Source organism: Camelus ferus, chromosome 5, assembly GCF_009834535.1.
Source record: "Camelus ferus isolate YT-003-E chromosome 5, BCGSAC_Cfer_1.0, whole genome shotgun sequence".
NCBI lineage: Eukaryota > Metazoa > Chordata > Mammalia > Artiodactyla > Camelidae > Camelus > Camelus ferus.
Window position 1 is genome coordinate 20,807,299 of NC_045700.1, and position 255,594 is coordinate 21,062,892.

At 36.2% G+C, this 255,594-nt stretch overlaps 1 long non-coding RNA gene across 1 annotated transcript; it reads right to left on the bottom strand.

Moving 5' to 3' along the window:
* Window positions 1–42,748: 42,748 nt before the first annotated feature.
* LOC116663601 lies at window positions 42,749–233,094 on the bottom strand. The gene is made up of 4 exons (XR_004319821.1): window positions 232,947–233,094; window positions 174,111–174,210; window positions 45,853–46,091; window positions 42,749–43,540 (listed from the first exon to the last, which is right to left on the bottom strand). It is a non-coding gene; the product is annotated as an uncharacterized LOC116663601 (long non-coding RNA).
* Window positions 233,095–255,594: the final 22,500 nt, after the last annotated feature.

The following is a 255,594-nucleotide window of genomic DNA, read 5'->3' on the forward strand; positions in this document are numbered from 1 at the left end:
TTAATAAGACAATGACTTTGTTTACTATCAAATTTATTGACAAAACATATGGCCCTGGGATTTCTGGTCAAGATGGTAGAGTAGTAGGACCACAAGCTCACCTCACCTCATGACTACAACAAAACCACAACTGACTGCTAAACAACCATTGGGGGGAAAAAAAAAAAGACTGGAACCTAGCAAAAAAGATTTTCTTCAACTGGAAACAAAGAGGGAACCACAGCAGGATGGTAGGAGGGGCATGTTCCTGATATAATTGGGCCCCTGGGTGGGTGACCCGCAAGCTGAAGAATAATTAAGTCACAGAGGCCCTCCCACAAGAGTGAGAGTTTTAAGTCCCATGTCAGGTTCCCTTGCCCAGGGTTCTGGCATTGGGAGGAGGAGTAGACCCCAGGACATCTGGTTTTGAAGGCCAGTTGGGCTTAACTTCATGAGCCCCATAGGACTGGGGGAAACAGAGACTTCGTTCTCTTGAGAAGCGTACACAGAATTTCGTGGGTGCCAGGTCCAAGGGCAGAAGTAGTGATTTCATAGGAACCTGAGCCAGACCTGCCTGCTGGTTTTAGAGGGTCTCCTGGGGAGGTAGGGGACAGGTGAGCTCACCCAGGGGACATAAAATCTGGTGGCAGACACTCCAGGAGTGTTCATCTCCATGAGCTTTCCTGGAGGCTGACATCTTGATTGGATCATATCATCAAGACCTAGCCCCACCCAACAGCCTATAGGGAAGCCTCAGGCCAAACAACATACAAGGTGGGAACATAGCCACATATATCAGCAGACTTCCTGAGCCACAGAAGCCTTTAAACATGGCCCTAACCACCAGAGGTCCAGGAATAAGCTTCACCCAGCAGTGGGCAGGCACCAGCTCCTCCTGCCAGGAAACCTGCATAAGCCTCTAGTCCAGCCTCATCCACCAGGGGCAGATATCAGAAATAAGAAAACAACAATCCCAGAGCCTGTAGAAGGAATTCACATACACAGGCCAGACTTTACACTGGGACCAGCTGGACCCTGGCCCTTGGATGACAAGAGAGGAGTGTACTGCTAGGATACATGAGACATCTCCCACAGAGGACGATTTCTCCATGGTCAAAACGTAAGTAACTTACCTAAAAATACAAATAGAAAGACAGACGATATGAAGCAGCAGAGGAATATCTCCCAGGCCAAGGCACAAGATAAGATCCCAGAAGAAGAAATAAATGATGAGGAGATAGGCAATTTATCTGAAAAAGAGTTTAAAGTAATATTGGTGAAGATGTTTAAGGAATTCAAGAGGAGTATAGGTGCACAGAGCCAAGTTTTTAGCAAAGAGTTGGAAAATATAAAGAATACCCAAACAGAGTTGAAGAATAAAATCACTTAAATGAATAACACTCTAGAAGGAACCAAGAATAGACTAAATGAAGCAGAAGAACGATCAGTGAGCTAGAAGACAGATGAGTGGTAATCACTACTGCAGAACAGAAAACAGAAAAAAGAATGAAAAGAAATGAGGACAGTTTAAGAGAACTCTGGGACAATATGAAGTACACTAATATTCACATTATCGGGGTCCCAGAAAGAGTAGACAGAGAGAAAGAACCTGAGAAAATTTTTGAAGAGATAATAACTAAAAACTTTTCCAACTTGGTAAAGGAAACAGTCACCCAAGTCCAGGAAGTACAGAGAGTTCCACACAGGATCAATCCAAAGAGGAACACATCAAGGCACATAGTAATCAAATTGACAAAAATTAAGGATAAGGAGAAAATATTAAAATTAGCAAGAGAAAAGCAACAAATAACATGCAAGGGAACTCCCATAAGGTTATCAGCTGATTTTTCAGCAGAAACTCTACAGTCCAGAAGGCACGATATATTTAAAGCGATGAAAGGGAGTAACTTACAACAAAGAACACTCTATCCAGCAAGGCTCTCATTCAGATTTGATGGAAAAATCAGAAGCTTCACATATAAACAAATAAAAAACAGAAAGATGACGGGCTTAAACCCAATTATATCTATAATTAGATGAAGTCTTCAGAAAATTCTTATGGAATACTTGGACACATTCAGCTTTTTGTATGACTGGGGTTATAACAGTGAACCAGACTCAGCTCTTAATCTGACATATTCCCGGGAACCCATTTACTACAACTACCATATATCACTCTACACCAAATTACACCCATCCTTGGAAGTCCACAGTCTTCCAACAATTCTCTTTAATAAATTTTAAGGCACTCAATGAATTAAAGTCAAAATTGAAATCTATTTAACTCATACAAGTAAAATGAAACTAATGTAATTTCAAATCAATAAAGCTTATATGCATTCTTATTGGCCTCCTTTTAAACACACGGTGTGATTTCATTTTCTCTAATACATTTTGTTAAAAACTATTCAATGAGATATATCTCCACCAAAATTAGTCTTGATCGAAAACTGCAGCCTTTTCCCAGGCCATATATCAACTAACATCAATAGTGATAAGCCATAGTCATAAACTTGCTTGTTCAGTAAAGCTATTCACACATCTTTAGAAATAATTTCAAATCATTTAGTAAATCACTAATTTTAAAAAATGATTAATAAATTAAATTTTATTCTTTAAAAATTTCTGAAAAAATTTTAACAGTTTCCCCGTTGAAGTCTTCAGTACTGTTCATTGTTTTGAGACTTTAAAAAGGAAAATAAAGATTTTGCATTTTAAATAATAATGATATATTGCAACTGTTACTGAAAACAAGATAAAAAATTCAACCATGTATATTTTAATAGAGTAAAACATAGGGATCATTATTGCTTAATGACCTTTACATTATTTAAATTAGACTCACTTCACTTCAATTGATCTTTTTCCTATAAACATTTATAAAAATTATGATTACTTTCTATAGTGCAATTGGAATGGTCTGCCCATCTCATTTACCTGATCCAGAAGCCCAGACTGCACCACTTCTCAAAAGATTCATTACTGGGATTCTAAGTACTCACAAGAATTACTTAAAATTTAATGGTAATGGTTTGGCACTATCTGATAGGGGATTTAATAAGTCAAAAACTTATAAAAATATGCCCATGCAATTTTACATGGCAGAATGAAAAATGCTTTGTTAAAAATGTCCTTATACTACAATTTGTTGGAATAAAGGACTGCTCTGTCCATAGTCAGGAATAAACAGAAATTATTGCAAATGGTGAGAGTACAGTGATTGCAATAAAATGCCCATTCATATGTATGCTTATTGGTTTCTAATAAATGAATGTGATTTGAGCAAAGAAATCTTTAAAAAAAAAATCTTGGAAGTCATTAAGAATAGAAATTTGATTGCTAATATACTTCACAAGTTAAGGATAATAAAGTTAACTTTCATATTGGTATCTAATCTGTCCTTTTCAAAGTTGCATCAATCATGTCATCATAAATGTAGTAGAACATTAATAAAATTCATGCCTAACTCAAAAATGGAAAAGAACATATATATACAGAATAAGGATTTCAGAATAAAGATCTAAAAGAAGAGATGCATTTAACTAGAGCAATGATTAAACTAACAACATACAGTTCTATAGAATGTTAATAATAGCTACCATTTATTGATCTACCATTATATCCTAGGCCTTATACTAACATTTTAAATATGTTGTTCCTTTTAAACTTTATAAGACCCCTCCAGACTAGCTAACATCCACACTCAACAAATGAAAAAAATGCCCAGAATTTTTTAACAACTGGTCTCAGTTCAAACAGATACAAAGCCAAAATTCAAAGCCATATCTGGCCACAAAGCCAGTATTTTACCCTCTGTCACATACTGCTTCTCATCTAAGCTCCAGAAACTTAGCTCTCAGTTCAGAAAAGAAGATACAAGGCAGCTATATGCAAACAAGACAGAAATTTTAGTTTATAGTGAGGTCGATATAAGTATTATACACTTGCCAAAAATATTTTAAAAATCCTAGGTTTCAATTATAAAGTAAAGTACCAAAAACAAAGAATGCAATTGTCCTTAACTGATGACCTGAATGCACCCTATCTAGAATTCTGTACTAAATTCTGCATTTTCAGAGGAACACTGACAAACAGGAGAGCTCCCAGGAAGAGAATGCAGGAGCTGTAATTATCATAGCGGCCTTTCATTTCACATGTATGTGCCTGGTGCTGTCTTTTATACAGTTTTTTCAATTAATCCTCACAGTATTCCTGGAAGCTAAGTGTGATTACCCTTATTTTACAAAAGAGAAAATAGGAGCTAAGGAAGATTATGTAATTCCCCTGAGACCACACAGCTAATATATAATTACAGCTGGTGTTTATCTAACAGCAAAGGCAGGAGTGATGAGGTCCCTGCTAGAGAGACAGATTTAGGTAAAGACGTAGGGGCTTCTTGGTCACTTCCTATTACACTACCTTGCAATGTTGAAAAAACTGAGGAAGTTTAATATTGAAAAAGACAAATATTAGAAGAACTAGGCTTATATTATTGCACAGTTCTGAAAGTAAACTAGAAATAACTGGAAATCAATAAAAGAAAGATATTTTCTTATAGTAAGAATTTTCTGTTGACAAGGCCAGTTAAAATACGCAACTTCAAGCCATGTGAAGATGATGACTTGCCACTTAATGCAACTTTTCCCCACATTGTCTCATTTCTGACTCAAGAATTGTTTTTACTCAATGTTCTCCTAGCCTGGAGTGCTCTCCCTTGCATCTTCTCTTTGAGGAGGTAGCATTTGAACTGAGCCCTAGTGATAAGGAGAATCTCCTTATTGCTCTTGGAACAGTAACACTGATCACATTATCACATTGTTCTTGCTTATTTATTGTCAGTCTGTTGATTGTCTTTCTTCTCCATGAATGAATGTTCCAAGAGAACATAGATGAGAACTGTGTGAGGCACAGAGCAGACACTCAATGGATATTTGCTGAACACTAAATAAACGTTGTCAAAGCTATTTGTTCCTTAAATGAACTATCATGAGATTAAATTCTCATTCACTCTAAGAATCTATGATTCTCCCTTTAATCTAATAAATAATAAGGGCAACACACAGGAGATAGTCTGTACCATATCCTCAAAACAAATGAAAAATTTTGTAACAGTCACACCAAAATAACATTTAAGAATTCATATATACAAATATACAATCATATTGTAGGATTTGTAAAGAAACCATAAAGAATTGCACAAGGGTTAGAATGGTCTTAACGTAAGTTAACTGTTAACTAAATTCAATAAAATTTTCAAAATCCACACACTGTGCTCCTTGTGTGACAACATGTAGGCAACATGGCAATAATATGCTAGTCTTAGTATATATCTATGCAAAATGAAAGCATGCATTAGCATCATAATAAGTAATGCTTTCTTAGTCCTTCTGATGTGTTTCGGATAGCACAGAACATTATACATGCATTGTCTCTTTCAATCCTCAAAATATGTTTATGAGAATATTTCTTAAGTAATAATTCTCCCATTTCACAAATAAGAAAAGTGAAACATAACAGACTTAAGAAAATTGTCTGGAATTACAGAGTTTATAAGTGACAAAGTTATGTTTAGACTTTAGATCATTCTGACCCCACAGTCTCACTCTTAAATGCTAATCATTACATATCATATACAATCTCATCCTTAATGTCATTAAAGCAAAAAGAAATGCATCCAGTGTCTCTCGGAATAGAAATGTAATACTGAACATTACCCTTTTTTTCCTCAAAATTTCAGATTTATACATGAAGAACTCACTCTGAGGTCAAGTTGAACTAGGAATTTCTTTTTTAGGTTCTAACAAATACGTTGGGGAATTATTGTAAGGAAAGGAGAGCCTCTTTGTGGTGAATGAGTGCTGTATCTCACTGTAACTCATTTTCCTCTTTTCAAAAGTACTCCAATGTTTTAGAGGCTGCTCTGAAGAAAAGGAAACATCTTATGCTGTGAGGTTACAGGGGAAGAACTAGGATCAATGGAAAGATGTTACATTGAAAGAGATTTTGGCTTAATATGAGGGAGAAATTTCTATCAGGTTGGAAAATCAGCTGCCTTGAGAGTTGTGACTGCCACGTTAATGAAGAAGCACTTTTAGAGACCGGGAAACTATTAATCAAAGTTATAGAAAAGGGGTCAGCAGGCTTTTCCTGTGAAGGTACAGATAGCAAGTATTTTAGTCTCTGCCAGCAGTATGGTCTCTGTTGCAGCTACTCAGTTTGGTCTTTGTAAGGCAAAAGCAGCCATGCAGATTATGGAAGTGAGTGGGTCTGGCTGTGTCCAAATACAATTTTATTTATACAAACAGGCTACAGCCTAGATTGGGCCTGAGGATGAAGTCTGGCAACCCCCATTATAGAGAGCATTAATGTGACTATGCTAACTGCCATTGCAAAACCTCCAAATTTCAGTAGCTTAATATAGGGATCAACAAACCATGACCATAGGCTTAGCTGTCCCACAGCCTGTTTTAATGTAATTCTCAAGCTAAGAAGAGTTTTTAGGTTTTTTAAGGTCTTAAAGAAAAAGGAGGAAGAGCAGAAGGGACAGAGAGTGTGGCTCACAAAATCTAGAATACTTACAAAGTGAGCCTTTTACAGAAAAATGTGCCAGCCTAAACAGATGTGCTTTGCCAGACAGCTTTCCTCCAAGTAGACTCAAGAATTCAGACCCTCTGCTTTTGTAATGGTGCAGTCTTCCACATGGGGCCAACAAGATTACAGTGGTGTGTGAGAAAGACACGTAGGTTATGTAACTTTCTTTTTGAAGAAGTGGTGCTCATTATTTTTGCTACATTTCATTAGTCAGAGTTAATAATGTGTCTTGTTAGCTAAAGTGGATTGAAAAACATATGCTTGGCTGAAGAGGTTTCTCCCAGCACCTACTTCATTCTATGGAAAAAGAGTGTGAATCTTTGGTGGTCAGAGAGTTGCTTCCACCACAGAGAAGGACTACGTGGTGCAGACTGAGGTTTGAAATAGATACACCCTGACAGGCATTTTAAGTATGACACATGATATGTTTATGTTTCCACAATCCCCAAAGTTGTAGAAATACAGTATCTATGAGCTACCCAGAGGCTAATTCTCCCTAACACACCTCATCATAACTTCTCGCTTTTCTTTGATCAGAAATGGCATCAGTTTCCCAAACACAGTATCTAATATTTTTTGCCTCATAAAGTTTTTTATGTACTTATGCCTATATGAGGAATCTCAGTATTAAGCACTTACACGAGAAAATTACAAGCCTGAGTCTCTTAAGATAATACATCAAATGAATTAGGAATGATGCAACCATGTATTTTTGGGGGGAGGGTCTGGACTTTAAAAGCATTTAGTTTTAGAGTATTTCAATTTAGCCTCTATTTTCTATTTCTTCATGTCACTCCATTGTCCATCTTCTAAGTCATGCTTTTTGTAACTGATTCTCAGTTATTAAATTTCTAAAGTTACCAGCAACAAAAGATAAAATCACAACTTTTCAAATGGTATTTTTCATTACATTATTGTTTCAGTGCTCATTCTCATAAATTTTTACAAGGAGAGAAAGAGGGAGGGAAAAGGAGAGAGAAAGATCTGAAATAAATCTTGCTTCTTGCTATAGTAAACATCATTAAAGGTGTGAAAGACTAATTGACAGGCCTTTAAAAATGAACCTCTAAGAGAAAATGCTGTAATCACTCAAATAATTAAGTGAAAAGAACAGTGGGAGTAATAAAAATGCAGACAAGTGATCAACAAAATAGCCATTAAATCAGACAAAACGAAGGGACAGCAGAAAGGAGCAAATGTTCTGTTGAGAGGAAAATGAAATAAACTTAGATTAAACTTCAGGATTTATCAAGACAATAAAAGCAATAACAAGTACACTATGTGATTCACCACCGACTGAAGTTATCTTAAAGAAGTAGGATCAATCAATACTTTAAGTCACCAACACCTGTACTATGCAGTATCTGTACTATGCCACAGCAAAGTTGTTAAATGACAATATTCCAGGGTTAGCTGAGTTCTTTGAAGTGCCAAGTAAAAAGGAGGTAGAATTGAGAAAAGAAATACCTTGTGACTAGAAATAGTCACAAGGAAGCCACTGCTGTATTTCTTAACTGCTGTAGTATGTATGAAGCATACTACATTTCAAATATCTACATTAGAAGACATTTTTCCCATTAGGTTTGAAATATATTATATTTCAGTTAGAATAATTCCCAGAAAAATCATCCTTGAGCCTGGTTTTCTTAGTTTTTTCATATATCAGAGTGTGAGAAACCCCAGAGAGAGTCACCAGTCAAATACATTCTTGAAAGGTTCGCCATTTTGCTTTGAATGTTGAATTAGTAGGTTTATTTGTTGAAACAAAATGAATAGTCAAACATCTGGGAACATCTGGAGTCAATGAATCAGAACCTTAGCAACTGGACAAAAGGAAAATTACTGCCTTTTTTCTTAGTGTAGTCTTGACACAATGAAGGTATTTCCTGGCAAGCTGACACCACTGTACTCACTGGCACTCGCTGATGGAAAGACTGCCTCTCTCTTCATGGGGAAGGCTATTCGGGCCTTCTGGGACTCTCGGGCTGCAGAAGATACTCTCTTCTCCCTACATTAGTGTGTGCTGACTACCTCTAGACCCTGGAGACCACAGGTTATGTCCTCTGGCTGGGGATGTGGCTTTCCTCTATTTCTCATCATGGAAGACAGCAACAGAGTGATCTGTGGTGCTTTCATTAGGTTATACCAGAAAAGTTAAATTAAAAGAACTTCAGGTCAGTATGAGGTCTGTAACCTTTCTGGTGATCCTTGATAACCCTGTGATAATCCTGGGCCATTCTACCCAACAGCACAGGCTCCTTCCTCCTTAGACATCTCCTGCACCTTCCCCAGCATGGATTTACCCTCTCTCTCTCTCAGGAATACTGCCAGAAATATTTACTGTTCATTATTGCTGAAACCTGACAAGATATTTGAACGGATTTCATAACTTTACTATCACACATTTGGAAAAATTCAAAGCTGATAGACAGAGACACATAGCAATTGTTGTTTTGGTTTGTTTTTTTTTTTTTTTGAGGCCTTCTGGCCTAAGCTAAAATAAAACTACGTACCCCAGAGGGAAGAAAAAACCTTCTGAAGCCCGGGTAAAAGAAGTTAGCAGTGGATCAACCTATGATGTCATTTAAATTACAACTTAATTCCTTGAGGAATTAAAAGCAATGGTCCCTATCTTACAGATCTTAGGAAAACCAGATATGTGGCTATAGAAACAATTCAAAGCCTTTCATAGAGCAACTTGCTTCTTTTTTTTCCCATGTGCCTTTGAGCAACCAATATTAATAAAAAGTTTTAGCCATCTGAGCAGGTAACTTTAACTTATTCCATCTGCCAGAAAAACAACTTAGATCCAACTTCTTTTAAAACTAGTGAATTTTGTATTCCTATACCTGATTTATGGCAGTAATTTAAAAATGGAAGCTATAAGGTGTCTGCTTGTATCTATGTATTTATGTGTGTCTATATATGTGTTACTGACATGTGATATTTTCTACCTTCAGGTGGTTTTACTAAAATTAATTTGTTGGCCTGAAGAAAATTAAACACTTACGAGAATTATGTTTTCAAAAAAGTTCAGAAATAAAATAAAAACTACCCACATGATTTTCAGGTTCATGTGATCTGAGATAATCTTTGGTAAACACAAGCTAGTTTAAGTTTGTTGATTTAATTAAAATTAATGTCTTTAGACTTATCAACTTTAAAATTAACACAGATATGCAACTTTTATTCTACCTGGGTTTACTAGTCAAATAAGTTTATGTTATTTCTGTTACAAAACATGTCAGCAAAAAAATTAACTTGGTATAATAATCTAAACATATTTGTTGAGAACAAGCGTATTAAATAGATGTAGGTTGGATAAAAGCTTTTAAGTAATTTTTTTTAAAAGTTTCCTCAAATCCTTTCAGTAACCTAAAATCTTAAAGATTTGCTAAGGTAAATTAAATGCTGGATAGTCATTAAATATCCAAATAATTTCTAAATAAGAAAAAATACTGAAATACTAGTTACTAAATACAGGTTTATCCACTTTTGGCTTCCTTTTACAGAGGAACTAAAGATATTTGGGTTGATTAGTACAGGTTTTGTGCCACTCTAACATTTACTACGAGAAAGTATATATTTCCAAAAATTATAAATAGTATTAATTTGACAAGCCACAGAATCTTAATAGCTCACAAATTTTCACTCCTTTATTTTCACTAAAAATTAAGGTTTTTAGAATTAAGTATATTAAATCAGAAAATATATAAGATTTTATAGAAATGTATAAATAATTAAATATAAACATATAGAATTAAATATATATAGAATTAAAGTTACTAGAAATAATAAAGGAAACATCTCTGTATGCAAGAAAAGTAGGATGTATGTTTTCAGTAAAAAAAAAAAAAAAAAAAAAAAAGGTATGAGGACCGGAGATACATTTTGATGAGGAAAAAAAGTAATTTTATCATAGAGTAAAACTAGTTATTTCAAAATGGAAAAGAAGAAAACCCAGAACAAAATTGCAGAGGTTTGTGGTCAGGAAATCTTGGGGAAAAATGTGTCTGATCAAGATGGGTAAGAGTAAAGTAAATTTATTTTTAAAAAGTTGATAATCACAAGTTTTAATATCAAAATAAGCTGGTACAATATTAGAATTTGGTTTTCCCTGTTGGAATGACAAGTTTTATTGGATTTTTTATTTGTTTTTAATAAGAAATCATAAAGAAAAGTATTTTTTGTTGTTGTTTTCACCTTTTAAATGATCTGTCTAGAAAACAAAAAGTTTCTGTGTTTCATCAAAATAATTTCCTATGTTTGTTTTTATCTTTGATTACTTGTGGTCTTTGATTACTTAATAAAATGGGATTTCTCTATTAAAATAGCTAAATTTCTTTCTTTCTTTCTTTCTTTCTTTCTTTCTTTCTTTCTTTCTTTCTTTTAAAACAGTTTAGCTTTCTATATTTTCCTTTGAAGGCTTTAACTGTCACTATGGTTAAGTGGATAACTAAGTACCGTTTCACAGTGACCTATAATACTATTTGACCAAGTGTTTTAAAACCTTTTAATATTTTTGACAAATTTCCCCCAAATCAAATTCTAAATGAATTTGACCCTGAACCAACTTAGAGATTTTTCAGCGGGTCCCTGAAACATCTCAAAAGACTTGTTCTCTCTCCTTATAAAAAGGAAGTTACTAAACTGTTTAGGCTTATTTCATATGTTAAATTGCATGGGAAGCGTTGTCAAATAAAAAGTAATACTAATACTTTGTGTTGTATTTGTTTAGGTATATTTTATAAGTGTTTCAGAAGTTCCTGGGAACCTGATGTGTGAAATTCCTAGAAATCTGATATATCCTGGTAAAATGCCATTAGTCATAATTTCAGTTATTACCTTAAAATGTTGTATAGCTCAGAAATAATGACATTTCCTTATTAAATGAACTCTCATCAGATCTTTAACAATTGGTATTTTTAAGTCTTTGTCATTTACAGAGTATCGTAGTCTTACTCAGATACTTTTGCAGAAGTATTCCTATAAAAGTGCTTCATCTTCAAGGAGATTCATGGAAAAGATTTTGACAAGTACAGGTTTCTGATAACTCTAAGATAATAAAATTGAACTTGATTCAAGCAGAACAAGTATTAATTGTATGGAACTGAACAAACTGAGAAAGATGATTATAATTATTTCATTTTTTTTGTTTAAAACATTGCTGGTTCCTTGACGTTTTGCTTTTCCAGATTTAAGGCAACTTTTTTTCTTCTCTCTTTCTATGGCTTACAGCAAATTGGTAAAATACAGCTTTGTAAACAAAGATGAAACACTTATTTTTTTCTTCCTACCTGACCCCTCTAGAATTCAGAAACTCTTGAGTATTCTTTTTATGGCAATATAGTTATTTGCATAAGTTCTTTCTACAATTATGTAAACAATCAGGCCAAGGTTAACAAGTAAATTAGTCTAACTGTGATTATCTGTGGAAAAAAATGGGGATAATTGTAGAAAAACATTATGTTTCCACCTTTGTAAATATTAGATTCTAATTCTGTTAATTTTCTTTGAAGTTTTTATTATAATATACCTGGACTAGATCTTTAATTCTTTTAGTTTCCTCAAATACCTGGCCATGACTCGCCAAATATTTCCGATTTTCTCCCACTCTAATGACTTGACATCATTAAGAACAAGTACTCTGCTTGAATCTCATTGAAAGGGACTATACTAGATCCCATTACCCAGATGGCAGCCAAGCTACAGGGACTTGAACCCTGGATACATACCTCACAGCTGAAAAAAATCCACCTGACACCTGGTCCTGCGCAGACGCTGGAGACCCCAAACCAAACTGACAAGGAAGAGAAGCAGCTGATACCAATGTAGACTGCTTCTTTCCAAAACGCCAGATTAAGACTTCACACTCTAAACATAAAACCTGCTTTTCTTTTTATTTTCTTTACTTTGGCATTGGCCTGGAAAGAAAACACCATCACCCACATCTCCCAGGCCATTGCTAAGGAGGGTAAGCTTTAAGACTGCTGGATTTGTCATCAAAACTTCAACCTGTTCATGATGCCTATGGTTCTAGCAGTATTACCTTAGAGCAATAGTTTGTGCTCCCAACAGGATTTATCTTTTTCTGTAGTGGTTATCATCCTCCTTGGGCCTAGGGATGCCTGGATGGCTGGCGCATAAGTGGGAAATGCCTTTTAGGTTACTTTACTGTACCCCTAACTGTTCACAAACTGAGACACCTCATTGGTGAAGTCCCCTGAATTTACATCACTCAGAAAAGACTTACCAGAAGGTATCCATGATTCAGGATTTGCTTCTTTTGGCAGAACCCTACTTCCCCGCGTAGAAATAAAAACAGGCCGAGGGGCAGGGCTGACACGGAAGCCGGCGAGAGTCCCAGAAGACGGCACATTTGGTGTGTGCCTGGTGGCTCTAGAGAAGGAGCCGAAAACCCCGCAAGGGGTGCAAGTTCCCATGGACCAGCCAGGCTCTTCCCTGGGGCACCTAGCCTGAGGGACCACTGCAGCCCGTGCGCCGTGGCGCACTGTCCCGACGACCTCTGCGCGGCGCCGCGGCGCCTAGCCCCGCCCCTTAGCGTCCTGCATAGCGCCAAGACTGGCTGCTTTTGCTTCCAGACAAGGAGATGCACCTGCTGGGTGCATTCTCTATTGGCTGCTGCTGCTGCCCTTCATACCCCTGGCCTCGCAAACTTGAGTCAGGACTTCCTACCAAATCGGGAGAAGGCAGGCCGCCTGCCTGGAGCTGTTTAATCTGATGCATCTGGAGCAGAGCTAAGGTAGTTGTCTCCTGGACTCTGCCCGCTGCCCCCACAACTATTCCCCTTCCCGTCCCATCCCCATTCCCCTGTCGGACTGGGGCAGGCTTATACTTTGAAAAAAATATTTTGGGTTCCTCTCTGCCCTTCTGGATGCCTGGCTTGCTCCACTGGATTCTAGTGCTGAGGGAGGGGCTGGACAGGCTATGCCCTGGGCTGCGTGAGGACGGTCACCCAGGAGGCTCTGGTCTTGGTATTAGAGTTGAGGGTTCCAACCCGGGCATCAGGGTTCCCTGCTTGCTGTGTCATCAGTGTCCTTTCCAGAAAGCATGTCACTCTGGTTCTCAGTGCTCCACGGCCTCTTCCCTTTGTACCTCTACACCCCTCCTTCCCTCACTGTGCCCAGGGCAGAGTGTCCAAGACTCATTCTACCCTTCACACACTGGCCCTGATCCCTCAGCTCTCTCCACTGGGGCTATCTCTACTGACTGTGAACTGGAAAGCAGTATGATTAAGTTTAAAAAAAAAAAAAAAAGTAAATGTAAGTGAGATTATGACCAGGAGCCTCTCCTTAACTTTTCAAAATATTGTAGAATCCGCTGCTAAAGCAATAGCTGCAAAACAACAATCTTTAGACTCTCCGGCCAAAATTATTTTTGAGTATAGGATACCCCCTGATTATCTTTTAGCTGAGCAAGTAAGTGTTTGTGATGTGGCCAACATTACCTGCTGCATCTGTATTAACACTTCTGGGGAAGTTGGAACTCAGTTATATAAGATCACTAAGCAAGCCATTTGGCTTAAAAATTGACTCTTTCAATGGGGTCTTTCTTTGACGTATTTGATTTTGATTGTTTTGGGTCTTGGGGACCATGGCTGTGAAGTGCACTCCAAACATTGGGACTTATTCTGCTTGTAATAATCATAGTAGTCTCCCTGATGTGTTGTATTCTCTCAAAAGCTTTAAATGCATGATTGTAGCCTCTAATCACTGAATAAATGATCTCCCTAAGACTAGAACATCAAAGAAGAAATGAAGATAATGACCAACTAAAAAATTGTGAACCCAAAGTCGTGACCTGTGAACAACATAGAATCAGCAAAAAAATGTTATGACCTGTAAATATCACACAAAGGATCAATAAAAGCTGTTAGAACTCCAGAGCTATAGCTGAGAGCAGCCCTAAGGCCTTAAATTTTGATCACACCTCTCAGTTAAGCTGAGAGCCATGACCAAAAGGGGAGAACTGTTAAAAAAAAAAAAAAAAAAAGAAACAATAGGCCCAAAATGGAGTCACTTGTGCTAAAACCCAAGTCAGCACACTGAGACTTAATTACAGTTTCAGCCCCTCTCAGGAATGTAACCTTTAACCAGTCAGTCTGGAGTTACCTAGTCAGCACTAGGGAGATAATCCACTTGATAGAACCCTTCTGTTCCCAAAAGAAAGATGAAATAATTTGCTTTTTTTTTTTGTCCCTCCATTTTTTTCCTCCTATAAAATCTTCCACTTTGTACAGCTCCTCCGAGTTCCTTTCTATTTGCTGGATAGGATGCTGCCCAATACATGAATTATTGGATAAAGCCAATTAAATCTTCAAATTTACTCTGTTGAATTTTGTTTTTTTAATGGTATGGAATTAAATTTGTTCTTCTCCTGTTAATCTGTCTATGTCAATTTAACTTTTAGACCAGCCAAAGAACCTAGAAGGGTAGAAGAAAAAATATTTTTTCCCTACAGCTGCAAACAGAGAAGTACCATGTGAAAACCTGATATATACATCACAGGGCAAAATTTCCCCAATTTGTAGGAAAGTTATAAATCTAATGTGTACAAATACTTCTACTGCCCTGACCCATGCAGTTCAGATCAAGGGCAGCGTTGCAGTTAAAATGACACAGCACATGAAAATAGAACAAATTCAAAATAATTCAGGTCCCTTTACTTAACTTATACTTCTTGAAACACCATGAAGGTGACAAATAGTCCAGACCAATGGCTTTTAAATTTCTTTTTATTCTTCTCTGTCTTTGACAGACCTCCCAGACCCCAATACTTCTCTCATTTCTCATTTCACAAAGGTCTTCTTAAAAATCTCTATCCACAACCTCCAGACTGTGTGTCTTATAATTATATATTTATTCTTTTGGTTTTGGTTTTTGGTGTTTGGAAATTGACTAAATGTCTTTTACTAGGGCTGGAAATTTTAATCTAGATAACTCTCAATGCATATTAAGATCAGATATAGCAGTTGACACTCATTTAACTCTCAGGCTGGTCAAAGACTATACATGTTACCATTCAACTGCTCACCTTCACAAAATCTGAAATTCCTTTTTGGTTCTGAAGTGGAGCAGAATATGCTGCCTTAAAATATCCATCTTTGGCATAAGAATTATCTTGAACTGATTATTTTAAGGAAAAGCAGACACAGCAAAAGCTCTGAAAATCAAATCTAAGCTTCCCCTTTATAAGAGAAATTTATATATACTCTGTATCAGGAAGAGAAGAATGACTAAATCTCTAAAAACTCTTATCAATGGAGAAAGCAAAGACTTAAATTTGTATGACAACCATATCCTTGATTACTCTGCTTTACCTGATATCCTCCCATATCTGGTAGACCTCCCTCCTAACATGTTCTTTAGTTGAAGATGGTATTTAGTGACTTGGCTCATTTTGAAGCGTTACTCTGTTTTCCTGGGTATCTCCTATGTATATAGGAGGTATAGCTTTTATTAAGCTTCTGTTTGTTTTTCTTCTATTAATCTGTCTATTATGAAAGGGGAAATCTCAGCCAAGAACCTAAAAGGTAGAGGGAAAATTATTTTTCCTCCCCTATAATTTCCTCCCTAGGATTATAAATAAGTAAGATTGCTCACCATCAATACACTTTTCAATATTTTACCAGTGGTCCTAAGCAACAATAAAGCAACAAAAATATGTACAAATTATTACATTAGAAAAGGAAGAAATATGTGCTGTTATTTACCAAAGACATGATTATATGCTTAGAAAATCTAAAAGCATCTAAAGGCAAACTATTAGAATTAGAAAATAACTTTAACAATTATTGGATACAATATATACAAGTCAACTGTATTTCTGTGTACTAGGAACCATTAGAAAAGAAATTTAAGAAATGATGTAACTAAATAGTGCATTAGGAACCCTCAAATATCTGGGAATAACTGTAATGAAATATGATCAAGACCTTAACAGATAAAACAACAAAATGTTGCTGAGAGACATTTAAAAGTTATTTCAATAAACTTGGGGCAATTCTGTTTTCTCAGTTTGAAAGAATCAATATTTTTAAAAAGGCAATTCTTCCAAACTAAACTACAGATTCAGGGCAATTTCAGACAAAAATTTTCCCTCCAAAAAAAAAAAATAAATACATTTAGAAATTAAAAATTTGAATCTAATGTTTGTATGGAAATGGGTAGGCCCAATAATAACACATCAATCTTAAAGGAAAACAAACAATACCATATAAAAGACTGATAAAGCTACAATAATTAAGATGTGGTGTTGGCAATACACATATAGAACAATGCAACAGAAAGGAGAACACAGAGCTGACCCAGACATACGCAGTCCCTTGCTTTAACACAAGGTGACACTGCAGCATGATGGGGAGATGGTGGTCTCTGTAATGAATGGTGCTGGGACAACTGGATGCCCATATAGGAAAAGAAGAGTTTAAATGTCTGGGGCCTGTGGTACTGAAGATACTAACAGACAGCAGTCAACATTTTGATTTTTTTTTCCTAATTCCCCTTAGTATGTGGCTTGTTTTCAAAGGTACATTAGGTGACAGTGTAACCAAGTATTTTACGACCCTGTAACAAGGGTAGAAGACATTTTTTCCATTCTGCAATATCTGATTCTAAATATCTACCTCATTATTTGTTCCTTTAGTCAATTCTATGTAGTAAGTTCTAGTTCCTGAGCATAACTTCTCTAATCATAAAGTTACTGACATCACAGAGCACCCTCTCCTCACCACCACACACAAATACAACTAAAAACAATAGTGGCTTAAATACATTAATAATTTTATTGTTTCATCATATATAAGCCACTGCTGTGCTGGTCAGTTGTGGAAACAATCTATTCTGGTGACATAAATTAGGAAAGGACTCATTAAGGAATAGTATATATTTCTTAGTGCATGGAATTGATAGGCAGGCAGAAATTCTAGGAACAACTCCCAGATCACTACTGTAGAAGTGGTCTGCTGAGAGAGATGTGCTAACCCTTGCTTTAGACCACAGTAATCTTGTTGTGATCAGAAAGCTGCCACATCAGGAGGCCTCTGCCACTATTTCCAGTCTTAAAAAATCCAAACCCCGCTAGCGACATGTTTTCCAGAAATTCTGGTCACCCAAGAGTCAGGCTGCTCTCTTTCTCTTTCTAAGGTTTGTAACTGAGCAAAGGACTCATGTGCCAGTGGCACAGAAAACCAAACTCTGACAGTGGGTGTTTGCAAAAAGGAAGGACTTATTGCAGAGCACCAAGCAAGGGTGTGGGAGACAAGCCTCAGATCCACTTCAACTTTGTCTCTTAGAGGTTTTGTTTTGTTTTGTTTTTTTTAAGAGGAAGAACAAAAAAGTTGGGGTTAATCATATTCTTGTGATATTTCTTAATCATGCTTTTGGGAGTCAGGATGTCTCTGGTTTACTGTTCTTTGGGCAGGTGGTTCAGGGGTCTGTTATCTCATCTTGCCCTGGAGAAACAACCTGAGTTTGTACCTTGATGCTGACATCTAAAATACCATATAATAGCAACTTTAGTACATCAACAATGTTATTGGCAACAGCAACTTTAGTTCATTAATGACGGTATTAACAACAGCAATTTTCATCATCTGACCCTGATTGATCAGTGTTTAGTTAACACAGGATTGAGGTCAGAGGGGACAAGAAAGGAAATTTTGGATAGAGAGGTTAATCATAAACTCAGCAGGGGAACTCGACTTTACGGAGACTTGGTTTCAATCCCCACTCCTGTGACAACGTTCCCCAAATCTGTGAGGGAACGAGATGATGATTGCACTGGTTATTCCCTGCTGAAAGGAGCACAGTCCTGCCTCAGTCTGAGGAATGGGAATGTTGCTCACCATGGTGGAAATATTCCTGAATTCTGGTTTTGGATCCAAGTCTTCCAAGATTAAGATCTCAGTCCCTTCCAACATTTTGGTGCAACAGCTTATAGTACATTTTATAATCAGGTACCCAATGAGGTAACAGTAGTAGGAGTGATAACGTGAACTTTAATAAGCCTTGGAAAATAGATCTCATTCCCTGAAGAATTCAGGAGAATAAGCCTAAAAACTACTCTGGACCTGGCACTTCTGGGGAGAATTATTGGAGGCAGGTAGCCAGTTGCCTACTTTTATCTAAGTAGGTCATACCTTCTAATGTGGTATTAATATATACACAACAGAAACTGTTAGTCACTAAAACATATGTCTCCTTTTTCAGCTAAAATCTAACCTAAAGCAATTTTATTTTCTAGTGCTATTCTAGCCAAAGAATATAGTGACTTCTGCTGGAAGGCTATGGCTTGAGCTGTCTCATTTGCTATTACTATTCTTAAAGTAAGAGGTAGATTTAATAGTTACAAGTGGAGATCTTGGACCATAAGGTTGCAGTTGGCAGCTGCTAGCAGATATTGTTTTGAGAATGTCTGGTGGTATCCTTGAGTCTGATACAGTTCAGAAAATTCAAGTTCTCAGTAATACTGGAATGTGTCTAAAATCATGTCCACAATGAACACCTGGCTCTATTTTGGATGCCTGAACCACAGTTACTTTACTATGATTTTTTAAATATATTATTTTCCTTAAGGGCTAAAGCAAATGTACAATGAATATTGAACAGACCACAAAGCAGGCTGTTCTGGTTCCAGTTAAATCATATTTGACCCATAGTGCCTCTCCCATATCTCAATATGTGAAAATGTCTTCTATCATTTCCCATTTTGTTTGCAAATTGTTTGGTAGAAAGCATTAATGGTCAAAATACTTGTCCCTTGATGCCAGGGTGGTTTCTTGATGTTAGGCCTCAATTTTTGCATACACACACACACAGACATATACATACACACACACATACATATACACACACATAAATAGACAGATTTATCCACATTGACGGAAAACTAAGCAGATATATTAAACAAGCTCAGAGGTATAGTAATGGAGAAATATACACAGACTATACACTTTATCAAGTATACTGATTGTCACACAAACATTGCATACGTGCTTTTAGCAGCATCATTAAAGCAAGCAGTGATACATGTCATGAATAGTTATACTCTGTGACAGCTTTCTTTCCATCCTAAATATTAGGAGCAATAGTATGGTTAGAAGTAAAATAATAACTTTCAATTTTGATAGAGACACAAACATTTGGTAAACAGTTCAACTGAATTAGTAGGACGGGTCTTACAGGCCTGGTTCAGATTCTTGGGGCAGCTGTTTACCACTGCTGTTGTCTTCTTGTTCTGGTGTGGGTGTTGTTTGAGATCAGCGTTTTTTTCCCTATAGACCAATCTAGTGCAGATGCCCTTATTAAGTGGGAAATAAAATTCAAGAATAAATTCCCTTCAGTTTCACTGCACATGAGCTAGTTAAGAGTACTCAATAGGGTCTTTTTATCTAGGTTAGAGACAGTTTTTTAAATAATGCCTTTTCCAGTATGCATAATCTCCTGATTGCAGGTCATGGGGCATCTGATCTTCATCCAAAGATAAATGACTGTGATAAGCTTCAAAACAAAAGTAGAGTGTCTAATAATTCAATTAAACTTTACAAGAAGGTAACATAGCAACAAGGAGCTAGCAGGAAGGGAGTCAGGCAGTAAATACAGATTTCAATTAACAAAAATAGAATTTAATATTCACTGATCTTTTTCTCTCTGAAATTACCCTCATTTCTATCAAACATAGCTAAATTAACACTGATTTGTTTGTAATGTAAATCTAGTTTCCATAAACTTGGTCTGAGGATTTACCTACATGTAACTGATACCTAGGTGCTTTTAAATTAGCTGTTCTAAAACTTTTCATAAGGAATCTCATATTGAACTGTAAGAAGGTCTCTCAAGGCCAGGAAAGCCACACCAAATCCATCAGATTCCATTCTATAGATTTTGATGAATTCCTTTCTTCTCAAGGTTTCCCAAATATCTTTGAGACTCCTGCACCAGTCAGGAGGTGGACTTTCTTATTCACCTTTAATAAGGCTGTTGGGAACCCAAGAGTTTCCAATTTTTGGAGGGAACAGATAGAAAGAAAAGATAAATGTTTCAATTCTGCTTATAAAAGTATAATTTATCAAATTACCATACTCATAATTAGCTTAAGAAGAAAGACTTCCTTATAGCTGGAAAACACAGATTAAAAGCCAGCAATATTTCAGACAAAAAACCCAATAAAAATTATAACCATATTCATCAGTTCACTCAGTCCTATGTAATAATCCTTTACATTAACAGTTTTATGAAGTCATTAGGTTTTCTGTTAGGATTCTTTAATTTCTTACCCAGCACAGAGGTATGATCAGAAAGTTATCAGAAATCTGTACTAGTCAAAAAATTTTTTCTATAAATCTTCTTGAACATGAAGCATTTTTGCAAAATCATCAGAGGATAACAACTGTCTTTAGATGACAAAAGACTTTGAAAGACATGGTTAAACACTTGATTACAATGCAGTTATCAAAGAAACTTGGTTACTACTATGACATGTAACATTTTAATATAATAACTAGAATTATGACTGAAACATTGTAACAGGACATAAACAAATTTTAGCAATTTCATATAGTTTCTAGAAAATCTACATAATGACATTTACCCATACAGTATAACCTAAGAAAGTTTATCTCCACTCATTTGACAATGCTTCTCATGCAACCCAACACACCAAACAATCCTAATTAGTTTAACCTCTCTCTCTGTGACATGCCTCAGGGGCCCTCTGAAGCATCCCAAAGCTAGCTAGGGGTCAAAAGGACTTCAATTAGAATTGATCCTCAGGAGTTTGTCAAAAATATCAAAAAAGATTTCAAAACACCTGGTCAAGCAGTATCATAGGTCGCTGTGAAATAATACTTAATCACTTAAACAAAGGAGAGTAAAAGATTTCAAAAGCAAATGCAGAAAGTTATAACAGTTACTTAAAAGGTAAAGAAACTTTACAATTTGTTGTTGAAAGCAGATCAGTATTCTAGAAAACTTTGTCCTTTTGAGTGTTACTGAGCTGAGCACAGGTCAGACTAACCAAACTACAGCAAAGCCAATCTACTGACACTGGGTTGTAGTGACCAAAAGTACAGTGTTTATTGCTGGGTGCCAAGAAAGGAGAATGGGTAGCTAGTGCTCAAAAGATCCAAACTCCCTGATGGCTTTCAGGCAAGGGTTTTTAAAGGTAACATTAGGGGTGAGGTTTGCAGGGTGTGTGATCAGCTCATGGACTTTCTTTTGATTGGTTGGTGTTGAGTTACCAGGTTGATGTTTTGGGAATCTTGATTAGCAACCTTCTGGTTCCAACCAGTCTGGCGTCTCTGTGCCTGCAGTCAGCATGTAGTCACCATCCTCCACTGAGGTGGGAATCTGAGTTTCTGCAGGAAAACTCAAATATATGTGTTGGACTGTTACGTACATCCCTTGATGAGGAACTTAGGAGGATAAAACTGATTCTATTTTATTGCAGAACTATTATTTAAGCTATCATTACCTTTCATGCTTGACTGCTTTTTCATTGCTTCTGCATGCCTTCACTTCTCTAATTAGTGACTTCTTGACTCTGCTCTTTGGAACACAGGGAAGGTCTAGGAGACTAAAGCCTTTTTTCTACAAATAAGAAACAGGGGACATGAAGGGGCTTTTGTACCTAGGAAAGGGTCCTACTCAAGTTTCAATCTCCCTTTTTCTTTGATAGTTCTCAATCCTGAGGGGAACAGGGGCTGGACAAGAAATAAAGTTTTGGATAGAGAAGTTAATCATAAACTCAGCAGGGAAACTGGGTTTTTGGAGGCTCAGTTTCAGTTTCACATGTGTACATATGCCTAAAAGAACATAGACAGCATAGCTACAGGAGACCTGGGGAGCATAGTCCTTTCTAGAAAACTTAGTCAACCAATTGAGAGCATCTGTCCCAGCTTCCAAAATTCTGTAATAACAAAAACTGCCATTTATTAAGCATTTACTGTGTTAAATGAGATGAGTTTATTACTTTTCACTTATTCATCTAATACTTTCAACTAATTTTTTCTATAAACAGAGCTTAACATTATTCTTTCAATGATAAATAGGCTAGTAGCCAAAAAAAAACCCAGTAAGAATAATTTTTAGATTCTTGCCCAAGTTCACCAAACTAATTATGCAAAGTCAAAGCACAAAATTAGTCCAATGTGGCTTGGCTAAGGAGATTCTTTCTACCATTCTTTGGTTTCTATAAAATTAAGATTGTATCAGTATAACTTAAGGTTTTTATTTTCAAATTTTGAGCTAATTTAAGTGTAGACTAACACTAAGTCAGGGACATATAAAAAAGTTGTGTTAGTTTTAAAGTATGGATAAAACCAATTAAAAAAAAAAACTGACTGACAGGATGCAGAGATATTTCAAAGGCAAAGCACACACACACACACATACACACACAAAAAAACCCCAAAATGTCAATGTTGATGAATTCAGTGAGCCAAAATGTGAATGTGATTTTGCAGAAAGTTCTAACTCTGCTTAATTGATATGTGCTTTTGGCAAAATAAGTGAGGATTTGGCCCAAAATAATAGCTTAGACATCTGTGTGTTAAGACCTCTGAGCAAGTGCTCTGTGTCATCCATATTCAGCATCAGAAAATTTTATGTCCAAGCTTCGCTGACAGTTATACAATTTAAAATACAACAGAAATATCTTTAAACAAATAGGACAATGATGAATAGATCTGGAAATCATGGGCAAAAATACAGTTCTGAACACCAATTTTTTTTTCTTCCTTCTGTGAATGAAAAATACTGCAAGCCGCATCAGTAAGCAAAGAATGCTGAAGCCATCAAGTCATCAGCGGCTGCTGCCACCCCTCCGGGAAGAAAAGCCTGCAGACCAGCCTCTGCAGCCACTCACAATGGTGCACTCTGAGGGGACTCAGAATAAGAAAGGACAGGATACTGGCCCTAGACAGCTAGGTGCTTGTCAAAGGAATGAATTCAATGAGCCCAAATGTTTGCTTCCTCCCATACATTGAAAAGCGCTAAATTCTTTAACTTGAGATGTCTGGTTTTCTTCAGTTAACAAGTAATCTTTTACTTTTTAAAGTAATCTTTTTATGTTCCAACTACCTGGTGTTTGTTGTAAAGCTCCTCTATATCCTCGCTCCTCCCCTACCTCTTCGGAGAGCCCCTCAGAGCGATCTGAGAGGCTGTCATCCTGGCTCGAGTCCTCAGGCCAAAAAAAACATAACTCTCAAATTTTAGGCTGTGCATTTATTTCAGTTAACACTTCATAGACTAAGTAAGGAAAACATTCTTCTAAATAGTTCTTATCTAAAAAAAAAAAAATTACAGGGAAAAGCATCTAAACTTAAAATGTAGGTACACAAGTGAAGAGCAAATGACATAGAGTGTTCCACCCAGAAAAATGCATGATTCATAAGGGCCTTGCTTTTGATAAGACTGAAGATATCTGAGAAACTAAATAATGTGAAAGTTGAGAGAGTCGGCTGGAATTTCACACAAGAACTTAAAGAACTTAATCAAAGCTGCCTTTGTTGAAAAGCAGATTTACATTCCAAATGAAAGCATTCAGAGCACCCAAATTCAGAAGACCAGAGGAAGAAGAAACAGAAGGTCACCCCATATGTTTCTTATCATCATTGCAGTGTTCTCTGCCTTCCTTCTTGCTCAGCTAAATCCCAAAGAAAGGTATTTGACTCAGAAAACTCTATTGTAGTGTAGTTTGTAAAAGTAGCACAAAGTACAACTTACCAATATTTATGAGAAAGAAAAGACAGAAAAATTAACATAAGTCAAAGTTAGTAGATCAGTGGAATTGTAACTCTACAAACATAACAGTAACTTTACTGAGCAGCTGCAAATGGTTGAAATATATGAGAGGCATTTAGCTGCTTTAGTTTTAAGCATAATATTCAATTTGTATGGATATCTGAGGTGGGCACAAATACCATTTTTAATTAATCATTATTCTTAAATAACTCATTTACATTTAAATATGCACTAGGCACTTTGCTAGGTAATTTTTATACATTATCCTCTTCTTTATCTGAACTTTTGGGTTGGATTTTCTCACAACTTGGTAAAACATCCCTTTATTTTCTCACTAACTTTTAGTTAGTCTGCCTGATAAAAATTCCAAAATTTATATCTCCATGTAAACCTGTCCTTGGAACCCCATTTTTCTCTGGCCAATCACCTAATTGACATCTGTGCTTAAATATATTGTAAACAGCTCAAATTTAGCATTTCCAAAGCTGATCTCTTGACTTTCCCAAGCAAAGCTAATCTAAGTTAGTTCTTCCCTAAATCATTATCAGCTCATCCTTGTTTTCCTCTGTCTACCTGTCCTCACGTATCTAATCTATTAGAACATCTGTCAGTGTTGCCTCTGTTCTGTATCTCAAGTTCATCCCTATCTCTCCATCTCCAACCTACTGTAATCTCCTCCTTGGACGACTGCCAGCTGATGCATGGGTCTACAGGCACTCTCTCCCACACCCCATTTACAGTAGCCAGAGTGATTTTTAAATAGGATCATTCCACTCTCTTTTAAAGTTTTTAAACTGTAAGAATAAGAAGTTAACAGCCTTTTACTCCATAGGTTTCTTTGGATATTCTGTTCTTGTTAAGCCCCAGCTAGGTTTCAAGCCAGCAGGAAGTTTGGGAAGAGGCATGACCTAGGAATAGGGATAAGGGGAGACTGTGTATTTTATTCTCCTTCCATCTCAGTGACTGGCAAAGAACGAGACAAATGATCTGATATCAATAAATACAATTGAATAAATTAATAAAAGTTATCAGAAAGCAATCTTACATAGTCATATTTGAAACTAAAGCTGGTGCTCTTTGAGACATCAATGTTGAGGATAATAATAGAGTAATATAATGTCTATTCATAGAGCACATTGTTTTTACTGTGCACAGTAACACTATGATGTCCATAACAGTTAGTCTCTCCCTATAAAAAATAAAGATGCTAAATCTAAACCATGTGGCTATTGACCAAGCTCTGTCCCATGTTTGTTTGATTCCAAATCTCATGGTCTTAATGTCTTCTCTTAGCAAAAACTGAATCAGCACTTATTAAAACATAATAATGTCAGTAAAACTGTCAAAAGTAGGATGTGCGATCTTAGTCTAAATGGGTACTTTTATACTTTTATAAATTTTGGTGACCCTTGGAATTTTAGTCAAGTAACAGGAGCTACAGTTTATTATCTATTTTATGATCTACCAATTTCATAGAGACAAAATATAGTTATATTTCCTTCACAATATATTTCAGTTTCTTTGAATATGTCCACATAGTGGTAGAATTATATTTCTGTTTTTGAAATAACAAAAAAAAAATTTTTAAGGGAAAATATAAGTTCCAAGCACTTTTCAGGAGTGAATTCTAGAAAGCTGACTTTCTATGTGATTACAAGTATGGAAATAATGAGTGGAACTGTATATGAGTACCCCTGTCACTAAATGTCTTTATGATGGGCCATGTGAATTGATGGAAAGGACCCAGAATTTAAACAAAGATGGAGCTGGATTTGAATATTTTCTGCCACTTTTTAGAAGGCAATTTTTTAGCTTCTGTTAAACTCAAATATCCTCATCTGTGACACTGTGATACTAATACCTAGCTTTCAGTGTCCCTTCAAAGATCTGCAATTGCAGATTTTTTAAAGAGTCACAATTGGCGTTTCTTATGATGAGAATTTTTAAGATTTACTGTCTTAGCAACTTTCAAATGTACAATATGATTAACACCAGTCGGCACGCTGTACCTTGTTCTAGTGACTATCACTGTTATCATGATCATCACCATCATCGTAACTAAAAGCAGAAACAAGAAACATCTTTTCGCATTTTTCTCTCAAAGTATATTCTTTGTCTTTTTAAAAAAAATTGTTTTAGTTTTTAGTTTTGTGGAGGTTTTTTGGTTATTGTTCTCTCAGGAAAACAACAAAGGTGTTAAGATTGATGACATACTTTGCTTTCCCTTCTGGCCACCATTTGTCACTGTTGTAAGGAAACAGCAAAATAAAATCTTGTCTTATTAAATAAGACTCCATACAAATCCCACACAGTCTGTACCTGTAGGAAAAAAGAAAGGTCTCTTCTTCAGGTGTCCAGATTTGATCTTCCTGTATAAATCAAGTTACCTACATAGAACATTTGCCCAATGTAGACACATATCTTTAGTTTCACAGTATAGAAAGTCTACATTGCATACCAAATATTTTATGCCATTTTCTAATTCCTTATAAAGGAAACCTTCTCATTCAATCCTGTTATTGTTCAGTTAACTCCTATATTCCTATGACATAAATCTAATTAAGAGTTTGACAAACACAATTTAGAACTAGGGCTCAAAAATAACCATTAAAGGGTTTAAATGCAAAGAAAGTGATTTTGGGTATTAAATGTAAATGACATTTTAATTCTAAGAATTCATCAGTTTGGAAGTTAATGAAATTAATGAAGCAAGAAATAAGATGCAAATCCAAAAGTTGATATTCCTCTGCTTAGTTGGCTGCCTTGGGCAAGCCCTAAAGAGGAATTAAAGCCAATTACAGCTGTAAGTAATGATTTGGGATGTGCTTCCATTAGTTATATACAATAAAACAGTCTTAAAAGGGACTTTCTAAACAAGAGGCACATTGAGTTGGATACGTGTAACTGTGTGTCTGTGTATGTAAATGAATGGATATTAGGGAAATAAATTAAAATGTTGGAAGTATAGGATGCATATCTTTTTTTATTTAAAAATAATCACCTAAATGCCTAAAATTCAAGGATAAAAATCTAGAATATAAGTAAAAATTTGGAGAAAAGAAAACCCTTGGAAATTCTTAAATCTTGAAAAATTATGTTGACATTCTGAGAAAATGATTACAGGTAGTTGGTAATATAAACAATTTTCTACTTACTCATTCAGGGAAAAACACACAGTCATGGATTAACCTCCCATCCATAAAAAAGTCCCCATTTATTTCTTTAAAAAAACACTGTACTGATGACCATCAAATTAACCTTTAACAAAAAAACCCATTCATTTATAGCAGCTTTGAAAATAAGCAAAAAGTAGATTTTTTTGAAAAAAAACTTTAAGCATGGCTCATTGGCATAATTCACATAGTAATTTACCAAATGGTCTGATATTGTGACAGGTAGCTGTAAAATGTCTCCCAAAGATCCCTGTCTTCTGTTATTCGCACTACGGTGAAATCACTTCTTCCTGAGGGTTGGCACCACCTACTGATTGCTTCAAATGATTAGAAGAGAGCAAAATGTACTTTCTGAGAAGAGGTCATAAAAGACTGTAACTTCTGTCTTACTGGAAGTCTTATTCTTCCTGTGTGCTTGCTCTGATGAATCAAGGTGGAGAGGGCCACACAGCAAGAATCTGAAGTTGGCCTCTGGCCAACCACCAGCAAGGAGCAGAATTTCTCAGACCAAAAGTCTTTGAGGAACTGGATCTTCTCCTAAATTTAAGCTTTTTAGAGACTGTAGCCCTGGCTAACACCTTGACTAAGCAGTCTTTTGAGAAACTCTTAAGCTGAGGATTTAGTAAATCTATGCTTAGATTCTTGATCTACAGAAAGGGATGAGATTTAAAAAAATGAGCCATTCAAAGCCACCAAGTTTTGCAGCAATTTGTTATGTAGCAAATAACTAATAGTATTTTAGAGCATCTGCATTAATAAGATTGATGATCCAGTTTTCAAATGTTGCAGAAATCAGTTAGTGAGAAACCTCATAGAATTAAACCTAGCCAGTCAATTGAATGGACACATACCACAATGCTATCTGTTGAACAATAATGTTACTATGAAAGAAAATAATCTTGTAATCTTAAAATATATATAAAAAAAAAAAACAGAAAGTTAACTTTCTTTTGTTTGAAACCTGAGTTGCTGCCTTTGTTCTTTGTGTGGGTTCTTGGAAGGTATATTAATCTAGCAGTCTTAATCTCTAAAAATAAAATCAGAAAGTGTGTTTAGTTCCAACTCACGTTCTTGAAAATCTTTTATAATTATTGCTCCCCTTTCCTGTCTTTATAAATACAGTACAGTGAACTAAGCTGCTTTCTTTTGAAGGCTTTCATGCAATGCCTCAGCCATTACATTGAAAATGGATTCTCAATGTACAGTAATTTGGATGTAGAAAGTGAAAGAAAGGTTGAGGAGACACTCAACCTAAAATATTCACTGAAAAGGTTTTTTGAATAAAACACTGGACTTCGATTACTTCCTTCTGATTTAAGTTTCTCAATCAACTTCAAGTATATAATAACAATAATCAAAATAATATAACAAAGCAAATACTGTCTTCAAGATCTCCATTGTATACTTTTATTGGTATTGTTTCTCTATACTAATTGTTTAAAAATTGCATTACTGCTAGTCTTTTGTTTTTGTCAAAGGAAAAAAAACACTTTCCTCTTATTTCCATATTATAATCCATAATAATTTTTTTAGTTTACCAATGTATCCTTTGGTTATTACATAATGTTACAAACATATGCAAGAGTATTAAAATGGAGGATACATATCATGACAAATTAAAAAAAGGACCTGGGTCAATTTTTCATTACTTTTAATGTGGAAATCTTTTTTCATAGATTTGAAATTTCAAAAAATATATATAAATTTATATTTACATTTCCTATTCTGCATTGAAGATTTTACCCAAATAATAACAATGCCTAACCAAATGACTATGTGAATTCTGAGTGAAAAATTGTAAAGACTATTAGCAATGTAAGAGGGGAAAAGAAACACAACTCAAGTTTAATATTCCAGGTGGGATTGCTACTCAGGAAATTAGAAAAACAAAACCTTTGACATCCATTCTACTTAGTATAGATATGGATATTATTCTAAGAATTACCATGAAACCCCAATCTATCAATTTAATTTTTATTTTTGTGATTATTACCACATCTAATATATTCTCACGTTTGTTCTCATACCAGCCAAGATTACAACAAGGAGCTTACAACAATTTGTTATTTAATTACTTCTATTCTTCCCACCTTTCTCTTTACCTCTCCCACCCCCTTTTCATTTCTATAACAAGATGGATTAAAAAATCTTCAGGCTTGCCATTTCTATTGTTGAAGGTCAATGAAACCCTATGTAAAAATAAGTATTTATGAAAAGATCTTGTTCTGATTGCTTGTTTTATTTAATACTCCTCTAAAGTAGCTTATCTTCCTTGACTAAAAAGTACTGAGTTCAGACTAACTTCAAGAATAATCTGTCAATATATCAATTTGTTCTAGATGAGAGTCTCTACTCTCAACTCAGGCTCAAATTACTCACTCTGTCAACCAGAAAGTCAAACATTAAATCTAGTCTTGCTATCATGGCTAGCAGCTGGAATTTATCTGTGAGATACCACAAGGGTACAGATAATGAATTCTAACTTGATCTCACTTTAACACTGGATGAAACTTCCTGCAGAAAGGAATGATGGTAGCTTTCAAAATGTTTATGTTGTTGGCAGTTACAATAATGTGAAAAATTTTTATTTGTTTTTATCAGCAGAATTATTTATGTATAACCTGTATAAATAAAGTCATCCTAGGCCATGTTCCAGGCTCCCGTGGAGCTGAATTCAAAGAAATGTAATACAACAGACAAAAATTAATAATAGGGACTTGAATTTCAAAGCAGTCTTTCTCATCAAGAGCACATTCTTAATGTATAATAACTGGTGAAATTATGAAACATTAACTATTAAGTGTAGTAGGGACAAATCCTTTCCCCTTAACTGGCAGGAGAATGAAGAAAAATGGAAGGTATTTATAATTATGTATCTTTTCTGTCATTAATTCCATATACATTAGAAATATTCACAAATAAATGACCAGAGTTATGGAAAAATACTTAAAATAAAATAAAAATACCATAAAATAAAATACTTAAAATAAAAATACCATAAAAATACTTCCTTAAGGCCTACCAATAAGAGAAAATTCTGTCTTTTTCAAATGTGGAGATATTATTTAAATTTACTGAAGAATAATATGATACTCTCTAGATTCAGCCATGTTGCTGTAAATTGCATTATTTTATTCTTTTTTATGGCTGAGTAATACACTGTTGTATGTATGTGTGTGTGTGTGTATACACACACATACATACATATAGGTTGCTTCCAGGTCTTTAGTGTTGTAAATAGTGCTGCTATGAACATTGGGTTGATTGCATCTTTCTGAATTAGAGTTTTCATCTCTTCTGGTTATATGTCAAGGAGTGGGATTGCTGGATCATACGGTAAATCTATTTTTAGTTTTTAAAGGAATCTCCATACTGTTATCCATAGTGGTTGTACCAATTTACATTCCCACCAACAGAGTAGGAGGGTTTTCTTTTCTCCACACCTTGTCCAGCATTTATTATTTGTAGGCATTTTGATGATGGTCATTCTGACTGGTGTGAGGGAATGATGATGAAACAAATTGAAGATGACGCAAACAGATGGAAAGATGTATCATGTTCTTGGATTGGAAAAATCAATATTGTTGAAATGACCATACTACCCAAGGCAATCTACAGATTCAACCACTGCAAATGATGTGACCGACAAGGATTAATTTCTAAAATACGCAAACAGCTCATAGAGCTCAATATCAAAGAAATAAATAACCCCATCAAAAAATGAGCAGAAGACCTAAATAGACATTTCTCCAAAAAAGACATACAGATGGCCAAGAGACACATGAAAATATGCTTAACATCACTAATTATTAGAGGAATGTGAAGATATTGTTTGATGTCAATAAAAGTCTTGCTGTGATGATCACATTTCTTATTGGACAGCAAAAATAACAAAACTTCATTAAATATATTCTTAAAATTAATTCTAAAAATATTTTAAGAATTAAAAAGCATGTTATAGTTTGATGCTGTGTGTAAAAAATAATTAAATATTTATCTTTACAAATTTTAAATACTATTTAATGGCAAAATAACAGATTTATTTGTGTAAACATTTTTTTCCTTTAAAAATAATAGAAAATAATGAAATGTAAGAACGCTGCCTTGTACAACATGATGTCAACTCATCTATAGCATAACTTCACTCAAACCAGGTGGGACTTGAATTGAGGTTTTTCCCTCAAACTGCCTGTCTATCCCTTTAAAAGTGTTAAGAGCAACGCAATCCTCTTCTATGGCAGCGCCGACTTAGTACTCCAGGAGGACTGACTTGGAGTTTTAATGTTTCACTGTGTATATTAAATGTTTCATGTTCTGGTTCCAATACTTTGGAATTTCTAATTTTTTATTTCCTTCCAAGAATAGGAATTTTTTTAGAGCATTAATCTTGAAAAAATCAGATTCAAATCTGATCATTTTGCTGATGTTCCACCATCTTGTTGTGTTGTTTACTTTGGAGGCTGCTGCATTACACTACAATGTGCATTTTTTTTCTTTATAATGGATGGCTATTCACAAATAGAGGGAAAACTAAAGTCCTTGCAGTGGGGCCAGCGATATGAATATTGGGGTTGCAGATAGACTAGGCAATCTATTGTTCTGTTTTCCTATTCTCTTTCTTGAGTAAAGGAGAGCAGGAATCAAGTCTGAAAGGGTCAGGTTTGATGGCAATGGTCAGCTCTATTAAAAGCCCATTCAAATGAGTAGAATGATTTTTCTACCTATCATTTCCCCACCCCACCCCCATTCCTTTGGCTTTCTCTTTTTCACAATAGTTTAAAGGGTAATTGCCCATAACTCACTCTATCAGGAAGGGAAACCAAACATCTTCCTCCTTCTCCTAAGTAAGTGGCAGGGATGCCAATTTCCCCAGGTTTTGGCCCTAGCAGATCAGGCTCTTCCAACGTTCATTTCTCTTTTATTGCTTTTTTCCATATGACTGGCCAGAGTTTGGTAATTTCCAAAATCTGCCTTGACTTTAGTAAGAAGCCTATTATATTGGAGACCACGTTATTTATAATCCAAACCAGGACACTTCTGTGAGTGAAATGGACACTATTAATAATTATGCTAGGACAAGAGGCATAAATCAAGACTATATCTGGCAAACTCACCTTAAGAGTCTCACAAACCAGCCCAGCTTATCAGAGTTTTGTCATTGTTTTGCAGTTATTCCCTGTGCATCTGCCTACTTCCTGAACCTCACAGCAAGTAAAGATGGTGGCCTGGGGAAATATTTTAAATAACTTAAAGGAAAGCTCAGGAGCTCTGAAATATCACTGTTCAAATATCAGTTTGGACCCTTAATAACTAAGTGACTTATTTAACTTTTCTTTTCCCAGTTTCTTCATCTATAAAATGAAAGTTAAACACAGCATGTATTTCTTATGAAGGTTAGCTGCATTACTGAGACTCATGTAAGCTGGTCTATAGTCTGACTTACTAAATGTTTCACGTGCAATTGAAAAGAAGGCACATTCTGTCCTTGTTGGGTAGAGTGTTCTGTAAATGGTCCTTAGGTCAGGTTAGATTATAGTGTTATTAAAGTCTCCTATATGCTTACTGATTTTCTGTCTGCTTGTTCTGTCAATAACTGGGAGAGGAGTATTGAAATCTCCACCTATAATTGTGGATTTGTCACTTTCCAATTTTAGTTCTGTCAGTTTTTCCTTCATGTAGCTTGAAGCTCTTTTATGGGTTATATACCATTTAGGATTGTTACATTTTCTTGATGAATTGTACCTTTTATTATTACCAAATATCTTGTTATATCTCTGGAACCATTCCTTGTCTTGCAATCTGCTTTGTTATTAACATATCCCCTTCATCATATCATTTAATTTTTTTCTGTTTAACTTTTCTTGTCCTTTTGCTTTTAACCTGTATCTTTATATTTAAAGTGGGTTTCTAGTAAGTAGCATATAATTGAGTCTTTACCCAGACTGACAAACTCTGTCATTTTACTGGAGTGTTTTTTCTGCTTAGTTTAAAATTACAGATATGTTTTGATTAATTATGTCCATGATCTTCCTATGTACTACATTTTGTTTCTCATTTCCTTTTTTTAAGACTATTTAAGTTTTTTATTATTTCACTTCGTTCACTCTGATGTCATGTTAACAATAACTCTTCTTGCTTTTTAGCATTTGCCCTCGAGCTTCCAGTATGCATCTTTAACTTATCACAGTCCAGCTTCAAATAACATTACTCCACTTTGTGTATCATTCTTTATGATATTTCTATCACACATTTTACTTCTACATGTTTCATAAACACTACAGTACATTATCTTTATTTTCCCCTTAGAGAATTATTTTTTTAAAGATGAATAAATAAGGAAAACCAGTTTTATTCACCCACATATTATGCTGCTCCAGCATTATTTAATCCATTATGTAGATCCAAGTTTCTAGCTGGTATCATTTCTTTCAGCCCAAAGACTTCCTTGCACAGTTCTTATTGTACAGGTGTGCTACAATAAACTCTCTCATTGCGTACAATGAAGGCTCTCTGTTTTGCAGTTATTTTTGCTCTGAAATTTGTTTATCTGATATTTGTAAAGTCGGTCTAAATTTCTTTCTTCTTATTAATGTTAGTATCTTATGTCTTCTTCCATCTTTTCACCTATAATCTAGTATGTTCTTTATATATAATGGCTTTTTTTTTAAGCAGTAGAGAGTTGGATCTCACTCTTTTCCAATCTGAGAATCTCTGACTGTTAATTGGAGTGTTTAAATCACTTATATTTAATGTGATTAACAACATGGTTTGGTTTAAAATCTACTATCTAGCTATTTACTTTCTATCTGTCCCATATATTCTTCTTTTCTTCCTCTAATTCTGCCTTCTTTATGATTGCACTATTTTATGATGCAATTTCGTCTCCTTTGTAAGTTTATTAGCTATAACTCCGTTGAGTTATTTTAGTGGTTACTTTAGGGTTAATAATATGCCTGTTTAGCTTGTCACAGTCTATCTTCAAGTGATATTACATTACTCTGTGTATAAAATCATACCCTTAAGACAGCACTTCATAGTTTTCTTCTCTCAGGCATTGTGCTATTACAGTCAGACATTTCACTTTTTCATCATGTTATAAACTCCACAATATGTTACTATTTTCTCCAGAAACAGTTAATAATTTTTTAAGTGAACTTAAGTAATACAAAGAAAAGTTGTATTTTGCCTATGCCTTTACCATCTCTTGGGCTTTTCATTCCTTTGTGGAGACCAGGTATCCATGTGGATTATCTGGCTGCTTCTTCAAGAACCTGCATTAACATTTTTGTAGTGCAAGTCCTCTGTGAAAAATTGTTTCAACTTCTGTGTTTCTGAAAAATTCTTTATTTTGTCTTACTTTTTGAAAGATATCATCATTGGGTAAAGAATTCTGGGTTGACAAGTTTTATTTCGTTCATTTTACAACTTTAAAGATTTTACTCCACTGTCTTCTAGATTTCATTGCTTCCAACAAGAAATGGACTGTCATCCTTTCCTTTTTTTCCTGTATGTAATGTGTTTTTTGCCTCTGATGCTTTTGTGTTGTTATGGTTTTTCTTTTTTAATCACTAGTTTTAAGCAACTTGATTATGATATGTGCTGATGTAGTTCTTTTGTGTTCCTTGTGCTTGAGTTTCCTTGTACCTCTTGAATCTTAGGTTTATAGTTTTCATTATATTTGGACAATTCGGGGCCATTATTTATATATTTTTTCTCTCCTGTCTTCTTTCCTTTGGAGATTCCAATTATATGTATATTTTGGTCACTTGAAATTTTCCCATAGTTCACCTATGCTTTATTCTTTCCCCCAGGCTTTATTCTTAGATAATTTTTGTTGCTATATCTTCACTCCATTAATCTGTTCTTATGCAGTATCTGACCGGCTACGAACATCATCCAGTTTATTTTTTATCTCAGGTAATGTAGTTTTCAACTCTAATAGTATGATTTAGGTCTTTTTAATATCTTACTTATTTTTACTCAACACACTCAATCTTTTCCCTAGACCAATGTTTCTCAGTCAGGGCAATTTTACTCTTTGAGAGGACTTTGGCAATGGCTGGATAAATTTTTGATTGTCACAATGGGTGGGGGTAGGAGGTACCAGATTTTAATGGTAGAGGCCAGGGATGTTGCCAACCATTGTACATTGTACAGACAGACCCCATGCAATAGAATAACTGCCTTAACATCTTTCTCTATTCGCTCTATTATTTGCATCACTTTGGTCTGAGCTTTGATTGATTGGTATTTCCCCCTTCATTATAAGCTATATTGTTTTGCTTCTTTCCGTGGCTAAATAATTTTTGACTAGACACCAGACGTTGTGTTACAGCATCAGCAACAACAACAAAAATCTATAATCCACAAGATCACAATATCTTTTGAGAACAGTCTTAGGCTGCCTATTGTCCAACACATGAAAATAATGTTTTCATGGAATTTGTCCAATTTTTTAGTTGTTCAGGGGTTGTGGGGGCAGTCCCATTTACTCCAAAATGGACTAGAAATGAAATTTGGAATATTGGGATAGTAAATGTGTTAACAGACATAAAGTACTTATAGTTCTTGGCTCATAGTAAATAATCAGTAACAGTTAATTTTTAGCTCCATTTAACTTTTCATCTTTTTCTATTCTCTCTTTTGCTTTCTGAGCTCCATAATGTTTGATGAGGCTCCAGGGTTAATTCAAAGGAATCTAAACTCAAATGAGATTAAGGATACTACCTTCCTTTGCTCACTATTGAATCTGAGTGTCTGTTAAAGTCCTGGACACAGGGAATACACTCAATAGAAACTTAGTTGAAGGATGAATTCATGAATTCACTCTGTGGCTCTTCTAGGAATATTTTTTTCCCTTATACTTGTGAGTATGTAAAAGAGGTAAACACTACTGTTGCATTTACCTGAAAATAAAATTCAATGAAATAAAATAAAGTACAGTTTATATGATCATTTATTATTCCTTAGTCCTGTAAGTAGGTCTTTTCTCTGCTAATGCAAAGTGTTTTCCTCAGAAAACATAATTCCATCATTCCCCCAAATGAAACAGGAAACATCACCAACAAAAAGAAAAACATCAAAACCCTCTGAAATAGTTTAAAATAAATAAACTCCCAGTTATCCAGCAAATACCAAAGGAAATAAACAAATTCCAACTAACTTAATCCCTTATCTCTTTTGAATATGTTTCATAAGGGATTTCACTCTAAAGTTAGTTCCAAATCTCCCTAAGTTAACCAAGAAGAGTTGATTTCCTCATTTGAATTGAAATCTCCCATCTCAGGGTAAAAAGTCTTTATGGGAACAAATTTTAACTCCAACTAGGAAAGCATTCAAAGAGAAAATGAAACACAAAAAGACATCTAAAGACATTTAAAATAAAGATATTGTAAGAATCCAGTCCCCAAACTTCTATGGGTGGTTGGCTTCTATTTATGATGAAACCTAGAAGGAATACCACGGCCATGTATCCTTACAATAGTCACAGCATCAGCAACAACAACAAAAATCTATAATCCACAAGATCACAACAACTTTTGAGAATAGAGTTGGAAAATTACCAGCTAACTTGAAACCTAAGCTAAGACAGATGTTTCCCAGGAGAGATTGAATACGAACACTTGTTTTTCTGGGGCAGGTGCCATATAACTAGATTAAAAAATTTTTTGGCTAAACATTTTAATGAACTGTTAATTCTCATGGACTACCAAGAGATTGTGAAACAAAAGGAATTTGATCCCACTTGCAGGCTTTTCTCCATAGACTGGAAACCTTCCACAAGAAAGACTGGTGACAGGGAAAGATACCTCCTGGTGTAGGCCTAGTGGATGTAGCAGGAGTCTCTGGGGGGAAAGGCATGCAGCCCTGCCTTGATCTTTCTCTCCTAGATCCCCAGTGGAACAAAATAACGCTTTTAAGCTGCTGAGGCAAGAGTAGTAAACCATTCACTCTTAAAGCACAGGTGAAGACCCAGTGCAGCTGGAGAAAGGGAACACGGTAGAACTTTCTACCCCTGGGGAAGAGACTGAAAAACGTCCTAGGCCCAGACCAGTAGAGACCCCCTAATGGGGAGAGGCGGGATCATTCAGAAGGACCCATCCCTGAAACCCAGGAACATGTGCCTGCCTAGGCATGAGGATGAACCAGAACAACAGAGGGTGATCCATCTGTGCCCCACTTCTCCACCCCTCCACTAGCCAGGCTGGTAAGCATCAAGTAACAAATAACAGCAGTCCACTGCTGGGGAGGGGGAAGAACCTGGAGAGAAGCTCTCTGCAAGGTGAGGTGCAGAGGCAAGACCTAACCCGGAAGCACATCAGCACCAATGATATACACAAAGTAAGCTAGAGCAATTTGAAGGATGTGATGCTTTGAGGGTAACCAAGGCAACAAGACCCAGACTCAGCTAAACTCTTGAACAGAACTCAACTCATAGAAACAGAGACTAGAATAGTGGTTACCAGGGAATGAGAGATGGGAGAAACAAATAGATGTTAATCAAAGAGTACAAACTTCCAGTTATAAGATGAATACAGAGGTTTAATATCAACATGGTGATTACAGTTAACAATACTATATTTGAAATTTGCTAAGAGAATAGATCTTAAATGTTCTCACCACAAAAAGGAAATGATAATTATGTGACATGATGGAAGTGTTAGCTGAGGCTATGATGGTAATCATTCTGCAATTACATATGTGTATCAGGTCAACATGTTGTATACCTTAAACTTACACAATGCTCTATTTCAATTATATCTCAACAAATCTGGAAAAAAACAGTCACAAAAAGAAAATATTTAAGGAAGAACTTATATGACTATGTTTTATTTATTTGTAGTTTTAATATCTAGGCTCTTTTCCATTAAACCATCAATTTTTGATACGTCTATTAGGCAATTCCTTAACATATCATACATTAAATAGTTTTAATTTCAAGTACAAACCACCAATAAATTCAAAGTATAAAATTTTAATTTATCTACTATCTGTTTTTATTTTAATAGCCTGATTTCCATGTCTGTATTTTTTTCTGCATAAACAGACTCTAACTTAGCAACTTTCTCTGATACCAGTGTGTTTTCTATGATTGCTGAATTCCCACAGGCTTTCATCATTTCTCTTTCTCCTCGAGATCAGGGTCTCCAAAGTTAATGAAGTTGACTAACCTTTTATGACTCACCAGCCTCAGAACTCAATTTTTTTTTTATTACTCTCCCTTTCTACCTTCATCTTTCTCCACTGACTGAAACATAGTCTCAGAGGACTTGTGTTTCTAGGCTGAACCCACTTATATAAAAAAGTAGGTTTCTCCAAGTCTAATTTCCCATGAAAGTTACACAAACCAAAATAACCTACAAAGGAGTGAATCACCTGTGTTTAAAATACATCAAATCATTTTATAAGTTGATTCTATTTATACTTTTAGCAATTTGACCTGGAATCTTAACTCTTTTCTATACAAAACCAGGTCTTCCCAAGCCTGTATTTTTATGACAGCATCTATTTTGCGTTTTCCAGATATGATCTCTAACAATGGGACCACCTAAAGAAAACATCGCTGGCAAATGACCAATTCTGTTCTTGAATAAGATACGTTTTTAAAGTTCTGTTTGTTATTAATGCACTTAGGAAGATAAGCCAAGGAGAGTGTGTATGGGGAATTTCCTGAAGACTTTATTATGAAAATTGAACATAAGAAATGAAGTAAATATGTTTAGATTTTGATGTTGATCATGCTTTGGATAAGAATGTACAAAGATTAGACATCATTTTTTAAGTATCATAATCTGACCACAATGTTGATTTTATTTATTGAATTCTAGAACATTATTTTTAAAAGTAGCATACTGCATCTAATCCAAGAAAAAGTCCATAATTATAAGCCAAAAATTCTACCTCTCCTCTTTCACACACATGTTTTTGTTATAGATTGTTAGGCTTGGCTTTCTTCTAATGAATAGTAAGAGGAAAAGAGATGATTGCATATGATCTTTATAAAAGAACGTTGCTATATTCTTTTTCTTTCTTTTCTTTTTTCTTCTTTTCTTTCCTCTCCTTTCCCTTCCCCCTTTTCTTTTCTTCTCCCTACACAGAAACTGAGGCTTACAAAGGTAAGAGACATGCCTAAAATCTCTCAACTAATTAAGACGAGTGCAAAGACTTTTTAAAAATGTGCAGTTTAACTCTGAAGCCCATGCTTTAAAGCACTGCTTCACTGCATGATGTTGAAGTGACAATGGAAATAGACACAGGATTGCATGTATATCTCGCTCTTTCGCGTGATTGTTTGAGATGATTCTTGTCCCTTAACCTAAATGCCTTAAAACTTATGCCTTCAAAGAAACAACCCAATATAGTAGCTACCAGTAGTCAAAGTATGTTCCAAGAAAGAATATGAACAACATATCTCTCACCTGCCATATATCTCAGAGGAAACCACCAGAAATGTGAGGGTAGTTTGCCTTAGAACCATGGGAGTACTGCTTTCTTTCTTTAAAGACTATATCTAAAAAACAGACTTTCTTTCTGGTTTGTAAATGCTTTGTTGTTAAGCATTGTATTCAGTTGGACCATAAGAGTAGATTAAATTTGATTAAAATAGTCAGTTTTTAATTTCTTTTGTTCACTTATGAGCCATCTGGAACAAATTTCAAGGAAATTAAAACCTTAAGTATAGTTTGACGTTTCAACTTAGTTGAATTTAAGACTTTTTTGCCAGTTTTTCAACAAAGTGATTGTAGTTTCACTAAGGATGAAAGAAACTAAAGATGATATGGCCCAGCACTGGTGTGGTAAGGGAGTGGTAAAGTAGCTTTCTTATAGACTGACAATAGTGCTAACTCAGGAAATTTTTATAAAAATCAACCTGGAAAAGTATGTCAAGAACATTACCATATTAACACTGTTTGATCCAATGATTCTACTTCTAGTGATCTACTATAAGCAAAACCACTGGTATAGACAAATAGTTACGTACAAGGCTATCATCACAATGGTATTAATAATCAAAACCTGGAAAAAACCTAAACATTTGATAAAGGGGAATTAAATAGACATTGCACACATCCATATAATATGGTGACATTGAAAGATTTTTTAAAAATTGCAAATCCAATCCTATAATATGTGTGTATTTGTGCATATAAATATGGATATGGGCAAGTATGAATGTATGTATAAGCATATATGCACAACAACAAATGCAGATACTTACTGAGAGAGCAAGACAGAAAGAAGACTGAGGGACTGTGGGTGATTTTTAATTATTTATCTGATTTTCTAACTTTTCTAAATGAGCACATGTTATAGATAGGGTGATCTTATATCCATCATTTCCTAGAAGAGCTGTCGTTTACCCCAGAGCAATTACTTTTAGTGCCTCAATTTACTAGGAAAAGTGTCACTGGACAATAAATTGCATGGTCTGACTAAGTATAATTCAGAAAAAAAAGGCTTAAAAGTAAGCACAAGGTGGCGTACAATTGAACTATGAGTACTTGTACAAGAAACACGAAGGATATATAAAATTTAGCCCAATATCTATTATACACAAAACGACTAGAATTTTTAATTACATAGAAAGAATAAAGGTTATAATATTGATACAACCTATGTGGACAGTAACATAATTTGTGAACAAAACCTATTCAAAAAATAATATCTGACGTTCCAGCAATTGCATATGTAACTGTAAATTTCAGAAACTTCTGAGTAAGCAAGTTTTTAAAGATTTTCTGAAGTATTTGGAGTAAGAGTCTCATAATGTCAACAACAGGGATTATTAAACTTTGCAAATGTACTAACAGTAGAATGCCACATTAAATGCTTCCTCAAAGATAGTGAACTGATTTTTCACCTGAATTTCCTCTAGCACTAATAGAAACATCTGAACCATAACAAACAAGAATTTAAAAGTACCTCAGAGGATAGTTATTCTAATAAATTCTAAGCAGGAAAGAACAAAAAAAGAACATATGATGAAATAAGTATAAATTGACGCAACTTTAAGTACATTTTCTCTACTTCCTGTCACAGTTCTCTTCAGTGAACTTCATAAATAATCCCTGAAATTATAATCTTCTGGGTACCACATCAAACTAGCCTTAGTCTAAGCATTTAGTTCCTACTATTGTTTCACTCCCTCCAATGTCAAATAGCTAACCTCTGCCTCTCTCCTGAGAAATTTAAAGAAATCAAATTTCAGGGATGCGTTTGACTGAAACAATGACTGGCACAACACTCTGGCTAGTAAGTCTGTTCTTTTTTAACAACAGTCTTGGATTAAACATGGAATGGATTGTCCTTTGGCCAGTCAGGAGACAGATGCTCACAACGTTGATGGCCTATGAGATGAAGGGAGCCAGGACACGCAGGAAGGGATGCCAGCCAACAACAAGAACCCCACTGCATGGTGATACCTTACCTATTAAACAACATGCACGTAGGTGATTCCTGTTTTCCCTCATGTACTGCTTATTTTTCTTCAAATGAAAAGCCATAGACTATTGTATGAAATGTACTACATTCATTATATCTGTAGATAGTGCTTTTTGGATCCACTGAATTAAGACAGAGATATAGAAAAGGGAAATGTTAATCAAACGCATCCTTTGTGGGGAAAAATACATAAACTTTAAGGTTTAAGGTGATTGCCAATTCACTAGAAGTCAGACATGTGATTCAACAACAGAAGCAATCACAGAAGCTCAACAGCAAAAACAGAACAAGATGAGAAATGATACCTACTGATATTTTGATCTGTGCTTATCAGAGTACGTCGTAAATACTGTGTTCTGTTCTGTTAGCCAGAGATGTAGAGAAAACAGCTGAAAACAAAACAAAAACACAAAAGAAAGCAACCAAAATAAATAACAGCCATAACAACAAAATCCAATAAACAAAGCACACAAAATAGAGAGAAGGTGGACTGATCATGTGTAGACTGACCTATGGATCCACATGTGTTAACCTTAGAGAAAAGGAGACCCAGTGCGGTTATGCAGTTCTCTTCAACAATAGAAAATGCAGGCATGTGGAAAGGAGGGAGTTTTGTCTGAGCTTTTCAGAAGGCAGGCCTAGAAATTAAAGATAAAAGGACATTACATAGTTATAAGAATATTATAGAAAATAGAGGAGTCCAAAATTAAATAAGGCTGCTTTTTGAAATAATGCATCCATCCACATCATTAAAGGTATTCACAGAGATGTTCAATAATGATGCGATAACAACAATAAAAATCAACTTAATGTTTCTGAGCACCTTTGATGTGCCAGGTGCCAACTGTTCTGCACATGATGCTTCACTTAGTCATCTCAACTACCTTTTGATATAGGTGTTAATTAGCCCCGTTTTATGCAGAAGGAAACTATCCTCTCCAAGTTTACAAATCAAGAAAAAGTAAAACCCAAGTTTATGGCTGAGTACTCTAATTTTAAAATCTGGTTTCCAATTTCTGGAAGTGGTAGAGAGATGCTACAGGAATCAGTTAAATGGCTGAATTAGACAAATCCATGTCATTTCTACCATTTCTACCAATTCTACCATTCCCTGCCTTAACATTTCTATGGAGGTTAGCAAGTTGATTCAATATATTCTGTAAAATGCTACCAAAGTTGCCCTCCCGTATGCGACCAAAAAGATCCTGCACAACATGAAGTTCCTGCCATGCTTCATGCCCAAAGCCAAGGAGCACCACGCTGAATTAAGGACTGCAAGAAATCCGAGAAGGTGGGACTTTATCCCTTGCCTCAGGCAACCTTCAGTTTAATCAAGGAAAGTCAGGGTTACAACCATGTGAGAGAAAGGCAAATCCAGTTTGGTGAGCAAGAGGAAGAAGGGAAGAGTCATGACAAGTTGCTTTCCAGAGCTCTTCTGAATTCTGAATTTTTGCAAAGAGATCCTTATTCAGGGGGGGAAGTCCAGTCCCGGTGGCCTGGGGTGTGTTTTCAGATGCTGTGTTTGGAAAGGATGTCCATGGTTCTGCAGCCAGGCCAGACTTCTGCTGTGGCTGTCCTGCCAGCTGGACGTTCCTTGGGGGGCAGAGAGGGGAACAAGATTGTCTTAAGAAATACTGGGTTAAGGAGGCCCATATCCCTCTTGAACCAGATATTTAAGAACAGAAATGAAAAAATTCTCTGGTGGAAATCAGAGATGTGGACCAGCCCCCGTACCAAATTTCATTAAATAGAGGCAGTTATCTCATCCAGTGGTGTGCAAGATCCACCTGACTTTGCACCTTTAAAGTAGTGCAAGTGGGTGAGGTACAAACCAGAAGTGGGGGGAAGGTGAAGTTCCTGGGAGCATAAAGAATGACCTAAGTGATGAGAATGTTACTGAACAAAAAGGATTCTAAAGGCAGCAGGAGGGAGAGAGGGTGACGCCGTGTATTATCAACCTCTGCACAATCCTCTGATTGGTTGATGGTGAGGTAACAGGGTGATGTTTCAGAAATCTCAATTGTCAACTGTGGTTGACCAGAAGGGTCTAGGGTTTACATGCGGGTGGTCAGAATGCAGTTTACTTCTTCCACTTGGTGGTGGTTTTAGTATCTGCAAAACAATTCAAGGGTACGGCTCAGGATACTACCTGCAGCTCCTGAGGGGGAACTAAAGGTCCTCGACTTTGTTTATTGGCTAACCTATTATTATTTTATCTTGCTTGAATGTTTTCCTTTGTTTCTGCTTTTTCTCACTTCTCTGACTAAATCTGCTCTTTGGAACTTGGGGAGCGCCTTGGAATCTAAAGTTTTTCTACAAACAAGAGGTGGGGGACACTGGGGTCCATCCCTGGGAAGGCCCTGCAGGGTCTTGCTCAGTTTTAAGCGGAGAGAACTTCAGTCAGAAACTGAATTTGCCTGCACTCACCTCTGGAGAAATTGATTGGAAAAAAAAAAAACAAATTCTGCTCGAATGCTAGATCCAGTCATCTTAGGTGAAAAGAGCTCGAAATGAGCATATACACCATTTGTTGGGACACAGTGTTTTCCTACAGAGGGAGAGTAATGGTAAAAAGCATTTTAAAACTATTATATTGGTGCTTTTTATGTTGACCCTATGAAATCATGTTCTCAGGCTGTTTTTTTCAGCAATTATAGTTGCAAAGAAAAGGAGGTGGGGGAAACTTCCTTGGGAAAGAGGATGCAATGACGTAAATGACACCTCGGCCATAGTGAAGACATAGTGAACGGCCTGGGTCTACAGTCCTGGCAGATTTGCAAGAATAGAGGGGAAGGCATACAGAAATGGTGAGATATATATTCTGGCCTTTCTTCTATGAGTCTCAGAATGGGGAGATCCATTAAAGAGGCAGAAGCCCAAAAATCAGTGTTTCCACCTCTACCTGAGATTCTAGCAGGAGGCATACATCCCTGCTTGCCACACTGTCATTCATTACGTTGGACAGCCATGGCAGAGAAATAAGGGTAAGGGCTAGTTTTTAGGCAGAGAGAAAGAACCTAGGCTTTTGTTTGTTTTTAGTTGCATAGTACCGTGTTTACCAAATTGGAATAAAATAAGGGTTTTCCAATTAACACATGCTTGAGGATGCATGAAGATAGTTTAGATGAGTTATGAAAAGCAAAAACTGTAAATATTTTATTTGTTCATCTGAATATGGAATATACATTGGCAAATCCATAAATTAATTACTAGAGAATTACTGATAAGTTGCACACTAGATGAGCCTGACAATTCTAGCTTCCTTGAGATTCTAGCATGTTTGTAGATCCCAGATTAGTTATGCTAATTAAACACCAGGTAAAATTATTGCCTTCTTCCTTCCTATGCACTTGCCCTTCCTAGGACGACAATGTAATGGCAACATTGCTTTTAAGTATGTAGGCAAGCTGCCTTCCAGGAGTTCTTCAGCTTTGGTTCTACCAATATTATTTACAACTTTATAGGTTTTCTGCAGTTTTGAAAGCAATACTCACCTAAAATACCTGCTCAAAAACACCTAGGAAGAAAAGCAGTGAAATTGTGACCACAATCTTTATTTCTAGCCAAAAATACACCTCGGGAAAATAATAGTGAATGCAAAATTTGTTGTTACAGCTCCATTCAACACATTTAAACAGTATTCTCTCATTTTAACATTTCTTCTCTGTACTTACTACCCTTGCTCCTATCTATTTAACTCCATTGCCTTTAATTTACTGCATCTCGCTGGACTGTCTGATCCAGTTCTAAAGAAAGGCAGGTAATCTGTATTAGTCTACTACAGAGTCTTCTACTGCTGCCATACAAAGTTACAACAAAATTAGCAGCTTAAATGAAACAAATTTATTTTCTTACAGTAGTCAGAGCCATGTTCCTTTTGGAGGCTCTAGAAGAGAATTTGTTACCTTATTCATTTGGAAGGTTGGCAGAATTCAGTTCCTTGATGTTGCAGGGCTGAGGTCCTCACTTGTTTGCTGTCTAATCAGCTCAGGACTATTCCCAGCTCCAAGAGGCACCTGCATTCTTGGGCTTGGCATCTCCTTCCTCCATCTTCGAAGTCAGCAACAATGGGGAGTCCCTCTCACAATCTGAATCTCTCCTTTCTCTTCTTTCATCTCAGTTCTCTAACTAGCTGGAGTAAGTTCTGTGGTTATAGAAGATCATGTGATTAATTTGGGCTCACCTGGATAATCTCAGATTTTCTATCTCAAGGTCTGTAACCTTAATGATACCTGCAAAGTCCTTTTTCCTGTATGGTAACATAGTAACAAATCCTGAGTCACACATCTTTGGAGAGCCATTATTCTGTCTACCACAGGAAGACAGTGGAATGTTGGTGCTTCTTTTTCTTTACCAGTAAATGATAAATGATGGGGCTAAGAAAACATTGCATTTCCAGTTCAAACATGCTGCTTTCATAGTATGATGCTGATGATAACCTACATTTTACTGACATTTACACTTTCCCCTGCCTTTAAAAGCATATTCTCAGCCTTTTCAATATGTCAAGTTAATCTGTTAAATCCACATATGCATCTTCATAAAATAATCTAAGAACACCACTTCCAAAGAGGCTGATTATTTGCAGTTCTTATTTAAATGATCTCAATTTCATCATTCCATATGGTAATGCTTCAAGAGACAGTGATTTTTCACAGGTGGATGGTTTCATGGTTGGCATCAAAAGAGGGCTCCCTCAAGTCCAAATGGTGTTTATAGGGCACTGTAACTTTAGGTATGTCAGAAGCATCCCAACAAGCAGAATTATTACTATTGATCTGAGATGGATGCTATAGGGCACCACCAACATCTCCTAACAGAAACAAAGGCTTTATATTCACAACTGCTAAGAGTGCTGCAGGAAGACTGCCTTCATCCTTCCCTAGAGACTATCTAGCTACTATGCTCAAGGTGGAAAGTCCTTCTAAGGTCATGCAACATCCAGTGATTGATTACCATGGGATAGAAAGGCTCAGCCCCTTGCCCAGCTCAGGACAACTCTGAAGTGCCATTCCAGCTCCAGTACTCCTGGGACAGCAACACAGGCTTTTGTTGGGGCTAAATCATAGCTCTATTTCTTCCTCTTCTTAATCCTAATTTCATCCCCTCCCATGTCTACAGGAATTGATCTCAAGCATGTTCCCTAATAAACTTCTTGCATGGTAAACTGTCTCAGATATTGCTTCTGATATAAGACAATCTGCAACATGCTCAGAGCTTTATTAGCATGAAAGATTATGTGGATCAACACTAGTCTACATGGAAATGAAAGCAAGTTAAAGTCATCTCAAGTATTAAAAAATGAGGATGAGGATGACAATGATGATTTTTTGAAAACACCAGTAATCACAGAGTTCATATTACATGATATATAATAACCTAATAAAGCAACTACATTTTTGTAAAAAGATAAACACAATTTGGTAATTTATCACAAAGGTTTGTTCTCTCATATTCTCTCCATAGCTTGATACAGATATGTCAATGTCTTCATTATCAGAACGATTCTTTAATGTTGTTGTTAGATCTGTTTTAAGAGTTATATTATAGGCAGAAGGGCATAAATGGCATAGTGGTACAAAACATTATTTAGAAATCAATCAGTCAGAGATATTTTGCTCAATTGTATTAGATAATGCACAACATGGTAGGCATTCAGTGGGGTTAACACAAAGGCTTTTAACCTGCTAAAGAGTTTATGATATCTTACTACTTTTCAACAGAGAAGTGTCATGATCCACATCATGTATCCATAGGACCAACCTGAGAACAATGTACAATGTCATCATGGGAAAAAAGACAAGAGAGGTAATGTAAAAAGCTAGGACACTGTTGCAGCTGAGAGATACAGAGGAAATGATCTAGGAAAGGGAGAAAAAGCAGATGTGGAAGGAACTGCAGCAGGAGAAATAAGAGGTCTTGTTTGATTGAATGTAGGAGGCAAGTTGAAGAGTTATTACATAACTTTGACTTTTTTGGCCATAAGCGACATGGCAAACCATGCTTCCTACAGAGGTAGAGAAGTATGGGAAAAGCTGCTTGGGATAAAAGCTGTTGTATTTGGTTTTGAATATATGCAGTTACAGATTGAAACAAATCTGGGAATGAAACAAGAGAACTATTTAAATAGCTTAAATAGCATTGTACTTAAGATACTTCATGGATTTAAAGCAGAAACAAATAAATGAACAGTACAGATAATTTAAACGGAGGCGGTTTTTCCCCTACAATTGAGTATTCAATCAAACCTCTCAGAGTAAACAGAGTAATTGATTTTAATGCTTTCTTCAGTGTAATGCAATTACAAATTCAACTAAATATAGCACTAATATCTTCTTTCAAATGTCTTTACAAATAAGAGAGAGGGATGGTATAATTAATTCACAACAGTAGATAATACAAAAAAGCAGCTATCCAAACACATATATTAGGCTTTGGATATGTTTTTGTAGTGGATAGTGATTGCTGTTCTGGAACTGAATTACATCAGACAGAAATCAGAAGTCAGTAATGAGGACTGCACTAAGGAGAAGCTGGTGTATCAGATTTATTCCATGCAAGCTCTTCTCACTGGCTCTAGACCATGGGACACAACTAACTGGACCCAAACTTGCCCAGCCTTTCTCTGTGGAGGGGACAGCATCATCAGTGGGCAGAAGGGAGGAGACGCAGGGCTCCTAAGCCCCTGCAGCTTTGGCTGTTTGTGATACAACAATCCTGATGGGGTTATCATTTTACCTTTGTATTATCTACAAAGCAAGCATGTGCAAGTCAAATCACTAGTATAAAAAACTGAAAGGAAAAGGTTGAACCATCATAATTACAAAATTTTCCTAAGTGACTTTTTAGAAAATTAACTGAATGCTGCTAATTATAAATGAGATTATTTCACTCAAACAGGCTTGGATGGCATTTAACATAAAAGTTTATTATTCAAAATACTCTATGTATTTTAAAGTAATAGTGCTATAATATAATTTTATAGTATTATACTTAGTTCTTTAGAAGAAAAACATTTTGATTAATTTCTTAAATACATTTTTAAAATTCGATTTTTCAGGAGAAATACTTATACTTACACAAAATAATACGTTAAATTCAGTTAAAAGTAAGTTGCACTTTTTAATATTCTACCTCTAGTTAGATTTTCTCACCTCCTCTGCTTTCCATTTCCCTTATTTTCCTAGAATAGGTACAAAATCACGTATGAACACACACACGTATACAGACACATACATACTCCCTGCATTCAGGTGGATGTGGACATATATGGCAGACTATAGCAGTGGCCATGACTTTCCTCCCTCGATTAACTGATTATTTAAACTGAGATTGAAAAGGAAAGGGAAACAGGCTCAACCTTGAAGTCATCTCCAATTGATCTCTCTCTTCTTCCCTCATGCAGACCCACTACATTTGCTTTAAAATAATCCTTCTAAGATTTATAATTGATGAAGGAAGTAAGAATCTAAGAATTAAGTAGGTTTTGCTTTATATTTCTTTTTAAATCATCTTCCTTTCATAAATGAGAGTAAATACTGCAGAGGTTGATAACATTTGCCAAGGGCAGGCACCTAGATGTCATGTGATTATCACTCACCCATCTTCGATTACAGATATTGAAGGAAAGAGATTCTTTTATAAATTAACTATAAAGGGAATTGGTTTTCTCTCTAACTTATTTGTTTAATGCCATTTTGGCATTAACTCATGCTATATTATGTATCAGAAAATAAATCTCTGACTTAGCGTCAATGGTAGCCTTTTTGGTGCACAGTTTCTTGAGAATCCCCCACTGGATTCCCCTTGGTTATTTATTGCCTGCCTGGAGAAACAGATTCTCTTTTCAGTTTATTGACATTATTTTAAGTACCTAAGTTGTCCCTGGATTTGAATAAGTACATATATATTAGACTTGTTCAGAGATTGCTGGTACCTCATGTATTTTTCTCATTTATATGACTGGCAGTTAGGCTACATTTTCTTGTCCCTTACATCAAAGTAGTGCCATGTCACCATTTCTCACCAACAGAATGTGAGTGGAAGTGACACACATCATTTCCTGGCTGACATGGTTATATGCATGTGTGCTTTCTCCATGCTCTTTCTCTTTCTTTTTCCCATTAATCAGCTGAAGAGAGAGAACTTCAAGCGTATAAGAGGTCAAAGCTACAGCCTGGAAGGACCCCAGGTCCCTAGTTTACTTTATAAAGCAGGGAGACCACCTTTCTGACCTGCACATGACTGAGGTCAGCAAGAAACAAATTTTACTATTAAGCATTAAGATATGGGAGATTTTTTTTCAACAGTTAAGGAATTCAAAATAAGATAAGCATGAGCCTATCTACTACATAAAATTAGAAAGATTCAGTAGCACATAATAAACTGTGCTTAAACTGAATATTTAGAAAAAGAATTTTAAATTTCTGGTTTTTGTGTTTCAAACACTCTCAATGGCTCTTACTTTAATATTTGGCTTCCTTCATCATATAGATTGGAGCTTTTAATTTGTTTTAAATTTCTTCCTATATTCCTACCTGTATACTACAACTGTCAAAGAACAAATCAAAAAACAGTACTGAAACTTCCAAAAAGAAAAAAAAGGATAGAGACATTCCATGAGATTTTCTGATCATGGATATGCCAGAAAGAATGAGTGACCCAGGTACTGAAATTAATAGTCCCCCCAAACAATTGACAAAGTTATCTTAATATACCAAATCATTATGGGTGTCTTGACATTTTTGATAGTAGAATAAAGTCAAAGTAACCTTTGTAAAGATTGTTATTACTGCACCATATAGCGGGTTCCTAAGTAAGTAAAAAATATTTTTTAGCAAAATTTTTTATGATATAAAATTAAAGATAATTTCTTAAAAATCAACATTGAACCTTTTCTGGTGATTTCAGGCCCTCACTATACAAAAATCAATCTTCTCCAGTTAATCCATCTCTCTCTAATTTTTCTAAACCAATTTTTAAAATTATATGCAATCAAGTATATTTGTATATATTTCATATGTGAGTCACATATAACACTTACTTCTTCAAACAGGCTTTCAACTACTCTAGAATATCTAGAATCCAATTCTTTGTATTCTCTAAGGCACCGAGCAAAATGATGGACACATGATAAGCATGAAATAAACATATGCTTGTTCTTCTTGCAGAATAGGTGATTTTAAGAATTGATTCCTAATGCATAGCATTGATTACTATTGTGATGGGGTACACACGGGGTGTCATTTTTCTACCACTTCTTCAGCAAAAGATAGAGTCAACATGGTGGAATGCTATTTGTTTAAAGAAAATCAAGAGAAAAATTGGCCAACATTGACCAGTTTTCAGTAGCCTAATCAGCAAAATTATTTACACATAATATTGAAAGTAGTAATGGGAGAATTTATTTTCCTAACTTCATATCTAACATTTTAAAATAACATAATGAGCCACGAAAATATGAGTTGTATTAATATAAAATAAAAATATTTTAAAATTCTTGTTTCTACCTGACCAGTAGTCTAGACAATCATACATCTATTTAGTTTCTATAAATATTTTAAAACATTCCTCTAGCAATTCATGCCTTTTATCTAACTAGAAAAATACTATTATGTCATTTTGTAGCTTCTCAACTGTCACTCTTTAATTGTCATTATTTCTTCTTGTTGAGTCTATAAAATCCTAGAATCCCAGAGAACATCAAACTATGGCAGAATCTAGGTTAAAATAAAATTAATTGACCATTGGCAAGACTTTTGTTGAGAATATATGAATATTACCACTCTATGGAGAAATTATTGTACAATTCACAATAAAATTTAACTAGCTCTCTTAATCTTACATTTTCACTAACACATATGGAAGTCCTTTTGATTTATACAATTATATAATAAAAATAAACTGTAATTAAAAACTAATCAATATTGAGAAAAAACTTTCTAATTGAAAAACCATGAGCTTATATATTCTTTAAAACATATGTGTATAATTTCATGATGTATCTTGTCAGCCCTAGGTATGAACTTTGGGGAGCACATAAATATTTGTTCAGTACTGACAGCTGTAAGGGGTTAGGAAATGAATGCTCAAGAGCATGAAGGTTAAAGGTATTCACTAAGTAAGTGACCAAGTTCGTTTCTATAACTTTTCAAAGACTCATATGTTATATGTGGTTCTGTTAAAGTATTATGTATATTCCAATCCAGTAGTCCTGCTAGAACCTGTGCCAGATGCTTCCATATATAGGATCTTTTTCAGGAATTCTCAAGTGATGGGCCATGGCACACTGGTATGCCATGAAGAGATTAGAAGAGTGCTGCCTAAAATAGCCACCCCTTATCCTCTGGACTGCCTGGAGGAGGTAACTGTAGGCAGAGTCCACAAGATCACTTGGCTCTGCTTAAGTAGCTTCATCTGGATTCCTCAAAGGACTGCCCAAGTGGAACAGGTTCACGGGCATGCCCGTCAAACCCCAGTGTCGGTGAGTACAATGAGGAACAACTGTCTGTTGCTGTTCTGTCACGAGGTCTTGAGCATGTTTAGATTATTGTAAAGTTTGGTACACACTGCACTAATACTTTTAGTTTTCCTTGTCATAATTATATTGCATAGGATTTTTGCACCATGTCAAGTCCTAAATAGATGTACACAAACCCCAGTGTGTCATACACATTTAATATTCCATGTATGATACTATGTGAAAAATATTGGGAAGTCTATAACTATTTTTATACTAACAACAAACACATATATTAATTTACTTTAACATTTAAATTTAAAGGTATGAACTATAGGCATGTAAGAAAAATTCAGATCCACCACTATGAGTTGATAATTACCTTAAAGTTTAAATCCTTAGTGATCAATTATTAGAACATCATACATACATGGCACTTCGTAGGTCTTATGCCTACAGTATCATTCTATTTTATAATTATGAAAAAGGTATTATCCTTATTTCACAGATATTGGAACCAGGTAATTTCCTAAAATTATACAGCCAATAAGTAGTAAAGCTGAAATCTAAACTATAGTTTTTGCTAACACTATATATTCTCTCCAAATCCTTAGCTAAGTTAACCTAAATTTCTATGTAAATATTATGAATAACTTATAGCATACATCCTCATCATAAATCATATAATAAAGAACACATTAATGAGCATCACCAATCCTTCTATTAAAATTTGTTTTGCAGTTACTTTTTTTTTCTATAAGATTGGTTTCTGTCAATTTAATCTTCCTACAACCATGATCTCTCTTATATCACCAACTTTTAGAGATAATAAATGGTGAGTTAAAAGAATAGAGGGGAAATCTGAAATCAACTAAGTTTGGTGCCTCAGCTAAATCAAGAAATTAAATTGAGACAATATCTGTCACTTCTAATGGACAAGTTCATGTTTTTAAAAAAGTGAAAAATGTATTTGGCTTTTCGCCAAAACACTAGAAATCTGAATTATAACTCTGATCTCTTGATGCTGTCTACAAATGTTTACAGGAAAGTGTTTTGGCATGGCAGGCGAGAATTCTACCACTGAACCACCCATGCTACAGGAAAGTGTTTTGAATCATCAGTTTGGTTATCTATTTCTAAAAGCTTTTCTTGATAAATTATGACCACAATTGACCAGGCTTTTCTCATTTCTCTGTGCTGTTAGTTTTAGTAATCATTTTTCATTCTCACTGGACCATGTATAAAGTAAATCTCAATTATTAAATTGTCGAGTAAGTATCTACAATATGTTCCTTGGGAGCCAGAAGATAAATTAAAAAGAAATGCAGATCGCCATTATCTCCAGAGGAGACCTGACTTGCCCAAAGTCACATAGTAAGTTAGTGAAGACTTGTTTAATGTCACCTCTCTTAATACTATATCATTGTTCTTGCTGTCACTAGTGAGAAAATAGCTTCCCCAGTCTGCGAACTAGACAGTATGGTTTACTGAACACTTAATGGGATTGAGCATTAAGCTAACATTCTTTCTCCTTTCATAACAAGGTTTGTGAAATAGAGCCTCCTCCACTAAACCCTTCTTGATTGAACAGAAATGAATACAAATTGCCTTGCCCTACTTCTAATTCCAGAGGGCAGCCTGTATTTCCACAGTGCAAGAAGTCTTGGGAAGCTCGACTAAGACTTTGAGTAACTGTATTACCTAATACTATGACCCCTGACTTCTCTGAGCACAACCTCTTGAAAGAATTCAAAATCTTGGGAAGCAAAACTTCTAGTATTGTGTTCTTTCTACTACCCTACACAAACATCTGATTTTTTTTTTTTTTTTTTTTTTTTGAGGCAAACCTCCACATCAAGGGAGACCAAGGAACATTGAGCTATTCTACCTGGTGAAGTAGCTTGACCCAAGTTGGCCCTGGGAGAAAAATCACACCTCTTGGTGCAATAAAAACATATATAAACATCAGCAAGAACCAGTCTACCACTCATCTTACAAATGGAAGAAACAGTTGCTCACAGAGGTTAATGGTTTGCGCACATAATTTTGTTTACAAGAACTAGGAATACACCTTCCTAACTTTCAGAAGGTGCTCTTTTATCACAGCACAAGTTTCTTACTGGACATGTTGCTGTGTTGTACACAACAAATGCAGTAAAGTGTATATTCGAATGCAATTAACTTTACATTTCTATTGACTCTGCTGATTAATTTTCAAATGTTGATTATCAATTCCACAGTACATTTGGGACATGGCCTTTGCAGTTGAAACTTCTGAGTTTAGATTTGTCTTCCTCAATATTAAGTACAAAAGCGCCCTTGCCAAAAAAACCAGCTAGAGACAAAACAGTCTGTTGGTACCTACACAAATCAGATAAATACTATTTCTATATATAGTCTGTGAAAAGATATACGACAGGTATAACATTTGAGCCTTCGTTTACAAGATCAAAAATGTATTCTTTTAATTGAGTGCCAGACACTATTTATTGTAAGATACACCATTATTTTATACAATAAGGAAAAACAGAAATACTAATACAGCTATGCATCAATGCTAAGATGCAAACAAGACACACAGTTATTTCAGAGATAATAAAATATGAAGAAATGTATTTTAGAATTTATAAAATATGCTATATCTTTCTCTATTTTAATATGGGTAGAGATAAAAAAGTGGGGGAGAGATTGCTCCATACCAGGCACTAGGTTCACTGACTTTACAGGTATAACCTATTCAATACTCATGACTGTCCTTTGAGTTAGGTGCTATTGTTATTCCATTTAACAGATGAAGCGGCTGAGACTTGTTCAGTCATTTTCCAAGATCACATTATTTCAATGAAAATAACAAGTACCTGTTATTAATCATTTGCTAGGTGATCATAATTTTGACAGGTGACTCGTGGTAAATCAAGTACTGTCCTCTGGTGCGTTACATCTTGTTGAAGTAGCCGATCATGCACACAGGAAACAAACAACAATCCCATGTCTTCACAGTCTAGTCAGGTCATCTAGTCCGGTCATCTAGTCCATGATTATATAATGAGTTTTTGCCTAATGCCCTTTTATGACCATAAAAGATATGCACATAATTTGTCTAAACCAAAACAACGACGTGAAACAAAGATTTGCTTCAAAGGACAGAAAATCAAATAGAGCCCAATTTTCATGCCTTTACAAAACTATAATGAAAAAAAAAAAGTGAGCGTGGATTCTCATATATTTTTAGTACATTATTGTTTCCATATTTTTCCTTTTTCTTCTGTCTCCCAGAAACACAATAAAGTCAGCTAAAACTTGAAGAATGGGAAAGCTTCAGCTATACACAAGAGATATTCAAATCTCTTCATTTGGATGATTAGGGAATAGGGAGGTTTCTGTTTTGTTATGTTTTTTTCTCTTAACACCATAGACAGTTTTTAGCAAGTTCAAGTTAATTGCGTTTTGTGCACTACCATTCATGTGGTATTTGTCAAAAAAAAAAAAAAAAAGGAAGAAAGAAAGAAAAAGAAAGAAAACTCGTGCGCACACACATCAAACTAGTATGCATGCCAGAATCTCACAGTGAATTCAAACAGAATTGGGAGCTTTTGCACTAGGGAACATATTTACTGAAGTGGAAAGTACCCTCTGTGTGAATAAGCTTCCCAAAAATATCTTGGCATAAATGTGTTTAAACTCATTAGAATACCACACTCTATGAATTCTCCATGCTTGTCAAGTCCCTCAATCTATACTGCAAGCTACCGCCTCAAAGTACCACTCTATTTTATGATACTTGTTTTTAACATGCAGTCAAAATTTCAAAATGTAATCGATATTTTAAAATTCAATAATTTTAAACCATTTTCAATGGTTATGTAAATTACCATTTGCTAATGTCATTATGCTTTCTAATAGTTTTAAAATCAGAACTTCTCTAAACATCAATTTACTTTATATAAATTAACTCTTTATATAAATTAACTTTATATAAATTAAATATAGCTTAAATTCATCCATTAGTCTTAGTTTAGTGGTGATATAAATTATTCTGATTTCTATTTGTCTTACCACCTAGGGATACTTTGGAAGTGAAACATCCCCTCTAAAACCAGCTTGCCTTTTTTTTTTTTTTCACTGAATAAAACCATGTATTTATGAGAAATGGATAAATAAAGATTATGTTATTCTGGTCAGCTCATGATGTTCTGTAATGGAAACTGCAAAATGTGGAGTACAATTAGGGAGATGGGCTGTAATGCTTTCTCCTCCACTTTCAAATTAAGTAAAAATTAAAAAGTAAGTGAAAACATTATGAGGATTATAATTATCTCTTTCATCACGGTGCAGGAGCATTTCAAATCTGGCTGGTAGAGGCTAATTTTGTTGGTATGGCAGTGTAGAAGTGGCGTAAGGATGGAAATGCAAAATCATAACCAAGTACTGTGGAACTGAAGTCTAGGATGATGGAAGCTGTGATTCCAGAATCATGATTTCTTGAAGCAGAAGCCAAGATGCTAGGCCACAGCCACGATCAGACTCTGCCATTGCAATAAGAAAGAGCAGAATAAAAAGGGAAAACACAAAAGGCAGAGACTTCGTGTAAAACTCTCTCAGGAATAACCAAGAAGAGTAGAAATACAGTGAATAAACAAGTTTATACTGTATAGCACAGGGAACTATATTCAATATCTTATAGTAACTTATGGTGAAAAAATATGAAAACGAATATATGTTTGTTCCTATATGACTGAAGTATTGTGCGGTACACCAGAAATCGACACAACATTGAAAAATGACTATACTTCAATAAAAATGTATGTATTAAAAAAAGAGAAATATAGTCAAAAAGTGAGAAGAGTCAAGAAAAATCAAGAAGGAAGGAGAAGAGGGACTGACGTATAGCCTGGTCTTTTCCTAGAGTTAAGATTCAGTCATCTCTTAAGCCTGATTATCTTGTTATGTTACTAACAGAAACCTTATGAAAAAATCTAATTTGTTAACTTGTTTATCAATTGCTTATTGAGTCCCTATTATTTGCTAGGCACTATAGTTCTCACTGGAATTACAATTCATGATGCAACTATCCTTTTAATAACACAGGTTGCCATATTTGGCCTTCCAAATGACGAAGAGAAAACATGAGGCCCAGAAATGTCCAAGCACTGAAATTATTAATAAAACTAGATCACGTAGCAAGAGTTTCCAGGTGCCACAATTTTATTACCATATTGTTTTAATATGAAATCTTTGCAGAGAAGGGAGAACATGATTTTATCAAATAGCTTCCAATTATTTTACAATGAAAGGGTTTTTCTTTTTGCTTGGGTGTATGAGGAGAAGTTCTGGATTAACTTTTAATATGCTAAAAATATTCAGAACATTTCTACTTAGGAATGGACTCAAAAGCTTGAAAAGTTAGAAATGTGCAGATGACGGTGCTATATTGATGATTTACTCAGTTAAGTTTTCTTATTCTTACTGTACCCCAACCATTATTTATAAATTCCATTAACAGACTTTTTTTGTTTCTTTTTACAAACTAGAGCATTAAAGGCAGGCAAGGCAAAATTTTAATTATCTTTTGTTGCAAAGCACCATATGTTGCTGCTTTAACATTAGAAAAGACAGTGAAGAACGTTCAGATATTAAACAAAACTTCTATAAATTTAGCTGGGGTGAAAAAGTTAACCTGGTTAACACATTGCAAACTGAATCAGTTTATGACATATTTATCATGCCAAAATATTTGCCACTCAACATAAGCACCCATCAATGAAAAGGAGAGGTAAGTTTATCATTTTAATATTCAATATAATTATGTATCCAGCTGTGGCCTCAAGAAAATTTAAAAACTTTTCTCATGGGAAAGAGGAAGAATGTAGGGGGAGGGAGACATGTGGGTCCTGTTACAAAGCAACCAGATGTTTAGTCTGGCACTTTGCATAAAAGTTAAACAAGCATTAAAAATATTGATTGTGTGTGTGCACTTTGGATAAAACTAGTTTTAAGGCTTGCATTATGATTTACTTGATCTCTTGCAGAGAAGAAAGATTGAGTCTTAAAGATTTTAAAAATAAATATACATCTAATGTTGTTTTGGGAGATGTAATTCCCTATATGCATTTTAGCTGGAAAGGAAAATATGAAAGGGTGTTTCCATTATCTACTACACAGTAAATGATCTCTGTTGTAAATGCTCCTTGTGTTGTAAATAGCTGTACCTCTAGTCCTCAGGAAGAAACAGCTGAGAGTCAATGAGCTATCAGGCACTAGCTATGCTCTAACAAATCGACAGAACAGCATTTGTCCAAAGGCAGACAGTTTTCCGTGACTGTCATGGAAAAATTTCTTAAAAAACAGACTGTTTTGGAAGTTGGAAATCATGTTTTTGTTAGACCCATATGAACATTATAGTCAGAATAGCGAAGAAAAGCTTGTCTTGAGACTCAGTCTAGATGAAGAATCATGAACACCATATCCCAAGGTATTTTAATACCTCTGAATGTTGCCTTCTGAGGACTTTTGACTCAAAGGCACTCTTGGATAGAAGAAAAATAGTTATTTCAGAGTTACTGGGTTTTTTTTTTTTAAAGAATTACATATAACTGAAAAAAATATTGTTTTGTTGACAAAACTTATTAAGTTTTATTAAGATATTTTTGAACTGCCTAGACTTGTAGCCAGGAAGAGCACTTTGCTTTGCTAAATAATTCATTTGATTTGAGTTTTACCCCAAATTCTGGTTTTCAGTATTTCAAAAAATATTTAGCTTCCCTTTAAGTCTTCTCTCTGTCTCATACAGTTTTCAACTTGTGGTGACTACAACTTAATGCTTATCTTTTTACAGACATATATATGTAAATTATTGTGTGAGGAATACCTCATGGCATGGTTAGCCCATATTTAATACATGGTAAATATTAAATTAGTGAATTATATCTCAGTTACTTTTTATAGTCCGTATTTTGTGCTTTGTCTACTGCCCGAAGCTCCCTCTCCTCTACTTTAAAACTCAAATATCCACATTCTAGTCTTTAGCTACAGAAAGCCCATTGAGGCCCCACTCTGGCAAAATGGTTTTCTGGCCAAGTTTTCAATGTTTCTATGCATCAGAATTGCCCTTATTCTGTCCTCATTTCTACTCCTCTCCACTAAGTGTCCCATTTTCTTGATGAAAGTGGAGCAACCTACCACAATAAATTAATCTCATTAAGTAGTTAACTCACTCACAGTAAAGGGTGGATGATTAATCATGAATCCCTCTTGTTGAATTTTTATCTGAAATGAGTTTATTTCCAAAGCCATTTTGAACTAGACTGAGTATAAAAAGTGTTTATGATGGAAAATCTTTTTTTCAAAGGTCCTTAAAATTAAACTCATAAGCTAATTTAATAATTTTAAAAAAGTATATCTCATAGATTAAGAGATTTTTAATGGTTTTTGATTCCCTGTATATTTCCAAATTACACATGATATAGATATGCTTGTGTCTCTTCTATGCTTAGTTAAGTTTGGGGGGAGGTTTTTACTTATTGTTTTCTCTAGTTTTAAATTCTATAAATATTTGAATGCTATAAACTTTTCAGTTCATTCAGTCTTGTTCATAGACCACTGGGATTCTTTTTTTATAAGAAAAATTATATAAACAATGTCCTGTTACCTTAAGAAAAGATACTACAAACCAGGCTGAACTAGGAGAATCAAGAACTTCCTGACCCCACACAAGCCTAGCAGGCTGCTGTTGAGGGGTGGGACACGTGTGTGGAAAGCAGCCACACCTGAAGCACAGATCTGCAGGGTCTCCTGAGAGCTAAACGTGGGACAGTGACATTGCAGAAAGCCCTCTGGTGCCCTAGGAACCACACTAAGCAGAAAGTAGCCAAGCCAACCACAGGAAGACTTCTGCTTCTACTTAGAAAGCAGAAAACCACAAGAAATGTTACTCCCTCTCTAACAATGAGAAAAAAATCAAACCAGACAATTTGCTTAATCTGATAAAAGTCAACAATTAGGTGGCTAAATTATTTTCAAGTTAAAAATTGAAGCAAGATAATGTTTCAAGAAAGGTAACTATGAGGAAAAGTATAATATTAAAGTCTTAGGAAATGTCAAGCTTCTGACAAAAGTCTTTAAATACTTTATTTTTAAAAAAATTTTAAATGCTTGTATGTTAATGCAACAATGCTATGTAATAAATGGATGGCATTCCTTGAATGACTGAATTCCTGCCCTCCAGTTGAACAGTAAACATTTTTAGCCTTTTGTGTCTGTTACCAGACCATGCTACTGGGTGTTGACATTTCTTCAATGTCTTAACACAAGTGGTGTCAGAACTCCTCTGTTATCAGTCAGTCAATCTGCTTACAGAGTCTTCTGTCCTCCCCTGACATTCTCTAAGTTAATTTGTAATTCATAGTCTACTAAGTGAGAGCCAGGCCACAGGGAACTGGACACCTTCCTCATGGTTTTCTCTAGCAATGCCCCATGGCAGCTATACTCAGGAGATGCCTGTCTATGTGACTATCACTGCCATGGATTAATAGCCATCCAAAGTCAAAGCATATTTCAGTGTGGGATATAAAGACATCTCTTGACTTATTGACTTATTCCTGAGCTTTGAGAAAAAGAATCAATCAGTACAGGAAGTAGGACAGAGAAAATAAGGAAAAAGAAGAAAATATCACTGAAGATTTGCACAAGTTCAGTTTTAAAAATAATGTTGAGTTCACTTAGAAAATATTTGAATCAATATTCTTCAAAAATAGCTGTAGTATTTAAAGATACTTAGTTCATAGAAATGAATGAGAAATTAACCACTGGGAAAGGGTTTAAGATGGCGGCACAGGAAGATCCTGAACTCACCTTCCCCCATGGACACTACAAACGGGCAACCACATATGGAATAATTCCCTCCAACAGGGACCTGAATGTTGGATGAACAGCATCCCCACAACAAAGGGTAAGAGGACAGCACTGAGATGAGCAGGAGAAACAAAAATACAGTCATAAAAAGGAAAAACCACACCTCATCCAAGGCTACCCACACTTGGGAAGGATCACAAAGACAGGGTTATTTTTCCTGAGGAGTAAGGGATTTGAGGTCCACATCAAAAAACCCAACATTTAAAATCTGCACAGGAGAAACGAGCCCCCAAAATATCTGTCTTCAAAAACCAATGGGGAATGTGTCTAGGAAAGCTATAGATCTACAGGGAACAGAAAACCCACTCTAAAAGGACTCATCCACAGACTCATTTGACCAAAACACCAGATTGAAAAGTGTTTGCACCTTAGGTGAAGAGGATCCACTTACTATTCTTGAAGTGTCTGCTGAAGAAGCAGGAACCATTTGGGTTCTCCCTGAGGACAGAGATCCTGGCAGGCACCATTTTGGAAATCTCTATCTAATCCATTAGCACCAGTGAGCATGCCCTGCCAATAGTCCCACTCACCACTGCACCTTGGCCATGTCTCACAGTGGGCCAAGTGATAACCTTGCCTTTGGGGCCAGACAACTACCATGGGTGGGCCCACAGCCTTCCTGGGTACCAGTCCTGTCACCAGTATGCCACAACAGCAGTCACAGCCTCACCACAACAGGAAGGTGCATGCAAGCCACATAAAGGACACTCCTTGAGCACATGTCCCTGGTGGCCAGCAGGATTGTGCTTCTCAACTCCATAGGGCATCCTCTACATAAGTCACTCATTTCAAGACAGGGAGAGGTAGCTGATATACTTCTAGTGTTAAACAGAAATAAATATAGAGAATTAGGTGAAATGTGGAAACAAAAATATTTTCCAATCCAAAGAACAAGAACTAAATGAAGCATAGATAAGCAATCTATTTAATAAAGAGTTCAAAATAATGGATATAAAAATGCTTACTGAACTTGGGAGAAGAATGGATGAATGCAGTGAGAATTTCAACAAAGAGATAGAAAATAAAAGAAAATACTAACCAAAAGTTATAACTGAACTGAAAAATACACAATGGGGTTCAACAGCAGATTCTATGAGGTAGAATAAATAAATCAGCAAGCTGAAAATCATCAGCTGCAATGAAATTCATCCAGACAGAGCAACAAAATGAAAACAATCACTTAAAAAGTAAAGATACTTTAAGGGATCTTTGAGACAATGTCAAGTGGAAAAACATTTGTATTATAGGGGACAAAGAAAGAGAAGAGAGAGAGGAAGGGACAGAAAAATCCTTTGGAAAAAATGGCTGAAAATTTCCCTAATCTGGAGAAGAAAATAAATATTCAGGTCTGGGAAGTCCAGAGCGTTTCAATAAGATGAACCCAAAGAGATTAAACACCAAGATACATTATAATTAAAATGGTAAAGAAAAACAACTTATTACATAAATGGAAATCCCATAAGGCTATCAATAGATTTTTCAACAGAAATCTTACAGGCCAGAAGGCAGCAGCATAACATTTTCAAAATGCTGAAAAGAAGAAAACTCTACCAACCAAGAAATCTCCACCCAGCAAAGTTATCACTCAGAATTGAAGGAAAGATTAAGAGTTTCCCTGATAAGCAAAAGCTAAAGAAGTTCACCACCACTAAATCAGCTCTACAAGAAATGTTAAGGGTACTTCTCTAAGCTGAAAAGAAATGGTGCTCATTAATAAGCAGAAAACATATAAAAATAAAAATCTCACTGAAAAAGTTAAATCTATAATAAAGGTAGTGGATCAAAAACTTATACAGCAAGCATGAAGGTTAAAGACAAAAGTAGAAAGTCAACTAAAATTATAATAATTAGCTAAGGGGTACAAAAAGTAAAGGATGTAATATATGTCATGAAAAGTATAAAACATTAGGAGGGGATAAAAAGATAAAGCTTGGAATGTGTTCAAATTTAAGTTGCTACCAACTTAAAACAGATTACTATCTACATGGGATGTTATATGTAAACCTCATGGTAACCACAAGGAAAAAATTTATAGTAAATACACAAAAGAAAATAAAACAGAAATCTAAGGATAACACTATAAAACCACCAAAACAAAAGGAGAGAAAAAAAAGAAGAAAGGAAAAGACAGGAACTACAAAAGCAGCCAGAAAACAATTAACAAAATGGCAATATTTCACACTTAGGAATAATTAATTTAAACGTAAACAGATTGACTTTGATTGGCAATCAGAAGACATAGAGTGACTTTCAAACACATTTTAGAAAGCCAGCATTACAAAGATACCAAAACCATACAAGGACACCACTAAAAAAGCAAATTACAGGCCAATATTTCTGGTGAATATAGAGAAAAAAATCCTCAACAAAGTACTAGCAAGCTGAATCCAGCAGTACATTGAAAGGATCATATACTATGATCAGATGGAATTTATTTCAGGGATACAAGAATGGTTCAATATCCACAAATCAATTAATATGACATGTCATATTAACAAAATGAAGGATAAAGATCATATGATCATCTCAATAGATGCAGGAAAAGCATTTGACAAAATTCAACATCCATTTATACTAAAAACTGTCAAAAAAGTGGGTACAGTGGGAACATACCTCAACATAATAAAGGATATATGTGACAAAACCACAGCTAAAGTCATGCTTAATGGTGAAAAGCCAAAAGCTTTTCCTCGAAGATCAGGAATAAGACAAGAATGCCCACTCTCACAACTTTTATTCAATATAGTAGTGGAAGTTTTAGCCACAGCAGTAAGACAATAAAAGGAACTAAAAGGCATTCAAATTTGAAAGGAAGAAGTAAAACTGCCACTATTTGCAGGTGTCAAGATACTATATACAGAAAACCCTAAAGAATCCACTAAAAACTGTTAGAAATAATAAATGAATTCTGTAAAGTAGCAGGGTACAAAATCAATAAAAGGAAATCTGTAGTATTTTCATATACAAATAGCAAACTAGCAAAAAAAGAAATTAAGAAAACAATCCCAACAACTGAATCAAAAAGAATAAAATACCTAGGAATTAAGTTAACCTAGAAGATGAAAGACCTGTACATTGAAAATTGTAAGACACTAATAAAAGAAACTGAAGGTACCAAAAAATGGAAAGATATTCCATGCTCATGGATTGGAAGAATTAATATTGTTAAAATGGCCCTGTTACCCAAAACAATTGACAGATTTAATGCACTCTGTATCAAAACGCCAATGGCATATTTCACAGAAATAAAACAAGTAATTCTAAAATGTGTATCAAAGCACAGAAGACCCCAGATAGCCAAAACAATCTTGAGAAGAACAAAAATCATGGTATCATGTTCTCTGATTTCAAATTATACTACAACCTGATAGTAATCAAAACAGAATAGTTCTGGCACAAAAACAGACACATAGATCAATGGAATATAATTTAGAGCCCAGAAATAAACCTACACAAATACAAACAATTAATCAATAACAAAAAAGCAAAGAACATACAATGATGAAGCGACAGTCTCTTCGGTAAGTAGTGTTGGGAAAACTGAACAGTCACATGCAAGAGTCAAACAAGACTACTATCTTATACCCTACACAATAATTAACTCAAAATGAATGAGCAACTTTACTGTAATACCTGAACCCATAAAATTCCTAAAAGAAAACAGGCAGTAATCTCATTAGCAATGTTTTTGTCAATCTGACTCCAAAGATAAGTGAAACAAAAGCCTAAACTAAAAGGACCTAATCAAACTTAAAAGCTTTCGCACAGAGAAGGAAACCATTAACCTACTAAATTGGAGAAGATATTTGCAAATCATATACCTGATAAGGGATTAATATCCAAAATATGTAAAGAACTCATAATTCAACAACACAAAGCCGCACAACCCAACTGAAAAATGGGCAAAGAATCTGAATAGACATTTTTCCAAAGAAGACATACGAAACATGACACATGAAAAGATGTTCAAAATCACTAATCATCAGGAAAATGTAAATCAAAACCACAATGAGATATTCCTATGGACTCTTTAGAATGGCAACTACCGAAAAGACACACAAAAAAAATAACAAATGTTGATACGATATGGAGAAAAGGAAACTCTAGTACAATGTTGGAACTTGTATTTATCTGAAGAACAAGAAAATAGTAATTTGAAAGATACATGCACTCCTGTGTTTATTGCAGCATTATTTACAATAGCCAAGATATGGAAACAACTCACGTGTTCACTGACAAATGAATAAAGATGTGGCATATACACATACACGTATACATATATAGTAGAATACTATTTAGTCTTAAAAGTAGATGAAATCTATCCATTTGCAACAACATTGATGACCCTTGAGGGTATTATGCTAAGTGAAAGAAGTCAGTGCAGAAATATCATATGATTACACTCTTATGTGGAATATCAAACTAAATAAATAAAAAAAGAAGCAATCAACCAACCAACCAACAAACAAAAAATCTCATAGACAGAACAGATAAGTGGTTACCAGGGGGAAAGAGGGTTGGAGGTTGGGAAAAATTGGTGAAGGGATCAACTGTATGGTGATGGATGGTAACTAGACTTGTGATGGCAATCACTCTGTAGTTTATACAGATTTTAAACTATAATGCTGTACACTTGAAACTTAAAAAATAGAAAACCCCTACATTTATGAAAACTTCCTTACATGTACAGTTACACATGTTGTAAGGAAAGAAACCATTTGAGAGAGAGAATTTGTAAAGACTACCCCCAAACTTAGTTATTGAATTTGTAAAGACTACTCTCAGTTATTACCTCTCTTCACTGAAAAACAACTTGTCTTGTTTCTGAGCCAAACATCCTATTTGACATGGGTTTTAGTAAAACTTTCTTAATTTGTTAGGTTTGTTGGCGGGGGGAGGTGGTTATTGGTTGTTTTCTTGTTAATTGGTTTAGTTTTATGAAGAACTTTAGTATCATGTGAGAGATAACAAATTTATTTTAATTATTACTTCTTAAAATGGAATTGTTTATACTTTTAGTTTATTAAAAATCACAGGAGAAAACAGTTGTGTAAGTCAAAAATAAGTCACCATTATGCCTTTGGTTATAGAGATGACCTTATTGCCTATTTTGTGAAGAGTCAGGCTGGGGGATGTAAGCATATTAAAAAATACTACTAGACTAAGGAGAGTGACTAGTACACCTATTTCATCAAGCAATAGTAACTTGTTTTCTTTTCTTCTAGAGAGAATGAGGCTTATTTTAATCACATTGCATAAAGCAGCACTGAGATTTGTTTCAAATTACTATCCTTACGTGTTACTTCCCTAACAAAACTTTGTAAGATGTACAGGAAATGAGGAGAGATGCCTGTCAGATCAGTGTCAGATAATTAGTCTTATACCTGGCCATGAAAACTGTTCATTGGTAGTTGATTGATTAGCTTTTCATTTCCCACTATGTACCTTATGTCTGTAAAAAGAGATGATTTTTGATAAATCAGATGACATTGTTCTATCAACTTCACCTGAATAGAGAACCTAAGAGCACTGCTCCCCATTGTCTTTCTGTGCCTAGAACTGAGTCCAGTTGAGTCCAGTAAATCGTGAATCTTTTTTTTTTTTTAATGAATCATTAAGTAAACAGTTGAAGATGAATTCTGCAGTTACTTATGACACCTCTCAGGACTGCCCTGTGCTACTGTTGATTACACACTTGAAGGATGATCCCGAATCCCCAAGTCCTCAAGCAGCCCAAAGAAACCCCAGTCACGCACATGTGTGAGAAGGGCCTACAAGAGCCTGATGAAAGAAACTCGTGAACATGAAGATAAATGCTTAATCTTCTTTGGCAGGGGATTTGCACATTGATCTGACAAGCATCTCTCCCCATCTCCTGTACATCTAACATTTTTTTGGTTATAATTTTAAAGGAAAGTGCCACACACTAGTTCTAATTTTAAAGGAGAGTGTCATATACAGGTGACAAGCATGCTGGGATTTTGATGAATTTAAAATGTTAATATACAGAGAATAATGGAAGTTATACAGTAGTTAGAAACTTGAGCCCTTATTGTCGCTCACTCTGCAAGTCTAATCAGATGACACTCCTCAGATTATTGATGTATAAAACGAGATCTTGCTACTATAGTTACTTTTCATGTGTGAAAATGTTCATCATGATTGAGGTTGAAGTGAGTGTCATATAATGTGTAATATGCAATTAAAATAAGATGATGTCATGAATTATCTAACAATTTTTAGAAGCTCTATTCATGATTTTTTTCTTTCCCTTTATTTCTCTTAAAGGAATGGCATATTGTAGATATAGCATCTTCTACTCCATTTAAAATAGGCAATGTTTTAAGTATCAACACGTGAGTGATACCAAATTAAAAATCAGACAGGTTAATTACTAGATATGAATAATGAAATTATGGAATAGAGGATTTTAAATACAACTTTGCTTTATAATGCCTCTACAAAATGTATGCTTAAAACCCAATGAAGAAAAACTATTATGGCAACATAGTAGTGGCAGAAACATAATATTTGAATCTCTGTGAATCTAATGCCTAATGAAGTGCAACAAATGTAGGAAACAAACTTACAAATTGATCAAATTAGAAATTTCTGTTCATCAAAAGATCACATTAAAATAAACAGGAAAGTAAAACACTGAAAGCGGGGATTTATAATATGTATTCTGAAAATAAAAGCTTTTCAGAATACATAAACAGCTTCAGCAAAGTCGTAAGGAAAAGAGCAACAATATAATAAGTAAAAGCAAAAGACTTGTATAGAAATTTCATAAAATGAGAATATCCAAATGGCCAATACAAGTCAAAGTAGTGGTTATCTCTGGGGGGAGTGGGGCAGAAGAGGGGTCCTCTGGAGTTTTTGGAATATTCTACAGTTACCTTTAGTGGGTTCATAGGTTCATGGATTGCACACTTTAGACTGTAGACCTTACCCATGTTATTATATGTAATAAAATAATTTAAAAATAAAAATTACATCGAAATACAAGATTTCACTTACAAGGGTGACAAAATTCTACAGCTCTAATAGAGTGTTCTCTTAAAGGATCTCTGAAACCAAAACTCTCATGTATTGTTAACAGGCATGCAAAATATCATAACCCCTATGGAGAATAGTATATCAGTAACTAATTAAATCACATATAAATTTAATTCAGCTATCCACTTTTAGAAACTTGCCCCAACACTGCACTGATAAAAATATGAAAAGACATGTGCACTAAGCTATGCATTGTACTCTTTACATAATAACAAAAGACTGGGGACAATCTAAGTGTCCATCAAAGGAGGACCGAATAAATGACGCACATCCAATCACTGGAGGACCAACATTCCATAATCCATAAAAGGAAGAAATAAATATACAACCATTAAGATTGATATACAGTATATACTGTAAGGTTTTGGTTTTACTAAAGCATGGTGAAAAAATATAAAATGTCATAGCTTAAGTAAGGGAGAATAAACATCTATAGTTGTATTTGCATACGTATGAAAACTACAGATAAATTTCCCTTATGGAAAGACAGCATGATTGTCTATGTAGAAAAATCTTAAAGAATCTACACAAAAAAGCTACTAGAACTAATTAACAAGTTGAGCATGTTTGCAGGACAAGGACAATTTATAAAAATTAATGTATTACCCTATAACAGCAATGAAGAGTTGGAAAACTGGAAATAGCCCAAGTGTCCCTCAACCTCTGAATGAGTTAAGGAAAATAAATGATGGTGCAACTCTATAATAGAATGCCACAAAACAATAAAAAAGAACGTACTACTGATGTATACAATAACAATGATAACTATCAAAAGCATTCTGGTAACTGAAGGAAACCTGCTTCAATAGCAGCATACTACGTGATTCCATTTCTATGACATTCTGAAAAAGACAAAATGATACAGATAAAACAGATTAGTGGTTGTCAGAGGCTAGGAGTACTTGTGGGTTTGAATATGAAGGAGCAAGGAGGGACTTACGTGGTATCTTGACCATTGTGATTACACAACTCTATGAGTTTGTCAAAACTTGAAAACTGTACACTAAAAAGGGAGACTTTCACTATGTATATGTTACACATTAACAAAAAAATTTTAAATGATGGAAGGGTCAACCATTAAGTAGTGAAAAATAATTATACTCACAGATAGCATAATGGTAATGGGGTGGATTGGTCAGGGATAGAACATTTTCTCTAAAGCCTGCAGACTCTTTCAAAAGATTTAACTGGTTGATTTTTATTTTTAGATATGATTTTAAACCTATGTAAATATTACACATAATTGTAAAATAAAATGACAATTTAAAAGCAATTTATAAAATTGATATAAAATTAAACAAACCTGTCATAAACTAAAATAATAACATAGGGATTTTAAAACAAAACAAAAAGGCAATCTGCAAAAATTCTGTAAACTATTTTCCTTAATCATGTCATTGACAGTGTCAATAATCTTGTTATTCAGGGTTAGCTCTATGTGTATTTTGCAACAGAACAAATGAGTAATTATTTTTATTTCACTGAGAATCAAGATATTTTACATGATTGAAAGGAGTTTTATTCTCAAAGAAGGTATATAGTGGGATGTCTCCAGTGTAGAGGTTTTGGTAGGCAGGTGCAACAGAAGGGGAGTAGTACATGGATGTTAATTATAGAGGCAAAACCATAGTAACAGGAGATAGTGAAAGATTAGTTGTGCAGATTTCCTGCGTTAGTCAGAGAATTAATAATTTCTAAGAAGCTTCATTTCCTTACTTAGAAACAGTACTTAGAGACATCAATTTGGGTGTAGAAGATGCCCATTGCTATTTTGTTTCTATTCCTGCTCAGTCAAAAGAGCTAGAAATTGTGTAATTTAAAAATATATAATGCATCATGAGTTAATATTGATACTTTTAATTCAAATTCAAGACTACAAGATTATTATTTAGTCTTTAAGATACTGTGAAATGAAATAGATGGGTAGCTTTCTAAGGTGTTGCTTGATACATATAATAAAATTTTCTATAACTAGAAACAGAAACTTGACTCTAGTTATCACAGTGGGAATCTAAGCCTCTCACCTGGTTCCCACATCTAAACCAGTTATTAGAACTACAATCTATTGACTGAGGGAGAGGCGAGGTCAATTTAAGGAATGTAGCCACAATTTCTGCTATAAAAATTTCCCCAGAAGGCTATGTATCCTTTCATCAGAGAGACTATAACCTAAGAAAAATTCAGTACCCAGTAAAAACTCATATTTTCTTAGATACTAATTATGAATTTATTGTTAATATCTAAAAAATCAAAATAGCAAGTGGTCAGAGGGATTATGTAGATCAGATAACCTATTGTATACTTGAGATGGACATACTTGGCTACTAAACGAATTCCCATATAACTGAGATATTTTGGTGGGAAAAGCCAGAAAAGCCTTAGGAACTACCCCTGGCACCTCCATTTCATTCCCTTTTGCACCAAAACAAAGAGGCAATGCCTACCTCATGCCACGGGGACATGCCGAGATGAATGCATCAACAAATCCTTAAAGGATTCAAGGGTGTTAATTCTTATCACTCCTCAATTTATCTTTCCTTGTATCATGGAAAACTGCAAAAATTCTTCATGGATTTTGATTAAAAAGCATGTATTACTGAAAACTTAATAAAATGGGGAGACCAGTAGAACTTGCCACTCCAGGTATGGTATCTTTACTAGATCAATTCACCCACCATCAATTGACTTGGCAGATTCTTTTGTTTCTTGATTATAATTAATAAAGGCTATCAGAAGCAATCCGCCTTACAAAATGGAGAAAGAAATTACTTTCAATGTCCTATCTCTGAAATACCATGTCAGCTTTTCTGGTCTCTGTAGAACAATTTTCCAGAAGAAACCTAATGTCGTGATATCTTATAAAACATCAAGATTATCCACTAGATAAATGACATTATATTAATCGGACTGAGTGAAACTAAGTAGCCAGTACACTGGGTGCCATATTAAGAGACTTACATGTCAAAGGGAGTTAAATCCTATGAAAATTCAGGGTCCTGTCATATCACTGAAATTTCTAGTAGTCCACTGGTCTTCAGAAGGCTGGAATATCCTCTCTAAAATAAGTGCTACTGTACCTTGCAGCACTCACCATTAAGACAGTGTGGGCAATTCTGGGTTTTGCCCAATTGTATTTAAGTATGCAACTCAGAAGGCCTCCAGTTTTGAATGGAGCCCAGGCTGAGAGAGAGCTCTGCAGAGAGCACAGCTGTGGTATACGATGCCTTGGGCTTGAGCCGTATGTGCCTGGCAATCAATGCAATTCTTTCTGTCCTAAAACCATTCTCCTTTTGGAAGCATCTCACTGCCCAGTCCCTGGCCCTTGTGGAGACTGAATGCCTGACCATGGAAAAGGAGGTAACCATGCAACCTGAACTACAAAGCAAGAACCATACTGATATTGTTTGAGATACCTTATCATCCAGCATTCAACATGGCATAGCTAATCACTGAGTCCACCCTGATCATCTTTGTTAGTTCTTGAAAGCACATATGACCTGAGACTGGCTCTATGTCTGTTAAGCCCTTAGTGCAAACCAGGTCCTGAAACAACCCCAACCGATTTTGTTTTGTTTTGTTTTTTGTTGTTTTTGTTTTATTTCATTTTCAGTGGGGGAAGGGTAATTAGGTTTACTTATTTATTTTACTGATAGTACTGGGGATTGAACCCAGTACCCCCTGCATACTAGGCACACACTCTACCACTGAGCTATATCCTCTCCTCTTCCAAGTGATTTTTTTACTTTCAGCCTCCCTGAGATGGAGAGCATCTGCTGCCTAGCAACGTCAGTAACCACAACTCTCGTATACCTTGTACCACAGAACCCTGGGAATCTGCATGAATCAGTTCAGTCTGTTACGTGTCAGCTGGTGAGAGGGGAAGGCGAAAAACAGCTCATCTTCTTCTACTGATTCCTAGCCTTTCATTTCTCCTACCTCTAACTATGATGTGCAAGAATGACCAATAACCTGTACTATGTGACCTATTGAGCACATGCACACCTGTGCAAGCATGCACACACACACACATGCACACACATAAACAGCAGGATATTGCCATGAAATAAGCAGAAAGTCATATCCTGACTTTTGTGTGTGCAGAGGTGGAGACTGAGAGGAGAGGTCCTACCTGCAACATTTCTTCACAGGAAGCACCATAACAGCTGTATTTCTGGCCAGTGGGGAAGAATCTATACACATTTCAGTCCTCAGCAAGGAATTTCCACAAAAGGGAGTAAGAGCCAGCTCTCTCAATGAACAGAATGTTGATTAAAATAGAGAATGCAAATAAAAAAGCAAGAAGAAAACCAAATCTGTTTGTTGGAGGGGAAGAAGGAAACAGGAAAGATGAAAAAGCTTTTCTTAGTTCATGACTACAGGAGAAAGCATTTTGCAAAATTCTTTAGAGTTATCTTCTATTCATATAAATTGCTAACTATTGATTGTACATAGACTACCAACTAAATTAGGCATATTGATGTTATCTTCCTCTTCCAAACACAGAAAGTGACAGAAAGGTAAAAAAGGAAATTTTAAGATATTAACCCAAAGGATGATGAGAATGGGGGTAGGGAACAACCATGGATGAAAATTCTCAGTCAAGTTTTAGGAAGAAGATGGAAAAGTGGTAACTGACCACACAGATGAGAAAGGTGAATCTACGTGCCTCCAGAGGTTAGTATCTTCAAGAAGTGAGCCAGAGAGCTCTGCAGAGCAGCTGAGGGTCTCAGAGCTTGGAGACACTACAGGACATGTTAGCAGGAGATGACAAGCAGCGCTTGCCTGAGTGTCTCTGCACAGTGTGTTTGGCCCTCCAGAGCCCTTCCCTAATGCATGCATGAAATGACTGCTACTCATCATCACTGCTGCATGAAACAGGATGCTTTATTCTGCAAAGCAAATGGAGCACAGAGACTTGAGGTCTCCAAGCACAGGGGAAGGAAGAGGGGAGACAGGGGCAGAAAAAAAAGGAATTTTTTGAAAGCTTTCATTGGGAACTGTGGACCCTCCACAATCTCCCCCAATATTTTCTGGGAAAATTGCCATCCCGGCAAATTACAAGCCCCACCCCAGCCCACCCAGGCAAGAGATAGGAGACTTTGCCCTAGAGAAATTAAATGACCCAGAGAAAAGATCTTCAAACTAAAACATATCATATTTCATTTATTTCAAGTGTCACCCAAAAGTAATCTTTTCTTAATATATCTGATCGATGACACCGAACACATAATCCCCAGAAGAGCACACTGACAATGCCACTGCCACGTACTTTGCATTTGCTTGCTCTGCAGCACCAACTCACTCTTGCTCTAAATAGGTCCTAATAAATATTTTCTGAATCTATTAAGAAATTCAGCCATATACTTGTCAAATCTCAGTTATCAAAAAATCACAAAGTGCTGGAAGAAACTTTTGTAAGTCAACTAATATGTTCCCTGGGCACGATAACTTAAACAGAGTTTTTCTCTCATATTTCTGTACAATGTCAAGATAGAAGTGAACAAACCCAACGGAACTTTAGAGGCCTTATATTTTTGCTTCAGTGAAGCTAAACCAAATTATTTAATAGCTTAAAGTCAATCTCCTATCTTTTCAAAATTTCAGCATCAGCATTCATGAAAGGTTTTAGTAGAGTTTCAGACTAGGGACTTAAAAAGACACTGGTAGTCAACTATGTATCCATGGAAATAGGAAATGAGTAGACTTTTTGATAAGATTTTGCTATCTTTGGGATAGGTCATAATGACACCCGGTGAAAGGAAATGCAGGACAGAAAAGGGCCTGAAGCAAGCCCGTCCTCATTAATTTGATCTCGACTCCACTGCTCTCAATTGTCATTGGTGCTGTATTTTTCAACCCTCCAGCTCTGTTAGAAAATGTCTGCTTGTTTATAAAATTCACTGAGAGTTCTGGGCTTTCACAGAATATTTTTGATAACTCACTTCCTATTCACAGGAAAGAGTTAAGGAAACCTTAGTGAATTAATTTCTTGGTTACAGTTAATGTTCTAATTTTCAGGGTAAGTCATTGTGCTTCTTCTCACTGATCTCCTTGGTAAAGCAGCCAGCCTTTTCATGTTTTTCAACTTTTATACTGCTTCATTGACTCCCATGGGGATTAAATAATACAATGTGTGTCAAGTGCATAGCACCATACCTGGCATGAGTGAGTGCATATTCACGGGTAGCCGTTTAGGTTGTTATATCATTATTGCTATTAACTTGCAATTTCAAGCACTTTCCATTTAAAACCTTAGAAAACACCCACACAAGTATTTTTTCTCTATCAGGCAAATAGTTGAGAATCATTAATAATCAAATGTTCTTCCTTCTTCTTGACATGATCTTTCTTCTTCTCTCTTCTTTTCTTTTTGAGGATAAATATAAAGTCATGAAGACTCAGGGTGAAATAATTAGTTTTGAGAATCCTCATTTTCTTCAGTCAGATTGGCTTTTAAAGTAATGTCAGGTAAAGGGTTAATTCCAGCTGGGCTTTGTTCTGCTTGAAAAATGTCTATCAACAAGTACCTCTGTTCCCTTTCATTCCTTAGAAACTGATATAGAAAAATGTATACCTTATATTATTCAATTGTATCCATTTTTGACTTAAATATCTGCTCATTAAGCAGTCTTAACTGTAACTGCTAGAATATTTATTTGTTCTCTTGCTAAATTCAATTTCTTTTATAGAACTAAACACATTAAATTTCCCCTGTCTTCTGTAATTAGAGTTCCAAACATCCATTGTGCCTTAAACACATCCCTTTATATTTATTTTCTTGGAATCCCTTCTTGTTTGTATTTGTGCTTGATTTTCACATTTTAATGAAATATAATGAACACATATTAATTTATGCCACGATGACTCTTGCAGACACCAGGCTGATTCTCAGTTCCGCCTTGTTCTCGTCTAGTTTTCTTGACATGCATGTGCAATGAACAACGTTATTAATTTAAAACTTAGTTAAATCTGGAAAATGACCAATGATAACCAGCCTCTCCTTTTCAAGACCTTCTCAGACTCACAGATAGAATGTAATAAGATATGTATCTACCACACACACTCACACATACAAGAAGCGAGAAAGACAGGGAGAGGGCTTGTTTATAACATTTACCAATGCATATTGGTGACCAATTAAATTTAAAATGTTAAACAAAACACATATATTACATTAAAATATCAGAAGAAAACTCAGTGCAGACTTTTTCATAATTTTGAAGCAAGGAAGTAATTGCTAAGCTTAACATTCATGCCAATAGTTAGAAAAGATTGACATATTGGATTGCATGAATATTTAAACTGTCTTTAGAGAAAAGAAACATGAACAAAATTAAAATAGGTTATAAACTAGCATAATATTGAATCCCATGTGAGTTTTTTTTTAAAGAGCATTGCTGTTCTTAAAGCAAACACAGCTTTTACAGGAAAGAAACACAGAAAAATTCGTAAGTGAACAAGAATGAAAATGAATAGGCATTTTCCAAAAAAAAAAAAAGCCTTCCACCAAATAAACATTAATATATGAACACTAATAAAAAAAATAACGCAGAATAAAAATATAATGTAAGAGTTGGTTTGTGTTTGTCAGATTTACAAATTTTTTTTTCAGATTTACAAATCTTAAAGACTATCATTAATACTCAGAATTGGCAAGCCTTCTGAGGAAATGAGACATACTGGTAAAACTTCAAATTATTAAAATGTTCTTGGAGAACAATATAGTATAAGTATCAAAATTTACAATGTGTCTACTCTTAGACTCAGCAATTCTACTTTAAAAATAGATCCTAAAAAATATTAGCGTATGCAGATGAATAAGAAATGCGTTCACTTAATTTTTTTAAGTAACAAAATTATAAAGCTTGTTTCTAGTATATTTTTCACGAAGGGCTCATGGGAGCAATATCCCGAGTTCTTAATGTTGAAAATAATTTTTGTGTGACCTCTATACCTTAAGGTTAGTTCTGCTGAATAAAAGATTTTTAGTTCCTTTTTTCCTTTTCTCTTGAATATTCTAAAATTTTAATCAAAGTTCTTAAATATCAATGTTACTACCAATGTGGATAATGATAATGTAATTTCTCTAGATGTTCTTTGCTTGGATAGCCAAATGATTATTTTGTCTTCTTTTACTTTCTTTTTTTGGGGGGGGTTACTGTCCCATGCTTTAAAAATAAAACAAGTTTTGGTAATGACCCATTTGTCCTATAGAATATAATTATTGTACTTATAGAATACAATACACTAATTTAGAAGAGTGAAAACAGCACAGATTTATTACATTTGGTATTTCTATTTCTACTTTGGTGATGTAAACTCAGATTCAAAGTTCTGGTCTAGCTTTCCATCTTCGAAAACCTTGCTCTGGAGATTGACTAATTGTAGAAGAAATTCCAATGTAAAGTTCTGTTCTAGGGAGGAAATGGCATCAAACATCTCTTTTTAAATTTCCTGTAGGCCAACTTGTGAACCTGTGTATATGTCTATGTGTGAAGAGGGGAAGGTCAGCGTTTTTTTTCTAATTAGAAGCAAAAAATACTTAATAATAATTAAAAATATTAATTTACGATTTAGCTCATAGAGCTTATTTTATTTTCAAAATATTTTAAATAGCTTTTTTTTTTTCCCACGTGGAAGAACTAGCAGTGAATTTTACAGATAAAAGGCTTTGACTTTTTCCAGGACTTTACTTCTTTTTTGGGATCTCTGTGTGTGAAAAACCAAAGGGTAGTGGGACCCTAATTTTGACTAAATAGTATGCTAGGTTACAAGTTTCTACAAAATACTCAGGGCTCCTGGGAAAATGAAAAATATATATAAACAGCATGTCGATCAGTTTGGTAAAAAGAGCCTGACACCAGAGTCTCTGGGAAAACAGAAAGAAACTATCGATATTGCCAGTGCCCGATGTGCACCCCTCCTTGTTGGCGTCTTATACTTGGCCTGTGCAAAACTGTGTTCCTAAGAGTCAGCTTGTCCTGATTCTTCTAGTTCTTCTCGTCCCAGTTCACGGCAACTCTACTTTTTAAATGTTCACTTCTTTATCCGCACTGCTCTATCTCTGACACTAGTTATCTCATTCATAAGTAGATTCTTACTTCAAGATATATTCAATACCTTGTAATGGCCTATAATGAAAAACAAATACAAAAAGGAATATAAAATAAATAAATGAATCACTGTGCTGCACACCAGAATTAACCACCTTGTAAATCAGCTACACTTCAAGAAAAAGAAAAGCTCTGTCCCGGGACAACTGCCGCTGCCTCCCTGCACGCATGGCGGCGGCGCGGCGGGGCGGCGCCCTCCCGGACCGCGTCCCCTCCGCAGCCCCCTCACTGTTCTCCCTGTTTCTGCCCTCCTCATCCTGCAGACCATTTCCAGTCGAGCAGCCAGAGTTACCCTGTTAAAACATAACTCAGATCTTCCCATGTCTCTCTTCAAATTCCTCAAAATGCTTCCTTCTCACTCACTCTGAGTAGGAGACCAAGCGCCAACGTTGAAGGTCAAGCCCTACCTGATTCCCTCTCCCTCCCCTTTCTGAACTCATTTCTAGTAACTTTGCTGCGGCCTCGGGTTCCTTCAGCTACCTCAGCCTCCTCACAAGTTCTGAAACACTCTGGACACACACGTACTTTTGGACCCTTTCCTTCTAGTGAGAATTCTCTTCCTCTAGATGAGGAAATGTGACTTTTTGCTCTTTTTTCATAACTTTCCTCAACTGACACCTTCCTACAGAGCTGTTTCACACCATGTCTAAAATTTCTCTGCTCAGCCCCTGCACCCTCAGGATATCCTCCTGCTTTCGATTTCTCCCTAGAACTCCTAACTCTAATGCACTATGTGTTTTAGTTACTTAATTCATGCATCGTCTGCCTCACAGTGAGAAGTTCAGATTGAAAGAGTGGGGTTTTGTTTGGCTCAGTGTTCTGTCACCAGTACCTAGAACAGTGCCTGGCATCAGAGGCCCACACTGCATAACTCCATCCCTACTGCATTCCACTTAGGAAGGACTTTCTGGAGCATAACTGAATAGCAAAAGACTGGTCCCCCCAAGAGTTACACCAAATGGTGACCTGGTCTGCCATCCACTAAGCATAAAACAAATGTTAAAGAAATAAATGACTGTATAAACCAGTAATCACAACACCATAGGTATGGAGTTTTGAGAATTTGTAGGGTTTTAGTTGTTGTTGTTACTAAAGACTCGCTGCTAGGTAAAACTATGGCAAAAGTAAAAAGGTCACTGATAGCCAGAGACGGAGGCGAGGATGGATAGGGACAAAAAAGTAGAGCACAGAAGATTCTTTAGGAGGTGAAATTATTCTGTGTGATACTACAATGATGGATATATGCCATTATACTTGTCCTTAGACTGTACACCACCAAGAGTGAACCCTCATGTAAACTATGTACCCTGGGTGATTATGATGTGTCCAATTTAGTTTCATCAATTGTCATGAATGTACCACTCTGGTGGTGGGTGTTGACAATGGGGGAGGCTATGCATGTGTGAAAGCAGACAGTATTTGAGAAATCTCTGCACCTTCCTTTCAATTTTACCATAAACCTAAAACTGCCCTAAAAATAGAGTTAAAAAAAAAAAACCTCACTGCCAAATAATCCATCTTTATTCAGTTATAATCATTCAAACCACCTTTCTAAAAAAGTCATGAATCCAGTGTAGGGCTAAACGTGGAAAATATATAATGTGGAAATACTTTCCAAAATCCAGTAATTCAGAATTCAGACAACATTTTTAGGTTGGAACTGTCTTTCTGATTTAGGTAACCACTCTATATTTTCTATATTTTTCTCTAGATTGAAAAAGGCACAGAATCTGAAGCAATTAATTCTATTTTATTCCTCCTCATCTAGGAAACATTCATTGAGCACTTCATAGGCTCCAGGTGCAGTATTAGATGTCTTAATGCTTGTTATTTAAATTAAATACTGACAAAAGCTATAGAATGCTGTGTTCTGGTACCAAAATTGTGAGTTATCAGAGAGACTGTTCACGCAAATAATTAAAAATCATTGAAAAATCATTGAAATCTTGAGAATTAAAATTATTTTTCCTTTCCTGAGGATCAGTAATGAATGCAAGGTCCAAAAATATCCTCACTGGCAATGAATATGATATCCACACTATAAAAAAAGAGTGAAAACACACTCAATAAATATATTTAATATTTTTAATGTAAGTCCACGTTTGGTTTTGAAAATACAGGTAGATATTTGAGGGAAAAAAACAAAAGGTTGCATTCGGCTGCCAATTTCAACCTCAGGGAAACTTACTTTTAAACTAATGGTTACTAAGAAAAGATATCAATATTTTTTAGTATGGAAAATTCTTCTTCTTTTGCTGAATCTATGTCATGCTGTGTATCACTTTTTCAACTCAAGACATCTCAGAGGTAAAAATCTTTCTCAACAGGGATCACTCATGGAGCAGGTAATTCTGAAGCTGTATGCATAAAGCAAGTAATTGAGGAGCTATAAGTATCTGAGTTCAATTCACAGTCAAACCACAAGTCTGCATTTGCATCTTCACAAATTTCAGGATTGGATTTGGGTACCTAATACACACCGCAGGTGTTTAGTACAATACAGTGGTACACAACTCATTTTCTGAATCTCTTTTTCCTTGAGTTCTATCAGTTCATTTTCTGAAATTCAGCCCTAGATAAAGTACCAATCCCTACACTTCTCAATGCATTGTGTTTACTGTGGTAGTTTATTTGCTTGCTTCAAAAATGTCTTAAATTGCAATCCATTTAAAAAAGCAAAGTTAAAATGAGTTATGAATATTTATGTATATTGCATATCATTTTATATTACTACTCCAAGGTCATGCCAAATGGAAAAAACAAAAGTGAGGAAAGTTGAAAGTCACTCCTTCCATCAAATAATCATTGCTTCGCTGACAGCCGAAATTTTAAGTGAAAAATGCAGTCACAAGATGCTAGAACAGCCATCTCCTGTGGAATATGGTTGACCTTGTTCATGCTTTTTAAAAGGAAAATAATTTATAGGTGTATTATTTTCATTTTTTTTCTTTCAGGTTTCTGTACGACAAAAGAGCTGATGCACCTATCTCCAAAGGAAAGAACCAAAAACAGTCAATGATAAGAGTGCAGAGCACATAGGGCACTGTGAAATTAGGCTTCCCACATCCAAGACAATGTATCATACAGTTTCCAACTGCGAGACGGATTTACTACACAGCCCCTGACTCGAGGCCACCTGCATATGGAAGAACTGTACATCTTCAGAGCAATCATTTCTTGGCCAGGAAAAGTTCTTTTCCTTAGTGTCGCTGGATGGTCATTAAGGAGATTATTAAATCCTGTGGGCTGTAAAAGACATGAGCTGCACTAGATGAGTCCTTTCTAAAGCTGCACTTCACCCACTGACCCATTTGATTCATACAATCCCACAAACAGTTCTCCTGAGAACAACACTCTTTATTCAGATGAACCAGTTTCCAGTGAAGGACATCATCAGGGAGACGGCCAATTGGCCACATGGAGCGTCACAAGAATACAGCCATGGGGACTGTCTGTGCTAAGCACTGGTCAGTCACAAACACATCAAAAAAGGTTCTAAATATAACCCAAGATTGAGGTACAAAGTTAGAGTGAGAATCTCCTCAAAGCTTTCATTTTCTTTCGTCCAAAAACAATTACGAGCACCTCTCTATCTAACGGCATTCATTATGCTGCTTGTGTTAGAAATATTGTTGAATATTCTAATAAAATATTTTAAAATGATTTTCTGAAACTGCAATGTTTTCCCACGGAACTGGTGTTCCTGAGAGTACTGTATGTCAACTTTACCTGAAACAGAACCGAAGACTACAATCTCCTTCCCTATCAGTGCATCCTCTGGGTTTTAAAGGAAACCTCAAGAGTTTGGTTTTGGTGGAAATGAAAGGGAAAATATGTCTTTTTGGTCACTAAGCAAACTTGTTCTCTGCTTTCAGGCATTTGCTTTCCCCCAAAGTTAATTAGGACCAGTCATGTCACTGCCTGATTATCTTTGGAGACCACAATTCTGTCTTGTCTGATTTCCTTCCTCTTTGGATGTTCCTGTCTCTTTACCTCAAAAGACGGTGGGCTGGGCCAAAAGACGGGGCCCTGACAATTTTACTGTCAAATGAACCCAGACATTTTGACTACCACTCTCCCTTCCATTTTAGAGAAATCTCATAAGATATCCAGATTTCCACTCACTCAAGAAAGAAGAAAAGATGCAACAAACTAAGGTGAAGACCAGCAGCTTCCCAGCTTCTTCTCAGGCTATCAGATGCCTGAGGCATGAGAGTGAATGGCTATACTATTTCCACTGGCTTTGTTCTCTCCAGAGGTGAACGATATTTACAGATGGCTCATTGTCTTGCGGTGAAATTTTCTGGACTCTCGCTGGGACTCATCACTGAGATATCATCCTTATGCAAATCTCTCGACTTGGGAAGATTTGTTTGTATTTTTAGTGGTCACTTGTGACCCCATCCTCAGCTCTTAGTAAACTGGTCTGTACGTTTATCTTCTGCCTTCTGGAGTCCTATTGTTCTTCCAGTGCCTACATCAATTCGAAGGAAGACACTCGCACATCCCTTGCCTTGACGAAGTCTTAGAGAAGAGGACAATTCTGACATAGCTTCCTGCATCCTGCACACATTGCCTGCTTTAGCTTTCTCTGGTCCCAGATGTCTGGGTCTTCTAGCAGCAGAGAACACATTTCAAACTCTCTGAGTCTTCCCAAAGAAGAGTCCAAGATAGCGGTAGGCTTGAGGAGTTCAAGGTAGAATCCACTCCCTCCCCCCACATAGTTCTAAAATACTTCTTTTGAAAAGTCTGTACTGGAAATTTGGATTACTTCGAAATCTGATATCTACTTCATTGGCATCTTAGTCTAAACTGAGGGAGAAATAGTTCTGTTCTATCTTAATATCCTGTGTTACGGCTTTCAAACTTGTAAAGATTTTGGTGGGAGTGTGTATTTTGCTGACTCTAACAGACATTTATGAGGCACTTTCCATATTCCAAGAACTATGGGAGGTAACAAGAATGATAACATGATTAAAACCAGATTCCTACCCCATTGTTATTTTTATGATTAATGCAAAACAAGTATCAAAATAATAATCTCACTCTGAAATACTGTTTTCATAATGTTTGATAACTTTCTCAATTTTAATGCTATTTAACAACTTCTATCAGGAAAAAATAACAAAGAAGCACCAGCATAATGTTTTTTCCTGCTGTATTTGATACCTGCTTCCATGCCCTGATCCTCATTTCATAGGGTTAATGACCAAAGAAAATAAGCATCCTTTACAAACCCTCTATGACACTCTCTTTTTACTATCTTTTTTTTAAAAAAACTGTTTAGTTAATTTTTACTGAGGTATACTTGGCATATAACATTATATTAGTTTCAGGTGCACAGCATAATGATTTGATATTTGCAAACATTGTGAAATAATCAACACAGTAAGTCTACCTAACATAGTTACAATTTTTTTCTGATGAGAATGTTTAACATCTACTCCTTTAGCAACTTTCAAATATGCAATACAGTATTATCAACTATAGTTACTATACTATATATTACATTCCCATGACATTTATTTTATAATTGGAAATTTGTACCTTTAGACCCCCTTTTCCCTTACACTAGAATTTCTGTGATTCTTATCTTCAAAATTCTTAGATGAGTGTTTGGACCCACCTAACTCATATTTCTGATGTCTTGTCCCTTACTTACTCCTTTGGTATGACAGTGAGTAGCTGCCTACAGGCCCTAAATCTACAGAAGTCCTGGGCAGCACAGAGCACGGCTTATATCTTAAATTCCAGATTCCCTCCATAACTTTTCCCAACTTCCTCCCACCCAAACAGGCACACTGTTTCACAAACACACATTCTATATGTGGGAATAAGATGAAGCCCAAACCTCCTTCTTTCTCAGGACCCCACGAATTTAGATATTCCTATTCTCTTGCACCAGTAAGCAAGTGAGAAGCAAATGCTTCAAGATAGCACTTTACGAGGTCTTTGTGCATCTCCTATGCAGACTGAAGTTGCCAGCTTTAGGAAGTTAGTTTAGGAAGCAGACACTGAGGAAAGTTCCAAGAAGGTGGTAATCTGGAAGAAATGCTTTAATGTGACATAAGTTTATATATAAAGAAAAAGGCAGAACAATGTGTGTGTGTGAGGAGGACGAGGTTTGGGAGGAGTAGGCTTTAATGAACTCAAACATCTGATTAAAGTCTCTAGTCAATGTTTACTTGCATTTCTATGTTTTGACAAGTATGGGCAAATTATCTCTGTGGTTTTTAGGTTAAAATTGTTTCTACTTACTATATATATACTATTATACAAAATGGAGCTATGGCTTAGCTTAAAAAAGCCACTGAGGGGCTTTTTTTTTTTTTTTTTTTTGAAAATGTATTTAATCTTTGAGTCTTAGCTTCCTTACTGTTGTAGGAATTGACTATGAAAATAATTATTAAATTATATTGTAAACTCTTGAGCTCTAGAAAAAGATAAACAATGAGGTAGAAGACTGCAAGTGAAACACAGAAGACACTTTTTTCTAATGATTCTAAATACAGAAGGTATTTTTGTTAGAAAGAGTTACGGCTGAGTAGTCGACAGAATTTTTCATTCAGACGCTTTAATTCTGTTTACTAAGCCAACATTAGACTTTCTTCAATGAAAATCCCTTTCTAAATTATTGCATTTTAACCAGTTACCAAATAAACTGAAGCCTTGTATTCACAGCCTTCGTAGTATCAGATGGTGGCACCAAAATGGGCCTGCCTTCCCTAACAGTTGAGTTCAATGAGAAAAACTAGCTAACGAAAGGAAATACATCTGAATCTTTATAAGAAAAAAAAGCAACTTACATTTGATATTTATTAAAAATGAATATGTCTTCTTCAAAGACACTTAAGGTATTTTCTGACTTAAATTAAGACAGGTATTGGGATCATCAGTTTTCTAATACTTTCTTACTATGGAAAGTAACAGCAACATAGATGTGAACAGTAAAGAATATAATAAAACTACATAGCACCAAACTTGAAAGAATAAAATAGTAGTTAAAAGTAATAAAAGCTCTAAACAAACTGCACGTATTTATTCTAGCTCCTCATTCTACTGATGTCTGTCCATAGACAAAGTATTTATAATTGGTAAGTTCTACTTCCTCATTTCCAAAATGGTGAATACATAATAGAATGTATTTTTATTGAGTTGTGAAACTTGAAAAGAGAATTCATGCAATTAGTTAGGATATTACTTAGAACATAGGAAATTCTCAATAAAATGTTTTGGCTCTTGTTATTAAGATCAGTGGGTGGTGGGTGGCAAAGAAGAAACATAATTAAAATAGAATCAGTAAATCAGTATCTCCTGTGCTTACAAAAATTTGCCTCAAGTACAAAGGGTGAGTTTTTATTATGTCAATTTTTTTAAGTAGGGCAATCATCTATAAGTCTGCTATGTGAAAATGAGATATCCATAATTTTATAGAGAAAGCAAAATAGCATAATTAAGAAAATAATTCATATTTATTTTAAAACAAATCTCATTTCCAATACTATAATAAAATCCCTTTATAAATAGCATCAGGACAAAGAATAAATTTATAAAACTAATTGGCTCTGTACAAGCTAAGCTAATGAGTGTCATGTGGGTCAAATCCTCAAATTACAAATAAATGTTATCGTTTATCAACTGAACAGTTTCCCCGATAAATCCTTGCACAGCTTTTCTTACTTCTCAGGCACATTGTTTTGAGATTTCCTTCTGATTTAGTAAGCTGTATTTACCTGTGTCTGACCTCCCACCTGGTGGAAACTTTTACCTTCGAACAGCAGCTAATTCAAACATTGGATAATGCAAAATGCAACTTGGAGGGAGATAACACTTTAATTACACGAACGCCATCATTTTTCATCTCTCTCCAACAGCTCTACCCCAGGAAAAGTGTTTGGTTCTGTGTAGAAACTCTGAGTGCACCTACACAAAGAAGCATTCATCTGTGTTCTGCTAACAAAGACCACCCTCAGTGTGGACAGCAAGTTTTCTTCTCTGTTTGATTCATGGGATGTTTATGTGGATAATTCTCTTGAAATCCTGCTTGACTTATAAATAATCTTCTCTGCTCTACTGAGCCATTAAAGCCAGAGTATTAGCACATTTGGAATACACAGAGAGATAATAATGGCATCCAAAAGAAAGTCCAGCAAAAACGAGTTTCATGAGGATATTTTCAGAGGGATGAAGTAACATTAGCTACAGAGGTCGGCAACGTAAGATTTCCCAAATGAAGATAAGAATAATGGCATCTCTATGGTCTTAAGGATGAACATTGTTCCGGAACATGCATTTTGCACTACATGAAAGAAGAAAGGATCTATGACTCACTTAGCTTCATTTTATTTTTACCCCCTGAAGTATCTTTTGTCCAGATTATCTCACACATTTGTTTTATTTTATTTAAACATCTAATTCTCATGTCTGCACTCCATTCTAAGACTTTCATGCTATCTGACACAATGTACAGAATTACTATGGTAAAAAAAAAAAACCATCATAGTGAGATGATGAATTTAGGTATTCTGATCCCTGCTATTAAGGGATGGAAAGAAATTAGTAGGATATCAAAGCTGTGAAAAAGAAAAAAAAAAAAGAAAAAAGAAAAGGGGAGAAAAAAAGAGAGAGAGAGAAGCTAGCTGTAAAGCTGCGAAGAATGGGGGTTGGGAAGAAAGCCGATTACTCATTGTAGGTGCTAGAAGGAGAATTGATGACATAAATTCATAGCTTCTCACCATAAAGGTGAATAATGACACAGACACTTAGACTGGGAAATGAGAAGAAAAAGGTGCATGCAAGGTTCCTCTATTTACACCTGATTGAGATATGAAAAGAAGATGAGGGACAGGATTACTAAAGAAAAATTTCAGACAGTTAAGCAATTTTAGGAATGATTCATTTTAAGATACGGCCATCAATTATTTATAAGGGTTAATAAATAGATTTATAAGCAAGAGGTACATGGAATCTAGAAATACATAAATGCCCCACAAATTATTTACAACCCCGACAAGTCATAACACATGAACTACTGCTGAAAACACCATTTACTTGACTTTAAAATTTGCCCCATAAACTATAAATGGGCCAGTTATGGAGCATCAGCCATTTGTAATGTGCTGTGCAATATTTAACACCAACTAAATGTGTTTTCACTAGCTGCTGACCACTTGGACTAATTTAATAAGAATTTCTACTGCCTAAAGATTTATTTGTAAGTTAAAGTAATCATAACTATTTAATGGTCTTGATATCAAAGATGTAGTTCTCAATCAGAATATCACAGAATGGATTTAGTGCACGCAGCTTAATATCAAGCATCCAAAATTTAAAAAAAATTAAAGCAATTGTCAGTAAAAAATGATACCACCTGTTTGTTTTACCTCACTTGGTCCCCAGCTTTTCACACTTATGTCTTCCCTTTTATTTTCACATCTCTTAATAGTCCTTGCTTTTATGCATCCTCTCTTATTCTTTGTACCTCTTTTGTTCTTATTCTCTAGTCATTCCCCAGCAAGCTCTTGGTTTCCAAAGGGAGGTGTATTTCTATTAGGCATGGCAGTAAACAAATGGAAATAGTCCAGAGTTATCCTGCTTTCTGAATGAATAGCTGTAATCAGCAGAGTCCCTGTCGTCATCTCAGAGACTCCATCATGATTCTCAATCTGGCCGGTGCCTTATTGTGTCTTTGCTCATCAAGAATTCCTCTCCCTCAATTGTAATGTCTAGAAATGCACAATGGTTCATGATAATGATTTGAGAGTGATACCTACAATTATTGTTTTGTATTCTACTGGAAGAGGTAATAAAGATTTGGAGCTTGCTAATAATCCGTCTTTAAAATGCCATGACATCACAGTCTCTCCGTATTTTGCTTTATTCATCAGCATAGACTAGGTCAGTTATGCTGTGCAAACAAACAAAAAGAAAAATCGAAGTGCTGAACTACATACAAGTTTATTTCTTATTCATTCTACATACCAAATGTCAGCTGTCTGAGGGCTCTGCTCATCAGATTCACTCAGGCTCCCAGGCTGGAGGAGTCGCCTACCTAAAACAGGGTTCCAAGACACTAGTAAGGAGAAGAGAACCTGGCACCAGGGAAGAGACTTTCAGCTTCACTAGTTTCTGTGTGTATTCAACTGTAAGGCTTTCCCCCAATCTTTGTCAACCTAACTTAATCTTGAATATATAAAATATTAACATAGTTGAAAAGTCAATTCTGTATAAAGCAAGATATACTCAGAGAAGCCCCACACATTGTAGTTATCCATTTTCATTAATTTCTAGTTTGTCCTTCCTGCATTTCTTCTTCTGCAAAAAAATAGAGCTGTCTCTCTTCCAGGAAATGCAACATACTTCATTCTGCTTTTTCCCTCTTAACAGGGTATCTGGGCTATTACACTGAATCAGTTTGTAGAGCTTTTCCTCATCCTGTCTCTACAGCTGCACAGTTCTCCATGGTGAGAATGCACAATGTCTTAATTGATCTCCTCTGTATGGTGATGTAAGATGTTTCTAACATTTTACTGGTGTAAAAATGCTGCAGTGTTTTCCTCTTGCCAGAGGTCCATCTTTAGGATAAACTCCTAAAAGTGGGACTGGTGCAGGAAAACAGATGTGGGGCATAAGAAAGGCCGTGTCCCAGACTTAGGTTGAGCCCCTGGACGTGCCCCACCAAGCATGGGTCCTTGGCTTCGAGCAGGAAGGAATTCAAATTGAGCCACAGTTGAGTAACGGCAAGAGAAAGGCAACGAGGTGTGGGGGTTGGGTGTTCAGATTAAAAGCAGGTACAAACTCCATAGACAAAGTACAGGCCGTCTCCCAGGGGGGGTGGGGAGGCAGGCAGCCACTGCGAGTGTTGCCAGGTTTTAATGGGCTTGGTGGCTTCATATGCTAGTAAGTGGAAGGACCAGTCTAAGTAGCCTGGGGAAGGGACTGGGATTCCCAGGAAGTTGGCCATTTCCCACTCTTTGATCTTTCGTGGCTAGCCTTGGGACTGCCATGGTGCCTGTGGGCATGTTACTCACTATGTTAATATATTACAATGGGTGTATAATGAAGCTCAAGATCTATTAGAAATTACATCTCCCACCATCATGAGCCTCAAGGCCTACTGAGGGTTGAATCTTTCACCATTTTGATGTTAATTGCTGTAGCATTTCTTGAATGGCTGTGCCCTGCCCTCTTCCTATCTCAGGATGACTGAGTCAAAGGGTAAGTGTATGTGTAATGTTGGTAGATATTGCCAAATTCTTCCTCCCAGGGGTAATGCCATTTTGCATTCCCTCAACAATGGAGGAAACTCCCCCAGCTCCCCTCAGTTTCCCTCACAGTACTGAGTTATAGGAAGTTTCCCCCAACACCAAAATTGTAAAAGGAGTCATGCTTGCTTCTTTCTAATGTTTGTCTGGTTCCATTATTTTGACATTTGCATCTTTACAGAGAAGGTGCACTTCTCCGTTTTTCTCTTCTAATCTCTCCCTCATTCCTCCCCCTAATTCCCCTCCCTAATTCCCTTCTTTAACAATTTCTTTATCTAAAGACACCATGAGAATCATTAAAGGAATTGAGTAATCTGTTTTATTAGTTTAACTTTACCTTGTAATTCTTCTTCCCTATTTTTGCTTTGGGAAGAAAGAACTGTACAATTTCAGTGGCATAAACAACAAAGATTCACTTCTCACTCACACTGAGTGATGGCACTGGGTCAGTGTAGTTCAGTGCAGTGGGGCTGCAGGTAGAGTGGGTTTCCGCTCCTCCTTTTCATTCCAAGATCCAGGCAGAAAAAGCAGTGCCTCTCTAAAATATGCCCTTGTTTCATGCAGAAAGCACAGACAAGAGAGCACTAGCTAAACCATGCAATCACATTAAGCTTCCACCCAAAAGCTAAAACACACCACTCAATGAAACATGTCATTCTTCCAATCCCAAAGTCAAGGAAACAGGTAAGTTACGTAACAATAGTCAGGAAAGAGGAATCCTGTTAAGAAGGAAGGGGAAAATAGTTGGGAAAAAATAATTCTGTGAATTGTTTCTATATAATTTAATATTAAACCAGAGATGCTATTAAATGTATTATTTTAATAATGTCTTAATTATAAATAATGACTTTAGAAAGTTTTGAGAATATTTTTAAAAAGTAAATAATAAAGGAAGTATTTTGTACAAACTCAACATCTAGGTATAAAGACTATTAATATTTTATGTATCTCCCTGAATTAAAATCACAAAACATTGGTGGGGGAGGGTATAGCTCAAGGGTAGAGCATGTACTTAGCATGCATGAGGTCCTGGATTCAATCCCCAGTACCTCCATAAAAAAAAAGAAAAAAAAAAAAATCACAAAACATTGTTCAGACTGTTGTCAGTTTTTCTGATGCCACTATTAGTACATACAATAAAATCTTTCTTTTCACAAAGGAGACTATACTTACGTATAGCATGTATAGTATATTAAAAACATAGACTTCAGGTATGCAAAAATATGCTGCAAATTATTGATCTTTATTCTACATTGAGCTTTTAATTTTAATTAATTAATTAATTTAGTTTAAGATACTCCGTTTTTTTTTTTTTAATTGAAGTACAGTCAATTACAATGTGTCTATCTCTGGTGTACAGCACAATATCCCAGTCAGGCCTATATATACACATATTACCTTGAGTTTTTTAAACTACTATTTCTGTTCCTTTAAATCTTGCTACAGAGAGGAACTTTTAAATGACAGTTCATTTCCTTCCTATACAAGTCATCCAATTAAAGGACCTTTACCAAGGTTGTTAGACTTTCAAATTTACATAATTTGACAGTTGGCTCACTTGATAGCCCTTATTTTATGAATGTCATCCTTGCAAGTTGTCTATTTTATTGTTTTAAAATCATGCTTGAAAACTACACAAAAAAATGACTCCAAAATCTTGATCTGAGTATGAGGCAGTAAGACAAATAAACGCTTAATTCACTAGACTCCAACTTTCCTGAGGACAGGCTCTTTGTATCCTCAAAATTCCTGACAGACAATAGATGTTGAATGAATTCTGAAAGGATACATTAATGAGTAGTGTCTCTCTCTCCTTTTCTCGCTCAAATTGATCAAGGAAAAATTCAGTTTCGTGCAAGTCACAGGCCTGTCCTGGGGAATAACTGACCTTTTCAACAGATATGATTTGAGAGTCTTTTATGTGACAGACACTGGGTTATGTGTCATGGTAAAATCAATGAATAAGATAGTACCCCTGCTCTTGAAAGCAAGGAATGTTCAGCTGACTCTGGCCAAGTGCCTTGAATGTATAGATATTAGCAGTATGTATTCAGATGCAAGATGTAGACAGGCTAGGCTAACCCCGAGGCTCTCATTCTTGAGTGCATATTCAAATAGCCTGTAGTTTTTGACAATACCTGCCCCCCCCAACTCCGCCACAGAAATTCTAATTTAATTATCTGGGACAGAGATTGTGCCTTGATAATTTTAAAAGTTCTCCACGTAATTCTAATACACAACCTTGGTTCAAAATCATTAGTCTAGTTACTTCAATACCTTGCTGCTATAAATGTGGCTCTTGGACTAACATCATTTTTATCACATAAGATGCTAGAAAGGCAGAATCTCAGGGCTTGTTGCAAACATACTGTATTAGAATCAACATTTTAACAAGATCTTCCAGGTAATTTATATGCATATTAAAATTTAGTAAGCGATGTTCAGTGTATAAGGTATTGTGACAAAATGATGTCTTGGGGTGGTTGAGAGAAAGGAGTGGTATATTACCAAGTGTGCCAGGCATTCTCCTGGTCAGAGCACCAAGTGTGCACAGTCTGTGCTGCAGACTGAAGTCAGTCATGATCATCAGCTAGATCTTGTCTATAGGTTTAGCACACTTTATAAGTGTGTTCATATTAACGTTGGCCAAACAGGATTATTTAAAACATTTACTAAAGTGATTTAGATGTTCCATGTAAGGACACCAGGGATATATATTTGGATGAAGACAAATTCAAAAGCTTCTTACTAAAAGCATAAAGATACAACTATTTAAGTGAACAGTTAAAAGATAACCCAAATTATGCCTGAGAAATTACAGCACAACCCTAAGGAGCAGCAAGAATAGCAAAGTTTGGCTAAAGATCTCAGATTTGATCTTATCCTGCAGGAGGAGATGTGTTTAGTAAGACCTCTGAGAGTATGGTGGAATTGGCTTAAAAGTGGCTTTAGTAAAGCAAATGTCTTAGCTATTTCTAGTGTCAGAGTCTGTTGATTACTTCTAAACCACTTACTTTCATTTATTCTTTAGTCTAGCCAAGTATCCATTAGTCTAAGTGTCATTTTTTAACTATTATATCTGTCACTATTCTGCGGTTTATGTTTTTGGAGATTTCTATAATATTTTTGAAAGAACACTTGGATTGTGTGCTTTATGGCATCATTTCAACTTTCTGTAGTCTCATTCTGCTTATTGTGTTAAAGTCAGATTTTGAACTCTGCTTATTTAATTTCTTTGCAATCTTTCATCATCTATTCTGGCTTTTTATTCATGCCTAGCTGCATCTCTACCACCTTCCATTTTATTTCAGCATCTCTTAATCTTCTTAGAGTCTGTATTTCCTTGGCTTCTATTAATAACATGATGTGATGGTTTTTAAAATTTAGTCTCATTTCTTTTTTAAAAATTCTAAAGAGTTTATTCTCTGTATCTGGAGTACATTTTCTTTAAATTGTATTAATAAGAGAGGAATTGACAAGGATGGTGACAGAGGAGGCTCCTGAACTTCCCTCCCCCCTACAGACATGTGGCATGAATAGCTACACAGGGAGCAATCCTTTCTGAATGAAATCTGGAAACGAGCAACTCCTACACATCAGGTGAGTGAGAAAATGCCCACACTGAAACAGGTAGGGCAGGCTGTCGACACACTGTCACCATAAAACCTGCCGTCAGCACAGCACCATACAATTGGGAGGGAACCCCCAACTCGCAGAGTATTCCCAAGGAGCAAAGGGTTTGGACTGTACATCTAGCACTCTCACTTTTAAGACTTTCACCCAAGGGAAAAGCCTGCAAAACACCTAGATTTGAAGGCAAGCAGAGGGTTACCTCCAGGAGACCCACTCATGTAGAGAAAACAAGCCGCTCATAACTGGCGTGTGAGCACCCACTGTGGCTATCTCCCCAGGGCTCAATGTACAGAGAATAGACACACATGCCTGTCTCCCACATTTCCATAAAGAGGATCTGTCTGCATACATCACAAGCTGCTACCTGAGAGTCTGCTTCTAAGTTTAGCAGGCATCCAGGGGCTACCTGAGATCCTCCCCAGAGACTGGGAAGCCTGGTAGACACATTTCCCACCTTATCCCTCTAGCCTACTCTCAGGATAAAACCAAGTCACCAGCATCTCCCTGGAATGAGCTTGTGCACACCTCTGGGTTTCCAGCTTTTGTGGCTGACATGCAATGGATGGCACCCAGATGGCCTGGCTCTGATAGCGAAGGTGTCTGCAACCATGAGTCCCACAGAACCATAGCAAAAAAGAAACGATCCCTAGCAGGTGTGAACATGTGAGGGGTCACTGTGGCTCTCCCCCATGGACTCAGTGCAAGGCAGCAGACAAAAATGTCCAGTTCTCACCCTTTCCATGAAAGGGTCTATCTGCATATTTTGCAGGCTAATACTTAGTGGTCTAGCTTCTAATTCAGCACGCATCTAGAGGCTGGCTGCAGCTCTTCTCAGAGATTGGGAACACTGATGGATATTTCCATCCCCATCTCCCACCAAGATCACTACAACAATAAAACCGAGTTGTCACTATCTCCCTGGAGCGAGCTACATATGTCTAGTTCCCCAGCTTTTGCAGTTGCTGCCCAAGTGATGGACCCCCCAAACCACCAATAGCAAATAGGGTTTCCATTCACAAATCCCACAAGACTATAACAAACAAACAAGCAGTTTTTAAACAGGTGCAGGAACACCCCATGATTGTTATACACCCAGGCTCAGGGCAGAGAGAGCAGGGAAAAATGCCCTTGTCCAGGTTCTCCCTGAAAAGGTCTTAACTACATACTTTCATAGATGCTGCCTGAGGGTCCAGCTTCTAATCAGCCAGCATCTAGGAGGTGACTGCAATTGCCCATCCCCATTGGAACATGGATGGGTCCTGCAACATTCTCAACAACTGGGAGGCACTAAGAACAAAGAGGTGGTTTAGAATCACAAAGGTCTGACAGACAACCAAGAGCCTGGGCTGGACTGATTGATGAGGTACATCTCTTACATGAGACTGCTCCCTCAAGACTAGGAGAAGCAGCTGTTACACCTAATGCATATAAATCAATGCAGAGTCAAGGAAAATGGAGAAACAGAGGAGTGTCTTCTAGACAATAAAACAGAATAAATCTCCAGAAACAGACCCAAATGAAATAGAGATAAGTGATTCACCTGGCAGAGAGTTAAAAACATTGGTCATAAAAATGCTCACTGAGGTCAGGAGACTACTGCATGAACACAGTGAGAATTTCAACAAAGAAATAGAATATATAAGAAAGTATCAAACAGAAATCACAGAGCTTAAGAATACGGAAAAATTCAACAGAGCAGTTCAACAGAAATGCAAATTTAAAAAAACACCTGTTAAAACGGCTAGTATTAAAAAGATAAAAGATAAGAAGTGCTGGTGAGGATGTGGAGGAAAGGGAACACTTGGATACTGTTGGTGGGAATGTAAACTAGCGCAGTCTTTATGGAAAATAGTATGGAGGTTTCTCAAAAAAATTAAAATAGAACCACCATATGATCCAGCCATCTCACTTATGAATATACATCCAAAGGAGATGAAATCAGGTTCTTGAAGAGGTATGTGTGACCAAGTTCACTGCGGCATTACTCACAACAGCTAAGTACAGAAACTAGCTCTGTGTCTGCTGTTTGTTTGTTGTCTGAATCCTTGCTCTCACATGTGATAGTGGGAAAATTATTTAGCTTCTACATGTCTTACCTTCCTTTGTTGTAAAATACAGATAATACTAGTATGTACTTCTAGAGGTTGTTGTAAGGATTAAATGAACGGATATAGATAAAACTTCAGAATTGTCACTGGAATACTGTAAGTAATTGTAATTATTAGCTACTATTGCCACTATGCACACTCCTGGAACTGCCATTTGCAGAAATGTGTTACTCACATTAGTCTTCCCTTACTCCGTCATGTTATTCCAGCTCACAAATCTGATTCTGCTAATCCCTTGCACAATATTTTTTAATGACTCTCCATAGGCTATAGAACAAACTTTTTTTTTTTTAGAACAAACTTTAAATTGAGTAGCTGGCAGGCACTGCCCTTTATGATCCACTCACTGCCCAAATATACAATTTTGTGCTCTGCCACTCCTACACTTTTTACTTTGACTTTCAACAATCTGAACTATTTGCTGGTCTTATTCATGCTTTGGTATATTCTGTCTACATACCATACCTCTATTTATCCATTAGGTGGTCTTAATTGTTTCCCTAAACCCGACATAACCCTTCTTTTTTATGTTTTCTCTTATTTTTCCTCAGTACTTTGTACAATATGTGTGCATTAGAAAATGTCCACTTACTCACAAAATGCATGTATTTTATAATGTGACAAGTGTCCACATCTATTAAGGCTCTTTCCTCACCTTCATTCCTGCTGCAGGAACTCCAGAGAAGTTCCTCTGGGAAAAGCACTCTCATCTCTGTTCTGAATCTGGGTGTTCCATCTCTCTCTCTCCCTTTGTTTTTTTTTTTTTTTTTTTTTTTAAAGACGTTTTTATTTTAACTTTTTCCCCCCTTAAGGGAGGCACTGGGGATTGAACCCAGGACCTCATGCATGCCAAGCACGTGCTCCACCACTGAGTTCTACCCTCCCCCGCCCCCCTCCCCCACCAGGAATGTTCCATCTCTCATCTCCACTCTTTGTCCTGAAGCCTTATACTGATGCTTTTTCCTCTCCTGAGACTTCTCAGACTTTCTGTTTTATTTATTCCTAGCCTGGACTTTGAATTCTGTTTTTCTTATTTCCCTCTTTGGCAAGAAACTCACCCAATAACACACAATCCAAACTCCTGAATCTCAACCTACAAAAAGACTAGAAGCTTCGCTATAAATGGCAGAGTCCTATTGGCACTTTTTTTTTTTTTTGGATATTATTTCATTTGCTTAGTCAATTCAGATTAAAGGGAGAAATGTATTATGCCTGGCATGAAAAACATACACAGATACAAACCTAATTAAATGAATGAACAACTAAATTAATTTTTTATTACTACCTTGGTCACTACAGGGTGATTTTTGACACTGATATTCAACTCAATTTTCCCTCAGGTAGGTCCAGTCTAGGAGAGTGCTTTATAAATTGCACTTTGTAGAGTACTCAGAGGGTGATATGGGTCTGCAGGGGGCAGGGGATGGAAGACATGAAGGAGAGCCAAGCAGGCAGGGCTCCAGGCTGCTCCTGCTCACATGCATTTCCAGCAGAGAAAATCCCCTAGTGTACATTTTACATATTGGACTTCTTCCAAACATTTCAGCTGAATAAATGTTTCCAAGATTTAAAAAATTAAAAAAAAACCAAACCCCAAACCACTGACGCAAAGCTAGAGAGTGGCAAAGAATAACTTCCCATAGCACTGAAACCTGTTTACCTTGTCTGAATTGCACTTTAATCCATTTCCATCATCTTAAAACTTCTCTAACTCTGACACTGAATTTGCCAAGAAGACAAACAAAGCATTACAAGCTTGGCAAAGTTGCTTCTACATCTTTAATGATGACAGACTTCCCCAAAATATCTGATGGACCTAATCTGCATAAGCAAAAGGATTTATTTACCCAGGCATCTCTTCAAATAGGAAATTTGATGATTTAATAATTCCATACCACTTTAACTTCTTGGCACCTAGAACTTCAAGTGCCTCCTGCTTGGAAGACAATTCCCAACAATGAACGTCTTGGAAAGCACTAACGCAAGAGGATTAGTAAGCTAGTTCAGACAAAATGAATTATGCTGAGCACTTACGGGTGTTCTACGGGCAGTAGTAGGATAAATGAGGTATTATTAGTGCTGTACATTTTGTGCCAGAGGCAATATCTAGCTCTGTACGCTTTATACTACTTGATATGCCAGGCTCCACAGTGTGTTCTTCCAAGCTGATGCTGACAGAGCAAGTAACACACAGAGACAAAATCCTTTACATTCCTGTGTTTTTTGAAATAAAGACTTAAAAAAAAAACCACAACACATTATGTTAATTGGAGAATCAAATAAAAATTTATGGTAGACTTTTTCATTAAAAAATTTTTTTCATATCTCCTATGGCGATTACTCCACAACAACAAAAAAGAAAAATCAAAGGGAGTGGTTAATCTGTCAAAAAGGAGTTAGATATTTCAAAGACACTTTTGAATTTCATTTTATTTTCTTCTCTTCTCAGCACTGATATACTCATAGAAAAGGGACCCCTAGAGGCTTAAGGCAGTGATTTCTCATGATGTCAATATCTGTAGCAGAGACATCCAGAAACTGAAGTTTTATGACCCTTTAAGGAAAAGCGTGAAATGTCATCCCTGCTCCTTCTCAATAGATGGCCTGTTGATAGCAATGAACAGTATTTGCCAGCATTAGAACAGAAAGAATGTCCCATTTCATTTATTCTTTCTGAATGCCCCATTTTAGATCTTAGTACTGAGAATATAAGAACAAGGAGATGCAGAATGAGGACACTGCATGGTTATGAAAGTTATGCTTTGATCCAATGAGACCTAAATTGATATGTCATACACTTTGCCTTCCTTAATGTGTCTTATTACTCAACTTCCTGCCAGAAAGTTCCAAACCATCTTCCACTTTTTAAATTAGGCACAGTAGACTAGACAAGAACATTACATTAGTTTGAGAAATACATTTGCCAGCAAATGGTTTTATGCAAGAAAATATGTACCCCAAATATGTGAAAATTAGCCTACTGTAAACACTACAAATCACTTAAAAATTACCTCTATACTCAAAGAGTGCGGAATCTGATAAAGCATCATTTTTAAAGTCTTGGCAGCAGATAACAGAATAATACAGAATCAAGCTTTCACTTTCCCTTATTATCTCTCATTGTGTGATGTAAGCCTGTATGCTGTATAAAGCAAGTCATCCCTACTGGTCAACTGCAATAATAAATGAATTCTTCCGTTCGTGCATCTACTTATCTATCCACCCATTTATCTGGCACACTGAGTGTATTCTATGGGGCAGGGAACTGTCCTAGGTGTTAAGGGTCCAAACACACAAACCACAGTTTCTGCTCCTAAGGAGCTGACAGTACTGTGGGATAGATGTATGGAAAAATAACACGAACAACAGAAGCGTAATAAGAGCTAGTACCGAAGTAAACTTTGGGTGCTATGGCAACAGATGCTAGAAGTCAATCTGCTGAATTCTTAAGTCATTTCCATGACCAAATGTTTCCATCAGAATTTGCGAAGACTCACATTCCCTTTGTGACCACTTGCTTGGATTTCTATACCACTCTGTATCTGATAACTCCTCAGCCATAAACTTCCCTGTACATGGGGCTTAACTGTGACTGTCCAACTGCCCAGAGAAGTTGCCTTCCTGGGAAAATCTTTTGTTCAGCTCCCTTTATAGCTGAGAAAATTTAACAATGTCTTTCTCTTAAGTCAAACACTCCTTTGTCAGTTTCACAGAGCTTTCTTCAGCTTCTCAATGTGCTGCCGTAATTTCAGTTTCCACTGTCAGAGTCAGTTCCCAGGACTGTCGTTCTTATTTAAACTGACACTTGCAGCTCTACGACTTGCCTGCAGTCTTCACACTTCTAATTCACTTTTGTCTGCTCATTAAAATTAAAAAGTGCACCAGTCCTCCATAAAATTAGAGCCCTGTCTTAAATCAATGTCGTGTCAGTATTGAAGTTCAATTCTGTTTCAAAAATGCAATGAGTTTCAGCTCATATTTTAAGATATTTTTAAAATAAAAACCATCCTTGAAACTTACTGTAGGATAGCTGCCCTGATACTACAACATTGTTTTCAGAAACAGAACTTGTAAGCAAAATTGTATGAGTTTATAATTATTTCACTTTGTAAGCATTCAGATGTTAAAAAAAATAAATTTCATTTCTTATAAGCTACCCTCTCCCACTGTGAATTTGACTGTTGCAATTCCAGGAAATACTAGCTCTCCCTTGGACAGCATTAGTCATTGCTCTCTCATTACCAAGCGTCCTAGAACACTGTCCCACACTGATTTTCCTCTTCTCTATCTCATTTCAGAATTTCTCTTCTTCACTATGCATTAATGCATATCAAATTCCATAATGTGTTTTCCACCTACTCCTGTGGCTATCTTTTGCATATGGCAATTTAGAATCTCACATCAGGCCCAAACTACCTTATCTCTCAGCATAATAAGTTATTCAGGGAGGCAGGAGAGCAGGCCATATGAAGTTATATTTATTCTCCACTAAAAAGAGAGTAAGAGAAAGAGAAAAAAAATATTTGCATCTATTCAAGCAAATAATAAAACTTTTCTCCCCCGCCCCCTTTCCTTTGCCCTCTGTGGATAGTTACTTTTTTCCTGGTGAAGACTGACGTTCTGTTCTCTATTAACATTTATAATATTTAAAGATGTTCTTCAGTTTAGTACCATCTAGATTGACAGTTATCATCCAATCAATCATAAGTTGCTCCTTGAGTCCATTCATTTGTATAAAAAAGAGTTATTGAGTAGCTATGCCACTTCCATCACTGCGTAAGGGACAGAAGATCTAGTGATGGACATGATAGACATGGTCCTTGGCTTCACTGACCTTGAGATATACTGGGAAAGACATTTTAAACAATGTTTTCTTACACAGTTAATTAATACCAATAGTGAGAAATTATAGAAAGTAAAATTAGAGGATTGGCTGTGTCTTTAAATGGGCTCTAAAAAATATTCAGGGCCAGTGATAGCTTCTCTGAGGAAGTTAAGATCTAAAAGATGAATCAGTCACCTGAATATAGCGGGAACAACACAGCAGGCTGTCAAACACATGTAAGAGCTAGCTGAAGGCACCTGGAGTACTAGGAGATCTAGCTTCTGTAACTAGTTTTTTAAAAGATGACATTTTAAGAGAGAAGGGAATAATAACGAGGCAGATCAAGATGAAGCAGTGTCTCTGTATGTTTCGCATGGGGTTCTAGCTATGAGGACAGAGTGAGTAAACATGGGGAGTCCCTTCAGAGCTTTCAGCAGATACGTGGCATGAATAAGACCTTACCTTACAAAGACCATGCTAGTGGCTATAGGAATGACTAAAGGTGGGTCAGGAATCAATGTGGATGACTTCACAGCCCAGCAATTCTACTCCTAAGTAGCTACCTAAGGGAAATGAAAATATATGTCCACATAATGTATGAAGCTAGTATTATTCATAATAGCCAAAAGTGGAAATGATTCAAATGTCCATCCACTGGTAAGTGGAGAAACAAACTGTGATATGTTTATAGAATGAAATACTATTCAGCAATAAGGAATAAAACACTGATGAACCCTACAACATAAATGAACCTCAAAAGCATTATGTAGGTGAAAGGAGCAAGAAACTAAGACCACATATTATATGATTAAATTTATATGAGGTATCCAGTGAAGGTGAATATACAGAGACAGAAAGTAGATTAGTGGTTTTCTGGATGACATGGAAGGGAATTAATGAGGGTTTATTGTATACGGACATAAAGGATCCTATTGGAGAGATGAAAATCTCTTTAACTGGATTGTGATGATGGTTGCACAACTCAGTAATTTACAAAAATTAATTAAATTGTGCAGTTAAAATGTATATGTAAGTTATACCTCACATAGTTGTTAAAAACAAAACTGATAATGGATGTATTTGAAAGTTATTTAGAAAATGTAACAGTCTAGAATGTTATGATTGACTGGTTATAAACATAGGGCGAGAGACTGGTTTTTGTCTATTTCTGGCAAGAACAACAATATGGATCATGGACCAGGTTGTGCAATGGGGTGGATAGTTCTGCCAGTTATAAGCACATCCTGATTATTCCACCTTTACAAATCAAGTTGTTACTCTTCTACTAAAACATTGGCAATGTTCACTCTTACAAATATGTCTAAAATACAAAATCTTAATATCAAATCTAGCACCATCTTCCAGCCCACTGCTCTTTTATAGCTTTTTGCACACAACAAACCCATGCCAAAGAAGGAGGCTATGGGAGTCGTCCTTGGATGCAGGAGATGTCATGGTGACTTTCAGGTCTATGGTGCCCGGCAACTCCTCAGAAATTAACATATATGTAATCCTGACCTGAGACTGCAGCACACCCCGACGGCTTACAAGAGACATAGATTGTATGCATAAATAAATCTCTGAGCACTCAAAAGAGGAAGGAAACGGAAACACACATACATTACAGGGATCTTATTCTAATCAAAGCATTCTGAGAAAAACTTGCCATATACTTTTCTTCTACTTTCATTCATGTATTTCGGTTTGGTCCGAAAACAACCAGTGTATTTGGATTATCAGTCTTACTGCTAAATAATACACAAGAGTGCACACTAATTAATTACAGGCTGTGGTTTGCAACTTTTTCTACTATGTGGGAAGTATTTTCACAATTCATTCAATCTTTACTTCATCATAATATACAACTATCTATTCCTTTTAGAATTAAATATAATGCAGATACAAAAGTAAAATTCCCCAGATCTGGAAAACAATTCACTGTTGGAGTAACAGGTATTTCTTACTTTCTTAGTTGCAATAAATGATTTTTGTTTTGGACACTGAAATCCAGTATTTTCTGTTATAGGTGGTCAGGAGTAAGTGTTTTATGGGATCATTCTATTTCCCTTTACAGACATACGCAAAAATTACGTTATTGCACCCATTTCTCCAACAATAATAGTAAGTTACTGAGCAATTACTATGTGCCAGGCAAACTCGTAAGTGATATTACACACACACACACACACACACACACACACACACAAAATTAAACCCTCAGTATAAGTGTATGAAGTTAAGTACTATTATTTTTCTTGGTTTACATTTAAGGAAACTGAAGCATGAAGGAGTCAATTAACTGCTCATGCCACATGCTTAGTAAGTGGCAATACAAAGACAGAACCCACAGCTCTGTGCCTCCATGGGTCACATGTTTAACTATTATGCAATACGACATGCTTCTATAACTTTATAGCCTCTTCTTATACTTTTAAAAGTTACTTCTTAACCAACCATTCTAACTAATGTAGGTGAAGGGTTTTCGAAATCTCAGCTCTCAGCTTTACAAACATTTTAAGACCTTTGAATTCTCTCTGTCTTTATTTTCTCACCTTTTCTTCACCAGATCTCCAGAATCACCAACTAAAGCAGAAAACGACACGTACTTTGGAACAAGCGATGTTGTGTGGACTAAGGAAAGGAAACAGAATCCGAAATACTTTTGTCTAGAACTCAGTAGACCCATCATAAAGCCTCATTCATTTATACAATCAATTTTGATTTTTAGAATTATATTGCTGATGAGTGGAGTTATGAAACAACATGATAAAAGCTGGAAACTACAAGATAGTCAATGATGATGAAGAGTAATACTTAAAGCAAAAAAATGCTAAGAGATAAGGCAGGAGAAAGGTCATAGACTGCTTTATGTGACTTTTTTTTTAAATGCCTGCTTTATTCTGAAGATACTTTATACACAAGTAAAGGTTTCACACATAGAAGTGATTAGTTAATATTTGCATTTTTAGAAAGATTGCTTTGATTGTACAATAAATAGCATATTCATCTGAAGCAGACAGGACACGGAGTTATGTTAGAAGCTGGTGCCAAAGTCAAGGTGAATGATGATTAAAGTCTGTATTAGAGGAGTAGCAGTAATGATGATAGAGAGATGATTCTGTAAGAAATATTTCAGAGATAAAATCTGAAATATTTGACATTTTACTGGATGTGGGAAAGAGTGAAGAATCAAGAATAATTCCCTGGTAACAAGATTAAGTGACTCACTGGCTGGAGGGGGCTCCAACAGAGAAACAATACACAGAGAGGAAAAATTCATTATTGGGAGATAATTAATTCTCTTTTGTGTCTATACATGATTCGAAAACAGAATTTCAAAGAAAGGAGTTTGAGTCAATCCTGGAAAAGGTTATAAAAGGAGGCTATTGACTTTCTATTGCTCTGTAGAGATCATAATATTTTCAACCCCCTGCCCCAAAGGCAAACCTGATGACTCTTGACATGATAAATTAATTTTAACAACATTCTTATCATTTTAGGGTTTCAAGTATCAACATCATTTCACACCATTTGCAGCAAATAACAAACCAGAAAGACAAATGGATCCCTCAACTGGATTCTATTTCCCTTGAGAAAAATTTTAAAAGGAGAATTATAGACACTAAAGTGCAAGCTACTTTTCAAATTTCAATATTACCTTCCCTTTCAAGTTTATTTAGCAAACAATAATAGCACCACTATTATGCATTCAGGCCTCTGCCTGACTCTGTAGAAATAATCAGTTGAATTGCCTCTGTCTTATCCAAGGGGAGGCACAGACTTACAAATGTACCTTCTCTTGGTCCCGTATCAAACTATTCCATCTCTTGCTTCTTACAGTTAATATGTTGCTACTTTTCTAAACTGATTAGCGATTTCAAGGTTTTGTATCTTTTCATTATATGGTTAGAATTTAATAATTTTAGCATAGATTCATATTCTGCCTCATATCCTAAACTAGAAAAATATTACAATCATGTCCAAGACTTATATATACAATATTTTGTATATTTACTTATTTAAAGCACTTTTCTTGTAAAATAATTATTTTCTTTATATAATGAAACATTACACCATGTTTGTGTAATTCATTAATGTTTGTTTTAAATGCCACAACAATCTGATAATATCTGAGCTGTTATACTCACTTCACAGATGAGAAAATCTGAAGCTCAGAGTAGTCACAGAGCTGAGGTCTCTCCACAATACTAATCCATCTGGAAGTACTACAGAACATGCTTACCCTTCTAAAATACCCTGGGATAGCATAACTATATCTTTTCCTGATTCTTTTCTTCTCTTGCATATCAGGCCTTATTATCTTTGTGGACTTCAAGGAACAGAAAATGTGAGAGTCTTAAAAATTTCAATCAGGAGCATGTCTGGTTTTGCCAAATTTCTCATGAAAACTGTGTTAAAATTAACATTTATTGTTTCAAATAAAAGGCGTGTTACATTTACTTTTTATTGATGCTGCTTTTTGTCTAGTTTGGGCTGTTGCGAAAGATTTTTTTTCCTTACAAAAGATTATGTTCGTCAAAATGTCCTTCAAAAAATATTCTTCAAATTTGTATTTTTTTGCAGAGAATTGAAAGGTATTATTGCTAGTATTCATTTCACCAAATAATTTATTGTTTTTCTTAAGAAAAAAGTAAGATCTGGGGATCTAAATTAAGCATTTTCAAACCTTTGCAAATTTTGCATCCTTTCCTTTTGACCAAAAGAAAAAAAAATAAGAAGGAAAAAAAAGTAAGATGAAGAAAGTATCCTTGATTCTGAAATGATCACACATATGCAACTCTCAAAGCTGGTGTTTCTGTCTTCACCATTGCATTGCTTAGTTTCCGAAACATCGTGTGGCTGTGAGCATCTGAAAGCAGCAGGGTTAGGTAACAAACAGCAGATGATAAAACATATATGTCCCTCTTAATTAACCTCAAAGCATAATCCCCCCCAATGGAGTGTAAAAGAAGTTCAGAAGTAGGAAGTAACTTTTGATTTATTTAATACCACTTTCTTAGTTCACAGATGATGCAGTTCAGACCCAGAGGAATGGAATTATTTACTCAGATGTTTATTTGTCACGGTCTGTGCATTACACATCAGTGAAGTCTTACCACTGTCTCTTGCATCAGACAACAGTGTACCTTCTATGCTGGAATTTGGCCAACAGAGATGGAGAATGAGATGTTTTAAATTGTTCTTCAAAATTAATACCCAATCAATCAACAGCATTTACTGAGTATGTACTTTATCTAATTCTGCCAGTAATATCAAAAAGTTGCCAACTAGAGTGGCTCATGAAATAGATGACTTGCGGTAGCATTCCTAACTCACACAGTGTTTAGAGTCAGCTTGTTTCTCTTCACTCTCTCACCCCAGCTGTGATAAAAGGTGGTACTGAAAACACCATATCCAAAGGTCACATTATGTCAAAACCATGAATTTTATTTCAATTTCCAAAGGGGGCTTTGTGCGGCTGTTTCAACATTCACTAATTGCATTTGAGCTATGTTTTAAAAATATTTTACTTTACCTGAATGTCTTTCACATGAGGTTCCCCAAGGATGCTACAAATGAGTAACTGTCACTTTCATGTTTCAAAACAGTTCTGCTAGACGGACTAATGGGAGTTTAAAGGTCCCCAAATCCAGATGATATAAAATTCACTGGATTTCTGAGCAGGCAATCACAGTAAGGTTTTGAAACAGGATGATAATAATCACTGGAGTTGGACATAATAAAGGAAGGAAAGATGGAAGTAGGTCTTAGGGGAATGAGTTACCAAAAACAGACTTGCACCTGTGCAGGGAGTTTTAGCATTTCCAAAGTGAGACGAAAATTAGCTGTCACTTACTTTAAATGACTTCCCACTACCTGTGAAGAAATTGAGAACAGGAGAGGGCAACAGACATATTCCATATCACATACAGCTAGGTAGAAGAGAAGCAGGAATCAGAGTCTATTTACTCTGAATAATAATAATAATAATAACAATAATTATGGCTATATAAACATTGAATGTGTTTTTCAGGCAGTCTTTTATAAAATATATCATTGGTTTATTTGTGATTATATCCAGTAGAATCTGCTTTCCTGAAATGTTGATAGTTAGCACAAAAGTAACCAAGCACACTACACATGAGAACTCTTTCATATATGAAGACATTCTTAATATCTATTCATTCTTCCCTAAATGTTCCCTCCATCTTGCTCCCCATCTATCTTACACATTTCAAGTTCACCTCACCAATGCAATCTGCTTTAAACAAAGCACAATGAAATCTTATCTCCCCTTCTCCTCCTCCCTTAAAACTGGGATTTTAGTTTCAAGAGGGGAAAACAAAACTTCCATTTTAATTCACACTGAGAAACAAAGAAAAACCATACAATACCATTACAATCAAAGAAAAACCATAAGTAATAGAAGCACAGAATCTTTGGATTGAAATGAGGCATTAACCATCATCTTATTTAGCTACCCTTTTATACTTGGATTTCCCTTGCAATTCCCTTTGAAGTGATGGTCCCCTGCCTACATTTGAACAGTTTCAGTGACAGGCTACATATTACCTCCAGAGAGAGCTTGCTTCATGTGTAAATAGCTCTAGCTGTTAGCTCTTCTTTATTTTGTGCTGAAATCCTGGTCCCTGTAGCATCCAAAAATTGGTCCTAGTTTGTGTTCTCAGGGCCACATAGTCTCATGGCAATACTTCAAATATTTACAAGCAGCTGTCTTGTTCTTTCTGAACCTTTTCTATTCCAAGCAAAATATCCTAATTTTCCTTGACTGTTCTTATATAATAAGGTTTAGAGACTCCCTTAACTCTCTTGATTACCTAATTTCTGTTCTCTGAAACCAACTCAATTTGTTTATATCTCATTTCAAGTACTGCATAGAGAATGAAATGTATTTCTACAGACGTATCTGGCTAGTGCCAAATATTCTATTTAATATATGGATAGCAACAGAATCCAAAATCACAGTTTATTTTTTGATGACTAATTACTTCTAGTGATTCATATGAAACTTGTTAACGGCTAAATTTCTTACACCTTTTTTTTAGATGTGCTGCCACTGAACTGCATCTCCCCCATCCTGAATTTCTGCCTTTAGAATTTCAGAACCAAGTGTAAACATCTATCAACGCACTCTAAATTTTACTTTTTAAAATTTGACCCCTGAGTTTTGCTACTTGTGGTTTTTGGGGGAAAGATTATGATTTGGTTCTCAACATATTTATTATTTCTCCCACTTAGTTTTGTCAGACAGTAGAATAAATTTTTTTTGACTAAACTGATAAAAAGATAGATTTTCTATAATTTATGGGAGCAAATTTTTACAAGATTGCTAATATCGGTATCCATGTGAGTGTTAGAAATGGGTACTGTTTTTCCTCATCACATGGGAATAATAAATTAACTATCTGGAAACAGGTTAGTGTAAATTTTGTAATATTTGTACCATGAATAATAAAGGCAATTAAAATGATAATGTAGGGGCATAATTATTGACCTGGAGGAATGTTTATAATATATGCAGAATGATAAAAACAAACAAAAAACAAAGTAGATTATGTCTTATTTCAGTTAATATAAAAACAAAGTAATGTCTACTTTGTACCTGCTTAGTAAAGTCAGTCAGTCTTCTGCCTCTCATTCCACACTATTTCTCAAAATTGTGTAGTAGTTTTCTAAGTGCAGAATTATTTTTATCACTTTGAGATGTAAATTATCAATAAAAAACAAAGAACTTGAGGAAGGTAAATGCTAAAAGATACTATTGTTGAGTTTAATACAATGTTTTGTAAAATACTCATTATTAGAAATATGCATGAGGTATTACCAATATTGTTGAAGTTTGGTAAGTAATGGCAAACCATAAACACTAAAAATTTTTAACTGGCCTGGTCTGACTATAGTGTTTTCTTATACCTGACGTCAATAACATAGGGAACCACACATCACTAGTTTTCATAATTTCACATATAAATAACTGTTACTATTCATGGACTGTTTACTATATACCAGGGACTCTATTACTAAAAGGATTAACTTATTTTCCCTACTTTCATTATAAATGTCACATAAGTTACCTCATGTCAGTTTTTCACAGCTAATTATATACATTTTATCTTCATATTTTTTAATATGAAAAGAAGATCGGTGGGATTAAGACATTTTCTCTAGGTCCATCACACAAACATATAAAGGATACAACCCAGATTGAAAATTCACTGTGTCATTCCTTAGAGTGTGGGGCTCCCAATGTGCTGTGCTGTGTCTCAGGAATCACCATGTGTAAGTAAGCCTACAAGGAAAGGGACGTGATGGTGGGGTCATTTATCACACAAATAAAATAACATGAGCTCTATAATGAAGATGTGTTTGAAGGGGAAATATTTAAACTAAGGAAATACACAAAGTGGACATTTGTTCCAACTGAGAGCCAAAAAATGTCCAGAATTTCTGTCTTAGAAAAAAAGAGATACCTGGGAATCATTATCCAATAAAAGAAAGCAAACTAATTTATCCAGTCCACACAAGCAGCAACCGGCCTTGGTGGGAAGCACTAGACTGAGAATGAACTGCGCTCTGTTTCTCTCTTTTCTCTCTCTCTCTCTCTCTTTTTTTGTTTTTTTTCCTATTTGTGACATCATCCTGGGGAAATATCTGAACTTTGTACACAATACTTAAGCTAAATATTGTGAGCACAGTGCATTAACCTCTAACTAGTATTCTTACTAAGGTTTCAATGACACTCTGATTCAAGAGGAAAATGATGGACATCTTATGCTCATAACTGGATAGTTATACCTACCATGGGTTCATTAGGGAAAAAAGACACTAGTGGTCTTTTGTAAAATTTCAATTACTGTGTTGTCAAAAACGATAGCATGTGAAGGATCTTTTTATTCCTTATGTGGACAACTGTATTAATTAGACTGCAAGACATACAAAAGCAAGGACTCTGTCTGTACTCTTTACCACTGATTACCAGGGACTAGTACAGCTCTGAGACAGCTGGATGCTCAACAAAAGGGAAAATGGCAAATAAATGAACTTAACTCTCTAAACCAAATGTAGCTAATACCTACATCATAGGATTGTTGCAAGAATGGGCTTAGTTAATGCATGCAAAGGCCTTAATACAATTCTTGGCAGATAGTTATAATTAAATAAATAGAAACTATCTACATTATAATTATGCAACTCATCATAATCATTGCATTATCCAGAACTTCCAGACTAACCTAAGAAAGGACTCTTCAAAAAAGATTATGAGAATGCTCCACCCCAACATGTATGATGTAAATGTGTGGTCTCCAAATTATTGATATATTTTTCTTCTTTCATTTCTCAATATCAGGATCAGAGCACCAAGAGAATACACACCTTGGATTCCTAAATATCACTGCTTATTTTGGAGAATTTGCCCTCATTTTTGCAGTCCAACTGGAGTCTGACTTTTATATGCCCCTATTTCACTTGGGTGATAACAGTACGAGTGCACACACCTACTGTGTCTTTGCATTCTTCTCAATTGACACTTTTCTCTGATAGCAAATTGCTTGCAGTTCTTTCTCTTCCTCAAAGAAACAAAAACATGTAGAACAAAACAAAAAATGCTATCCACAGATGCTCATCGTTATTTTCTTTCTTCCAGAGAACTAGCATGCAAAAGCTACAAAGAGAAGCTCTTATCCTTAGTCTTCGGTAGCTTAGCATTAACCTTGAGTAGTTATATATATCATTTCTCCTTTAGAATTCCAAAAGAATCCAAATACAAGTTTTATATCAACAGATACCTGATCAAAATAACATTCCCTTTCAATTTTTATGAATATCATGGTAGGTACGAGTGTAATGGTAGCACCTTCTCTATGACAATGAAATCAAATTGATTAGGAAATGTTGCTGTTACTGCTCTGTGCTCATTAGAAATGAGTCTAGCATACCAATATGGTCTAACTTACATAGAGAAAGTATGTCTGTTATATATAAATATATATATACATTTAACTTAACTTGAATCATAGACTATTAGAGGGGAAGAGGACTTCAGTCCAGCATCTTATTTTACAGGTGTCTTGAATTGGGTTCCCCAGAAGAAACTTAGATGAGGATTTTGTAGCAAGTGATGTATTAACGAAGCACTCTAAGCCAGATCGGTAAGAAAATAGAAGAATCAAGACAGAGAAGAAGCGAAGAAAGGGTGTGATTTCAGGCAACGTTCTAGCCTCAGCCTGATCATGAAGGGGAGCTCTGGATTTTTAAACAGCACCTCAGAGTCTATTCCAAGTAGGAACAGCGGGCCTTGAGCCCTCACACTCCTGCATGGAGTCTTTGGCTACGAGGTGCTGCAGGGGCAAATCATCATGTACTTTTGGCTGCTTGCATTTTCCAGCAAACTGTGTCCTGCTTTATGAAGAGCAGCAGAGATGCAAGTCATTAGAAGTTAAAGAACACAGACACTGGGGAAAGAGCATACAGAAACAGGATGCAAGAAGGACACTGAGTGTCTATCAAACAGGGTAAGGAAAACTGGGTTCCAAGATACTTATGTAAAATGGCCAACAAAGACACAGAGCTAATCAGTGATAGAACCTAAGTCTCTTGATTCATAATCCAAGTCCTCTTGTGCTGGTTTAAGGCAAGTACTGGTATATCAACCCTCGATAATTCCAATTAATTTAAATAAAGGAAGATTTGTTAGTTTATGACTTGTATTGCAACTCCCCCATATGCCAATGGTGGTTTTAAAATTGTTGTTGTGGGCTTTCTACTACTAGAGATATTACAGTTCTAATTCCCTTTGACTTTTAAGAACTCAGTTGAGTAGACATTTGTTTTAGGAGATAATTTTTGCATTAAAAAATAGCCTTCTAGAGAAAGCAATAAAAGTGTCATAAATTATCTGACAAATCAGAAGATTTGCTAAGTTTGCTAAATCTGTAAACAAAACTTACAATGATAGATCTGTCCCAATTCCATTTAACATAATACATACAACTTTCCGAACATCCACATTTGCGCTTGCTTACTTTCACTCAGTTACTCCCAAATATAAAATTGTTGCATATATTTATGTCAGTCGAAACAGTTCCGAACAAAACGTGATAAATCTTTAGCATCTGGGAAGGGAATCTATCTAAAAGTTTTCATATTTAGACTTATACTAGTTATCACTGAATGAGAACACCTGCCCTGAGTTTGTGGTTTGTGAAGGATAATAACAAAAATGGCAGTGATGCAATTATTGTTTCAACTTTCCTTAAAAATATTTTTATTAAAAATTTTATTAAAAGTAAAAAAAAAAAAGTCAAAATTAAGCAACCAGGGAGAAAACAGGGGAGATAATTACAGAGGCATATTAAAAGATGCTTAGGAAGTTATTTCCTCATTTCACAAGCAGATTTTTATTGCTTGTGTAATCAAAGAAAAAGTAAGGTAACAAACTATCTGTCCTCTCTTTGTTTATGGAAAAAAAAGTAAGAATCCCTCTGCTATGAGGATAGATAATCATACAACAGGATGGTTATCTCTTTACCAGGAGGGTGTAGGTTGGTTTGATAATTGCTAATATAAATTATTTTAATAGCATAAAAAACACAAGAAGTATTTTCAAGTTTACATCGTTATGTCTTGCCTGTGACTTATGAAAGCAATTGAAATGAAATGTGAAAGATACAGATTACGGTTAACACCTGGCACAGTATTTTTGCACAGTAGGCATTCAAACAAGTATATTGAATCTGCAAATGCTTTCCTTTTAAAAATACAAATGCAAAGTCCATTCTTGATAATCTATAACGAATACTATTTTCAGATTATTTTTCCCATGGTGTTGTCCTTTGATTTTTCTGACTCTTATTTAGCTTGGTCTTTTTTCCTCTCTCAAGCTTCCTGTCCAGTAGTGGACCTTCGAAACCCAAATACTTAATTGGCCCCCTCTCATCTTACCTAGCCCATGAAATGTATGAAGATAAAACTTCAATTTTAGGGTGGGGGGGGCATTCAGCATAATGTCTCTTCTTTCTTTTCACTTTTTAAATTTTGTTTTCACTTTTTTTTTTCTGATCAGCAAGTCTTTTATGGAAAAAAAAAAAAGAAAGAAACTTGATCAAATCTTGTCTAGTTATCCCTGCCTATCATCACAAAGGATTAATTGAAAATGAGATGATAGGCCAAGATTTTAGGACACACATGTCAAGTGCAAATTCAAATCCCTTTTCGAGGACAAATACACATAATGTTTCTATTCATAATCTTTTCAGATATGTCATATCACTCCTTTACAGAGTAGCACTGAATAGAAATTTGATAGTATTTATGTATACTGTGTAACATAGTGCCTTTCAATGAAATAAAATATTCTACATTAATTACTTGAGAGGTAAGATAGTACACAAGTAGGAAATTAATCTCTGGAATGCTTTATTTAATCTATAGTTGGGACACTAGATGACAAATAATGTCATAAGGCATGCGCCACTATTAAGTCAATTTGACAACATTTTCAACCAAACAAAATGAAAATATATTTTCTATTAGAAATCCTACAGTATTATTTTTAAGTTGAAGATTTCTACCTTTATTATATCTTAATATATATTAGAGTCTTCTAATTTTATGCAAGAAAATAGTCTCTATGTAAGTTCAGTTAAAATTTTAGCTTCTTTTTAATAAGTTGCCTGTTTGAGATAATTAAATGTTTTTGCATCAGAAATCTAAGTGGAAATAAACAAAAGAAAAACCATTTTGAGGTGATTAGGTAGATGGAATACAATCCCCAAAGCAAACAGGTAACAAAGAACCCAGTCTGAAATATATTCACACCAGCCCACTTCAGTGTATCTATTTGAAATTTTGTGTTTCTTTTATACAGGTCAGCACTAGTGGGGCTCCACACTGGATATTGTACCATTTTATTCCATCAAATGCCAACACCAAAAACAAACTCCACTCTCACTTGAAGAAAAAGAGTCAGCAAAAGATTAAGGATTTCCATTCTTTTGAAAAGCATGTGCAAGGAAAGAAGTTGAATAAGAAGGGACAGAAGAAAACCATGATAATGAAAGAAAAAAAGTGGTAACAGAGAGGTTAGGAAAGTGGTAAAGAGTTACTTTATTGAGCTCCACTCCAGTAATATAAAAACTTAAATCAAATATTTTGCTCCACTCATGATATCATCTGCAGAAACTTCCCCAAGCACACAGCAACTGCAATCCACCATTTAAAAAGAATTACAAGACCACAGTGTTTCCATCTTTCTATTAAAACTGTTATCATGCCTTTGTAGTCACAGATGATTCTAGGCAAACCTGCCTCCATTTTCATACAAGAGTTATTTTGTTTCTGTTTAATTTTATACTGCTTTAATTTCATATTTTGTGGCTTAAAGCTCTTCAGCTAATAGATTACTTCAACTGCATATGTTCATTTTATACTTAAATGTATACTGGGATTCACAAAGCTTATGGCTTTCAGAGACAATTTTCACATTACGTTAAAAATCATTCTATGTTGTGATAATGATTGTTAATTCTCACTCAACACCTAATAAAATGGAATTCTTCTCCAGTTACATACATCTTGAAACTCAAAGTCCCCTCTAACAACTTCTGAAGTCTATCACAGTGCAGGCATTAGCACTGAAGAATTTTTTGCATGTATTCCCTGAACAACTCCAACCTAACCCTTTCATTTAGTGACGCAGAGTTCACTTAGTTCTTATACTAATTAAGGAAGAATCCCAACAACTCTGTGAGGAGGGGGTGTCAGCAAAGTACCAAGATCCAGGGACTTTACTGTCACATAATGAACTCAAAAACATGAACTTCAGAAGTAAGAATATAAATACCAGGAAGAAGAACCTTAGAAAGAGTTCACATGTGACCAGCTGTGGAGTAGACTATGATTCTATGATTGAACTGCAGGAGCAGAGCCTGAGAAAGGAAGTAAATGAGAGTTTAATCAAAGAGCAGAATTAAAGAAAAAAACACCATTTTTTCATCTGCCTCCTTGAGGTAAATAACGTACAATTCATTCTTCATGGATAATTAAGGAAGGGAAAAAAACCAACATTTGTTTCAACACATGCTATATACCAAATAATATATATATACACACACATTCTTCATAGAGGGTCATTTTTACACAACTCTTTGAGATAGGTTAATATAAACATTCAAATGAAGAAACAGGTGAGTCACAGCTAGTTAGTGCCTCAACTAAGACTTATTTTAAGTTAGGGCATGTCCCATCGGGTCACGCTGCCTCTCAATGGTGGAGTAAGCCATTGTTATGATCTAGTGATTTTCAAAAGTCACAGAGTGGGGACTTAAAGTTTTCAATCTATGTAAAGAACTTGGAAGTCATTACTCCATTCCCCATAACAAGGAAGAAACTAAACAGAGGAACAATCAACTATTCTCTTAGAGCCTTTAAAGAATTATGATTACAATATCTGCAAATGATGCAACCCACAAGGGATTAATTTCGAAAATATACAGACAGCTAATACAGCTCAATATAAAAAAAAATCTAATCAAAAAATAGGGCAGAAGACCTAAATGGACATTTCTCCAAATAAGACATAGAGATGGCTTACAGGCTCATGAAAAGATGCTCAACATCACTAGTTATTAGAGACATACAAACTAAACCACAATGAGGTGTCACCTCACATCAGTCAGAATGACCCACCTCTAAAAAGTCTACAAATAAAAAATGCTGGAGAGGCTGTGGAGAAAAAGCAACCTTTCTACACTGTTGGTAAGAATGTAAATTGGTGCAGTCACTATGGGGAACAGTATGGACGTTTCTTAAAAACTAAAAATACAGTTACCATATGATCCAGCAATCCCACTTCTGGGCATAAATCCACAGAAAACTCTAATTTGAAAAGACACATGCACCCCAATGTTCACAGCAGCACTATTTACAATAGTCAACACATGGCAGCAACCTAAATATCCATTGACAGATGAATCGATAAAGAAGATGTGATATGTGTAGACACACACACAATGGAATATTACTCAGCCATTAAAAAAAATAAAAGAATGCCATTTTCAGCAACACGTATGACCTAGAAATTATCATACTAAATAAAGTAAGTCATACAGATAAAGAGAAACATCATATGATATCACTTACATGTGGAATCTAAAAAATGATACAAATGAATGTATTTACAAAACATAAACAGACTCACAGATATAGAAAATGAATATAAGGTTACCAAAGGGGAAAGGGAGTGGGAGTAGGGACAAATTAGGAGTATATGATTGACAGATACAAACCACTATAAATAAAGATAAGCAACACTGTATAGCACAGGGAACTATATTTAATATCTTAACCTATAATGGAAAAGAATCTGAAAAAGAATACATATACATTTATAACTGAATCACTTTGTTGTATACCTGAAACACTGTAAATCAACTATACTTCAATAAAAAAATTAAAATTAAAAAAATTTTAAAAGAATTATGATTACAGGGCACACTGCTGCCCCTGGAAAGACAGGTAGATTAAGAGCTCTGAGTTTCCCAGCAGTACAAGTCTAAGAGCAGATTCCTGCAGCTGGAACCAGTACCAGTAGGAATATCTGAACTATAATCACATTGACTGGAGGCTCAGTATGGACTAGCTTGAGAGTTAAAAATGTGGGGAATCAGTCTTGGGGGAGGTAAAAGAAGTTCTTCAGAGAGAAGGAAAATTTTATAGGTCAGATCTACATTAAAAAAAGAAGAGCCTTAGAGAAGGAATAAATATACAATCGAATTCTTTATTTTTTGCATTCTCAATTGATATAATAGGTAATAATTTGCTTAACATAATAATATCAACAATGGATAAGGTGATATTAGCATATGGATAAACAAAATGGAGGGGTCAGCAATGTAATAAAGGATGGGGAGACGGAACTGGGAATACTCTGTAATAAGGTACCCGCACTACCAGTGAGGCAGGATAGTATTATTTCAAAGTGTAAACAGGTTAACTGTGAAAGTATATTCCAACGTTAGGCAACTATAAAAAAATTAAAAGTTGCAGAGTAAGTGTGAAAGAATCTTCCTCTTAGTCCCTCCATCAACATTGTGTAACTCATTTTTCCGTGTCCAGACTTAGTGATCGGGGCTCCCAGGTTTGGTTCCAACTTATTAGGGGGCAAGATATACGTTCACAATTTTCAATAATTTCAAAACACTGAAAAGAAATCTGAATTCTAAAATTTCAAAAACTAAATAAGCTCTTTAGCTTGATCAGAGTGGAAAAAAAGAATTTAAAAAATATACCACAAAGTATGACATTTGAGATCATACATCACCAAGGGTGTTCAAAAAAAAAAAAAATCTTCTACTTAGAACAGACTATTCTGGAATGTGAATATGCAACCTAGGGGTTTTTGATCTCAGAAGAAGCATGTGATAATCAAAAGTCCCTGCCTGTCTGCCAACTTCAATAATAAAGCTATAAAACAATCATTGAGATTAAAGGAATGGTTACCTCAGCAGATGAAGAAATCAGCACATCATTACATAAACTTCCTTGTCTTTTTATGCTCACCCTTTTATCATTTAGGTCATACCCATGAGCTTCAAAGCACAATTATGAAAAACTACATGGAAAATGCAAACTGTAAACTGGTTAAAACAGCAAAAATAGCAAGAACAAAATCTACCCATTTCTGCTACAAAAGAGAGAAAAATAAATAGTTATGCACTGAAAGAAATATATATGATTATAATTTCTTTTCTTTGTAGCCAAAACAAGTATGAGTTGGACAGATTCACACATGTTAGGCTATTGGTGAAATGAGTATTTCAGTTATCAGTTCCTCCAATCCCTAATCAGAAATCCAATCTGTTCTTTTAGAAAAAGCTCTTGGCTTAAAATTTTTTAATCTCTGCAAAACTGTTTTATACCCACATTGTTTTCTTTAATAGCTCCATCCTCTTAACTGCTGAAGTTTTATGTGTATTTATGTAAGGCATGGAGTGCATTATGCATTATGCATCCTGCTATTAGCTTCAGGGCAACAGGGCAGTGCTCCACGAACCAAGGGCGTCTATTGAAAGTTTATGGATGATTCTACATCTTTCCTCCAAATTAGTAATGCTTTTTCAAGCTGAAAAAAAAAAATAGATCCTGATGCAAGAAGAGAAAACATTATGAAAGGGAGACAAAAGCAAAAATACTTCCCTAGGCCTTCTGTTCCAAAATGCATAACTATTTATTTTATCTTGAACTTTGGATTTTACTGTAGTCAGGTTCCAAGTGGCATTTTTCTGAGCTCACCTAGTAAACCTCAGATGGTTTACCATTCACAAACTTCCCTCCACTCTGGTGTGAACTACTATAACCTCTTCTTCTTTGTCTCTCTGCTTCTCTCTTTAACACAGCTCTCAGAGCAAGTCCTGTTAATTTGCAAGTCAGACCTCTGACAGAGCCTTCCACAACTGCACATCTGAGCATACCACAACAACCTTCTAAAAGCCTATAAGTCCTTCAGTGGTCCTCACCCTCCTCCCCACCCCTTTCTTCTCCTTCCTACTCTTCTTCACTCACAGCTCCGACACTCTAGCCTTTGCTGTTTCGAGAGCACCCTGGGCACATTTCTGTCTCAGGGCCTTTGCACTGGTTGTTCCTTTTGTCAGGGAAGCTCTTTACCCACATAGCCTATGGAGCTAATTTCCCCACCTCTTTTAGGGATTTGCTCTTGTGACATCCACCTTGAATGCTTTATTTAAGTAACCACTCTACCCCATGCTTTTGTTTTCAGTCTCCCACATACTGATCTTATTTTCTTTGCTTATTTATTTTATTTGTCTGTTTACTATTACCTGTGTTTCCCAGCTATAAAGTAAGATCCACAAGGGCCAGCAACTTTGGGTTTTGTTAGCTGACATTCCCCAGCCCCTAGAAGACTGCACAAAACATGCTGGGTACACAAAATATTTGTTGAATCAAATTGCTGAATCTCGACACCTTCCCCACCAACTTATACCCCAGCACCACTCTCTGTACATTTAATCTTTTGCCAAACACAATCTCTCAAATGACGAAGAAAAAGTCTTTTAATCCTTACTGCATGCCAAATTTCTGATAAATTGCAACTATTTGGTTGATGACCATAATAACAGATAATGCAAGCCATGTATTTAATTCTTCTTTCAAATGAGCAACAGAGCATAAAGCAATATAAAATACAATTCATATTTCTACTCACTCCATTTCCTCTGATAAGAACCAGAGATCAACAATCCTTCTTAATAGCAGAATCCATCATTAACTGAGGCCAAGAAACTGGGTCTTTGAAAAACATGAATCAAATAGAATGGTGCTGACACATTTTGATCTACCATATATTTAAGCTTTCTGTTAATACTGATAATATCTGACGTTTCTTTGATTCTGAAAGAATTGTGGCATTGAGTCATCTTGTCCTGCACAAGGCAACAGTTTTTCTTCACTGTCATCAATTATCAGAGACCTGTCAGTTTTGGAACACTGGATGACAGACTTGCATCCTTTTGCTTCTTCTGGGCATGTTAGTTTTATTCCCATATATTATGATTCCTTAATTTTCATTTGTATATGTACTGGAGACATTGAGGTTGATGTGATTTGCAGATTACCAAATTCTAACTCATTACTCATTTGGGAACCTAAAAGCGCTGATATAAATAACTGTGGGACTTCCTGGAATCTTTCTTGAATCTCTTGGTGATGTGTTGCTTGGTATACCCACCCTTCATGTCACATGTAGGTGAGAAATATATATTGCAGTTTCTCTCAGCCTATAAATTCTAGATTTCTCTTCCAAACAAAGAAGCATGCTATCTATATCCTGTTTAGAAAGCAGGAAGTCATACTTAGTCTGTTTCTGACTGGCACTAGACTTGCAGCAGACATATCGCTCTTGAAACACCCTTGAGCAAATAATACGGCATTGTTGGAAAGGGAACAAGTTTGTCATGGATCCTTTTAGCTGTCAACTTTGGCACAATCATATCTTGCATGCTTTCTACTGTTCCAAAGATTTCCCCACATATTATCTTTATGTATAAACTCTGTAAAAAGGTGGGATACATCTTATTTCCCAAATGCTACATGAAAAGAAACTAAGACCTCAAAAGGTCAAATGGTTTCCATAAGGTCAAACACTGAGGTAACTGCATGTTAGGGAAACACCCCTGATGCCCTGCTTTTCTGTCTTATTTTTAAAATATTACTTCATACGTAACCCAGTATACATGCAGAGTCATTTATATGGTAAGACATGAATTCAGTAAGAAATCAGAAATGCCCTCTGTTCTCCCATCTTCATTCGTTTAATCTCTTCTCTTACCCATCACCACTGTTATCTCCAAAAAGCTTATATTTGTGTTCAGAAACAAACCCATACCCGTGCAGGATAAGGATCTTCTGCTGGTCTGTACTGGGTGACCCCATGCCCACTGAGCAGGGCGCCACCTCCATGTGTGCTCAGCTAATGTTTCTCTAGGTGACAACTGTCCTACCAAGCCTGCAATCTCCCAAGAGTCAGAATGACATTCTACTGCTTCCCTTCGGTCCTCATAAGACACATTTTCTGCAGAAATGGGGATAATGGCCCCTTCTCCATAGGGTTCTGACATAATCCATGCCAGGCTGGAACAGAAGGCCTCACTATCTCTTTTCTTCTCTCAATCTCCCTTTTCTCTTACTCAGAACATCCGAAAAGATGCTCAACAGTACAAATCATTAGGAAGATGCAAAGCAAAACCACAATGAGATTCCACCTCACACCCATTGGGATGATTATTATTTAAAAAAAAGAAAAGGTGCTAGTCAGGATGTAATGAAATTGCACTGCTGGTGGGAATCTAAGATGGTGTAGCCACTGTGGAAAAAAGTTACTCCTCAGAAAATTATATGTAGAATTGTCATTTGATCCACCAATTTCACTTCTGCGTACGTAAAGGAAAGAACTGAAAGCATGAACTTGAAAAGAACACCAATATTCACACCAGCATTATTCACAATAGCCAAAAACTAAGAAACAACCCTAAAGTCCATCAACGAATGAATGGATAAACAAGATGTGGTACAACCATATAATGGAAAGTTTTTTAACCCTAAAAAAATCATGAAATTCTGATCCCTATTACAACATGGAAGAATCTTGAAGACATTAGGCTAAGTGAAATAAGCCAAACACAAAAGGACAAATACTGTATGATTCCGCTTGTATGAGGGGTACCTAGTGCTGTCAACTTCATAGAGACAGAAAGTAGAATAGTGGTTACCGGGGGGTGGAGGGGGTGGCCAGTGAGAAGTTAGTATTTAACGGGTACAGAATTTGAGTTCTGGAAGATGACAAAAAAGACCTGGTGGACATGGTAGATTTTATGTTATGTATACTTTACCACAATTAAAAATTAAAAAAAAAAAGAATGCTTGTCTTTATCCATTGTTTTAAATAAACACTTTAGTTTGTTTGTTCAAAATTCTTTAACAGGCCCCCCGAAGCCTGACACCATCAAGCCCATCTCACCCTGTGCCCATTTCAAAGGGATCTTGTTACAGTTACTAGAACAAACTTTGCTTGTCATGGCCTTTCTACATGCTCTACCTTCTAGATGAACTATTCTACTCCATTTAACTTTTGTACTTTCACTAGAAAAGCAATACATATAAATTTTTCGTGCTTTGAAAATTTAGTCTATATAATATTAATAAACATATTTGCAACTTTTTTTAATATACTACTTTCATGTTTTTTACTTTTATCCATGGTGAAGATACTTTATTCATCTCAACTACTATACAGAATTTGATTCCAGCAATATGCTACCGTTAACTTATCTACCTCCATATGGAGGAAAATTAATTTATACATAATTAATTAACAAAATAATTAATTTATTTATTCTTTAGTAACTCATTCCTGTTTCCAGATGAACTTCTAAAAGATTTTGTCTAGAGTACCGTAAGTGGAAGCAAAACTGGTGGATATTACAGTACGAAAGGTGAGCACCTTCAACTTTATCACTTTGCCAAATTGAGTTTTGTGGTAGTTACAATTTACAATCTCTTGAGCAACATATAAAAATGTTTAGTTCCCTGAAACTTTGCCAGTAACTAGTATTACAGATTTTTAAAACATTTTTTCCTATCTGAAAGGTGAAAAATTGTATATTATTGGTGTTTCAATTTACATTTCAATTTACGTAATTCATAGTAATGGTGAGGATCTTTTAGTATGCTTATTTGCCTTTTGGATTCTTCTTATGTAAACTGATTGTTGAAAACCTTGCTCTGGTTTACAATTGTGTCATTTGTCCTTATTAAATTTTGGGAGTTCTTTGTATATTGTAATTAAAATTTTTTTCTCGCTTGAGTAAGTATCTTGGTAAGTCTGTCATTTGTATATCTACTGTGTTTATAATACTTTTGCCGTAAATAGCTTTAAAAGTTTAATGTAGCCACATTTGCACAAATTAGTACATATTTATGGTCTGTGTTTATTGAGTCTTATTTAAGAAATCTTCTGTGCTAGACTCATAAAGATATTATGCTATATATGTGTAAGAAAGTGTAAAATTTGATTATTGCATATATAGTGAGGTAGGGATCTATTATTTTCTATATGAGTATTCAGCTGTCATGATGCTATTTTTAGATGGCTCATATATCTCCTCTAATGTGATATGCTTTGTCCTTAATTACCTGGTTCCCAGCACATGGGGGTTCCCTATTGCATTTCTTTGATCTGTTTATCTAGTACTACAACCTATCACAGTGTTTTCAATTACTTTTACTTTAATTAAATCTTGATGTACGGTAAAGAAAATCTTTGCTCATTTTTTTTCTTCATTGCCTTGAATATCCTTATCCTTACTCTTCTACGAATATTAAGATCTATTTCTTATTCTGAAGATATATATTCTCTGATATATTCCAATAGTTAAAGTAGGTTACAGAATCCCTTTGATTTTTTTATACAATTTTATTACTTATGAATAACGACAATTTGGGCTCTCCCTTTTTATCCCTGAATATATATATATATATATTCCTATTTTATTTGACTGGCTCAACTCTCCAGCAAAATGGTGACTAGGAATGAAGAAATAGAGATATTTTTTCTTGCCCCTGACTTTAAAGGAATCTATCTAATATTACACCATCAAGTACAATGTATTTTACCAGTTTAATTAGGTATCTATCATCAATTCAAAGACATTCTGTTCTAGTACTATGTTTATTACACTTTGTGTCACAGATGGATTTTGAATTTTTCAAAAGCTTACTTTCTCTCATGTATTTGTTTTTCTCCTTTAATTTGATAGTGTGATGAATTGTTTTAATAGATTTTCAAAATTAAAGCATCCTGCAGTCTGAGATAAGTACCTCTTGGATTTTTAATACATGCTGAATTAAATTTTCTGCTATTTTATTTAAGTTTATTGCATCTATATTTACACATGGAACTGGTACATAATTCTGGTTATTTGTATTGCCCTTGTCTGATTTTAAATCAGAATTATATTAGCATTGTAAAATGATCTGGGGGGCATTCTAATTTAGAGCTGGATTATCTATTTCCTGAAGAATTCATAGAAGTTCTTGAGCCTGGTGGGTATTTTTGATAGCAGAGGGGTGGGGAAATTGTGAACTGCTCATTCAATTTAGTTGATGGATTTAGACTCTTCCAGTTTAGTGTTACTTTTTAAAGTACTGTTTCTGTTCAATTTTTAATTGATAGAAGATGTATTTATAATATGCCTAGGTAGGAGGCATAACATCCTCTCTTTCCCATCTTTGAGTAGCCTTTGGTACAGCTAATCAGTCTCTCCCCAGACTTCCAGGCCACTCTCTGCTGTTTCCCTCACGCTCTCTGGCTGCCCTGTGCAATCTCTGTTCAGGGCCTCACTTCCCTCACCTTTTCACATGGAGTGCCCCCAGTGATCAGCCCTCATATCTTTCCAGTCCACACTGACTTTCAGTGATTTCTTCCAGCCTCATGATTTTATATCTCCAGCTTAGACTTTTACCTAAAGTTCAGACTCATATATCCAACCAGATGCTTTATATTTCTACCTGAATGCTCAATAAGCATCTCAAGGTTAAAATGTCCAAGCTTGTGTCCTAATTTTACCCACCTATTCTTCTTGCAGTCTTCTCCCCCAGTTAATAGCAACTCCACCTTGACTGCAGCCTTGGGAGAGATCTTGAGCTAGAGGACCCAGCAAAGCCCTACCTGGATTCCTGAATTACAAAAACTGATATGATTAATGTTTGTTTTTCTAAGCTACTATATTTTGGGATATTTTCTGCAGCAATAGATAACTAATACAAAGCATATTTAATCATTTTTTTTTCCTATTCTTTAAAAGAATTTGTATAAGATTGATGGTTTTTCTTTCTTAACTGTTTGATAGAATTTATGTGTAAAGCCATCTGTCCTAGAGCTTTCTTTGTGGGAAGGTTTGTAACCAGGGTTTCAAAATTTCTTTAATAGTCATATTAATTATTTCTCCTAGTGACATATTTAGTGAGTTTTATTTAGCTATATGTGTCACATGCTTAGAAATTGTAGCTCTAGGATGAATGTAAAAAACAAAATAGTGATTCAAAAGATGATGATGGTAAATAATTTTGGCTGTCTTAAGGAAACTGTCTCATAAATGGAGGGTCAAGACTGGTACAGATCATACCTCTCTAAACTTTCTAAAACTTCAAGTCTTTTTCTCCTCACTACAACTCAATTGTAAGTATATACAATTGTACTAGTCAGGGTTCTCCAGAACCTGAACCTGGATATATATATCCTATTTATTTATAAACATGTATATAAAACATATATTTATTAGACATATAAATATATGAAATAATCTATTCACACACAATAATCTTTTTTACATTTATACAAGCATACCTTGGAGATATTTAAGATTTGGTCCCAGACCACTGCAATAAGGCAGTCAAATAAATTGCTTTCAGTTTTTCAGTGCATATAAAAGCTATGTTTACACTATACTATAGTCTATTAAGTGTGCAATAATAGCACTATGCCTAAAAAAAATTCTACATACCTTAATTAAAAAGCGCTTTATTGCTAAAAAATGCTAACCATAATTCGAGCCTTCAGCAAGCCGTAATTTTTTTGAATAGTTAACATCAAAGATCACTGATCACAGACCATCACAACAAATATAATAATAATGGAAAAGTGAGAAGTTTTGTGAATATTGTCAAAATGTGACACAGAGACACGAAGTGATCAACTGTTATTGGAAAAACGGCCCCAATAAACTCGCTTGATGCAAGGGTTGCCTCAAACTCAATTTATAAAAAATCCAATATCTGCAAAATGCAATGAAGCAAAACACCATTAAATAAGACATGCCTGTACCTATATATTTATCATATTTATTTGTTATAATATATACTTATGATTTATATATATGATTTATCTATAAGGAAGTGGTTCACATCATTATGGAGGAAGGTAAGTCCCAAGATCTGCAGGGTGAGTCAGCAAGCTGGAGACCCAGAAAACCAAAGTTTAGTTCCAGTCTGAGTCCAAAGGCCTGAGGACCAGGAGAGCTGACAGTGCAGCTGCAGTCTGAAGGCTGCAATGCTCAAGACCCAGGGAGAAAAAATGCTTCGGTTTCGATCAGAAGGTAAGAAAAAGCCAATGTCCCAATTTGAAGGCCATCAGAGGGGAAGAACTCTCCTTCTCAGGGGAGGGTCAGCCTTTTTATTCTATTAAGGCCTTCAAGGATGGCATGAGGCCCACCCACGTTAGTGAGAGCAATCTGCTTTACTCAGTCAACCAACTTAAATACTAATCTCATCCAAAAGCAGCCTCACAGAAACACCCACAATATGTTTGAACAAGTATCCGGGAACTTGTGGCCTAGTCAAGTCAACACATAAAATTAACCATCACAGCAGTTTATTATAGTCTCCATTTCAGTTCTCTGGGTCTGATAGTGGGAAGAAATACCTCCAGATTTCTGAAATGGATTCTTTGCTTTGTCACTATTACATTTTTTCCATCTTTCAAGAGTTTTCAAAAATATTTTAATGGGGAATAAGTACCATTAATGCTACTTGATTCCAAATTCAACCAGATGCCTGAGTTGGCATTTAACAAAATTTTTTAACAAATATTTAAAAATATATTACTTTCTTATATTAAAAAAAGTAAGTGTTAGAAGTAGTAAACATATATAGGTCTGTGAGATAAAGGGTCATGTACTATCAGAAATAGAATTAAAGACCTTCTAGCTAGGAAACCTGTTTAAATCTTACTCTTGGTTATCTGCTATTATATTTCCCTAGGTCTTATGAGGACTTACTATCCAAGGTTATTTACTTGGGTAATGTCCTATCTGACTTTTTTCTTTTTCTTTACTGAAAAACAGAGAACTTACTGAGCTTAGGAGGCTAAAATAAAAATGCGCTGGACTGCTTCAAGACCTTCTCAGGTGTTGACAATATAGATCTTGTTAATAATATATCAACTGCATTTTAATTGGTTTTTAAATTTTGTCTTTTATCAAAAGGGTCAAAAAAGCGTAAAGCAACTCATTTGTTGAGTAAAAAGGCTTCTATTACAATGGACATTGAAGAGTGTACCTTTGGGTACCTTGTAGTTATAATTTTGAGCATTTCTCCAATTGTACAGAAACATTTCTTTTTGTTTGAATCAGAATCACTTCACTTGTAAGGATTTTGACAAAAGAAGTAGTAAACAGCTAGGGTACAGACTTACAAGATTACTTCCATGAAATGGCTCTTAAGAAAATGCCTTTGCTGCAATTCAGAGGATTCTTGATACTTTAAATAGATATTTGGTAAACACTTCACCACCTGAGAAGGTCTTGAAGCAGTCCAGCACATTTTTATTTTAGCCTCCTAAGCTCAGTAAGTTCTCTGTTTTTCAGTAAAGAAAAAGGAAAAAGTCAGATAGGACATTACCCAAGTAAATAACCTTGGATAGTAAGTCCTCATAAGACCTGAGGAAATATAATAGCAGATAACCAAGAGTAAGATTTAAACAGGTTTCCTAGCTAGAAGGTCTTTAATTCTATTTCTGATAGTACATGACCCTTTATCTCACGTAATCTTGCGGGAAAATCGTTTGGGTATCTAGAAGAAAAGATACTGACCAAAGTAAGGTAAAACACACTGTAAGCACATATTATAAATTACTGGAGATCCTGTGTGTTTTCTCCTTTAAAGAAAACGTCATAATATTTGTGAGCTAAATTAATTATGAGGATTTTTATAAGCAGTGACCTCATTTTCCCTCATAAACCAGATAACTTGATAAAAATCTCAAAACAGGGAAATCATATGTTTTTAGAAGAAATTACTATTATATTTATTTTCATGAATCTTTGAGGTCACCAAAGAGGAGAGAAAATTTCAATACTGATATCAAAGCATTGGTGTTAATGGGCAGGAAAGGGACATTGCCACACTACTTTCCTAAGTCAGAGTCTTAGAAGGTGCTCTAACACAGTGGACCCCAACCTCTGGTGCATGTAAAGATAACTTCAGAACTCTGTATGGGTGGTGTTGGTGTATTCACTGGACGTAGCAGTCAAAATAAAAGATAATGTGCATCTCTTTCTTCTACCACTTCTCCCCGTGGCAACCATGACTACTATGGACATTCAAATATAGACATTGAAAAACACCCAGCACACCCAGATACGCTTCTTGGTCCAAAGATTTGGACTCAAGTTTTCTTCCAAATAGGGGTCTGCAGCTTTGAGATTCCCTGATGAAGGGGAATTGTGAAGTCAATGTGCAGGGCAGTGGTTATTTATCTAGAAAATATATTACTATATAAGACTACTTCTTGCACATGGCCAATTGACTTCATACATACTGATCTCTCTGTAAAAATGTGTTATCATTACAATTATAAATGATTATGTCATTCTCCCATTTAAAAATCATCCATTTTTTTCCATTATTTTAGGCTAACCTAAGTCATTTCATGCTGAGAGCAAAGAACTTTGCCTTTGCTAAGTTGGTCTTCCCTGAGTGGTCTTTTCTGTGGCAATTTAGTCTCCTTTTACCCTTACAGCATGGTCTGCCTCTATCTACAGCTCTTCAAACTTAAAGCATCTTAAAGCACAAGTATTTCAGCACATCTTAGTCATCACAAAGGTTTACTTTATTTTACTGTTTGTGAAGATAATATAGCCGCATGGTAAAAAATTAAATAGAATTGGGGATTTTATCCAGACATGTAACATTTTCCCATCTCATCCCTTAAAGAGGCAACTTCTCGTATTTATTTTTAGTTCTTCTGGTAGGTATCCCCATAATTCATAGTCATATTCTTTCACTTTTATTTCTTGATTTTTCAGTTTTTGATCATATTTATCACCCCTATGATGTGGGACAAGATTTACCTTCACTGATGCTGCAACTTCATTACTGCATCCCACTATTCTCTTCCAAATATTTAATTTTTATACAACTATATTAAATATAGATTATCAATTGTTATATCCTTGGGTACTCTAAAAATTGTCCCTAACTTCAAATTTAAATGGCCATGCACCTTTATATATGCAATTAAATGCCTAAAATTATGCTACAAATTTGTTCGCAAGATATGCATAATAGTATTTTCAAAACATTTTAATTACTTTTTCATTCGGGGGTGGAATTGCATATTTACTGCCCATTATATCAGGTTAAGTCTCTGGGTTTGTTTGTTTGTTTGTTGGGTCCAAGAAACATCCATCTTAGAGCTGGTGGCTCCCAGATCTTTCCTTCACTGCTCTCCTTGACTAGACTGATTATTTCCTGTATCTCTTGTCTTCAGTTTTCTCCTTTTGTTAGAGAAGTCCCTCCAATAACTTGTAAAGTAAGTGGTTAATAGAAAATAAACTATCTAAATTCTTAAAAGTCTGAGTATGCTGTTCTCCTGCCCTTCTACCTGATTGATAATTTAGGGACATACAGAACTTTACACAGATAATCATTATCTTTCAAAACACTAAAAACTCCACTGTTTTTTGTTGTATGGTGTTGAGTTGATGATGAGAAGTCTGATGGCAGCCTGTTTTTCATCCCTTTGTTTCTTGATTATTTCCTGCCTCATATTGGAAGCATTTATAATCTCTTTATTGCTGCTTTGGTTAAATTCAAGATCATACATGTTCATTTGTGGTTGTTTTCATTCACTGTGTTAAATGAGCATTTGGTGAGCCTTTTCAATCTGAAGTCAGTGTCATACCCTTCTTCAGTTCTAGCAAGTAGTTTTGTAATTTCTTTTTGTAATTTCCTTCTCTCCAATTTTTTAACTGCACCTCTTCTTTTTATATTCTCAGTCTACATAACTTTTGTTCTATATGAAAAGAAAATGTATTTTTCAAAGTACATGAAATTTATCCAGGTGTATTAATGTCTCCAAAAGTCATCTTAGTTTCTTCAGGCTAGAATTCATTAGAGAAGGACATTCTAGTTGTTTTGGGGTGGTGTGTTTTGCCAGAAAGGCCATACTGATCAGGCATACTTTCAGTGTCACGGTGAGACAAGGGCTACTACAGCTGACGGCTACAGTTGTCTTTCTCACTATTTTTTCTGGAACACATTCTCACTTACCCCGTCTGCTTAACTTGCTGACTCTTAGCCTTTGGTGCTTATGGTCTGGCAAAGAAGCCACCTCCCCTCTGCCCAAAAGAATCCCACTCTAAATTGCAACTTGTCTCATCTGTCACCCAAGACCATCTAATTTCCATCTTTGCAGAAATTTGTTGGTAATTCTCATTAGTTTTTATCTGGTGCTATTAAGTTACTACTTTTTTTAGCCTCTAAACATTTTTTTCAATGAGATATTAACAGAAGAGAAAAATATGTATGCCCTATTCGCTACTATGAATTAAGTTTTTTTTGGTTTAAAAATGATTTATTTGGGGAATGATTCTTAAATACAGAATTATTACATCAAAGTCTTCTAACAGAGATTTCCGTATTGCTTTTTTTTCCTTTTTCATATTCTTTTTCATTAAAGGTTATTACAAGGTATTGAATATAGTTCCCTGTGCTATACATAAGAAATCTGTCCTTTATTTTTATACATAGTAGTCAATATTTGTAAACCTCGAACTCCCAGTTTATCCCTTCCCACCCCCTTTCCCCCTAGTAACCATAAGATTATTTACTATGTCTGCAATGACTGGATAATGAATTAGTTATTTTCTAATATCTCTAACAGTCATTTTTGTAAAGTTAGTGAAAATAAACTTTTTATTTTTATTGTAAAAGTCAGGCCGCATTTTTAAATTAACTAATTAATAATACAATCAAACATTTATCAAAGTTTCTAAAAGGTGCCACATACTGTGGATAGTAGGTCCAAATGGACTATAAATCTAAATGTGTAAGGCAAACAATACAGTTTATAGAAATAAATACAGAGGGGAGTCTTTGTAACCTTGATGCAGTGAGATGTTTCTTAATTCAAACATTAAAAGTGCCAATCATTAAAAATAAGCTAACCTATATTAGGTTTAGTTTTGAAATTTAGAAATGCTGTTAATCAGGACACTATTAAGAGAGCTGAAAGGAAACCTTCATCATGAGAGGTAAGTAATTAGAGTGCATATAGATTATTTAAAGAACTACAAATCATTAAGAGAAGAAAAAGAAAAAATTGGCAAAAGACTTGAAAAAAAGAACATATCCAAATGGTGATAATGGCAATGACAATGAAAAAGAACAAGGAGGGGAAGTGGGAGAGGGAGGGGAAAAGAAAAGAGAAGAGGTAATCAATTCATTTGTTGCTAGAGAATGCAAATTAAAACCATTATGAGATCATTACTCTCTTACTAAGATAAGCTGCACTGGAACAAACATGCAAACAAGGCTTGATGAGGACACAGAACTAAAGGAAAGAATATTTTGCTGGTGACAGAATAAGATGTGAACCACTTTAGACAGGTGTGGCAGAATCCACTCCTATACCTGTATTTATCTACCTATCTGTGTATGTATGTTTTATTAACAGGTATGTACTTAGGGTTCATAGAAGCATTATTCTTAGTGGCCCTAACCTGAAACTATTAAAACAATTCAAATACAAATCCTCAAATGTACAATGTATAGGAAAAAAATCATGGTATATGCACATGATACATAGAGCATAACATTGAAAAAAAAAAAAAGAATCCAGACACAAAGAGTACATGTGATTCCATGAACATATACTTCCTATGTACTAAAAAATATAGCAATAGCCAACATTCACTTATGCTGTTAGATGAACAGTATACTTGGGGGGAAATGACAGCTTTTCTGAGGACTGGTAATACTCTATTTCTGGATCTGGGTACTGGTTCCACAAACGTGTTCAGTTTGTGAAAATGTATTGATATTGTGTGAACACTTGTCTGAATGTTTATGATGATTCAATAAAAAGTAACAAAAATAGTAAGTCAGGGATTGGAAGAGGTGGAGAGAGTCAGTAAATTTGGTTATATATTGGTAAGTGTTGAAATGTCTGATGGGTACACAAGAGTTCATTCTATTTTCCCTACTCTTGTGTGTTTGTGAATCTCCTGAATACAAAAGTGAAAAAAGAAAAAGGTAAAAATTTTAAAAAAATAGAACTCTTTCTTACTGGCAGATGTGTCTGGAAATTAATACCAGCACAAAATAACCCCTGGAAAATTTAACAAATTTGATCATGATGTTTACTGATATACTCCAAGTGCCTAGGAAAATGCATGGCACATAGTAGTCACTCAGTAATACTTGCTGAATGAAATGATGATTGAATCTGGAAGGCCACATGGTTGAGATAATTACATTGTGGCAATAAGACATAATAAAAATCTTAAACTCTAAATTAGGAGATTTTATTTGTGTTGTGTAAGTGCAGGAAAGAAAATCTGCCTTTCATTTATTCTGGCTCTGCACTCTTCTCCATAGGTTTGGAAATCTAAATCACTTCCTTACAGAAAAATAAGCTCCTTGTTATATAAGTAACAGTGTTTGTTCTCTCTGTGAAGCAAACTCTTCTCCTTTACAATCTTACCTAAGCTGCTCATTTCTCTGTGCTTTCTTCCAGCACAAACATGAGCCTTTTCACTCCAGGTACCAGCAGTATCTTTACTGAAAAATACTATGAGTCTCTAATTTGAAGGGAAAAAAGCATATTTGAATTTTCACAGTATTTGATTTTCTTAAGATGGCAGAATCAGCTTTTGGAAAACTTACATTATTTTTATAAAAACAATTCTCGTTAAATATGTAACTTTTCAGATGTCCTGTTTCTCACAAAGCAAACACCTGATCAACTCATCTATTTAAAAATATTAATAGCAAATCCCCCAAAATAGCAAATCCCTCCAGGAAATATTTGTATAATAGTTTATTTATACTTCAGTTGATCCTGAGACTTAGAACTATGGTTAAAAGTTTCAGTTCAGGTAAATTTCGTATCAATTATAAAGATCTATAAAGTACTCTGGTACTGAGTTGTTTAGTTTCACTTTCTATATTATGTGCCTGAATTTATGTCCCTCTTAAATGTGAATAAAATACATCTAGATTATGATTATCATGCAAATCATAATAAATAGATTTAAAAGATTATATACGTATGAATGCAACTATAAACTTCTCAGAGTTTCAAGTTTATGTATTTAAAATGCTTTGGGCATTTATTTAATGCTGACATACATAATTACCTAACAAAACAGTGGATTTGGACCCAAACTGAAGAGGAGTCTCCACTCCAAATCAGATCTGACATCTCATTATCTAAAATGAAATCCTAAACTGTAAAATACCTTTACTGATTTTAACACAAGAATAAAATATACTCAGATTATTAAATATTAAAAATTGCTTTAAGTAAATATCTGCTTAAAAATAAATATCTGAAGTTTGAACATTTATTTTTTCAAAGAGCCTGTTTCCATTCACACTTATATCCAGCAAATAAGTTTATCTGATGAAGACTCTAGAAGATTGTCCATTTGGATTTGTTTTCAAGCAACATTCTATATTGACTGCAGGATATCTGGCCGACAATATTTAGTAGTGAAGCTTTACCATCTACCTTAAATGCAATCTGTTTTACAGTAGAAGTGCTTAGAGTGTAGATTTTGCAAAATGTATAAAACAGGAAATCTGAGACAATGACTTACAGAAAGAATGGGTTCCATATTCACACTATTTCTAGTCTTACCGCCCTCCAATCCATTCTCCACACTGAAGTAGAGAGCGAGCATTCTAAAACATAAATTTGATTAAATTATAATCCTACTTAAAACCCTTCCAACTCTCTACCTTTCTTAGGATAAAGTCACTAGTCATTTCAGAAGCCTTTATCCTCTGTCGTCTGAACACTCCTTCTGAGTATCATTTCTGAGGATTGCCTCTCTCACATTCTCTCATGGCTCTTCAGAGGTGCCATGCTCTCTTTTGTCTTCAATGTATTCAGTCTTCTTTGCCCGATACCTCCCCAATCAACTCTACCAAAGTGTAGATTCTCAAATCCCAATTTACTCTTCATGAAAGACTTCCCTGGAGACAAAATTAATATTCACTCCTATAGGTTTTCAGAGCACAAATGTCTGTAGTAACTAACTTCTCTCTCTGTGGTGCAATTGCCTGTTTACTTGTCTATCTCCACCGCTTCTCTAGAAACTTCCTTTGGAGAGTACACATTACCTTTCTTTTGCAATCACGTACAAAATATTTAACCTGATGTCTAGCTTATAATAAGTTCTCAATAAATATTTGTTGAGGTAATTAATGAATAAAGTAAGAGAAACAAAGTTATCCTTAATTTAAGTTCTGAAAACATAGGTCATAAATACAATAATACAGAACAAAAGTAGTCCTATATTTCTGTAGATGCTCACCATCCTGCAGGCTTACACTGCAGCCAAGCATGCTCCTTCAAGTTAAACTTGTAACAGTCAGTTCCCCAGTTCTTAAAATTGACACACCGGCCTTTTCAATTAAATTCCCCCTCCATATTGAACTTGTTATTAAATGACTTATATGGACAACTTGAGTACTTCTCAAAAGTCTCCTAAAGAGATAGAAACAAAGAATATTTGACCAGCCACAGTTAAGTTTAAAAAAGATGAATGCTTCATCAAATTCTCTGGCTTGTTTTGTTTTGCTATTCCAAGTCACATGAATTGTTTGCCACCTGAGTATTTGTCATTTTTATTTTAATGTTTGCAGATGTCAAATCCAAGCTGGATCTCTGACCAACAAATAATTTATGGCTGGGGACTCTTTTTAGATGGAAAAACTCCCTCCTGTGTATAGCTAGCAGTGCCAATTATAATAAGTAGCCAATTCTGAACAAAAACAAACAACCACCTGAAAGTTCCTGTCACAGCTGGTGCACTGAACAGAAAATAGCGTATGCATCAATGGAGGGCATTGGAGCATCAATGAATTGAATTTGTTGCAGGGGGAAAAATTGTCTGTATAACTGCTATTCAGAGTTCCTCTCCCGAAAGGATCCAATTGTGTCAAGAAACTAAGTAAATACTCTTAAATTCAAAGACTCAAAGAAAACTAAAAATGGCTATAGAAATTATCCAGCCAGACTTCCATATAGAATAGGGCTTGTCTGGGCTTACAAGAAAGTACTTCTGAGCATCTAAACAGCTCTGCCCATAATCTTTCAGCGACTATGCTGTTTCATTAATGGTCAAGACTAACACTTGTCCAGACATGAGGCAAATCTTCTCAGAAAATAAAATCCTATTTTCTTTGAGGTAAGCATACTTTAAAGACAAACAATAAAAAAAAAATTATTCAAGGCCTGTCTACATGACTTAAGGTACTTTTAATGTAGTATTCTTCAACTTCCTTGATACCTGATTCTTCTTCCTTTTTTCCTTTCTGTAATAAAGAACCTGAATCCATTTTTGCTGCCTGACTGCTGATGACTCTCAAGCCCTGCCCCTCCCTCTTCTCTCCAGCTCCACATCTGGGTAAGGTGATAAGAAAGCAAAGGTGCCCCTTCCTTGGCCACCAGTGGGAAACTCAAACCACACAAGCTTCTTCTTGGGACAGAACCTTCACCCTCGCCTTACTTGCTACCACCATGGAAACCCAACTTATTTCCCTTTCTCAGTTCTTTTAAGCTATTTCAGACCTGCTTCAGAAACCTGCCCTGTTCTCCTCCAGAAAGCCTCCTTATGTGAGTAATAAACCTATTCATCCTGGCTTGAGTATCCATGGGTCTCAAATCCATACCAAAATTGAGTGATCACGTGATCTCACACAATGTCTATAAATTGGAAGTCAAAGAATGAATGTACCAGCAGGCTGTGAGTCTAGAGAATGCATTTCAAATAGGGGTGAGAAAGAACCAGAATTAAAAAAAAAAATTAAACTCACTTTAGAAATAAAATGTGCCACACAGATCCAAGAACAAATATATCTATGTTATTTAACTATAAATAATCTGGATAACAGCGAGGACTATAATCTGCAAGGACTGTCAAGGCAAAAGTGGAAGGTAAATGAACAGAAGCGGGTAGAAACTGTCCTATCTTCCAAACTTACTTTAAACGTTGACAAGACATTAAAATAAAGGTATACCTCATCATGGGAAAGACACATTCCTGGAAAGTAATTTATAAAGTATTATATATATCATTCTACTCTAATATTCTCTTGTTGATTCTCAATATAAAAGAGAATATTTTAGAAATCTGTAGAAGAAAAAGAATTCAGCAACATATTCATTTAAAAATTGTTTTAAAAGAACTAATTTAAGACAGAGGAGCAGTTAATATCTTTCTCAAGTTTAACATTAACATTTTAAAAACTTAACTCTGTAATAAAGGTGTAGTTTACATAAAATAAAATGTACAAATTTCAAGTGAACAGTTTGATGAGTTTTAACAGATGTTTATACCTGTATAACCACCATAATGATTAAGATTTAAAATATTTACAACATCCAGAAAGTATTTGCTTGTCCCTCTGCAGTCAATTTATCTCCAACTTCTTCCCGGAAAATCACAGATCTTATTTCTATCACCCAAGAATTAGTCTTACCTGTCTCTGAAATTCACAAAAATGGAATTATACCGTATGAATGCACTGGTTTATGACTTTGTTCATCATATTTTTGGGATTTATGCACTTGCATTATTTTTATCGCTGTGTAACATTCCATTAGTAATAATATACAACAATGTGTTTATTCATTTACTTCTGGTGGACATTTGGGTTGTATCAAGTTTATTCTGGATCTTATAAAGATGCTATGAATATTCATGTGCAAGTTTTTAATTATAAGGCCATAAAGTTTTTTCCTAACTTTTCTTCTGAAAGCTTCCTAGTTTTTGCATTTACATTTAGGTTTATTATCAATTACAAATTAATTTTCTCTATGGTGAAAGGTAGAATTCAATTGCATTATTTTTCCTTTCAGAAATCCATTTTTCCAACATCATTTAATAACCTTACAGTCCTTGTAGAAAAAAATAAATACATGTGGGTCTATTCATGGACTCTCCATTTTGTTCTACTAATCTTTGTTCTTACCTTTACCCAAATATCATAGAGATTTGATAAGTGAAGCTTTTAAAAAATTCTTGAAATCAGGTAGTGTTAAGCCCTTCAAATATGTTTTTTTTCTAAAACTGAATTGGTTATTCCACTTGTTTGCATTTCCTGATACATTTTTTAAAGCAATTCCACTTTCTCCAAGAATATTTTCTAGGACTTTAATTCACATCATGTCAAATCTATCCATCAATGTGAAGAGAACAGATGTTTTAACAACATTAAATCTTCCAATTCATGAACTAGTTAACTCTTCTTTAATTTTTCTTAGTTTTACAGTTTTCAGTGAGGATATATTAAACAATTTTATTTTTAAAATTACTCCTTTTTTCTTAAAAATTATTACTTTTTTATACTTAAAAAAAATTTTCTAAGTAAGACATCTAGTCCAATACCAGTTACTCGATCGGAGCCAAAAGCTTGCTTAATGTGGTTTGTTTAAATTCTTGAGTCAATATTTTCCATCCACTCAAGTTTTCTTTAAAATGTATAAAAATGTACCTTATTTATATTCTTATCTACTCAAATCACTCTTTGACAAAGATATTTCGAAGGTGAAAATTCAATTTTTCTAATTGGAAATGAATCACAATCCTACTTCATCAATTCAAAAGTTAATACTCTATGATAAAGTTTTTTTTAAGTAATATCTGTGTATTCTGTCTTTTCTAGCTCTCTGTAAATCAAACACAAATCAAGAACTTTGAGGGATTTCATGGAGAAGTGAGATCTGTCCAACCTACCCTGTGTTGGCTATTATTTCTATTACACGAAAATAAATGTCTTTCCTGGATTCCCTTGGGGTTATACATCTAAGAAAACATTGTAGACGAGGCCAAGATGGCGGAGTAGTAGGACGCTAGTAGCTCACCCTCTCCCACAGATACATCAAGACTCACATCCACGGACCCACTCAGCCAACCAGAGCACCTGCAGAACTCCAACAGAACACTGTCCTCTTCAAAAGACAAAGACACCAAAAATCTGGTAGGAGAAAGGAAAAAAAGAAAGACGAAAAGGCAAAACAGTGCGAGACCGGTCCTGCGGGGAGGGAGCGACAAAGGAGGACTGGCGCTCGTTCGCTGGGTCTCCCCTCTCCAACCGAGAGGCCTGCAGGATGGAGGGTGAGCCTCTGAGGCTCGGATCTGTAGGGAGCAGCCCTTGACCTACAGAACTAAGTTAAGCGGGCACAGAGGGTCCCTCCGACACCAAGCCCAAGACCCCAGCCAGGAGCTGGGGGCCGGGACAGGCTGCCTGAGCTGGGCAGAGCACGGGGACAGCTGCACTGACGCAGCCCCCAGGAACTGCAGGGGGCTGTGCAACGTGGATGAGTGGGTGCACAGGGCAGAACAACCTAGGGCCTCCACAAAACAGCACGGCTGATGTGCCCTGGGGGGAAGGGTGCATACCCCCACCTCTGAAAACCCAGGGAAGGTTTTCGGCGAGGAGAGGCGGGGCTCAGGCGTGGCAGCCATAACCTCCAGCACTTGGCACCCAAGTGGGGGCGAGGGCGAAACCTGAATCTGCGCCTGGGGGATCCGCAGCCTCAAAGGCCAGACAGTGACTAGTTTGAAGTCCGAGTCAGATAGGATCCTTCCGCTCTGGTGCCTCGCAAAGTTCGCGCCAACAGGACAAACAAGGAACTGAGTTTGGACATGGAGCAGGGGCGGGGCTGCGCCACGGTCTTGGGGGGCCCACCTGCGCTCTCAGCAGCACAGAGCTGCAGAGCAACCGGCGCCAGGGGACGACTGGGTGGCCCCCCGCCTTTCCAGCAGGAACGCTGTGCTGGGAGGGGGCGCGATCTGTTTGCCAACAGGGAGCAGCACAGACGAGGGAGCCAACGGAGGGCCTCTGGAAACAGCAAGCTGAGTTCCGGAAACAGGACGAAGTCAGAAAGATTTCTCATTAAGAGCACGACGGTCTCCAAGAGAACAACCCCTCCCCCCTTTTTTTTCTTAATCTGTTTTTACCTGTTCTATTTTCTATTACCTTTTTAATTTTTACTTTTTAAACAATTATATATCCCCCCAGTTTTAATCCCTTTTAATTTTTTTTAAAATAATATTTTAAAAAATCCACATCATGTCATTTTTATCTCTCTTGGTTTTGATCTCCTGTTATTAATTATACACAGGTTTCAAATATTTTTTCCCTCTTTGCTCCTTTTTTAAACGTTTTTAAGAGATGTCTCAACCCGATTGCTATTATGCTTCAACTTGCTCTTCAATTATTCATTATACACTGTTTTCAAACCTTTTTCTCCTCCCCTTTTTCAAAATTCTCTTTATCATATCTTTTTTATTTGTTCTATTTATATTACCTTTTTAATTTCTACTTTCTAAACAATTGTATATGTTTCTAGTTTTAATTCCTTGTAAATTTTTCTTTTAAAGCAGTTATATTATTATTTTTTTAAAAATCCACCAGATTTCATTTTCACTTCTTTTGGGTTTGATCTGTTATTGATTATAAATAAGTTTCAAATATCATTTTTTGATCTTTTTCCTTTTTTGAAGGGTTTTTAAAAAGATGTCTCAACTCGTATGCTAGTCTGATTCAAATTGCTCCTCTATAATTGATTATACACTGTTTTCAAACCTTTTTTTCTCCTTTCTTTTAAAATTCTTTCTCTCTCTCTCCTTTTTTTATTTTTTAAGTTTTATTCCTACATAGGCATTAGATAGATTCTCCTTTAAGGACCACAATAGATAACTGATACTCCATAAGCCACAGTGCCAGAGAGATATGAGCAAGAAGAAGCAGCAGAAAAACCAATCCCAATTAAAAGAACAAGAGAAATCCCCTGAAAGAACGATCAATGAAATAGACATCGATAGCCTATTAGATCAAGATTTCAAAAAAGGAGTGATCAAAGTATTTAAGAAACTAAAAGAGATAGTGTTGAGAGATATAAAATATGTCAAAAATGAAATCGAAGCTATAAAGAAGAGCCAAGTAGAACTGGTAAACTCATTGGCTCAGATGAGAACGGATCTAACGGCTATGCAAAGCAGACTAGATTATGCAGAGGAACAAATTAGTGACCTAGATGGCAGGACCACAGAAAGCACCCAATCAGAACAACTGCAAGATAAACAAATAAAAACAAATGAAAGCAACATAAGGGACCTATGGGATAATTTAAAGCATGCCAATTTTTGCATAATAGGGGTCCCAGAAGGGGAAGAAAGATCAAAGGGGATTGAAAAGGTTTTTGAAGAAATTATGACTGAAAACTTCCCAAACTTAAAGAAGGAATCAGATATCCAAGTACTGGAAGTTCAAAGGGTCCCAAACAGGAAGAAACCAAACAGACCCACACCAAGACATATCATAATCAAGATGGCCAGAGTCAAGGATAAAGAAATGATACTAAAGGCAGCAAGAGAAAGACAAAGAGTGAGTTACAAGGGAACCCCCTTAAGACTCTCAGGTGATTTCTCTACACAAACACTACAGGCCAGAAGGGAGTGGCAAGATATATTCAAAGTCCTGAATGAAAAAAAGATGCAGCCTAGAATACTTTATCCAGCAAGGCTATCCTTTAGGATAGAAGGAGAGAGAAAGAATTTCACAGACAAGCAAAAACTGAGTTTAGCAACACTAAACCCATGCTAAAAGAAATACTGAAAGGTCTAGTCTAAATAGAAAAGCAGCAGGATGCTACAGAAATGAGAAACTCATAACTAGAAAGGTGATAACTCATGAATTAAAAATAAAATAAACACAAAATTGTAAAAGAAGACATCTAAATCATTAAGAGTGGGAGAGGGAAGCAAGAAAATATAGAGTATTTTTCTTTCTTTCTTTTTAAAATTTTTTGTTTTTGATAGGATGGGTTCAAGATACAGTGATGGGCTAAGAGACTTACAAAAAAGGGTAACCACAAGCCAAAAATTTACAAGGGAGTCACAAAAACTAAATAAAATCCAAGATAATACAAAGGAAAATTACCAAACCACAAAAGGAAGAAGAAAGGAACAAAGAAGAAATACCAATTCAACTGCAAAGATAAGTTCAAAATGGCAGTAAACACATATCTATCATTAATTACTGTAAATGTTAATGGACTAAATGCTCCAGTCAAAAGACAAAGAGTGGCAGACTGGATAATAAAGCAAGAACCTTCAATATGCTGCATACAAAAGACCCACTTTAGGGAGAAGGACACATACAGATTGAGAGTGAAAGGATAGAAAGGTATATTCCATGCAAATGGAAAAGCCAAAAAAGCAGGTGTTGCAGTACTGATTTCAGACAATATAGACTTTAAAACAAAGGCCATAAAGAAAGATAAAGAAGGACATTTTATAATGGTTAAAGGAGTGATACAAGATGAGGATATTACACTTGTTAATATGTATGCACCCAATACAGGAGCACCTAAGTACATAAAACAATTACTAACAGAGATAAAGGGGGGTATTGATGGGAATACAATCATAGTTGGAGATTTTAACACCACATTAACATCACTAGACAGATCTTCCAGACAGAAAATAAATAAGGCAACAGAGGAATTAAATAATACAATAGAAAAATTAGATTTGGTGGATATTTTCAGAGCATTACACCCCCCAAAAATAAGATATACATTCTTTTCAAGTGCACATGGAACATTTTCCAGGATTGATCATGTACTTGGGCACAAAAGAAACCTCAACAATTTTAAGAAGGTAGAAATTATCTCAAGCATCTTTACTGACCACAATGCATGAAACTAGAAATCAACAACAGAGAAACAAAAGAGAAAAAAAGTAAAGCATGGAGATCAAACAATATGCTATTAAAAAACCAATGGGTCAATGAGGAAATCAAAGCTGAAATTAAAAAATACCTTGAGGCAAAGGAAACTGAAAGCACAACCACACAAAATTTATGGGACACAGCAAAGGCAGTGCTAAGAGGAAAGTTTATAGCAATACAGGTCTTCCTCAGAAAAGAAGAACAATCTCAAATAAACAATTTTTAACCCACCAGCTGAGAGAACTAGAAAAAGAACAAAAAACCCCAAAAGGCAGCAGAAGGAAGGAAATTATAAAGATCAGGGAGGAAATAAATAAAATAGAGAGTAAAAAAGCCATAGAAAAAATCAACCAAACAAAAAGCTGTTTTTTTGAAAAAGTAAATAAAATTGACAAACCTCTGGCCAAACTCACAAAGAAAAAAAAAGAGAGAGCACAAATTAGCAAAATAAAAAAGGAAAATGGAGAAATTACAACAAATAAAATAGAAATACAGAATATCATATGAGAATATTATAAAAAACTACATGGAACCAAACTGGATAACCTAGAGGAGATGGACAAGTTTCTGGAAACATACAGTCGACCAAGACTGAATCAAGAAGAAACTGACCACTTGAACAAACCGATCACTAGAAATGAAATCGAAATAGCAATAAAAAACCTCCCTACAAATAAAAGTCCAGGACCGGATGGCTTCACTGGGGAATTCTACCAGACATACAAAGAAGAACTCACACCAGTCCTTCTCAAACTCTTACAGAAGACTGAAAAGGAGAGAATACTCCCAAACTCATTCTATGAAGCCACCATCACCCTGAAACCAAAACCAGGCAAAGACACTACCAAAAGAGAGAATTATAGGCCAATATCACTAATGAACATAGATGCCAATATCCTCACCAAAATATTAGCAAATAGAATCCAACAACGCATAAAAAAGATTATACATCATGACCAACTGGGGTTCATCCCAGGGACACAAGGGTGGTTCAACATACGCAAATCAATCAATGTAATACAGCACATCAACAAGAGGAAGGACAAAAACCACATGATCATCCCAATAGATGCAGAAAAAGCATTTGATAAAATTCAACACCCATTTATGATAAAAACTCTCACCAAAGTGGGTATAGAGGGAACATATCTCAATATAATAAAAGCTATATATGACAAACCTACAGCCAGCATAGTACTCAACGGTGAACAACTCAAAACCTTCCCACTAAAATCTGGGAGAAGACAAGGATGCCCACTATCACCACTCCTATTCAACATAGTCTTGGAAGTCCTAGCCACAGCAGTCAGGCAAGAGAGAGAAATAAAAGGGATCCAAATTGGAAAAGAAGAGGTAAAAGTGTCACTATAGGCTGATGACATGTTACTATATATAAAAGACCCTAAAAGGTCCACACAAAAACAACTAGAGCTGATTGAAGAATTCAGCAAGGTAGTAGGTTACAAGATTAACGTTCAAAAATCAGTTGCATTTCTTTACACTAACAATGAATCAACAGAAAAAGAAAGTAAAGAAACAATCCCCTTTATAATAGCACCCAAAGTAATAAAATACCTAGGAATAAATCTAACCAAGGAGGTGAAAGAATTATACACAGAAAACTATAAAGCACTGATGAAGGAAATTAAAGAAGACTTTAAAAAATGGAACGATATCCCATGCTCTTGGATTGGAAGAATCAATATTGCCCAAGGCAATCTACAGATTTAATGCAATCCCTATCAAATTACCCAGGACGTACTTCACAGAACTAGGACAAATCATGATAAAATTTATATGGAACCACAAAAGACCTAGAATTGCCAAAGTATTACTGAAGAAAAAGAAAGAGGCTGGAGGAGTAACTCTCCCAAACTTCAGACAATACTATAGAGCTACAGTCATCAAGAAAGCATGGTATTGGTATAAAAAACAGATATATAGACCAATGGAACAGCACAGAGAGCCCAGAAATGAACCCACAAACTTTTGGTCAACTAATCTTCGACCATGGAGGCAAGACTATACAATGGAGTGAAGACAGTCTCTTCAGCAAATGGTGTTGGGAAAACTGGACAGCAGCATGTAAAGCAATGAAGCTAGAACACTCCCTTACACCATACACAAAAACAAACTCAAAATGGATCAAAGACTTAAACATAAGACAAGATACAATAAACCTCCTTGAAGAAAATATAGGCAAAACATTATCTGACATACATCTCAAAAATGTTCTCCTAGAACACTCTACTCAAGCAATAGAAATAAAAGCAAGAATAAACAAATGGGACCTAATGAAACTTACAAGCTTCTGCACAGCAAAGGAAACCATAAGTAAAACAAAAAGACAACCTATGGAATGGGAGAAAATTTTTGCAAATGAAACCAACAAAGGCTTGATCTCCAGAATATATAAGTAGTTCATACGACTTAATAAGAAACAAACAACCCAATCCAAAAATGGGCAAAAGACCTAAAGAGGCAATTCTCCAAGGAAGACAAATGATCAATAGGCACATGAAAAAATGCTCAATATCACTAATTATCAGAGAAATGCAAATCAAAACTACAATGAGGTATCACCTCACACCAGTCAGAATGGCCATCATTCAAAAATCCACAAATGACAAATGCTGGAGAGGCTGTGGAGAAAGGGGAACCCTCCTACACTGCTGGTGGGAATGCAGTTTGGTGCAGCCACTGTGGAAAACAGTATGGAGATTCCTCAAAAGACTAGGAATAGACTTATCATATGACCCAGGAATCCCGCTCCTGGGCACATATCCAGAAGGAACCCTACTTCAGGATGACACCTGCACCCCAATGTTCATAGCAGCACTATTTACAATAGCCAAGACATGAAGACAGTCTAAATGTCCATCAACGGATGACTGGATAAAGAAGAAGTGGTATATGTATACAATGGAATACTACTCAGTCATAAAAACCGCCATTTGCAGCAACATGGATGCTCCTGGAGAATGTCATTCTAAGTGAGGTAAGCCAGAAAGAGAAAGCAAAATACCATATGAGATCGCTCATATGTGGAATCTAAAAAAAAAAACAAAAAACAAAAAACAAACAAAGCATAAATGCAAAACAGAAATAGACTCACAGACACAGAATACAAACTTGTGGTTGCCAAGGGAGCAGAGAGTGGGAAGGGATAGATGGGATTTCAAAATTATAGAGTAGATAAACAAGATTATACTGTATAGCACAGGGAAATATACACAAGATCTTATGGTAGCTCACAGAGAAAAAAATGTGATGATGAATATATATATATGTTCATGTATAACTGAAAAATTGTGCTCTACACTGGAATTTGACACAACATTGTAAAATGATTATAAATCAATAAAAACATTTTTTAAAAAAGAAAATATTTTATAAAGTTAGACATTTGTGTACATTATTTGTCATTGAGATTCTGAAATTCTTCACAGTATCACTAGGAAAAAATTATTTCTCAAATTTCCCTTCTATCCAAGGATTTAATCTCACTTATTTGATATGTTATGAAAATGTCAGCAGTGACTCAGCAAAATGTACCCAAACTACTCCAGAATACTAGTTGGGTAATTTATTCAGGAGTGGAATTTTGTTAATTTGTTGCTGTTGTTTTTTAAAAACATTCCACCCAGCTAAAAAATGTGAGAAGATTAGAAAAGGGGTCTTACATTTAATATTATGTCCCAGATGTTTAAAGGAAATACAGCTTTGGTCAAAAGATAGTTTTTATTGCTATCAGAACAAAAGGAAAAGGAAGATGTTCTGTCTGAGATGTGTCAGCAACAGTAGAGACCCAACCTTCTAACAATCTCCAAACAGGAGAGGTTATTATGCAAATGGATGTGTCCAGCTGTTGTTCCTTTCTATGATGGATAAAATAAAAGGAAACAGGCTCAAATTGCAGCATGGGGGACTCAGGTTTGGCAGCTTTACAAATGGCCCTTTACTCACTAACCCAGGGAAAGTGACAGCTGATCAAAGGAGGGTATTAAGGAATATGATTTCATTGCTGATTTCTGCTTCCTCCACCCCTAATCAGAACACAGACCAGTTAATGCTAAACTGTTAGGACACTGTGTTTAACTTTCATGTAATGTAGAAATTTTATACACATGAAAGAGCACAGAGAAAATTTTATAGATTAAAAAACTTTAGAATTATATTCTTTTAAAACAGAGAAAGTCATTGTTATCTCCCTGATTTGATTTTTTTAATGCTTTAGTTCAGTGGCTTCTGATTCATATAATAGTACAATAATAACAGTAGAACAGCTGATGTATGTATGGGAATTCAGAGTTTTCAAGAACTTGTCACCTGTCATATCTCATTTGTTCTTTAGATATGCTATTTCCATTTTATAGAACAGGGAACTGGTGTCCACGAAAGTTGGATGACTTGACCAGGTGAGTACTATGGGTCTTTATTTCAATGTCAACCTCCTCTTGCTCTGACAGTCTTTTCTCTGAAGCTCCTAGTGGCCTCTCAACAATGTGGTGATGTGCAGCTCTAAAGTTCCTCTGCATAGTACCAAGGGGCTGGACCAAAAAAGCCAATCACAGTGCCTGTCATACCCTCAGATCCTTCTAGAAACTCTTCTCAGGAACTCAAGGCTGGAAACAAACTGAGAAAATAAGACAGCAGCAAGTTCTGTTGGAAAGTCTAGGAGATAACATGACAATCTGGAGTCAAGAGGAAGTAGAAATTATAAATATCCAGAATTAGATATGCAATAGGGAAAGAATCACTGATCAGAGGGTGAAAAGGGCAGATGGCAGTTGAATTTCAAGAATTAAAAAAGATAAAGAGAGAAAGAACAGGTTGATGCACATGTACACATAACAGAGCAGGATCAACATCAAACACAACAGAATCAGAGATCTTTTGCTCCTTCGGTCCCCTGATTGTCTCTGATGTGGAATGTCCCCCCAGGGGAACTCTCCTTGGGGCAGTTTTCTTATGACTCTGCTTCTTCCTGAAGTCCAGCTCCACGGTCCTCATGTGCCTACCGTGAGCTTTCTCTAACTGCATTGTTGAGACCTCCCTGACTACTTGGGTGTGTGTATTTTCCCAGTATCAATACATCTCTCAATATTTAAGGTTTCTTGAAGATTTTTTTGTCCCTTGTCGCCAAGAGACCACAAATAGACCATATCACACAGCATTGAGTCCAGCAAGTAATAAAGATGTAAAGCTGACAGATTAGAATAGAAACGTGTGGGGAACATAATTTAAAATAATAATGACTCTAAGTTACATCAAGCCCTTTGGTTAGTGGGGAACTTAGAAGCATGCATTGTGTGAAAGAAATATATGTATCAGAGATGGGGAAATGAGCAGATGGCTTTTCCAACATGTGTTTTATTTCTTTGAAATCCTAGAGCAATTACTTATGGTCACTACTGCAAGATGCAATTTTTATTCTAATTATTTAAGGTACTTTATCTTTTGCATGCCTGGCTAGATCTAGTGAAATTCTTTTGGGGTAAAGAATTCTGTATCATTGTCTTTACCTATTTCTGCCCAGTATTGAAACTGTGTGGTGTCCTGTACTCACAACAGTACCTCTGAAGTAGTCATGGACCAAATGAAAGAGAGTTACTTTTACTGAACACCATCACGTTTCAGGCACGGTACTTGGTGCTTTATATCCCTTGGCATTTAATTTAATATTCATAAAAGGCTTAATAATGATGCATTATTACATGTGAGAATATGGTGTCTCAGAAAGACAAGTGACATACCTGTTGTCCCACAATTTGTACATCACAGAGTGAAAATTTGAAACCAGCATCTCTGATTTAGTCACCACCATCATTAACTTCCTTTGACTTCTCCATTCATTTAAGCAACAGAAATTTATGAAGAGATGACTCTGTGCTGGGCACTGGAGATAGAGTGTTGGAACTGGGGATACCGTGTGAATAACAACAACAACAAAACCCAAGACTCCCTGCATTAGGGAGCTTCTACTCAAATGAGTCTCTTGACCCCCTTCTACCTCTTTTTTTCCTCATCCATTCTCTTCTCTCTTACTCTTTCTTCCCTCTCCCCTCTTCTTCTTCTGCTTTTTTATATTCTGTTCCATCACCTCTCACTCACCTTCTTTTATAGGTTCCAGTGGCAAGAATTAAAAAGTTACCTGCCACCATTTCTTCCTACTTGATTGATTTTCCATATCTGAAATCTTCTTGGGTGTTCCCTTGCATAACTACTGTCAGAGTTGTTTAATAAAGATCCCTTTCTATTTATGAATGCTAAGGAATGCCTAGAAGGTTCAGAACCTCTCCTCTCAGTCCATATTGCAAAATGCATGAACTGATGGAAAAGTCTTGGAGCAATGTTGCTGTTCCCATTTAAAGATGCTGAAGCACATGTTTCATTGGTTCTCTGGCATCTTTATGTCTTCAAAGACATGCAATCTCCTTCCTTCAGAGAGTTATTCAGTGCACAGCAAGTGGTTAGCAAGTCTCAGAACATGTGAACATGTGGATGCTCACCAGTCCCAGGTAGACAGGGCATTTTCCCTCAGTCCTCAGTGTCACAACTAATCATGTTTTTGCCTCTCACAGAAGCACTGGGCCACTTCACGAAGCGATTTTCTACTCCAGATAATCACACTATCCTGCTGGCTATGCAAATAATCCAGTATAGAGCATCCTTCCTGAAAAACCTTTTCTCAAGGAAGTGTTATTTCAAAACCTGATTTTGTGCAATGAAAAAGAAATGCTTGTCCCTGGCTATTTCCTTCTAAACATCTCAGCTTACAAAGTTTTCTTGGTCACTTTGCCCTTTAATGTCAGCAACAATAAAGAACAAGAAAAAGGCACAAAACTGTTAGCGAGACCTCACTACCTTTTTGTAGGTCAATGTAATGTTACACGTATAATACACATTTTAAAACAGTAACAAATAATATCTCATATGCTGTTTTGTGTATTTTATTTAGCAAATAATTATAAAGTATTTTTATTGTTCCTAGAGACCTAGGTAAAAGAGTCAGAACTAAAAACAATGTAATCGATTTCCTCACGGAGTTTTTGGTCTCATGGGGGAAGCCGACTCGCATACAAATGACCACACTCCAAGTACAGACTGGGTGGTACACTGGAAACCTGCACAAGCTCTGAAGTCAAATCATCTGGGTTCAAATCCTGGCTGAGCCACTGCTAATCTCCAATTTTGAGCAAATTAGTTAAGCTGTGTAAACCTCAGTTTTCTCACTTGTAACTAAGTTGCTCAGTAATGGGGCTATTTTGAGGGCTTTACAAGTTCATGTACATAAAGCCTTAGCGTCATTCTGGCCTCATAGGAAGCTCTGAGGAATAGTAAGTTTCTGTTCTACAAGGGGAAAGAGCAGTTGGGCAGAGGGATGGAATGAATGTGGCTCATCACAATAGGAATGCTGGTGTGGAATATTAACAATCTGGAAGCTATTCAACTTTGGCTATGGTGAGTAGCCTCACAAATCTGTTTAAGTCTCCCCAGGGAAACCAACTAGTGACTGCATCCAAAAGAGGCGGGTGAAAAAACTACAGGGAAAATGGAACAAGGACTTAAAAAGAGGCAGTGACATTATCGCCACCTGCCCTCTCCCCCTCTCCTGAGGTAGCAGCAGCTGCTCCAAGGAGGACACTATTCGTGTCATACACAGCAATTGCTTGGTTGATTTTCTGCAAGGAGTTGCTATTTTTCTGTTGACAAGGCACGCTGAATTGATCATTTGGCATTACATAATATTCAATTTACTGTCTCATAACACTTTGTTTTATATAAGGAGCTGTGTGCCAGAGGGCTCTGATGATGCTGAAAATGCATCATTTCAGTCACTCACCTCCACTCCTGATGTTTTTGCTGCCAGCTTTTTAAACTTGAATTAATTTGGCAACTTAGCACTCATGTAGAAAAAAAGTAGAAAATCTACTTTGGAACACAGGTAAAGCCAGCTGGAGGCTGCGGTGTACGGAAGAGATTTTGTTTTGCTGGAAGTTGTGATGCCAGATTTTTACCATTTGTAATAGTAGCTTTTTTTAAAATAAATTTTTAATTTTAGAATAGTTGTAGATTTACAGAAAAGTTGTGAAACTATTTCCAAGAGTTCCTATACATGTAACACTCAGTCTCCCCTATTATTAACTTCTTATATGTGGTACATTTGTGGCAACCACCGAAGCAACTGTGATGCATTATTGTGAACTAAATTCCATACTTTATTCAAATTTACTTAGTTTTTACCTAGTATCCTTTTTTCTTTTTCAGTCTGTCATTCAGAACATCACATTACATTCAGTCACCATGCTTTCTTAGGCTCCTCCTGGCTTTGACAGTTTCTCACATTTTCCTTGTTTTTAATGACCTTGGCAGTTTTGAGGAGTACTGTCAGGTATTCTGTAGCATAGTCCTTATATTTTTTTATGTAATATTTTTCTTAATGATTAGACTGAGATTTGGGGTTTTGTAAAGAAGACAGCAGAGGTAAAGTTCTATTTTCATCATCATGTCTTATCAAGGGGACCTGCTGTCAGTAAGACGTATCACTGTTGATGTCAACCTTAACTGACTGGCCAAGGTGGTGTGTGTCTCCACTGTGAAGCTCCTCTTTTTTTCCCCACTTTCCAAACTGTGCTCTTTGGATGGAAGTCATGTAAGAGGTAGGATTTATGCTCCATCTCTTTGAGGGTAGAATGTCTCTTTAAATTATTTGATTTTCGTCTGCACTTGAGGTCAGTTTATTCTCTCCCATTTATTTACCTACTTAATCATTTACATCAGGATGGACTCACAGAGTTCTATCATATACTTCGGGTTATAACCCAATATTGTGTTTATCTTACTGCTCCAGTCGCTCCAGTTTTGGCCAGTGGAGCTCCTTCTACTGGATCTCATGTCCCTTTCACATATTCGCATCGTGGTGGGTTGTTTTGTTTTAGGGCGCTTTTTTGAACAGTTTCTTACTTTCTGGCAACAGGAGATACTCCAGGCTCCTCTTGAACCAGCTCTGGAATCAGTTATTTCTTTGAGCACTGGATCCTTTTATTGGAGAATGGTACTAGCAACAGAGACCTGGGTATTGGGTGTGCTAGTTGCCCCTGGAGTGCTGCTGCCTCTGATACCAGCTTTGTTACCACTTGCTCTTTCTTCTGATTCCCTAGGGCCCCTGGGGACTCAGACCTTCCAGGACACACCCCCTCACCATCCCTCCCTCCTGTAGTGGCTCATCCAGCACAGGTTTTCAGCAGCAGCTTGCCATGGGACAGCTGGGATAAACCATCTTCCTTCCCTGTCCCCCCATCAAAAGTTATCCATCTCTGCCCTGTTCCTTCACTGCTCTTGTGATCACCTTCTGAGGATACTGAGTTATTTGATTCTTTCACAGAGTCTTCCGGGTGATTTTCAATAAATATTTGTTACACTGAATTGAATCTGATCATCTAATTCTCATTAAGTTGTCAAAAATTGATAATGAATTAAAGTGTCACTACTCACACAAGCTAATTGAATTTTTAATAGAGAATCACAGAAGACATGGCTCTTCCCCAAGAAAATGACACCAAAAGGTGGCAGATGCTTGGGGAAGATGTATACAAGTAGGTAAACCTCAATTTAGTGGGTCCTGGCCAGCATTTTGATAAATCAAAAGAGAATAGAAAACATAAAGCATTGCATATAACGAGAATAAACATTGTCTTGTGAAGCTTTTGGGGGTGTGTGTGCGTGTATGTGTGCACGTGTATGTGTACAGTGAGTCGTGATGTGCACCTCAACACAGTTCACAATGTCTAAGTGGCTGGTCTTCCATCATTTTACATAAGGACACAGGGGATATTAGAAATCTTAAGGATTACTATGCCATATTCTAATTGGACAAAACAAATCACTTTGGTTCCATTTTTTCTCAAATTCCTTTAGAAATACTTCACAATCGTTGATATGGTCAGTGGCATGCTGTACCAGTAAGTTTGGCTAAGCTATGGTCTGCTTTTATGGATATGAAAAGGTATGATCCATATGTCATGAGAAATCACAATCTTCCCTTTTACTTTCTAGTTTATTGTCTCTATTAAGGGGTAGTCCCATCTCTCTTGATGTCCAAGTAAGCAACGTGACAATATAGTGTAGTGGTTAAGCATCTGGGCTCTGCTTTATTCATAACACAAGCTCTGCCATTTCTTAACTGTGTGGCTTTAGCCCTGTGACCTCAGTTGCCTCATATGTAAGATGGGATTCATGTTAGCATTTACCCTGTAGGGTTTCTGTGATAGATTTAGTATAGTATACCTTCAATAAACATGGTCACTAAGTCAGTCAGTATCTGGCAAACTGCAGATCACAACTCCTGAGCAGATCATGAAATCAATTTCATGGGCTGTCTGCAACATCGAATTATAAGATAGACCGACATAGCATGACAGAGTACCGGCAAGTCATCAGAGTAAATCTGATTTCCCAAACTTTGGTTCTGTGTATGACTGTCTGTGGGTTGGTATATGTTTTGTGTGCATGGATACTGGCCCATTAGGTAAAATGCATTTCTTACTGATTGTCATGATCATAAATACTTAAAATATCAGAAAGATCTTTCCTCACCAGAAACTAACTAATTAACCCTTCCCCATCCTTCAATTTTAAGCTCAGCTGTCTCTCTTTTAGACAACCTTTCTTTACCTCTCTGTCTCATTTAAATCTTTCATCACATCATGAAACCCTGCTGTAGTTTTACATTTGTTTCTGTGATTGTTAGATTAGTACCTGTATTTCTATTTTTAGGCTGTAAGCTCACTGACAATCATACAGGTTTTCTGTTGTGTTTTGGACACTCCCTGCATCTAACAGTGTCTGGCACACAGCATTTAATATTTAATATTTAAATATTAAAAGAATGAATGAATGAATGAATGTAGCCTCCATCTCCTCCACCATCACCCCATGTGTAATCAGCCATTAAATCTTGTGGATTCTTTCTGTTTAATATCTCTCAGGTCCTCCCACTTCACTGTATTATTTAGAGAACTTAATTCTTCCTGCCTGAGTTTCAGCAATATTCTTCTAACTGATCTCCTTATCTACACCCTGCTGCTTTTCCTCCCACTCCAATTCAATTAATTTTCTCCCTAAGTGACTTTTTTTTTTACTAAAATAAAAATATGATCTTGCCACCTCTCAGCTTAGTTTCTTTCAATGGCATCTAATTGCCCACAGAAAGAAGTTCAAACCCTGTATTATGTAGGGGGTACAGACATTTACAACCACAGATACCATTATGCAAAATCTGAACTTTTATTTTCTTATAACTCTATTTGATTTTCTGATTCTAAACTACATCTGCCTGATTCAGAATCAATTTAGTTACTTTCATCTAAACTCAGTCCAACTAAGTGATTTTTCAGTCAATTAGGATTTATATTTCAGTCTCATAAAGGATTATAAAACTCTCTTATTTTTATTTCTTTGTACTCTACTCCCAGGCGTTGAGTCTAATCTTTGGGAGACTGAGCGAGGTGGTGGGGGTGACGTACACAATTGCCACCACCGTATTTTAGGGAGGAGGCTTCTCCTTCTTGATACAGATCTCCTTCAGGTCTACACTGGCCTTGTAACCCTCAAGTGCCCCCTGGTATCATGCTCTCTCCCTCTTCCCCTCCCTCCCTCTGCCCCCTTAAATATGATGCTTCATTTAGAACACATGGGCGTGGTCATATGGCATGCTTTTCAGGACCTGGGACCTACTAATGGGCTCTCATGCTGCCCCTAAACCCTTTCACTGAGCGTTTGACTATCAGGCCCTCACACAGTTTTGAGAAGCACTGCTTTCCCCTTCTTCCTAATTCCTCAAATTTCAGGGCCTCAAGGGGGGGATTCTATTCTGTAAGAGACTCTTGTATCACTCAGCACTTGCTAAACTCATCAGAATATGATACAACTGTATTTTCTCTCCAAAGCTTATAGGCTTTTTACTGTCAGGAATGAAAGTCAAAACTGAGCTATGCCCACTTGCATCCTTTATTTCAACTTCGGAATTTACAGATCATAAATTTGTCTGTTCATTTTATGGTCCCAGTCTGAAAACTTCCCTCTGGAATTAATGTCAATCCAAACACTTCCGTAAGGACCCATATGGTTGGAGTTGAAGATGGCATTTATTTCATTTTGCCAGACACTATTCTAAGTACACTCTTTTATTATTTTATTTAGGTCTTACAAAAAACTTCTGAGGAAGGTAGAATCATTTTTCGTATTTTGCCAATGAGAAAACAAAGGTATGAAAAAGAAGAAACCTGTTTCAGCTTATACAACGTGTAGTAAGACAAAAATCTAACCCAGGAAGAACTCTCAGTCTGGGTCTTTGCTGTTAATTATGTGGCTATGCGGCAAACACGCCCATGGTTTATAACACCTCAGATCTTGGTTCCAGATGCTCTAAGTTATGGATAGAAAGTTCTTCCTATGTTTTCCTTATTACCATTTGAAATGCAATTCACATTATCTCCTCTAAAAGGTTTCTTTTTAATCATCTGTCCCCCTCTCCCCTCTAGTGTGATCCCACTTGCTCCAATGACTGGTTTAACTAATTTTGGTCTCCCACTAGACCACGAGCTTATTGAAAACAAGAACTATGTTCTTTTTTTTTAATTGAAGAATAGTTGATGTGCAGTAATATTATATGTTACATGTGTATAATATAGTGATTCACAATTTTACAGGTTATATTCCACTTATACTTATTATAAAATATTGACTATATTCCCTGTGTTGTACAATATATATGTGTAGCTTTTTTTAACCTCATAATTCATATGTCTTAATCCCCTACCTCTGTATTACCCCTCCCACCTTCCTTCTCCTCACTGGTAACCACTAGTTGAAGAATCACGTTCTCTTGATATCTGTATTCCAATGCCTATTCTACTGTCTGGCACATTAAAAAGGGTTTAGAACAATTTGTTGAATGAATTAATGATGAATACAGAAATTTGAAAGCTGGAGGTATTGTAAAATACTGATACAGAAATAACAGAAACTTTAAAAAAAATGGGAAACTTTTAAGCAGGTTTAAATAATGCTTGCTTGATAACAACAGAAAATCTTATTTTTAGGTCTCTAAGAGATTTGGGTAGAAAATCAAACTCTCCTGACTATCTTTGGATATCCATCTTGGTCTACCTGCTTTGAAGAAAATGTCTGAAATAGTATGTTTTCCCAAAGGTGTCTATCATTCATGGATTCTGAAGTCACTGGAATACCAGTAAAAGAACATTCTTTCTGCTGGTGGCAAGGATTATCTATGGCCTTTTGGGAGATTAACCCTCAGAATTACAACAGGTAAAAAGACTTCTAGGGGTTAGTATAAGGAACCCCAGGGGTCTAGTTTGAAGCAACAGCTAGGGAAAGACTTGTGGACAGCAGCCAGTGGGACCTGTAAAACTGAAGCTGCCATAACCTGTAAAGCTGAAGCTGCCATATCACTGGGCCACAATTATTTAGAACACATCCAGGAGAAGCAAAAAGAGTTTGTGGTCCAAGACATCTGCAATCTTGGTGAATTTCCCAAAAGCTCTCCTCACCAGAAATGCCAGGGTTGGGTGGGTGGAGCAGCAACGCGGGTCTTGCTGACTACACACAGCATTCATGTTCTCTGGCCAAATGGCTAATGTTCAAAGCTACACCAAGCAAATGCTCAAGCCTACACAACTGTCGGAATTTGTGATTAGTCCATTCGAAAAAGATAAATTTGTCCTGCTCCTCTTATTCCCTAGAACAGGTACCTATTAAAGGTCAGCAGCTGATTTATTAAGAAAAGATAAATCAGGAATCCAAACAAAATGTTTGCAGAATGTCGGAGATGCAAAAGGCTGAACTAATTACTTGAAAATAACTGCTTGGTATTTGACCAAGAATCAGTTCATTAGCATTCAACACCATCACTTTTGCATTAAGAAGGAAAATAAAACATGCCAAAAAGAATGGAAATTTTCTGGGAGTGAATCAAGGAACAGCATTTTCAGAGTAAAACTGCATAATATGCTGTATATTTTAGGTGCAATTATCAAATGTTGATATGATATTCAGTTTGCTAATTGCATTTCTGAATTCAGTATGTGAAATATTGAAGGCATTTAAGAACCACAATAATGGGGAATGGTTTCCAAGTGCTAACAGGTAATGGTTGAGCAATTAGAGATGATAAATGCTACCAAATACTTCATACAGACATATATACCTCTAATCAAATATAAACAATCATACATTTAAAGTTACCTTCCTCCTTTATTTTTATTATAGCTATCTCTACGTGTAGATCTCTGATTAACTTTTAAATAAAATTGTCTTTTCAAATATCATAATAATCGATTTTTGAACAATCACTTGTTTATCTATTCAGGTAATTTTACAAATTTCATTTTTTTCAAACCAAATTTTCACATAGTTATTCTTTGGCTTTTGGTTCCTTACTTGTCTGGAGGTAGGGGGAGAATGAAAGCTGCTGGAGACAAGTTCAGCTGTACAACGAAGCCTCCTCAACATGCCGCTTAACTCTTGATTGTACACAGGCACACATTTTTAACCTGTTCCTACTTTTTAAGGACAAGGACTGTGGTCCTCCTTCCTTTGTAGCTCCAGAAGCACAAAGCAAGTAAGAAATACACTGGAAGCAGCCAATTAATACTCAGTTGATTGACTCTACTAATATTCCTCCCCGAACAACACAAAATTTTGCCTGTTGCCTCATATAATGATACTTCTTTGCCTGCATTTTTTTTTTTTTTGGTTCCAGGGATTCTTAGGTTCTAACTAATCAATCTTTAAACCAGTTAAGAGTCAACACTGTATATGATTATTTTCCCAATGATATTAGCTGTTTCCAAATATTTAATAAGCCTATTTTCAAGATGCAGTACATTGCAAGGAGTAATGAGAACTGTTGCGTGTTATAATCTGGGTATTAATGACCACCTGGGAAAGCTGATAGCCCAAGGAAATATCCTATGGTGACTTTATGATTTCTATTATAGCTCATTTGTTTTATTTTAATTAGGTAAGGAAAGAAAAGAAATCTCTTCTCCCACTGTGGCTGTCTGAAGGAATAACAGTGCCCTGGGCAACAGGTATGGCCATTTTTAATGAATTGGCAACAAAAGCAGGATTTAATTTCTTAGAACTGATCAACCCTTGTGGAACCTTGAAAGCCTCATACAAATCAAATTGTCAGTGCCCAGCCTTCTAATGTGTGTATGTAAATATATATTTTAATATATATTATACACATAACATACAAATATAAATGAACCCACCTATGTCTCATTATAAAACACTTGCAAAAGTATTTTTAACAGATTTTAAGATTTTTTGAAGAATCATCTACAGAATAAAGTGAATGTTTTCAGAACAAAATAATTATCTTCTGACAGTGTTATGTCTGTGTTCTTTGATTATCATATCCAAAATACTACCTTTCTGACAATAACCAAAGGTGTTTTTTATAATGATAAGCAGATTACATGTGTCTGATAGTGAATGGATAAAAAATGTACAGGTTTCAGTGCTGTTATTTGGGTGGATAATTTTAAATGAATGTATATTGCAAATTTTTCTGTCTTCAGAAACTCTTATAATTTATTATACATTATCATCAGATATTTCACAGCATGAAACACAAAGCAAGGTCTTTTGCTCCATAACACATTAAATGTAAATAAGAAATAAATATGTTATTTACTGAAGGGAATAGAGTAGTATTTTGCTTGTTTGTCAAAGCAGAGAGAGGTCATGAGAAAAATAAAACAGGACAAAGACAAACAGGATTGAAGACAGGCACTAAACAGACTACTTGGTAAAAAGATATAAAGAAAGCTGGGGAGATAATGAAAAGAAAGCACTAAATATGAAAAAAAAGATAATAGTAGGAGATAATTCCACAAAAATATAAATGGTAAGAATCAAAAAAGATTGAATTCTTCATCTGACCACTCTCTAGTTTTATGTTTTAAGGGATCATGGAAATGTGTATTTAAGTTTGTCTTTTCTTTTCTCCAAAGCTGTTTACATGAATACTTCCTGGATGCTACCCTATTACTCTTTTCTTATTTACTGTGCAGAATATAATTACTTCTGCTTTACATTTGAAGAAACATGTTTATGGTCTATTTTGATGGAGAGCATCACTGTTGTTCAATGAACATGAACTGGGAATAAAGATGAGACAACCTGGCTCCATTTGCCAAAACATGGACAGGACTATACATTTGGTTGGTAAAAATGTAAAAAGACTCAGTATGCTCTTTTGTAATTTTTGTGTATGTAAACTGAAGTGATGGATGATAAAGCTGAGCCGTGTACCTCTTACCCTAAATATTATATTATTTCTGAATATATATAAATTTGTGAAAATACATGGAGCTTGATGTGAGTGGGAGGAATATAACATATTTTTTCTAATTAAAGAAACCACTTTTACTTTTTTTTTTTTTTAACATGGTACGCTGAAAAAGGGTAACAATGAAGATACTCCTCCACCAGTGCAAAATACATATGAACGAGGTTATTCAGTGCCACGTTGCTGGTAATTACAAAATATTAAAACAATCTAAATACCCAAACATTGGAAAGTAGTTGATTAAACAATAAATACAATGTAAATGCAGTTGTAAAATGAACAAAGATCTCTATGAACTGATATACAGTAATTTCTAAAGTATGTTGCTAAGTGAAAAAAGAAAGGAGAAGAGACTCTATAGTAGTTTCTGTGTCAGGTAAGACAGAAAATAGGTGAAACATTTGTATTTATCTGCTTTTTTGTGAAAAAAATAAAAGCACCACTGAAATGATTGACAGGAATGAATGAGCACGTTTATGTGCAGGTGATGAGTGAAAATGGCACGGAAAGGATGAGGAATGAGGACACAGCAGAAAGGATGATGAGAGAGTGAAATGTCTCTGAATATACTTTTGTGGTATGGTTTTTAAAACCAAGTTAATATTTCACATTTGCAAAAAGTAAATAAAAAATTTTAATTATTCCATCATATAAGAAAACTGAGAATGAACTAGAAATAGTTAAAAAAAAAACTTTTTGTATTACAAATGAATAAAATTACCACAACAAAGGGGACAAAGAAAAAAATAACCAATAAACTTTGGACAACAATATTTTAACTACATACTCTGAGCAAATTAAAACTGTACACAACCATCACACTCTAGTATAGTAAACTTGTTTCTCACATAGATGTAGTTTACCAATTCTGAAAGCATATGTATTCTAGAATGGAGTCAATAAGTGAATATATTGTGAATAATGAGAACCAGATTTCTTACTTTTATATTAAAAAGTTATAAATAAGAAAGGGAGGAAACCTAGAATAAACTTTGTACTGAATTAGAACTGAAGGTATCAGAAGAAAATAATTATTTTTAATATAGATATACAAATATAAAGTAAAAACAGAGATGTGTATGTTCACATGTTTCCATACAAATATTTCTTAGCTCTTTCCGGAGAGAACACCTAGAAATAATGATACACCAATAGCAGTGATTACACCTAGTGTCCAGAGTCTGATTTCTAAATATCACTCTCCAATGAAAGGAAATACTACTACCTGGAGAAAAGTCTGCTTCTATAACTGGTGCAAAGAAAGAACAAAGTAAGACTGAAACATTTTGTGGTCTCAGAAAGCAAGGAAGTCTCCAAAAGTGATGAAGATGTCAAATGAAACAGAAGTCAGTATGAGGAAAGCTTCCAAGTTCCAATTTTAGTACAATTTAAGCAAAATAATAGAAGATTATATTAATGAATTATGTGATGGCTAATTTTATGTGTCAACTTGACTGACCATGGGTGCCCAGATTAAACAATATTTTGAGTGTGCCTGTGAGGGTGTTTTTGGATGAGATTAGCATTTGAATCACTGGGCTCAGTAAAGCAGATGGCCATTCCCAACGTGGGTGGGCATCATCTAATCCTCTGAGGACCTAAATGGAACAAGACGTGGAGCAAGGTGAGGGCAGCCCCTTTTGCTTACTGTCTGCCTGTCTGAGGGGTACATCACATCTCACATTCTCTTGCCCTCAATCTGGTATTTACACCATTATGCTTTCCTTGTTCTCAGGCCTTTGGACTCAGACTGGAACTACACCACTAGCTTTCCTGGGTCTCCAGATGGCAGATGCCAGATCATGGGGCTTCTTAGGCTCCACAATCACATGAGCCAACCTTTCACAATAAACCTCCATACATCTATATCTATATCTATCTATATCTATACCCTACTAGTTCTGTTTATCTGGAGAACCCTGACAAATATAGGTTACAGTTTATACTCTGATAGGATATACCTTATAACCAAACAAATATCCATGAGTCTAAACAAACAAACAAATGTGAGACAAGAGGACACTCTCCAGAGAAAAGCATAAAGGGAAAAATAATAACTTTCCAGTGGAGAAACCTGGCAGACACACCTTAACTGGGTGATCATAGCTCACACTGTCAGTAGTTAGAAATATCCACATCACGTGCATTCTGATACGGTGCACTGAGAAAGACATGACATCACTTCTGTGCTATTCCTGCCAGAAATTCTTAAAATTGAATTTAATAATGAGAAAACATGTCAAACCCAACTGGAGGGACATTCTACCAAACAACTGGCTATTACTCATGAAAGATGAAGACCTGATGAACTGTTCCAGATTAAAGGAGACTAAACTGACGTGACAACTGCATGATCCTGGATCAGATTCTGGTCCAGAAAACAGTGTCCTTACTGAGATAACTGATAAAACTGAAGTAAGGTCTATAGTTAGTAGTGTTAGTAGTGTTGTATCAGTAAGTCCTGGGATTGATAATTGGCTATGGTTATGTAAGATGTTAACATCTGGGAATGCTGGGTGAAGTTTACAAGGAAAGTATTAGGACTGTCTTTGCAAGACTCCTAGGCCTGAAATTATTTCAAAGTTAAAAATTAAAAAGCTAGCTGTAAGACAGGACAACAGACCAACAGTTTTGACCCTCCAGACTCCAGTGCATAAGATACCAAGACAGCTCAGGAGCAGCAAAATGGCCAACCTGGGGCTCAGTGATCACAGAAGGAAAAATTCTCAGCATACCATGTTTGAAAGTGAGAAAAAGTTTCAAATAGAAACTATTTATCTCTCTGGTTGCAGAAGTTACAGGAAATATGTCTACATATAGCCTCCAAGTAGATGAAAATGCATTCCACAGTGGCAACCTGGATAGCCACATGTGAAAAATGGCTTCTTCCTAGGATCGTTTAGGTTCAGCAACCTCTAAGCCTGCAGCATTAATCTCTTGCTATGAGGGTATCTCTACTTAACAGAAATCCATGCAATACAAGAAGATATTCTTAAACCTCAACAAGATTTAGCACTCAAAGTCTGTGTCTTTCACCTTTGCTTTTGACCCACCTATTCCTTCACTGCAAATGACTTACAAGATCATACTTGCACATTTTCTTGGAATTACCTGTTGAGAGGAGAAATCATAGGCAACAGGGTGAGAGGTCTTCTGAAGATTAACAGGAAACCCTGACACAGGGCGGGGAAAATGCCCTGTCCTATTAGCTGAGCAGTTAAAACAACCCCAGGAGGGGGCCTTGTGTGTTAGCCAAGGAGGCACAGAGATTTACAAAGGGAGGACGAAAACTCAGGAAGCCGCTCCATGGGCAGGCAGAAAGTGCCGATCGTATTTAAGACCAGGGGAAGGCCACTGCCACCGTTCACCCAGTCTGGTCAACAACTTCCTGCCAAAATATTACTTTTTCAAAAAAGTAATTGGTCATATTATCTGCTGAAAATATTTACTCTTTCCTCCATCTTTATGTAGTTTTAAGAGAGTAAGAATTCTTAAATAAAACATTTTATTTATCAAAAAGGAAAGATGAAAGTAGAAAACTCAGCAAGCTAGTAGTACAAAATGGAGACCTAGAAGAGATATGATTAACACAGTTGTGGATATCACACGACTGCAAAGCCCCAGAGGATGCCACCAGTGCTCTGTCAGCCTCCACCATCCATCTTTTGAAGACCCCCAACAAGACTGTCATCCTTTAAGGTTCATGGTTTTTGTGGCTACTTTATCTTGTTCCTTAGTTTTGTGTTTTGTCTTGGAAAAAATAGTATTTTGTAGCACAAAGATGCCCAAATGGCCTTTTTTGTTGTTGTTGTTCCTGGTTGAAACCACAGTGACTAAACATCTGTCTAACCTCACCGCCACACTAGCCTCACACTATTGCCTCCTGTAGCCAATTCTGTCTTCCCCATTGTGATGGCTAATTCTGTGTGTCAACTTAACTAGGCATGAGGTGTCCAGATATCTGATCAAATGTTATTCTGGATATTTCTGTGATTATATTTTTGAATGAGTTTAACATTTAAATTGACAGACTGAATAAAGAAGATTGTTCTCCTTATGTACATGGGCTTCATCCAATCAGCTGAAGGGCTGAACTGACCAAAAAGGTTGACCCTCTCCTGAGTAGGAGGAAATTCCTCCTGCCTGACTACCTTGAACTTGGATGTCTTTTTTCTTTTTCTTTTTCTGCCTTTGGACTCAAACTGAAATATAGTTTTTCTAGCATATGGATTGGAATTATACCATTGGCACTCCTAGGTCTCCAGCTTGCTAACTGCAGGTCTTGGGACTTGTCAGCCCCCATAATCACATGAGCCAACTCCACACACACACACACACACACACACACACACTATATACATATACATACATATATATACAGACACACAGTATATGCATATAGATACAAACAAATACATTCTGTATAATAATTTGTAGAGAGGGAAATATACATATGCATTCTATTGGTTCTATTTCTCTGAAGAACCCTAAGTAATACAGCCACCATGTCTACTCAAACAAATATCTATCTCTTCTCAAGGATGTAAAGTGCACATCCTTTGATAAATAATAACCCCTTTCTTTGAAGTCAAGCATTTTAAATGCTTATATTGTCTGGGACTAGGAATGGTAGCCAGACATTGATGTTTAGTCACTTTTTAGAGAAGGAAGATTCTCTCAAAGAAAAAAGAAAGAAGAGAAAAAAGAGAATGTAAAAAAAAAAAAAGTAAGAGATTTGGAGTCCTTACAGTGGGCAGTGGGAGCTGGCAGTGGGAGCTGGCAGTGGGAGCTGGCAAGACTACATTTCTAGTCTGAGAAAATAAACCACATAGACAGAGAGAAATTAGAGAGAGAGAGACTGAGAGAGAGAGAGGAAGGAAGGAAAGAAGGAAGGAAAGATGAAGCATTAAATAAATTAATTTCATCTTACCTACTACTTTGGACAGTCTAAATATTCCTTCCAATAACATAACTAAAAAAATGTTAAAATACATAAATTGGGTGTTTTCACTAAATGTAGCATATTTAATACATTTCTGAGTATGTTCTAAATTTCCAGAAACTCTGTAAAATACTATGCATTGCACATTAACAAAATTTTACTTATTCATATCCATGCAAATCAGGATGCTCAGGAAAGCTACTATAGAATTGCAAGTTTAAAAAAAGAAGCAAAAAACAAAAACCTCAAAGTAATATTTGAAAGTCCTTTTCTGCTTGACCAGTATGCTCCATAAACAACACAACTATTTTCCTTATTACACACTCACACAGCACCCCTGGTCACCACTGCTCCCTCTTCCATCTAAGGAGCCCTCTTAGACACAGCTTTTGCCTGTAACTCGGTCTTCTTGAGCGGCCCCAGCCTTATCTGTCTGCACCACTGCTCACTTCTCAAGGAAAGTCAAGGATCCTCTATCTACATTATAGTCTAACTAGAAACTTATTTGCCACTAACAATATAATAGTGATTATAGACTCACTAGCACTCACTAGAGGGTGTCTGTGAAAAAGCATGGCAGCCTCAAAGATCATTTCTTTGAATTAATTGAAGAAAGCACTGTCTTTTCTTCAATTTCAGCTACAATATCACTGTTTTAATATTCTTTATTTCTGACTGCATTCTGAGTGATATGACAATACTAACCTTTTCCCCCAGCCAGATGATGATTAGAGAAATACTGAGCATTTACTAGTATTTCACCCTCTGATCCTTCCTACCTCTGTATGTGGTCCTTTCTCATAAATTCTCAATTATTTTTATATATATCATGGACATGTCTCTCTCTCTTACTTATTAATAGATGTTTTAAGCCAGGCAAGTGATTTCATTCTTCCTCATCATCTTCCAATTGCAAAACATACACACAGAGACATAAGATATTAGCACTGATAAAATGGGTATACATTTTATGTCCAGACTATCCGTTCTTATGCTAGCCTCACCAGTTATTCTGGTTAAAATCTCAGACAGAGAGATGCTTTAGCTTTCACAGTTACAATAGAAGTAGCCCTATTTAAAATTCAAGAACTTTCTGGCAACCAATATGAACAGATTGTTAATTTTTTCACCCCCAAGGAATATGCATCATTCATATGGTATGTTAAAAAGTATAATTTTCAAAACCCTCTATTTTCTGTTCTCATTTGCTAATGTTAATATATACAATGTTATTTGTTTATTTTGTGAGTCGCCTTCCAACAGGGAACAGATTTCTCACATTTGTACATTAAATAGGAGTAGCAGAACACATTTCATACTGTGATACTGAACTCCAGTGATCATCTGCTGCCGTGTCAACATGGACAGTCACATGTATCTGCCCCAAAAATCCACCTTACCTGGTTACAAATGATTTCTCCTTCTCCAATGCCATGTTTTAATCTTAGACCTGGTGGTCTCAATTAACTTTTTTCAAAGCCAACCTTTTTTCTTACTTCTTACAGATATAAGTAAGGCTGTGAAACTAGCCTTGCTCCAAATCCATGTACTCTTTTACTGACCAACCATATGACTTGGGGTAAGCCATTTAGTTCCTCTGAGCCAAAGTGTCCATATATGGATTGTGTAGAATAACAATATATAGCTTATGAATTTATTGTGAAGGCTAAAAAGAAAATATATGAAAGTAATTTATAAAATGTTAAGTAACATATCTGTGCAATTCAAAAAGATAAAAAACGTTACATGAATAAGCACCTAAACCAAGAGTTATCTTGGAACACAACCAGAACCATAGAAAGTATCTTTGTCTGTGGTCAGCAAATGAAAGTAAAGAATATCAGAGGAGCAAAATCAGCAACATGAATTAATCAGATGTCCCTCACTTGTATCTCTCCCTCAACAACAATGATTTGGCACCCAACCATGGACAAAATTACTTTGTGGAAGTTCTAGGACCAAGCACTTTGCACCAAGAGACCTGGAAGGAGTCTTGAGCACACTTTCATTAGGTAATAAGCACACAGACCTTGGTCCTCACTATGGACCCGGCAGCAGGTACCCATTCTCACCACTCTTACTCAACATGATACTAGAAGTCCTAAGCAGAGTAAATAGGTCAGAAGAAGAAATAAAAACTATCCAAATTGGAAAAAAAGGAGCAAAATTGTCTCTGTTTGTAAGATGATGTGACGTTATATACAGAAATTCCTAGACTTCACCAAGAAACTGTTAGAACTAATCAATAAATTCAATAACTGCAGAATACAAAATCAACATACAGAAATCAGCCATATTTCTATACACTAACAACAAGATATCTGAAAAAGAAGTAAAGAAAACAACCCTCCTGACAACAGCATCAAAAATAATAAAATACTTAGGAATAAATTTAACTAAGGAGGTGAGAGATCTGCACTCTGAAAACTATGAGAATTAAATGAAACTGAAGAAGAAACAAAGAAATGGAAAAATATTTTGTACTCATGGATTAGAAGAATTAATATTGTTAAAATATCCATACCACCCAATGTAATCCCTATAAAAATTCTAATGACATTTTCACTGAAACAGAAAAAAAAATCCTAAAATTAATATGAAATCCCAAAGAACCTCAAATAGCTAAAGCAACCCTGACTCTGGGGAACAAAGCTGGAGGCATCACACTTCCTGATTTCAAACTATCTTACAAAAGCTGTGATAACCAAGGGAGTGTGTTACTGGCATAAAATAAACATACAGACCAATGAGATAAAATCAGGAACCTAGAAATATACCCTAGCATACATGATCAACTAATATTTGACAAGGATTCCAAGAAAACTCAATGGGGAAAAAATAGTCTTTGCAAGAAACGGTGTTAGGAAAACTGGATCATCTTTTGCAGAATAATGAAACTGGACCCCTATCTTACACGACTCACAAAAATTAACTCAAAATGGATTGAAGACTTAAATGTAAGGCTTGAAACTGTAAATCTACTAAAAGTAGGAGAAATCCCCTTGATGTTGGTTTTGGAAACAACTTTTGAATGTGACACCAGAAGAACAAGCAACAAAAGCAAAGATCAATGAGTGAGACGAAATTAAAACTAAAAAACTTCTGCCCAACAAAAGAAACAATCAACAAAATGAAAAGGCTACCTATGGAATTGGGAGAAAATATTTGCAAACTCTGTATCTGATAAGGGATTAATATCTACAATATGTAAGAAATTCATGTAGCTGAATAAAAAAATGCAATCTCGTTTTTTTTTTTTAAATACAAGGGAACTAAATAGACGTATTTCCAAAGACAAATGGCCAGCCAGTATATAGAAAAGAAGCTCAACATCACCAATCAGAGAAACGCAAATTAAAACCACCATGAGTTACCATCTTACACTGTTAGAATGGCTATTGTAAAAAAAGACAATAGATAAGTACTGGCAAGGCTCTGGAGGAAAGGGAATCCTTGTACATTGTTAGCAGGAATATAAATTGGTGCAGCCATTATGGAACACTGTATGCAGATTCCTCAAAAAAGTAAAAATAGAACTTCCATATGAACCCACAATACCACTTCTGGGTATATACCCAAAAGAAATGAAATCAGGTTCTCAAAGAGAGATCTGCACTCCCGTGTTCACTGCAGCATTACTCACAATAGAAGATCTTCTTTATCCATTCATCTGTCAATGGACGCTTAGGTTGTTTCAATATTCTGGCTATTGTTAGTAACCTATATTGTGAATATGACATATCAGCTACGCATTAAGACATAATTAAGAAGGAAATCTACTTGTAACAATGTGAATTGACCTTGAGGGCATTATACTAAGGGGTATAAGTCAGACAGTGCTATATAATGTCACTTATATATGGCATCTAAAAAGACCAAATGCAGGAATAGAGAGTAGAATGGTGGTTGCTAGGGGTTAGAGGGTGGGGAAATGGGTAGATGTCACTCAAAGGGTAAAAACTTTCAGTTATAAGATGAATAATTTGGGAGGATCTAATGTACAGCATGGTGACTGGAGTATAATACTCTATTATATTCTTGAAAGTTGCTAATAGATTTTAAATGTTTTCACCACAAATAAAGAAATGGCAATGTTGCAAAATGACGGAGGAGTTAAGTCTGTGGTGGCAATCATTTCACAATATATAAGTGTACCAGATCATCATGTTTTATACTTTAAACTTACACAATGTTTTGTGTCAATTATAGCTCAATAAAGCTGGAATTTAAAAAAATATATATCATAATAGGTATATTCAATTCATCAGGAGACTTGCACAAGCCTGGGATGACTGCAAAACATGGAAAACAGATTACACAGTCAATTTGTATGAATCAAAATAGAAAGCTAAATTGACTGATGAACCAGTGGTTATTCATGTAGAGTATCAGAACAGGAACATAAGAGAAAAATAAAACAAATTTTTTTGAAGTGACAATCTTGGAAAAATTAGTTTCTGGGAGCCATACAGCTGCAAAATTGCTAGGACCAGGTCTACAATATGGACTTTCAAATTTTTAAATTCTCTGGTTTCCATTTTTAGACCTGTGGTACTTGTTACTGGACCAGAAGATCCAGTAAGGCCTTAAGATGGCATTCGTGGTCAGTCTTTTCTACAGCTTCCCAGAAGACGAGCCTACCAGTGTGAACAATCAGTCAAGTTTCTTGTGGTCCTTGAGTATCACACGCTGCTATGCATTCGTCCTTCTTCTCTATCTCACTCCTTTCCTCACTCCTGCTCTCCAGGATGGTAATCACCAATAAAGCAGCAGCAGTTTAAAAACTGTACTCATATATTTTCTCTGAGGGACCTTATCTCAGAGAGTGACTATTAGGAAAAGGGTATGGGTTCTTCCGGGACAAGGGCTTGGCTAGGTTCACCCCGGAATGTTGTTAAAGAGTAAGTTAGGGTGTGTGAGGATGAAGGCTTTGGTTCTCCTGACTCACCTCAGAATTCAAGTGTCAAGAGGGTGTTGAATGCTATAACATAGCTCTTTTTCTCACGTATTTTCCCCTCCCATTGCTTGGAATAAGGTGCTTAACCAGAATATAGTACAAATTTCTCCCTTTTACTGGCCCCAAACAGTGTCAGCATCAGTGACTCTTCTGAGAAGATGCTCTGGATTTTTATTTAGATCTACTTCTTGTAGAATGAATTTGGGGGCAAATATAGAAAGGGTATTTCCGAAAGTGTCAAGTCTATGATCTCTTCCACTTTTGTAAATTAAAGAAGTATTATTTTAAATACACGCGTGACTTGAAAATCTATTATCAGCATGAAGGAGGGTAATTAGCTCCTTGATTGGCTCAATTTAAAAGAGACAAAGGCTCAACATGGAAAATCCCAGGTTCTCTTGCCTCATGGGTGCTGAAACTGTCACCACCGTAGAACTGTGAACATAGAACATTTTTAAAAGGTCAAATTATCACAATGACTTAAGTGATGAGGAGTAGCCAGTAAACTCTTCATAAAAGATCCCAAATCTGGTTAGTGGAAAGGGGTAGTCTGCTAAGATGTTTAATTACCACAAGTTTCCCTTTTTCCTCCTATTAGGAAGGAAATTTTATAGACCGACATACAATCTAACAGAATGTTAGCTTTAAACCCTTTGAAGTTATGTACACCTAATCAACAAATTCAAACCTACCCACGCACAAAAAGAAGAGAAAGTGTGTAAATTGTAACATATCCCATTTTCCAAGGCGCTTATAAATGTTGAATGTTTCTGTCATTCGACTGCATGAGTGAGACCCGATGTCCCTGAAAAGTTCTGTCTGAAGATTTTCAGAAGGATAAAAAGCTTGACACATATCCTTATTGCTTTTTTGAGTGTCAAAGTCTCGAGAAGGATTGAAAAACCAGGCTGGGTGAAAAGGTAAGGAGAAGGAAGAAATCCTTTTCCATAACTTTTGTACAGTTGCTGTTTCCCGTTGCCTCCTTCAGCCACCCACTTAACCGCAACCACATTCTCAGGTCTGGTAAAAACAGCTGTTGAGAGGAAAAAGAGTTCCACTCTGCTCATTTCAGAATATACTGTCTCCATTTACTATTTTTATCACATTACTGAGACTTTGGCACAGACTGTCTCACAGTTCTCATTATCTGACTCTGGTCCTAATAACATATGGTAACATTTTTCTAATTATACTCCCTGCAAAATATCAAAAGCTCTCATCTTCAAATGGCCATCTGAAGCAATACAACCTACCCACACTATTTTCTAACATAAAAATCCTCTCAAAATAGGTATAAGTTTAATACGCTGTGTCTTTATTAATACACGAGTAACTTTCTCCCTAGCACAGTATTGCTGTATTATTCTATTAGGTATTTACATTCTGTAAAGTAGTTTTCTTCTCTATCTGTTTTAAAGTGTTTATTTTGTCTATGCTTTGGTTTTCAACTGTTTGGGAATCTTGTCCTGTTTATTAAAATAAGATTTAATTGCATATGGGTAAAGTTTAATCTCTACAGTTTCATGGTACATGTTGAGCTGACAGAGGAGAAGTTTCGCTACTTGTGCTAAAACAGGGAAGTATGCAAATGTAACTCACTTCCCTACTTACTTGAATGCCTCTTAAATACTTCTTTGGGGATGTTACTACATTAACCTGTAGTTATTCTCTTCTTTTTATTCACATCCAATTCTGGTTTTATGTGTATTTATTCAAGCATTTCAAGCATTCACCTGTATTTTTTAAATAAATAATGTAAGGCAGGAAGCCTAGAAGCCTTCAAGTACCAAGATTCCCTGTATAACTATAGTCTCAATGTACCTGGTAGGGTCTTTCACGTCTCAACAGGTGCCACACTGCCATCTGAACAGAGCAACACCAGCAGATGGGTGTGAAGAGATGATCCTCTTTTGTTTTTAATAACTTCTTAGTAACTAGATCTATTGGCTTGAATAATTTAAATATATAAATATAAATGAATATAATTTTACATGTGGCTTTGTTAATCACTCTCTTGGCTTTGTTCACTTCAGCCAGGCTAAGACATAACTCAGTATAGTACAAAAGAACATTTCTTTGTGACATTGCAATACAATCTCTATGCCAAAAGTATTGATAAAGCAAGAAATTAAAAAATTAAGAAATAAATGGAAATAAAGCAAATTAAACGTTAGAGATATCAGTTTTATAGAAGCAAAGAAAGTGTATAAATGGATCGCTGATAAGGACAAGAAAGGGCAGTCAGAAATTACTTACAGGCTGTGGAAAAATACTATCAACTTAAACCATGGAAAGATACCACTAGTTAAAGATGCTATAAGACACAGTTAAAACGATATATCATTAAAATCAAGGAATAAAAAATATATACTAAAGCTGTTTTTCCTATAAGGCCTGAGATATAAATTGCAATGGTTTAATAATTCATCATCAGTTATGCCAAAGAATCTGTCACTTTCTGGTTCCAGGTTTTTCACTGATGAGCTATATCCCTCCCTAGGCAAGTTATACAATCACTGTGGCCACCAGTTTCTTCCTCTACAAAATGAGGAGTTTAGGGCTAAATATATGACAGCTAAGATTGCTTCCAGCTTTATATATGTATGTGTGTGTGTGTATAATATATAGTTTTTGATTTGTAGAAAAATTGCCAAGATGGTACAAAGAATTCCTACATACCCCATGCCTTGTTTCCCCTATTAACATCTTGCATTTGTGTTATATATTTGTTACAATTAATGAGACAATACAAATACATTATTATTAACTAAAGCCCAAAGTTTACTCAGATTTCCTTACTTTTTCGTGATGTCTTTATCTATTCACAGATCTCCCTCAGGATACACCACTGCATCTTGTCATCATGCCTCTTTAGGCTCCTCTTGGTTGTGACAATTTTTCAGATTTCTATCATTTTTAATGACATGACAGTTTTGAGGAGCACTGGACAGGTATTTTGTAGAATGTTCTTTAATTGGTCCCCCTAGCTTTTAAAAAACACTTTATTCACCAGTGATAGTTGTAAAACAGTGGTTGGCACATAGTAACTAATAAATAGCATACGAGTGAATAAATAAACAGATGAAAAACTGGACGTTTCATTCATGTGTAGAAAGTGATGTATCAATATTAATCAAGAAGTAACTCTTGGGTCTGGATTTTGATACCATACTAGCACTATAATCACTCCAGGCTAACAAAAATCAAGCTGGAATCCTTGATCATTTTTTCTCTTTCTGAGTCAAACTTAGCAATATTTCAGAAAAAGACTAATTCAGAAGTTTAATGAGAAAAAATATTATTGGAAGGTATTTAATGGTAAGAGAAATGCAAGCACGGGAATGGAAAAGATATTTTAAAAATAGTGAGTTATTCTCAAATCACTACGTTCATATTACCTTATTTTCTCACACAATATGGGGAAGGAATGCAAATACCAATGAGGAAAAAGACCAAACAATGCACTGAAAGACTGAGGATTCAGTCCTCCACTGGAATCAGGAAAAAAGGGAAATTAGATTATTCTGCCTGTAGGGCAACAATGTGTTGGAAATGGAGTTATGCTAAACATAACCTTTCCCCAACCTTTATTCACGTAGTAGCTGAAATTCTCTTTTCACACATAATTTCATCATGCAATTACCTCAGAGGAAAAAAAAAGATAACAAATACAACCTTGACAGACAATGCAATCTTCTGAAGTAGCCTTTCCTCATTCTAAAAATCTGGGTTCACCAGATATAATTTCAGACTAAATACAATGCTAAATTCTCTGACAGGAAAATAGACAAACACTACGCAGATTAACAATATATTGATCAATATATTTTGTCCTAATTCAGTAGTGTAATAGCTATTTACAGAGCATTTGGTTGCATCACTATTATTTCAGTTTTGAGCTCAGCTGGGTAATAAAACAATAAGCTTTTCCTCAATGGACCATTCCTCAATTTGCGTAATTTACTTTAAATATTAAGTTTAAAGGAAAAAGAGCTTGCCATCTTATCAGTTCTTTCAGACTGCTATATTTTACTATAACACAGCAAACTAATAATTATCAGTCTTTAAATGCCTCTTTTTTTTGCAAATTAGTTTCAGAAAAGCGATTTAGAAGTTTCTTCAGTTTTCTCAGTAGACCACAAGATAATATTCTTTTAATTGCAAGGATTGGAATGCCTGATACTTTCCATTTTTAGTATAGCATATTGATTTCTGCAGTCATTATTCTATTTTGCACTTTTCTAGTGATATTTACTTCACTGCTACTCTATTTCAGATAAATGAAGAAACACTTATTCTGATCCACCCAACAGTGTTGAGTGCTCTCTCTGTGCCAGGGTCAAAAGTGTCTGCTACAGATACAAAGAGGTAAAGGTATCTTTTCCAACTCCACAACAAGGCTCTCACTCTCATTGGTTCAGGCAACAGAAGAGAAAATCTGCACCACAGAGAATGAGACCTCCTTCAATCGATATATGTGTCCCTTCTGCAAATGCATACAGCTGATGCTACTTAACATACATAACAAAAAGGACACAAGGAAAATCTATGTTAGCTATTAATATAAGTAAACTTGGTTGGCTTGACTGTAATTCACTTATTGTTCAAAATATAAATATGAAGTAACATAAAATCAATAACATACAAAGCTTAAGGGGATAAGTTAGACCTCAAAAAGTTGATTTCCTGGCAAACTAAATTTTTACCTATTAAAGGATACGAAAGAGAGATGTTATTCAATTAGAATCCAGGAAAATAGTCTTACAAGTCCAGGTTTGCAAGGAGAGTTTCCCAGAGGCAGTGATTATAAACTAAGTGACTTTATGATTGGAAATAGTTAGCATGGGAAGCAGCACGAGTAGAAGTGTCTTCTTCCCTCCTGTAAGTGCGCCACTCTGAAGTCAGGCTGGGTAATTCAGGAATGTGGCTGGAAGGTGCTTGATGTCAGTCATCCCAGAATGAAGCTCCTGATTAAAGGAAATCTGAGACTTGAACGAAGTGAATTGGATCAAGAAAGAGTAAGTGGAAATAACATACACCTCAAATGTGGACAAGGGGAAGGTCTTAAAGCCAAGAGTTTGAGGTTGATGTGGGAATAAGGATGGGGTTCTAATGGCACTCATATTATGGTTAAGAGTGAAGGATGTAAAAGAGGATTAACGGGCAAGGAAGAGCAGAGTCACCGTTAACAAAAGCAGGGCCAACAAGAGCTTTTGTTATTCAGCATATCCAGGGATGGTTACATACCCACTCACATGCAAATAATTAAAGTCCAATTATTTAAGTTCATAAATAAAGCAATTAACAGAAGCTAAAACTTAATACTGTGTAAGACAGTGGTCTTTAACCACTGAAAAGTCTACCATACAATTGATAAAATGTTTTTAGCACCCTCGGTCCTGCTAAGCACTCTTAAGCCACAGTGATTCAGTACAGCAGCAGATTTACTAAGCTCTGCACTTCTGATCTCTACCTAGAAAGCTTTGGGGTGCTCACTGTAAGGCCATAATTCTTCAGTTGTCTTTTTCATTGGAAGGGACTTCTCACTTTGGGAAAAGTGAATGGAATATGTTTATGTACCAACCAAACTCAAAGGATTGGGGTGGGGAGGAAAGCACACAGGAGAGACTGAATTACTTCTATGAGTCTCTTTTTCTTTATATGAAAACAAGATTAATATTACTTCACTTCATTTCATTATGAAGATAAAACACAACAATGTACAACAAAGTATTCTGCACTAATGTTAGGAAAGTCTATCATTTAATAAATGAATCTGCTCCTCTCTGTATATTTGTATTTGCCACATATTTGAGTTCTCTCTCTGTATTTACCAAAGCATTTTTTGCATATATTGGCCAAAATATGTTTTAACTGATTTATATTTTCCCTTCTTTCATACAACTTCTTATGATTATTTTTTCCAATGTCAGCATCTTAAAAATCAACGTAGTTTTATATAATACATTTGTGTGAATCCCTTTACTAAATGATCCCAAGCTTATATGATTTGCTTTATTTGAATTAGCTTTAAAAGTGTTTTTGTTAATTAATTTTGAACTGTAAATTAAAAGTCTGTTCCAAAAGATATACACCTATAATAGTATTTATACTTTTAATTGTACTTCTTTATTCCAAACAAATTATATTTCTCAAAAGCACAGCCCTCAAGTGAAGAACACTTAGAGCACTTTGAATATGACTATTATCCTCCAGAGTGTGGATCCCCCCAAAATTACTAATACAGAATGTCCTGAATTTGTAAAGAATCTAATTACTTCTATAATATAGTGATCTGACTTCATCTATAAAGCTTAAGTAAAAGCATTAAATTTCACTCATATACATAACCATTTATAATTAACATCATGATAAAATTAAGATTCAGATCATATCCATAGTAATTTCTAGTTAAGCCCAAAGACTCATGTTATAAAGCAGAGTGTTGGTAGCTTGGCTGACATGAATAGTTACTAAGAACCAAAAATATTCCTTTACAAGTATATATATATGTTAGGTGTTGAGTAAGGAACACAGTTAAAGAGTCATGATATAATTGCTTGGAATCATTGCTAGAAAGAACATATTCAATATTCTCCTTAAAAATAATCAGTGTAGTTCTTAAACTTTCTGGTAAAGCTTATTTAACTTTTGATAATCAGGAAAATAGCTCTTTTTAATTTGGAGTTCAAAATAAGAAGATATCATTACTGTTTAGGCAGCTGCCGAAAATGACATTTATCTGACATTTTCACCTTATGAAAGGCATCTTACGAAATAAGATTTTTCAAGCAGTGAAATTAAAATGGTAATAATATCAGCAAAATTCTTCAAGATTACTATTCTCTTTGAAAAGTGTCATTCAGGGGTTATTATATACTAGATATAAACTGTATTCTGACTTCTGGTAATGTATATACTCAAATGCCATACCCTACAACTCTCATGTTATTGAAACGCAATACAGAAAATTTTTCCCAGTCTCTTCGTTTTCATAAAAGAATTATGTTATATTCAGCAATAAATAGCACATATTTAGGTATCATTTGTCCATAAGATAAGGTATTACATCTGGGCAGCCTAATTGCTGACAGAATAAATTATATGAGGGAAATGCAAAGCCTAATGAAATCTTTCCAGTAACTTTTTTAAAAAAAATTAATGTGACCATATACTGAAACATAACTTAGATATTACAGAAAAAATGCATAGCTCATTCCCACATATCAACAAAGAAGTTTTTTTTAAAAAAGCAAACTGAGTTAGGCAATATATTTAAATAACAGAATAAACATGAGCAAAAACATTTTGAGTAAAATATACACTTAATATTAAGGTGCAAGTTAATATAATTCTGCAAGTAAAAGGGTCAAAGGAGGAAAATAATGGGATATCTTTAGAGCTGTGAAGAAGGTAAGATCACAGCCGTGGTATTGCTGGAGCCAGAATTACAAGCAGCCTGTTAACGTCTATTTCAGTGTGTTTTAAAAAATTTAACACAATTAAGAAAAGTATGGACACTTGTGAACATTCAGAGGCGCACATAAATTAACTGAACGGAATTGCTTATAATCTGAGGTTTCTAAGGCATCTAATTAAAGTCTTGGTTAGAGGCTACTTAGCTATGTGCTTTTTAGTCCAAAGAAAGCACCCAATAAGAGGCAACTCCTGCAAGATACAGAAATGAACTCTAAGGCCTGAATAACCTTTCACTATGACTGATTTTTCTTTTGCGATGTTTAAAAATGAAGGTTGCCAAACAGATGGAGCTCTAATCCATTTTTGAAACCAACATAGCATGGGGGAAAAAAACAAAACAAAAGCAAAGCAACCCTTAACTTTTGGACAAAATATTACAGGTCAGTCATTTAAAGCTGAAAACAAAAAGAGAGACAAAAGTACATTATAGACCTACCAATCATTTAGTTGTGTCTGTGTTTGTCTCTCGTTTGTTTCGTTTCTCTAATTTACAAAGTAGAAGATTAAACGTGGATAGTTGTCCAAGTCAGCTGGGATTTTTTTATTCACTAATTACCTATTAGACCTAGCAGACAGGAATTTAGACAAATTTGTCTGAAGATGAGAGTTAATATTCTTGATCTGATACTTGGTGTATCTCTAGAAATTAACATTTAGACACATGTAAATGGTTGTATGTCACTCACCCTTGAGATCTGAGAAGAGGGATCTCTTTTCGAATCATTTAGGGGTTGCTGAGAATGACTCTTACAACTTGTGATTGTTGATGGGCGTTAGCAGATAATGCTGTGAAAATAAAGTCAATTTGAGCCACACATATTTATATAACTTTACTAAATTGTTCTTATACTTGGGGTGACAAAGATAATAACAGTAAAATTCTGATACTGAATAAGATTTAAACATCTTACCACAAATACATGAAGGAGGGGAGAGTCAAATTTATGACATGAGGGCACGATAGTAGAATATTAAATTAGTTCAATGACTCAAATATTTATTTTTCAAAATATACATGTATCATTAAGGGTTTCATATAGAAAACAAGTTATTCCAATCATTTTGAGTAGTAAGAGACATAATACAATGAACTGAGGTTAATGAGATTGTCAGAAGGGCCAGGAAAGCAGAAGTCTGCAGGTAATGGCATCGTAGTACATACAGTCCAGAGGCCAACAGTGAGGAAGATACAAGAAATTACTGCTGTTGTGTTGGCTGTCCCAAAGCCTGGATGTGGCTAGATGGTGGTACACCTATGTTCAGCAACCACAAAAACTCCTATCAGTTGGAATTTGCAGATCAATCATCACTAAATCTGATTTACCACCCTTGTGACCAGGAAATCTGGGAAATAGATTTTGGGCTTCAAGACTCTGAGATTTGGAGAGAGTAAAAGTAGCTAGCAAAGGATGCTGATTGCTGCAAGGGACTCTGAGATGATGATATATATGTTACAGTACATAAAAATGATGTGATTATTCCAAACTGTCCAGTATAGGAGGACATACTTGATGGAGTCATAATGACCCTGAGCAGCAATCCTCCATGTTTGCTACACTGTACTGTCTACAATGGGACATTAGTAGGGTCATATATGAAAAGTTAGTTCTTGTAATGATCAGAGCCATAAGTTAGGAACTAAAAAAAAATACTAATTTTTATTTTAGGGAGAGAGAGGTAGTGGAACAATAGAATCAAATACGTGGGAGGTATACACTGTGCATCTACTACATGAAATTGGTTTAAAAAGTCTAATCTAATAATTAAAAATAGATGGTCTTAGATTTTTTTATTGATACTGTCCATTGATTTTGTAATATATAAACAGATGAAACAAAGGGTGGGAGATGGTTAGTAAATTTCCTGAGATCACAAAGAGTAATTTGGCGACTTTGTGTCTAATTGCAAAGCCTGGGCTTGTTCTTTTCTAACAGACTCATGAGACAGCTCAGAAGCTGTAAACATAGTTGAATGCAGGTTTTTCACATAAACTTTAAGGAGAAAGTTTTAGTTTCATTATACATTCATTATTATTTTCATTATATATATATCTCCTGTGCATGTTTTTTAATAAAATAATTATGATCAACAGCCCCAGAAAATGAATACATCATCTAATGATTATATACATTATATGACACATACATAATAGATTTTCAAAAAATACGTATTTATATATTTGAAAAATCATCTGTGAAAATAAAACCATTTCCATAATTGGTAATACAAACATCTGCTTTATTATTGGTGTATTTATCAACTATTATTTTTCTATCAAATATTTCTTTCAATCAGCTTGTAGAATATAAAATTGCAGAAATATATTCATCTTAGATATTCAATTCATAAGAATTAACATTTATTTTAAAATTTCATGAAAATAGTAAAGTCATTTATGTTAGTATCTGCATTTAGAATTAATTAGATGATCTTAATTTTTATGTCATTCATTCTGTCTACACTGTTTTACTGAGAGTAGTATTGATTATCTGTATTTAATTTCTTGAAAATATAGGTGTGACTGAAATGTAAATTTCAACGTAAAATCTAGAGAAAAATAGTGAATCTAAAATAAGAATATGAGATTAAAAGAATGTTTAGCTTGATTCCTAATTTAACATAAATGTGTCTGACTTCAAAGTCCCTTAACCGTGTAAGTGTATGGCATAAAACACTGCCTTTTGTGAAATGAAAAATTTAGTAGATAATTAATCATGCCAATTGTTTTAAGGTGGATATTCATTTTTAATGCATAATTTGAATGAAAACTACCGAATTACAGAAATAACACATGAAATCTTTGGCTTATGGGCATTTGGGGAAAGCTAAAGGACAGCAATGAACATAAAACTTCCAAAAGAGAGCAATTCAAAGGTTTTTCCTCTCATATTAGAGAGAAAGAGAAAGGCATTCAAGATGTAAGCTTAAAGAAATGGAATAATTGTATAAAACAACCACTGCTGACAAACCAAAATTGTAGCTAGGTAGATAGACTGATTAGATAACTGACAGACAGATCACACATACATACATACATACATATAACATATATACAAATGGGCACAGACAGTAAGGGACCACATTAGACTGAAAGCATACTGTCTTAGGAAAAACATCCTCACACTCATACAGCTATCATTCTGCTAGACACATACAGCACCTACTTACACTTCTAGCCAGACTGAATCTCTTAAGTAGCCTGCCTTAATTTCTCTGCCCCTGCCCATTTTACGCCCTCTCTCTATCTGGACCACATCACAGATTCTCGTCCTTCCCCATCCCCAAATCCCAGAAGCCCTACAGTTGTTTCCCAGTTTGACAGACTCTTTTGTCATAGCACTTGTCCTTGATTTCCTTCACCTGAAAATACTGAGTGCTCTAAAACTTTCTCTTTTTCTATGTAAACAAATATACAATGTCAGGTCACTTCTAGGAGAGAATTACTTACTAATTTGGCAGTTAAACTTGAGCTGGTTAAGGGCACAGGGATTACCTTTCTCAGACCGTATCTGCATGTCAGCAGATCCCTTCCATCCTTAGCCCCACACCCAGGAAGAAGGGCAGAGTCAGCAGCAGAGGAGGCTAACCTTGCCTTGGGCTCATTTCTCCTGGTAGGATTCTTTATTGTTTACAGTATTGTGTTGGCTAAGTTCTTAAAATACGTAAATAAGTAAAATTAACCTTCTGATATGCATCGAGCAAAATGTAATGCATTTAATATCCCACATTTGTGGATTATTTGGCATTTATTTATTTTAAAATTCCACTTCATCCCAGGAAATAGCAGCATGGCAACTTGGTAAGTATAGCTTAGAATTACACGGATGTCTCATCCCAGGAAACTCCTCCAAGTTTTAAAATGTAGTTGGCAAGCTCCACAGAAAGTCTTGGCCAGTTCAAAACATAAAATCTCTACTCTGATTTGTACCCCTCACCTTCACTCTCCTTTCAAATTCCTTTAGCTTAGAGGAACACCTGTTTTCCACCCAAGAGAACTTAATATTATAACTATAATTTTGGCAGTTTAGAGAAATAAAATTTTCCTTGATGTCTATATAACTGAATAAATATTCTACTTAAATCTTTCATTCTTCCCATTGGGGAACATTCACGTCAGACAATTTAGGGAAACTTAATGTATTTAAAATCTTTTCTTTCTTCTACCCACGATGTGACTACATTTGTAGGGGCTTACAGAAGGTGAAGGCATTGGTTTGGTGGGTCATTGAGGGAGGAAGTTCATGGCTTGGTTCATGGTCATCATCAGTCTAAGATGTACACACTGAGATAGCCTCACTTTCATTTGCTTTATCATTATCGTTCCACACAGGTAACTACAGCACATTATATGTTCTGACAACACATTATCACCATGTTTCACTCATTTTTAGCTACCTCCTTGCCTCTCTTGGACCACAGAAGACATACAACTACACTGGAATTCTGAGGCTATGCCAAGCCCACCTGCTAATATTGCCATCTTTTCCACTCAGTGGCTGCCGGAAACTCCAGAGAGGACGAGGAAGTTGTCCCTCCAAGGCTCAGATATTCTGAATCTATCTGGATTTTCTATTTTCCACCCCTTCCCAGCAGGATGTTAGTGAGGAAGAGACCACAGAGTTAATTCTCAGTATCATCAACGGGCATTTCATTAGCTATGTTCTGACTTTCTCTTCCCCCAGACTGTAACTTGTAGCGAGCCTAGGCTGGGGGAGAGGAAGCCCCCTGTCTGATAGAGTGCATGTAGTTCTCAATCAGTTGTGTTAACTGTAGGTCTTAAGCTTAAGGGGTGCTGAAGTCAAGGATTTAATTCTGTCCTTCTGTATCTTTATTTCTCTAAGCAAAGAATAATTGTGAAGGTTAAGTACGTCCATTTGACGAATGAAAACTAATGGGAAATATCTCTTAAAATCTTACTTCCCACATAGGAATTTCTAAAGCATCCAATAGCAAACTTCCCTACTTGTCACCCTTTATGACTTCCTGTATTTATGCTCATTCTCAAACATTTTAAGAGTAACTGGAGGCTGTGACTTGCAGCTTTCAACCTGAAAGTGTCAAGAAAAAAGGCCAACCCTAGGTCTTGCTCTGGGAAGGCCAAAACATCTTGAAAATTATGTTCTGCCCCTCCACCAAACTGCCTCCGCCAATACATACAACTCCTGCCACAGGGGATGTGGTAAAGATGAAGAGAAAATACAAAACCAATACTTGTCTGGAGAGTTTCTTAAATATACTGATTCTTAGACAACAACCCAGACTTACAGTATCATAACTGGTGGAAGAGAGGTAGGCCACTATTTGTATTTCATAAACAATCTAGATGATTATTTTCTTTAGTTTGTAATATTGTACCCTAGAAGATATGACATATCATATACGAGACATAAAAACTGGCCTTTCAAACTAAGAAAATAAAATAAAACCCCTCAGATTGGGCTTATTTCCAGCCAATTTGGGTGATGTGAAAAAAAAAATCACTCAAAGGGATAACTATAATCTCAGAAAATATTAGTGACCCCATTCCTACATGTGCACACTAGAAAAAAAAAACCGTAACAGTACAAATCATGTCCCTAAACAGGCACACTCTAACTTCCACAATGTTGTTTAAGGAATTCTAGGTAGCTGCTAAAATGAATTCACTCAACAAACACTTACTGACAATTTTCTAAGTCAGGCAATATCCTAACGCATCAAATACTGTACTCCTACATCTAGTTTCACGGAAAACTGATCATACTATGTTTTAAAGTATCAAGGTCAGTGACAAATTGTAGGCATGGTATGATTAATGTCAAAAATGCATACAGAGGTACAAGGGTAGATGGATACAGAGATCATAGCATTTACTGCTGAGTATCGGACATGTTAGGATCCTAAGTAATTTTTAATTTTCTTCTCATGTGTTATCTTTAGGTGTTAATTTTCTTTCCGGAAGGCTCACCACTCTACCTTGTCCCTCCCAGTCCTGTGCCACCTTCTTTATTTACCTTCTTACTTGATCCCCTTCGTTTTGATGGATGATAAAGTCTTGAGAAATGACATTTGACATGTTGGGGGATATGACAATCAGGTAAATTTTACCTATAGTTAGGGTTTAAAACTGACACCCAAAAGCCTGAGCCCGAGAAGATTCTGAATGACATTTCTTCTTTTCAACATTTTTTCACCTTTTCTCTTTTGACTTTTTTCTTTTGTTGTCTTCCCTTTGATATCTCCTTTTTTTATCTCTTGTTTATTTTCTTCCTTTCATACATATTTCTTCAATTCACACTTCATTCTGTCTGCCTGTCTTATTGTTTTTGTTTGTTTTTTGTCTTCATTCCCTAACCTGCAGCATTCTTTTTCCAATATCGCATCAAATGACCAAAATTAAGATCACTTTCTATCACACTGATATCAGAAGTATGCAGGGAATGTTGAATTATCATGTTTTTGTATAAGATAGGTATTGTTTAGAAATACAGAATCACACAGGTCATATGAAGCTCAGAGAGACCAAACGTCAGACATTTCAGCAGACTGTTCAGGTTCCTCTCTGGGAAAACAACAACAGCGAAAACTCTGAAACTTCTTCACTACCCTTCATTTCCATAGCAGAATTAAGTAAAACAGCTTGTGGCATAAATCCTGGTGGGAAGGAGAAAATGTTGTCTTACCATGTAAGGGCAAGATGTTGTTACATACAAAAACAGATGCAACTGTGATTTTTAGAAGAAATATGAATTCCTCACTTAGTTCAAAAAGAGGGAGTTCTCCATAAATAAACTAGTGTTCAGAGAGTAAAAATCTGTTTGATTTTAGAGACTCCAGGAGAGAACACCCCCACAGCAGGAGGTCCCAGCCATTTGTTCTGGACCTTCCCTGGACAGACACAGATCCCCAGGCCGGGGCCAGCAGGAGGGAGCGGGGGCCCATCTGCCTCCTGTGAAGAGCCGCAGACACGGCTGTGCACGGAAAACCAGCCTTACTTCTTGCTCCCAGCAGCCCAGGAGGACTTCTTCTCTAGAACTATTCCCAATACTTTGTTGTCGTAATGAACACTGAGCCTTAGTAATATGATTTGTTCCCCAAGCTCAAAATCTGTTTTAAATCACATCCATTAGCTTTGTCCTACCTATCACTGTCCTCTAGCAAACTAGTATATTCCAGGTGCCGACCTCCACTCCCCGCACCCCACACACACCCATCTGCTCCACACAGTAAATTTGCAAATCACCAGAAAGAACTGATAGAGACCAAGAGGATTATTTCAGTAGGAGGGGCAACTGACACTGAGGAGGGGCATGTGTTGGGGAATCTGGAAAGCCAAGGTTATCTGAATGGCAGCAGGAAATGAGAAATGAAAAGGAGTGAGGAAAGAAGAAAAAGCAGGTAAGTTTTGAGATACTTGAAAAAGTCTAGGGACTATTCATAATGGCCTCCAGAAACAGGAAGCCTAAGCATAGATGTCCCATCTCTCGTGTCCTGTGAGAGGGAACAAGACATCTAGATTAGAGTCGCTGCTTCATTTTTCTTCCTCAAAAACAATTTCCTGTTTTGAAACTCTTCTACTATAGTTTCTGTTTTTCTGACTGGTACATGGGCTTACTGTGGAGACAGATGTTAAAGAAATAGACACAAAAATAAATATAATCATACAGTTCTAGGACAAGCAAGAAAAAAAAAACTAAGTTTAAAACAAACAAGAAGAAAAAAAAAAACTATGTAAGTTTAACACAAACAGATCTATTCCAGGTTGTGAGTGGGCCTGGATACGTTCTGATGAAAAATCTTATTTATCCACTCCTGTCCTTAGACTTCTTATTTATTGCATACACTTCAATCCCCATGCTTCCACCAATGACTTCCCAATCTTTTTCACTCGTTCTGACGTCTCTCTTGTGCTCTAATTCTCTTTTCTCCTACTTCCTATATATCTTCTCCTGGTTTTTACCTCAAATTCATCATGTTCAAAAACCCATCACCTTCCCCTGCAAATCTTCTCTTTGTTGCTTGTTTCTTTTCCATATTGTACAACATCAGTCTCAGCATTGTCATAGAGCCCAGATCTCTAGTTCATTTCTATTAGACTAACTTGGATGAACGCTATTGCTAGTCACCACAACAAACCTCCTGGCTTCTAACTCTCCCCAACTTGGTCCACCCTAAGTACTCTGCCAAGCAAATCTTTAAACACAATTCTGGCTGTGTCACTCCCTTTGCCCAAAGTCTTCAAAAGTTTTCCTATACTGACTAAAACTCTTGACATCAAGGTAGCCTTTTTTTTTTTTAAAGTTAAATCCCAAGACTCATTTGCAGCAACACGGATGGACCTAGACATCATCATACTCTGAAGTAAGTCAGACAGACAAACATCGTATGATATCACTTCTAAGTGGAATATAAAAAAAATTGATGCAAATGAACTAACAAAACAAAAATAGACTCACAGACACAGAAAGCAAATTTATGGTTGCCATAGGGGAAAGAGTAGGGAGAGATAAATCAGGAGTCTGGCATTAACAGATACATCCTACTATATATAAAATAGATAAACAACAAGGACCTCCTGTGTAGCACAGGGAACAGTATTTGATACCTTGTAATAACCTGTAATGGAAAACAATCTGAAAAAGAATAGATATATATATGTATAACTGAATCATTTTGCTGTACACTTACTTGAGACTAACATTGGAAATCAACTATATGTCAATAAGAATTTTTTTTTTAAAAAGAATGTAAAGACAAAAAAATGTGAAAAAAAAAGTAAAATAAAAATGCCACAACTCTTCGGTGACCTAACCGTACTGGACTGCTTGTAGTTCATCAAATGTGCTCTGAAGCTTTGAACCTCCCTGATTTTTTCTCAGTCTATTCTCTCCAAGAAACGTATCATACTTTTTAAAATACTTTCTCTCTTAAGTCTACCCATTTTGTATCTTAGATTTTATGTCTTCCATAAAGTGATACCTGGTGCCTCTTGAATGATATAACTGCTCTGTTCAATGTTCACTGTTTTTTCCTTGGTACAGTTCACATGACGTTTTTCATATGTTGTTTATGTAACTTTCATAACCTCCCATTCCTGCTTGATGTTTGGAAATCTCTACTCATCTGTTTACTCCTTAGTGGAAATGGCAGGTGTTCAACATTGCATCAAAATCCCTCAAAGACATTTAATAATAAAGGCAGCACAATTACAGATGACAGCATTCAGTCAGTGAATACAATGCAGAAGAGAAATTTACCTGTAGCTTGAGAAGTCCTGCATTCAAAGGTTAATTAGACATACTTGTGTGGTGGGAAAATGTGTAAATTTTGTTTTTTCCCAGAGCAGGCTCAATGATTAATTACCTTATACTTCAGAACTGTACCACTGTGTATGCTGGAACTACGCCAGGGAATCAGTTAAGCAGATCTCTAGTTTAACCTGGCTACACTCTCAGAGAGATATCATTTGACAACCTGAAAACTTCCCCAGGTCAAACTATTACAACTATGGTGATGGCTGGAGAAATCTAGTAAGCACAGAATAGAATCCACATCAGAATTCTCTTCCCAGAGATTTTTACTTTTTTTTTTTTTTAACACTGGGTTCTATTTGCACAATAAAATCTTATTTCATTTCTCAAGTGATGCCTTAAAAATTTACAAGAATATGGTTCAAAGCTCTTCACAAACTATCAGATACTTTAAAACAAAATTTTTTCAGATCAATTTTCTTTTCATCATAATAGATACATAATAATCTATATATACTATGACTCATGGAAAAGAGAAGATTGGAAAACTGCTTGATGACAATGTTCATCTGTGATAACTGGATTTACCAGAGGACTCTTATAAAAGTGTCAGAGCCTTAAATCAGATTAGGTAAAGAGTGTAAACCCTGAGTTTCTCAATTCTTCTCCCAATGGAAAGTGGGAGGCAGTAGGAATTAATCACCTTGGTTCCTTGTGTCATTTGATTCAAACAGACTGAATTTCCTCTGACAAGGAAGGCTACATGCAATGTGTAATAATCTTTAAACACCACCACAGACTGGTTTTAATATAATACTCTGTAAAGTAAAATTCTACACCTCAATCTCAAGTTTCAATAGCAACATATAAAAATTCTGTTGGCAAGAACTACAAAAAGGGGATTTTATATTCAGTTTCATCAAAGGCCTTTCAATTCATTTCTCTTATTGTTTCTTTTAGTTTGGCTTTTGTATAACCCTCAGAAGAAAAATGAGTCAGAAAGAAAATAAATGATTTTTCTATGTAACATTTATACAGAAATGTACGTAGTTATTCGATGATGGACCTGTAAGTTAACAGTATAAAGATAATTTGAAAATAAAATTGAATGGTAGGAAAAATTTTAAAATGAAACAGGACAGGCATCTATCTCTCATCACTTAATTTAATCCATAAAGATGGTAACTCCTCTAAATAAATATAATAAATGACAAGAATCTATGAAACTTGGGTAACATTTTAACTCAAACTGACTTTCTATTAGAAATAAGTAAATTTACTCACACATTTATAAAAAGGAAAAGAACTTTTTGCTTTCCAAATGAGCCTGGAAATATTTCTAAAATGAAGCTTCTCAGATTCATATGTAGACAAAACTATAGATGCAGACTTCAAAAGCACAAAAGAGAAGAAAAGGGGACATAATCCTGAATGAGATTAGAACGAACTTTACTATGTCATAGTACTATTTTTGTTACCTTAAAGGAGAAATGATGATGTATCCCTACTTTAAATATTTTCAGCCATGGATTGACATCATCTCACACAATTTAGCACACTATCTAGCAGTTTATTTTGCATTCTTAGTCATTTATATTTTCCAATCTATATAAACTGGCATTCCAACTAGAATACAAATTTATTAAGAGCAAATATTATCTTATTATTTAACTTAATTGAATATAGTACAGTACTTAAAAAACAGTAGTGTCATCCACCCCATATTGTGGATGACTACAGACATTTAAACATTACTACCAATTACCATTTTAAAATGCACATTTTGAAGTTACCTTTGGCAGTTGCTAAACTTCTGCCAGGAAATTTGCTGACCCCTTTCTTTCTTTTTGAATCTGTATGTCTATTGTTGGCATAGAACATTTCATCTAGTTCTATAATCAGTAAAAAAAAAAAAAAAGTAGTAATAATCCACTAATCCACTAGGTCAATTACTGCTTTATCCTCTTAGGATACAACTTCTCCAAAATGTATTGTTAAAATGCTAAAAAGATGACTGAGAATATAATTTTGTAGTTTTGAGGGTGAAAATACAAATTGTGTTGTAAATCTTCTATACCTAGCCAAAAAATTACTTTTGGGATAAAGGCAGCAGAAATACACCTAGACATTAAAAACCTAAGTTTATCTCATAAAGGTTTGCATTTTAAGGTAGAAATGTTAGGAAATTATTATTATATTTAAGAAGAATGTAATGAACTAAGAATAATAAAACAAAAAAATACTTTTATAAATGTAATCAGGATACAAATAAAGAGGCATAAAAAATTCAGGAATTAAGATGAATTAAATAAAGATACAGAAAATAGTACATTTTAACACAATATAAATATTATATTAAAACACTGGAAAAACAATTATATGATAAATTTCTTAGAAAATGCTAACTAACAAATTAGAACAGGAAGAAATTGAGCTAAATAAAGACGCATCTCACACACAAACAAAACATTGCCCACATAGTTTAATTGACTTTCAGTTTTATCAGTGACTGATGTATTTTCACTTCATATAAACCATTTCAGAATGTACCAAAAAAATAATAAAAACATTGTTTCTGAGAGAATGTCAATCTAGACATTCTGAGTAACACTCTTGCTAAAAACAATTGTTAAGTACTGAAATTCATATACACACACTATATACTCATAAATGTATGTAATTGAGTTGACAAGGAAGTATGGAATCTTTGGAAACTAGCATAAAGTGAAAGTAGGAATCTTGGGATACAAGTAGATATATCTACAGACCCATGTCTTGTATTTTGTTGGCTTCCCAGAATATGTATAGGGCATAGGGGTTAAGTTTAGGGCTTATGTTAGGTAAAAAATGGTGTAAGACATTTATGCATAAAGCCAGAGACCCAAAGAGTCACAACATCTGTGTGAGGCAGAAGGAGAAGTAAAACACTATACAGAAGGGGACAGAGAGGAGATTCGCCTGCTTCAACTTTGGTGCTCACTACAGAGCAAAAATTTTTATCCTGAGAATTTGTAAGCATAAGCAAGACTTCAAGTAGGTGTGCAAACTCAATTAAAATTAATTAAATTAATTTTTGGTGTTGGCCAAAAAAACCTTTGTAATAAAAAAGAATTTCAGTTTTGATGTCTAATGACAGCTTTCATATCCTACAACCCAATTTCCCCCCATATTTGGGCAAGCTGATTTGTATGACTGAAACATTATGCTGTATGCCAGAAATTGACACAACACTGGAAACTGACTATACTTCAATAAAAAATAAAATGCAATAAAATAAACTTGCATGCTCCTTCCCTTGGTGCCAGGAGCAGCTCAAACCATGCAAACCCCAGCACTCAAATGGGAACCCCGACCTCAATCCCACCTCCCAACCACATCTCATTTCACTCTTGTCACCTGGACCATCCTGTACCAGAAGTCTTCCGGTGTGAGTAATCTTTACATATGCTCTTGTGGATGTGCCACCAATTTTGATGTATGAACTATTCCATTACAAGGGGTCATTCCTATTCTCCATTCTCCATGGGAAAACTATAAATCACTTAAAACTACAATGGAATTGTAGTGTTTGTTTGTTTGTTCGTTTTTCACTTGCAGTGGATGCTGTTAGTGATGCAACCGATCCCATTTACAGGGCTGGTTAACACAGATGATCACAGTTGATCCCTTCTCCAAAGAACTGGCTTTCAACAAATGGGAACCCTCTTGCCTGGGAGATTATACCCCCTCAGGAAACACCCTAGTGATTAACACTGGGGGTAGGGGATAAAAAGAATTTTGAAAAGCCTGAGATTTTACCTTAATTACAAGCTAACAAGTTAGCCTGTCACAGTTTCTTAAATGCTGGCAAAAAAAGATACAAAATTTCATGGTCAGAGACAAAGGACTTTACCACTCACAGTAATAGCAATAGTCAGATCTCAAAGTTGGTTCCCTGAGCCTGAATTTCCATTGGCACAACGCAAAAAGGTCCACATAACACCCATGCATGAAGAAGATTATGCTGCAGAAGAGGAATCTTGAGCTTAGGGAACAGACTCCTTAACAATGGGCTATAAAGTTACTTAAACTTTGTCCTAGAGGGAGACACTGTCTTTATTATACTGGACAAGAAATAAATCTGCCCTTGTTCTAGAGATAGACACTATCTCTAGTTTTAAAGGTTATTCATTATAGAAAAGTCTTTAAAGGCTAGCCCAGAACAAAGGCAATCAGTGCCTCTGCTCATAAGATGGACAGAAACACAAGAGATCCATGGAGAATTGAATCCCAACAGATGGATTTACTTTACTAATCTACTCTTGTATATTTTGAAATTTTTTGCATAATGAAAGAAAACAACGTATCAGTGATCACAATTAATGTAAATAAAGTAAGCTCTCCAAGTCAAAAAGTACTGATTAACAGAATCAATAAAAAAAATTCTAGCTGTGTACAATTTATGAGTCTGAAACCTAAAGACCCACTCAAAAAAAAAGTTTGCTTATCAAATTATAAGAAATACATGACAGGCAAATATTTATCAACATAAAGCTGGTATTTCTATATCATATATAATAGACTAAATATTAAAAGGCTTACTAGAAATAAGGAAAAGATTTGTTTCAGCTTAAAATGATGTGTCTAAATTTGTAAGCTCCTGGAAGAGGACTTAAAACACATAAAGAAAATATTGACAGAATTAAAGCAGAAATTAGTAACTTCATTATGTTAGAAAAAATTTAGCACACCTTAGTAACTGAGAGCTCTAACAGAGGCCAAAAAAACAAAAAACAAAAAACAGCAAAAAAAAAAAACAAAACCCTGTAAGCATTGGTAAGCACTGGTAAGATTTTAATAAGACAATTAGCAAGTTTAATTTATGAACATTTCTGTAACAGTACACTCAATGACAGGATAGTACGGAACATTAACCCAAATGTCGGATACTAAGCTGCAAAGCCTGTTTCAACACTTTCCAAAGGCTTTCTGTCATACAAATCACATTCTCTGACTACAATGTGACTATCAGAAATCAAAAGCAAAAAGGTAACTAGAAAAATCAAAAAAGTTTATACATGTTGAACACATATTCAAGTAATTGATGGGACAAAAAAAGGAAAATTCATAATGGATATTAATTTTATTTTTAAATGAGTGATAATAAAAATATTGCAAATCAAATTGCAGATGATATAACTAAAGCAATTACTGAAGCACCTTTCACATCCAGTCCATCAGAAACCTCTGAAACTCAACCTATATACATGTTCAACTTCTCTCTCTTCTCTGCAACCCCTATGGTCCAAGTCACTCATTTCTCTCTCCTGGGGCATTTCTACAGAAATGGTTTTCCTGCTGCCTTTCTAAAATTCAATCCCCTTGTAGCAGTCAGTTACCATGATCTTTAAAAGTATAGGTCAGGTTACACTGCTTGCAGGTTAAAACTGCCCTGCTCTTTGATCATTGCAGGACTAGCTGTTTTAAATTATTCCCATCTGTTCTAGTTTTCTAGGCCCCAGGTTCCGTCCTCACAATTCTTTGAGGGCTAGCTGGGCTGTGTTCTCATCTGGAGCTCAGGGTCCTCATCCGAGATTATTCACATGGTTGACAGAAATCAGTTTCTTGCAAGTATAGGACGGAGGTTCACATTTTCTTGCAGGCTGGTGGCTAGAGTGTTCTCTAAGCAGCAAAAGCCTGACCTCAGGTCCTAGCCATGTGTCTCACAATATAGAGCTTATTTCCTGGAAGGCAGTAGAATATTCTCTTCCCAGTTGGAAAGGCAGAGGCTTATATAACACAATGTAATCAAGGGAGTGGCTATGCCATCACCTTTCCCATGTAATGTAATCTGATCAAGGGAGCAACAATCCCAACCTATTTGCAGGACCTGCCCACATCAAAGCAAATGGATTATACAGGGTTTGAGTACCAGACAATGACAGTCTTGGGCTCCATTTTAGAATTATGCTACCCTATCCTTTTATAAATCCCTGTTGAATACTTAAAATACTGACTGCTCCATTACCTTTTTCAATTTAGTTGTTTAATTTATTTTCTGTTATTACTCTTTGGCATCTAATCATCATTAGTATAAGATACCTTGTCTGTCTTTTCTACTGCTGTCTTTCCATGCCTAGAGCAGAGCATGAAACATGGAAGATAGTCAATAATGCTGCCTGTGTGACTATATGACCTGATGGTTTCTAAAAATATAGGGCCATATACTTGAAAAGACAAAAAACAAAAAACTATCCTTATCTCTACCTTACAACTTAATGCCAGAATGAAATACAGATGAGATACAAGGTGAAATGTACAGATATAAAGCACACATAATATAAAGTACATACACAGATACATACACTTCTTATGAACTGAGAAGGTATACATAAGAATGAAATCAAATTCAAAGCCATAAAACATTAACAGTAGATTTGACTACATAATAAAATTTCTGCACACAGACAACACCACTTAAAAGTTTTAAAAAGGAGCAAAAAATAAAAACTTACAAAATATTTTTTAAATATGTCATACACTTTAATAACAATGATATATCACGTGAATATATAAATTTTTAAGAAAGACATTCTAATTTTAAAAAATGGACTAAGATCATTAACAGAAAAACTACAAAGAAAGAAATGCCACAAATGATAGCATAAATTGTCAGTTTTATTCTCAAATTTCTCCTACAAGCATCTATCAAAGTATAATTGAAACTGTAGTGTAAGAAATAAAAAATGAATATGGCTTTGTCTTTGAACATTGTAGTGTATCTGTAAACTGTAAGAATATGGCAGAGATAGAGATATCTTAAAAATATTGACAGGCATTCACTACCTTCGAGTGTTGAGATTATACTATAGTGATAAGATCAAAAATGTGTTATTTTTGAGCATGAACTCAAAGAAATGAACTCTGTTGCATTTCTTTCTCACATTTTCATTATTATTTAGTAACTTAAAAATTTAGAGTTCAAGGTGTTATGTTCACTAAATTTTGAAAGCAACAATATTCCTCAAATTAAATTTAAAAAAAAACTTTTCCTCAAGTAGGTATTATTTGGTTAGATGAGTAGCTATGGTTTGTTTTATTTTCCTTTTTTCTTAATTATAAAAATATCACATGCTAGATTTTAAAAAGTCAGATAAATAAACAGATATAATGGAGAGTACACACTTTCACTTTAAACTTTTCTCCCTCCTGCCTCACTACAACTATTTGGCAGATAATAGTCTACTTTCCTTTATGATGCTTTAAATTAATTAAATATATATAGTTTTCAGAACATACAGGCTGAAAATTAAGGGATGGTAAAAGATGTTCCATGAAATGATAATCCAAAGAGAACAGAGCTGGTTACATTTACATCACCCAAAACAGAAGTTAAGTCAAGAGAGACAAGGAAGGTCATTATATAATGATAAGAGGGTCAGTTCATCAAGAGAAAGTAACAATCAGAAATACATGCATCTAAAATTGGAGCACCTAAATATATTAAGCAAATATTAACAGAACTGAAAGAGAAAATAGACAACAATACAATAATGATAGGGGACTTCAATATTCCACTTTCAACACTGGATAGATCAGACAGAAAACCAATAAGGAAAAAGTGGACTTGAACTATACTATAGATCAAATGGATGCAAGAGACCTTAAGAGAATGAAGGATAAAAATCATCTATCTGATTATCACAATAGGAGCAGAAAAGCACTTGACAAAATTTAGCACCTTTTGATGATAAAAACATTTGACAAACTAGAAATAGAAGGAAAGTATCTCAATATAATATAGGCCATATATAACAAGCCCACATCTAACATCATTCTCAATGATGAAAAGCTAAAAGCTTTTCTTCTAAGATCAAGAGAAAAAAAAAAAGCCCACTCTCACCACTTCTATTCAACATAATACAGAAAGTCCTAGTTAATTAGGCAAGAAAATGAAATTAAAGGCATCTAAATGGGAAAGGAAGGAGTAAAATTGTTTCTATTTGCAGATGAGGTCATCCTATACATAGAGAATCCTAAAGACTCTCCCCCCCAAAAAAAAAAAAAAACTACTCAAACTAATAAACAAATTTAATAAAGTTGCAGGATACAAAATCAACATACAGAAATCAGATACATTTCTATGCACTAACAATGAGTTATCCAAAATATAAATTAAGGAAAAAATCCTATTTACAATAGCATAAAAAATAATAAAATACTTAGTAATAAAGTTAATCAAGGAGGCGACGTATCTGTACAATGAAAACTATAAGACACTGATGAAAGATTGAAGAAGACACAGGTAAATTGAAAGATAACCCATTTTTATGGAATAGAAGAGTTAATATTATTAAAATGTCTACTAACCAAAGCCATTTATAGATTCAATGGAATCTCTATCAAAATTCTAATGACATTTTTCCCAGATATAAAAAAAACATAAAATTTGTATGACCTGATAAAAGCCTCAAACACACAAAGCAAAAAAAAAAAAAAAAAAAGACAAAGCAATTTTGAGAAAGAAGAACAAAAGTGGAGGCATCACACATTTTGACTTTAAATTTTATTTCAAAGTTACAGTAATCAGAACAATATGGAACTGGCATAAAAGCAGGCATATAAACCAATGGGACAGAGTAGAGAGCCCAGAAATAAATCTACACCTTAACAGTCAACAGGTCTTCCATCAAAGTGCCAAGAGTACACAATGAAGAAAGGATTGTCTCTTCAACAAATGGTTTTGGGGAAATGATATTCATATGCAGAAAAATGAGTATCTTATACTATATACAAAATATCACACCATTTACAAAAATCAACTCAAAATGAATTAAGATTTAAATATAAGACCTAAAATTATAGAACTATTAGAAGAAAACATAGATAAGAAAAAGGCTTCTTGACATTGGTCTGGGCAATCATTTTTTGGATATGATACCCAAAGCATAGGCAATAAAAACAAAGACAGTGGAATGGGATTGCATCAAACTAAAAAGCTCTGCACAGCAAAGGAAGCAATCAACAGAGTGAAGAGACAAACTACAAAACAGGAGAAAGTATTTGCAAATTACATATCTGATAAAGGGTTAAAATCCAAAATATATAAGGAACTCATGGAACTCAACAGCAAAAAAAAAAGCAAATTATTCAATTAAAAAGGACCTGAATAGACATTTATCCAAAGAAGACATAGAACTGGCCAAAAGCGACATGAAAAATCGCTCCACAACATAATCATCATAGAAATGCAAATAAAACCCACAATGAGATATCTCACATCTGTTAAAACTGCTATTCATTAAAAAGACAAAAAAATAGAAGGGTTAGTGAGGATGGAGAAAAGGGAACCCTTATATACTGTCGATGGGAATGTAAATTAGAAACAGCCATTAGAGAAAACAATATGGAGATTCCTCAAAATATTAATAACAGAACTGCTATATGATCCAGCCATCCTAATAAGTATACATCCAAAGGAAATGAAATCAGATTCTCAAAGAGGTAGCTGCAATCCCATGTTCATTGCAGCATTATTTATAATCATTACGCCAAGATACAGAAACAACTGAAGTATCTGCTGACAGATGAATGAATAAATAAAACGTGGTAAATATATACATTGGAATATTGTTCAGCTTTTAAAAAAAGGAAATCCTATTATTTGTGGCAACGTGGGTGAAACTGGAGGACATTATGCTTAGTGAAATAAGCCAGACCCAGAAAGACAAATACTGTATGATTTCACTTATGTGTGGAATCTAAAAAAGGTTGAGCTCATAAAGGAGAGAGTAGACAGTTTTTACCAAGGGCTGGGAGGTGGGGAAAATGGGAAGATGTTGGTCAAAGAGAATAGTTTCAGCTATGCAGGATAAGTAAGTTCTGGAGATCTAATGTGTAGCATAATGACTACAGTTTATACTACTGGATAGTATACTTGGCAAATGCTAAGAGACTAGATCTTGAGCATTCTCACCACAAACAAAAGAATATGGTATACATGTGATGTGATGGCTATATCAATTAGCTTGATTGTGGCATTTTTCATAGAAACAGAAAAAACAGCATATATGTATGTGAAAACATCACATTATATATCTTAACTGCATACAATTTTTATTTGTCAATTATTTAAAATTAGAAAAAATAAGATATATAATACAAAAAGTAAATTACACATTAAATATATGCACATTTAAGTATATGTATTTTTTATGTTCTATTACTCATATTTTAAAAATCTGGAAAAAAGCCCACTGAAGGATAGTTTTACAGAAGAGTGACTCTCATGGAGATACATTAACACATATTATAGAGTTGTTTATCTCTATTAATGAGGAAACTGCCAAGATGTTAAGCTATTCGAAGGAGAATCCAAAGAAAACACACATTTGTAGCTCAGGAATGTTGAAGTGGATATGCAAATAGAGGCAAAGCTGGCTTCTTCCACATTGGGAGAGGGAAGTAAACTGAACCTCTACAGGACAGAATTAGCATATCTATAAACAAGATTTTGCATTGTTATCAATTATGTATAATTTAGAGTTCTAAAATAGCTCAAAGGCAATGTAATGCTAGAATTGAATAATCAAGATGCGTGTGTTCTAATGATGCATAATTTTCCATTGAAGAACAAATTTCCCCTACAAAACAAGTGGAAAAAACATTTTATTACACATATCAATTAAATCGTTTTTGGCCAACGTCTAATAAATTATCCATGGTAACAATTAGAAATGGTCCTTTATGTTTCATAATTTTTATCTAAAACATCACATATGAACATACATACATTCACACACATATATTCTTTCCAGGATGTTACATGTAGAACATCTTATTATTGTTATGTGCTCCCGGAATTGAACACAGTAAGCTGATGCCCATAGACTTGCAATACAGAATCTATGAGCCTAAGGTTCTGGATCTGGAATTCACCTTCCTTCCGAAAATGACACTACTTCCTTATACTCTTGAATATTTTAAACTTAGGGCTAGTTTAGGACTACTTGTGGAACTAGATGCAATCATGTGAGAATAGAGGCTTCCAGAATTGGTGATGACTGAGACCTGATCTGAAAGTTAATCCTCTTTACCATCCTTTGTAGATTTGTCTGTAAAAAAAGTAAAATGTACTAAAGAAAAAAAAAGTAGGAAATGAAATGAATATGCTCATGTCAAAAATATCACACCTGTCTCAAATGACATAATCTCTCCTTAAAAGGAACACTGACCTTCAAAGCTTCTTTCTGCTTACTTGCTAGTTCTACTGTCTAAATACAGCCCAAATCGAGCCATTTTTCCAGAAGCTGCAGGAGTTGCCTTCTGCTAGGTCTAACTTTGAAATGATAAACCTTTGACAGCCCTTCTGTTACTTGTTTAGTCTTTACATTCTGATGCACCCATATTTGCAGCCATCCAGGTGGAATCAAAATCTGGAAGTGATTTATCACTTTGAAGAGACTAGACACATTCTTTCATAGTCCTTTCTTCTTTTTTTCTCCCTCATCTCTAATTTCTACCCCTAGAGACAGAGGAATTTATAAACCTGACAAACAATAGATAAATAAATGAAATTAGCATCTCAGATGGGAAGAGATTCAAAGACAAAAAGAAGTTCAAAAAAGAAACAACCTGATTAGTTTCATTAGCATTTCAATAGAATCTGCAGAGGGTGGAGTGAGATTCCACAGAGTGTCACTGAAAATGAGCACTTTGGAACTCTTGACAATTATGGACGAAGGTAATCATTTTACTTAATTTGTTTTTTGGGTTCACTCATTTAAGAGAACTAACAGTTCCATTGCTCTTGGCAGAATACAACTGTGATTGCAGCTTTTCTATTCAGTGCACTGGAAATACCAGTGAATGTCTCCAACTGAGAGTGAGATACTGGCAGTATTTCCACATATTAAGTGCTTGCACGTATTATTTTTCTCCTCTGCCCTTTAATAGTCCAATTTTGATAAACTTGAAAACAAATTCTTAAATAATGCAATCATCCAAATCATCGTTTCATAAGAGTATAGATAAAAATGAATACATTAATTTAACAATCCTCTGATGAGTTGTGTTAATCACACCAATCTGAGCTTAATATGGTTAATTTCAAACACAGCAGGATTTAACTATGTATATACTCTAAAGCCATAAAATTCTGAGTTAGGAGGTGTTTGAGCATGGAAAATATCAAATTATGTCCTCCTAGTAACATATATAGCTTATTTTCCCCCAAATATCTCCCCTATTCATCAATGATAGTTAATTAAAGACTCAATTGATTAAGGTTTTATATACAGGAGTTTGAGATTAAATTCCATTCACACTATGTCATCAACCCATGAATACTGTAAATTGCACCTACATAGGAATTTTAAAATAGATTCAGAGTTGATAGCGCCCTTTTAAAAATTCCAAACATTTTAGATTTTTTTTTTCTGAAAAGCAAAGTTAGTGCACTTACTGTACCAGAACTATTGCATGATTTTTCTCTTGAAAGTTGGGGTAATAATTTAAAAGGATCAAAATGGAGTCACGGAAATATGCAGAGGTAGCACATATATGATATATTCTCATCTTTGTTTCCACACTTGTAGCCATTTGGGTGATGAACAAGAGTAATGGGAGACGTAAGTCAAATCAGTAGTACTGCAGTAATGTAGTATTAATATAGTACTAATGTAATAGTAACCGTATGTTGAAAGAGTTATCTCATTTTTAAAAGTCCTGTTTAGAGTCTGTATACCACGTGGTAGAAATGATGTAAAAATGTTTATGTCTATGTACAAAAACTGAAAAATGAAGAACAAAGATAAATATTGATGCATGAGAGTACAGGAGTTAAGAGTGATTTAAGCATTTTAACTTGCTGTTTTCCAATAAAGCATATTACTTCAGATCTGGTGAAGCCCATCCCATCCTCTTTAGGACATGGATACCAGCAACGATAATATTTAAATTCAGCAATTATGTAATAAATATCTACTGTACATTTAGCATTGTGCTTGATCTTGTAGAAATGTAACATCAAGTATAAAATACCTGCTATGTAAGTTATTGCAGTTTAGCTTAGAGAATAAAAAGCTCAGTTTAGGCTGTAACTAAGAATGTTGCCAAAGAGTAATTTGTTTTCCTGTTCTTCCCAGTCAGTTCTCGGCAGTTGTATGTGGCTGGTTGTACACACAATCCTGTGCCTTTGTACCACCAAAATACAGCTACTATTGAAGGAGCCCTTGGTATACGCATCAAGCACTGAATTAAGCATTTCCTACTTCTTATTTAATTTAGCACACAAAAAACTTACAAGTTATTTTCTTATCCCTTTAAATAAATGAGGAAAATAAATCTTGGACAGGTTAAGCACATTTCCCAAAGTCTCACCGGTCTTGAATATCACAAGTGGGACATCTACTAGGGCCCATTCCCTGCGCCCTCTACCGTCCGTAACACCCCTCCTACAGAACATGCTTGGTCCTGGGGTGGGTGGAGTGTGACTCTGGGGAAGGGCAGAAGGGAAGAAACAACTGAAAGAACCCACATCAAATGAGTGAGAAGAGGAGAATGAAGAAGGGAGACTAAAGAGCCCCAGAAGACCTTTGGCTTAGCTCAGATAAATTCTATACAGACAGAAGAGAACTTGAGAAAAATAAACAAATCATTTACATCATCTTCAAAATGCTGGTGTGCTCAAAGCTGACTAACATTAATAACATATTCTTTCTGGACATGCAGTTTAATCTTAGGTGCCCATCAGATGGGGAAGTGTCTGACTGTAGACTTGGGTGACTGGTAGAAAATACAGGAGGATGAGCTCAGATCAGTGCGAGCCTGCAAGCTCCAGCCTGACCTTTTCGGTCCTGATTTCAACCAAATTGAGAGTCATTTTACAGCTTTACTATTTCTTCACTTCCTAGGTGTTTGGTATGTCAATAAACCTAATAAAAAACAAGGTGCTTGTTAATGACTGACTACATACATGATTCTTACCTCAAGTAGACATATCCAGGCTTGCCACTTTCCACATTTACCAGAGATATACTCATCATTAGCACACAGAAACTAAAATATTTATCATAAAATCTCAAATTTGCTTTAAAATACTCCAGGAAAAGAAAAGTAGTGGACTAGATGTAACAAGAATTATTGATAATTATTGATGTTGAAGGTCTTCACAACATTTCTTTTCCATTTCCATAATAAAAATAAATAAATGAAAAATAGAAAAATGCATGGAGCAAACAGAATTCTGATGTGTATATATATTCATTTTGAATAGACTATGGTTATTTTGAACTGTGTTGTGGATGTGTGGGCATACATATTTTTAGTATTGAATTCCTGTCATGTTTAATCAGTCTGTTAAAAAACAGAATTCTGCTCCTGGTACTTTAATTTAAATTTGTATCCCCTTCTGTGTGCTCACTTTTGTAGAAATAACATTCTCTCCTTTATTTGACATTTTGATACCAAAATTTCACATTACGAATAAAACAATACACTGGGGAGACATGAGCTGTGTTTCAGAAACAACAGTGTAAGTCCTCTGTAAGCTATTTTCTCCAGTCTTAAGTTGACGAAGATTTAAGGATTTATTCTGACTTTTAGCATTAGTTTCATAAATACTTGTTTGTCCTTCTTATGAGTAAAGAAAGGATTTTTTAAAACATGGAAACACAGCACCTGGAGTGCCCTAGATTCTGCCAAACAATTTGAAGCAATGCAGTGATTCTATATGTGGAGCTTGTCATTTTAACTTTAAACAATTCAAATAATTCTGATCCAGTTTTCTTCAATTAAAAAGGAGAACTTATTGAAAATCTTGTGACATGGAACTACTTACTCTGAAGTTAAAAAAAATTAAAATAAAAATAAACTAACTTTCAAAATTGTACTATAGATAAACAAGATTATACTGTATAGCACAGGGAAATATACACAAGATCTTATAGTAGCTCACAGTGGAAAAAAATGTGACAATGAATATATATATGTTCATGTATAACTGAAAAATTGTGCTGAACACTGGAATTTGACACAACATTGTAAAATGATTATAAATCAATAAAAAATGTTAAAAAAATAGATTAACTTTGAAAAGTTTAGGAGGAGGAACAGTGACAGAGAATACATATTTCAGGTGAGAGCTATAAATGATAAACAGATGGCAACTAGAGCAGAATAAAAGATAATCTCAAGAAAGAAGAAAAGCCACTGAACCCTGGCAGCTATACGCTGGGTCAAGCTGACTGACGGGTGGGGCAACCGACGTGGGACAGAGGGAAATAGAGAGAGCCTGGGGTGATGAAGCCTGGACCAACCCCTTCTCCAGCTCATCGGTGTATTGTACATTAAGACAATCTGATGCCAGTAAAGCATTCTTGGTTATTTTTAAGGTGAAATTTTTTTAAAAAAAAATGAAATTTGGCAACATTGTGTGTGTAAATACGTCCCAATTAGCACAAATGAGTCATGCTTTATAAATATCTCAATAAAAACTGAGACTTTGAGTATCAATGCCAGTTTCTATAACAATTCCTTTGTGTCAGCAGGTAATATAAATGAGAGAGGCCAAACATCTATCAAAACACTTTGGTGCCAACCTTACCTAGGAGGCATAAATTGCTCTGTGAACCTATTTTCAGCAGACAGGAGACAATAATCAGATGATATTTAAGAATAAATGGATACTTTCCATTGTCTGAATGAAACACCATGTAGAAGAAAAAAGATTCAATGTTTCATTTCTTATTCAAATATTTTGTTTACAGATTTTTACATTGCTCCAAATAAGTGTAAACTGGAAATTAAAACACTGAGAGAGGAAAATAAATGTAAAGATTTTTTGTATTATAGAAAAAATGTAACTTAGGTATGTCTTAGTACTTGTAGTCATAGGTTCTGAGTTTCTCTGAGTAGCCAGATTATTAAAATATGTGGGCCTTGAAATAAAGGAGGCTAACATGCAATCCAGTCAGAATAATTCAGTGGTAATAATTATGGATAAATCTTAGGCAGACTTTTGGTTTCAGGTGTTTAATGAGGGACTGGAATTTTTGTTTTAAACACTCCAGTGATTCCCTGCCAAGATATAACAAAAGACCAGAAATGGTTCCAATTATCAGTGCAGAATGCCAGACACACTTCATTTTTAATCCACCACACCAAGAAATGTAACACACTAGCACAGCATCTGCAGATAAATTGCTATTTCTATTTATTGAATTAAATCTCTGTCTCTGAGTAATTAAAAGTTCTGAAGTTTGAAGGGTTTTATTTGAAGGCTAAGCTATAGCCTTTTCTTTCTTTAACTTTTAATTTAGGTCCCTAATTCTCTATCAAGCATCATCTGGGTTACTGTTCAGTATTTTCTGGTCTAACCTTCTTTCTGGAAGAGGATTAATGTGAGGTTTGTAATATAATCATGTAACTCTAACTGGTATGGATAAATTATACATCAATTGTGCAGTTTTGTTTTTTTTTTTAGTATCGAGGGCTCATATGACATGATTAGAATTCAATTATTTAACTGCTAATTGGAATTAAATCAGGTTATTCTGGTCTCAAGGTAATATATAATAAATACTTCATAGAATATAAATTCTGTATTGTTTTCATGCTTTTGATATTTCTAAGATAAGAAGGCATATTACATAAGAATTAAATGAGTTAGAATTATGGAGAAAAAGGATAGATGGTGACAGACACCTCTAAATGACTAGCTTACACATCCAAAAGCTTGATGCCTCTTTCTAGTCATTTGCCTGGGAGGGAATAACCATTTTTCAAGAGTCTATTGTAATTCAAAACCATTTTAGAATTGCCTCACCTACTTTCCCAGCCACAAAAATAAAATCAGATTGATTTCTTCATTGTGATATCCTATTTCTGATCAAAAATAGCATCAGCTGGTTTGATCAGGTACATTATCCACTAGAATGGCATCCAAGTTCGTTTTTGTTTTCACTATTTCAAAAGGAAATTCATTCTCAAAGAATGAAGATTTGTCAGCTTTAAAGATACTATATTGATTGCGTCTCAGGTTTTAAAATAAATTGATGTAAACATAATAATAAATATGACATCCTTTTAATTATGTAAATTCACAGGTTTTAATTTGATCTAGATTACTGAAAATTGAATCTACATATTAGAGAGTCGATTGAAATTTCAGACATTAGTTTACCCTCTTCAACATCATAAGACAGTACTCTACAAATAGGAGATGCTTGAAAAAATCAAGTACTTATCATAGTTGAATTAGTATTTGATGTGTCATCTGATTATTGGAACTCTAAAGTGGTGAGCGTGGAATTTGTTCATCGCCATCTCAAGTTATGACTATCCTGCTCTCTCCTTCTATATATATACACCTGGACACACCTACACATACACAAGTAAGGTTATCGCAAGAATCATTCTGTTACCTTTGATGAAAGTCATCTATAAAATACCAGGTACACCTAAGAGGACATTAATAACTTTAATCAGAATATATGATGAGAATTGTTATCTAGTTCTCTGAATTGTTTTAGAAAGATGCCGATTAAAATACCAATTTATTCTCCAATCTACATTCCTTATCTTTTAAGGCTTATGAGAATTTACTTGGTTATATGCTGTAAGATAATTATTACTGTGGAATAAACTTCTTTTCGGTGTAGTGCTCCTAAGTCATTAATACAAATAAAATTTTTCTGGTAAAATATTTTGTTGGTAGACGTTGTCAGCTTTGATGGATTAAATGCATTTTGATTGGATGTAATAAATTTACTGCAGTAAAATGACAGCTTGTTTCTATACTTCAAATAATATACTAAAACTTAGTCAAAAGTAAAACTGAGAGTTAATATATCATCAAAACAACTAAAGATAAAGTAGAGATTATAATTAACTCACAATCTATGATACTAAAAGTCAATTTGATTTTTTTTTATCATTTGACATATTGTGAAGATACTATTGTCTACATTTTTAAAAATGAAAGCTAACTTTTTAAATTCAAAGTGGTCAGTTGCTTTCTAACCGTAACTTTTTGTGGCTAAAATGATTGTTTTAAAATTTTCAGAGGCTTTCTTTAAAACAAATAAAAGGCTTCTGTGCTGAAAAAGTAAAATAGTTTCACTGAAATTATAGCCTGTAGTGCACGTCATAGTACAGAGTTTGCACATTAAGTAAAGTTACCTTAATGGTTTAGTTTATATAATGCTGTCATAAAACATAAGCTGTACTTCGTTAAAATGCAAATGTGTATCCACATTTCAGTTAAAGTTGCACATTTGGTAATATTTAGTCATTCATTCAAAAGCTGTACCAGACAGGATAGTCTCTGTCCTCCAGGAGTTCAGATGGAAACTTTAAAAGCCCAGAACAGATGTAAACTTAAAAGACATTATCGTGCTCTAAATGCTACGTCAGAGGAAGCAGCATCCATCCCAGCACTCGAACCATAGCTCCTAAATGTTCTTTGTCCCTCTGTTCAATAAGTCTCCAGTCCTATATATTATGCACTACAGAAGCAGATTTTCTGTTCAACTAATGAAGGTTAAACTTCAAGGCCCCCTTGTTGACTCAGTTTCTTCTAAGGCTTTAGAACAGCCTATAGAAATATAGAGAAAAAAGCATTAAAGATTTGAGTTAGGCAGTTAATAAAAGTATGTTATCTAAAATTCTGGTAAAAATTATAGTAGCTATCACTTCACTTTTAAATATTTTGGAAAAAAAGAAAAGAAACAGTTCGACTTTTTCTCATTCTAAACAAATACTCACTTTTCACTTACTTTTGCATTTGTAATTTTGTATTTTTTTCACAGACTGATAAATTATAAAAGCTTCAGAGTTCATAAAACCTGATTCCATTGCTTAATAGCTCCTTTACCCAACCCTCTTTAGCTATATTCTAGACTCTGAGAAGTTTTCTGATCTGATTTCCACTGTTCTCAGTATTGCTCATCAATTGTTTCTAAATTGCATACCTTATGCTGTAAGTTATGTAATAGGTATAAGGTAATTATGCTATAATTTCTTTCTTAAAATCCTGATAATTCTCCACTGACCAAAGGGTCAATCTGTAATATATTTATATGTGTTATAGTTTTCTACTTCTGTGGCAACAAATGACCACAAATTTAGTCCCTTAAAACAACACAAGATTTATTACCTTACAGTTCTTGACATAAGCCCTAAAATCATTGTAGCAGGGTCCTGTAGAGGCCCTAGAGGGGCGTATGTTTCCTTGCCTTTTCCAGATTCTGGAGGCTACATGCGTCCCTTAACTCACGGTGCCTTCTTCCAGCTTCTAAGTCAGCAGTGCAGCATCTTCAAATTTCTCGGACTTCAGCTTCCCTTATCTTATCTCCTTCTCTGATTCTGACTCTCCTGTTTCCTCTTTCCATTTTAAACCTTTGTAACTATACTGAGCCCATCCAGGTAATCCATTGTAATGGCTCCATCTCAAGATTCTTTTTTTTTTTTTTTCTTTTCAGTTTTGTGTGTGTGTGTGTGTAGGGGGGAGGTAATTAGGTGTATTTATTTACTTTTTCCAGAGGAGGTACTGGGGATTGAACTCAGGACCACATGCATTGCTAAGTGTGTGCTCTACCACTTTGAGCTATATCCTCCCCCGTCAAGATTCTTAATTACATGTGCAAAGTCCCTCTGGCCACATCAACTAACATGGGCACACAGTCTCATTGTCCACATCGGAAATGAGCATGTGGACAGCTCCAGAGGCTCCCATTTTGTCTACCATACACACGGCATACTGCGTATCTAACTAATACTTCTCAATGTTTCTAGCTCTCTCATCACATACCACACCCTCACACTACACGACAGCCGCCAAAATAACAACATAAACAAAAAGGGAATATAACTGAGGTCTGATAATGTGCTCAAGCTGAGTGCTTTATATGTTCTGGATTAATTCTGATGACACCGTGGAAGATGGTTATTCACTTTTCAGAGATGAAGAAATTGAGAGGTTTGAGAATATATACACGGAACATGTAGCCACACAGTCTGAATCCAGACTCAGGTCTTGGACTCAGGCCCAGATGTACCCTAGTTACTTTAGTTAACTCTTAACTACTATTCCAGCATGTTTGTAGTTCCTCCATATATTTTCCCTAACAGACCAGGAAAGGTCCTAACTCTACCTTTTCCTCCACAGCTCTCTCTGTATTCTAACCTTCAAGACTCAGCTCAATTGTTTTTCTCTCTCTGAATCCCTTTCCAAATTTGCTCTCCCAGTGGAATTTTCCACACTATTCACTGTGTGCAATATCCACATCTACTACACCAACACATCATCTCTGAGCATTTATTTATCTACAGGTCTCTCTTTATCAGATCTGAACCCTCTAGGAATAAGGTCATGCTATTACTGTTGTATTTCCTAAGAACCTTCTGCTATCACTGGGACACCCAACGCACTGAATAAATGTCTGTGGAATAAATACACTGAAGTGTGAGGTACAGTAAGTTGGGGCGATAAACTTTGCTTTGGAAAGTTAGGTCACAAAGGGGTAAAGCGGTACAGTCTATTTGAGAATCACAAGTATTTCAGCATGATTGGAGCAGAGGACATAACAGGAATGAGCAACGGGAAGGAGGTGGAGAGACTGGGAAGGGGCAGATAACAAGAAGCTGTATCAAACCACGAATTGGGACTTTATCGAGGCTCTGGGAATATAATGGCAGAATTTAATCATAAAATTGATATTAAACTTGTACTCTAAAGGATTTTTTAGTTTAATAACTGATTTCAAGACCCCATGTAATTATTTTTTCTCCTCCAGTTCAGTGTGGTAGGATTAAAAGTCAGACAAATTACATCTTTAGTCATCAGTTTTATCATGAAATAGCTCGATATCAGCACTTCCATTCTGTTAATGCCATGCATCACCAGCTTTTCAGACAAAATGAGAAACTGAGACGTTGACATTCCACAGACCTTGGTTCCCTGGATTTGACTTACCAAGGGGAGAAAGGACATGTATTTTTTTACCTTCATTACCAAGTTATATCAAAGGAATTCCCTGTTTTTATGAAACACCCTAACTTTAAATGTTTTGGTAATGGAGCAGGTTTAGAAATCAATCACCAGGAATCCGGTAAATGTTGCAGAACACATCATGCTATGGGACTATAGAGCAACTTGGATTATTCTCTTCTCTGATGAGTCTGGAGATTGAAAATAAAGCGGCAGGGCCCTTCCTGGTCAGTTGAAGGTGTCATTCAAGAGACCAATTGACTTCTTACATCAGCAAAATTGGAAATCTGAGCTAAAGACACTTAATATTTTTATGAGGAGAATTGGATTATTACCAGGACACAGATGAAAATACACACACACGTAAATATATAATCAGCAAAAATACAAGTAGGTATTGTTATGCCCGTTTTTACATATTAAGAAACAAACACTCGAATAGGTTACTTCCAAGATCACAAACCTGGCGGACAGGAGAGCCAACCCCCTATCTTGGTTGTGTTAGTCTCTAAAACCCACAGTATTTTCCACCACATTTTCTCCCTTGGTCAAGAGAAACCAACTGTATATGTGCTATGTGCATTTGCTTTTATAAAACATTCCACTATCTTGCCCTCGGGAGTTTCTAACCCAAATATCTAATTTTTCATTTCTTATCTTACATGTCATCATCCTGCTTTGTGTCACCCAGGAAGTAGAAGGCAAAACAGTTTCAAAGCTGAATTTGAAAAACAAATAATCTTCATAAATGATACTCATATGTGTGGCAGAAGCAGGCTTTTGAATGTAGAAAATGGGGGAGTGTTTTTAAAAGGTCTATAATTAGCTGTTAAAACTAAACTGTCACCACAAATTTCAACAGATTTAATTACTTAGATAAACTTACACTTGTTAATGCCTGTGAAGTGTTAAGCACTATGTTAGGCCCTGGAGAGCTGGAGACAAGCCATAAACACTGAACCTTGTTTTCAAAGAAAATGAATAATTTAATAAAAAATTACAGTAAAGTTTGTTAAGTGCTATGAAAATGTATTTCCAGGGCTTTTAACCTAATCTGGAGTAAGCAGGAGAAGTTTCCAGGTGGAAGAGAGTTTAAGTTGACAGGAATGAGTGAGAATTAATGAGTGATGACAAAGCATCACTTTTGGGTGAGTGATGTCAAAGCGTACGCCATTGGCATTTGGCCTCCCCATCATTAAGGAATACTACTTCTAGGAACAGAACAGTAAAGCCAAGGGATGGTAATGAGCAGTTATATCAAAGGTCCTGTCTCTCAGTTTACTATTCAATGTCAAGAAATAAAAAGCACCAGAAGTGTTGTAATGTGTATGATATTTCATAGTTACAACAGTCCACATAACAGAGGTGTAAAAAATGGAATTTTTCTTGACTAATTTTTGAGTCTGTCAGATGACTTACTGTATCAGCTTTCAGGTGAATTCTATCTTCTACACAATTTTTCAGGCTACTTCAGAAGAGCTTAGCCATGAACTAAGCAATCAGTGATGCTCAAAGGTTCATCTCCATATCATTGTTTTCCCCTTAAAGGCTCTTCTCCATTTTTCCCCTCCCATCTTACTTTTAAAGGCTCAGGACATGGTCCCTGCATGGCAGTTCCCAAAGGCGGTATTAGTACGGAGTGCGAGTAGTGATGGTGAGGGAAGGAGGCGGCTCATTTCTTTAGGGTCTTAGTTGAAAAGCATCATGCTAGGGATTACAGGGCTCATCGCAGTAGACTCCAGAGCTGGTTGAGGCTGGCCGACGTGCAGACATCTCTGTATCTTGGGTGGAGTTGGATGCCATCCTCGGTGCACATTCAGGCCCCTCTCCACTTCCCATGAGCAACGCATGTGCATCCATCAAAAGTGAGTCCCCTTTTCCTTGGGATGGTTTCTTGGCTCACTAGCCCCTGCCAGACTCCACAGTTCACTCTGGGCTTATGGGAAACTTACAGATCTCTTCATGCCACCTTCAGGTGTGTGAGAAACTCGGGGAACTATCTGAGTACCTCCTCCTTCCTTTCTTGCCAGATACTCTTTCATTCCTTCTTCTTCCTTCCCCTGACCTGCATTGGCAGAGAGGACCCAAACACCACTTTCTCCACTCTGCCTTCCTCCACCTCTTCTTTCAGTGTCTAACTTTATTCGCAGCTCATCATCTCTCAAACTCGGCACTACTGATACTGGAGGCCAGGCAGTTCTTTGTTGTGGGGGCTCTCCTGGGCACTGCAGGCCTCTACTCACTACTCACTCACTATCACCTCTCTAATTGCAACAATCAAAAATGTCTCCAGACTTAAATGTCCCATGGCAGGTAAAACACCACCCACCTGCCTGCCCCACAAAGCAGTAATTTTGTCCACTGTAGAGCAAAGGAGAAAAACTGATTCTATCAAAAGTCAATTTTAAAATATTTTTAGTCTCATGCCTGAAATCTAGGTTTTATTTTTTCTCTATAATCTCAGGAGGACTATAATGTGTTTTATTTGCTGAACCCTGTAACCCTCTCCTTGTCCCCCCAGAGGTAACTGTAACCCCAGATCTCCCAGACTGAGAGTCATAGGCCAGTAGAGCAAACATTTCACACTGGTTAGTACTTTCTTGTCACAAATTAAAATTTACCTATCATCTGCCACAACGGTTTTACCAGACATCTAAAAAAGGATTCAGAGCACAAAGTTAATTAAAACATTTGTAAGGTTTTGAAGAATATAATTATTTACTTCTTTTTTCTCCAAAAGTTGTGTATATATATGTAGAACCCATGTAAAAAATACCCAAACAATGGCTATATAGTTATCCCTAGATAAATCTCATATTAGCTAGTTTCATTTTTTCAGTCTTTTACCTTGGACTCAATTGTCATCAGATTGTTTATACTCAGACTCCCAAACTGTCTTTATTACTCTATGTTACTGATCTATCACATCGTATCTCCTTTACTTTCTATTCGCTGCTCTTCCCACTGTGAGGGAGGCAGAATGATTCTGAGAAGCAGCCCAGATAACGCTTGGGCACAACACACTGTATTTGTTTTAATGTGATACACAATCCAGTAGGCAGACGTCTAGGAACCACATGTGTCATTTTGGTTTGTTTCACAGCAGTTGTTTTCCATGCCATAGCTACGTGCCTAGTAGTTTTACAATTAATTTACAATATATTTGGGAGTAAAGGAGAAAAGCAATTTGCAAAGGGAATACAACTTTAAGTTTAATACAAACTAATGCACAATCAATCAGTAGTATTAAAAGGGGGGGGGGACTAACTGTTGCAAATATGCACTCGTCTAGTTCATTCTACTGTTCCTACTATAAATGTCTGGGTTCACACATTTTTATAAACAGGAATCTAAATCACTGCAGCCAATTTAATGGCAGAAACAAAACATTAATAGGAACAACAAAATTAGGAGCAATAATGCACTTTCAAACAAGGGTATTTATCCTGCCATGTTCTAAAACCCAAACACATAACTAACCTGATAGCATAATTCTTAAAGTATATATTACATCAAAGACTAATTATTTTTCTATAAAAATACTGTTACAGGATAAAGTTTTAAAAGGTCGCTTCTATTGTAAAGTGAAGCTAATTATAATTATACATAAAATTGGAGATTAAAAATTTGTTTCTGAGTTCTTACTCATTTTGGAAATTCCAGTATCTAGTACAATTTCAGTGCACAGTAGGTGCTTAATAAATATACACTGAATGAGAAAAGGAATTAAAGTTTTATAAAATAATATGCATGCTAATATAGTCATGAGAAAGGAAGACCTATGTTATAGTTCAGAAGTGTGTGCACAAATTAAGTGTTCAATAAATGCTTGTGATCTAAGCTGAAAATGTTATTATGGAGGAGCTGAAGAGAGAAACCAGAGCGTTGACAAAGGGTCTACCACATGGGATAGGCTCCCAATGAGCTTGACTTCCTGGTAGTCACTCCATTGTGTAACCCCCTCCCCTGAGTAAGGACTGGACTTATTGACTCACTTCTGATGAACAGAGTATGACATGAAGAAATGCCACTTCGGAGATTAGGTCAGAAAAGACCTTCGTTTTCATGTGGCTTCCACATCCTCTGGCTCTTTCCACTTGGAGGAAGTCAGCTACCATGTTTTGAGCTGCTTTATGGAAAGCCCCCAAACAACAGTTAACTGAGGGTGGCCTCCTCCAACAACAGCCAGTAGGGAACTGAGGCCCTCAGTCCAACAACACACAGAACTGAATCTTGACAGCAGCCATGTACACGATCTTGAAAGTGTTTCCCACCCCCTCAGTAGAGCTTTGGGATGACTACAAGCCCAGCCGACACCTCAACTGCAGCCTGTGAGGGACCTGGAGTCAGAGCACCACGTAAGTCATGCTCAGATTCCTGACCCGCAGAATCTATGAAATAATAATTGCTGTTGTTTAAGCTGCTGAGATTTGGGGTAATTCGTTATGCAGTAATATATTTCAAAGGAAGAACTACCCCAACCCAACCCAGGAAATAATACTTGCCTTTGTCTATAAAGCCATCACAATTCTGAAGTCAGTAAACTAGCAAACACACTGGACCTAGAGGATATATGTTAAAAAAATTAATAAAAATGAACACTTTTTCCCACAATCACTAAATTATGAGTTGTCTAAAATCTTGCAAAGAGGTAGAGTAGTAGAAGGCAGAATTCTGGAATTTAGAACAGTATGAGTGGTTGTAATAAATGGAAATAATAGTTGGGAAGGAAATGAGACAGGAGCAGATAAAAGCAATAGAGAAGAAAATGTAGTTCAAGTGTCTGGCCTATTGGCAATTTTGCCACTCAAGACATTGCTGAGCTCCTGCAGTGTACCATGTCATTGTGCAAAGCTCTGTGATATAAAAATCAGTAACACTTGCTCTTTGCTCCCAGAAGCACTGTAGGACAATGGGAGAGACAGACAAACACATGAGCATGTGAGCGCACACGCGCACACACACACTTCACTATGATACAACATGGTGAGTGATATGGCAGACGTTTGCCTGGTACATAACAGAAGAAAAACATCAACTTCTCAGTGGGTGTGTTCAGTGCATCTGCTGGGAAGCAGCTAGTGAGACAGTTGGGAGGGTATGAGCTTTACTGGGGCTAACACCAGTAGAACGATAAGAGGCAGAAGAAGCAGGAACAAGAAGAAGAGACAGACCAAGATGTGGAGCTAATGATGTCTAGTCCAGCAGGGAGTTCCTGAGTAAAGATCGCCCTTTCAAGGAGCCCTGCTTCGGATAAAAGGAGAGGCCCTTGTAATTCTGCTGTGCTTGGTCACCTGCTGGGGCTACCCTGGTCCAAGAGCATGATGTCCGTTCAGAAGCTGAGGTGGATCCTGAAGGGGCTGACAGCTGGGCTTACAGCTAACTGCACAGCATGCAGCTGAGAGTAGCTGTCTCTTTCAAGGAGATCTGATCGTTCGCAGTGGAAAATCAAGGAAGGCTCTCTAAAACACAGTGCACTTGAACTGAGCATGGAAGGGTGGGAGACTAGGAATGAATGAGACAGCAGAGCAGGGGAACTGCAAGTCAAAGGCACAGAGGCTTGAGGTGGTACTCCGTGTGGCTCAGAAAGGCTAGAGGGAAGAAAGCTTGTGGAGAAAGAACTAGATTTGAGTACTGAGGTGGGCAGGTGCTGGATAATGAACACACATGGGCCACTTACAGTTAAAATGTCATCTTGAAAGCTATAATGATACTGAAAGACCAAGGATTTTGATCAGAGAAGTATAATAATCAGATTGACATTTTTATAAACTGTTGTTTAAAGCAATATGTTAAAAATAGCACATGCATTGTAGGTTGCTGAATTCATGAACCACTCTATAATATAAACTGCAACACATTTGTTCCACAATAAATTTGTCTAATGAGTAACAATTATCATACTACCTTGATTTTCACCGACAATTGAATATACTGACTTCTAAAGGTGGATGTCTCTTGGAAGTTCACCTTAAGTTTCTAGGATGATATGATACTTAGAGATTAAACTAGTTTCTGGCCAGTTCCTCTGATTTGCCTGATATCTAAGGATCTCATAGAAAAAGACTTGAACCTTGTGCACCACTGGGCTCTAGACCTACACAGACGTATCTGACTAACTGTGAGAGACTTAGAAATGGACAACAAAGGTAGGACTTTAAGGATTTGTCTGCAGGAACCTCAGGGAAAATCACTATTGACAAGAAGACATGTGGCTTATGGGCTGCACATACTCAGGAAGAACCTGGATGCGTGAAGAGGACAGGAAAGCTACATCAGAAGTTGTCTGACTCTCTGAGAAAGCCTGTGGGCCCTGGGGAGAAGAAAACTGCTGAAAGTAAGGAACTTTTACCAAAAGTCTCATACACGCTGAATGCACCCTATTTGTGATAGACAGCTTTGAAATGAAACCTACCAGCCTACTATAATTCACACCCTTGTGTGATCTCAAATTGAGCACAGGATGGATCTAGTTACCTGCTTCCAATGAATATAAATGACAATGGGACGTCAGTTTTGAGATTAAGCTGTGAAGACTGTGACTTCTCTGCCTGTTCATTCTCATTCTCTCTCCCTCTTTCTCTGGCTCTTCTCACTTTCCTGTCCTGCTGAGGCTAGTTATGTTGTGAACTATCCTGTGAAGAGATCCAAGTAACAAGGAACTGAGGACTTCCTCCAGCCAACAGCCAGCAAAGGACTGAAATCTGCCAAGAACCATGTGAGCAAGCTTGGAAGTGGATCCTTCTCCAATTCAGCTTTTGGATGATACCACAGACCCAAAATGCCTTCACACCAGCTTGATGAGAGACCTGGATGCAGAGAACCTAGCTAAGCCTGCCTAGATTCCTGACCACAGAAACTGTGAGATAATAAATGTATGTTGTTTCACGCTATTAAGTTTTAGGGGGATTTGTTATTGAGCCGTAGACAGCTAATACGTTATCACAAAAGCACTGGATCCAGGAAAAGGAAAGTATTTTCCCAGTAGGTAGAGAGAGACATAAGGAACTTGAACCTAAAACAGGCTCCAAAGGGCGACAAGAGAGAGTGAAAAGAAGCCCTGCGGGATATTAGAGATCACCGACAGGAGAGCACGTCTTCCCGGACAACCTGAGAAGAGTAAAAGCAGCAGGCCTGACTGATAGAGTCAGGGACTCAGCGGTGGGAATCTAGAGGCAGCCCGTGGCATCTGAGCTGCAGGTCTACACGACACAGGCAGTGGCTCTGCTTTGACATGAAGCACATGTCTCCTTTCTACTCTCCCTGACATTCTCCCTTCTGCCCTCCCAAACATGTATCTTAAGAAGGGATACGTCTGAGATCCTGCCATTAGAAAGCTGTGACCTACTGATCAGTTACCAAATAACATCTCACCTCTAAGGGTTCTCTATGTCTTTCCATCTCCATCATGACCTCACTAGTCTAACCTTCCGCTCTCTCCTGCCTGCACTATTACAAAAGCCTTGTAACCAGACTCACTCCCAATCCTGCTTTAATCCATTTCACCTAAAATGGTGTATGCAACAGGGACATTTTAACTACATACACAGGATTAGATATTTTATAATTTTAACACTTCAACATCTTTGGCCAAAAAGAAATCCTGCACATTTGACCATGGCTTATCTTACTAGCATCATTTTATATACAGCTTTGTTATCATCTGCTGATTTCTCAGATATTTTTAACTGTCATAGCCTCACTGATCACCTCAACCAGGTCAGTCCCTAGGTTATATGGCCTGTTTTCTGTCATTTTTTAACCACTTATTTTATAACACTTTTTTTTATAACATTTATGTTTGTAATTGAATATCATTTATTTAATCAGTTGCTTGTTCCATCCATTAGATGTTTATTTCAATCATTTCTTTCCTCATTCACTCGAACTGAAAGCTTTATGATGCCAGAAATCTCATGTATCTTGTTTACTCTTGTATTCTCAGTACCTAGCATAGTACAGGTTCATATTAGGTACTGAACACATATTTGGTGAATGAAAAGACAGATAGAACTGGGTAATATAAATATCTCCTCCTTTATCCCAGATTTCATTAAATGACCTCCAGAATTGCCCAAACTGGAAACCAAGGACTCTGGCCAAGAAGTCTCAGGCTCTGTCACCCTGCCAACTCCTCCCCAGCCTGGCGAGTTAACCACCAAGCTCTGACACTTTTACTTCACAATAATTCTGAATCCACCTCCTCTTCAACACTATCATGGCTGCTATCCTAATGGAAAACATTAACTTCCTAGTTAGACTTCTATAATCTTTTTAAATTTTAAAATGAAATAAAATAAAATAAAATAAAATAAAATAAAATAAAATGATCTAGTCTCCCATATTTCTTATTTATATGAATTTTAAGTCTTTTATAATTAATTTATTTAGTTAAATATGCTTACAATTTATAAGTTTAATGCCTACTCATAGTAACACACTGATGGAAACTACACTGACTTTAATCCTGTTTTTACAGGTAAGAAAACTGAAACAGTGAATAAGTTTTCCAAGGCTGCATGGTTTGTAAGTGAAAGTCACTAGCAGAACATGAATATTTTAGTGCGTTTGGAACTAAGGGAAATAGTGGAACAAGTGAGAGTGGAACTGAAAATTCTGGTTCCATATTCCATACTCAAAGCCCTATTGTCCTGCCACTCACTAAAACTCATCCTTCACATATTTGGCATAGTTATCTTTCTAAAACACAGATGGGGCGCTGCCCTACTCTCATTCTCACCCACACATCCCACCATGGACAATGGGACAACAGCTAAGTTCTTTAGGGTGACACACAGGACTTTCCATACCCTGGTGTCTTCCAAAATCCCCATGCTCCTCTTTTGCCACTCCTGGTTTTTACCTTGCCCCCCAGCCGGTCACAAATTCCCACACATTCTGTGTTCTTTCAGGCCTCTGTGTATTTGCTTATGTTATTCTCTTTCCCTGGAAGAGCTTTCCTCATTTCTGAGCTTGGATACTTGGATGCTTGGATAAATGTCAGTCATCCTTCAAGAGTAAGCTTAGGGACTATCTAGTCCAGGTGGCTTTTCCACCGTTAGGTGTCCTTCCTCGGTACTTCCATTAAGTTTACATTCTCTATTATTTTGAAGGCTTTTTTTTTTTTTTTTTTTTTTTGCTTATGTGTTTTCTTCTCAATGAACTGTAAACACCTGAAAGCATGTATGTCATATTTTGATATCCAATGGCAATCATAGTGATTGACACCTAGTACACACCCAAAAAGCAATTATCAAAGAGCACTAAGAGGGGATGGGTAGGAAGCAGAGAGACAACAAATCTCTATTGATTTAGACCAAACACTATAATAGACATTTCAAACTTGTCATTTCATCTAGTACTTGTAAAAATATATAACCTATGCGGTGTTAGCAGTTCTGTTTTATAGATAAAGAAACACATGTTCATCAAAATTTAAAAACCTGTCCAGGTTTTCTTTATTAGCAGAATTCAAATGTAGTTTTGACTCCATAAAATAGAGCACATCCCCTAGATATTAAGTATAATCAAGCTTTCCTGGAAAAAAATTATCTTTATAACAATAGCTACCATCTATGGTATAATTACCATGTCCAACATTTTTCACCAAGTACATTCTTTTCATTCATTTATATTCATTCCAACAAGTGCTTATTAAGCACATGGTATCATCGGGCAATATTCTATTGACTGGGGATATTAGCAGTAAATAAAACAGGAAAAAAAATCCCTGCCTTTCTTGGAATTTCCATCTAAGAAATAAAAGAGAAAGACAATAAATGAATACATTCATGAAATACGTCAGTTTGTTAACAAGTGCTATGGAGAACGATGATGCACTAGTACACCCAAGGTGTGCAGGGGGAAAGTGGGAGGGTTGCATTTGCAAATAGCGCAGTGAGTAAGCGCTCACTCTGGTGACGTGTGAGCGGGAACCGGAAAGAGATATTCTGTGCTTGTTGGCACATGCATTCAGAAAGATAGTGCAGCAGGAATGGGAGAAGGGGAAGACGAAGTCAGAGAAGTAAGGGCTGGGGTGGGGGATGCAGACAGCGTAGAGACCAGGGTGGACCCCCGACTTTGACTTTGACTCTCATGAGTCATAAAATTACTGATCAGAAAATTAACACCATCTTTTGAAAAGATCACTCTGGTTATTGTGTTGAGAACACGGGGACAAGGCCCAAAGTAGGGAGATCAGTTAGAAAGATATTTCAATAATTAATGTAAGAGACTGATGTGGCTGAAATGGAGCACAAACAGAGGTAGTGAGAGTGGTGAAATTTGAAATATATTTCAGACAGAAAACAGATAGAATTAGCTATGAATTAGATGTAGTTTATGAAACAAAAAGAAGTGAAATGTAAAGTATCATCGTGGTTCTTTTATAGAATAGATGTGTAAAAAAATTCAGTAAAATTCAGTAAATGTGAAAACATTTAATGCAGTTTTGTCATTATTTCATTACAGTAATACAATTTTGATATTTACATATTATTTGAAGAAAAGTCTCTATTAGTATTTATCTATGTAAGTAAAAATTGCTATTTCAAAAAATTTCACAAAAAAATGCTGTTTCAAAGATTTTAAAATGATTATCATATTCTGCCTTCTATTTTTAATTTATTTTATTATTTCTAATGGTACTTACTGCATTTGGCAAAAATTTAGCCTGTTTCAAAGAATTTGCAATCAAGATTTTTTCACTTTTTACTCCACTGTCAATGAAAAATCAAATGACTAGCAGTAGGAAGCAATCGTAATGCCTCTGACATGGTTCTTGGGAGACTGTAGCTACTTTCACAGCTTACAAAAGGCAGGACCTGTCATGCTTATTGCCTGAGAAGACCCTCAGCTCTTTTTATTCACTGTGTATGCGTAAAATTAGTTTTAAGTAAGGCTATTGAGCAGTGATATAAAAATAATCATCAAGGGCACTACCATTTTTGAGATGCAAGTGCCTCTGCATGGCTGTAAAAGGGATATAATAAAGCTGAAGAAATGAAGCCCGAGAAGAAAAAGGGATGGAAAACACAGTGAGGACAAGAGTAAGAAGGTGCCATTGAGATCACAGAAGTAGAGGAAATACATTTTTTCTTTTGGGTGGTGTGAACACCTGGAAAAGAATTCAAGTAGACCAACAGTCAATGGCAATGCTTCCTTGGTTATGCTTATTAGGCGATTCTAGTTTAAATTCTAACTGAGCTGGAGGCATCACAAAGGAAGAAATGTCAGCAGAACATAATACTATTGATCTGATATTTACTCATGAAATTATCTTCCAACAATCTTTGCTAAGGCATCCTATTACTACCTTTATTTTCTCAAACAATCCACAGAAAGATAAACTCAGTTCAAACATTAGGAGTGCTCTAGGAATTTGGCATGAACTTGCACTGCTGTTTCAACTCTCCTCTAAGTATTAGTTGGGTAAGGCAACAGGAGAGATGATGACTATAAATGGAATTGGTTATTTCTCCAGAGAGAAAGAGTATATAATAGTAAATCAGATGCTCTCAGCTTGGTGGTCAATATCTAGAATATATAAAATGCATTTGGAAGTTCAATGACAGTTGTCAGTATTGGACAGTCATTTGTTAAATGATATGAAAGATCCAGTGTTTACATTAACAAGTATAAGATGGGAAAATGAATGATTTCAAAACATGTTAATAGTCAACTAAAACCCACCTTGTCAAATAGTCACTGGGAGAGAATGTACAGTAATGAATTGCATGTATGATTGATAAAAATTTGGGGAGCTGCTATTTTGGAATTGTCTTGAGGATTAGCTTTTAAACTATCCAAGAAAATGAAGAAGATGAATAGAAAATTCAAACTGAAAGATTACCAAAGGAAATGAAGCAGAATAATGAAAGATGCTAAAGCAAATATCTTCAAGGATGGTCTTGAGATAAGGTATGAATAGTCAGCATCACTCTTTATCCCACTCATCTCCCTCCTCTGACAATCCAATACTCCCCAGACCAGTAGACAAGACGAATAACAGATTCTAAAGTGAAATAGCTATTAAAATTATATGTACAAGAGTATGGAGAACCTATTCATGTCAAAAAGCCAATCAAGTGCTTTTCCATTGTTCAGATTGAACAAATTTCAATAAAAACTCCTATCCACCACACCTCCACCGTAGTGACAGTCAATCAATTACATCCACAGAACGAACAACAACTTGAATATTTCCCTTTTAAATTAAGCCATGTAAAAGAAATGATTTTAAAATTAGATTATCATCCAAAGAGTCTGAATAGAGGCAAACTTTCAGTGACTTCTGAAAGAGCTGTATTTCATCCTCAGTAAGAAAAATATCTTCATTCCCATTCTTCCCTCTGTATAGAACTACTATGGATCGATACATAACACTTTATAAGTTTGAATTAGTTTCTGATCTATCTAATTGTCAACACAACTTAGCATCTTGAGATGGGATTTTCTAAATCCCCCTTGAGTTCTATGTTGTAAGTCAACAAAATTTCAATTTCATAAACTTTGGAGATAATAAAAGAGGAGCCCAATTCTCTCTCTCTCACACACACACACATACACATACACAGTAAAGGAATATATATTTATTTAATAAAGGGAAAGTTTACACCAAAGGCAAGAAGAATTAAAACAGTTGTTTTACATTGGATCATAAGCAGTTCAGAGTGGAGGAGGTGATAGCCTGAGGGTTACTGCACATTGAAACATTCTGAGTAGGTGCTGATGTATTTTTAACTGTGGGGGGAGGGGGGAAGCAGGCTTGATTTACTTCATTTGGAACCAGAAACTAGCCCTGGCAGGTGTTTTACTGCATTAAGCATATGGGCCTCAAATGTCGATGACACCCCTACTGCTTTCATTTTTTAAGTCAGCCTATTAATAACACCTGACAGCTGGGTCAAAAGCATATGCTATTTAGCCTTATTGTGACATTTTGGCTCATCAGGACACCACTAGTGATTATTCAACCTTGAGAGTTGCTATCTTGTAGTCTTTTGAAATTATGACTGCTCAACAGAGTAAAACAACCCATAGATTCTAGCCAGAAAGCTTTATAAAATTGTCTGTATACCATAAGTGAGTTAACTGGCCCAAGTATTCAAATGCTTTTAAGTGTGAAGCAAAATCAGCCTTTAGAGTAGATGGCATGGATGGATCTACAATGCTGTGATTTAAGGGGTCTTGGCACGGAATGCTGCTTAATACAAAACCCCCCAAAAGAGCAACACCATTTTATTCTCATTTGCTAATACGTAATTAGAAAATCTTCGCAACGAAGCTGGGTATACAGAGGAGGATGGTTAAGGAGCTTAAGGGAGAGGTCATTTAAGAAAAGGAGCACAAAAAGAGGAGTAAAGAATCTATAATAATAAGATGATTGGTACTACTAACTGTAAAACTTAATTTTATCTAGGGCTCACTGTGTGACCTTCTACGCACTGCGCATTCGTGGGTCCATTTACTTTCACAGCCAAAGGAGACTAAAGACCAGGGATTAAGTGCACAACACACAATTGCTGGGAAGCAAGTCTGGAGCAAGAATCAAACTCCTAGATTAGAGAACCAAGAAAGATATCCAAAGTCAACATCCATCTCTCATAATAGGCATTGAAGCAGAGAGGCTCAGAAAAAGACGGAGGAGCATGTTGTGTGTGAGTATAAATATATTCCTCTGTTTATGGATCGATAAGCCAGAGCTCTATTTGTTGGATTCCACAAAGTAATATCAAAGTCTGACTCAAAGAAAACAAAGTAAAAGTCACTCCTAGATTCTTCCTTCCTTCCTTTGCCTCCCCTTCCTTCTTCCTTCCTTTCTTTATTTTCTTCTTTCTTTCTTTTTCTTTCTCCCTCCCTCCTTCCTATTTCTCTCCTTATCTATCTATCCATCTACTCTTTATTTTTGTTGGTGTTCTTCTCTAAATGAATCCGGATCATTTGATAGTAAACCCTGGGCAGACAGAAGTAAGGCCAAAGAGATCTGATGCAGAGGCCAACCCTTATTCTGAGCATGTCATTAAAAGCTGCCAACATGATTCTGCCAAACATTCTTCAAACATTCCCCACCTGTTAGGATACAGGATAAGCATCTGGGTGCTTCCTATTATAGGAATAAGAGCAATTAAACAGGAATTTTATGACAATATTTTGATGCTCTGGCCAGATTCCCTGCCAGCATCTCTCCTGAAGGGGTGTTCTGAAATGAATCGAGGACTACAAAATCTTGGAACGCCCTGACCATCAAGTAGTAGGAATAAAGCCAGCACGAAAATTACTAAAGTTTGGGGAGAAAAGAAATAATTGCATCTTCTTTCTTGAAAAGTTGAAAGCTGCACCAAGGTCCACAGAGTTTGCGATTGAGACCACAGTTGTAGCTACAGACCAGGGTAAAACAGCCGCAGACGCACCTCCTTTCAGAGAAGTGCATATGTTTCATTAATTTGGCACAATATCCAGGGACGCCGACCCCTCCAAAGCAGTACTCTACAACGAAACCTGAAGTTGTTTTTGTGTGAGTGTGTACATGTGTGAGGGAGTGTTTTACAGAGTTTTTCTTTATTTCTTTACTGAATTGGAAATAAGTGTAAGTGATACTATTCAGCCCTAAATCCAAAGTTGAAATTTACATCTTATCAGCAGGCTAGTCAGGAAAGTTTAAATTTCTGTCCATTTTTGTGTGAAAGTAAGTGTTAAAATGTGTCATTTAATTTAAGTTTAATAACTGTAACATACACATACAAAACTGATTTAACTTTTAAATGAGACATTGAACCTACAAGAGAAAACAATCTAAAACTCATAAAAAAACACACATTTATATGGCAAGCCTTCTAACACGGATCTTCAGAGGTATGCATTTTAATTTTTTCTTTGTTGTTGTTTTCTGTGTTTGTTTTTAGCATATTTAGTAATGTGTTTTGTCAGTCAAGCATCTTTTCTGCTCCCAGTAGCATCTGCTTTCCACACAGTGAAACTGACTTACTATGAAGCTGAGGGAGAAATGTGTGCCTGTCTACAGGTTTTGAGTTCTCGATAAAAAAAAAAAACAAACAAACATATTCAACTACATTATACTTGCAGTAATCCTTGGGAGATTCAGAATTTGAAATCCCATGTAACCTTAATAGCACCAATTTTTTCTTTCCCTCTGGGGACTGAACAAAGTACACTCCCCACTCCTATTCCTGAACCAAAGATGCCACACAGCAATTATTCCTTTTTTCACCCTTTGATTTGTATTTCACCTGACACCATTTATTTATCCAAGTTGAAAAACCAGGCACTTAAATATTTTAACCAAGGAGGGTATATGAAATGATTTTAATCACTTCAGTTATTTTCTCTAACCTTTAAAAGGCATCAATATTTTTTTACTTCTCTTTGCAAAATGACTGAGGTCATGTAATGTTGATCATCTCCTCTTGCAAATATTTTAAAATGAAATCCTAGTGTGAAAATGCACATGTTTCATGTAACTACTGCTTCAGAAAAGTAAACGCACGGTGAGGAAAGGCAAGATCAGCCAGAGAAATGCTTGCCAGCTTCTGGTGAAGTGGATATTCCTCAAAAAGAAAGGATCCTGTAGAATGAAGAGAAAGACGTGCTCTAACAGCATGCCTGTGCCTCTAAGTCCTCACGGTGAAATGGAGCAGGACCCTGCAGGGCCCTTCTGGGTACAAAGGCTTTTCAGTGTCCCCTGTTTCTTGTTTGTAGGGGAAAGACATCAGCCTCCTAGACCTTCCCTGAGTTCCAAAGGCAGATTCAAACAGTTACTAATTAAGGTGGTGAGGGGACACAGAAACAAAGGAAAGGCATTCAAGAGACAATAGTGCAGCGGTGGGGTAGGGTGCTGGCTCCTCCTGGGGGTGTGCACAGCTATCTGACTCAGATCTCTGAGTTCTTCTACAGGAGCTAAAGCCCCCACACAGGCTGGAAGATGGTAACTTCAGGCTGAGCACAAGCACAGGACCCCAGACTGGTGGGAACCAGAGGGCTGATGATAAAGATTCCTGGAACACCAGCCTGTTACTTCCCCACTAACCAGTCAGAAGAAAGTCACATACCCTGCAGCTCTCCCCTCAAATCTGCCTTTAAAAACTCTTCCTTGAGACACTTCAGTGAGTTCAGATCTTATGAGCATGAGTTGCCTGTTTTCCTTGCTCAGCCCTGCAATAAATCTTTCTCTGCTCCAAACTCCAACGTTTCAGTTTGCTTGGCCTCACTGTGCGTTGGGGATAGGAACTTGGGTTTGACCATTAAAGTCCTTCTGTCTGATGAGCACGTTTCTGGGGGACAGGATGTCCCGTACAATAGAAATTTTTAAGAGCTGGGACATGGGCTAGTCACAGCAATTGTAAACTTAGGTGGGCGTATCAACACCAGGGATTTTAAAAGTCACACATAAGGCTTCCTTTCTCCCTGTTCTGTTATGAACATCTGGGCAAGGGGTTTGGGGGGAACATGCCCTTTCAGCCCCCATTCCTGTTATGAATGCTGTTACCTGTCTGCCGAGTACAGTGTATCCCATTTCTCTGATGTGCTGGGACACACTAAGCATATAGTAAAAGTATCTAATCCTTTCCAAGATGAATTGAGACCATTTCAAGATTCATTTCCTCCAAAGTAAGTTCAGGAAAATTGGACACTGTTATTCAGCTGCAATGATCACAGTTGAGGACAAAGAGAAGGGGAGAAATCTGAAGCCAACAGCAGCACCCACTCTCTTATCCCCTCATAACCTTTCAAACTCTTGCTCTAGTTATTGTGTCAGATGTTCTGCATGGTGATGCAGGAGAATAAGGGCTTGGAGAATCTATGGTGCCAGAGAATCATAGGGATGATGGACAAACAGGTCAAGACTAGGTAGAAAATGAAGACAGAGGTGAGAGAGTCGTGTATACTGGCATCCATGAAGAGAACGTGGGCAAGGAAGCCTCTGTGGGTTTAAAGAGGAGGAACCATGGGAAAGCCATGTCCACCAAAGCCCTTCAGTTCTTGTAGTTTAGAATTTCTTGAGAAGAAGCAGTTCTGAGTATTCCCGGCAAAAATCACATCCGTCTCCCACCAGTATCAGGCAGGAGAACACCAAGACTAATTAACTGATGCCCTTTGTCCCATATCTTTCTTTGCTCTTCCCCCAAGAAACCATCCCGGCTCTCTCCCTCACAACCATCATCAGCCTTTGTTATAAAGACACCAACTTGAAGGAATCTTCCCCAATCACTGTATTTAAAATAGCATCCCCCACAAGTAGACCATACATCTCTCTCCAGAGAGAGTCTTTTATTTTTCTGTTTTTATTTTGAAAGCATACCATACTTTAATAATCGAGACAACGCAGCTGTTTTTTTTCCAGTGTGTTTCAGAGTTAGCATACTCTCTCCCCTTTTTTTTCCACAAAACTGATTATCACCTGACACATACAGGTATTCATTTAATTGATTATCATGGGCTCACTCTATTTTAAGCTTCAGGAGAATATGGATTCTTATCTATTTTGCTTACTGCTGTATCTTCAGTTCTTAGAATATCTGACACATGCTAGGTGCTCAGAAAATACCAGTTGTATATATCATCTTTGCTCATAATTTTTGCCCCAAGGATTACAAATATCTGCAAAAGGTTGAAAATGAGTCTAAAATACCTTGGAGAAACATTCACCAGGTTTGCAGAAGGCTGGGAAGGGTCCTATCCTACAGAGGGACTTCTTAAAGGTGTTCAGGGTAGAGATGGCAGTATAGGGTAAAAAATTCTATGGGTTTGGGAAGAGGCAGAAGGGTTGTTCTGGTCCAGAGCATCACAGTGTCTGCAAGGCTTTCTGAATGAGGAAGGAAAGCCAGCCACACAACCTGGACTGGGACATCCTGTCACCAGGGGGGACCCTCCTTACTGCTCAATTCCACTCTAGCAGGGAATGCATATATTACCCTGGACAGACAGACACCACTAGATTTCAGATACCTGCCATAAGCAAAAAACATGCTGCTCTGAAATGATTCAAATTCATATTTAAAACTTTGAAAAATACAATGTAATGAAAAGAATAATTTCCTTTTCCTTTATTTGATCTCACTCATCCCAGAAGAAAACGTACTTTCTACTCTTTTACTATCAGTAACATAGTAGTAAAGAAATCTCCATCAGATGGAATCTCTTCCCCAATTCCCCCAACCTCCCTGAGTTACTGCTGGCACAGCTCCCAGATACCTTCCGACCATACATTGGTATCAGGTTTCCCCGGCCAGACAACAAATAAAAAGTTTTGAATACAGTAGATTTCTTAATTGATGAAGCCGGATGTAAGACACTTGCCTTCTTAGTGAGGCTTTTGTGAGTATTTATGCTTGATTACTACATCTGCTTTCTTTGTTCATTTATTTGTCTTTGTTCAGTTATTTACCTGAATTTCCAACTTTGGTTTCCCTGAAATTCTACTTCAACTGATTGGTATAGTAGAAAACTCCTATGCCATTTTCACCTATAAACACAATAGGGAATATATCCTTTTTTATTCCATAATGAGTACTTTTCTGTATTCTAAATTAGTTATATTTATTCTAAGAAACTGGGGGGGTCCTGTTTTATTTAGCAGCATGCTACCTAGAAACCCTGTGAATAACTGGAGTGTATTTAACCATGGGATGTAAGCGTGTTTTTGCTGCAAATTACATATACCTACCTCAGTGCCAAACTTCACTGAAAACTTTTAACCAAACCTCCATCGTCTATTTTGTATTTTTCTAAATTGCAAATTTACAGAGGGCAGGAATTGATATCTTTGTTTAGTCACTATTCCAAAGCATCAGTATCTCATGTCATGCCTCCTGGCACTGAATAAATACTGATTTATGAAAACCATAAATTGGGAGATAATGATCCCTATTAATCAGTGGGGAAGAGTATGGGGAATCTGCAGTTGCAATTCAGAGATAGTGAAACACTGAATGGTATATTTTGATGATTTCAGGGTTATAACCATTCAGTAATATCATCAGATCAGAGTGTGTGTGTATGTGTGTGTTTGTGTGTCATTTGCACAGGTAGACATGTATGTGATTACTTCTAGGCAAGCGTAGGACAGTGACAGAGAGAGTTTGTTTAGTTTTGAATGTCACAATGTTTGCTGCTAGAAAGATTCAGTAATTTACTCCTCCTCACTCAGCACTCTTAATTCCACCATCCTGTAACCCTTTCTGTTCTTATGCAGCAGTCATATAACCCCGTATTTTTCTTTGTTGGCCAAGATCTTACACTTTCATGTCACTAATAGGAAGGAGACAAAAATACAAATTCAGAATTTAAATATGAAACCATATTTAATCACAATTTTCTCCTTTTCAGAAAATGTTCGTATTTTGTAGGTTTCAGACTCATTTATGACAAGATGTATTTTGGTATTCATTGGTCCTTAGCCAGGACTTTAGAGACCATCTCAATTTAATTTATGTTGAATAGTAACTAGTCCCATTAGATACTTATTTTAAAAATATGCTTTCATACGTTTCTTAAAGGCCAGAGAGTCTTAAGTCTTTTTAGAGATTAGCAATGTTCATTCATAAATTTGCAAAAGGTGTTATAAATAATGGTTTTCTCATCGTTGAAATGAATATTTTCCCATATTATTTGAAGGTGAAAAGTTTTTTTTTAACATTTAAAATGTTATTGGCATCCTTTCGGGAAAGCTCTTAATCCTAATTTATTTTAATGAGAAAGAAAGTGCGCCCCCTGGAGGAGAAGCATTGACAGTAATGAATAGAGTTAGAATGTGAAGCCAGGGTCTGCGGGACCTCAAGTCCGGGGTCTCTCACTGCACCACATTATTATTTATCCCTAATGGGACTCGATTCTGCAGCAGAGAGACAAGTTGTTTTTCTGCAAATAATAATTCCTGGATCATTTCCAACATCAGAATATGAATTCAGCGTAAAATGGACCACAAATATATGAAGGGTAAAAAAAAAAATCAATATTCCTTTCCTTATCATGTTTCAAGACTGTAAATTTAAAGCCACAGAGGAAACAGAAACTAAATTTTTAAGAGGTTAAAAGTATAAACTCCAAAAACATTTCAGTTATTGCTGGTATTTTTATTCTTTAGCGTCTCAGTGCCAGCCTACTCCTCAATACCAAAAATCACAGAAATAAGAAAGCAGGAGGAAATGAAACCCTTCTGTATACGTAAGAAACTTCTCAGAAGCACAATCCTGAGTGATGTGCTCTCAGTGAATTAGCAGACACAATGATAACTGAGTACTATGTACAGACAGGATGGTCAAATTTGTTTGACGCCTATGAGAAAATCTCTGGAAAAAAATAAGAGTGGTCAAGAGCATTAATGTGGGTTGAAGAAACATCACTTCGATCAGTTAGCTGTATTTGACGTACATAATCTTAGCAATCCCTTGTTACTAAGTCTATTAATGAATACATATTCATTTCCAGATGTTTCTTGAGTAAGACAACACTGAATTTCAATGGATGAATAACTAAACAAATTGTGGTAAATACATACAATGCAATTATTATGGAGGTAAGAAAGTGGAATGAAGTATGGACATGTTACAATGTGGATGAAGCTCTAAAATATCATCCTAAATGAAAAAAGCTAGACACCAAAATATTCACATAATATATTATTTCATTTATATAAAATACAGAATAGGTAAATCCACAGAGACAGGTTGTAGACTGATGCTTGCCAGAGGCTGAGGAAGAAAAAATGGGAGAGACTGTTTAATGGCTATGAGTTTCCTTTTGGGGTATGAGACTTTTGGGAACTTGAAAGTGCTGGTGGTTGCATAATATTGTGAATGTACTAAATGTCACTGGATTGTTCACTTTAAAATGACTAATTTTATGTTATGTGTATTTTACCTCAATTTTTAAAAAAAAGATTGAGTTAAGCATCTGGTCTTTTAGAGTTGTGTTCCAAACATAGTCTCCAACTTTAGGCTAGAAATAACCCTGTGCCTCTTTTTTGTTGCTTGATGTTAAAATAGTATGTTTTTCTTGGCATCTTTCTCTTTCCTGCTTTATAATCAGCATGTCCAACTTGCACAGAAAGGTCTCCCTTCTGTTGAGAAAAATTAACGGAGTGAATTATTTTAAGAACAATGCACAAACCAAGTTGAAATGCAAAGTAGATGCATTCTGCCCTCTCTCGCATTGCTCTTACATTGAACCCTGACATGAAATGGATAACAATGTGGAGTCAGGAACTACAGAGGGAGGACACACAGGTAAGAAGCAGCTCTGACTTAGGAGAGTGGAGGTTTGTTAGCCATGTAGGGTATAAGGCAGATTTTTCTAGCTGGTGAGGAAAGAAGGAACCGGAATTTAGAGGATGCCAGGAAGCACGTAAATAGATTGCCCAACATAAGGTCTCTGAAGAAACAGTGAAAATTTGTTTCTAAGGGAAAATGCATTTCAACTTTCAAAATTTCATATCAACCTGTTGTTTTTTAGTTGCTATTGTTGTTTTGAACATATAAGAAGCAAATATTTCCATTTGTGGCAGCAGCATCATTTTTCTGTGCAAGGTATTTTTTTTATTTTATAATTTATAAATGGATTTATTCACTCATACCTTTTTACCCTATTGCACCGCATCCCCCTACCATGACAACCCAGTTTGATGGACTCACTATGTACCCTTGACCCTGTAAAGTACAGTTTTTTAATAGAGATATTGAAGGAGATCATTCCTATGTAGTTCCCTTTTCCTTTCTATTCTTCTGGAAACTTCTCCTTTGTTCTAACTTCTGAATCTTTTTTTTTTAACATTTTTTTTATTGAGTAATAGTCATTTTACAATGTTGTGTCAAATTCCAGTGCAAAGCACAATTTTCAGTTATACATGAACATATATTTATTGTCACATTTTTTTTTTCTGCTGTGAGCTACCACAAGATCTTGTATATATTTCCCTGTGTAGTTTCTGATTCTGACACAATCCCCAAAGTATTTTTTTAGGAAAACAGCAGAGGATAGTGGGAGAAGGCCTAGGTTTAGGGACAGAACACCCACACATCTTGAGAGAACTACGTGCCTTTTTGTTACTAGCAAATCTAACATCAAATAGTCTTCTACAAAGCCACTCCTTTTAACATTATACTTTGACCACAAGTGCAATTACAGAAATAGGTAAATCATGTGTAAGGAAGCGCTCCGCCCACCCCAGTGTGGGAAACGACTCCCTCCATGCTGGGCAGTTCTAATGTAGGGCCCACCACAGCTGTAAATACAAATGTTCTGGGGGCATCTTCACAAGGGGAGCTGAGTATATGCAGTTTCAAAGTTTATAGATTATGCTTACAAAGTTTGTTTGTAAGCAAGCTTTTGAGAACTCAGCATGGATTTCTCCACAGAGAGAATGTTTAATAGCTGTGAGTATATCCCCAGGCCAATCCATGGAACTTAATAAAGCCTCAGGTAACTGAAGGCAATATTAGTACTGATAATAATATTAGGACTCCAGCAAAGACGGCTTGGCTATACATGTTAAAAATAGAATGTGGGGGCAGGGAGATGAACATCCACTTCTTTTCCATCTTGCTGGCTTCCTTCCCTCCCCTGAGAAGCCTGGTCCTTGGTGAGAAGAAAGGCAATGATCCTGAAATTACTTCCCTTTTTCTAATTCCTGGGCTTCACCTTCCTGCAACCATCTGGCTTACTTCAGGAGCAGAACCCAATGCCCCTGGAACTGTTCCTCACTCTGTCTCATCCTATATCATTTCCTCCAGTGAAAATCATATTTGCAAGTCAACAGGTGCCTCTAACAATTTCTGCTGTTAGAGAAGTACCCCCTTGAACGCCAAATCAATGTTGCCTCTTCGGGTTTCTCTATGACAGCGTGCTTCGGCTGTGGCATCTTTTCCAATTTCCGACCCTCCACATGTAGCTGGTTATGAAGTTATGTCAGTTCTACCTCAGAAAACAAATTCCAAATCCAGCTACTTTCCACCTCCTCTACTACTCTCTGTGTAAATTCCTGCCCCTCAATAGCTCATTTCTGCGTATAACAGCAAAAATCATACTTTCAAAAGACTCATGGGATCTTACCACGGCTCTGTTCAAAATCGTCCATACCCTTCCCATCACGGTGAGAACAAAACCCACAGCTTCCACGATCTAACCCATGTCTTCTCCCCCCTCGCATGGGCCACCAGAGTCACAGTGTTCTTCTGAGCTATCTTCCACACCAGCTTTTTGCACATATTATTCCCTCTTCTAAAATGTTTCCCTCTTGATACCTGCATGATTGTATCCTTCAAAATTTATCTCTCCTTATATTTTCTCTCTTCAGATAGACCTTTCCTTATCACCAATCTGCCTCCTCTTCCTTCATCACTCTCTATCACCCTGCCTTGCTTAGGTGTTCTTTCTAGCATTTTTCATTAATTGATAATTAAATTCTATTTGTTTATTATGAGTTTATTGACTAGAAAAGGTCGAAGAGCTTGTTCTCTTCACTGCTATAGCAACAGCATCTAGAGCCAGACCTCAAATATAAGAGACAACAGTGACTGCATGTTAAAGAAATCAGTGTTGTCATTTAGACACAACCATTTCATTAGCATCCAATGAGAACACCGCACTGCACAGGGACGTCCTGGGACTGTAAGTTTACTGTTTAACATGGAGAACAGCAACAATAAAATGTAAAACAGATAGTGAGAGTGATGAAGGTTAAGAGACATATATTTAAACAGGTTACTTAAAAGAGATTGTGTGCTTGCAGGGAGGGAGGTGAGAAGGGACAGACTGGGAGTTTGAGATTTGTAGATACTGACAGGTATATATAGAATAGATAAACAAGTTTATACTGTATAGCACAGGGAAATATATACAAGATCTTGTAGCTCACAGTGAAAGAGTATGATAATGAATATATGTATGTTCATGTATCACTGAAAAATTGGGTTGTACACCAGAAATTGACACAACATTGTAAACTGACTATAACTCAATAAAAAACTTTAAAAAATGTGTGCTTAATGATTACAATATGATAATGGTGAAAAGATATTTGTATGGCAAAACTTTAGGGTCTAATAAGCAATGATAAAGATTCAAATAAAATTCAGACACAAATAACAAAAAGAATGAAGAGTCTATTATATAATTATTAAGCCACCAAATGCATAAAGCCACTTTTTCTTCTCATGGCATAGAGTGAATAGATAAATGATTTATATGATTCTTATGTATTACTGAATACCTAGGAGTCACTGCAAGGCATTATGGGAGACACACATACCTATCAGAATCCCTGCTTTCAGGAAATAAAAAATCTGATAAACGACGTCACATAGTTATAAGCTTTATTGTTTGTTACAAACACTAAGTAACGTAAGTATTTAGCATATGAAATATTTAAATAAATGCTGCCATCAATTTTGTATGATTTGGGGGAGGCAAGAGAATCTAGTTTCAGAGTCAGAATGCCTGGGTTCAAATTACAGCTGTGCCCATTGGAACACTGACCTCACTTCTCTAAGCTCCAGTATCCTCTTCTGTAAACACATGGTTGACTATGATTAATTAATACAAACTACCTAACAGAGCACCTGGCATGCAGTAGTACTGCATCAGTACCACTGTCCCCAGACTTGAGCAGCCTGCAATAGCAATCCAATCTTCCAACTGTTTTTTCAGTGGAAATTTGTACTTGGTTTGTGCATATTGGAAAACACCATTTTCCTGAGCAGCTCGAAGTTTCTATATAAGAGATATTAAAAACTCAGCTCCAGTCATGCCAGGTTGATTTTTTTCTCTTTCTGTTTGGTGAACTGCTGAAGAACAACATAGTCAAAGGAAATACTCTATACAAATACCATTATACAACCTGTCATTAGGCACAACTACCCAGGTTTTACTGATTCAAGTACACATTTCTCAGACTGTCTTTTTCACCCTAATACTATCATTATCCTCTAATAATAGAATCCACAAGACATTTTAAGAGATCAATAAAAAACAAGTTCCTAAGAGAAAATTCATGAATTTCCTTTTTTAAAACTTCATTAACTATAAGAAACCTACCATTGACCATGATGTTAATGGTGACTATTCTATTCGTCAACATGTTTATAATTCATACAGCAACTAATGATTAGAAAGCATCTGATGATGACAAGCAATTATAATAATTATAGACTTTCTTTTACGTGCAGAACAGCACTTGGGCTGTGTAACAATAAAATAGGGCTGTAATTTAAAGTAATATTTTACATTTTTATGCAGTCGAGACCTACACTTATGGTTTGAAAAAATGCAAAACAGATTCATTTCGATTGGGTTGATTTTAAATGTATCAGCCTTATCATGTGTATGATATGCCAATGATTATTTCAAGGAAAAACTGAATTGGTTCAGCACCAAGATGGGCATACGTCTGCATCTGTAAGATTTCTATACACAGCAGTAATCAAACTGGAAAGGCCCACGTTCAAGTCTGAAACAGGGGTAGGACCCAAGAAACCAATGTTTACACAAACGCTAAAACATGCTTTCCAGATTACTTGTAAGCATTTCTACACTCACTTAACTGAAGAGTTGTTTCATAAAGAATTCATAAATAAGAAACTTGTAGAGAAAACAGGAAAATTTTCTGCCCATTAAGTAAACTCATAGGACATTTGGTCACATAGGTATACTATAGGGGCATTTTTTCTAAGTTATTTGTTTATGTTTTCACTTTTAACCACAGATCGTTCCTCATGGCTACTGATAATATCTTTCCAGGTAGAAGGCTAACCCTTGCCCAAAAGAATCACATTCTAAATGTCTTTTCTACATCATTTTCTTTGTTTCTGACTTAAAATGTCCTGCTTTTTATTCTAAGGGTATGTTCCATATTTAAAAAGGCTCTGGAATTCCTTCTACATTTTCTAATGTCTCGGAACTAGAATCAAAGTACTTTCTACCTTTAACAACAGAAGTCCCTTTGTATAGGTTCTACAGCCTTGAAAAAGCCCCGGAAATCCCAGGCTGCTATTCTTGACAGTTTGCATCCACTCTGACTTCTCTTTTCTGATGCTCCAAATTAAATACTGTCACATCTAGCATTGTACTAACTAGAACTGGTTGTCGTAGGCAAGTTTCAAATGAAAACCTTTCCAGAGAAAATTTCTAGTGGCAGCTGACTCAGGGGCTGCTTTGGGGGTGTGCAGAGAGGAGGGATGAGGAGGGAGGAGTTGGCTTTGGCAGGTGCTGAGGAGACAGCAACAGAGTTGCTCAGACCTTCATAGCAGACATTTATAAAATTGGGACAATCTCTACAGTTTTGGCAGAATTTATGCCCATGAAATATGCAGATTAGAACTTCAAGAAATTCCTCCTGTGTAAGGTTGATATCTACCATACCCCCATCCAGAGTAAAGTATCATCTTTTTAACAAGAAAAGTCATTTTTCTGCAAAATATTTAATTAGTGGAGCCATTTCTCTCTGAATTCTAAGTGTGACATCACCTTGTGTTAGACCAGGCAAAGCCAAGGGTATTAATTTTAAATAATTTTAGGTAGTTTTTGGTAACCCCAAGCCTGATTTTTTGTTTGTTTGTTTATGTAACTTGGGAAAAGAACAGCATATATTTTTTTGGGAGCATATCCATATTAATTTTATGTTCTGCAGGACCAAGATATCTACCTGTATCTAGAGCTTGTATGCCAGACTATATTAAGGTGGAGGAAAGGTTATACTAAAAAAAGCACAGGTAAAATGTCTACCATCTAATTGGCTCAATACATTTAGTTTCACATAAAATGACTCTTCAGTCTCCAACCTCTTTCAATTCCCTGAAGGTTAATGCCCACTAAAAATACAAACACAAGTTATTTATTTTTTATTTTCTTTGGATTAAAGAGACAATTTCTAAAGGGCATTTCACATGCATTTCATATTCAAAAATAATGCTGGATTTGACCTTAAGAAATGACTCAGTCTAAGAGTTTTCTTTGTGTTTGTTCATTCACATTCACCGCTGGTCAGATTGCTAGTTTTCCTGGTTCAAATACACTCAACAAGGACAATTCAGAAGAATGTTCATGTTATATATCTATATTATATTTCTCTATATCCATAAAATATATTTTTTATATATTTATAAAAATAGAAAATTCTATCATTATCTAAAAATGGTAAAAATAAAAGAAACATTTTAATGTATAATTATAACATTTTCACTTAGGCACATGTCTAAACTTTAAATGCTATAATCATAATAAATTTATTTTTCATGTATGTGACATACTGTTAGTCTTGAGAGACAATTAAACCTATCAAGTGGTCTGGTCACAGGCCGCCTCCCTCTCAGTTCTCACATCTCCTTCACTTGCTCTCTACATCCCAGCAACGCCTGCCTTCCGTGCTCGCCAAATGAAAAAATCACACCCTCTGCCTTGCTTTTACACTTCCTGTCACTAAGCCAGGAGCCTCCCCGACTCCCAACCCAGATTCACATGACTCAGCCTCACTAGACTCAAATCTCTTCAAATGTCATTTCCCCACAAAGGGCCTTTCCTGGCCACCTTACTTAATATAACACCCCCATCAATATTTACACATCTTTCTCCCAAGTTTATTGCCTTTCTTCTACATGGGAACATCAGGAGATCAGAGAGAACAGATATGAGTTGTTTGGTGCTGTACCCACAGCAACCAGAAGAGTGCTAACACATGTATATGCAGAGTAAATACTGGCTGACTAAAAGAAAGACCAGTCACTCAGGGTGCTGAGGACTCTGATGTGTTAGCTCACTGAAGGCTCACAGGACCCTAGTGGTTGATTAAAAACCCAGGAGGGAGGAGCAGGGAACAGGAAGGTGCTCTGCCTATGACCCAAGTAAACCGTTGACCACGAGGTATCCTATCCTTTTGTAGAAGTTTCCTCTCTGAGGTCACAGAGAAACACAGAGGAGGCAGAGACTGATGGAGAATTTCTGACTACCTGGAGATTTACCACCAGCATCATGGGAGTGGAAAGAGCCACTGAATCAAAAGGATTCAGTTTACAAGGTTGTATATAAAAGCTGAGAATAGCCTTTCCTGCTATTGGGACACAGAGCCTCTACTCAAGATGACTGAAATGTCTCCCAATAGCTTGGAGAAGTGCTAACATTTGGCTTCAGAGATAGTTCTTCAGTCCTTCTCCATATCCAGTATTTAACTATCAACCAAATCACGTATTTACATACACCTAACACATCTTCTGAAAGAAAGGTAGAGACAAAATATCCTGAAACAAAAAGAACTACAAATGTAAGTACAGAAATTTCTGTTTATACTCAAGGACTTTGCAGAGGTGTAATAGCACTTAATCCTGGGAAACAAAGGGGAGAAACTAGCCAAATCTCCACACCTGCGTGGGAAAAAGGCCCTTCCGTTCAGATAGCCCACTCTCGTTTTCAAAGCCTCAATAAAGTTTCCAGCATTTCAAACAAAATCAGTATAGGAAAATGTGCTTTGATTAAAAAAATTAGAAAGTAACCATTTCATCATAATTCCCCTGAAAATGAAGGTCTTTTTTTTACTTTCAAAATGTATGAGCAGCTATCAGAGGGACAATAAAGTTTTCACAGTGACTATTGCCAGGACAATGGTTAGGACAGTTAAGTGTGTTTTTCGATCTTTTAGTACCCAGACTTCTCATGTTCCCCAACATTCCCCCCCATACCAAAAAGAGTACTTTTTGTTTTCACCAAACTGAAGGAACTTCAGTAGGGATTATTTAAATATTTCCGTGGTAAAATTTAAATACCGTTCAAAATTCTGGAATACAAGCAATAGAATTTGGTTCCAGTTAAAATAGACTAAAAAGGAATTAATTGGATGATAAAGAGAGCTCGTGTTCACCGAAGGGCTGCAAAAGCAGTCTTTGGAAAACAGATGGGATACAAATGAGGCTGAGAGGCTAGAGCTACATTCAAGCCATGCTATGGAATGCTGCAGGCCGCACCCCGGACCCTAGTGATGCTCCAAGCAGCACTGCCTCTCCCTGCAGGAATATATCCTAATGTGTTTCCGACTTATGTGCATTAGGCCCCCAGAAACAGTCCCTCCAGGGTACATGTAATTGGCCCTGTTTCCATTCTCTGGTTTTGGGGGACCAGGAAGAGAAAATGGGAAGTTTTGCTTCAATAAGGAGGAGTCTTCCTCTTAAAATAGGCTGGGCCTGAAGGTCACCTGCCCGCGCCAGTATCTCCAAAAGCCACAGGTTGTCATCTGCCCACACACCTGCACCTGGACAGCAATTCCGTTAAACAATGGGGACGCTGAAACCCATACATGTTCCAGAACAACTGCACCGTGAAACACTTACCGAAAGAAACAGGAGGGTGAAGACCTGAAGCGGACCAAGAGGAAAAAACACCTTTGTTCAGCAGGATGGGACCCCTTGACGGTTTTCCATGACAAGTTTCTGAGGGACTTCCCGGCTTTCCAGCAGGACGGCCTTCCCAGGAGGACCATCGTCCACCATGTTGGAGCGGACCGACGCAAGAGCGAAGGACTGCGCATGATCCGTGCAGCCGGCACGCGGAGGGGCCAAAGCCCCGCCCAAGCCACCCCACCGCCCCGCCCACCGCCCCGCCCCTCGACTCACCCAATTAATGGAACCGGCGGGGAGCGGGCTCGGCTTCCTGATTCATGCTTTCGCTCCCTCATTAAAGCTTTGACTGAAATTCTCTTCTGGCTTCTTCGGCAACTTCTATTGATTAAAGAGCCCAAGAATCAGACTGGTACCATCATTTGTGGCAACTTCACCATGACAGTGAGGCTTTTTGCTCCCCCTAAAGGATTGGGGGCTCTCTTCCAGATGGCTGAAGGCAGCTTCCTCGCAGTTGACAAGCGGCACCTAAATTTTTTTGTTTCAATGTCACTGCGCTTGGTAAGTCTGCCTTCCTTGCTTGGAGGTCTCATTATCCACATTCAGGCAACCTTTCCCTTTCCCCTTTGTCTTTTTTCCCTCTTCCAGTTTTTCTCTCTTTCTTCTCCTTTCTCTGTCCCCTCCGCTGTTCTGTCACATCCGTTCAGAACGTGGACAGTGGGCAGCTCCAGCCCGGTTCCTCTCAGCCCTGAGTCCGCGCTCCCTCTGACCCCAGCTCACCCCGACGGTGACCGCCAGAGGCGGGAGGGTCTCGCCGCGCCCTGCAGACCTCGGCGGGCTGGCCTTGATGTGAGGTGAGGTTTCTGATAGAGAGGTTCAGCCCTCATGTCCTGCAGTGGCTGGAAGCCCAGTTCTCACAAACTTCTCTACATCTTTTCCCTGGGTTGAAGTCCCATTCGGGGGTGGATGTCCCAGTTGTGGGTTAGAGTCCGTAGGCACTGGTTTCTGGTGCTAATTCTCCCCGTGGCCGGTGGATGGAGGGCCCGATTGGAACTGCCTGGGCAGACACCCGCAGAGGGGCGGGGTGAAAGGACAAGCTCTCTGTCTCTCCCTCTCTCATTTCCTTTCTTTCTTCTTACCCTCCCTAGCCGAACCCTCCACTCCCCTCCATCCTAGAGGCCCCTCCTGGGACGACCTCTATGTTACCTCCCAGTGTTTTTCTGTTCTGCGCCCTGGACCACAGGAGGTGAGTTATGTGATCTCCTCTGCCGTCTTTCTCTTCGGCTCTGTTCCCCTAGAAACAGGGGGCATTGCCTATGTGAAGACCATTTAGAGAATAATTGGATCTGTTCCCTGCTGGGACTCCTTCTTTGTCCTCTGTAGCTTGTTTGTCACTCCTTCACTGTCTCCTTCTTGGGAGTTTTTGGGGACCAGGAACGATCAGATAATTACGTTGACACAAGGTCTGTGGGACTCCATCCTGCTCCTGGACCCTTTATCATTGGTCATCAGAAGTACAGCAATGAGGAAGTGTCCCAGGAATTCCCACAGACTGCTCCTTGGGTTGCATTCTTAACAGGGACAGTTCAAGTTAGACGGCTTAGAAAAGAACAAGCTGGCTTTCTTTTGTAATACGGCTTCGCCCCAATATGCCTTAGGCAACCAGAAGGGGTGGCGCCAACGTGGATCGCTAAATTTTAGCACCATTTTACAACTGGACCTATTTTGCAACCAGTTTGTGCCTATTAGTAAAGGTATTAATCTCACCCTGACCTCTGAACCCATTAGAAGCACACCATTTTCTAATGAAACTTGATGCTCATGCCGATATGGGGGGTATGGAGCTTACGGACCCCTGGAACCAAACTAGTCTCCAGGTCCAGCAGCCCCTTCTCTGTACAGAACAAGGAAAACCCTGTTGCTCCTGCCAGGAAGATATCTGCCTTCCTGATGTGGGAAACTTGCCCTCTGTTTATCCGTGATTTTCCACTTTAAACTCATCATGCATCCCTAACCAGACTCATTGGTGTGTGGACCCATCTCTCTTCTCCCCAGGCACCCAACCCAGCACCTCTTGTTCGTACATACTGGAGGGGAAGGGTAGCCCATTCCTGGAGAGTCACCTATAGCCTCCCGTCTGACTTCAGCAAGCATGAGGGAATAGGGGAAAGGGAAGAACTAGATGAGGGACCACTAGACAGAGGGCCCCTGTCCCTCATGTGCAGTAATACACCTGACTGGGTCTCCCTTTTTGGTCGCTGGTTTGATTCCACTTCACCCCACCAAGCTTGTACACACACACCTCCATCTATTCCTCTGCAGTCCACTGCGAAATAAACTATCCTGCGAAGGGAACCCAAGTTCCTCCTCCCAGCCTCTCCGGGCAGTGGCCTATCCATGCTTAGACACTATGCACTTCCAAGGAGAATGCACTTTGGGACGATTGGGCCCTAAAGGACTAGGTGTCACTGTATAATGCCACCTCTCAAAACAGGTGTAACAGGGCACTTGGACTAATTCTGACAACTGAGGCCACCATAGGACTGGCCCTGGGGGGGTTTTGCCTATCACAAAGCAATCTTAAAAATCCTTACCCAGGCTATAGAGAATCTGGCCTCAAAGATTGGTGATGCCTTAAGGGGCCTCTGGGAGTCATTAGATTCCTTAGCTAATGTGATGTTTGACAGTAGGTTAGCCCAAGATTACCTTCTGGCTGATCAGGGGTATCTCTGCAGTAATTAACCAAACTTGCTGTACATGCATTAACATCTCAGGGGGAAGTCAAACTAAATATTTAGGAGATTTTCAAACAAGCTAAGTAGTTATGTGTGTTCAGCAATCCCACTGTCCAAACTACATGGGACTTGATTAAAGTCTTTGTCCCAGGCATCATTTGGTTCCTGCCTTTCCTGGGTCCTCTAGTGGCAATAGTTCTTTGGTTATCATTTGGACCCTCTTTATTTAATCTTTTAGCCAGATTTGTGTCTTCGAGGCTTCAGTAGTTTCAGGTGAGGCTCATGGTAGCCCAAGGGTTTCACCCAATCCCCACAGATGGTGGCCCAGGTTCCCACAGGCCCCTAGAGCAGTCTGACAGGGGCGGTTACACCTCCAGGGGAGGTTAGGGTCTGTGGTCCCTGTTTAGCAGGAAGTAGCTCCTGAAGAAGAGATCTTCTGCCCCTTGACCCTTAAGGAATGTAGAATCCTTTAGGGGGAGTGAGATAGGGTGGGACCTGTGATCATCTGCCTGCACTTGGCAATACTTCCTAAAAGAACAGGGTGTAACACTCTTACCAAGGTACACGCACACATATTGGAGGGGGTTCAGCTGCTTGATAGTCAAAAAATGGCAAGTGTTGTGTACAGATATCCTCAAGGAGAATGCACTCCTCTAAAAGGGGTTGGGGGAGCCTGGAGAAAGGTGGGTGACAGCCTGTAAGTGTGCCTTCCTTCTGAAATCACACACCTCCTGCAGCCCTGTCCATGGCTGGAGATTTTTGACTCGCCAAGTACACTACAGTTCTGTCGGCACCTGAAGTCACCTCTAGCTGAATCATGGCAGGAATTCCGTAAAATAGACAGAATGTGACAAACTATAGATAATTCTGGACTAATGAAAGTTTCAGAGAATTAGTCAAAACATCAGGAAACAGTGCTTGAAAAAGGGAGACAGAAAAAGAGATCGAGATGGAAAGTGAAAAAAAAGAGACAGAAAAAAATTAGAAAAATTAGACCATATCATGCCAAACCAGAAGCAGATTTGAACTGAAAGCAAAATAGTGGTATTTTGTGATGTGCAAAGATGCCGCCTAGTATAGGACCCATCCGAGGCTAGTGTCCTATCGCTGAGTAAACTCAGGAAACGTCCATGAGACACAAACCAGTACTGTGGCTGAGATCTCAAACTCCCTTTCTCTAATTACAAATGCAAAAAAGGAATAAGTTACCCCATATGCCACTAAAATTGCCCTCTGGATTTATTTATATCTTGAGGTATGTATCTAACTCTAAGAAGATAGAATGAGAGAATTAAGAACTCATTTCCATAGTTTTGTGTTTTCAATCCCCAACGCTAATGATCTTTTAATGCAGATTTTATCTGTGAATTCTATTTATTGTGAGTGGTCATTAACATTTGCTGGCTAATGTATTTATTTATTCATGTTAGGAAATAGAAATGCAGAATATGTGTTGGATTCCCTGATTATCAGCAGATAGCTCAATAACATTCTTAGAGTAATGTTGCCAACAAACTTTTAAATTGATAACAGACTATCGTGTATACAAAATCCGTGTTCTTCAAAAAAAAAAATGCTGCTTTCTTCAGAATAAAGCAATAGGTCTAGGTCATTAATAAGATTATAGAAATTAATAAATGTTAACTTCTTTGAGTTTAATAACTCTTCCTATGGGTTTTGTAGCTAAATATAAACCATCAGTTTTTAAAGCTGGGGGAAATTTGTTTATTTCCAAGGAAATATGTAATTTTTGATTGACTCTCTAGGATAATATGGGACCTGTCAGAATTGATTAAACATTTGTGAATGGTCCAATAGTTAGAGGAAAACCATGATCCTTGTGGTACTAATTGAAAACAGAAAATCTATGACAAAGGAAGCTGTCATAGATCATCTAAACTATAAAACCTCCATTATAATTTACAATCTTCATGACTCATCATTTAAAGATTCCTGCAGTTCCACCTATGTTCAAATTTCCAGAAAAGCTTTTCAGATTCCTGGCCTGAATCCTCCCTTTTTCTCTAATCATGTCCCATCTCCCACCCACTGCCCTAAACTGTACTCCCTTGAGACATTTATACTAATGATTATTGTCAAGACATATCCCTTTCTGTACTGAAACTTTCACCCAATGGGGAGTCAGCTTTACAAACACCCAGAATTAAAGTATTACCAAAACCCAGTGGGATTTTTGTTGTTGTTTTTAGAATACATTTAGGTCACAGTAATGGATTAGATACCTTGAACAGCCTTGTATCAGAGTAGTATTTAGGTCTGTGTTTTAATTTAGTCGCCAGTGTGTGTAGGTTAAAAATTTTTAAAAATTCACAGCTTCCAGTTACCAATAGGCTTTAAAGATAGTTCTTCAATTATTAATAAATTCCACCAATGCTACATAAAAGGACTTCTCTTAAGAGTGTAGAGCCTGGAGGGTCCCTTTCCCAATTGCTCATCTCATATAATCTCCATGGGGAATTTAAGGTACAAAAATCATCTTCATTACACTTTGAGGAACTCTTTGAAACCAAGCCACATACATAGAAGTAAGCCAAGTAAGCTACATTATTGAATACAATACCATCACTTTTCTTGGCCCATGCAACTCATGAGTTAGACACTTAAGAATTCTAGTCTGTACTGTTCCCAATTGCTAGCCCCATCCTACTTAAGATTATTCGGGTTTCCCATTTCTCTATATTTGTAGTTCTCACAGTGATAAGTTTGATCAGCTAAATATAGCATATTCTGTGTGCCTGACACTGATCCAAGCACTTTATATACATATTCACTCAGCATAACTCATATAGTAGAAACATAAATTTTGATTGAATCATAGAATAGGATCAGTTCTGAACCCAGGACATAAGACTTCCAAGTTTCTTAATAGAATAGTGGAAAGTAATAGATGAAAAAGGATGAGGAGGAGGAAAGGAGGAAAAAGAGAAAAGGAAAAAAGATTTGCTAGAAGGTTAATAATAAAGAACTGAGATCATGGTAGATATGTGAGTTACTTACATGAAGTAACTGTGGTGCTTCCAGTGGCTGCTGAAACTTCTGCTTTGCTCATGCTTGATGATATCTGTGTAGATGACTGAACCAGACCCCAGGTATTTTCCCACTGGTTATGGGACTACCAAAACCAATGCCACTAATATTTTGCATTACATCTTTCACCAATTGTTGAATATCTTACTATATCTTGAGTTTCTACTATATACAAGGCAACATGGTAAGAATATACATTACAATGGTATATGAGACACAGTTTTTGCTCTTTGCAATGTATCTTTGAAGTTCTTCTTATCAAAGTTCCTCTTCTCCATTGCTTGCCTCTGGGCTTGCCACCTGGTTGTTTTGACCGAGGTGATGTTACCAGCATTACACACACAAAGGCTTAAAACATGCTTGTAGGATGGACTTCCTTCTTGCACCATGAGAATATGTTCCAGACAGACATGGGACAGATCCCCACCCACTGCCAGCCTGAAGCAGAGACTCCTCAGTTGAGCAAGTATTTACTGGTGATGAATAAATGATCATTATTTTTTGCCACCAAGATTTCTAGGCTATTTGTTACTCAGCAATAGTAGACTGGTGATTAATACAGACAGTAGATCTGGCCCATCTCTGTACTTATTTTAGACCTCCTTGTTACTCTCAGTGTTCCAGACATTCTGACCTCCTCTCATGTCTTCAACACACTAAAAATTTATTCTTACTTCATGATTCTTAAGCAAGCTGTTCACCCTGCCTGGACTTTTTCCCACGGATTGCCTTGTAGTTCCTTTTCGCCTTCCAGGTTTCAGCATAAGTATTACCTACTCAGTGACGCATTCTGAAACCACCATGTCTAAATATAGACCACACCCCTTGTCTCTGTAAGTCTCTATCACATAGGTTGTTTAAATCATTAATAGTGTTAGTCACAATTCATTGTGATCCATTTGTTTTCTTGCTCATTGTCTTTACAGCTAGTTCCTTGAGAGCATGTGAGTATTTTTCTCCAATACAACTATAGTAGACCCTGGAGTGCCTGTTCCATGAGTAACCATAGGAATGAATCTGCTCTGAGTAGTGGTCGCATTCCATTTACCATATCCAAAGCCACTCCAAAACCACAAAAACATCACATACGGTTAACAGACTCACAGATAATAAAATGTGTCCTTTTTGGATAGAGATCTTTTTTCCCTAGTTTGAACACTCTAGTATTTCATTTTTTGAAAGTGTTAACATCTGAAATAAACATCTCTGATATGCTAATAATTCCAAGTCAGGGCTCTGAAGGGTGGTCAGATTTTTTTCCCCCTTTTTTCCCCACCACATTCTGTCTGGAAACTATCATTTTAGTGCTTTTTTTAGGTCACTGATTAAGAAAATAAAAATTTAATAGTAGGAATATGTTCATGTTTATCAAATTCTGGTCACAGGTGGTACATTTAGACACCAGTTTTGTTTTGTTTTTTTTTTCCAGCTTGACACTTCACTGTGTAGTTTTCTGATGTAACTGGATAGCATACATCATCCTTTGATTTGTTTTCTCCAAACAATTTGGCTTTAATAGTATATTCAGAAAGTGCAGGAAAAGGCTGCTATTTATTTCTTTATATTTTCATTGCATTTGGCTTTCAGACAATATAAAGCTATTTTCTGAATTATTTGCTAGATATGAGCATAAATTCCTGCAAAGTATATAGATGTATAAATATGTATACTACCTACAGTTATTTTATAGCATGACAAAGAGTTCTGCTTAAAGACCAGCCAGTTTCTCTGTAGTTATCATCAGCTCACCTCTATCCAAAACACTGAGTATACTTTTTATACATGACATTTCTTTTTTCAGGAATTATTTTCTTCTTTGCATCAGTTTGTGTAAGAAAGAAAAGTTAATGAGCTCCAAGATTCAAATTATAAGATGACACAAGCAACCCAATAACAAGTGTGCATTAGTTATTCTGTAATTTGTATTCAAAACTAGATATAGAATTTGCAAACACCTCATAATAAATCCTGAGCTAAAAGAAACATTTTGTCAAACTTTTCTCTCACTTTCCTTTCTGTGGTATGCAGATGTTCAGTTTTAAATTTGTCACATTTTATACTTTCTCCTATACTGTTTTCCTTCTTTGATTTCTTTCCAAAAAGTAAAACAAAAAGCAAGCAAATTAAAATTTAGAACTATGAAACAAATTTTGCAAAGACATGATTTTTCTCTCTCCCTTTTTTTACTTTTCCCAATTAATGCATTTTCAAATTAGTTTAGTCTATCTAGAAATAGCTAAACTTTATGAACACTATAAGCATCAGCTTATCTCCTAAGATTTAGTATCACCATTATCTGACATTCTTTTCAGACTCACAAATCATCATATTCCAAAACCAAACTAAGAATTACCCTCCAAACAGCTCTTAATTCTAGTTTTGCATTTCTGTCTGAGGTATACGATTAGATTCAGAACCATAATTTAAAATTTTAGAGTCACCAGAACGCTACATCCCATCATTCTCTGAGTCCTTCAGATCCTCTGCACCATGTGTGTTGTCATTACTCTCATCCATTAACTCTTCACTGGACCATTGCAAGAGCTCATTCCATCTCCAGCTCCTGAAATCTATCCTCCATCTGCTAACTGGTTCGCTTTTGTAAGACCACTTCTGCTCATTTCCTTTGTCTATTCAAAAACTTTTAAGAGTACTTTATTTTGCACAAATCAGGTACAAATCTGAAGTCAGGTACCAGTTCAGTGTAGCACTTGAGGCATCCCCTTCCTAGACTCAAACTATTTTGTGTGTTTCAACGACCCCTGTTCATGAAATCTTCCCTTCTCCCTCCACCTTATCTCAAATGTGGGCTCTAGGTTTAAATCATCTCCTTCTGTCTTGAATAGTTGTCCCTCATTTTTCCCCTGGAGAGATTCTATTCATGCTTTCAAGATCACCTCACTCCTCTTTTATTTCTGTGAAGTTATCACTGATCACCTCTAGCCATTAACTCTCGAAGCCATAGTATTTTAACCTTTTTTATAATCCTTGCTAATGTAAGTTAGATCTCAGATATCATAGCCAGTGGAGAGGGGAATATACTAATTGAGGTAATATTGCAGACGGCCCTGAGCTAGATGGAAATGGAAAACTCCATAGTGTGTGTGTGTGTGTGTGTGTGTGTGTGTGTGTGTGTGTAGTTTAACATATTCACACATGCTGATTGACCTGTACATCTAAGATACTATTAATTAAAAAGGAAAATACCTTTACTTACTTACTAGTATGGTGGACAGAAAAGGAAAAGGGCCAAATTTTCTGCCCTGCACACCCTCCCACCACTAGCAGCAGGGCAAGATCATCACGGACCAGACACCCTGGCAGTAATTATGCAGCTAGTGACATTTTTAGACCATTCTGAGTATCATTGCATGTATCAATGAGGTTTTTCTGCATGACAAGCCACCTTAATGCTATGGGGTTAACTCAACCACCATTTATTTAGCTCATGACTGTGGGATGGCAGTTTGGACTGGGCTTCGTTGGGTAGTTCTGGTTAATTCTGGGTTGACTGGTCTCAGAATCACCAGTTTGGCTGGTCTCGGGAGCCTTGGTGGTGACTTATCTCTTATACACACGGTCTCCCACTTACCATCAAGTTCCGCCAGGTCCTTAGACGGTGGCTGAGCAGGACGCCAAGAAAGCAAGCGGAGATGCGCAATGTGTCCTAAGGCCTGGACGCGGGGGTACGCCCCTGCTCCTACCTTGCTGTAGTCACAGGGGAAGCTGTGAAATCACACTGCAAGGGGTGTGGGTACTACTCCGGGTCCTCGTTCCAATTTTTGTCAACGTCGCTGAACAAATAAGAGGCCCCCTACCCCTTCCCTGACAGGGCTCCAGCTTCCCTGCTTCAGCCCTGACTGTCGGAGCTGGGCCTGCTCCCCTGATGCCACGCCTCCAGGGTTTTTCTATCAGGAATGTGGAGACAATTACTTTAATTGGCTTGTTTACTCCTCAGACTTATTCAGTTCACAGAGATGGGAGTTTAACTATTAATGAGCCAACAGCTTTATCTTAGTTAAGGGAAAAAAGTTTTAAAGTGACAGAGAACAAAACATTTGATAATAAGACTAAAATGACTTTTACCTCATCTACTCATGCAATTAACCAACACATATGTACTATTTTTTTCTTGTTTTCCGTCCAGATAAACAAACCTAGCGTTCTATATTTTTTAGGAAATTCCCCATGTTGCTGGGTCTGAGGAGCCGTCACTTAAAAGGGCGGAGTTGTGAAAATCGTAGAGGCACAGGGTCCACAAGGTGAGATGTCTCTCCTGCGTCCTGGAAGCGGTCATTTTGATGACATTCATTAATTGGGTGGGACATGGAAGGAAAAGATTAGGGGAACACAAATAATTGGGAGTCAAGAAGGGGGGTACTAGTCCTAGGTAGTATATAAAAGTGCAGAAGCAAATGGAAAGTACGGAAGAAGGTTCTAGTCCTGGGTGAGGAAGAGGACATGTCCTGAGAAAAATCAGGACAGTTAAGGTCCTTGTACCTTAACAGTTCAGGTACAGGTGTTCCTAGAGAAACCAGAATACTTACGAAATATTGTACTAACAACTGATCAGGATTAAGGAGAAAGAACGTGGAAAAACAATCCTGAGATGTGAGCTAAAACAAAACGCTAAATGGAAACCCAGAGCTAATCGACTGAATGCAAAAATGATGGTTCTGATTGGCAGCAGTGCCTGTAGATGGAGGCCTTCAGGGGAAGAGAGTGGAGCCAGGAAGAGTGTAGGAGGGATGACTTCAGTTATCTGTGTATGTGCTATTTAAATAAATAGTTAAAACCTCATCATGAGCAGGTTTTAGCAATTTTTGTTTTATTTACAAAGTACAGAGAAATTTTTTGTCTATTGGATGTCTAGCGAATATCAAAAAAGTGTTAGTTTGCCAGAAATGAAGACACGCAATCCAGACCCTGCTTCAAGGAAGGACCCACTGCCCAGCTGTGAGAAGGATGTCAGATGAAAGCCTCTAACCGTCAGTCTGCCTCAGCTTTTGAGTAAAGTCCAAGCTTCTCTAGAAAAGGCAGCCAATGACTGAGCAAGGCAGTGATGCAAGGGCCTAACCAGTTCTGCCCAATGTAAACTCGTCTAACAGACAGTCTTGGTTCAGGAGCCCTTTGTCGTGCATGTGCTTGAGTCACAGCTGTTACTCTTTGCTCTAGAGCTGGTTGCTTATGGTATGTAATCAGTATGTTATGATACAGAGTCAGTGGGTAGCCAGGAGGCCCAGCCGGCCTCTCCCTGGTGTGGGAGAATGAGAGCAAAGGTGAAGGTTATGAAGGCACTTGAAAAACTGCACGTAGAAGGTTAACTGTTATGGACCCCTCCCTGATTAATAGTAATAACAAGAAAAGCATTAACTATTGACATTTAAAGATAATCCGAATCTTCATTCTTCTTTCCAAATCCCACCTTCACTTCTAGATCACCTTTTCCAGGCCTGCATTGAAACTTCTTCCCTTTTCCATTCTTTTTTTCAGTGTAGGAGCATGCTGCTACTCTGACAGAGTAAATGAAAGAAAAACCAGAAGGGAGATACTATGAGTGAGTGCTAAATAACTAAAAAGATAACTACCACAGGGTATTGATATAACCCTGAATAAAATGAACAGAGTGGGTGTGGGCGACCCTGACAGTGATGGTGGTAGTACGGTAGGTGGGAAGCAAAGAGAAGAGGTAGTGGGAATTGAAAAATGTAGGAAGCAAGTATTCAGATTAAGAGTCGAAACTCACAAGAATAGATAGGAATCAGGGTTATATGTCTTTTTTGTTGTTCATAAAAATTGAATTTTCACTAGAAATATGCTGTCAGTGTGTCATCTTTCAATGTGATAGACACTGATGCTTTTTTAACCTTGTTCTCCAATATCTCTATATATTTTGCACAGAGCAGGAATAAAATTCTGACTTTTATGATGTGATCTAATTAATATACATGATTGAAATATAATCTAGGAAATCTTAAATTGCAGTGTTCCCAAATAACTATGATTTTACTCATCCATGCTTTATATCTGGAAGGAATATTTATTCATCCATCCATCCATCCAACCGATCACGTTTGCACATATTTGGCAAGCCATGATTAATTTCCAGCATATCGCAGGCTTTTTATACACAGGTGTTCTTCATGTAACTTCTAGGGAATCAAGTTATTTTCAGTGATGCATCTAAATTTTAATATGCCTAAAAGAACTGCCCATATCTGAGGTTTTACTGTCAACATTGAATTATTCTGGGATTTACTAAGCTTCTTGAAAACCAAAGCAATGTTGTACCTCACTTTAGATATCCACTAAGAAAATCTAGAAATCTGAAAGGATTTGTAATCCATGAGGATTTTATAAAACTTGAGCTGAAATACATTCTAAGAAATCTCAGACTATCCTATAATGAAAATAGAAATTTTCAACACAGCTATTACTTGAAAAGAGCTGGGCGGGGGTGGAGGGGAAGGTGTCTCATCACACACAACTTCTTGATAAGATCCTAAGTTATTACATGTCTCTTTTGGAAATCATCCTAAGTTAGGCCTCCTTTGACCGCAAGGAGATGGATTAGGTAAACTGCACATGACATCTGACATGTGGAACATCACACCTCTAATGTGTTCCTGAATTCATGGAAATACCAGATTCCTAAAACAGTTTCCTGGATTCTTGAGAATAGCTATTTTAGCAAACACACCGTTTACTTGTGTTTAAACATAGTTAATGTATATGTGCCTCGTGGAGTGAAAAGAAAACCATGAAATGAGTTACTCTGGGAGTTTTTATAGATTAAAAATATCTACTCAATCAGGGCTAAAATTGCTGTCAGATGCTTTGTATTATGCTGTTTGAGCATGGAAGGTAGTTTGAGGTTGATTTTAGGACAAGCGACTGCCATATTTGTCCTAGAGGTGCTTTGAGACCATCAGAGACAAAACTAGAATTTCAAAGAATCATTGAACTGATGATGATCCATGATTTTTGATTCATGATTTTATCACCCAAAACTAGTGAAATAAAGCAGTTTTAATTTCAATTAAATTGCGTATGTCATATATATACATTAATATTAATATAAAATGCAAAAAATAACAGTAAATTTAAGATTCCTTTCATATAATTAACACTTTAAAAATTCTATTAATTACAAGTTATCTTTATTAATCATAGTTATTGAATGTGGAATTCAAAGTGATAAAGTGAGGGCCTTATACTTAATGGTCAGCAGATTCTACTGGCTTAATTCATAGCCTCATCAATTATAAGGGTCTAAAGTCTAAAATTCAACTTTCTGTGCAGGGTTTGGAAATGTAGAGCACATATCTTTTTATATATGATTTGCCAGATATTTCTGCTGTTTCATGTATACAAAACCAAATATTATGTTTTGTCGTGGTTGAAATCTACATGAGACAATGCATGGAACTCGGCCCCTCCCTCTTGCCCCATAGTGAACTGGATGTGGCAATAACTGTGTCTCATCTTAGCCAGAAGGTCTGCAGTGGGAAACTGGCACATCATAAATCTAGTTGCATAAAAGTGATTTTTGAAAGGAAGAGCACATTTTAAAAATTCAACTAGTGAGTTTAAATAAAATTATCCCATGTTATAAGATGTAACAAGAATAGGAACTAAATGAGTAAGGGGACTATGTCACACATACATATACATAAATATATAAAGAGAGAGAGAGAAAGTTTTTCTTCTAAGGCTCGATAAGGCTTTTTACTCATAGGTTAATTTAAGAAGACAATCTAGCTCAGTGTTCATGAAAAACACAGTCATCTGGTTTAAAATGACAATAATTGAAGTAAAAATGAGGTAATTATGTGAATAGCCTATTGAAGATTTCAGTCAAAAAGGGAGGACACAATTTGGGCACCTTATTAATCATTCTTTTTTGGAGTTGTATGACTTGTGAGCTGCTCTGTTGGGTTAACTCAATTAGAAGTGCTAGTGGGTATCATAAATCTCTTCATTTTAAGTGCATCATTAATTTTATTGCAAAATTAACCCAACACCATTAGAGTAACAGGCAAATCTTGACAGCGATTTTTTCTCTTAGACTGTTCCAGTTGGTATTTGATGGGGTCCACAAACAGTTTTAACAGTTTACTAGGTCTTAACCTTGAGCCTACAACAGCCGATGGGATCCTAAGATCAGGGGTGACGTTAGCATTGTTGTCGCCCTGTGGGTACAGTTGATGAACAGGACAGCTCGCTGTGATACATGAAATCTTTCCTTATTACACAGGACCATCCTTGATGTGTTCACTCTCATAGGGGAAGATTACTTTCAACTTTCTGCTTGCAGTGTTCTGATAACCTTGCATATTTAATTGTAATTGAGAGTCAAGTGACTTCTACAGACTATGCATTTTAATTAGCTATCAAATGAATAGGGAGGCTGTTTGTCTAGATTTTCTTTCTTTGTGCTAATTAATTGGGAGTCAAGGGTCAGGATCTTGTCTTGCAGAGTCCATTGAAGACATTCATTTCAAATATTTATATACATCCACTTACAAGCATGGGATTCAGGATTCATTTTACATTCTAATATAGGCCAAAAAGAAGCATTTAAACGGATGTGCAGGCATTGCACTGCAAGTAATAATGATGGTAAGGTAAATGTTCAAGAAGAGTCATGTTTTCTATTGCAGTCTTTAAGATAAACAAAAGTGCGTTATTTAAAAAATTATTAAGCAGGCAGGAAAGTACTCTGTAGGTAGGATTATGTCTTAATTGACTTTGAACAGAAATTATATTTTTTAAAAAAAGGGCGAATAATTCAAGATTCAAGGATTCCACAGAAAATAAATGGAATGCAGGATGGAGGCAGTATTAGGAATACCACAAACAATTTTGTGTCCAATTGTTTAAAATGAAAACACTCAGGCAAAAAAAAAAAAATTTCAGTTCTAAATTTTGCCTTATGCCTGGAGTTATAGCACTACCAATAGTTGTATACAATAACGTTAGTCTTGCAAATAATTTAACAAATTCATAAAACTATAAATAGTTTATTACTTTATAAAGTTTATGTTTGCCCCTACCAGGGAATCCTTTACCACCTGATGAAGAGAGTGTCCTCTTGGACTTTACACAAAACATGGTTGATCCACATGCTGGCTCCTAGTTTGCAGTAGATCTTGTCTAACGTTCCCACCTACCTCCTTGACCCTTCTTACTCCAAGTACTCTATTAAGGCAGTTCCTGCATCTCTACCTCATTTTTGAGGACCATCATGTTCCCCATGATTTAGGGATTCATCACAGCACAAAATAACTAGCTGCAGGCGCTCGTACCATGACGTTAAACAAATTCTCCTTTTATAGTCTTCCCTGCTGGTCCAACAGCTTCATGATCCATTTTTGAATATGTTCCCTCTCATATGAGCCAGGTCTTCTAATTCTTCCTGAAGCAGGGACTATTTCCCTGCTTGATCTATTTGAACCTGATTATTGGTCTGAAGACAGTAAGATGGGAACAAGAATGACCTTGTAAGGCATTGGTATCAGGTGAGTTCTTTTTGGAACCTCCAGGCAAAGGCTGGTTGTTTTCCTTCAGCAGCTGGGCAGCTGCTCCTTCTGTCAGTCTGATAATTCAGAGAAATTTGCAGGTTTTGAAATTTTCACAGTTGTTCACTCAAATATTCCTTTCTGAAGCTGTTTTCTATAAGATCACTGACCTTAAGTTGTGAGATAAGTCGAGCCTGTGCCAGGGTTCCTCCTTTGTAGCTCTGCTCCATTTAAAATGAAATCCAAGTCTAATTATCAGTTTAGTCTGTCTGAAACTGGAGGAGGGAAGGGTCCCTTCAACTGCCTCCAATTCGGCCCGCTAACCGTGTGTTGATTGTTAACTAACCTGGTTCCATTAGCTTCTTTTTCTTTTTTAAGGCTCAGATAAATTATCCAACAATATAATCTTTGTAATTACTACTGTCCCCATATTGTCCAAGGACCACAACTACCATGTAAGCCAATGCTACATCTTCTACCTGTAACTCATCCTGGTTACCACTCGTGAGGCTCTTGGAAATTGTGATGTCACTGCATGTCAGAGAAATCATCCCCCTCCTTACCCCGACAATAGGGTCCTTAGTATATCTGACTGGTGTGTGAGTTGGCTTTAGAATTCCCTCCTGACACTTTACTTCTAAAGGCTGCTTTTTATTTCCCGAAGCAGACCCTGAGACGTGGACTTTATGCAAGCAGCTTATATTGGGGCAGTGATCTCGAGACTAGGTATTGGAAACTGGGAATAGATGCGCCAAACAAGCAGGTGTTATCAAATTGATCCCTGATATGGGGAACTTGAGCTTGTTTCTCAGAAACCATCAAAAAAGACAGGAAGAATGAATCATGGAATTAGCTGTCTAGGAGTTGGAATTGGGACATTTTCTGTTCGTTAATGGTTGCTCCATGGTGTAACAACACCTCCAGATCTCCAGGTTGCACATGGCTGAGTGTCAGCTGGATTCCTTGTCCTCCCCACATTCTGCCCTCATATCATTTGTCTTCAGACAAATAATCAAAGTCAATTAAGTATGTAGCTTGAGTAAGAAATTTTTGAGACCTGGTTGATATGAAGGGGAGTACATTCAAGAGCGGATCATGAAGATGTTGGACCAGCAGGGAAGAACATAAGAGAATTTGTGTAACATTTAACAGTGGCATCTAGGGCTGGTTATTTTGCGCTGGCTCCAAGGTGCCCCAGGGCAGAAGCAAGAGTGTATCGTAGGTCAAATAATGGCCCCTTAATGACGCAGGTGCCCTAATCCCTGGAAATCCATGAATATGTTAATTCATATTCTTCCATGAATATGTTCTTCCACGGCAAAAGGGACTTTGCAGATATAATTAAGGTTATAGACCTTAAAATAAGGAGGTTATCCTGTATTATCCGTGTTGGTTCAATCTAATCACAGAAGCCCTTAAACACAAAGAGCTTTCTCTGGCTGGAGGCAGAGGAGATCAGTAGAAGGGTAACTCAGGGAGATTGTAAGCAGGAAGGAGATATTAAACACGTTTCTGGGATATAGGGAACCAAATACTAGGACCATAATATACATCTAGGAGCTAAGGCTGGACCCAGGGTGACAGCCTGAATCTCAGTTGGACATCTGCAAGGAACAGGAATCTGCCATCAGCCTGAATAGGGAGCAGATCCTTCCCAGAGCCTCCTGATTACCGCTCAGGTAGTCAGCACCTTGATTCCAGCCTTATGCAACCTGGTGCAGGGGCTCTAGTCAAGCCAACCTGGCCTTCAGAACTACAGTCCTGTGAGGTGAGACGCATGTGTTGTTTTAAGAGGCTAACCAGTCATTTGTTATGGCAGCAATAAAGAGCTAATCCAGAGAGACTAAGCACAGCTGAGGCCGAGTTCTCAGGTTGCACTCATGCAGAGATAAATGCGGCAGCAAAATGAGAAAGAGATGAAAAGTGAGGCTGTGCGGTGGGAAGCAAGCGGTGCCTAACGCGCCTTTAAGGGACGACGTCTGGAGGGAGGCGATGGGTGGCTCATCTCTGTGGATGAGTTCTAAGGACCGGGGCGACAGCTGCGCACAGGAGAGGGTAAGCAGTACTCCGGGATACTGCACCGAGATTGGTTATTACTGGTTATGGAGGAAACTAGCCGTTTCAAAAGCTATCCAACAAGAAGCCTTTGACTCAGTCTTTTGTAATTTTCTCTAAAACACTTAGAACCCCCCCCCCCCATATTGATAAATCAGTATGCTACGTTAGCCATTGAGAGCTTTTAGGTGAAATGGAGCTAAGTAAAAAACAAACAGAAACCATTAGCAATCTACCAATCATGTCCCCCATGAAACTGAGCCTCTGCATTAAAAAAAGAAAAAGAAGTTTCCTCCATACTTGGCAACAATATGCGAAGGTCTGGGACCTGCATTAGAGAATGAAGTGGATGGCCATCCTTTTACTCCTTGAGGTGGGCAGAGCACTTTCCCAACCCAAGCTTCTCCATTCTTTCAAAGAGTGATGTTGCCAGAAAACAGGACAGACATCGAGCACTGTTTTTGAGAAAGAGAAGGGGTGCGGGGGCACTAAAGGTGCCTGGTGCTCTTCCTAATGAAGTCATGGGAGGTTTGGAGGTGTGGCTGGGTGTGGATTACAGGAAGAACCCCATAGCACAGCACACAGGAGCACTGACATTTGTATGCACTTTTTTCATTTTACCGTTTAATAAAGATATATTTATACAAGAATGAGATTAATCAGACTTGGTCTTAAAGACCCAGTAGGACAAATGATGGAGAAATGGACTAGAAGTTATAGGCCTGAAAAAAAATATTTAAGAGGCATAAAATTGATGGAAAGAGTAGACAATAAATATTGCAGACTCTACCTACTGGGAAGCACTGCAAGTAGTGTTTTCTCTGTAACTAAACATTAGTAAATGGCAAAGAGGAAAAAAAGCACTGTGGGTTATGCTTTTAAAATTTCCATAGGACAAGATTGTGAAGACATCCTCCTCTAAACTTAAATTGCTGCAAAATAAAAGCTTTTGAAAATTAGTTGGTATTGTGAGTAGTAAACAGGAAACATATACTATGACACCTAAGTGGAAAACCATGAGAAGAAAATAAACAGAAAAATTAAAAACTAAGTTAAAAAAGAAGTTGACTAGGAAGGAAGGACCCATCCCCGAGGCACATGCACACATGTGTGCACACGCACACGTGCACACACCCTCATGCATGAACATGTGAAAAATAAACTGAATCTGCAGGGAAAAAAGTAAATTGGGAGTCTAGGCCAGAAACATGAAGATCTCTTTAAGAATAAAGGTTTAAAAAAGAGACAAAAATTTTAAGATGATTATCTGTAGGTGGTTCTGTGTATCAAAAGAAAACACTTTGAGTCGAATAAAGAGTTCTTGAAGAAAATTAATCTCAGCTGAAAACAGACTGTAGTAGGTAGACAAAATTAGTAAAAATGTATGTGCATATTTGACAAGATATTTTAATTAGAAATAGTTTTTGTTTTGTTTTCTTCAAGTCCTGGGAGAAATGTTACAGAGAAAGGAAAATCTGTTTGGTCTCAAACTTATCCTTAACAAGATTGCATACCAGAAGGCAGTGGGTCAGGTTCAACCTAATTTTGGAGGAAAAGGAAAAGATCCAGAAATGTACATCCAGTTGAGTCGATATTCTTATTTGAAGGCCTTAGAGAAACATTTGTATTTATGCCAAAGCTCAGCAAATATATCATACAGAAAGGCTTTTTGTAAGTATGCTTTGTGAAATACATGAATGGGATAAGGCTTCAATCAAAATAAAGAAGTTAAGGATGGAAAAGTCATATAGTAAAAGGAATAATGAATTTTAAGAAGAGAAATATTAAATGTAAAAACAGCTGAAAATATTCCAAATAATTGTGAAGACAAAACATGTAAAAATAATACTTCATATAAAGTATTTTTTAATAAAACCACAAAGTGTATTAACAAAGACTGGGAGGGTGAGTTAATTAGGGGAATCTAAGAATGTTAAATTCCTCAAGTTAGAGAAAAAAAAGACTTATTTTTAAATTCTGTGTTTAATTCTTTTTAGAGTATTTTTTTAAAGCTGAAAGCATTTATCAGTAGAATAATAATTTTCAAACCCAGAGTGAAAAATAAAACCAAGCAGTAGAGTTTCCACAGAATAAGCAAGAAATTGAATTAAAAAAGTAACTAAATAAAAGCACGAGAAAGACCCAAAATCAAATGTTTTGATGTTATGATGTTATATTTTAAAAGCAGGATAGAAAAATTAAGTTTAAGCATGATTCTAAAATAACAGAAGAAAATTCTCTAAAAGTATAACTGGTTCTCTCTAGTTTTTAAACTTCCTAAACATGTTTCTTTCTTCTTTATATCCATTTTCTATGTTTCCTAAAATGACTGTTTTTATGATAAAAATAAGCAATACAGGTTATGACAAAATAGTGAAAGGAGAATATTAGCTTCGTGTAATGTCACTTTGGAGAGAAGAAAAGGAGAAGCAAATGGGGAGAGAGATGATGATTTTATACTAAAGACTAAGAAACCAGGGGTTAGTTACCAGTATGTAAGCGCAGTGATTTCTGAAATTACAAGCCAGAGAAGCTACAGATAATTAAAATGTAGGTAAACTAGCAGAGAAATGCCATCTTCACAATTACTGAGACATCACAGCCAGTGTGTGAGAATACGTGAGTGAGTGAGTGTGTGTGTGTGTGTGTTTATACGCTACTGTCATTATTGATATGTTTGCATAGATTTCCACAAGCATACCACTGACACATGTAGCCTGCAGTGATGGAGCTTACTCCTGTCTGAAATCTCATTATCCAGTTATTTCCCACCTGACTTTTGACATTCATTGCGAAATGTTGTATCAAAGCAGTCGAGTCATTCTAAACTCAAACGCTGTGCATTGTTTTTTAAGGATCTCCATAAACAGCCTCATTTCAAACTTCTGAATTTTATTCTAAACTACATTTCATAGTTTATTCTGTGTGTGGAAAAATATTTTCTCACTTATAAGTTTTTATATTGTTGACCTGAATAGGATACTTACAGTTTTCACTACTGACGTTACATTGTGAAAGCCTAAAACAATTATATTATTGGTTCTCCAAACCACTACAGCATAAATAAGCTGGAAATCAACTTATATCAGGAGGGTCATAATTTATGGATTAAAACGGCAAAAGAAACTACAGCTGAAAATTTATCTTGGAGTGAATAAATGACTAAAGTATCAGGACTGCATTGCTCAAGATCACCGATACCTTATGAACCCCATGCTAAAGGGGCAGACTCTCCATCAGAGAGAATAAACACATTCTAAGCATAGAATTTATCAAATAGGCCATCTTTAGTAGCAATTTGTCTTTTGATTTTTGATCACTTTGGATACAAGAAATGATGAGATTCACTAGAAAATATCTGTTTTTCAGAATAAATTGCAGCCACTTAAGTGTAACAACTGCTAGAGAAAAGTTAAACCAGAGAACTCATTTCATTTATTTTCCTTTTTTTAGACAAGATACATGCATCTCATGGTATAAAGTATATGTCCCTGGGCCTCTGGATGTAACATAAAAAGCTAAATGATTTTTTTTTTAAAACTGCTTCTGTATATTTTTAATTATCTTTATCTTTGCTGAACAAGTTAATTTGCTGGATACACTAAGTTAGAAATAGATTTGGTAGCAGAATTGAAAAATAAACCATTTTTGGCTCTTTCTGTTGCTGTTTTTCTCGTAATCAAAATACATGGAAAAATCAATTTTTGCCATATTACCCAGTAGTCATCTTCATAAACAAGTGCTTGAGTCTCTCCTCCCTTACAAGTTATAATTCAAGGGACCCTATTTAAATAATGACTCTAATCTACATTAAATTTGAATAAATCTTTTAATATTGAGAAAGCCATTGTTAAATAAACTGACAACACCTGGAATGGGGTAGAAGGTGAAGAAAGTGGTTAGCTTTATTTTGCTCTACTCTACGAGATTTTAATTATCTTAAATTTTACTCTTTGAAGTAAAACCACATGAAAAAGTTGAATCTGTAAATAGTAGTAGTATTCTTAGAGAAAAATAAGATTTTATATCCAGAATATCGGTTCAAAGATACGAAGATGAGAGAGGATGAAGAAAAATTAGCAATATTTGTTTATGTTTCCTTCATCACATGTCCTAATTTTCCCTGTTAGGGATTTGGAAATTGTGGGCATTTTGCATATTACAGTTCATCTGTAATACCATAATTTACATTGAGTGCTGAACTTCTTCATATGAGTCATAATAAAAATGGAAAGTAACATCCTGGATGAAAAGTGCAAGGTTAAAGCTCAACCTCAAGAAATAACAAACATATAATCAAACAAAACAAAATAAAGCATAATCCTCAATGACATCAAAATGACTACAAATAAAACATATTTACATAAATGAAAATGGCCCAACTTATGCAAAACTGTACAAGTTTCTAAATGAAACTTCTCCCCTTAGTAATGACTTTTTAAACTACATAGGCACTTTACTAATACCAGATTTCTGTAATTCATACTTCATCAAAGCTAAAGAATTCAAATAAAATCTTGGGAATGCCATGATTTTGATGACAAGGGGCCCTTTTTTTTACTTAGCTGTTCCAGGTTTAGAGTCATTTAATAGTGGGAGACAGAACACAGTCCTAGATCGGCAGTTCTGAACAAGAGCGATACTGTTCCCCAGAAGACATCTGACAGTGTCTGTAGACGTTCTGGTTGTTGCAACTCTGTGTGGTGCTGGTAGTGACTAACGGGACAGGGGGCGGGGACCCTTTAAGTACCCTACTCTGTAGAGGACAACAAAGAACTGCCTGGCTCAACATGTCAAAAGGTTGAAAATCCCTGCTTTGGATGGAAAGGCATTTGGGTAGGAAGGAGAATTTACCAGAAAGCTTTCATTTTTATAAGATATGTCCCATCAAAGCTTGAAGGAATACTTCAGGAAGTATTTTGGTAATGGCATTTATACAGAATGGTCAACTGCAGAGGAGAATTATACACCTGATTTTCTAGCATTTATAGAAGGAGCTGGAACTACAGAAATAGAGTTTGAGTTGTTGACAAAAATATCTTTGTCCTGTCAATACTGACAGCAAAGTAACTGCAGCTGGAAAGACTGCGGGCTCCGGTGTGGTCCTGGGTGAACCCGTGCGGGTGGTGAAGCTCACCGTGAAGTAAGGACCACGAGCGTGTAGGTGGGGGTACGGGTTAAACGGCACATCCTGAGCTCTCCTGACTGTAGCGTTCACCAGTGTGCCAGAGAGAAAATAGGCCACTGATGCCAGACCCCGGGTGTTAGTTGGTGGGCTGTGTA